The 288,358-nt window shown below is 42.6% G+C and overlaps 1 protein-coding gene and 1 non-coding gene across 7 annotated transcripts; both read right to left on the reverse strand.

The window, feature by feature from the left end:
• Positions 1 to 13,728: 13,728 nt before the first annotated feature.
• On the reverse strand, positions 13,729 to 214,985 carry LEMD1 (LEM domain containing 1). 6 transcript variants are annotated; one of them, XM_089686353.1, is made up of 8 exons: positions 214,830 to 214,985; positions 155,036 to 155,152; positions 149,990 to 150,100; positions 111,377 to 111,465; positions 90,342 to 90,425; positions 68,785 to 68,862; positions 31,851 to 31,912; positions 13,729 to 14,922 (listed from the first exon to the last, which is right to left on the reverse strand). In XM_089686353.1, the coding sequence occupies exons 1-8, from the start codon at positions 214,870 to 214,872 to the stop codon at positions 14,658 to 14,660; spliced, it is 849 nt and encodes a 282-aa protein (XP_089542479.1). In that variant the 5' UTR covers positions 214,873 to 214,985; the 3' UTR covers positions 13,729 to 14,657. The 6 variants fall into 6 exon arrangements, with proteins under 6 accessions (XP_089542479.1, XP_089542481.1, XP_089542483.1 ...); XM_089686355.1 differs by lacking the exon at positions 214,830 to 214,985 and adding an exon at positions 204,829 to 205,025; XM_089686357.1 differs by lacking the exon at positions 149,990 to 150,100.
• TRNAW-CCA (transfer RNA tryptophan (anticodon CCA)) lies at positions 214,574 to 214,645 on the reverse strand. The gene has a single exon. It is a non-coding gene; the product is annotated as a tRNA-Trp (tRNA).
• Positions 214,986 to 288,358: the final 73,373 nt, after the last annotated feature.

Consider the following 288,358-nt stretch of genomic DNA (forward strand, 5'->3'; position numbering starts at 1 on the left):
GATGGGCACTGATATGTGGCATTGATGTGCAATGGTAGGCACTGATATGTGGCATTGATGGGCACTGGCAGGTGGCACTGATGAGCACTGAGAGCTGGCACTGATGGACACTGACAGGTGGCACTGCTGGGGCTACACTGATCATCAGGGCACACTGATCATCAGTGCCCTGATGATCAGTGCACATGTCCCCTCCGAGGAATGCCAATTACCGGCTCTCCTCTCCTCACGAGCTGTCAGCGTGACAGCTTGTGAAGAGGGAAATGCCGATAACCAGCATTTCCCTGTTTACATGCTGTCAGCTGTGATTAGACACAGCTGATCACATGACCAAGCCAACATCTTCGGCTCTTCCCGTGGATCGGTGATCCGCTGTGTCCGAGGGACACAGTGCACCGCCAATCGCCATGCTGCTCGCTCCTGGAGCTGCGCATGCGCGGTGAGAATGGGAGGACGTCATATGACGTCCTCCCAGAAAGAGAGAACCGCCTTGCGTCCATCATTGGACTATATGGCGGGCGAGAGGCAGCCCAGTCATGTGAAGAATGAAGCCCAGATTCAGCAAGACAAATGAAATTATAGTTCTCTTCATGCACCAAAGCTCACAACTCACCTATTTTGCTTGGCAGACTTTGAGCATTGGTTAACAAACATTTAATTCATTACCACATTTTGCACACGCATTTTGCATATTGTTTTTATTGGACTGCATATTCCTGCACTGCAGAATTTGCATGCTGGTCACTTTGAAAATGTAAAACATGGTTTCATGATGCAATATATTATTCCAGAACAGTGCTTGTCACTTTTCTAGGCATGAAATGCAATTTCTGGTATCTCACAAGCTCGGGGTGTATGAAGGGGGAGTAGTGCATGTTTCACCCTTATCTCTCCCCCCACCCGTTTATTGTTTTTTATTTTGTTACTTCAGATTTAGTCTTGCTTTTTTATTGCTAGGCTTATGTACCATAGGCAAACTAAGGAAAAGTGGTGTTTGACATTGCTACTTTGCTTGCATTTATAGACAATACCTTTGTCAATATGTATAGACTGGTAAACTATGTCATTATTTTTTCTGACATGTAGGTAATATTGTAATTTGTTTTACTATCACCTGAGTGCTTTGTTATGGTGTCATTCCACCCAAGAGGCTGATGTATATATCTTATAAAAATAATTTCTAATACAGAATGCATAAAAAGGGGAATAGCCCAGTGAGATGGGAAGGACTGGGATTACTTACTTTCTTCACATATTCCATACAAGAAGTTCACCAAGCATCCACAGGATTTGCACCATTTCAAAATGTTTTACTGGCAGAGACCCCATGGGATTGCTTGATTTGGTGAAAGAGACATGGAAAAGTGAGACTACTTTCCAAAAACACTAACTAAAACATATCTCTAAGATGTAAGAAGGATTGCCAATGTTATGCTGTTAGTGGAAGGGCAACTCTGGAATGCCTGGAGGCGCAGAGAAGAGTGTACAACTGGTCAGCCAAAGTTAAGCTATTTAAGGTTGGGGACTGTAGTAGACAGCAAGTTTATAGCCAAATGGCACAGACTGTTTGAGGTTGTGGAAAAGGTGGGGGAAATAAAATACATGGTGTAGCAGCCGGTAAAGAGAAAACCCTACTAAATCTACCACATGGACCATTTGAAACCCCGTAGAGACTGAACAGGTAAACACTCTGGTTGATACTCCGATGGGTATTGACCAGGGGAAGGTTGCTACCACCACTGCTAGTGGTAGTTGGCTGCTTCATTTCATTTCCTGAAGGTGTTGCAGATCTTCAGGCTGCCTTCCAGTTTATGGCTGAGCTCTATGGTACTTGACTACTAGCTGTTATATTCATCTAAGACACCAAAAGGTAACATTTTCTGCAGCTTTTCTGCAATGGCTTTTCTGCGAGTTTCAAGTACCGTATAAATTCTTAATTTTACTTTGACATGAGGATTAGTCACAACGTCATGGCTAATTGTGTTAGTTTGGCCAGGTATATCTGAAAACAACTCTCTGAATTCAAGTAGCAGACATGATCTCTGACATGCAAACCTCTGGTATACCCTTTGATGGTGACACTTTAGAGTCTATATGCCGAAAGAGCCTCAATCCTTTCTACTTTATATGCAGAGAATGCATTAGGGTAAAAAATGCTATGACTTTAGAACCACTTTAAAAATAAAAGTAGGGCTTTCACCTCCCCGCCATTTTTACTTACCTAGGTGGATGCAGCATCAGTCCCCCTGCCGGCTCTAAGTGTGAAAACTCCGCAATCTCATGATCGCTGATCACAGCTGCTCTGAGCAGAGAGAAGTGACTGTCAGTCACCGCTGTCTACTCTGCCCCCTCCACGCTCACTGGAGTGCTGGGCTGTGCAGGGGGAGGTACCAGCTGGCTCAGGCTCTCAGCACGTTGCTGAGAGGCTGAGCCAGGTGCTGCTCCAGAATCTGCGGTGGATCTTGATTTTAAAGAGCTTTCCCCAGCCTGGACCGGCTGAGTGATGTCAGCCGACAGCGGACTTCAGTCTGCTGTCAGCTGAAAGCAGGTCACAGGACTGCAGAACAAACTGCGCTCAGGTGATCCACAGGAGAAGTACAACCAAAAGAGCTTTGGCTTTACTTCCCCTTTAAATATATTAACAGAAAGTCCATCTTTATCAGCCACTTTTTGTGCATACCTTTTGGGGTTCTAATAAACTGATACCAGCTCATCTGTTACAACCTTAGATGATGTGTTTCTGAGTGGAATTGCTTGTGGGTACTGGGTGACATTGTCCAGAGCTGCTAAACTGCTTTGTAAATATTGGGTCAGGAAAAAAAAGCTGTTAAGTTTGCGCTTTTTTTTTCTACGTTTAAATGAGCACCCACCAATACCCATCCTTGTGCAAGACTAAGGGAATCACCAGTTGCTCCACAACTCGCTCCCATTCCTTATGATACAGTAAGTCATGTTATAATGCAAAATGGGGGTATAACAGGCTAACTTCTGGTTCTTGGGGTACCTCATTTATCACCTTTACATTTTTCCATGCATTTGTCAGATTGTGATCTCGCAACTGTGTGGTTCCAAAATGATTCATGGCCATCCGTATATCCAACTTCTGGGATAGTTTCCTCTCACTCCCAAACTATGACTTCTAGTGGAAAGTTGTCAGGTAATTGTGATGTAGGGTTGTCAGCATCCAGGGATGTCTCCCTCCACCTACCTGCCCATTATCTCTTTGATAAAGACAGGTTTACTTGCTGCTGTTCCTCTAAGGAGGCTTCGTGGGCTACAGTCAGCTGTTGCACCTGACATGCAGTTTGCCTCTTGCTGGTTGGCATTTGCCAAGATGAGCGGTTTTACAAGCACCTTGATTTTGTTCAACAATATTTGTCATTCTATTTAAGGTGCTGCCTTCATCCAAGCACGAAGTTGTAAGGGGGCAATGAAAAGTAAAAATGAGTATCTAAGGCACCAACTGTGACAAAAAATAATAATAAAGTATGAAGCTTCCTCTAATTTAGTGGATGCACTCAAATGAAATTCTCTCGCTTTCCTCTACTGTGGGAGCATGCTGTTATGTGAAAGGCTGAGTACTGACAGAACATGAATAAAGTGCTGCTTGTTTGAGGATCCGATTAGGGGGGTACCCTGTTTGTCAGTAGCTCGTCTAAGTTTAGTTAGTGGCCAAGCAGATGTTTTGTTTTATGCTACAGTTTGCGGTCTTGCAGATTAGTGCAGTACAAACCTGCTTGAAGTGTTTCTGGGTGTCCGTCTTGTGTGTGATTTGCAGTTCACCGATGCCAATACCAACTGGGCATTGCCCCCTTACAATATGTGATAAAGCATATACTTGATGTTTGAGAAAGCAGCGCACCAGTCCTCGGATCCTGCGCATGCTCAGAAACGTGTTGCATGCTTATGACGTCACACTCCATCGTTGCTCCAGAGTGTACAGAGACTTGCCAGGCTTTCACATCAGGCTTCATCTAACACCTCTTCAGTGCTCCCTGCTGTCCAGCTGGAGTTCACATAGACTTGCCAGGTTTTTACATCAGGCTTCACTCAACACCCCTCCAGCACTCCCTGCTGTCCAGCCTGCATTCCTGTTCACCATTCCAGAACCCAGCCATGAGGCATTGTGCTCTTTTAACCCCTTATGAGCCTACTTATTACCATCTACATGTGAGTGGTTTAACTTATGTTCACCATTAAATACTTCTTCCAGTCTACACTCAGGTGCGCTGTGTTTCTCTTCGTGCTTGGATGTGGGCCTGCGCTGTGACTTTCTCTTTGCTGGATAGGGGATGTCTCTTTGCTGAAAATATGGAGCTGAGTCTTTGCTAAATATATGGAGATGTCTCTTTACTGAATATATAGATATGTCTCTTTGCGTAATATTTTGATTCATTGCTGGATTGGACTGTCTCTTTGATGGATTAGAGTTGTCTCTTTGCTGGATTGGGGATGTTTCTTTGCTGAATACATGGGGATGTCTCTTTGCTGAATATTTTGGGATGTCCCTTTGCTGGATTGGGTTGTCTCATTGCTGGATATATGGGGATGTCTCTTTGCTGGATTGGGATTGTCTCTTTACTGAATTGGGGATTTTTTTTGCTGAATACATGGAGATGTCCCTTTGCTGGATTGGGTTGTCTCATTGCTGGATATATGAGGATGTCTCTCTACTGGATTGGACTGTCTCTTTGCTGGATTGGGGTTGACTCTTTGCTGGCCTGGGGATGTCTCTTTGCTGGATTGGGGCTATTTGCTTGACCGTGCATGTCTCTTTGCTGAATATCTGGGGATATCCCTTTGCTGGCTATATGGGCATGTCTCTTTGCTGCATTAGACTGTCTCTTTGCTGGTAAGAGATGCTTCTTTGCTGGCCTGGGGATGTCTCTTTTCTGGATTGGGGCTGTCTCTTTGCTGGAATGGGGATGTCTCTTTGCTGGACAAGGAATGTGTTCAATGTGAGTCTGTCATAATCAAAAGGCTTAGGACAGGTTGAATTTGAATCATACTTTGACAATAACTCAATCATGCAACCTTATACCCAAATGAAACAGTTATCTTGTTTTGAGACAGGGCTTTCTTTGGTGGTTTTTGCTATATACTGACATCCCCAGTAACACCAATAGTGATCAGTGCTAAAAAAAAAATGACACTCAACAGGAAGGAATTAACATCTGGGCAATCAAAGGGTTAACTGTGTGCCTTGTTGTGTTTTACAGTGTGCGCTTTACAATGTAAGCACATTGCTTTGTATTGCTCTAGATAGCAGAGCAATACAAAGCAGTGTGTAGGAGCTGATGGGAGAGATCTGTATTCTTTACATACAGGTCTCTCCCAGTCGGTGATACAGTCGATTGCCGGATGTCAGAGGAGAATCACCGGCCAGGACCCGGTAATCGACAGGTGAGGCTGCCAATGGTGGCGTGGGTAGGGCTTGCTCATGCCCGAGCCATACCCAGAAATCATGGCAGGAAAGCGGTTGAAATAACCCAAATCATTGCATATTTAGTCGGTGTGAAAGTTGAGTCTGCAAACTATGGGATGTATAATATATACAGTATATACACAGAGCTTTTTTTCTGGCAGTACGTTCCAGCACCTCCACCAGCCCAGTGACAAAGAGGGAGTGAAGCACTCTGTATTAGCAGGGCAGCTTGCTTACTTCCAGATGCAGCCTAAGAGAGCACCTCTCTAACTAAACCCCTGTTTTTAAACGCATATTGTTAGAGATTTATTTGGTTGTTGGCTAGCTGGCTGGCAAGTTGAACTGCGTAATTTTTTTTTGTTGATATGTTATGCCTGTTCATGTTCCTTGCTGTAAAAGCCAGTTATAGAATTGGGCAGTGACCACCTTTTGTATTGTAGGTAAGTGGGTGCACTGGACACCCTGGCTGCCATTCTGCTATATGCTGGGTGTCCAGTGCGCTCCCATGCCTTTAAGGAGAGGTGGGCTCCCTCAGGTTCACCTGCCCTTGGTCTATCAATTAAATGCATGTGCCTCTACTCTGAGGGCTCTCAAAATTTGTAGAGTTAGGACCACAGAATATCGGGGTGTCGTGACGTGGCTCTGTAGCTTACGTATGTATTTGCAAATGTGTGCTAACTAAACCCATTTTTAAACGCATATTGTTAGACAGCTTTATTTAGTTGTTGACTAGCTGGCTGCCAAGTTTAACTGGGTACTTTCTTTTTTTTTTTGATATGCTATGCCTGTCCATGTTCCTTGCAGTCAAAGCCAGTTATAGACTTGGGCAGTGACAACTTTTTGTAAGAGAGCACCTCTCCCTGCAGACTGGAAGCCGATGTTGGTGCCATTTGCAGCTGTGTAGAAGAGCTGTGGTGCGTGCAGGAATCGGGAAGCCTGATCTGACTGACTGCTCAGTACTGTGGACTTCAGTAAATTGATTGACAATGTGGCTGGATGGATGGAGCGGTCTGTTGCTGCTTGGATGTGGCTTTTTTGAGGCTAGCACCGCTCTTGTTGGCCTCAAATAAGGAACCCAGGACAGGTACTAGCGAAAAGAACAGAGAGCACACCAACCTTACGCATAACTTGTGACAGCTTTATTGTATGAACAAAATAAATATACACTCACAAACGACTTGTGAATAATGGCACATCAATGTCCACAATGCACTCAAGGTGACCTAGACTCCTAAGCAAGTATCAACCACAGGAGGACCATCCAAAAGGCTGACATATTTTGAGAGGATCCTCTTAATTGGCTCTGAGAAAGAGGGGGTCAGCCTTTTGGATGGTCTTCCTGTGGTTGGGACTTGCTTAGGAGACTAGGTCACCTTGAGTGCATTGTGGACATTGATGTGCCTTTATTCATGAGTTTGTGAGTGTATATTTATTTTGTTCATACAATAAAGCTGTCACAAAAGGTAATGCGCAAAGCTGGTGTGCCCTCTGTTCCTTGTTTTCTAGGCTGTCTATTGTTGCTGGATGGGGGGGCTGTCTATTGTTGCTGGAGTTCTCTACTCTGGATATAGTAGGTCTTTTATTGCATTTACATCAATAAAAACGCTACTATAAGGGCTCATGCTATCTCCCCCAAATTATACTTGGTTCCCTATTATCCAAGGGGGGCCGTTGTGGGAGTGGAAATAAGCATGACCTAGGGGAGGGGGTGGGGGTGAGTTCTTCCACCTTTCCTCTGAGGAAAAAAAAAAATCATATATACACTATATTGCCAAAATTATTGGAAAACCCCTCCAGCTCATTGGCTTCAGGTGTCCCAATCACCTCCATGGCCATATGTGTATAAAATCAAGCACCTAGGCATGAAAACTGTTTATATTATTTGTTAAAGAATGGGCCACTCGTAGGAGCTCAGTGAATTCAAGCATAGTACCGTGATAGGTTATCACCTGTGCAAAAGGCCCATTCATGAAATTTTCTTGCTATTAAATATTCCATGCTCAACTACTAGTGGTACTATAACAAAGTGGAAGCAATTGGGAACAACAGCAACTCAGCCACAAAGTGGTATGCCACGTAAAATGACAGAGCAGGGTCAGTGCATGCTGAAGCACACAGTTCTCAGAACTTGTCAACTGTCTGCAGAGTCAATAGCTAAAGACCTCCAAACTTCCTGTGACCTTCAGATTAGCACAGCAACAGTGCATAGAGAGCTTCACGGAATGGGTTTCCATGGCTGAGTGGCTGCATCCAAGCCTTACATCACTAACTGCAATGCAAAGCATTGGATGCAGTGGTGTACAGCACGCTGCCACTGAACTTGAGCAGTGCAGATGTGTTCTTCGGAGTGATGGACATGTAGTCTCTCGCAATCCAATTGACGTGTCTGGGTTTGACGGTTGGGAGAATAGTACTTGCCTGACTGCATTGTGCTAAGTGTAAAGTTTGGTGGAGGGGGATTATGGTGTGGGGTTGTTTATCAGGGGATGGGCTTGGCCCCTTAGTTCCAGTGAAGGGAACTCTTAAGGCATCAGCGTATCAAGACATTTTGAACAATTTCCTGCTCCCAACTTTATGGCAGCAGTTTGGGGATGGCCCCTTCCTGTTCCAGCATAACTGCGCACCAGTGCACAAAGCAAGGTCCATAAAAACATGGATGTGTGAGTTTGGGGTGGAGGAACTTGACTGGTCTCCTGACCTCAACTGATTGTATCATCCCAAAAGTGTTCTGAGTGGAGACTGCAATCCAGGCCTTCTCATCCGACATCAATGCCTGATCTCACATATGTGGACAACCTTCCCAGAAGAGTTGAAGCTGTTATAGCTGCAAAGGGAGGGCCAACTGAATAATGAACCCTAGGGACTAAGACTGGGATGCCATTAAAGTTCATGTGCGTTTAAACTGTACTGACACTGTACTAATGGCACTGGGGAGGAAAGGGTTAACTGTGTGAGGGGAGTGTTTTACTAGGGGGCAGGGGTGTGTACTGCAGGGAACACCGCTGATCGGGAGAGAGAAACTCTTCTGTCCCGATCAGCGTGTCCTGGAGCTGTCAGGGAACTGACAGAAAGCACAGCTACTGCAGCTGTGGTCTCTGTCAGCAATTGCCGCCGATCGCCAGGACATAGCCGGTAACGACTGGCTGTGACCCGGCGACTGACATCCGCGGCTGTGATCGGTGGGACAGGTAGGGCGGCGGTGCGCCTTGCGTGTGCCCCCTACCCGTTTTAAAACGTGGTTTTGCCCAGCCGTGCCGCCCTGCCACCGTATTTCTACAGTGGCTGGGCGGCATGTGGTTAAACACCCCAAGGTATTTTTTTTTTTTTTTTAGAGGCATGGTGAGTCTTTTAAAGACTTAATTTTTTTGCCAAAAGTTTTTGGAAAATGCAGAAAATGTTTTTAATTTTCTTTGATATTGCTCATACACAGCATGGGCACTCTTACAACTCAAAAAACATTCTATTACTCCTCTTGCATATGATCATACCACATGTGTGGTATGGCTGGGGATGCTGGGACTGGTGTCTCGCAGGAACGAAGTCAGCGGGATAAGCCAATGGGTCAGTTCAGGCGCAGGTAGACATGGTCAGCGAGCAGGCAAAAGATTGGTCCAGGCAGCAATTTGATCAGTAAACAAGCCAAGATTGGTACAGGCAGAGTCAACACTGCACTGGTATGGCGGTGATCAGGAACACCATAACTGGTGTGGTGATCAGTGACATTTGGACTGATGTGGCAGTGATCATGGACACCATAGCGGATGATGCATTGATTAAGGATAATATGACTGGTGTGGTGGTAGTCATTGACAATGAGTGGTGTGGCAGTGATCAGGGACACCAACTGTTGTGGTGGTGGTGATCACAGACACCCCAACTGCTGTGCTCTTTAAAAATACTTTACTAAATACTTTGTTTTGTGGGGGTTAGGTTTTTAATGGTTGATCTGGAAAATTACAGTTGGTTAGGTTATAGGCTAGTGTTAGAGGTATATTATATTTTAGGGTTATAGTATTGGTAGGCTAGGGTTATAGTAGTGTTAGGCTTAAGATTAGAGTTATAATATTGGTAGGCAAGGGTTAAAGAATATCTAAACCAAACATTTCATATTCCTGATATGTGAATGCTGTACCCTGTGCTTGTATGAAAAAGTATCATGTTCTTTTTGTATTGCTTCCTCTGTGTGAAATCCCCAATGTTCTTGCCAACCCCTCTAGGTTTGTATGGTTAGGTGTAGGATACCTTTGCCTTGTGTTAATGTTTATTTGTACCTTATTGTTTGATATCCTTTTTTCAATTAGATCAGATACTTTTTCAATATATAGTATAAATTTCAGATTTGATTGTCTATTTCAACTGCTTACTCCATCATTGCAGTACCAGGATACAAATTTCTGGGAATCAATACCTCCACTTCAGTTTGATTTCCCCCTCTGGTAAAGTTATAAAATGTACAAATGACTCACATTTTCTTCCAAAACACTAATCATAGCAGTAAATACCCAATGGCATGCATGCTACTTCAGCAATGAACAATCGATTATCAGTCAGGAATTGACCCTCCATGTTCAACAAAAGTCAACTCATGTTGCAATATTCTGCAGTTATAAAAAAAAAAAAAAAAAACCCTTTCTAAAAACTGTGAATTGGGGTTGATTTACTAAAGGCAAATAATCTGTGCACTTCTAGTGCAGTTGCTCTACATTTGAGGGGAAGCTCTGCTGATTTCTATCATCCAATCATGTGCAAGCAAAGATGCTGCATTTTGTTTTTTTTTTCTCTTCCTTGCATGCGATTGTGTATTCTTTACAAAGTGAATTTACCTAAATTTACTAAGCTCTGTAGCAACTGCACTTGCAGCACACAGTACATTTGCCTTCAGTAAATCAACCCCATTGTCTCATGCCATTGATCATTGTGGTCTGTCAGCAGAGGATTCTCTGTTGTCAGAATACAAAATATAATTGTGCTAGTTTGATTATACAATTCTTCTTTTTACATTTTGGATTTTTTTTTAAAATCCCTCTGCCAACTGAAAAACAAATTCTTATGGAGCCTGCTTAAACTAAATATTAAGCATAAAAATATGTATGTGTGTGTTTGTATTCAATATTTTTATAAAATAATAAAGTTGATTGCATCTCTACAAAAATTGATTGAAACAGCGTTTGAAACGATTACCTCAGCAAGAACCAGCCAAAATTATGATCCATCTATGGGCAGGCTAGTTGTACTAAAGTCAATATATCGATTAACTTTGGTACAGCCAGCCTGTCAGGCTTTTTTCATGTGATCACCGTCAGTGACTATAACTGCAAGCAGTGATCATTGTATTCTGATGGTGGAGAAACCTCTTGCTGTCAGAACACAATAGCACAGTGTGAGGGATTCCCCCATTAACACTGAAGGTGCTGATGGGGGAATCAAGCGAATATGCGGAAATTGCATAATCTATGGCTTGCTTTACTCCCAGAGAAATCTCGATGACAAAAGAAAAATCTCTTCAGTTTCTGCAGGGTAAGGAGGATTGTGGAGTGTGCTTTCGGCATTGTTGCAAATAAATCGCAAATCATTCACAAGCCTATTATTTGAAAATAAAAAATACATGTCAAGTGTTTAAGGCAGCACTTATCCTTCATAATTTTGTGCGGTAAAATGATGGTGTTATTTTGAGGACTCATTGGTCTACGAATTAGCACCTGTGGAATAGCCTACTGTGTGTTGTCCAACACAAGCTTTTACAATAAGATAATTTGCTGATTATTTTGTGTCCCCTGCTGTAGAACATTTTTCCTGTTCTCTTTATGAATATATCTGTTATCTGAAATTGAAAAAACTGTTGTGTCTAACAGACATTTTTGATGTTTGCTCGCTTATTTAAAAAAAAAAAAAAAAAAAAAAAAAATCAGATTTGGTCTAATGCAATACAAGTTAGCACCACTAGATGGTGCTAAATTTTAAATACACTACACAGAAGCAACATAGTATGCAATATCAGAAAATGTTCTAACACTGCACCTGGCATGATTGCATTAACACAGAAAATTGCATTTATGATTCAAATTTTGCAATGAGAACACTGATAGACACTTATTACAAACATCAGCATGTACACAAGTGAATACAAGCACACTGGGATGGGACATACCTAGGCACAATATTGATAACAATGTAAGTTAGAATTGATATGTTGGGAGGAAACTTACTTTTGTTCTCTTTTTGTGAACTTAAGATGGTTCCAATCTTGGAGTACCTCAGAACCAAAGTGCTTCCCAGGTGTTTGCCTTTTTAAATTGTATTTGCAGAATTTGCATCACTAGGGCCATATAATTCAAGATGCCCACGGACCACATTGATAAACTTCTCTGGCTCCACGGCGACGTGTCCAGCCTGTCTCTCCCATTCTCTATAGCCCTCTTTTGCTTCAGTTTTTTTTCCCACAGCAAAAAAAAAAAAAAATTCCTGACTCCCAGCATGAGTCTGTTAAACATGGACATGTGTCTGAAAAGTGCATTTAAAAATTTGTTTTTGGTGTGTTTTTGATGTGTTCCCACAGACTTCAACGGATTGTGCATTTTTGAAACAGGACACCAATGATGTAGCTTTGCAGTACCTTTTTCATGTGTTTTTGTCCTGCTGGAGAAGTGTGTTTTAGCACTAAAAAAGTACACCAGTGTGAACAAGTCCTTAGAACTCCACTGGAGAAGCAATGAAGCCACTGTTGGACAGCAGCATTGTCAGTTTGGGGAGAGGGCATTGTTAGATGCCCTAGTAGATATCCACTTGATAACCAGTGATGCTGGACTTCAAGTGGTTACACCAGGATGATGTCCGCAGCTGCAGGCATCATCTCACTACTGTTTGGCCTATACTCAAATAATGTGAAGTAGCAAACTTCAGGTCATGAGCAGTAACTCTAGCACCAGACGTCCTCTGTAAATCTAAAGTGGTAACCTGTAAAAAAAACTGGGTATTATCCAAATTTAAAAAAGTGTATTTTTTCCCCCAAAAAATGTGTTGGGAAAACTGTTGCGCAAATATGGTGTGACATAAAAAATTGCAACACCCACCAATTTATTCTCTAAGACCTCCACTTAAAAAAAAAAAAAAAAGTTTGTTCAAGAAATTTTCTAGCAAAAATGACTGATTGTTACATGTAAACAAAGAGTGCCAGAAAAGGCCTAGTCTTCAAGTAGGTACAGACAGACATGACTAACAAATTAAAGCTGAATTCCAGCTAACTCGGATCACTAACTGGTTTTCTTTTGGGATAAAGGTTTTACATAAATGAATAAAATGCCAATAAAAACCATTGCAAGCAACCATTGTCAGTGTTAAATGATTTGTCTCAACTGTCTAATTACCAATTTTTCAAAACAACTTGGTCTGTTAAAGGAAGTTTAAAAATAACAGACTTACTGACTGGATCAACAAGTGGGAATAAAGGGAAAAAAGCTGACAAAACTAGTGTGGCCACCACATCTCAATCCCAATTTGTATGCTGCAATATACATTATTATTAAATACCATTTTAATTAATATATTTGTATTTAAGAGTACGACTATGTGTGAGGGCCGTGTTTACCCACATGGGGATGCACAGATGTTCCGTGCATCCCCCTGCAGACAGTTCCATTCATGTCAATTGGGATGTAGTGTTTGCACAAACACAGCCACTGCTCCTAATCTGACAGCAATGTGGGTGTGGGTCCCTGAACACAAAAACAGTGTGTGTTTAGGTACCCAGACCCCTACAGATGTCAGACTGGATGGAGTGGTGTCCGTACACAGGATATATGAAAACCTGTGCATCACAGTGTGGTCAAACACACGAGTGTGCACCTAAAGTGGTTGTAAACATCAGACACGAAAACTGAACAAAGCACATATTTCTATAGCGTTTACTTGCCTCTTTCCAAAGCACAAAGTATAATTTCTGACACATTTCCTGACACCGAGAGCTAAAAAGGTGACCGGGGAGAGACCTCCATTACACAGCCTATGACTGACAGCCTAAACTCTGTTCCTATGTGCTATGTGAAGGGGGTGCACCCCTTCTCTCCAATCAGTTCTCAGAACTCTTGTACAATCTGTAACTGCAGCTCCCCACCCCCTGCTTTGCGAGTATGAAAAACCCTTTTAAATGTCTGCAAATAAATATGTACAACGTATGTAATTTCATCTCTGTGTATTACCTGAGGCCAGTCACTTCACTGGGTATAGGTAAGGGTTTACAACCACTTTAAGTACGTCTGTGTGAATGATGCCAAAGTTTAATACAGAAACATTTCATAGACAATAAGGAGCAAAAAACATACACTTTATTTAAATATTTTTAAATAACACAAGGCAAACAAAAACTGTTCAATGAAAAGTAAATACATAGTAAAATATAACAATCCACAACATTGCACTACTGATGCAAAACATGGTGCTGGTGGGAGCAATCAATAGCTATTATGCAAAGTACAGCTGTGCTTTGCACTTGGCAAATATACAGGTTTGTTATATAGGTGGCATGGGTCCATGTACAATTTGTCTACGTACCCTTCAAATTCTCTTCTGACAGGAGGGCATAGGGAAGGCAAGCATGCTCAGTATGGAGCCTCCGATAAAGTGACACTTGTTACATTGTCTATAATGAATAAAGTAAACAATCTCTTTAAGCTTTTTGTTCATTATGTTATAATCTCAGGTCACTGTGTCCAACAAGAAAAGAGACTAAAGAACTGGTTGTGGTCTCAAAGCAGCTAAGTTATGAAAAACATAAGAAACTGAAGAAAACAAAATGTTATGCAGCAGAGATTAACACTACAAGATAAACAAAACAAAGCAATTTTCCAACGAAAAGTATAAAGTGTTGACATTTTGCAGTATTTACCGTGTAGTTATATACTGTATTTGTAATTACCAGGATAAAGATGTCCATATGAAGACTATATAGTGTTTTCAGCTTAATAATGTAAGTACCATACTACACCTGTGTCCAACTTAAACAATAATGAACTGAAAATAGAAAGGTGAATTGTAAGTAATAGGTCCTTGTTCAATATCTCTAGGAAACAGCCAAAGAAACTGTGTTTAACTACTATTTCAGAGAGGTTACCTAGTTAACCCATTTGCACATCAGCAATTCCATCTATTGTCACGAGTACCACAACCTTTGTTGCACTTAATTTTAGTGACTTGGATCTCAGCTAGGAAACAGATTTAGAAACTATAGTGCAGAGAACTAAGGTTGCTGTAACTGTGTGTCTACTGTGGGGGGCTCAAATGGATTCTCAGAACTGCTCTCCATGGTAAGCAAGACCAAGACAGCAAAAGCTACCAAAACAAAAATAGCGATCCGAAGAGGAACAGAGATCAGGCATTGTGGCTTTTTTTCTTCCCATATTCCTTTAGACTGTTCTTTCATCTTGGCTCTCATGACAATGTCATCATACTGGAAGTGAATGGGGCGACCAGCTGCACCTTTGATTGGCTTCCTACGAGTAGCACTAAAAGGAAACAAAAGACGGAAAAAAAAGGTAATGTTTTTTCAAAGTATTTCCAAATGACAAATGGATAAAAACCACACCTATGAAACCAAAAATCTATAAAAGACCATTTTATTCAACTCGAAGACCAGATTGCTTAAAAATGTCAACAAGCTGTAACCATCATGCTGTTGTCCAACCGTGTAGGTACAAATTATTCAGATATATGGAGTTGAGCAGGCTGGGGCTTGGAAAGCACTGACGATACTGGACAAAGCCGGGTAGTGTGACCTATGATTCTTATGTTAAAAGTGACAAATTATTGAAAGAAGCAGTTCAGTATGACATAGGCCAGCTAGTGTTTTCAGAAGGAGAGTGTTTCAGTACCAGCTTTCTCTCATGACAAGTTTATTTTCACCTTTACCCTAACCCTTATCATGCCACCTAATTTAACACTATAACGAACCTTTAAAGGGAATATGTTGGGATAGTCAAAGCCATTGCATACTTATGTGTAATCTCGAAGGTTTTCATGCCTATTCTAACTACAATTACTTACAGTGGAATTTTAGTCAGAAAATTAAGTCCTGCTAGATCACTTCATGCTGGCCCCTTTGCAGGTATAGCTATGTAAAAGATTAAAAATAAGTGCCTATACTGTATAAAATCCAGTTATACATGGTTTCAGTTTGCTCTGCACATGCTCAGATGCTCTGTATTTTTAGGCGCTGTGCTGAAAATGTAGAGGCTGATCTGTTGACAGCCTAAAGATTTAATGCTGCTCAATACTTTGGGCTTCAGCAAAATGGCAGCCTTCTGCAAGAAGAAACAGGAGCAATGCTAGAGACAATTTACAGCACACACTTATTTTAGTAGCATGTTTATTAATGAGGTTGTACTGTATGTTTCTTGCTAAAAAACAGTTTTCTAACTAAAAAGTGCTTATGGGTAAAGCTCCACTTTAACTGCTTGCCAATCTGCCACAGTACATATACTGCAGCGGGGAAGCAGCTAGAAGCACCACAACGTACTGGTACGTTGCTGCCTGCTTCCAGGCACGCCCCCCTGTTTTGATAAACACAGGATTCTGAACAGAGGGAACTAATGCTTTGTTTCAGAAAACAAAAAAACAAAATCAATGTTTAGTAAAAAGCAGCACACAGTACACACGTTAACCCCTTCCCAGCCAGTGTCAAAAGTACGACAGTGTATATTATTAGCACTGATCACAGTATTAGTGTCTCTGGAGATGTCAGTGTCAATTAGTTCCCACAAAGTGTCAGTTAGTGTCAGATTGCCCGTAAACACAAACAATGGCAGATACCACTTTTCTATCCAGACTGGTTCCCTTTAAAACACTTATAAACTTTGTTCCCCACTTAAAGCGGTAGTAAACCACAGGTAAAAAAAAACAAACATAAAAAAAATCCCCTGCAAGGAAATGTCGTAATGTGCTAGTATGCATCACATACTAGCACATTATGAAGGACTTATCATAAAACGAAGCACCGCTGCAGAGGTTTCCATCTTCACCCAGTCTTCCATCCGGGTTCGTGAGCTCCGGCTGTCTGACTGGTCAAGCCACGATGTCACTCCCGACTGGTCCTGGGCCATGGTACAGTACTCTGAAGGAACGGCAAGGCTATGCCACTCCTTCAGAGTGCATGCACTGGACCTAAAAAGGAGCGAATATCTCCTTAGCAGTGCACATTTAGAAGATATTCATTTACCTGCAGGTATAGTGGATATAAAAAATGTACACACCCCTGTTAAAATGTCAAGTTTCTGTCATGTGAAAAATGAGACAAAGAAATCATTTCAGAACTTTTTCCACCTTTAATGTAACCTATAAACTGTACAACTCAATTGAACAACAAACTGAAATCTTTTAGGTGGAAGTAAAGATAAAAAAACTAAAATAATATAGTTGCATATGAAGTGTGCACACCCTTAAACTAATAAATTGTTGAAGCACCTTTTGATTTTATTATAACACTCAGTCTTTTTGGGTATGAGTCTATCAGCATGGCACCTCTTGACTTGGCAGTATTTGCCCACTCTTCCTTGCAAAAACACTCCAAATCTGTCAGATTGCGAGGGCATCTCCTGTGCACAGCCCTCTTCAGATCACCCAACAGATTTTCATTCGGATTCAGGTCTGAGCTCTGGTTGGGCCATTCCAAAATGTAATGCTTCTGGTGAAGCCATTCATTTGTTGATTTGGATGTATGCTTTGGGTCGTTATGCTGAAAGATGAAGTTCCTCTTCCTGTTCAGCTTTCTAGCAGAAGCCTGAAGGTTTTGTGCCAATATTGACGGGTATTTGGAACTGTTCGTAATTCTCTTTACCCTGACTAAGGCCCCAGTTCCAGCTGAAGAAAAACAGCTATCACCATGCTTCACTGTGGGTATGGTGTTCTTTTGGTAATGTGCAGTGTTGTTTTTGCACCAAACATATATCTTTTGGAATTATGGCCAAAACGTTCAACCTTGGTTTCGTCAGTCCATAACACAATTTCCCACATGCTTTTGGGAGACTTCAGATGCGTTTTTGTAAAATTTAGCCGGGCTTGGAATTTTTTCTTCATAAGAAAAGGCTTCCATCTTGCCACTCTACCCCATAGCCCAGACATGAAGAATATGGGAGATTATTGTCACATGTACCACACAGCCAGTACTTGCCAGATTATTCCTGCAGCTCCTTTAATGTTACTGTAGGCCTCTTGACAGCCTACCAGACCAGCCTTCTTCTTGTCTTTTCATCAATTTTGGAGGGACGTCCAGTTCTTGGTAATGTCACTGGTGCACCATAATTTCTTCAGTTGATGGGAACTGTCTTCACTGTGTTCCATGGCATATCTAATGCCTTGGAAATTCTTTTGTACTCTTTTCCTAACTGATACCTTTTAACAATGAGATCCCTCTGATGCTTTAGAAGCTCTTTGCGGACCATGGCTCTTGCTGTAGGATGCAACTAAGAAAATGTCAGGAAAGACCTACTAGAACAGCTGAATTTTATTTGGGGTTAATCAGAGGCACTTTAAATGATGGCAGGTGTGTACTGACTCCTATTTAACATGATTTTGAATGTGATTGCTTAATTCTAAACACAGCTACATACCCAGTTATAAGAGGAGGGTGTGCACACTTATGCAACCACATTATTTTAGGTTTACTTTCCCCCTAAAAGATTTCAGTTTGTTTTTCAATTGAGTTGTAAATTTTATAGGTCACATTAAAAGGTGGAAAAAGTTCTGAAATGATTTATTTGTCACATTCTTTTACATCACAGAAACCTGACATTTTAACAGGGGTGTGTAGACTTTTTATATCCACTGTACGCTTTATTATAAGCTTACCTGTAGGTAAAATTAAAAAAAAAAAAGAAAACACAAAAAAGTTTACTACCACTTTAACATGAACCTACAGTGGTAGTAAACTTTTAATAAACCCAAAAGCGAATATTTTCTATAGGAAAATGGCAATCGATCGCACTCAGGACGCTAACTCACTGTAATAAAAAATAAAGCAGAAGCCGAGGAGAGAAGACGGTCACCATGATAACATGTTTCAGGGACTTGCCCCTTCCTCAGATCAACATGTTATCATGATGACTGGCTTCTCTCCTTTGGTTTGACGTGGTTTGAGTGCTCCCATAGGCTTCCAGTTTGCCCTCCGCAACCCTTGTTTGGGTGGTCTCTTGCCAGGTGTATGACATTACAACTGGATCTGGGACACGTGACTTGGCGGCCACACCATCTTAGTGATCCCACCGGCTGCTATCCACACACTCCTACCATTGTCCTGAGACCTACTGTTGGGTCTGACTCCAGGATCATGTGCCATCCTCCAGCTTCTGGGAATATGTGTTTCTCCTCTCCACTGGCTTGGTGATGCATTAGTCAGGGCACTCCTACATACCATGCTTTTTAACCCAGCATTAAAGTGAATTTCGATTTTATCTGTTTTTGGGCTTGTGATCCTATTGATTTCCACAGGGTTGGGAGCGCTCCTTTATTTGATTTGTGCTCATGTCTCATTGCTGGAGCTGCCCAGGCTGTGCTTATCCACATATCCCCTGGAACCTCATTGTGCTTGATATTTCCACTTTGTATTAGTTTTCTTTATTAGGCTTTCTTTCCTTTATTTTTACCTGGTGATCTGGCCAGTAAAGTCTGTTTTTCAACAGAACAAGGTGTCCTGCAGATGTTGCAGTTGGAGGGTTGAGACAAACCATTTACAGCAGAACTAAAGTTCCACTGTAAGAAACAGTGAGCAAGCAGGAGTTTATTGCAGAAGAGACATGCACCATCTCTTCTGCAATAAAATGTCCCTACCCGCCTGCTGTCTTTTCTGGCACTGTAAACTGAGCTGCGCATATGCCAGGCTGATACTTGAGTGCTGGGATGACTAGGAGTGACATCCCCCACTGGCCAATAAACAGGCCTGAAGACCAGCACTCAGCAGAAGATTCTGGCACAAGTGAGAGACTGTTGGACATGTAAGTAGTCACCCTTAGTTCTGCTTTAACACTGGCAGGGGTGCGTACAGTGATCAACTGTTATTTATGTAAAACCTTTATTCCAAAAGGAAGAAAACTGTTGCTATCAGAAATGTGGCCACCACATCTAAGGATTAGTAAGCTGCAATATAATAAATTTTAGTCTTGGGCTTAATACCACCTTCATTGGTGTTCACCCAGGATGCTGAGATAGAGAGAAATTACACTTATTTTGGGTTAAGACTCATACACACTATAGAAGAATTATAGCTACTTTTTATGAGAAGTTCTTTCTCTCCTTTTAGAACATACTATACATGTATCTGAGGGGGGAATATGCAACTTGTTCCAGCACATATTCCCCTCATCCCCCATTCCTCAATGACAGTGAGAGGCGGTTCCTCTTCCCCACAGCCAGTCATATTCAAAATTGGCACAGATGTGTCTGCACAACCACATCACTCATACACAGGGATCTGCCATTGTGGCAGACGGCTTGTAGTTCTCAGTGAACTGAGAAGACACTGATGAGCAATCTTGCAGTCAATTCACAAGTCCTCCAGATTTCCAACAGAAAGGCCATATGGAGGTATGAGCAGAAAGCTGGAGGACCTGTCTGCAGCAGCCTGGCAATGCACCCACAATCAACTGATCGAACAGTGATTGATCATTGTGACAGCTACCTCCAGTATTGAGGCAAAGTACAGGAGTTATTTCATGTAGGATTGCTGCACAGATCAGAAAAAAAAGGCAGAAAGAACACTAAAATTCACCTGAGCCAGCCCCACCCCTCCAAAGCCCAGCACTCCAGTGAGAGTTGGGGGGGTTGGGGGGCAGAGCAGAGAGTCAGAGACTGACAGTCATGGCTGTCTGCTCAGAGAGAAGGGGGACAACTGAGGATCTGCAGTGTTTGATCGCTCAGTTCTCACTGCAGAGCTGGCGGAGGACAGATGCAGCATAGATTCAATCCTGCATCCACCTAGGCGAGTAAAATACTGGGAGCTTTTAAAACAGCAGTAGTGTTAGCTGTATAAAGTCACGTTGAAAATTTTTAAGCATTTAGTTGCGTTTTTTTTTTTTTTAAACACACAAAAATTTTTTTTGTATAAAATTTCTGCTCAAATAAAGACCCTAAAATGCCAGTTTGCCACGTTTTACCGTGTTTTTCTGCGTTTACCAGCATTAGAGTGTTTTTACAGCTAAACAATTCCTCCAGAAACCCACTAGTTCTGAGTTTTTTTTTCCAGCCAAAAATGCTGATTAAAGCCTATGGACACATAGGATAACATACTGGGAAGTTTACTGGCTGTAGAAAAAAAAAAAAAAACACCAAAAAGCCAAAAACAGCAGCTGCAAAAACGTCCAGTATGCATGAGGACTAAATGATTTTTTTTTTTAAAGTCCACACGTTTATTTTAAAATTCCATGGTACTTTTCACATTTTTACATACTTTAATATTTTTCGGTTCACCAAAAAAGAAGTGTTTGTTTTTGACTCAGCCAAAAGGTTTTAAAGAATAAAAACATTCTGACAACATTTTTTACATTAAGCTGATCCCTTTTACAAGTACAGCATAACAATAACTGAAAGGACTATTTTTTGCTACCTTCAAAAGGTAACATTATATACTTATTGGTCAGTCTGGAGAGATGGTAGTGTTAGGCAGGCCATAAATTATACATTTTTTTTTTTGTTCAACCAGTGGAATGGATGAAAAAACAAAAATGTGGTGATTCTCCCATTCACTGCTTATGGGGGAATCACTCTTGCTGAGCTATTGTGTTCTCATGGCTGTGATCAGAGTGATATAGCTGGTGGCACGGACCATTTGGAAAAAATCTGATAGGGCGGTTGTACAGAAGTTGATTGATAGACTTTAACCACTTGAGTCCCTAGTTCTATATAAAAACAGCACAGTACCCATTCTCAGTGGCTCCTACAGGTTCCAGTGGGGGAGCATGAACCTGTAGGAGCCACTGACACCTCCAGCACTAAGCTTAGCTCAGAAGCTGAAACGATCAGCTCCTGGGCTTCTGATGATTACAGGAAAATGCTTTATTTCCTCATTTTATTTTTAAAAAAAAGGAAATAGTGTATTTAAATTTGCTTCCAAAAATTCTCAAAAAAATTATTTGTAATCTATTAGGGTATACTACAAATGCAAAATGGTATAATGTGCAGAAGGAGATATGGCCACCAACCAACCACTCAGTGTCTGCTACCCGCTCTGTTGATCCCTCCACTGGCTTCCACTCATTCAACGAATTAAATTGAAGATACTAACAACAACTTACAAAGCCATCTACAACTTGGCCCCCAGCTGCATCAGTAACCTTGTCACCTTGTCCTCCCAAGGCCTCCAGTTCCCTTGTCACTTCCTCCCATGCTCGCCTCCAGGACTTCTACAGATCCTCTCTTCCATCCTCTGGAACTCCCTATCCCAACCCCAATCTGCCCGACTATCTCCTACCCTGTCCACTTTGAGATGATCACTAAAAACTCATGTCTTCAGAGAGGCCTAGCCTGGTTTTCTCCATCAGCCCATCCCCCACAGTTATTACCTTTTCTATCTCTTGACCCACCCTCTAGATTGTAAGCTCAAACAAGAAGGGCCCTCGGTTTCCTCCTATATTAAATTGTATTGTAATTTGTACTGTCTGCCCTTATGTTGTAAAGCGCTGCACAAACTGTTGGCGCTATATAAATCCTGCATAATAATAATAACCAAAAAAAAAAATGTTCTGCGACGCAAAGGGGTTTAGGGAGAATAAGGCCTGGACATGCAAGTGGTTAAGTTCATTAGCTATAGTCAAAAAAATCATAAAAACCTATAAACCTGCCATAGTAGCCCTTTCTTTACACATTTCAAGGTTAAAAAACGTCCGGCAGGAGTTTAACAAACAATTATTCCTAACAAGCAATACATTTTTTTGCATTTCAATGGTTTTTATCAACTTTTTAAACGTTTTAACAAAGAAGGACATGAGCAAAAGACACGCCCACACAGGGGCTCTCAATGGCACATTAAAAATAAGAGAACAACGTTATAACACCAGCATTGCAGAAGGCGCGCCCACGCAGGGGCTATCAATGGCACATAAAATACAAAAACAGCGATATAACACCAACAGAAACTCAAACCATATGCAAAGATCTATCGCCTCACAGAAATCAAACAACAATAAAGAGGGAAAAAAAAAAAAAAAAGGAGTAGAGAAGGAAGAAGACAAGACCAGAAGCAGGGGTCTGGGAACGCCAACCCCGAACTGCATCATACACCCAGACTAGCCCGTGGGGGAACGTGGGAAAAGCATGTCAACCAAGGCTCCCATATTTTCAAAAATTTCTGTTGGGAGTCATTACGGATAATCGACATCTGTTCATTGAGCATCAAAGTGGTCATACAGCACCCCCTGAAGAGGGACATGTGACGATCGCACGTCAGATCCCTGACCTTCTCACCAAACTCATGACCGAAGGACTAGCCAATCTAAAACTGCGATGTCACGTGCGTAACAATGCCACACCCAGCTGCCCCCTGCACAACGATTTTCCAGCTCACTGGACCACAAATCGATGTAGCGGCAGCCGAGCGCGATTGTTACTGGGTAAGGTTAATTACGCAATTAACCCTTCACACTGCCCCCACCTCCTTTTTGTACAGAGAAAGAGGAAACTCGGCAATATCAGCAATAACACTAGGATGGTGGAAATAAACGTCTTTATACCACTGTCACCACAGACAGGTTATACAGAGGGTTAAATACGCATAGTAGCGCTCTTCAGTGGCAGGAATTCGTAAGTTGCATTAAGGAGCTTTAGAAACAGTTCAACACTTTCAGAAAGAAAGATTTATTACTAAAAGGTCAAAAGGGTGCAATAAAAATATTTACAGAAACAAGATTTAACCTATATACAGTTGCAAGAATAAGTATGTGAACCCCTTGGGATTACGTGGAGTTTTGCATGAATTGGGCATAAAATGTGCTCTGAACGTCATCTAAGTCACAACAATAGAAGAACACAGTCTGCTGAACATAAAACTACACAAACATTAGATGTTGCCATGGTTTAATTGCACATAACATGTAAACATTTACAGTGCAGGGAGGAAAAAGTATGTGAACCTTTGGACTTAACTGGTTGACCCTCCTTTGGCAGCAATATCCTCAACCAAACGTTTCCTGTAGTTGCAGATCAGACCTGCACAACGATCTGGAGTAATTTTGGACCACTCCTCTTCACAAAACTGTTTGTCAGGAATGGACTTGCCAGTAATGGTGGGACTCACCTGCCTTGTGGGCTGCAGTACCAGGGCAGGCCAGCGGGTGCTCTCAGCAATCAGAGACTCAACCCTGCAGTCAGCCAAACACCTGAAGCTGATTACGGAGGTGTATTTAAGGGATGGCCAGACCTGCAGTCTGGGCCTTGGTGTGTGTTTTTCTATGGGCCCCTGTATCTTGTTACCTGCATTCCTGTTCCTGCCTGACTGACTCGTTGCCGACCCTGCCTGATCCTGACCTCTGCTGACTTCTCCTGTTTGATCCCTGGCTTGTGACCCCGACCATTCTCTGCCTGACCCCCTGTACCTACCTGCCCGTTAGTTGCTGTACCCGGCTCGTGACCTGACTACTCTCTGCCTGCTCCTCCTGTTCCTACCTGCCCGATTGTTATTGACCCGGCCTGCCTGACTACGCTTGCATTGTATGTATTGTTATCTGTGGGTGGCTTGGTTTGGTTCGTTTGCACTTTATTTATGTTTTAGTATTGCACTGCGTTTTGTATTGTTAGTATTAATAAATTATATTGTTTATAACATATCTGAAGCCTGCGTTTCCCTGCGTCAGTTCACATACCTCTGGTCATACCCGGAGCCCTGACATTACACCAAGGCCAATCCTGACCAGAAGTGGCTGCACAGGGAAGCCATCTTGGCTTGTTGCTGGGAAGGATGGATCTTGATGAGGTTGTGTATTTGTCGTTGCTGGTTTTTGATGACAGAGAATATGCTTATCAGACTCTGAGGGAGTATACCCGGGATCAAATGCTAGAATGTATACGGATCGCTCATGTTCTAGTAGATCAGGGCACAGAGTTCTCTGAGGTGCAACCTTTGATTCAGGTTTGTGTAGAGTTGGCTTCATCTGGTACCCCTGAAAGCAGGAATGACTTTTTGCCACCATTTAGTGCAGACCAGGTAGAGTATGATGGATTGGTAGAGGATGATGTGGATTGCTTCTTGGAGCATTATGCTGCATGTTCACCACAGGTATTAAGGGATTGTATAAACGCAGTGCAGTCTTTGACCAGACAGGCTTTGTGTAAGCTCAGCTTTGTTCAACCCATACTGCAGACATGGTCAGACTTGTTGCACCCAGCCTCAGTCAGCTTGCAACGTCATTCCTCTGCTCAAGTCACTCTTCCTGCATCCCCGACAGCACCCCCAGTGACGGCCCAGTATACTCTGCTAACTACCACATACCAGTCCCCTGCTCCCACTCGCTGCACCTATCCTTTCTTTAGCCCTGTGGAGAGGTCCTCTGTGGCGGCTGCTCCCTCCTCTGTTCCATCTTCCAGCTCTTCTCTGTCCTCAGCTGCTCCATTCGTTTGCAGACCTGCGTTTACTTGCAGTGCTCCAGTAGTTAAAACCAGAAAAAAGCGAAAATTCTTTCCAACCAGTACCATCCTGCCAGTATCCAAACTGGTGAGCCTGCCGTCTGAGAACCTGCCTTCCGTGGTTCAGCCTGGTGCCTTGGCACCCGCACTTCAGCCTGATGTCTGTACCCAGCCTGATGAACTGATCTAGCCTGATGATCCTATCACGCCTGATGACCCAGTGCCCGCTGTCATACCTGGTGACCCGATGACCGCTGTCGAGCCAGACGATCCAATGCCGGATGACCCAGTGCCCGCTGTCATGCCTGGTGACCCGATGCCCGCTGTCGAGCCAGACAATCCGGTACCTGATGACCTGGTGCCCGCTGTCATACCTGGTGACCCGATGCCCGCTGTCGAGCCAGACGATCCAATGCCTGATGACCCGGTGCCCGCTGTCGATCCAGACGATCCGGTACCTGATGACCCAGTGCCCGCTGTCATGCCTGGTGACCCGATGCCCGCTGTCGAGCCAGACGATCCAACGCCAGATGACCCGGTGCCCACTGTCGATCCAGACGATCCGGTACCTGATGACCCGGTGCCTGCTGTCATGCCTGGTGACCCGATGCCCGCTGTCGAGCCAGACGATCCAATGCCTGATGACCCAGTGCCCGCTGTCATGCTTGGTGACCCGATGCCCGCTGTCGAGCCAGACGATCCAACGCCAGATGACCCGGTGCCCACTGTCGATCCAGACGATCCGGTACCTGATGACCCGGTGCCTGCTGTCATGCCTGGTGACCCGATGCCCGCTGTCGAGCCAGACGATCCAATGCCTGATGACCCAGTGCCCGCTGTCATGCCTGGTGACCCGATGCCCGCTGTCGAGCCAGACGATCCAGTGCCAGATGACCCGGTGCCTGCTGTCGAGCCAGACGATCCGGTACCTGATGACTTAGTGCCCGCTGTCGTGCCAATTGACTCAGAGCCCACTGCCGTGCCTGGTGACTCGGTGCCCACTGCCTTGCCAGATGACGCGGTGCCCACTGTCGAGCCAAATGACCTGATGCCTGGTGACCCGATGCCCACTGTCGAGCCAGACGATCCAATGTCTGACCCAGTGCCCGCGGTCATGCCAGTTGACTCGGAACCCACTGTCGTGCCTGGAGACTCTGTGCCTGCTGCCTTGCCAGATGATGCGGTGCCCGCTGGCGAGCCAAATGACCTGATGCCCCGATGCCCGCCGCTCCGCCTGGGGGCCCGGCGCCCGCCGCTCTGCCTGGGGGCCCGGCGCCCGCCGCTCTGCCTGGGGGCCCGGCCGCTCCGCCTGGGGGCCCGGCGCCCCGCCGCCCCTCCTGGGGGCCCGGCGCCCCGGTGCCCGCCGCTCCGCCTGGTGGCCCGGTGCCTGCTGCCCCGCCTGGTAGTCCGGTGTCCAGCCCGATGTGCCTCTGCCCGGTGTCCAGCCCGATGTGCCTCTGCCCGGTGTCCAGCCCGATGTGCCTCTGCCCGGAGTCCAGCCCGATGTGCCTCTGCCCGGAGTCCAGCCCGATGTGCCTCTGCCCGGAGTCCAGCCCGATGTGCCGCTGCCCGGAGTCCTGCCCGATGTGCCGCTGCCCGGAGTCCTGCCCGATGTGCCGCTGCCCGGAGTCCTGCCCGATGTGCCGCTGCCCGGAGTCCTGCCCGATGTGCCGCTGCCCGGAGTCCTGCCCGATGTGCCGCTGCCCGGAGTCCTGCCCGATGTGCCGCTGCCCGGAGTCCTGCCCGATGTGCCGCTGCCCGGAGTCCAGCCCGATGTGCCGCTGCCCGGAGTCCAGCCAGATGTGCCGCTGCCCGGAGTCTTGCCCGATGTGCCGCTGCCCGGAGTCCTGCCCGATGTGCCGCTGCCCGGAGTCCTGCCCGATGTGCCGCTGCCCGGAGTCCTGCCCGATGTGCCAGTCTTTGATATCCCGCCAGTTACCAGACCCGGGCGGTGGAACATTTTGCCCAGCTAGGACTGTTTGGAGCGTCCTGAGGCCGCTCCTTGAGGGGGGGGGTACTGTCAGAAATGGACTTGCCACTAATGGTGGGACTCACCTGCCTTGTGGGCTGCAGTACCAGGGCAGGCCAGCGGGTGCTCTCAGCAATCAGAGACTCAACCCTGCAGTCAGCCAAACACCTGAAGCTGATTACGGAGGTGTATTTAAGGGGTGGCCAGACCTGCAGTCTGGGACTTGGTGTGTGTTTTTCTATGGGCCCCTGTATCTTGTTACCTGCATTCCTTTTCCTGCCTGACTGACTCGTTGCCGACCCTGCCTGATCCTGACCTCTGCTGACTTCTCCTGTTTGATCCCTGGCTTGTGACCCCGACCATTCTCTGCCTGACCCCCTGTACCTACCTGCCCGTTAGTTGCTGTACCCGGCTCGTGACCCCACTACTCTCTGCCTGCTCCTCCTGTTCCTACCTGCCCGATTGTTATTGACCCGGCCTGCCAGACTACGCTTGCATTGTATGTATTGTTATCTGTGGGTGGCTTGGTTTGGTTCGTTTGCACTTTATGTTTTAGTATTGCACTGCGTTTTGTATTGTTAGTATTAATAAATTATATTGTTTATAACATATCTGAAGCCTGCGTTTCCCTGCGTCAGTTCACATACCTCTGGTCATACCCGGAGCCCTGACACTGTTTCAGTGTAGCAATATTCTTGGGATGTCTGGTGTGAATCGCTCTCTTAAGGTCATGCCGCAGCATTTCCATCGGGTTGAGGTCAGGACTCCAGAAGGCGTATTCTGTGCTGTTGCAGCCATTGGTTTGTTGAATTACTTGTATGCTTTGGGTCCATGTCCTGTTGCATCACCCATCCTCTGTGGAGCTTCAGTTGGTGGACAGATGGTCGTACGTTTTCCTGCAAAATGTCTTGATAAACTCTGGAATTCATTTTCCCATCAATGACAACAATCCGTCCAGGCCCTGAGGCAGCAAAGCAGCCCCAAACCATGATGCTCCCTCCACCATGTTTTACAGTGGGGATGAGGTTTTGATGTTGGTGTGGTGTGCTGTGCCTTTTTTTCTCCACACATAGTGTTGTGTGTTCTTCCCAAACAACTCAATCTTGGTTTCATCTGTCCACAGTATATTTTGCTAGTAGCGCTGTGGAACATCCAGGTGCTCTTTTGCAAACTTCAAACGTGCTGCAATATTCTTTTTGGACAGCAATGGCTTCCTCCGTGGTGTCCTCCCATGTACTCTGTTTTCCTTATTGTAGATGTTTCAACAAAAATGTTAGCATGTGCCAGAGATTTCTGTAGGTCTTTAGCTGACACTCTGGGATTCTTCCTTACCTCATGCAGCATTCTGCGCTGTGCTCTTGCAGTCATTTTTACAGGACGACCACGCCTAGGGAGAGTAGCAACAGTGCTAAACTTTCTCCATTTGCAGACACTCTGTCTTACCGTGGACACATGAACATCAAGGCTTTTGGAGATACTTTTGTAACCCTTCCCAGCTTCATGCAAGTCAACAATTCTTGATCGTAGGTCTTCTGAGAGCTCTTTTCTGCGAGGCATGGTTCACATCAGACAGTGCTTCTTGAAACCAGTAAACCCAAAATAGGTGTGTGTTTTTTAAGGGCAGGACAGCTGTCAGCAACACATCCAATATCATCACACTGATTGGAGTCAAGGTTGGCTCACTCCTGGCTCCAATTAGCTCTGGGAGAAGTCATTAAGCTAGGGCAGCAATGGGCAAACTACGGCCCGCGGGCCGTATACGGCCCGGCGGACCTTTTAATCCGGCCCGCGGAGCGTGATGTGAGGCTGTCAGGATGTGTGTAGGCGGGGCAGCGTGACGAACGTGAGGGGAGCTAGGCTCCTCTCACAGTCCGCCCTGAAGACCAGAACGGCGCGGGAACACGGCGAGAGGAACGCGCGGAGCAAAGGTAAGTAAATTGACACAGGGGGGACTTACTATAGGGGGGATGAATTACTATATGGGAGATGAATTACTATGGGGGATGAATTACTATATGGGGGATGAATTACTATATGGGGGATGAATTACTATGGGGGATGAATTACTATATGGGGGATTAATTACTATGCTTACTATGGGGGAATATTACTATACTTACTATGGATGACACATACACATCATTCATCTACTCTTGGTCCGGCCCCCGGGTCCAATATATGAACCCATTACGGCCCTCAAGTCAAAAAGTTTGCCCACCCCTGAGCTAGGGCCTCACTTACTTTTTCCTCCCTGCACTGTGAATGTTTACATGTTATGTGCAATTAAACCATGGCAACATCTAATGTTTGTGTAGTATTATGTTCAGCAGACTGTGTTCTTCTATTGTTGTGACTTAGATGACGTTCAGAGCACATTTTATGCCCAACTCCACGTAATCCCAAGGGCTTCACATAATTTTTCTTGCAACTGTATAAATACACAGAGAGCAAGAACACAGCAAAGAGGTATTAGAAAGAAGTTTAGAGAGGTAGAGTACTTGCCAAAAGTCCTGGGTTAAGCAGATAAAGTTTCAGAGCAAAAGGGCACAGTCTCCCAAGTTGGTTCTGATGTTAAAAGGGAGAATTTTTCAATTTCCACTCTTAGGCCTGACAGCCTATTTTGTAGTCCCCCAGCAGGGCGTGCCTCTGAAGCCAAGGACCAATGCCTCATTTGGGGAGGGGTTGTCTAGGAGGAAACCCAAGCTAGAACCAAAATCTCTCCTAGCTTATAGTTTGGCTCCTAACTTTTCCAAGGCACAAGTAACATTCCACCCGCGGGTAGATTAATATGCAGACGCATCTGCGGAATGGTTAGATATGAAATATGAAACACATACTTGAATGATTCAAGAGATGTAATTTTCTGCTTTCCTATATATTCCAGCCAAGGAGTGTGACATATCAAACGGTTTGTCTGCTCGTGACCAATCTGAAGATATGCCTGATTTTTATGCAAGTCTCTCATATTTCAAGATATAAGACATAGAGGGAAAATGGATTTTAAAAGTGGTATCTAGTTTATGGCTCCTCTGGAATGTCTTTGAACTCAGGGGGAGGCTTGGGTTATACTTTTACGAGGTGCCAGATTGCACAGTTTCTTAGATAGCCCAGCACCCAGCTCTGAGAGGTTTTATAGCTCGGAGCTACCTGCTGTGCTCTGGCCTGCCTGTGACACTTCCAACACACACCGACCACGTCACTGTGGATCTCAGAGAGGGAGGGGGATGAGGAAAGATATTTGTACAAGATGGATGATCGTTTGCCAAGATAGAGGTTGGAGCAAAATGGTATAACCGTGTCCATCTCTGTGTGCACGATTGCTACAGGACAGATGTACTTTCCCAGGCCTGAGCAATTGTTCTAGTTGCCGACAAGAACAAATAGGAAGCAAACTGCTGCTGGTGAGCCAACAAGCCCGATATGGGACAATGAAGCATAGCATACCGAGCTTCCCGGCATATAGAGAGATGGAACAAAGTGTAAAAAAGGCCAAAGACACAAGACCAAAAACAAATCAGTCTCGGGCAAGACCACCATAAATGCAACACATCTCCACGATGGCCGCAACCCCGAAAGCAGAGATCACTATAGGCAGGGTTCGCCTGGGCTATACGAGCGGGACCCAATACCAACTAACAGTATTTTATATGCCGCCTCCAACGTGGCTGTATTAAATGAACATTTAGCTATAATCGACCAGGCCTTATTCCAGTCCTCTAGATCCACGACTGCCCCCAAGCCACACTCCCACTGAGTGACATATGATAGAGAAGTACGCATTGACCGTAGTACGAAGTACGCAAGGATGCATAGAGTTGAGAAACAAGACCCGGGGCGCCCGGACACTGTTGGGAAAGGCAGATTTATGATATGGAGAGGCGGAAGTGCCAAGCAGAGAGGTCAGCCAGTGCCGCAGTTGAAAGGAACGATAAAATTGAGGGACATCCCATGATTTTGAAGAGAGTTTCAGATGGGGGAAGGACTGAGAAGTCAAAAAGTGTTGCACCTGCGAAAAACCATTGGCTATCCACGGGGGCCTGCAAATAGCTGGTCCTGACTAGGGCACAAAATAGTCTAGGAACGGCTCTGCCTTTACTATACAATTAGGTTTTGAATGTATTTCAGTGAACCTGGTTTACTCCAGGTGATGATTTTGTGAGTGTCTGGAAAAAAAAGTTTTTTTGTTTTCCATATAAAAACGTACTGGAACACACGTGAATGCACTGCAAAGGCAAGTAAGTGCAACCTAAATGCAGCCTAAACACACATCACATGCATTACAAGTGCATGCATATGCAGAATTGAATGCAGGGAATTACAGTGTAAATGAGCCCTTAAAGGAACCACCTGTAATCTCTATTGGAAATCTATTGGAAAAAAGTGACAGGGTGACAATTCTTGAGCACATGGGGAAGACAGGGACAGTGCATTCTCACATAATAACTAAAATAACTTTTGAAATTGTATTAACATGTCATGAGGTTATATGAGATTTTAGTAACTGGATTTACATGTACTTTAAGCCAAAGGTAAATTAAAAAAAAAAAAAAAGTTTAGCTCATACTGTAGAGACTTCATGACAAGCAGCCTTTGTAAGAAACAAGCTAGCAGGATATATGGAACTAAAAATGTTGATTTTTTTCTGGGAAACACAGATGTTCTGCAATGGATTCATCATAACAGAACCAACTAAATCAATACAGAAGATAAGGCAGAGTCCATGTATTTTTTCTTGTACGTCATTGCCTATGTTAAATTCAACATGGGTATCTAGATTTTAAACAACTTTTCTAGTGTTGTTTATCTCATACATTGTGTTCGTCTCTATTTCCTAAAATACAGCAGACATTTTTTTTGCATCACCTCATTCCAAGTGCAGACTGTGACAGCAGTTCAGATAAGTCACCAGAAGTGGCATCCTTTGGCTGCAAAAAAAACAAAAAACTTTTTTAACCATAGACTTTGCTGCTGCAGATTTAAGAAGTCAGTCACACAAAGTAGAATCCCCAAAATCCCACAAAATAGCTACAGTACATATGTGTCCTATACAATTTACAATCTTTATTAATCCTTGAGAAACTTTTGAAACAATTTGTCTTATAACATAAGATAAGCAAATATATTAAACATTATTTCTGAACCAGTAGACAGTAATTTATGCCTAAATTATCACTTTTGAGCGTGTTGATGCAAGAAATACAAACATAATTGTTTGCTTAGAAGACACCTCCATGTACTCACTTCATATTTGTGGCAACAAACTTGTTGAACCTTGTGTGTACAAGTATGAATGACCTATTATGTGTAACTCCTTTTAATACAGCCATCCACTGTGTCACTAGCAGTTATATAAATTACACCTCCACTGAAAATATGTCAGTGACAGATTCTTCATTTAGCTACACAAATTCCTTGCAAAAAATATTTTCTTCAGTAGTCCACTGAGGACACAACAGACATCCGAGTATATATCTTGCCTCTAGGAGCTTGGACTAAAAAAAAAAAAACACAACACAAACAAACATTCTTTAAAGTGTATCTAAACCCCAAAAGCAAAAATGTTAAATATTGCAGCTTTCTAATCTTTAAAGTGGCAATAAGCCTTTTCATAAGCCCACAGAAATAGCTAGCTGCAAACAATCATGAAGCAAATCCTCCCACATAAGCTCTGCCTTTGTAGCTGCAGCCCTTACTCCTTCAGAGCCCTCCAAAGTACATAGAGCAGATCCAATTTCTCTGCTTCCAGGAGGCAGGGATTGGGGATCGATGTCACACACTGCACAGCACAGAACTGAGTGTAATCTGACACCTGAGTGGAGGGAATGGACCTACCTACCCTCTACATAGCCTCAATGGGAAACATGCACATCTGAGGCTGTCAGTCACCAGTTGTGTGCTAAGGTATTGGTTAGGAAGAGGGGAGAGTTTATCACCATGAATTGCCTGTTGTCTGAGAAAACTGTCAGAAGTGACACATGCAGATTTCAGAGGAGAAAGAAAATGGCCAGGATCTAAACTAGTTGCTATTGATTCTGGAAAGAACACATTATATATGAGGATATTAATTGTTCCAGGTAAAAATAAAGCCTAAAAATAAATAATGAATGCATCTACTACATTAAAGAATGGTTAAGTGCAACACATTACATTTTTATTTTTGGGTGTGGATATTATTTAAGGCCAATTCCAACCTCACTTTGAAAAAAATAAAATAAAAATGACTGCCTAGCACTTTTTAAAACAAAACAATGAAAAAACAGCTTTCCTTGCAAAACTCAACTTTTCTCTTGCATGGATGCTAGTAGAACACTCCAAGGTCCAGCAGCACACCTCTTTCAAGTTGAATTACTACCAAACTTATTTATCCCACTTTCTGTTAGCCTAAGGCATTTTGGACCTAGGAATGCAGTTCCCTTCACGATTCAGGACTGCACAATGCCAAGGACAGAAAAGGAGGAAGAGGACTGGGTGTTACTTGTCTTGACTTTATACACATAGTAAAAGAGGTATATATTAAGAAAATATTTAAATAATAAATGCTGGTGGTGAGAGGGTTGCTACACTGGAACTGGGCTAGAACTAGGCCACTGTGTCCAAAACGCAAAAGAACATGAAAATAATGAGTGAGACTTGTGTCACTCAAAATTTATCTAAGAAAAGGTTTTAAAAAAACCATTACAGCAGCAGAGTGTTCTGGATACCAAGAGATCTGCTGTATCCTCTACTGACCTCTGATTTGCTAACAGTACAGCAGTCTTTGAAAAGATGGGGAGGGGAAGAATTACACCAACAGGCAACCACAGGCCACATTTCCTCCGAAAATAGGCTTTAATAGACATACTGTCAAGCCAGGGACCAAGAATGAGGATGGAATATTGGGCACTGAAAAAGTTTAGCCAAACAGGAAGAGATGTTCACAACTAGAAAAAATATCTGTTTACCAGGCCCTTATTTGATAGTTCAGAGCCTCCAGATTGGTATGTATTCCTTTACATTTGGTCCTATGTGAAGAGGTAAAAGAAAAAAAAAATGGGAGTATGATATGCATGGTGTGTTCAGCATCAGCTGTATCAGACAGAGGATCCCTGAATCTGGTTAAGAGCTTATGAACTCCTCTCAGATCAATGTCTACGGTACTCCAGTGGTGACAAATCGATAAAATACATCATGGTGTGGAGTCCCATTCTCATCAGTTAATTTGTTGACAACTGAGAAAGTCTGCTTGCCAGTTTTCTACCCCCAGAATGTGAGTGCTAGTATAGGGCTAATCTGTCATTCTTGGGGATTTATATGTAACACTAGCATTCACACTGCATTTTTTTTTTTTAACCAGGTGATCCCTGAATTGTGACATCTGGTAAAAGAGCGACAGAGGGGTCACTAATATCTACAATATGTTGGACAGCTAGAACTCCCTCTGTGTCCAGAGAGGCTTGCACTCATAGTGAGACTCTTTTGACCAAGGGGAACAAAAAAGCAACCTTGCAACGCCATCAGCCCAAAGTCACCACAGCAGAGAACTGTTGGTGTAAAGAAAAAGCATTGTGTTGTCACAACAGTCCCATAATGTGGGCAGGAAAGAAAGATCCATACTAGCATGTATCTAGAATCATGTCCAGGTATTCCAAGTGTTCATATGAAACTAGTGAGGATTTGTAGTTGTTTGCAATCCACCTGAAGTATGTAGGGTGTTGGCAAAACCTGTAGGCTGAGCTGCAAGTCCAAAGCTGATGGGTATTATTATTGTTGCACAGGATTTATATAGTATCAACAGATTGTGCAGCGCTTTACAATCTGAAGGAAGACGGTACAGGTATAATGCAATAAAATACAAGAGGGTAAAGAGTGCCTTGCTTATAAGAGCTCACCGTCTAACAGGGTGGGGCAAGTGATACAAAAGGTTATAACTTTGGGGGATGAGCTGATGGAAGAGTTAAAAGTTCAATTGTTAGTTGGAGGCGTGATAGGCTTCCCTGAAGAGATGAGGCGGCCAGAGCAGGAGATAGCCCAATAGAGTGAGGTAAAGCATTACAGAGGATGGGAGAGGTTCTGGAGACTAGCAACATATACAGGGTACTGTATACAAGCTTGAATAAAATCTTGAAAATGCTCATGAGGTTATACATATATTGCTGTGTGGTTTTACATACATTAAGTCCTTTGAGAAAAGAGATGGAGACTCTCAGCAATAAATCTGTTGTTCGTGGAAACCTCCCTCGCTTAGGTATTGGAGATACTGTAGAGCCAAAAATTAGCAAACATCAACAATTTGAAATCACACTGTATAAGTCTTACCAGAGAAAGTTGTAGCAGACTAGGAGGACTTTTGCCTAGATTGACGCTTGGTCTTAGACTGAGCTATAACCATTAAAGATGAAAGTGTAACTGAAAGGTAGAAAAGAAGGGAGTGCCTTAGTGTAAGAAGACCTTGGTCTCAAGTCTAAGTGAGATGGGTGCTCTGGTTTTGGTTTCTATTTCTTTTTTTTTTTTAATTGCAATCAAGGAGACCCCTGATCTCTTGTAAAGTATATGTCATAGAAAGTCTTTGAAGCTTGGTCTGCAGATCAATAAGGAAGTCATAGGACTATTCTCAGCGACACAGCCTTAGAGTTTAAATGAGCGATAACCCATCCTTCAACCAAGATAGCATAACATATCTACTTGGATCCCTGCACCAACTGATTCATTGTATTAATCAGGTGTTAGGGTGAACCTTCAGATACAAGTGTATGATGCAGGGTTCTTGCCAGCATTGCCACAGCCTGGGACACTTATGTACGAGCAAAAAGTGGTCAGAGCAGAAACCGCAGCTGAAGGGTTTGGCAAAGGTCTCCAATTTTTTTGTCCACTGCATCCTTAAAGAACAAAAGTGGGTCCACCAACAGTGGCGGCATCCGTTGCTTCAACTTTTTTAGAATGGGTAAATGTATCAAAGCACTTGGTAACAAAGTCCTTTATCAGTAGAAATAAACTTTCTAGCAAGGCTATCATTAAATTGCTGATGGCTTGGAAAAACGTAACAGGAAGCTTAAATCTGCATAAGCCAGGTGTTTGGGTACTCACTTTTGAGAATCTGTAGGGCAACTTGGAACAGACCGTGAATAACATTTCAGTGGCAAGCAAATCTATTATATCCTTAGTACCCAACAAACTTGGGAGAGAGGCTTGGGATTGCGTGATGGGGGTAACTTTCACTGTTAGTCCACAATACAGGGGAAGGAGAGGGTTAACTTTCACTGCCAGCCCACAATACAGAGGGAGGAGGTAGATTAAATATCACTGCCACTGACCACTAATGCAGGGAGGCTTATATTGCACTGCCACTGACAAAATGTGGGGGGTCAATTGTACAGAAACCAGGGGTGTTATTGCACTGACTGACATCAATGCTAGGGGTTATTCCTGTACTTACTGACATCGATGCTGGGGGCTATTATTGTGTCCACTGACACCAATGCTGGACAGTCATTATTGTGTCCACTGACACCAATGCTGGAGAGGTTTATTATTGCACTTCCTTACACCAGTGCTGGGGGTTGTTGTACTAACAACTTCAATGTGCATTGTGATACTCTTCAAAAAATGCAGCAGATGCTACTGTGCGGCCCATCTACAGGTGTCGGTGTAGCACTTTAGACCCTCTATAATTTTTCGGTTGACCACCATTGTATTATATTAACAATCACCTTTTTTACAATTGCATTTTTTATTTGACTAGTGTGGCTAGAGGCATGAAGTACAACTAGAGGTCTGCTGTGTCCTCCAATGAACACTGGGAAAAATGTATTATTGTTTAACAAGTGAGCCATCAGGGAAGGAAGCTTAAATGTGTTTAAATAGTGAAATACTGCTATACAGTAATCCACATTAAGAGTTTTTTTCTCAAGGAATAATAAAACACAATTAGGGTGCCCACAACCATTGAAAAAACAGAGATGATTGCCTGGTGCCTGTTCTGCTTCATAAACACACAAGCCTTAGGTGTGTTAGCTGGAGATCTGTAGGTCATTGTGTTCTTGTCTGCAGTCACTTTTTCCTGCTGAATACAAACCTCATTAAAAGTTATGTTTTTCTACATGTTTGAAGTCTTAAGAAGCCAGACATCCTGTTTTAGTGCACCTTCAACAGTGTTATGAAACCAGTGAATCAAACACATTTTGAAGCTGTACTTTTTATTGTAGATTGTGCTCTCTGCTGTAAGAAAAATCTTGTACAGTAAAAAAAATCTATTCACTGAAACGGTGAGGAAACATATTGGACATTTGGCTTCAAATTCTGCAGAAAAGTTAACTTTTTTTAATGCATTAGGTTTGTATTATTGTGAATGCAGAATACATAATGAAAACCTAATTCTATATGCTACTGGTCACACAACAGTCATGAACTTCCATGGAATCAAAAGATTCCAACACAGCACAAGTCTAAGCAGTCACAAACACAAAAATGATCACAACAGATGCTGGCTGTTGGTTAGAATAGCAGGAAGTTGTTTGATTTCCAGTTTTTGGTTTGAGATACACTATATTGCCAAAAGTACTGGTACGCCTGCCTTAGCATGCACATGAACTTTAATGGCATCCAAGTCTTAGATCGTAAGGCTCAATATCGAGTTGGCCCACCCTTTGCAGCTATAACCACTTTAACTGTCCTGGGAAGGCTGTTCACAAGGTTTAGGAGTGTGTCTATGGGAATGTTTGACCATTCTTCCAGAAGCGCATTTGTGAGGTGAGGCACTGATGTCGGACAAGAAGGCCTGGCTCGCAGCCTCCGCTCTAATTCATCCCAAAGGTGTTCTATCGAGTTGAGGTCGGGACTCTGTGCAGGCCAGTCAAGTTCCTCCACCCCTAATTTGCTCATCCATGTCTTTATGGAACTGGCTTTGTGCACTGGTGCGCAGTCATGTTGGAACAGGAAAGGGCCAGCCCCCAAACTGTTCCCTCAAAGTTGGGAACATGAAATTGTCCAAAATGTCTTGGTATGCTGATGCCTTAAGAGTTCCCTTCACTGAAACTATGGGGCCAAGCCCAAACCTTGAAAAGCAACCTCACACCATAATCCTCCCTCCACCAAACTTTACATTTGGCACAATACAGTCAGCCAAGTACCGTTCTCCTGGCAACCGCCAAACCCAGACACATCCATCAGATTGCCAGACAGAGAAGCATGATTAATCACTCCAGAGAACATGTCTCTACTGCTCTAGAGTCCAGTGGCAGCGTGTTACACCACTGCATCCAATGCTTTGCATTGCACTTGGTGAGCCAAGGCTTGGATGCAGCTGATCGGCCATGGAAACCCATTCCATGAAGCACTCTATGCACTGTTGTTGTGCTAATCTGAAAGGCCACACAAAATTGGAGGTTTTTAGCTATTGACTCTGCAGACAGTTGGCGACTTCTGCGCACTGTGTGCTTCGGCATGCGCTGGCCCCGCTCTGTCATTTTACTTGGCCTATCACTTTGTGGCTTATACGCCGTTGTTCCCAGTTGCTTCCACTTTGTTATAATACCACTAACAGTTGACCATGGAATAATTAGCAAGGAAATTTCACAGATGGACTTATTGCACAGATGGCAACCTATCACGGTACCACGCTTGAACTCACTGAGTTCCTGAGAGAGACCCATTCTTTCACAAATGTTTGTAGAAGCAGTCTGCATGCCTAGGTGCTTGATTGTATACACCTGTGGCCATGGAGTTGATTGGAACACATGAATCCAATGATTTGGAGGGGTGTCCCAATACTTTTGGCAATATAGTGTAAGCCAGATAGATCGATGTGCATGATGAATGGAAAGTATCGGTTGATCTCATAGTTCTGCACACTTTTCCTTTAATGTACTTTATTTGAATGTGAAATTTGTGGACAAAAGTACAGGTAGGCACTAAAACCCTAAACATAAAACATAACATAAGGCAATAAAAAGGTATATTACTAAACTGCAAACCAAAAAAAGCTAAGATTCCCTTTTACATTTATTAAACAAAAACTGGCACCTAATTGTGCAAGTTCCACAGTACATTTGTTTTCAAATTCTCAAACTATGAAATAAGCAGGGAAAACAAAATGCTATGAAAATGGGCATCTGAAAAAAAACACTGGAAAAGTACAGAATAAACATTTTTTCCCAGTTTTTCAAAGATATATATATATATATATATATATATATATATATATATATATATATATATAAACAACATGGTCTGTCACATTTTGCTGGCTAAAGCTAAAAAGAGTAGGTAATTTGAGTGGAGAGTGAAAAACAGTTTTGCTTTTGTCTGCTGGTGCTTGTTTTATTTTCTTCTTTGGGGTCTTGCTAGCAGCTTTTACTTTTTTAAATCACTTTTTAAATAGCATTATTTTTCCCTTTCCTTTCTTCAGTCTGCTGATTAAGGGGAGGGGTTAATTGGTTACAGGTGCTCCAGGTCCTATATAACTTTCTGTAGAGCTCACTCTGAGCTTGCTCATTCTTGAGCGTGCCTGTATTTTACTTGCTGGACCTTTGACCAAGTGGACATTTGATTAAGTGGAGTTAAAAAACTGGAGTGGAAAACAGGAGATAACAGGAGTCTACTAACCTGTAAGTGACAATTGATATTTCCTGTTAATATTGTAACTGGGATAATGTGTGCTAGCATGGTTGAAGGTTTTGTGCAGTGCACAGTGTGCCGCATGTATGCAACAATGGAGCAACAGCTCCAGGAAGGGTTTCGCTGTGCTAGATGTGAGCGGGTTGCTTTTCTGAAAGCTCGCATTAGAGATCTGGAGGAGCAAGTTGCAACACTGGGCAGAACCAACAACCTGGAAAGGGGTCTGAGCAGGTAGCGAATGGGATTGATGTGGAGGGTGGAGGGACTAGTCAGGATTATCAGATAGGAAGATGGGTTACTGTAAAGAGAGGGAGTGGTAGGGACTCACAAAAAAGGAAGGCCAACCCTGGGTTTTAGCACCCAAACAGATTTGCCATGTTGGGTGAAGATGTGGGGTGGAAGCCCTGGATGTCACTGCTATCCCTAACAGCCGGGAGGGCAGAACATCTGGGAGGGATGGTGAGGGTAGTGCAGGAAGGCCTAGACAGTTGGTGGTAATAGGGGATTCTATAATCAGAAGGACTGATAGAATAATTTGTAACCAGGATCACCGCAACCGAATGGTTTGCTGTCTCCCTGGTGCCAGAATTTGGCATGTGGTGGACCGGGTTGATAAATTACTGGGAGAGGCTGGGCATGACCCAGCTGTCTTGGTCCATGTTGGAACCAATGACAGAATACATGGAAGGTGGAGGCTTCTTAAGAATTAATTTAAAGCACTAGGCTGCAAGTTGAAGGGAAGGACCTCCAAGGTGATATTCGCTGAAATATTACCTATGCTATGTGCAACTCAGGAAAGACGGGGAGATTAGAGAGCTAAATGCATGGCTAAAGATCTGGCGTAAGAGGGAAGGATTTGCATTTCTAAAGCACTGCACTGACTTTTCATTGGAGTGCAACCTATATGCTAGAGATGTTTTGCACCTAAATGGCAGGGGGTCTGCTGTGCTGGCGGAGAGGTTGGAGGAGTATTTAAACTAGGATCGAGGGGGGAGGGAGAATTAGATTATATTGGGGCAGACAGATCAGACAGAGGTCAGTCCTTATTGGTGGGTGGAATGGGGAAAGATAGGAGGAAGGCTATGGCAGGTGATAAGAAGGTGCCCATGTTACAAACAACCATTGGAATTGGTACCATTTGTATGAAAATAAAAAAGTATGCAAAATACTTGTGCAAAATGTGTCAGTGATGTAAAGTGTTTATTCGCCAATGCCAGAAGTCTAGCAAGGAAAATAGGTGAGTATGAAGCTTTGGAGTATGAAGAGAACTATGATTTAATTGGTATTGCTGAATCTTGGCTTAATTCTTCGCATGACTGGGCCATTAATATTCCTGGCTATGTTCTCTTTCGGAGACAGGGTAAAAAGGAAAGGTTGTGGTGTCTGTCTCTATGTGAGAAGTGATCTCAGAGCGAGTGTGAAAAAGGACCTAGTTGATGGAGAGTGTGATGAGGCTTAAGCATTATGGGTGGAACTGCACATGGGGATGAGTACTACAAAAGGTCATCGGAGTTTGTTATAGGCCACCCAGTGTTAATGAGGAAGTCGAAACTCAGCTCCTTGCACAGATCGAAAGGGTTGCAAGGGCTGGGACAGTGAAAATAATGGGGGATTTTAACTACCCAGAAATTGACTGGAGTAATGGCACTGCAGGAACAGTTAAAGGGCCAAAATTTAAAAAACCTACTACAGGACAGTTATATGGTAAAGTTCATAGAGGCCCCAACTAGGAATGATGCTCTGCTGTACCTGCTAATCTCAAACCATGCAGAGCTTATTACTAATGTCCATATAAAAGAACATCTGGGTAGCAGTGACCATAACATTATTTTATTTATTTTTAGCTGTAAACAAGAAGCACATACAGGAAAATTAAAAATGCTCAACTTTAAGAGAGCTAATTTTCCAAGGCTGAGAGCTGCTCTTTAAGACTTAGACTGGGAGGGAATATTGACATTGATGAACACAACACAGAAATGGGAGTTCTTCAGAAAGACTGTATGTGAACACTCTGCAAACTATATTCCCATGGATAAGGTTAAAAGGCTAAAAATCACACTAAAAAAGGCTAAAGATTAAATATAAAAATGAAGGAACGCTAGTATTATTTAAACATTACAAAGAATATAACAGGATATGTAAAAAGGAAATGAAGGCTGCAAAAATTAAAAATGAACGGCAGATTGCAAAAGACAGCAGAACAAACCCCAAAAAATTCTTCAATTATATTAATAGCAAAAAGGTCCAGTCCGAGCATGTAGGCCCTTTACAAAATAATCTACAGTGGGTGACTACAAAGAAAAGGCAAATTTATTAAATGCCTTCTTCAACTCTGTGTATACAAAAGGAGCATGGGGGAGCTCTTGTCCACAATGGGGATGGTATTGACACAGCCCAAGATGATCCACATTGGCTCACAACTGATATGATCCAGAAATATTTAGACAGAATAAAAAGGGGAATAAAGAACCTGGACTGGATTGCATACACCCACGGGTCCTTAAAGAATTGAGCTCTGTCATTTCTAAGTCATTGTTTCTAATTTTTAGGGACTCTTTAATAAAAGGCTGGCAGAGTACCACTGGATTGGCGTAAAGCCAATGGTGTGCCTATATTTAAAAAGTGATCAAAATATTTACCAAGTAATTATAGACCTGTTAGTTTAACTTCTATAGTTGGGAAGATACTGGAGAGTTTAATAAAAAAAACACATAGATAAGTTCTTACTGGAAAAAAATATTTTAAGAAACCGACAGCATGGATTCATGAAAAACAGAAGTTGTCAAACAAATCTGATTTCTTTTTATGAGGAGGTGAACAAAACCTTAGACAGAGGGGTGGCAGTGGACGTGGTATACTTGGATTTTGCATAAGCGTTTGACACAGTTCCCCACACACGGCTAATGTGTAAGGTAAAGTCTACGGGCTTGGAAAACTCCATATGTAAATGGATAGAAAACTGGCTAGAAGATCGTATTCACAGAGTAGTAGTTAATGATTCATACTCTGAATGGTCTGGGGTCATCAGTGGTGTACCCCAAGGTTCAGTGTTGGGACCCTTACTTTTTAATATATTTATTTATGATATAGGGTCTGGGATTAAAAATCCCATTTCAGTCTTTGCAGATGACTCCAAGCTGTGTAGTAGAATAACGTCCTTACAGGATGTCTTCAACTTACAAGCCGACCTCAATGCACTGTTTAATTGGGCAACTATGTGGCAAATGTGGTTTAATGTTGATAAATGTAAGGTTATGCACTTGGGGGCTAAGCATATGCATGCATCATACATGATAGGGGGAGTACAACTGGGGGAATCAATGGTGGAGAAGGATCTGGGAGTTCTGGTAGATCACAAGCTTAATAATGGCATGCAATGCTAAGCTGCGGTTCCTAAAGCAAGCAAAATCCTCTCTCGTATTAAAAGAGGTAAAGACTCCAGAGAGAGAGATATCATATTACCCCTGTACAAATCATTAGTAATACCTCATCTGGAATATGCAGTTCAGTTTTGGGCACCAATTCACAAAGAACATTGGGGAACTTGAGAAAATACAGAGAAGGGCAACCAAACTGATAAGAGGCATGGAGGAGCTCAGCTATGAGGAAAGATTAGAAGAACTGAATTTAGTTTCTCTTGAGAAGAGATTAAGGGGGGATTTGATCAACATGTATACATACATCAGTGATTAATATAGTGAACTCGCTGTAGAGCTATTCACCCTGAGGTCATCACAGAGGACAAGAAGGCACTCTTTACATCTGGGAGGAAAGCGATTTAATCTCCAAATACGGAAAGATTTCTTCATAGTAAGAGCTATGAAAATGTGGAATAGACTCCCTCAAGATTTTATTCTGGCCAGCTGAGCGATTTGCTTTAAAAAAGGCCTAGATTATTTCCTAGATACACACAATATAACTGGATGCTAACATTTATAGGTAAAGTTGATCAAGGGAATATCCGATTGCCTCTCGTGGTTTCATGAAGGAATTTTTTTCCCTGCAGGAGCAATTTGGATCATGCTTTGCTGGCTTTTTGCCTTCCTCTGGATCAACTGTGAGTATAGGATTATAACTTTTTATTTTTTTGTTTACGGTTGAACTGGATGGACTTGTTTTTTCAGCCAGACTAACTATGTAATATATCATAGTGAACTGCCCTGGTAGAGGTCCAAAGGGTGTTTGCTATATGTTTCTTGGTTAGAATATATAGGAATGTAGACAGAGGGCATCCCTGCTGGGTGCCATTATGGATGGTAAATCTCAGAGACCTCGACCCTATTGAAGGGCAATGAGCATAAAACTTGTAGAGTTTGTGAATGAGAGTATGGCCTAGGCCCCATTGAAGGAGAGATTGGTAAAAGATGGTCCAACAGACTCTGTCAAAAGCCTTTTCCTTGTCCAAAATAAAGAGTTTAAAAAAAAAGTCCACATTGACAGACAAAAGGTATAGGGAGCATTTGTAGTTTAAGAGTGGCGAGTTGCTTTGCTGGGTTTTTTTTTTGCCTTCCTCTGGATCAATGGTGGGTATGGGATTCTAAATTATTTTTTTTTGGTTAAACTGGATGGACTTTCTTTCAGCCAGACTAACTATGTAGCTATGTATTTAAATTATATAATATGAAGACCTTAATAAAAGGGTTTTGAGACTGTGTGTAAAGTTCTCTTTGCTTAACCAATTCAATACTGGGCAATTTTACACCTTCCTGCCCAGGCTAGTTTTCAGGTTTCAGCGCTCTCACACTTTGAATGACAATTGCACAGTCATACAACATTGTACCCAAACTAAAATTTCATCATTTTCTTCACACAACTAGTGCTTTCTTTTGGTGGTATTTAATCACCGCTGGGGTTTTTATTTTTTGCTAAATTAACAAAAAAAGACCAAAAATTTTGAAAAACACGTTTTTCTTTGTTTGTTATAAAAGTTTGCAAATAAATAATTGTTCTTCATAAATTTAGGCCAAGATGTATTCTGCTACATGTCTTTGGTGAAAATAACCCAAATTAGGATGTATTTTTTAGTTTGTAGGAAAGTTATAATGTTCACAAACTAGTGTATAGATCTGAATATTGATCAATCCTGAAGAACTGACAGCCAATCTAATTTCTTGAGGTCCAAGAATGTCAGAACAGTACAGATATCCCCCAAATGACCCCTTTTTTGCAAAGTAGACAGTTTGACGTACTTTATAAGTGGCATGGCGAGTTTTTTGAAGTTGTATTTTTTTTTGTCATAATTTTTTGGAAAATGAAAAAAATTAAAAAATTAGTTTCACTATTTTTTTTTTACATATTGTCACCAGTGCAGTACAGCATCATCATATAACTGGCATGGCGGTGATCAGGGACACTGACTGGTGACAGTATAAAAAAAAAAATTATATACATATTTTTTTTTCTTTTTTTTATTAAATTTGTTTTCTTTTTTTTAAAGATTTTTTTTTTCATATTTCACTATGACCAAGTAGTACAATGTTACCATAGTAACATTGTACTACTTTGGGGAAGTGATCAGTATTTTTTTTTTTTTTTTACACAATTTGCTTATAGCAAAGAATTACTTTGCTATAAGCAAGCATTTACCTGAATGAAATCCGATTCATTCAGGGTTTTTATTTTTTTTTTAATTTTTTTTGTGCTTAGCTGTGATTTGGCCACAGCTAATCACATGACATGTGCATGTGATTAGCTGTGACCATTCAGAGCTAGACACTAGTATACAATGGATGGCATGAATGAAGCCATCCATTGCATCCATTGTATACAACTGTCATGTGACCTGCTGTGATTGGTCACAGCAGGTCACATGGTACCGGCAACGGGGGCCGATACTCAGATCTGTCATCGGCCGTGTCTGAGGTACATGGCCGGTGACAGATCGCGCCGTTGCGCGGCTCTGCGGGAGCGCAATCTGCGCATGTGTGGGAAGACGCCATATGGCATCCACCCGGAACGCTGATGACATTTGCCGGCCGCCATTCGGCCATAGGGCGGGCGGCAAATGGTTAAGACAAGCAAATCCTGGAATACAATTCAAGTAATACTGTACTTCTAAATGCAGTTCTCAGACAAGAGAAATCTGCATTTCTGCCACTAAGCAGCACTGCAGGGGAACGACTCCAATTTAGTTTGCTTGTGGGCTCTATCTTGTACCTCCTACAGTTGAGTAATTGTTGGGATACAGTAGATGATGGTTTCTGTTCTCCTCCCAGGCCTTAATTGATAGGTAAGAGTAAAATTAGTTTATCTTTATAACCTTTAAAACATCCTACTGATGTTCTCCACAATCACAGCATAAGGATTACCTATAGTCTGTTCAGTAAATTGTTTTTTCTGTTCCTCTCAGGAAAATGGGAAGACAAACATCTAGAGCAGCGTTTCTCAACTGGGGTTCCGCCATGACCCGCCCATCCATCACAGGCAGAAGACTGGTAGATCACACACCCGCATAGCTGACAGTCAAGCTGCAGAGTCGCAGAGGAAAATAACTTGCATCACTGTCCTGTGCCGGTCCCAGTTGTCCCTTTTCTCCTGTCTGTCCCAGGTGCCTGTGTGTAACATCACTTGGGAGGAAAGGAGAGAGGAAGGTGGGTGGGGATCAGCGTGCCAGATATGATCCAACAGCTTTCCTGAGCTACTCTGCATGAGGAAAACTGCTAAAGAGCCCAGTATTGTGCCTTCCAGTATTATTTCCTCCTAGCCCCCTGTACTGTACTGTTTTCTCCTGGCACCCCTGTACTGTTTTCTCCTGGCACCCCTGACGACCTGTACACGGTTTATCTCAGTATTGAGCATCTGTACGAAAAAAAACAAAAAAAAACAAAAACAAGCAAGTTTCAAGTTGTGGAGGTAAGTTTTAACATTTATTTTGTTTGATGTGTTAAGAATAATCACATCAGTGTTCCAACAGCCGTAATATGAAAATTTCAAGGGTTCCCTGATATCGCAGACCTATTTCCCGGGGTTCCTCAAAGGAAACCCTGATCTAGAGTTTGGAAACAAATCCACAGTGCATTCTCTGCTGAGAGCAAAGCTGCAATTTGCAGTGTAACAAAATGGCTTTCAAATTTGAAAGACTGGTCCACACTGATTTTTTTTCTTCAATTTTTTCAGGTTTTCATGGTTTTTTTTTTTCCCCCATGGCTTCAAAATTTTACATCTCTAATCTGCACAGAGGCAAGCAATGACAATGTGACCTTAAAGAAAGTCCCTTTTACAACATTTTTCAAATGTAAAGTAAAAGCGGCATCTTAAGAACTGAAAACCTGTGATTTTAGGGTTATAACCCGGCAAGCAAAAAAAAAAAAAAAAATTATACCTTCACAAAAACACAGTAGCCAAGCATATATCAATTACAATTGTATATTTTCACTAACCCCTAAGTGGCACAAACTGAAAGAAATTGTACAGACAGCACTGAGAAAAGTACTGGCCTTGTATGACATGAGAATTTAATGCTAGAGCTACTATACCTACAGACTTTATCTTGAGGGCAATGCAAAAAAGAATGCCCCACAACTAGAATTTTGTTTACTGGAGTCTGCCTAGTAAAAGATGATTTCTGGATGCTATAGATTAATGCTATTTTTGTGTAGCTTTAACCATTTGACCTCCATAAGGTTTTACACCCTTCATGACCAGGGAATGTTTGCTATTCAGTACTGTGCTACTTAAACTGGCAATTGCTAGCTCATGCAACACTGTACCCAAATTAATTTTTTATAATTTTTTCTCACAGAAAATAGAGCTGTTGTTGGTATTTGATCACCACTGGGTTTTGTATTTATTATATAAATGAAAAAGATCAACATAAAAAAAAACAAAAAAAACAATCTTTTATACTTTGTTATAAAAAGTATCCAATAAAATCAAATAAATAAAAATAAATACATTTAAGCCAAAATACTTTGTGCTACATATCTTTGGTAAAAAAAAATCCTATACGTGTATATTAATTGGTTATATACACACACACACACACACACACACACACACACACAGAAATTTATGCAGCTTTTGCTTTCCCAATTCCTATCATATTTCTTGAGGTGCTAAAATGACAGGACAGTACAAACACTCCCCAAATGACCCCTTTTTGGAAAGTAGACACCTCAAGGTATTTGTTAAGAGGCACGTTGTCGTTTGAAGATCTTATTTTTTGCCACAAGTCTATTTTTAATACAAAGTTGTCATTTTACTGACATATTTCTCACAAACATCATGGGTATACGTGGCATTACACCCCAAAACACATTCTGCTACTTCACTTGAGTATGGAGATACCACGTGTGAGACTCTTTGGAAGCCTAGCCACGTGTGGGGGCCCATTATCCAATGAGCACCTTCAGGCTTTCATAGTGCGTAACGTGTGCATTTGATTTCCTGACTACCTATCATAGTTTCTGGGGCCTTAAAATGCCAGGATAGTACAAGCACCCCCAAGTTACCCCTTTTTGGAAAGTAGACACTCCAAGGAATTTGATAGGGGGCATGGTGAGTATTTTCCAGATCTAATTTTTTATCACAAGGCTTTGAAAAATTAAAAAAACCCATGCCAGAAATGAAAGTGTTTGAAAAGGTGTGGGACCAGTGGATTAAGTATCTGATGGGTGACCCTCAGACGATGCTCAATTGAGAAACCCTCTGGAGGGAGAGAGCCAAAGCATGGAGTCATGCTCCCCATGTCATCTGGGCATCTGGGGGGGCTCTACTTGACTCTTTTTTCCTCAAATTCTAAAGCAGTATGTATAGCCTGTGGCCCTCTCACAGAGCTTATACATTTTGACCCCATATCTGGCACACTTGTTAAAGAGATATTGCTTGATTACAAGTCTGCCAGTAAAATATACAGGAGACTCCTTGTCAGCGATCTCGGGTTTCTCCATGGCGCACGGGTCTGCGCATGCGCGGAAGTCTAATGCAAACAAACACACGGGCGCGCGCCTGGCACCAATGACAGCACAGGGCGCACTATTTAAACCGACTCTTGCATGCTCAAGTTGCCATATGGTCTTGTTCCTGCTTGTTCCCTGTTATCCTGTGAAAGTATCAGCCTGACCCTGATTGCTGTTGACCGTCTCCTGCCCTGACCCCTGGCTCGTCCGACTATTCTTCTGCCTGTTCCTGATTATCTGACCTCCTGCTGCTGAACCTGGCCTGTGACCTGACCATTCTCTGCCTGCTGCTCTGTACTGTTCCGCTTCCACTGTTACCGACCCGGCCTGTCTGACTTCGCTACTGCTTTACGGATCCATCCGTTGCTGTCTGGGCCTGCTCTGCCTCTTCACATCAGGCTCTTATCCTGCTATGTGCCACTGGCGGCTCCCTCTACTACAGCTGGGTGTACCCAGGGGCCGCAACCGGGTCTCAGTCTGCTCCAAGTCCATCCCCACCATCAGGGGCTCTGGTGAACAAGCAGATTGGGGCTTAGACTCCGGGCCCTGGGGAAATCCGGTCTGTGGAGCTCTAGAGCTACCGTCAGTAGGTACCTGACAGTACCTGCGCCTGGAAGAGGACCATCCCTTCTGGATGAGATTTGCCAACATCTGGCAGCACTCACTCAAGCAGTCAAGATGCTACAGGAGGGATATACGCACCTGGAAGGACGTATTCAGACCCTAGCCTCACCGGCGTCCATACCTCTGGATCCGGCTTCTCCACCTCCACCCAGGAACTCCACGGAACCCTCCGCTGGAGCGGTGGTCACACTACCTCCACCTGAACCCCGCGTGCAGACAACGGAGCGTTTCAATGGGGATTGAGGGAGGTTCAGGGCTTTCCGGAACTCGTGCCGGTTATACTTCGACCTGCAGCCGCGGACATTTTCCTCAGAATCCGTGAAAATGGGGTTCATCATATCCCTACTGCAAGGTGAACCCCAGGGCTGGGCCCACCGTCTGCTGGAAGCCCGCCATCCACATCTGAATTTGGTATCTGCGTTCTTCGAGGCAATGGTGCAGCTATATGACGATCCGCAGCAGGCAGCTTCTGCTGAGGCGGCCCTGCACACACTCCAACAAGGTCGCCGAGCGGCGGAAGACTACGCCTCTGACTTCAGACATTGGAGTGGAGACACCAGATGGAATGATGCAGCCCTGCGTCATCGGTTTCGCTTGGACCTGTCTGAACCGCTTAAGGATGAGCTAGCTAGAGTGGGCATACCCGACTCTTTGGAAGATCTGATAACCCTGGCCATTCAGATCGACCGCAGGCTGCAGGAACGTAGGCTAGAAAGGTCCAGCCAAGGTCAGAGACCGACATGGGTGTTACCTCGAATCCAGTCGAATCCCCTTGTTAATAACCAGAATCCTGAGACTACCAACATACCCGAGCCAATGCAACTGGGACAGATTCGACCTTCGCTGACATTTGAGGAACGCCAAAGACGTCTGTTAAATAACCTCTGCCTTTACTGTGGGGAAGCAAGATACTTTGTGCGCTTCCATTTATGGAAACAAATAGATACAATGTTTCAACCGCTGTATGGAGTGAATGTCAGAGAACTGTCAGAAATAGCGGAGCTCTGCAGATACACTTAGCGGAGCTCTGCAGATACACTTTTTGCCGGCTTGGAATTCTTCTTATTTTCATCCTACTTCTTCTTCTTCTTCATCCTCAGAAGAAGAAGTAGGATGAAAATAAGAAGAATTCCAAGCCGGCAAAAAGTGTATCTGCAGAGCTCCGCTAAGTGTATCTGCAGAGCTCCGCTATTTCTGACAGTTCTCGGACATTCAATCCATACAGCGGTTGAAACATTGTATCTATTTGTTTCCATTTATGTTTCCATATATTGTCTCGGACCGAGGGGTTCAGTTCACCTCGAAGTTTTGGAGAGCCCTGTGTGAAATCTTAGAAATCAAGCTATCCTTTTCTTCCGCATACCATCCGCAAACAAATGGGCAGACCGAACGGACCAACCAAACCCTAGAGCAATACCTCAGGTGTTACACTTCTTTCCTCCAGGATGACTGGCTGGCACTCTTGCCTTTAGCGGAATTCTCCTACAATAATGCGAGTCACTCCGCCACCAAACAATCCCTGTTTTTTGCCAATTATGGGTTTTATCCTACATTCTTGCCTGATCTGATTCCGGAAATTTCGGTTCCTTCCGCTCAGGATACGCTGGATTTCTTTTCGTCCAATAACAAGGTGTTGCAGGAGGCAGTCGCAAAGGCTCAGGAAGACAATAAGAAAGCCTTTGATAGAAGAAGAGGCGAATTGATCTTGCACCTGGGAGACCAAGTCTGGTTGGCAACGACCAATCTGAAGTTGGAGTGTCCGTCAAGGAAATTGGCACCCACGTTTGTGGCCCATCCCGGGTAAAACGTAAAATTAATGAAGTTGCTTATGAGCTAGCGCTTCCTGAATCCTTCAAGATACATCCTGTCTTCCATGTGTCTCTGTTAAAACCTGCAGCACCGGATCCTTTTCCACATCGTAGGTCTAGACCCCCGGAGGCCATAGACATTGATGGAGAAGAAGAATTTGAGGTTGAAGCGATCTTAGACTGTAGGAAGATGAGAGGTCTAACGCAGTACCTCATTGAGTTGAAGGGCTATGGCCCAGAAGAAAATTTGTGGGAACCAGCCAAAATGTCCATGCTACAAGGTTAATAGAAGAATTTTTTCATAACCATCCGCATAAGAGAAGTCAGTTGGGCATCCGGAGGCTGCCATTAAGGGGACGGGCAATGTCAGGGATCTCTGGTTTCTCCGCGGCGCACGGGTCTGCGCATGCGCGGAAGTCTAATTAATGCAAACAAACATACGGGCGCTAGGACATAGGTGCCCGTGGCAACAATCGCAGCCGCGCATGGGCACTCACGCACGCGCCTGGCACCAACGACAGAGCAGGGTGCACTATTTAAACCGACTCTTGCATGCTCAAGTTGCCGAATGGTCTTGTTCCTGCTTGTTCCCCGTTATCCTGTGAGAGTATCCTGTTGTCGACCCAGCCTGCCCTGATTGCGGTTGACCTTCTCCTGCCCTGATCACTGGCTCGTCCGACTATTCTTCTGCCTGTTTCTGATTATCTGACCACTTGCTACTGAACCTGGCATGTGACCTGACCATTCTCTGCCTGCTGCTCTGTACTGTTCCACCTCCACTGTTACCGACCCGGCCTGACTGACTTCGCTACTGCTTCATGGTGTGTTCCGTCCATCCATCCTGCACGGATCCATCTGTTGCTGTCTGGGCCTGCTCTGCCTCTTAACATCAGGCTCTCATCCTGTGCCACTGGCGGTTCCCTCTACTACAGCAGGGTGTACCCAGCGGCCGCGACTGGGTCTCAGTCTGCTCCAAGTCTATCCCCACCATCAGGGGCTCTGGTGAACAAGCAGATTGGGGCTTAGACTCCGCGCCCTGGGGAAATCCGGTCTGTGGAGCTCTAGAGCTACCGTCTGTAGGCACCTGACACTCCTTTATGCAGATGCTTTGGTTGGGGGTGTATACACATCTGCAAATTTCTGGGCCAAGTAATATATGAGGGGCTGAATTTTGTGAAGCCAATCATAGTCAGGCTTGTCCCGGGGAAGACAGGGGTTACTGATGCTAAAATGCATAAAAAGCATTATAAGCTCATGTGTTTTAATAGCTTTTGCACCAGAGAACAGAAACATGATACATCAGGTCTGTGGACCTATATGACTACTATTCATTTTTTTTTTAAATGCCCATGTTAAGGGTTAGACCCAAAAAAGTTTAACATTCAGAAACTGTGATAAGTTTCCACCCAAATGGCCAGGCAAGGTATGAATTTGGGTTGGTGGCGATGTACTGTTAGGAATTAACAGTACTTTGGTTCACAATCAGATTGAAGGGGTCTTGCTGTTTCCACCTGAACCCTGGGCTGGACTGTGAATGAAGGGATAATGGGTGCTGCTGAATCTGGGGGCAGCCAATTAGCGTTTGTAAGCACCTCTGTAAGGCTATTATGGGCTCTATGAGCCTGTGCTCAAATTCTAGGTGGCTGCAGTTGCGTTACACTAAGAGTGCTAGCCACCTCACCAGCCTGTACTGCACTGCTGGTGCTCACCACTTCACCATGAAATATTGCACCGCTTGTGTCTAAAAGGCCAGGATGTACTACACAGCTGGTACTTGCTAGATCACCAAAAATAGTGCAGCACTAGTATGAGCATAATCATGTCTTTCTAGCACTTCAGCATTATGGGGTTGGGTATGCCTGGTTTTAGCACCATTGTCCGAGCTTACTGTCAGGGTGCCGCTGCATTCTACAGGTTCATATTCTGACAGTGAGGCCTCCTCTTCGCTCTCATCTGTCATGCTCAGAATCCTGTAGGTCTCTTCACTAGTGTACCTTTTTGGAGATTAACTTTACAGGTACCTAGTGGCGACTATGGGAAAAAGAGCTCCTGGCTGTAGCATTTAGGAACTACTTGCCCGCTAGAAATAAAATTAAAGCAGAACTGCACTGCATCTGAGCATCACAAATCAAAACTGCTATACAATTTTTCGTTTCCAGTACTTATTGAAAAGTTTTACACAACACAAGGAAAAATACAATTTCCAAAAATCATTACAACATGACAATGTTATCACTGCGAATATACAGATAAATGGCATTCAGGCATAGTGAATGGAATTTGTTTTTAGAATCAAAAGGCATGTACCACTAGTTATCAGAATATTTATAGCATTTATAGCATGGCATGAAGGGAACCCAATACACATTCAATACACAACTCCATTAGCTGTCTATTACATACAACCTATCAACTACCTCAGGATGATACACATCGAATGAGGTAGAGAATGTTAAGAAGCACAGTATATGTTACCCGTTAACCTTGTAAGCACAGTATTCACCGTACATTCCCATCAATGCAGGCTACTTTTCCCTCAGATGAGGGAATCACACCTCAGGTGGTACAAGCATAGTCATTAACCCTGAGATTGTTGTAATATAACTATATTAAAGATAAGAGGGCTAGAGAGTCTAGAAAGGAAAATGAAAAGAAAGAAGGGGTTAGGGGCTGCGGTCTGGCTCACTCAGTCCGAGGGTCGCCCAATAAATATTTGACCCAAAAGTCCCACACCTTTTTAAAGATTTTCCTTTTATCATTTAAGATCGCTGATAAGCGCTCGTTTATCATTATCCAGGAAAGTTTATGAGTTGGTCGATAGGTAGAATAGCTGATTTCCAATTCCTAGCAACAGTAATTGTGGCTTAAACAAATATAAACGTGATTAGTTGCCTTCGGTATCTGGAGGCTTCCTCTATCTTGCATCCCAATAAGGCATGCAAAGGAGATTTGATCAGGTTAACGTAAGGGTATAGTTGGAATTATAAACTCTAATCCAAAAGCTCCTAATTTTAGGGCATTTCCCACCATATGTGGTAAGCTGTACCTTCCTGACCACAGCCTCAGAAACATAAAGGAGACACACCGGGGAACATAGGCGGCCAATCTAGCCAGTACCATGTACCACCTTAATAGCACTTTATTATTATTATACAGGATTTATATAGCGCCAGTTTGCGCAGCGCTTTACAATATAAGGGAGACAGTACAATTACAATACATTTCAGTACAGAAGGAATAGGAGGGCCCTGCTCGTGGAGCTTACAATCTAAAGGAAGGGGGAGGTAATACAAAAAGGTGATAACTGCGGGGGATGATCCGGCGGAGGCGATTCAAGTACAGTTCTTAGGTGGAGGTGGGGTAGGCTTCCCTGAAGAAGTGAGTTTTCAAAGATCGCCTAAAGGCAGACAGGGTGGGGGCTGACCGGACATGCTGTGGTAGGGAGTTCCAGAGGATGGGAGAGGCTCTGGAGAAGTCCTGGAGGTGAGCGTGGGAGGAGGTGATGAGGGAGCTAGAGAGGATATCATGGGAGGAGCGGAGTGGGCAATTTGGGCGGTATCTGTGGATGAGGTTGGTGATGTAGCTAGGGGCAATGTTGTGGATGGCTTTGTAAGCTGTGGTTAGTATTTTGAATTTTATACGTTGGGTTAGTGGAAGCCAGTGGAGGGATTGGCAGAGAGGGGCAGCAGTCGCTGATCGGTTGGCAAGGTGTAGGAGTCTTTATAATTCGCCTCAATAGTTGAGGTGTTCACTAGAGACTTTAAAGATAAGTGAACTCCTTATCACGAAGTATCAGGGCTAAAGGACAATAGGGAGATTTGAAGTTATGAGACTTGGTCTGTATGTCCCAGATACCTAATGAGAAGAAAAGGGAAGGACATAGAATCAAGGGCTGTTCCTTTGCTGGCAGCCACAAAATGTGAGAAATTGGTCTGGATGAACAGGGACAGGATTCCACTTTCATGAGGCCTATAAGAATGAAAATTATCTGTGACAACTGGGCAGCATAAAAATATTTGAGCAAATCTGGAACCTCCAGTCCTCCTCTCTGTTTTGGCGTAAATAATGTAAGCTTGTTCACTGTAGGCCTCTCGTCTCTCCAGACAAACAATACCAATTTCCTTTGAAAAGCAAGTTAGAACAAACAAGAGCCACTGGTAAAGTGTGAAAAAAGTATAAAAGGCGTGGGAGGATGTTTATTTTCAGTGAGTGTTGTCTGCCAAACCATGAAGGAGGGTGAATTTGCCAGATCGGCTGTGTGTTGTTTATATAGTGCTGGATAGTTTCTAGAGTAAAGGGAGTTCAAAGAGGGCATTAAATTGATCCCTAGGTCTATGGTCCCTAATATGGTAGGGCTTCAGACTGTCAATGGAACCCATATGAGGTTTTCAAGATCTCTACAGTGTTTTCCTGCAAGGATATCTTCAGTGCCTATGACTTTTCATGGTTTATTTTGAGGCCTGAAGTTTTTGAAAAGGGCATACACAGCATACAAGTTGGGAGGGGTGGTGATAGGCAACAAGCACTATAGCAAAAGGTCGTCCGCAAAAAGAGCACATTTGTGCTCCTTATCTCCACAAATTATCCTCTTGATGTCTATACAGTTTCAAATGTTGATAGCTAGGGGTTCTAGGGCCAGTACAAACAATAACGAAGATAAAGGACAGCCCTGGCAAGTCCCTCGATGAATAGAAAGGGGATGCGAAACATACCCTTTTACTATCAGGAACGCAGTGGGAGAATTATACAAGACCTGAAGCTTGGACAGAAAGTGTGTACCAAAGCCATATCGATTGAGGGTATGGAAAAGATAATCCCAGGACAGGGAGTCAAATACTTTGTCTAAATACAACATCATCCCATGTCTGGCACCTCGTCCATCCTAGTCAGAGTGCATCCCCGATATATCGATGACCCATCGTGTTTGGTCTGACGCTTGGCGGTTCGGAACAAATCCTGCTTGGTCAGGGTGGATATATTGGGCCAAAAATTCAGTCTAGATGCAAGTACTTCAGACAATATTTTTAAATCTGTGTTTATCAGGGAGATGTGTCTATAATTGGAACAGTCCCTGTGGTGCTTCCCAGGCTTTGGTATGATGTGTATATACACAGCTTTCTCTTGGGTCGGGAGATAAGAACCTCACTGGACTTCATTAACTACTTGAGCCCCAGCCACTGCATTAAAACATTTGCAGGGCGGCATGGCTGCGCAAAACCACGTTTTAAAACGTGGTTTTGCAAAACAGGTAGGGGGCGCGCGCCCGCCCTACCTGTCCCGCGGGTGTCAGCAGCGGGTCTCAACCGCCGTGTCACGGCCAGACATTACCGTCCGTTTCCCCGCGATTAGCGGCAATCGCTGACAGAGATCAGGGCTGCATTGTTTACACAAGCCCTGCTCTGTCAGTTGCCTGTCAGCTCCTGACAATCTGAACCGGAGAGAAGAGTTTATTTCTCCGGATCAGCCTGTCCCCATCCAGCACACCCCCGCTTCCTAGTAAAACACTCCCCTCACACAGTTAACCCTTTCAGTGAATAAAAATGTTAACTCCTTCCTCCCCAGTTCCATTAGTACAGTGTCAGTGGTTTTTTTTCTTTCACTGATCACTGTATTGATGTCACTGGGGATGTCAGTGACCCCAAGTCAGTTCCCCCCCAGGGTCAAAATGTCCGCCGCAGTCCCACAGTCCTGCCATAAGTCGCTGATTGCCGCCATATGTCGCTGATCGCCGACATTATTAGTATAAATAAAAATTAAAAATCCCAGTATCTTTCCCTCCATTTGTAAACGCTATAACTTTCATGTAAACCAATTAATTTACACATATTGGGATTTTTTTTTTTTAGCAAAGACATGTCTCAGAATGCATTTTGGAGGAAATTTGTGACAAAATTTGATTTTTTAATTTTTTTTACTGGACATGTTTTATAGCAAAAAGTCCAAAATATTGTTTTTTTTTCCTCAAAATTGTCAGCCTTTTTTTATAGCGCAAAAAATTAAAAACCGCACAGGCGATCAAATACCACCGAAAGAAAGCTCAATTTGTGGGAAAAAAAGGATGTAAATTTAATTTGGGTGCAGTGTTGCATGACCGTGCAATTGTCAGTTAAAGTAACGCAGCGCCGTAACACAAACCTCTTCTGTAACCGCTTCCTGACCACCATACAGCAGAAATACTGCTACAGGGCGGCATGGGTACGCAAAATCACATATATATATATATATATATATATACATATATACACGTGATTCGTGTGCCAGTACTAGTACCGCTCTACCTTTTGGTAAACTGGCGAGTACCAGCGGTCTAGTACATCCTGGTCATTCACATACCTCTTTTTTTTGGAGATGTTTTTCACGGAATATCTGTATGCGTTGATTGTGGATCAAAGCAATTTATATGCACAACAATTTATTGCCGCCAAGCCAAATTCAAACCTTGCCAGACCATTTGCATGGAAACTCATTACGGTTTTCAAATTTAAATTTTTTTTGGGCCTAACCCTCAACATGGGCATTACTAAAAGAAATGAATTGCGGTTGTATTGGTCCACAGATCAGATTAATCATATGCCGTGTTCTCTGCTGCCATGGCCAGGCATAGATATGAGAGTATAATGTGTTTTATGCATTTCAACGACAATACACTGTCATCCTTGGGGTGACCCTGAATTTGACCGGCTCCACAAAATTCCGCCCCTCGCAAATCACCTTAACCTAAAATTTGCAGATATCTATACTCCCCAGCAAAACATCTGCGTTGAGGAGTCCCTCATTAATTTTTCTGGCCGCCTTGCATTCAAACAATTTCTCCCCTGCAAGCGTGCCAGATATGGGGTCAAGATGTAGAAGACCTGTGAGAGGACAACAGGCTATACTTATAAGTTTTGGATTTACGAGGGAAAAGATAGTCACGTGGAGCCCCCCCGAAGCCCAGACTACATGGGGAGCAGTGGCAAGATAGTTTGGGACTTGGTGTCATCATTTCTCCATATATGGTACCACTTATACGTGGACAATTTTTATTCAAGCGTGCCACTATTTAGACATTTATTCAGTCTTGGAACTGGCACTTGTGGCAAAGTGTGACCTAATGTGTGCCCACCATTAGAAGTGGGTGGATGCAGGGTGGTATATTCTAATTGTGGGCATACCACACACTTTTTCTGGCAGAGATTTCTTCTCTATTTTTCATTCATTCCACAGGCTGCATACAAAAAAAAAAACAAAAAACAAAACAAAAAAAACAAAACATAGCATATATAACCAACAAGGACCAGCGATGTACTGGTACATCACTGGATTTGAATGATTATACCAGGATGATGCCTACAGCTGCAGGCATCATCCTGGTATCGTTTTTTTCAGCCGGCGATCGGCTTTCATGTTAAAGCAATCCTAGTGGCTAATTAGCTGCAAGATTGCTTTTACAAGCAGTGGGAGATTATGACCCCCCTCCCCCTCTGCCTTCCACGGCCTTCTCGGGCAGTCCCGTGCCATCAGGGGAACCTGAGAATGCAGCCGGTGTTTTTGCCAGCTGACCATAGAGCTGAATGGAGACCAGAATGGTGCCAATCATCTCTATAGTCTAAGAATTCGGAAGCTACAAGCATGTCATCACTTCAGTTTCGCAGGATATACACAGCGCCATTTGTAAATTGGGAAAGCATCTGATCACGCCGATTTTGGTTTGATTAGATAATGTAAGAGCAGAGGGGATATCTAGAGTCTGATAGACCCCAGATTTCTCAAAAAAGAATATATGACAATGCCCATTGAAGTTATAGGGGTAATTTGCATTCCCTGTTATAGCATTAAAAGTGATCAAAAAATAAAAAAGGTACAATGTAAAAATAATAAAAAGAAAAAAAAAATTGCCCCTCCCACGCGCGCACACCTGTGTGCACAAGCCTTGACACTGTGCCGTTATGTATACAGCGGTTGCACCATGCATGTGAGGTATTGCTGTGAACGTCAGATCAAGGGCAGTAATTCTAACACTAGACCTCCTCTGTAAATCTAAAATGGTAGCTTTTAAAGCGCTGCCTATGGATATTAAAAATGTTTGCAGTTTGTCGCCATTGCACGGAGCATGCGCAGTTTTAAAGCATGTCATGTTTGGTATCTATTTACTTGGCATACCATTATCTTTTATATTTTACCAAACAATTGGCCAATATATTGTATTTTTGTGCATTAAAAGTAAAAAAAAAAAGTGTATTTTTTTTTTTTTTAATTTGCTTTTGAAAAAAAAATCGCTGTGCAAGTACTATGTGCTATAAAAAATTGTAGTACCCACCATTTTATTCACTAGGGTGTCTGCTTTAAAAAAAATATAATGTTTGGGGGTTTAAATTAATTTCCTAGCAAAAAATACTGATTTTTTTTCATGTGAACAAAAAGGCTTGGTCTTCAGGTGGTTAGAAGAGTGAATCATGTGTGGCATAAACTTCTAATGCTGGGCATAAAACGCCCCCACCCCCCAAAACGACCCCTCTTTGGAAAGTAGTCACACCAAACTATTTGCTGAGAGGCATGTTGAATCAATAGAAGAATTTATTTTTTTACCACAAGTTTTTGAAAAATTACAAAAAATATATATATATATTTTTTTTTTACACAAAATTGTCACTTAAATGATTTACTGCTCACACATGCCATGGGTATATGTGGAATTACTCCCCAAAATACATTTTGCTACATCTCCCGAGTATGGGGGTACCACATGTGAGAGACTTTTTAGCAGTCTAGCCAAGTACAGGACCCCAAAATCCAATAAGCACCTTCAGGCTTTTAAAGGGCTTTATTTCCTCATTACACTTCCAGACTACCTATCACAGTTTCGGAGGCCCTGAAATGCCAGGATAGCACCTAACTCCCCCAAATTACCCCTTTTTGGAAAGTAGACGCCCCAAGGAATTTGATAAAAAGCACGGTAAGTATTTTGCATATCTCATTTGTTGCCACAAGTTTTTGGAAAATGAAGAAAAAAAAAACCAAAAACATATTTTTTCTATTTTTTTTATATTTCAAAACCTTGTGAGAAAAAATGAGATCTGCAAAATACTCAATATGCCTCTTTTTAAATTCCTTGGGGTGTCTACTTTCCAGAAAGGGGTCATTTGGGGGGGTTTGGGGCTATCCTCGCATGTCAGGGCCTTCGAAACTGTGATAGGTAGTGAGGAAGTGTAATGAGGAAGTTACGCACCTTCAGGCTTTCAAAGTGGTCATTGGATTTCAGACTCCTGTATGTGGCTAGGCTCCCAAAAAGTCTGACACATGTGGTATCCCCATACTCAGTAGAAGTAGCAGAATGTATTTTCGGGTGTAATTCCACATATACCCATGGTTTGTGCGAGAAATAACTCATTTAAATGACAACTTCGTGTAAAAAAAAAAAAAAAGTTGTCATTTTCCAGAAACTTGTGGAAAAAAAAATAAATCTTCCATGGACTCAATATGCCTCTCAGCAGATAGCTTAGTGTGTCTAATTTCCGAAGAGGGGTCATTTGAGGATGTTTGTTCTATCCTGGTATTTTAGCACCTCAAGAAATGGGCAGTCAGAAAGTAAAAGCTTTCTAAATTCCATTATCTATACCATAGTTTGTAGACGCTATAACTTTCACACAAAGCAATCAATATACACTTATTGGGATTTTTTTTTTACCAAAAACATGGAGCAGAATACATTTTGGCCTAAATTTATGACAAAATTTTAGTTTTTTTTATATATTTTTTATGACCAAAATGAGAAAATATTGTTTTTCAAAAAAAAATTTTTTTTTTCTTAAATTTTTGTGGTTATAGCGCCAAAAATAAAAAGTGCACAGGTGATCAAATACCACCAAAAGAATGCTCTATTTGTGTCAAAAAAAGGACATAAATTTCATTTATGTACCGTATTGCATGACCGTGCAATTGTCCGTTAAACTAGCGCAGCGCTGTATAGCAAAAAAAGGGCGTAAATTGCAGTATCTATACCATAGTTTTTAGACGCTATAACTTTCACACAAAGCAATCAATATACACTTATTGGGATTTTTTTTACCAAAAACATGGAGCAGAATACATTTTGGCCTAAATTTATACCTAACTTTGAGTTTACTATATATTTTTTATAGCTGAAAGTAAAAAATATTGTTTTTCTTCAAAATATTTGGTATTTTTTTGTTTATAGCGTGAAAAATAAAAAACACACAGGTAATCAAATACCACCGAAAGAAAGCTCTATTTGTGTGAAAAAAAGGACGTAAATTTTGTTTAGGTGCAGCATTGCATGACTGCACAATTATCAGTTGAATTAGTGCAGCGCCAAGTAGCAAAAAGAAGCCTGGTCATTAAGGGGGGTAAATCCTCAGGAGCTCAAGTGGTTAAAGAAGGAATACAGGTGGGGTGCTAGAATATCTTGGTACTTCCGGTAGTAATGACTGAAAAGCCAATGGGGCCAGGTGCTTTAGAGGGGTATAAGTTCTTGATAGCCAATTTAATTTCCTCTTCTGAGAATTCTTTGTCCATAATCTCTGAATGGGTTTGTTTTAATTTAGGTAAAGCTGGGCATACACGTATAGATTTTCATTTCAAGAATATTCATTTGATTTTCTAATCGGTCGAGGGACCACATCAATGTTTGTTTTCGACTGCAGTGACGGGAAAATTCGAAAGGGAAGGAGGGAAAACTTATGTCGCTCAAATGAATTTTCGGCCAGTGTATGTGGTTATCGTTCAGAAATTACATTAATTTTAAACTCAACCTGACCACCTCCAGCAGCTCAAACAAGCTTTAAAAATTCTGGACTTTGAACAGATGTGGAGAAGAGAAGAAGACTGCAGATAAACAGGAGTACCTTTTTGCAGAGTCCTTTACTGAGAATTCAGGCCTTTACCAAGAGGAGGAAGACCCCCCCCTTTAAGCAGGAGACCCCTTCCGTCTATCCAGCTGTACGAGACCTCTGGCTACCTGGATCTACTCTGGATTAGCTCTACATCCTTAACCTCTTGCCGACCGAGCATAGCCGAATGACGGCTTCACCGCGGCCGGCCAGTTCTGAGTGGACGTCATATGACGTCCTCCCAGAACGCGCTCTCCTGCGCGCCCCAGGGGGCGCGCACCCGGCGATCTCCGTGATCGCTGTGTCCTACGGACACAGCTTATCACGTGATGTGGTGAAAGGCCGATCCCACCGGCCTTTTACCACGTGATCAGCGGTGTCCAATGACACGCTGATCACAGGGAAATGCAAGTGCCGGTTCTCGGCTGCACTTTCCTCACGCTGTCAGATCGTGAGGAAAGTACTGCCGAGAACCGGCAGTTGTCAGAGCGGGGATCGGCACCGATCATCAGGGCACTGATGATCAGTGCCCTGATGATCGGTGCCCAGCAGTGACACCCGCAAGTTCCGCCCAGCAGTGCGCCCACTAGCCCCACCCACCCGTTCCCAGCAGTGCCCCCACCTGTGCCCAGCAGTGCCCCCACCTGTGCCCAGCAGTGCCCCCACCTGTGCCACTCTGCAGTGCCACCTACCTGTGCCCAGAAGTGCCACCTACATGTGTCCAGCAGTGCCACCCACCTGTGCCCACCCACCTGTGCCCACCACTGCCACCCACCTGTGCCCACCAGTGCCACCCACCTGTGCCCACCCACCAGTGCTGCCCACCAGTGCCACCCACCAGTGCTGCCCACCAGTGCTGCCAGTCAGTGCCACCAGTCAGTGCCCAGGGGTTGTGCCAGTCAGTGCCCAGAAGTGATGCCAGTCAGTGCCGTCTATCAGTACCCATCATCAGTGTCACCTATCAGTGCCGCCTATCCGTGACCCCTAATTAGTGCTGTCTATCAGTGCCGCCTATCCGTGCCACCTCATTAGTACTGCCTATCAGTGCCCTTTAGTGCTGCCTATCAGTGCCGCCTATCAGTGCCCATCAGTGCCGCCTCATCAACGCAAATCAGTGAAGGAGAAAAAATACCTGTTTGAAAAATTTTATAAAAGATACAAATAAACTTTTTTTTTTTTTCAAATTTTTTGCACTTTTTTTTTAATTTATAGCGCAAAAAGTAAAGCGCCCAGTGGCAATTAAATACCACCAAAAGAAAGCTCTATTTGTGAGAAAAAAATGATCAAAATTTCATATGGGTACAATGTTGCATGACCGCGCAATTGTCAATCAAAGTGCGGCAGCGCTGAAAGCTGAAAATTGGCCTGGTAAGGAAGGGGGAATAAGTGCCTGGTAGGCAAGTGGTTAAGGGAAGATCAACCCACTTTGACCAGACCAGTTCTCTCCTAGATTGAGGATCTATGGGCTTTGATGCATACCGCTTACTTACATCTGTCTTCTGGTGAGTGCGCATTTCTGCTTTTCTTCACGGACTGCCACCATTGATTTTCCACTTGTCATCTGGCACGTTTTTATGAATAGACTTTAGTGGATTTTCTTTCAGACTTTATTATCTAGCGCTGAACTTTTGTTGATATTAATATTATTACAAAGGTCACATAAGATAAGGATAAATGTATAAAAATATGATCTGTCCTCGAATACGTGCCATGCACATGGGAGGAGTAGGTATAGTCTCCAGTGGAGATTCTCTCTAGTGGAGAGAGATTGTTCTCCCACCAAGCATCTGTTAAATCATAGAGGTGCAACTGGCGAGCGAATTTATTTTTATTCTTTGGGACATGCTTGAGGACGGTTTTATTAGGGTCAGGTTGTTCAAAATCTGATCCAGTGGTACGTTGCTATCGGCATCCAGAACCACCTGTCCCTTTGCCTTGGCAAGCAGGACTGCCAGCATTTCGCTAAAAAATCTCTTTACCCTGAATTCAGGACATAGTAAGAGATAAAGGAAACCTGATGTTCATTAATACATCTCAACTGGAAAGTTAAGGAGTGAGACTTGCCTCTAAGTGAAAGAGAGCCTAAATGGAAAAGACCACTGATACTTTTCATACTGATGATTCAGCAGTAGCTGTTAGAGTGGCTCGAGATTTCTGCGTTTTTGGACTGTGGATGCGGCTAAATCCGCAAAAGCTGGACAGGTGCACCAAACAATGATAAATCTTGCCGATTCCTGGCTGCCAACATCAACTTTTCTTCGATTCTGTAGTAATGCGGTTTGATGATCAAGTCTCAAAGCAGACCTTCTGACTGAGGGGTGGTCAGGGCCCAATGGATTATGTTAACTTCCAGTTGAGGTAGAATATCCGGGATGAGAGTTTCTGGAAGGCCCCTAATGCATACATTATAGCAGTGGGACCTATTCTCTAGATCCTCTATTTTGGCATAGGCCTTATCCAATTTATTCTGAAGCTCTGAGATCAGGCCAGTATTCTGATTCACTCTAGCAACTGTGCCATCCACTTTGGATTCGATGGTATGGAAGCTTTTCCCAGTACTCTGTATGTCCCATTTAAGATCAGTAGTAATGATGGAGCAAACTTTTGAGAGCTCTTGCTGCAGTAGCGTAGAAAAACAGGCGATAAGCACAGCATCTCCTGAGTAGGGAGCCAGCTGAGGAACAGGTAAACCAGGAGCAGGGCTAACCTGGCCAAAAACTAATTCAGCCATATTCTTATCCTTGGAGGAAGCTGGGGAGGCTATAGGTTCCTGGGAGCACAGAGTCGCTGGAGATGGAGTTAGAGAGAACTCTCTCCCTGAGGTCCTGTAGGGAGAGGACCCTGCGGTCCTGCATTCAAGTCTGCTGAGGATTAGAAGGGGAAGGATCATGCTTTGCCGCTGTTGTGTCTGCCCAGGGAAGGAAGGGGGGGCGCGGCTCCCCGGTGATCCCTTTCCTTATACAGCCTTCTTTTTTTGGGCTGTCCCGATGCCCGGCAATGCATCTCCCTCTCCAGGTGCTTTGGGGCACTATGAAAGCTTGACGCCTGCTTTCCTGGCTCTTAGAATTGCTGTGGTCTGCTGGCAGTGTGTGGAGCTCGCTCAGGGCATGCCTGGTCCTGAGTTAACGTGCATGCACACTCTATATAATTCATATTTAATATTCAACACAAACTTCCACACCCATCCATGTCTCCATGCTTTATTTTGCTGAGAAATAATTTTGGAAAACACCCCCTGGCATTTTCGGCAGTGGCCATCTTGAGTAAGGGCAGATGATTCATGTAGCATTTACTTCCTGCAATCCGTCTGCCCTTAGCTCAGGGATTGGCTAAGCGGAGAACCCTCCCTCTCCACCTGAAGACTCCTGGGATGAATTACATCATTTGCCTAGACATGAAAAAATGTATCAGAGATCAAAAAATAATACTGACGTTGCCCTTTTTGGGGAAGGGGGGAGGAGGGGTTTAAACACAAGTGCTGGCAGTGATCAGGGCTGGTTCTGCAAACACTGCAGTTTTGAGGACACTAGTATATTTGGGATACTAATATAGTTCTGACCGTGACCAGGATACCGATCCGTCCAATCATTCTACTAGTAATGGCAGTGATCAGCAAGTTATAGAGTGTCTGTATTAGTATTGCGGCAATCTGGAACTAGTTGATATTGGCTGGGACACTTACTCTGTTGCTATCTGACGTTGCAAGTGACACTATTATAGTGATAATACTGTACACTGTACTAATGACACTGGTGACAGGACAATCAAAGGGTTAACTGGAGGGCAATCAAAGGGTTAAATGTACCCAACAATTGTATGCAAGTGTATATGTGCTAATTTTACACAGGACCTGGCTTTCTTCTTTCCCCAAACAAACAGGGCTGTGCGGTGATTGGTTAAAACCAGCTGACAAACATGTGCTGTAGCCAATCATGTACTCACCCTAAACCCAGAAGAAAAGGCCACAACGTACGGGTACATTGCATAGTCTGTACTGGCCACCTGCAGTATATGTACTGTGAGTGGGTGGCAAGTGCTTAATTACTAAGCTATTTAATCTTGTGTTTGTTTTGGTTATTTTGGATGGGTAAATATAAATGACACCAAGTCACAACAGAAGCTTTGTTCACAGGTTCAACCATACCACAAGCTGTTGATGTATTTATGACTTTCAGTATTTTAACATACAGTGGGTAAAGAAAAGACACCCCTCCCCCTCTTGCAGCCTGAAATGAAACGTTTTATCCAGCTGTATCTACTCAGTGCAGCTTATAACATCCAAGTGAAAGATAGAACACCAACATGTAAAAAAAGAAAATAAAAATTCACAAACAGAATTACCGAGTTGGAAAAAGGTTCACCCGCTTGTGTCAGTATTTTGTTGAACCACCTTTTACTTTAATTACAGCCTTTAGTCTGTTGGGATGTGTCTCTATTAACTTTGCACATCTAGACTTTGCAATATTTGTCCACTCTTCTTTGCAGAACTGCTCAAGTACAGTTAAATTTGATGGTGACCATTTGTGGACTGCAGTCTTCAAGTCATTCTACAGATTTTCAATGGGGTTTAACTCTGGGCGCTGACCAGGCCATGTGAGGACATTCACCTTCTCCTTCAACCACTGTGTGGTCATTTTTGCTGTGTGCTTGGGTCAATGTCATGTTGGAAGATAAACCTTTCAACATGACAATGACCAATTGACAACTTTCTGGCAGAGGGCAGCAGATTTTCCTCAAGAATTTGATGGTATTTTTCCCCATACATTTTTCCCTCTATCCTGACAAGTGCTACAGTCCCTGCTGCAGAGAAACACCATAGTGAGCTGGATTGGATTTCCACCAGACATATAGTTTAGTGTTGAGGTCAAATAATTCCATTTTAGTCTCATTTGACCTTAACACCTTTTTCCATGTGGCCTCAGAATCTTCAAGGTGAGGAGTGGCTTTTTCTTGCAACCCTCCCATACAAGCAAAATTTGTGGAGAATTTGTGATATTGTTGTCTAATGCACACGACCACTCTGTCAAATTCCTGTAACCACTTCAGAGTTGCTGTAGGCCTCTTGGTAGCCTCTCTGGCCAGTTTCCTCCTGACTCTTTCATCCAGTTTGGAGCGACGCCCTGATCCAAGGAAGGTCTGTGTTGTACCAAATACCTTCCACTTCTTAAAGCAGAGTTCCTCCCCACCCAAATACTGTAGCTGCTGACTTTTAATATTACGGCACTTACCTATCCAGGGATCCAGTGGTGTTCTCGCCTCCAGCCGATTCTTCAGTCAGCTACCAGGTGCTGGGGCCTCCATCTTGACTAAGTAAAACTGTCAGTGAAACATTACGGCTTCACAGTTGGTTTCCAACTGCCCATACGTTAAGCGTGCTGCGCTTTGTGAATGGCCCACAGTCTTCTGGGACCTGTAAAAAGTGTCCCAGAAGGCTGTGGAGGGAAGGAGGGGGGGCTGAACTTCTGGCTCATTTCACCATGGTGAATTGAGCTGAGAGTGGGAGCAGATATCTGTCAAAACCAGGTACCTGCTCCCCCCTCCCCCCAAAAGGTGCCAAATGTGGCAGCGGGGTGGTTGGAGGCAGATATGTGGAGCTTCCACATTTTGCTTTAAAAATAGCCATCACTGTGCTTCTAGGCATTGATAAAGCCTTTGAAATTTTTTTGTATCCATCTCCTGACTTGTGTCTGTCGACAAATTTATCCGGGAGACCTTTTGACAGTGCCTTGACACCCATAGTTGATTGTTTGCTTTAGTTGCACTACCAAGGACTAAAATGCTCCAGGAAAGCTCTTTTCGTGCTGAGCTAATCAAAAAGACTACAGCTGATCACATTTGAAAGTCAAATGACTTTGTATGCCATTGAGAAGATGATTACCTACACCTGGTTGAGTTTTCATTTTTAGGGGGGGGGGGTAATTCTTTTTCCAACTCAGTGATTCATTTTTTGAATTTTTCCCGAGGTGTTGGTGTTATATCTTTCACTTGGATGTTATAAATTGCATAAAGTACATACAACTGGATAAAACAAACTGTGTGTCTTCACTGCAGGCTGCAAAACAACAAAATGTAATTATTTTAAAAGGGGGTGATTATTTTCTATACAGATTGTATGTACTTCCTTGAAAACATAATGTTAAAAGCAAACTGAACTATGCTTTAAAAGTGTTTGTGCCTTCCTCTGAATTACCTACAGGATCAGGCAAACCAGTCACAAACCTGGATAATGTAAACTGCAAGCAAATAATGACTGAATGCATAAAACAAAAAAAACAGAGGAAATTAGTTTAAGCCTTATGCCACAATGATCAGTAGATCAAGAGTTACAGAAGGCTTTAGCTTCAAAAGACTTTCTGTGAAAGCCAAAGCTGCCTTGGTCCTTTCTGCCTGCCAAGCCTAGCCTCCATGCTGTTCCTTTAATATACTAGAAATTCTCATTAGCCAATATGGAAGCTCGGGAGCTGAGAAGGATAACCTTTGTTAAATCACTTTCTTAAAGCACAGTCTGCATTTTCCCAGATGTTTTTTGCAGGTTTACTGTAATAGTTTGGGGTCTAAGAATGCAAGTTTTTTTTTTAAGTCTACAAGCAGTTAAAGCCAAACTCTGGAGCAAAAAAATTTTACTTTATATTCCTCAATAGCCACAAATAATATAAATCCACTTTGTTGTCACCAAATGCCTTTACACCCCAGATATTATATTACCTTATAAATATAGAAGTGACATCATCACTGTGCTGTACATAGCCTGCGCAGAGAGCAGAGTTGTGGGAGGCACCCAATATGCTTAACCTACTACAGTCTGCCTGCAGACAATTACAGGAAGGGGCACAGAAAAGACCAGTCACCGTGCACAAGAGAAACAATGACCAGTCTTCATTATAAGAATCTCTTGCACAAAGGCAAAGTTTCACACTGTATTACTGCATAGATCTGGAAGAAATACACAAATCATACCAAACTCAAGCATGAATATACATGCCAAATGTATGTAGACAACATTTGCTTCTCTTAGGTTTGGCGATTCTAGCCTGAAGTAGAGCATTACCTGACTTTTCAGAGCCTGATTTTTGACATCCTTATTTTTGATCCCTGAAGTTTGGCTCAAAGAGGATCTTCGCTCCATCTGCTTAAACAAAATGTGCTCCATTAGATTTTTTTACAGCATTTTCTTTACATATCCTTTCCCCACCCCCCAGGGTTAATTTTATTAACCCCTTCTTTCCAGGTCTTCTAAAGTGAGCCAAAATAATATACTCGCCTTCCCAGCGAATCCAGCGCTGCCCTGATGTTACCTGTTGAAAGCTGCCTCATTGCTGGGTCCAGCGACACCTTCTGTTGGCTCTGTCCTCTGGGTCCTGCAGCTGGCATCTTGATGATGCTGCACTGCACATGGGCAGTGGGTTATAGAATGCCCTGAAGTCTCCTGAGATTTATGACATGGGCATCTCAGGTGGCTTCGGTCGGTGGCTTTTTTCATAATTGATCTACAGCTGTCATGTGACCCAGCTCTTTCCCAGCCCATCAGCAGGGAAACAGCATGTGGAGCTTCTAGTCCTCTGTTGTTGATCACATGTACAAAAAAAAAATCCTAAATACATAGGAAAATTATATAATTAATTTCAAATGTTTCAAAATGTCAAAACTATGTATTTAAATTCAAATTGTTATCTTTGTGCAAAAACATGGGGGGGGGGGGTGGGGGTTATCTAGGGGGAGCCTGCCCCCCCAGCCTGTGTCTATGCTTTATATGTTGATATAAATAAATACTGTAGCACTCCCAAAATATCTACAGTTGTGGCCAAAATTATTCAACCCCCACTGAAATTGAGTGTTTTGGCCAGTTTGACATTGCTTTTGATCATTCAGTCATCTTGCTTACATTTACATTAAAGAGGCACTTGTAGGTCAGACAAATATAACATAACAGTTATAATGAAATAACCACAAATGTCTTTTCTGTGCTCACAGCATTATCAGTTTTATTCAACCCCCAAGTGACATTCAATCTTAGTACTTAGTACAGCATCCTTTTACAGTTATAACAGCTTTTAAACGTGAAGCATAGCTTGACACAAGTGTCTTGCAGCGATCTACGGGTATCTTCGCCCATTCTTCATGGGCAAAGGCCTCCAGTTCAGTCACATTCTTAGGCTTGCGCACTGCAACTGCTTTCTTTAAGTCCCACCAGAGGTTCTCAATCGGATTTAAGTCTGGTGACTGCGATGGCCACTCCAAAATGTTCCAGCCTTTCCTCTGCAACCATGCTCTAGTGGACTTGGAGGTATGCTTGGGATCATTGTCCTGTTGAAAGGTCCAACGTCTCCCAAGCCTCAGGTGTGTGACGGACTGCATCACGTTTCCATCCAATATCTCCTGGTACTGAAGAGAATTCATGGTACCTTGCACACGCTGAAGCTTCCCTGTACCTGCAGAAGCAAAACAGCCCCAAAGCATGATTGACCCTCCACCATGCTTCACAGTAGGCAAGGTGTTCTTTTCATCATAGGCCTTGTTCTTCCTCCTCCAAACATAGCGTTGATCCATGGGCCCAAACAGTTCTAATTTTGTTTCATCAGTCCACAGAACACTATCCCACAACTTTTGTGGTTTGTCCACATGGCTTTTGGCATACTGCAGTCGACTCTTCTTATTCTTTGGAGACAGCAAGGGGGTACGCCTGGGAGTTCTGGCACGGAGGCCTTCATTACGCAGTGTGCGTCTTATTGTCTGGGCTGAAACTTCTGTACCCACATCTGACAAATCTTTTCTCAGTTCCTCAGCAGTCACACGGGGACTTCTCTCCACTCTACGCTTCAGGTAGCGCACAGCAGTCGAAGTCAGCATCTTCTTTCTGCCACGACCAGGTAGCGTTTCAACAGTGCCCTTTGCCTTGAATTTGCGAATGATGCTTCCTAAGGTGTCTCTTGGTATGTTTAACATCTTTGCAATCTTCTTATAGCCATTGCCCTTCCTGTGAAGAGAAATCACCTCTTCTCTTGTCTTCCTGGACCATTCTCTTGCCTTCACCATGTTTGTAACCACACCAGTAAATGTCTAGAAGGAGCTGAGTATCACAGTCATTTTAAAGCTGCCTAATTGGTGCTTATTATGCTTGATTGCTGCTCGGTGACATCCACAGGTGTTTTCAATACCTGATGGAAAGCACCTGTATGAACCTCTGTTCTTCAGAGTGGTAGTCTTTAAGGGGTTGAATAATTGTGGCAATGAAGAAACCACATAAGAACCATTTACTACTGTATTACATAAACAATTGATGTCATTTTAGTTGCATTTGGGTAGTTACAACGTCCTTGTAGGATTTGATTCTGAATACAATTCCAAATGTACACTATAGTCCCTAAACCCCTTTACAGCATTGGGGGTTGAATAATTTTGGCCACAACTGTAAGTGCCCTTATTAGGTTGTCATTTACCTTTACATACAATTCAAATGTATTCATATTATGACCAGCTTTTTCTAACTAGCAAACTGAGTGTATTATATCATATTTTTATTTAAATAAAGTGATGGTACACACTGTGGGTTTCATGGTTTCCTTGTGAGCTCTGACTGGACTAGTTAAATAAACTGAATGGTGACAGCAGGAGTGCCTCTCTTCCTTTTTTTTAGGTAATAAAAACTCCTCCTCCCCTCAGTCCTGTTGCAGTGCAGGAGCCATAAAGTCAAAGAGAGAACAAGGAGGAGACATTGAAGGGAGGCTTTTGTAGCCCCTGAGCCTAAGGGTTTCTAACATGGCTAATTTTCCTAAAAAATCTGCCAGAGGCAAAAAAAAGTCCTTCCTGCATTTACAGGAGGAATGGTAATCAGTGTTTTATGTGGTGAATATATTTAATAAGCACTGTTGATAATTGTTTATATGCATGGTCCATGCATTTGGTAAGAGGCTATATCATTTATAAAGGCGCAGGATTTCACTCTTGACCCTTGATGGTCATCTACATGCTATTCAATATTCTCTGCAGGACTTCCTACTATATACACTCACTGGCCACTTTATTAGTTACACCTGTTCTATTGCTTGGTAACACACATTGCAAATCAGCCAATCACATGGCAGTAAATCAATGCATTTTGGCATCTAGACGTGGTGAAGTTCAAACTGAGCATCAGAATAGGGAAGAAAGCGGATTTAAGAGACTTTGAACATGGTATGGTTGTTGGTGCCAGACGCGCTGGTCTGCATATTTTAAAAAACTGCTGATCTACTGGGATTTTCACACAACCACCTCTAGGGTTTACAGAGAATGGTCCGAAAATATCCGGAGCATTGGCAGACTAGTTTGAGATAATAGAAAGGCAACAGTAACTCAAATAACCACTCGTTACAACCAAAATATGCAGAACACCATCTTTGAATGCACAACACATCAAACCTTGAAGCAGATGGGCTACAGCAGCAGAAGACCACACAAGGTGCCACTCCTGTCAGCTAGGAACAGGAAATGGAGGCTACATTTCGCACAGGCTCACCAAAATTGGACAATAGAAGATTGAAAAAACGTTGCCTGGTCTGATGAGTCACAATTTCAGCTGCGACATTTAAATGGTAGGGTCAGAATTTGGTGTAAACAACATGAAAGCATGGACCATCCTGCCTGTATCAACAGTTCAGGCTGCTGGTGGTGGTGTAATGGTGTGGGAGCTATTTTCTTGGCACACTTTGGGCCCCTTAGTACCAATTGAGTATTGTTTAAATGCCACTGCCTACTTGAGTATTGTTGCTGACCATGTCTATCCCTTTAGGACTACAGTGTACCTTTCTTCTGATGGCTTCTTCCAGCAGGATAATGCGCCATGTCACAAAGCTCAAATCATCTCAAGCTGATTACTTGAACAGAGCAATGAGTTCACTGTACTCCATTGGCTTCCATAGTCACCAAATCTCAATCCAATAGAGCACCTTGGGATGTGGTGGAACGGAAGATACGTATCATGGATGTGCAGCTGACAAATCTGCAGCAAATCTCTAAGGAATATTTTTCCAACACCTTGTTGAATCTATGCCACGAAGAATTAAGGCAGCTCTGAAGACAAAAGGAAGTCCAACCCAGAAATAGCAAGGTGTACCTAATAAAGTGGCCAGTTAGAATTTGACTTATTTGATTGTTTGAGAACTTTATGATCTATTTCACTAAGCAGTTTTTGAATATTTGTTTTTATGTAATGTATATTGATACATTTTGCTTGTTTTATTAATTTGATTCACTTATTATAGGTTTTCTGAGTGGGATATAGTGCTGCACTTTGTTTATTACCTAATAGTACTGAAAAGGAATAAAAAGCAGAGAGAGAATAAATGCCTCTGCTTTCCTAAGAAGAGTCCCCCCCCCCCCCCAATCGAGTCGCTAGCAGAAGGTTTGCCTGGATAGCCCTGATAACCATCCTCTATCGGCCCACAGGGTTCTCACAGCTGTGCAAAGAAGTTATTATGGTATTCCACAGCAATAACATGTCCTCCTGAAGCAAAAAAAAAACAAAACAAAAACACTGGAAAAAAACAAAACCTGTGATCAGTTTACTTAGTGTTACTAAAAGTATTTTTTTTTTTAAATTAAAACAAACATGTTATAGTGACCTACTCTGTGCAGTGGTGTTGCACAGAGTGGCCCTGAACCGCTTCTCGGGTCCCCCGTCGGCGATCCTGGCTCCTTCTCTTTTGTGTCCCCATAGCAAGTCGTTTGCAATGGGGACAAACACTGCTTGTTCACTCCTGACCTGTGTGTCTACAGAGCCATGCTCCATAGACACACACAGCGGAACTTAGCCCTGCCCCCCACTTCCTCACTGCAGTTGATCGAGTTCCTGTGTGAAGAGGAAGTGAGGGGAGAAAAGATACAACCAAGTACAGCGCTGATCTCTTCTCCTCTCTCTTCCCCTTCACACAGGGAACTTAAAGAGAGCAATGCATTAAGGTAAAAAAAATTTTTAGATTTAGTATCACTCTAAATTTTCTTGATAAGGTGCCTCCTCTGACAGGTGTCAAATAGCTGGGCAGAATAAAAAGGACATTGTAAGCTTGACTGAGAGCCAACACAATCAGTGTAAAAAAGAAAAAAAAAAAGCTGTCTCAGGAGAGAAGGCAAAAGCAGTCCTATAAGAAACTAGCTCCCTCTGCTGTATAAAAAAAAAAAAGGCAATGCAGCTGAAGTGCATCAAAGCTTCCCAAAGACTTCCCCCTCTCTCAGTAAAAAAAAAAAGATGTGTTAAAGTGTTACTAAACCCAGGACCCTGCATTCACTATATCTGGTCTCCCACAGTACACATGGAAATGCAATTATTTTAGTAAATATTAACTGATAAATACATTTTCTCATCAGCAGTTTAGAGCAGTCTTGTGACTTCTATCAGTTCAGCACTGGTTAAAGCTTGTAAGAGAAGTTTTCTCTAGGAAGAAGCAGAACCCCTGACCACTCTCTGGGCAATGCTGATTGGTCCTGTGCTAATCACATGTACTCTCCCAAGAAAAAAAAATAAAACCTCTCTAGCAATACACACCAAATAGAGCATTTACAGTGTCTCCACACGATATGTCTTATTAGGAGATAAGAGGGGGGACACTGGAAGAAGGGGAGGATCAGAGAAGTCAGGGTCAAACAGTCTTTACACAATGCAGAAGATTAACCCCTTTGGTTCCACAGTGAGTATAAAAAGCATGCTTTACTGCATATACAGACTGATTTTACTGTTGTGGGTTTAGTAACACTTTAATTTCACTTTTACAAGTTCTTGTCACACACACACAAAAATTATATTATATAATATATATAATTATATATATATTATAAATAAAATTTTCCCTGGCTCTGCATCATGCCATAACATGATGGGTCAACTCCACCCCTCAACTGCATTGTGATGTCTGCTTAAAAGAGGCATGTCTGGGAAAAGAGACTGTAAAAGAATATCATGTCCTACATTAGAGAGGTGGTGAAGGATGGTATGAAAAAATTATGGTTTGCTTCCACAAGCAAAAGATCACAGTTGGGTGGTTCGCCAAAGCCCAGAACCCTTGGTAATGATCCAGATCTTGATTCCGGGGAAGAGAATATGGAGGCTTTCTTTTGATATCACCCTTGCTCCTTCTTTTATAGAAGATGAGTGGGAAGAGGATTCTTCATTGCTGAAAGAGAACAGGAAGTATTACACAAAATTTTAAGAAACAACTTTCCAAGTTTCCCCAGATGCCAGAAATCAAAGAGTTTATGAAGGAGGAATGGGCCAAGTCTGACACGAAGCCTGTGATCCTAAACAAGATTAAGAAGTTATATCCCTTATAATCAATCAATTCAAAATCATGGGAAACCCCTCCAAAGGCGAATGCATCTTAACATCACTGTCAAGACATATTACTTTCCCTTAGGAGGTGTTGGTCTTCTTTAAGGATGTTATGGACAGAAGAGTGGATTCAGACCTCAAAATAGCTCTGTCCATAGCAGGGGTCACCTGCAGACCAGCGGTTGCTCTTACATGCATTGACAGAGCCATGAGAGTGGCTATTAAAAGTTGAGTAGGCCCAGATGAGAGTTCAGTCAGTGCAGCCCTGGAGGGTCTGAAACTTCATGTGGAATTTTCCTGCCAAGGCAGCAGCAGACCTAGTTGGATTCATCGCCAGAATCATGGCACACTCTGTCATGGCCAGACAGGTTCTCTGCTAATGTATTATTTTCATATTATAATTCATATGCTATGATTATTATTATATATAATATTATTAGCTTATCTGCATATTCTGATTGCCAAGAAGCATCAGCAGTTCCTAAGATTTCACTTCAGCCATGTACAATTAAGATGCTTGCCCTTTGGGGCCTCAAGAACCTTCTCAAAAAATATTGCTCACTGCGATTGCATTTTTGTGTGAGCAAGGTGTCTGAATATTTCATGAAGTGGACAATATCCTTATTCTTGCTCAGTCCAGGATTGCTCTCTTGGAACAATGAGAGAGTTCTCCGATCACTGGCAGAAGAGCCAAGTTACACAATCTCACAGTCTCATCTACTTGGGGATGGCCGTTGACATGATGAGTTACAGAGTTTAGCTTCCTCAGGAGAAGTTTTGAACGACTTCACTCTGAAGCCAATAAAATTATATCTTCAATCTCTACGTCTGTTCACTGAGGCATGAGATGCTTTGACATCCTAACAGCTTTCACTCCAGTGGTACCAGCAGCTCAATGGCATATGATTCCAGTTTTGTCTTCTGAACCAGTGCAATCAAGGTTCCCTGCACCAGATCATCCATATCTGATACCTCATTCCATTCAGCAGGATCGCTCATGCAGGGCCAGGAGTTCCAACCTCTTTCCAGGCAGGCCCCTCAGTTTTGGATACTGAATGATAGTTACCTCAAATGCCAGACTCCAGGTTTGGGGGCCCATTTTGTCCTCTGGCTATGGGCCATGATACCCTTCCCAAGACTTTTGAGTTGTAATACACCTATTTCCTCCATCTGCACTGCTCTTTGTTGAAGATCATGGAAACAGTGTCAGCAATAAACTTCAAGGGATAAACCTCTCAGAATTTGTGGTATCTACATACTTTTTAGCTAGGAAGGTCACTATAAAGTCAACATACCATTGAGTGTGGCAGAATTTTGAGTCCTTTGCGTTCCAGAATCCATTTTAGTTTCACCCTCCTTCTGTGGCCAATGTTCTCAGCTTTCTTCAAGTAGGGCTCAACACAGGATTGAGCTATAACATTAAGGTGCATGTATTAGCATTGTTGGCACTAATATAATTCCTGGTCTAGGAAACCTCTTGTTCCATCAAGGCAACCATCAAGATTTGCCCTCTGATCTGTTCTCTGTTCCTAAATTGTATACACCATTAATTCTGTATTCAGAAAATTCAATATGGTACCTCACTTTGAAAACGGCCTTCTTTACAGCAGTAGTTTTGACAAGATGGGTGCCGGATATAACTGCATTTTCCTGTAAAGAACCATAGATCTGTACAGCATGCTGTGACTAACTCCACATGCTACACAACATTCCAAGGAGACGCGCCTAATGCAGGATTCAGTACCCAAAGCAACTTTACGGGTCCGCCCCACATGTTCCATCATTTTAGCAGGGTCCAGGTCCAGTGGCATGCCTAGAGTATCAATCCGGAAGCTACATAAGTAGCCAGAAGGGCTGGTACCTAGCCTAGTTGGAGCAACAAATATATAAAATAGGGGAGAAAAGGATACATCATCTGAGGAGACCAGCAAAAAACAGTGGATAACAACTGTCATTGGAAGCGGTTATATGGGGGTCCTTACAGTTCTGCCAGTGTCTAATCATATGAACCAGCTATAGATTAGTGTTGGTATTTATAGACTATACTGTATATTTGTTCTTAAAACCACTTGCTTGTATGCATAGATTTATAATCTCAGGGACGTTACAATTCAGCTACCCTAGGTCCCCCCCTCCCCTTAGCTGTAGTGAAGGCATTGTCATTTTCTCACAGCAGTCCGTCACAGCAGAGATGGAGGCAGAATTGACACAACCCCTGTGACACCAATAGCTCCTCAACTTTGCACCCAATCATAACCAAATTCCCTTTTTCACCCATCTCTTTATTTTGTCCAAAACATACTAAGGGGATGCATTTATTCTTTGTGGAGACTCTAATCTGACAATACACCCAACTCTTCATAAGTGTACAACTCAGCCACACTGCTCAGGCCCCTCCAGTCTTTTTAGGTCATCATGTTCTGATTGTTGGAATGATTTGAGCTGGGAAATCAGAAAGTCTACATTCTATTCTCATCTTCCTAATACATTTTCATGAATTGACAATTTCTCCACATTTCAAGTCCTCCTGTCCTCAGCCATAGCTTCTAAAATAGTAGCAGTCCAATGGTTTGACAATAATGGAGTAACCCTCACCCTTCCCTCCCTTTGGGTGACCCCTACCAATTGAACATGGATCCTTAATGATTCTTTTCTAACAGATAAATCACTTAGGGCCTATCTTCTGCTTTCAAATCAAGGCAAGCCTCTTTAGGAATAACCCCTCTACACACAATAAAATGGAACTGAAATTAGTTAAGTGTGATATTAAACTCATACTGGTTGATCAAGCCAATAAGAAACTCAGGCGTACCAAACATATGTTTGATCTCAAAGGCAAACAAGAAAACCTTCCAGCTGCTGAAGTTTGAAAACTAGATCATGCCCACAAACTGCTACACCCCTGCTTCCCAGATAGAACATTGACTAGTAATCCATTAAAGATAGTTTCAGAATTCATACGACACGCCTGAAGCTTTATGTCCCTACCGACTTTCCCCTCTTCACTAGCTATGATATGCTCTCCCATGACCTGCAAATTCAGGATTAGTTTTGGGAAGCCATGGAGCTGCCAGTGGAACTGATAGAAGTCCTGATGACTATTAAATCTTTAAAAGTCCTAGAAGCACCCTGTCCATGATGGTTTTACAGTCACCTGTTACTAAAATATGCAAATTCCTTGCCACCAAGCTGTCGGAAGCCTTTAATAATTTAAGAAAGGACCACTGCTTTCAGCAGCACATTAGTCCTCAAAAAAAAAAAAAAAAAAAAGCAGATAATAGCGCTCAGCATGAAAGCCAAGATGCTATGATTAAGCTCCCCTGCTTCCCATGTTACATATACAGGATTCAAATCAGCATCGTTCACAATCTTCAGAGATACAAAGCAAGGTTGACCCCCATCTCTTCTCCTTTTGGCCATCACAATAGAACCATTGGTCTAACTCATTAGAGAACATCCAGGTAATCACTGGCTTAACTGTCTGGATAATACCATAAGCTATGTCTGTTCACTGATAACATATTACTGTTGGTCACTAACCCTACTATTACACTTTCCAAGCGAACAGATTTACTGAATCAATTTGGGAAATTTCTGGCTCTCTCATGAATCACAATAAATCCAAGATTCTGAAGGTTTCCCTACCAAAACAACTGCCCCGCTCTCTGAGATTCATTCCCTTATTAATAGGAAACACACATATCCTCTACTTGGGGATCTATCTTACCACACCTCTTCTTTGGAGACTCAAAAGCTTACATTCAGCCTGGAATGGTTACCCTCTTTCTTGGCTGGGATGTACTGTACAGCAGCAATCAAAATGACCTACTTACCAAAATTAATATCCTATCTGATTATACTCCTATCACCCTTCTTCCCACTATTGTCCTTTCTTTGGAACCCTTCCTTTTACCCTGGTCTTGAAGAAGCCAATACCCTTAAATACTGGACTCAACTGAACCTCACTCATTTCCATTGGTTACGGACAGAAAAGGGTGTCATACATACTGAATTGAAAATACGTACATACTGAATTGAAAATACCTCAGAAGGGATAATTCCATTACCTACACATAAAAGAGCTGTCACTTTCATGTTCCACTACCACATTAGCCAAATGCACATTACCATGCTCCATCATCCATGCAGTGTATACAAATAATATTTGACTGCCTATTTGTGTTTTAACAGTTAAAAAAATAAATAAAAAGGATTTAAAACAAAAAAAAAATCTTGTTTCTGGTGAAGTCCTGATAAAGTTGTAAAAGGCATATTTAATAAGTGTCTTTTTTTAATAATGTTCTGCATAATAACCAGCATTTCAGGTTTCTCAAGTGTGCAGATCGGAAAGCTATTATGGACCTCAGGCATATGATATCAACAAGCTTGTAAACATGGTAGTGCAGGGCAATAGGCGTGAATTCCAACTGCTGGAGAATGGAATGATTAGTTGTGATTGATCCTTGAACCATATCACTATGGTCTGGCAAAAGAACCTTACAGCAATGATAGGCTGCAGGGCAGGGTATGCCAAGGAAAATAAAGCCTTGGAAAGATCTACCAGTCTGGCAATGCCCAGAACAAACATACCTCCATCCACACATTCAAGGTGGGTGAAGGAATCCTACTCCGCATGCACTACTGAATTCCAACAGCAGGGACTCCTCCGCTGCCAGAATACACTGATCAGCACTGCAGCTGCAAGTGCTAATTGAATGCAAATAAAAAGTCATTCAGTGTAGCTTGGGGTGTGGTTTCTATCATCCCTAAGTCCATATAGAGAAAGTTACATCTTACATTTTGTGGGATTTTTAAGGCAACCTTGAAGTATATACAAAGAAACAAATTATTTAAAAGATCAGCATTTTATTTCAACAAATTTCTTTTGTCCGACACATTAATACATATCGGGTAGGAAATACATATTAGCCAATATAAAATACAACAATTTTTAACAAGTCATTCACTTTACAAATTTGTGGTTTTTACAATATGTATCCAGTGGTATCCCCCAAAGTTGATTTCCAACTTGCAACCTCAAAGTTTGACTGCAGATATATTCAGCCTGGGATCCAATGCATTTCAAATACATTAGTATAGATTGTTCCTCAGGGAAAGGATACCACTCTATAACATTAATTGTCAACAAGCAATTATCAATACATATCCTTATAACTGAGCAATGGTAAGCTAACCATATAGAATACATGACTTACATATTCACCAAAAATAGCCAAAAGAAGATGCTTCACTGTGTTTAGAAGGCGAGTTTCTCGCCATCATTTGACGTGCAAGGACCACAGGCACCACATCACGCAAGTCATGTATCTTATATGGTTAGCTTACCATTTGCTCAATTATAAAGATATGTACTAATAATTGTTGACAATAATTAGTGTTATAGAGTGGTAGGAAGAATCTATACTAATGTATTCGAAACGCATTGGATCCCAGGCTGAATATATCTGCAGTCAAACTTTGAGGCTGCAAGATGGAAATAAGATTTGGGGGATACCACTGGATACATACTGAAATAACCACAAATTTGTGAAGTGAATGACTTGTTAAAAATTGTTGTATTTTAGATTGGCTAATATGTATTTCCTACCCGATATGTATTAATGTGTCAGACAAAAGAAATTTGTTGAAATAAAATGTTGATCTTTTAAATAATTGGTTTCTTTGTATATACTTCAAGGTTGCCTTAAAAATCCCATAAAGTGTAAGGTGTAACTTTCTCTAATTGAATGAAAATATACCAGCAGTTCTGTTCATTAGATTGACTGATCTTAAATTCAGACAGCCATAGATGGATCAATATTCAGCTGGTCGCTGCTGAAATGGCTAAATTTCAGTCCATCTATTGCCAGATTAAGTTAGTGTTTCATTAAGATAGGAAATGGTTAAATCCATGATCCAAGTTTTGCACCCTTTTCCAGTAAAGACACGTGCATGTGTCTACGACACATGAAACGTGTCATAGCTCAGGTGCTTTAGATTATCCCCAAAGGGAGACACACTAACACACTAGACTCCACAAAATAGTGCAAAGTCCTAGTTGCTAGTCCTAATTACCCACAGTGGTGGTTTGTATGGCACCCAGCAGCAGACAAATGGTACAAATATTGGAAAGTGCCAACAACCTAATCACCACTATAGTCTTTGCAACGCTTCTGGGCATGGAGTGCACTCTATGGCTAACCAGCACAGTACACAGGGGCCTGCAAAATACCACAAGCAGAACCCAATACCCCAACGTCACATTAAGCCCTGCAATCTTCAGTCCAGATTTTGTACGACCTCCAAAGCTGTTGCTGAGGATACACCAGCCCCAACAGCTGGTGTGTAGGCAGTAGCTCAGGCTTTAATTGAAGTCACTGAAGAGAAATATTCACGGTGTATAGAGTATCTTGACTGGAAAAAATTAATTGTTATAAAAAAAGTCTAAAAAAATAGTTAGAAATTTTCCAACATCCTAGGACACTAGCAAAAAAGTTAAGGTGTAACAGTTGGTAGCAAGGTTAAAACGGGGATGGCTTCACTTTTGTTCTTTGCTAGTATTGAAAACATCCTTAAGGCAGCAATATAACCCAAATGTCTAAAAATTACTATCTTCCTGGGTCCCAAAACAGAAGACAAGAAATATTTTTTTCAATACTTTAAAAAAAGTTTTTGTTCGTGGGGATCAAGCATCCCCTCTACCCCTTGCAGCTCTGCTGGTACCATATAGTTATCCCAGGCTCCTGAGCTTAGCGCTGGACTCTGGCTGTCATTGAGAGCCGCTGGTTTCAGTGCTAAAGACAGCTGGGACACACAGGAGTCACTGAAGCCTGACGCTAGTTTAAACTGCAACAGGGCACCTGACACTCAAATGGTTACATTTAAATAACTTGTTCAGCATTATATATGCAGCTTCACATATCTTTAAATATATGAAATGTCACATGAATGCTTTTTTAGCTTGGATTGTTTTGTTTGTGCAAATAATTACATTACAGTGGTTAAAATATTTTGCAACACATTATTAAACATTAACGGTAATTGTAATTATCAATAACTGTATACCTTAAAGTGAGAGGTTAACATCATATTTTTACAGTTGGTTACTAAAAATTTAACTGTTAAAAAGCATGTTATATAACCATTCTAGTCTCGCCTCTTCTCTCTGTGCAGGAAATAATTTTTTATTGAAAAAAAGACTAACAATGATACATAGATATTTGAAAAGATAGAAACAAAAAAGGACAGGTGATGCAACCACAGCCACACACAGGTGGTCCAATACAATATAGTATAGAGCAAAGTGTGAACGTACGTAAAGGTACAGTAATATTCCCATGCAACCCTAAAGGCAAGCGAGGAGGTATTGTGCCTTGCCCGGACCTGTACCAGGATAAGCATCTACAAGAAAGGCACATTCAGTGGTCCAGCCACGGCTGCCACACCCCATCAAATTTCAGAGTGCAATTCCCATTAATATACATCAATTTGTACATAGGAAGAACGTCAACAGCTTTTTACTAGGAGTCTATGCAAAGGGTGGAGGATGCATTCCAATGAAGTATAATTTCTTTTTTGGCATAGTAGAATAAGTAGATGAATAGTTTAGTGTACTTAGGGCCTTTTGCTCATCATCTTGGATTCCAAGCAATGCTAAGGCTGGCAAGGCCAGCAGTAGGCAGTGGTTTACAAGCTCAAACACAGCCGCCCAGAACTTAGACACCACCGGACAATCCCAAAACATGTGATAGTAAGTGCACATGGACCTGTGACATCAAAAGGACATTCTGGGGACCTCAGGGGATATATCCTATGCAACTTTTGTGGCATATAATACACTCTGTGGAGGATCAATTTATCCCTAGAAGAGATCACCAATCTCAAGCTATCCTCAAAACAGTTCTCCCAATCCCCCTTATCTAGGGAAGGAATATCCGCTTTCCAGGCTTCGCAGAGGGCCTCCAATTTGGGTGAATCCACACACAGAGTAAAGCTGAATAAAGGGAGGAGAGTGGTTTGGAGAGGGAGTCCTGGGCCAGAAGATCCTCAATAGGGTCAGTAGTCAAATAGGAGGGGGGGGGGCACTGGGAACTGGGCTCTAACTGCATGACATAGCTGGAAGTAGCTGAAGTACATCCATCTAGGGAGTCTGAATTTGTGCTGTAGCGTTTTAATACTGAATTGGGCCCAAAGGTAGGGGTCAGGCAGCAGTTTAAAATGAGGAAGCGTGGGATTCCCCCAGAGTAGATTTCGTAGTGGCAGTCCAGACTATAAGTTGTACTAGTAGGTTGTGGCAGGTCGATATAAGCCTTTGGACCCCGATAAACCAGGCTGCCCAGCTCCTGAAGTGAGCCCAGGAGAACCGCCTCAAGACAAACCACAGCAGTAGACCGGGAGTGGATGAACCACCACCAGACCGACACCAGCACGTCTGTCTAGTAGCAAGTCTGAAAATTGGGCAATGCCAGGCCACCACAGGGCACCGGGAGCGTGAGTGTGGACTGAGCCAGTAGAGGCGACATGCCCCCCCTCCCATAAGAAGGTGCCTACAAAAGAGTTTACATCTTTAAAGGAGCCAGGTATCCAAGAGGGGCAGTTAAGAAAAACATAAGTACATTTGGGTAATAGAATCATCTTAAGAATATTGATTCAGCCCAGGAAGTTCAGTGGTAGCGTACTCCATGAGGCACACCTATCCCTAAGCTGTGTCAGTAAAAGAAAAAGGTTAAGCTCGAAAAAGTCCCGGTTATCCTGCTTTACTTGAATCCCCAAATGTTTAAACTGGTCCACCCATGGCACAGGGGTAACCTCTACCGACAACCGTGCTCCAGCATCTATGGGGAATAGTATCAACTAAGTGCAGTTTATATGGACCCCAAAGTAACGTCTAAACTCATCGAAAATAGCCCGGGCTGCCTGCAAGAATGACCCTGCATCATGAAGGTAAAGAAGTGCATCATCAGCATGAGATCTGTTCATCAAGGGATCCCACTTTAAGACCCTCAACTGAGCTAGAATTCCGAATTAATATGGCCAGTGATTTTAACGCCAGGGCAAAGAGGGAGGGGGACAAGGGGCACCCTTCTGTAGTGCCCTGCTGAAGGGGGAAAAGCTCAGAGAGTCAGTCATTGGTTCAAATACAGGCTACCAGAACCTGTTACAGCAGGCGCAGCCACCAAACAGAGGCCAAAAACCAAGTCGCTTCAGTACCTCCCAGAGAAAACCCCACTCCACGGAGTCAAACACTTTCTCTGCATCCAAGGAGGCAATAATCCTACGACCGCAATTGGAATGAGTAGATTAAAGAAGAGTCGGCAAAGATTGATGTCAGTACCCATGCCAGGCATGAAGCCAGTTTGATCCACCTGAATTACACACCCTAAGACTTTAGACAGAGAATTTTAGCGAGAATTTTGGCTCTTAGCATCTATATTAAGTAGAGATATGGGCCTATAAGGGGCACAATCTGCAGGATCCTTGCCAGGCTTGGGCACCAACACAATAATGGCCTCAGACATGGACTCTGGGAGTGAACCCTGGGAGAAGAACTGATAGAACAAGGAAGTAAGCCTGGGCGTGATAAGTTGTTGGTAGAGGGAGTAGAATTCCACAGGAAGTCCGTCTGCACCCGGGGTTTTACCTAGTTGTAACTGAGCTATAGCCTCCTGCACATCCTCAACGGTGATAACACAAGTCAATGCTAGCTCTACCATCTGGGTTGAGGGTAGGGAAGTCAATCTGGTCAAGGTAGGCACCTAATTTAGATGCCATGTAGTCCACTCTAGTAGAATATAAGGTCCGGTAGTATTGAAGGAATCTACCATTGACCTGTCCCGGAGATCGCAGTAGCATTCCGTTGATATCCTCAATACCACTAATGTGGGTAGTGGAGTACTGCCCCCTAGCCAGTCAAGCCAGAAGCCTGCCATTTTTATTACCAAACTCAAATCTGGGCTGTAGAGAACATGGATTTCCTACTCAACTCAGCTGGGAGCAAGGCTACCTCCAGTTTCAGTACCCTATAATGAAGTTGATCAGGGTTAGCCATGTTAGCAGCCTCCTTCTCTCTGAGATTCTGTTCTAACTCCTCAAGGGACTATTTTAGAGGCTCTACGAGCCGGTGCTGTATGCGACATATATTCTCCGCACAGTCAGGCCTTGAAAGCATTCCAGACTGTCGCAGGAGCAGTAGAACTTAAATTGTCTTGCCAGTATTGACATAAGTTCTCCTGTACAGCCTCCTGAATGTTCTGGTCTGTGACCTAAAACCAGGACAGCCTCCACAACCCCCACCGTTTACCCAGTGCCAGAGTAAGCAAAAGGGGAGCATGGTCTGACATTCCCCTCGGCAGGTTGGTAATCTCAGACGCATTGCAAGATACTGAGAAGCAAAAATCAAATCTATACGAAAAAAGATGCGGAAGGAAGAGAAATGACACGTGAATTCCTGGGCAGTCGGGTGGTAGTGATGCCAGACATCTGTCATAGCAAAGGTGGATGCCCATTGTGCCAAACCATGGGACCAAAGGATACTGGGGTGGAGTCTGTCCAGGTCAGGGCATGGAGTCATATTGAAATCACCCAACAGTAATACATGATCTGCCCTGTATTAGAGCACCATCTGCATAATAGTATACAATAAGGTTGCATCTGTGGGGGGCATACAGGCCCATCAACACATATGGCACATTAGCAATAGACATCTATAGTATTCGGTATCGACCTCCCGGGTCAATTTTGGTGTCCAGGAGCTGAAACAGCAGCGACCTATGCACCAAAACACTCTCCCCTCTTGAGTAGCTGGAGTAGGTGGCATGGTAGTAGGAGCCTATTCAGGCCCTCCTGAATCCCAGTATACAAGACCCCAAGAGGTGAGTCTCCTGAAGGATACACACCTGAGGGGAATATTTGCGGAAAAATTGAAAAACAAGGGACCTCTAAATAGCAGAGTTTAAACCGTGGACATTCCAGGACATAATAGATAGCCTAGCCATGATCAATTTAGTGGGAAATAGGAGAAATGCTGGGAAACATTACCCATAACACTTTAGACAACACTTTAGACATGAGATGGGACCAGGCCCGACCCTAAGCCCAGGTGGAGCCCATCCGCAGCCCCTTACTCCGCCAAGCATCACCAGCAGCCTATGTAAATGAAGGACCAGTGCAAGACATGAGACATTTTGGTAGTGTAACACAACAAAAATCAGAGAACTAAGGAATATCACTCCCCCCCCCCCCCCCATGCATGCCCCACGGAACCTGGGTATGCATGTATCCCAAAACAAGCCCAAAGGCAAGGTTAACCTGGGAGCATGTAACCTGAAAGTGTGTGACCCGGGGACCCAACCCGCTCCTCTTTGGAGTCCCACAGATAGGGTAGCCTGATAGTCAGAAAAAGCAGAGACAAAGTCCCATTCAGAGATGCTGGAGTTCAGACGTAGTGAAAGTTCAACACCAGGGCGAATCCTCAAGACAGCATACTGTACTATCAGTGTAACAGGGTTGCTACCCAAGGCAGGCTGACTAAAGCACACGACACTGCATAAATAGAAATAACCTGTTTTTGCTTGATATGTTTCTGATTCTATTACTTGGTGTAAACTTGTGCTCTGAATTTTTATTATATGCCATTGCAGGATGTACGCATTTGCAGACGCTCCACAGGACTCACTGACTAACACTTATACATGCCCCCTAGGCTTCAGCTGATGTTAAAATCACTGCAGCTAATAAATGTCCTAAGTGCTGCATACAACGTCTGTAGAGCCAGTTTGATCTGGACCAGAGAGAGTTACTGCAGAGTACACCCTGCTGCACATTGACTCCCAGGAACTGCAGCCAACAGTGTACTGCAAGTTGTTGTGTCGCAAATTTGTCTCTAAGTAAAAAGTGCTGACTTGCGGTGTTCCTTGATTTATTAGGTGACAATGTGTGCTGAATTCTCCAGTTAGGAGTATGATAGGGGAGCACTGTGTACTGGGGAAGAGGAGGAGGAAGCTCTGTATTAAGGGGGGGGGGTGAAGGGGGAGCCTTGTATACTGGGGAAGATGGCGATAAAAGAGGAGCTCTGTACTGGAGGGTGATCAGTGTACTGGGAAAGCCGTGGTAGGAAAAGGGAGCTCTGTATTGCGAGGGTGGGAGGGGTGCTCCTTGCACTATGGAAGGGGAAGCTCAGTACTAAGGGGGATTCTCTGTGTACTGGGGGATGAGTTGGAGAATGTAATTGAGAGCTATTATTATTATACAGGATATACAAATGTGCCAAAAGTTTGTGCAGCAGTTTGCATCATGGGGCAAATTATACAATTCAACCATACTGTACAATCCAGTACAGGATAAATCCTGTTTGAGGTTTGAGAAAGGGGGGTCAAGTGATTTAAAGGGTAAATAATTGAGGAATAGTCATTTATCAGGGCCAATGGTGCTTGCAACATCAGACTGGACTTCATCTTCAAGTGATCTGAACTGTACGCTATCCTTGAGACCAGTTGGACTTTTATAATATATTTTTGATAAATCTTTTTAGCACTTTTTTTAATATTCAAATATATCGAAAATCATTAAGCCAAGTGGCTGAATGCCCTAACTAGGAATTAAAGAACTCTTTGAAGAAGCCAACAACAGATTCTATGAACGCAGTGTGTGTTTCAGTTAAAGCCCATGGTAGTGTCTACCACGTATGTTTAAAAGGTTGATTTGCTCCAGTGATGGTCACTCTTAGTCTGCTGGTACTTAGACATTTGTTCCGTGAGCTGGAAAATCTTTGCTAAATATCAATCACTGTTAAGTAGACATTACTGCTGTGATGTGTTGGCTCCACCTAATTTCTCCTACAGACCAGCGCAAATCAAGATGAAAAGACCTAGATTGGTCATGTGAACTTATTTTTTTTTTCTTTCTATATTCTGGGAAGCTGCAATTTGAACTCTTAAGGCAGCCCAGCTGTCTAGCCAGCCCTGTACTAGCAGCCAGTGAGTTGGCCAGCCTCCAACAGAGTCCTGCAGCAGTACTGTACCACAGCCCACAGAGGTATGTGGGGAGAGGACTAGTATTTTCTGCACTAGCCTGCAATCTAGAGGGAGGGGGGCGTTAGTTTAGGGGTCCTGCAGTAAGTGGCAATTGGGGTCGCACTAGAATCTGGGACATTACTGCAGACTTTTTAAGTGTTAATGGTAATATGTACTCTAGCAATATCTAAATATGCAGATTTAGCATTCTTTTAGCCAAACCAAAAATTCTTGACAAGATTAAGGCTGTTCAGTCAACTCCAAGAAGCTGATTATGTACATCTATCTGATGAGAAAAACCCGGTTATGGGTTTGCCCCTTAAAAACAAGCCTGCTGTCGTGGCTGCCTACAGAACAGCTGAATTATTGGGCTCAGCATAAAGGTACTACATAACAGGGCCAGTAAAATCACTACAGCACGGATGTCAGTAAAAATTCTCAGCAATTTGAATAATGTAATATAATATCTGTGGTGATGTCTGCTCACCATGCCCCTGACTCCATTCAGATTTCTCTGATCAGAAAGTGTCTTCCCAGCAAAGTGAGGGAAGCATTTTATTCCCGACTTCCCCCACAGCATAGCACGGGGATTTGGGGTTGGAAGATTTGCTTCACTCTACTGCGCAGCAGCACGCTAATCAGCGGAATCAAGTATGAACAAAGCTAGGTGCAAAGTCATCAGATACCTCCATTGATCTATATAGATTTATAAAAACACAAGCAATACCCACTTATACATTTTTAAAAATCTGTCTCCTTTATAATTCCCCACTGCTACCAATTCTGAAGAACAAAAATGGCTTCTCCTGAAAGTTTTTTTCTTACACTGCCTGACAGTAAGCGTCATGCTTATACTGTATGCCATTGTTCCAGTCAGGCAACTGGACTCTCAGCACTGTATCAGGGACGCCAGGGGGAGTATCGCATACTCCCTCATACCATTTACCCCTAAAATGTTGATGTAAAACATATACGTTTTGGGGAGTGAGGCAGTGTCCTTACTAGTAAGCAAAGGCACCAAATGTTAGAAGTAATCAACCTGTAATGTAATTTAACAGTGCAGTCTCCAGGCCACATCTAGAACAAGACATGTCCATTTCATTGTGACCTGTGTAATTCTGTTCAAGAGGTTTAGAATGGCCTTTTCCAATGCTTTGTCAAAGACATCTGTCACTGTGCTTTACCTACAACTCTATGCATGCAAGCCAAAAAAGTGGCCTCTGGTTTATAGGTCAATTCTCTGCACCCAACTTTTGTTTTTCAAATATCCACCCCCTAACTGGGGTTGGCAGCCAATCGCAGAGAAATAATGGTGTACAATGCTAGGTATTGCTCAAATTATATCCATTTAGGTTAATAGCAGCAAATGCTCAGAATTTAGTTTCATGCACATGCATATAAAAAAGTCCTACCTCTTTACAGTCCTAGAACACTATTATTATTATTATTATTATTATACAGTATTTATAAAGCGCCAATAGTTCGCTCAGCGCTGTACATTACAAGCGCTGTACATTACAAATATGCTGTATCATAGTTGTATATAGGCATATTATCTTGCTGTACCTTAATCAACTATGAAAGAAAACTAGAACACTTGCAAGCTGGCTAAACATTGTTAAAAAAAAAAACAGATGATACAGTCTCACCTTTTGTGTGGGTATGAATTAGAATAACAGGCAAGAAAGTTAACCTAGGTAGTTATGACAGCTGAGCAGCTTTTTAAGACAGTGCTTGGGGAAAGATGGGACAATATAAGCGGTTGTATAATAAGGAACTAAAAATTTTCTACTACAGTACACATACTGTATATGTAATTGTGTATTCATTAAATCCATTGTGTATTCATTAAATCTACATTCGTTAAATGTAGATTAAAATACTGTTATCATAAAAGCCTGAAATCTGACTTTATATCATCTTCCACCAATTCTTTTGCACAGTAGAAATAATTATTGAGACATTTTGTACTGGCTGTATTATAGTGCTGTCAATCTAATGTGGCAATTGAGGTTATAAGGAGAATGGGTTACATAACTTGCAGGATAATAGAGCACTGGGAGAAAGCGTGCAGATACTTCACAACGTAGTTGAGTGAGCAGGCAGGTGATGCAAGAAGCTGCAAAGCTGCATTGTGGTATCACTTTTCTGGATGTGAAGTATACTGTAGCAGTTGTACGTTCATTAAAAAATTGAGTAAACAAAATAACATATTTTATGTACGCACAGTCAAAGATATACACTGTTATTTCAACAGTGTATTGGGTCTCAATCTGCTTTAAGAACTCTACTTTCCTGTTTTAACATCTTTGTAACGCTGAAGTCATCTCCTAGTGTTGCAAGCGTCTGGTTAAATTCAGCTGCAATACATGCGGGAATCTGAAATAGCAAATATTTTGTTTCATTTAAGAAATTATTCAGCAGCAAATACAAGCAGTTATCTGACAAACGATTTAGAGGACCTGGGGATTACGCAGCTCCATATGCTTACATGTAACAGCCACTGTCTGGTTTAACTGAGGCAAAAATGCAGGTGTCTGCTATTGCAAAAATATTGTAGCTTTTTGTACAATTTCTAGGACAGTTTATTCTGACATTTATTCAGTCGGCACATGCAGCCACATGGAGCTAATGGATATACAAAGTGCAAATAAGTAAATACCAACACCACTATAAAAGTCAAGTGAAACACTAAAAAATTGTGAGGTTTATGCCATTGTTGTCCACAAGACTTGTGATCTGCTGTAAAACAACCCATACAATCTCAGCATAAAGTTCACCCAGTGACATGCACATATTATCTAGCAGCAGAGTTTTCTACAAAATTACATGTGTATATTGGCCCACAGAGGATTGTCTCGTTGAACCACTTGGTAAAGAAGATCGTCTGGGTACTGGAACATTCACAGTATAAACCTAAAGTGAATACACACATAGCTTAATAAAACAATTCACTAGTTGATCAGCTATCTATAGCAACAAACACCCATAGGTTTATTTAAAGGGAACCTGATGATTTTGGGACAAATGTATTACATATTTCTTTAAAGAGGATCTAAACCCCAAACAAAATTTTATACATTGCATCCTACAAGTTCTTAAATTTGTTGGCTGTGTTCATTTCCTTTTTTCAGACTTTTTTCCCCTGTTGATTCTAAAAGTACCACAATTTCTGCTTTAGGGTGTCAATGCTCACTCAAGGCAACATATCTGTGGAGAGCAAGCATTGGCACCTTACTGCTTTCTTGATCTGAATTACAAACACATCTCCCCTTTCTTCATCTTCAGGAGGTGCCCTGTGATTTACAGAAGATAGCTTTGAAAGCTTGTTTGATATTTTAGTTCAGTGCAAAGAATTTTTGAAAGATCAACAGGTATTGTTTTTGTACTTGCAGAAAATGTAGCTAGCTTGAAAAAAACAAAACAAAACAAATGCAGCCCCTACATCTACTGACTGGTAAACTGCAAAATATTAAATAATTGTTCTTGGGATTAGATACGCTTTATGTTCTTAAAGCTCATAGAATGGGATTTTTGTACTTTCCATAAAATCCACTGCGTTTCATATTCATGAACCATGAGTTATATCATCACCTACTGCAGGACTGGGCACTAGGCAAGAAAAAGCTGAAGGCTTGCCCATAGGAGTCATAACCCCCCCCTTTTTTTTTTTTTTTTTTTAGGTATTCTACACAATAAGAATGCATAAGCAAGGTTACCATTAAATACAAAAATCCCATTTTCTTTATGGTCTATTGAGGGGCAGTGTCTTCTATATCCGTGCACTGTGGGATGCAGTTCAGAAACAGGGGTGCTGAACCCCAAAAACAGGTGAAACTATTTCTTACGTTTATACGTTCTTAAACTGATATAATAGGATTCTTTGTGCTTTTTATAAAATGCCTTTTTTGAAATCCATTAAGGGACACGGTGTTTCATATATATGGACTTTGGGACATCCCCAAATAGTTCAGAAACAAAGGGGCTGCCAATGCTAATAACTGTTGAAAACTAGAGCTCAACAATGGAAAACTGAAACACCTTAAGACCAAAACTGGCATTTGACAATGCAGACAAACTATCATGTAAATTGTAACTACCATGGTGAAGGTGTTGGTCCACATCACTACCTCACAAATCTGGAACCTGGAACAAATCTGACGCCTGGTGGTGGTCAATTAGTACATATGATTAATAGTGCAGCTAATCCAGCCTGAAAGGCTGGAGCTAGAGCCTCCTTTTTGGGACTCTCTGGAGTGGTTTTTTTTTTTTTTTTATACATCAGTTCTACATATTCATTTCCCATGGATGTTTCCCTTTTGCAACACTAGCCAAACTTCTGATTAGGGAGCTTGCAAACAATCACTATAGCCTGATGAGGGACTACTGTACATGTCCCATAAACATTTGCACACACACTGTACTGCAGTCTAATTTTTTTTCCTTTCAGTAAAATTTATTGCCCATCTTTTTTTTGGTTAGGTTTCTCTCTTCTTTCAGTAAACTTTATTGCCCATTCTTTATTAGTTTTCTGTGCTAAAACAGAATGATCAGATTAACTGTCAGAGCTTTATGTTCCTCTGTAATCCCTGGGAAAAACATGAATTCAGTGGCTAAGATAGAACGCCACAAGTTAACGTAGCCACCCTAAAAATGTATGCCTCCTGTAGCAATTAATCAAATTAATCCTAAGATTTTTGATACAGAAATGTTGGCTTACTGAAAAGTATGCCCATGTACAGTATAGTGTGCATGCAACACTTGGTCAGGGCTCCTTTTGCATGAATGACTGCATCAATGCAGCGTGGCATGGAGGCGATCAGCCTGTGGCAATGCTGAGGATATGGAAGCCCAGGTTGCTTTGATAGTGGCTTTCAGCTCACCTGCATTGTTGGGTCTGGTGTCTTTTATCTTCCCCTTGACAATACCCCACATATTCTCTATGAGGTTTAGGTCAGGCGAGTTTGCTGGCCAATCAAGCACAGTGATACCATGATCGTTAAACCAGGTATTGGTACTTTTGGCAGTGTGGGCAGGTGCCAAGCATTTTCTGCTGGAAAATGAAACAGCATCTACATAAAGCTGATCAGTAGAGGGAAGCATGAAGTACTCTAGTGCCTGGTAGAGGGATGCACTGACTTTAGTCTTGATGAAACACAGTGACCAACACCAGCAAAAGACATGACTCTCCAAATCATCACTGACTGTGGAAACTTCATACTGGATCTCATGCAACGTGGATTCTGTACCTCTCCACTCTTTCTCCAGGCTCTGGGATCTTGATTTCCGAATGAAATGCAAAATTTACTTTCAGAGGACTTTGGACCACTGAGCAACAGTCCAGTCTTTTTTCTCCTTAGCCCAGGTAAGACGCTTCTGCCATTGTCTCTGGTTCAGGAGTGGCTTGACACAAGGAATACGACAGTTGTAGCTCATGTCCTGGATACGTCTGTGTATGGTGGCTCTAGAAGCACTGACACCAGCCAAAGTCCACTCCTTGTGAATCTCTCCAAAATTCTTGAATGACCTTTTCTTCACAATCCTCTCAAGGCTGCGGTTATCCCTGTTGCTTGTGCACCTTTTTCTACTATACTTTTTCCTTCCACTCAACCTTCCATTATGCTTGGATACAGCACTCTGTGAACAGCCAGCTTCTTTAGCAATGACCTTTTGTGACTTACCCTCCTCCTTGTGGACAGTGTCAACGACTATCTTCTGGACAACTGTAAAGTCACCAGTCTTCCCCATGATTGTGTAATCTACTAAACCAGAGACCATTTAAAGGCTCTTTGGGTTTTCACTAACTGTAAGCCATAATCATCAAAATTAACAGAAAGAAAAAAATGCTTGAAATATATCACTCAGTGTTTAATGAATCTATATAATATATGAGTTTCACTTTTTGGATTGAATTACTGAAATAAATTAACTGTTTGATGATATTCTAATTTACTGAGATGCACCTGCATACGAATCAACATAAGTGTGGCTACGAGATAATGAGATTTTTGAATTAACATAAAATCTTTATCTTGGGATACATTAGGCACCTTACTATCAAGGCAATTTTTTTTTAATTTTTCACATGCGTTTAAAATCTGCATTTTTACTAGAAAATTACCTTAAACGCTCAAACAATTATATTGTTTCTAGATTCAGAAACCCTGTAGAATAAAATGGTGGCAGATGCAATTTATGTTGCACAATATTTGTGCAACCATGCAAATGCACTAAAATTTAAAATACACTAAAATTAATTTTACTACACATAAGCACAATATAATACCCATTTATCATGTGGGACTGGGACGCGCATATCCCCAGGTGGAGGGGAGGGAGGCCAGTATATTTACTGATCTCCCCTAATTATTAAGAACCTGGAAGTCCTGAGGATTATGTCACTCCCAGTTTCTGTTGTCACTGGGGTGGCCACTGTAGCTGGGGAAAAACCTAGTTTCAGTAGGCTGCTGGGGAGAGAAGTCTAATAGACCCTTATCTCATTAAAGATTAGTAATCATTAGTAAGACCTCATCTGGAATATGCAGTTCAGTTTTGGGCAGCAATTCACAAAGGATATTTGGGTACTGGAGAAAGTGCAGAGAAGGGCAACTAAACTGATAAAAGGCATGGAGGAGCTCAGCTATGAGGAAAGATTAGAGGAACTGAATTTATTGGCTTGAGAAGAGAAGATTAAGGGGGATATGAGCAACATGTATAAATACAGTGGTCCATATAGTGAACTCAGTGTAGAGTTATTTATCTTAAGGTCATCACAGAGGCCAAGGGGACACCCTTTACCTCTGGAAGAAAAAAGAGATTTAATCCTCATGCATACTGGACATTTTTACAGCTGCTGTTTTTGGCTTTTTCTACAGCCAGTAAACTCCCCAGCATGTTATCCTGTGTATGCACACTCAGACTGTAATCACTGTTTTTTGGCTGGAAACCACCCCCCCCCCAGAACTAGTGGGTTTCTAGAGGAGTTAACTGTAAAAATGCTCTAACATTGAAAAAGAGGCAAAACGCGGTAAATCGCGGCAAACCAGCTTTTTTTCAGCACAGCAAAAATGCTCTAAACGTTAATGCAAAAACGCTAAAAAAAACTCATGTTTTTAACATGGCTTTACACAGCTAACGTTACCAGTGTTATTAAAACACCCAGTGTGCATGGAGCCTAACTCTCCAAATATGGAAAGGTTTCTAAGAGCTGTGAAAATATGGAATAGGCTCCCTTAAGAGCTGTTTCTAGCCAGCTCAGTAGATTGCTCTAAAAGAGGTCTGGATTCTTTCCTAGATACACAGCATATAAACTGGATACTAACATTTACAGATAAAAGTGATCCAAGGAATATCCGATTGCCTCGGGGGATCAGGAAGGGTTTTTGCCTTCCTCTCGATCAACAGTGGGTAAGGGATATACATTTTTTTTCTTTTTTCCCCTTTTATGATTGAGCTAGATGGACTTGTGTCTTTTGGGCTTTTTGGGTAATTTAGGGCTTCACATGTTCTATTTACTCAGAAAACCTCACCTTTTATATTTTACAAAAAAAAATAAATAAAGGGGGTGGGGGGGGGGGATACTATCATTATATTATCCAAGGTCTCTGCTTTCAGAAAATATATAACGTTTGGGGGTTTTAACTCCTCTTTTTTTCTGAAGGAACAACTTATGTGAAATTTACTTTATGTTGCATTAAAGAAATATAGGTCATATCAACATTGTCTTAACAGACATCTTTCTTAATAAATGTACTTTGTGCTTTGGTCTAAACACTGGGAACCATCCTTATTAGATGATAATTGGATCTCTGTTGTAATCAATCATTATGAAGATGGCTGCTATTATGAAGAATTTCCCATAATTCATCATGGCGTTTTATTAGATGATGCAGATGTGCCATTTCAGCCCATCATGCAATATACCTCATGTCCTTTTACAATCTGATATGTGGAGATGTATTGTTAGCAAACCATTTTGTTTTAACATGATTCAAAGTGTCCAACCCAGAATCACCATCCATAGTGTATGTTACTAGAAACTGATTGATAATTTAATATATAAATTATGATCTCTTTACATCATCATGAGTCTGTCCAGAAAATGAACTCTGAGTTTTATCTAATGACTAACTAGTTGTTTCATTTGTATGGACTTGGGATCAAGGTTTGAATAAACATTGGGCTACTGTGTAGAAATGTGTCTTTCCTAATCATGCTGAGAGGAACATTGTTTTTGCTGGACGATCAGTTAAGTGTTTGTCAACCAGCCACAGATAGTTGTTTATGGAGATGAACTGCTTGTATTTTTCAGCCTGGAGTGCTACAGTCTCACCCTTGTTTTTCTGCTTGGTCTAAGGATCCTAAGGTTTGAATTGAATGTTTAGACTCAATGGTTGCCCATTGCTTTTTACCTGCCCATTTGTTTGGTAAGCAGACTTTAGAGTCTTCTGCTTAAATGACTATTCAGTAGACTGATGTCGGGAAAAAACACTTGTGCTTTTTATTGTCTCACTGTGTGTAAAGTTTTATATAACTTTATGTATCAAAACCATGAGAGTATGTATTTATATGTTTGTGTATGCATGTTCTGTACGTATTTATTTCAGTGTGTATGTTTATGTGTATGTAAGGACTGCTGCTCCTTTGAAAAGCAATCCAAACTCCAATCACATTTCTGAGGCATATGACAAGCAGTGAAAAGGTTATATGTCGCTGCTTCAACACCTGTTTTAACCCCCTATATGCAAAGTAGACCCATTCGCTTGGGGGTATACTGCAAGTCACGGCTGCAGCATGTGTACGACCCTGACTGTTGTCTCTGCAGCTAAAGTAGCTGCAATTGGGGGTGGTAAAAATGGCTCAACGGCAAGATTTTACTATCCCCCATCCTCATGTTTGAACAAACCCTTGGTGTAGGGCAGCCTATTTATTTTAAAGAGTTGCCCGACCCGCTTTTCCAAATTCGGTCACACTGAAAACCGACAGTGTTTGCCAATGTGTAGGGGTACCTTTAAGAATTATTGGCACTCCTGCATGTTTGCAAAAGATCACTGTGCTGGTGTCAGGAACGCACACAATTTTACACACTGTCTCCGACATGCAGTAATGTGAACAAGCCTTAAACTGGGGTGCCTAGAGAGTTAAACTTTTCAAGGAAGCCTTGACTGGAAAAAGGTTGAGAAACACTGGTCTGGACAATCTGAAATATATCTGAGTACCCAGTACTCCTAAGCCAGTTTAGCGTAAAGAGAATCACCAGAATATTCTCCACATTGATCCTGCAAAGTAGCCAAGGAAGAACCCGGAGGGACTGAAAGGCATAGATCAGGCTGAACTTATCATACCAGAGTGTCCACTGCTAATTCCCAAGCATTCCATGGACCTGGTAACAAACAAGTCCAGTTTATTGTTGAATCTGGACACCAGAAGATCCACATCCAGTTTCCCCTCCACCCTATCTTATGGCAAAGGGCTTAAAAGACCTCTGGATGGAGGGCCAGTCTCCCAGGATCCAGTTACCGATGACTGAAACAAATCTGCCTACCAACTTTCTACACCTGGAATGTGATGTTCTGCCCAAAAGAGAATCAGCAGGTCATGGTGCCTCCTGTATGATTGATGGAGTCCATGGCTGTGGCATTGTCTGACTGGATTCTCATCAGGGGACCCGCAAGAGAGGAGTCCAGAGTTAGAGGGGCAACCGAATTTCCCAAAGTTCCATAATGTTGATGGGAAGGAGAGTTTCTTCTGACCACCATGTCCCCTGCAGTAAGAAGATGTCCAGGAGGGCACCCCAGCCTAACAGGCTGCCATTCATCATGAGAACTTTCCACTACTGTGCAGTAAAGGATTTCCTGAACTCTAGCACTGGGTTGCAAATCCACCATGCTAAAGAGTCTGGCCCTGGTGGGCAGACCTATGACATGGTCTAACAGTCAGTTTTTCCCATGCTGCGAAATGTTGAGTTGCAACAGTCTGGAATGAAATTGGGTGTGTGCTAGAGTCTTGAAGGCAGCAACCATAAGGCAAAGAAACCTAATGCAGGCAAGTGTTTCTTCTGAGCCTGGAGGCTCCGGGCATAAGAGCAAAGGGACAGAAGTTTGTCTTAGGGCAGAATAATTATGGACAGGGCTGTATCTGGAGACAAGCCCAGATACTTTTACTTGAGAGAAGTCTCGAGATGACTCTCTCAGATTTTGGGAGGGGCTGTCTTTCGGGGACAGGAAAGACGGTTTCTACATCAAATGAGGTACCTCACAACATGAATTCCTCAAGAGCAAAATGCAGCCATAAAAAGGAACAAACACCTTGGTACAATTCAAGGGCAACAAACTGGTAGTGCCCACTGGAAACCGTAGATAACATTAGTGTTGCAGGAAAAATGGGGATGTGCAGGTAAGCATCAATGTCTATGGAGGCCAGAAAACTTCCTGGTAAAAAGGGAGGGAATGACCAACCTGGCATTCTCCAAGCAATACTTTGGTACCAATAGAAACTTTTTCTTTCCAGAATGGGATGGACTTCCCCGTGTGGCTTTGGGCCATAAAGAGGCCCAGGTAATACCTTTGCAATTGCTCTGCTACAGGAATCATAGTGAAAACCTATTATACTCTTAAACACAATTTTCTGCCAAAGTAGCCATGAGGGGTCTAATTAAGGCAGAAAATGGCAGGATCTACCACAGGAAGTGCCCCTTTATGCTGAAAGCGGTCTTCAATAAGATACTGTTGGAAGGACAGAATATCTTCTCAGGGTGAGGCCGGTACACACACACACACACACACACACACACACACACACACACTTAGGTCCATATATATTTGGACACCAGCAGGTATTTATCAAAACATATTCAAGCTATAGTTACATAATGGATATGGGCTGAAAGTGCACACTCTCAGGTTTAATTTGAGGGCATTTACATCCAAATTGGAGGAAGGGTTTAGGAGTTACAGCTCTTAAGAGTAGCCATCCCCCCTTTTTTCAAAGGACCAAAAGTAATTGGACAGTTGAATCAAAAGCGGTTTCATTGCCAGGTGTGGGCTACTCCATTATTTCTTTATCAATTAAGCAGGTAAAAGGTCTTGATTTGATTCTAAGTGTGGTACTTGCATTTGGAATCTATTGCTGTGAACCTACATCATACGTTCAAAGGAGCGGTCCATGCAAGTGAAATAGTCCAGTGTAAGCCTTCAAAAACGAAGCAAATCCATCAGAGAGATAGCAGCAACATTAGGAGTGGCCAAATCAACAATTTGGTACATTCTGAGGAAAGAAGGATGCACTGGTGAGCTCAGCAACATAAAAAGGTATGGACATCCATGGAAGACAAGACAACAGTGGTGGATGATTGCAGGATACTTTCTATTGTAAAGAAAAACCCATTCACAACATCCAGAGAAGTGAAAGACACTCTCCAGAAAGTGCGCATATCCTGGTCAAAGTCTACAATCAAGAGAAGAACGCACGAGAGCAAATACAGAAGGTTCACCACAAGGTGCAAACCATTGATAAGCCTGAAGAATAGAAAAGCCAGATTAGAGTTTGCCAAAAAACATCTTAAAAAGCCAGACCAGTTCTGGAAAAGCATTCTTTGGATGGATGAAGCTAAGATTAATCTGTACCAGAATGATGGGAAGAAAAAAAAAAAAGTGTGGAAAACGCTTGGGACAGCTCATGATCCAAAGCACACAACGTCATCTGTGAAACATGGTGGAGGCAGTGTGATAGCCGCATGCATGGCTTCCAGTGGCACTGGGTCATTGGGGTTTATTGATGTGACAGAAGCAGCTGGATGAATTCTGCAGTGTTTAGAGATATATTGTCAGCCCAGATTCAGCCAAATGCAGCAAAGTTGATTGCATGGTGCTTCACAGTACAGATGGACAATGATCCAAAACACACTGCAAAAGCAACCCAGGAGCTTTTGAAGGAAAAGAAGTGGAATATTCTGCAATGGCTGAGTCAATCACCTGAGCTCAACTCAATGTAACATGTATTTCACTTGCTAAAGGCAAAACGAAAGGCAGAAAGACCCCCAAAGAACAACTGAAGACAGGTGCAGTTAGAGCCTGGCAAAGCATCAGAAAGGAGGAAACCCAGTATTTGATAATGCCCATGGGTTCCAGACTTCAGGCAGTCATTGCCAGTAAAAGGATTCTCAACAAAATATTAAAAATGAACATTTTATTTATGATTATATTCATTTATCCAATTACATTTGAGCCCCTGAAAATGGAGGGACTGTGTATAAAAATGGTTGTACTTGATATTTATGTTCAACAAGTTGAATTAAAGCTGAAAGTCTGCACTTCAAATTCATAAAAATAAAAACCCAGCGGTGATTAAATAACAAAAGAAAGTTCTATTTGTGTGAAAAAAATGATACAAATTTAATTTGTGTACAGTATTGCATGACCACGTAATTGCCAGTTGAAGTAGCACAGTGCTGAATAGTAACAAAAAGGGCTGGTCATGAAGGGGTAAAATCTTCTGGAGCTCAAGTGTTTAAGAACGTCTGTCTTCTGAGTCATTTCTGTGCACTAGTACAATATTGGACACAAAAAAAAAGATCCAAATTGTCCTACTCCATTGTGCCTTGTCTGTAGCAAAAAAACTTATAAATACAACAATGGCTCCAACAAAATTTAAGACACTTTATTAGAAATCACAGATATTTAGCATCCAAAGCTGCTGTTTTAAATGACTACTGGAATCTCAAAACAAGTACAGCTTTTGCTACAAAAAAATATCAGTAAATAATGAACAGTAGGCAAGTTATCTGGGGACAGAATTTATAGCCCAGAAAATTAAAATTCACAGAGTTGGTGGTGAGACTAATAATGCCAGCATGTAAAATGCAAGGACCAAAAGTAGTATAAGAGATTGAAAAGGTTCCTTTTGTGAACGGACACACGGAGCAACGGGTGCCCCCATAGCAAGCTGCTTACTGTGGGGGCACCCGACAAAGGAGGAGCAAGGAGAGCCTGCAGGGGACCCAAGAAGAGGAGGATCCAGGCTGCTCTGTGCAAGACCACTGCAAACAGCAGGTAAGTATAGACTTTTTTGGTAAAATAAACAATAGAGCCTTTAGAACAGTACAATAAGTCAACATATTTGTGACACGTCATATGATGCTGAAGAGGTTTTGTGTGATTAACTGAAAAACAGCAAATTCTTTATCCAAGTTGTTGGGTCAACAGACATTACTAGTGCTTGCCTTGTAGCATTTGTAAATTTTAAGTAGTGATAATTAAGAAAACCTTGTCTACTATAAGGAGCTGCCTGAAACTACCAAAGTTCAAGATAATATTTAAGTCTGCATATAAGGAAACAAAGTGCTGGTCTTGGAATGGATGTGTTGGCATCTGCACTTGATGTTGCCTTATCAAGGGCTGGCTCCATGAGATGCTTTTCTTCTCTTGTAAAAAAAGAGGAAAACCCTAACGCACCATTCACACTAGGGCATTAATTTCAATAGCACCTGAAAACGCAGGGCGTTTTTGCCTCGATTGCAACGCATTTTTCCACATGGCAAACACACAAACAAAATCGCAGGATGTGTAACACCCAATGTGACGCACGCAGCGTCAGACCCCAGCCCTTCTCACCAAACTCGTGACCGAAGGACTAGCCAATCTAAAACCACGATGTCACGTGCGTAACAATGCCACACCCAGCTGCACCCTGCACACCAATTTTCCAGCTAATTGGACCACAGTTGATGTACCGGCAGCCTGAATGCGATTGTTACTGGGTCAGGTTAATTACGCAATTAACCCTTCACACTGCCACCACCTCCTTTTTATACAGAGAAAGAGGAAACTCAGCAATACACTAGGATGATTGGTTAACCGTCAGTATCCCGCTATCTCTACAGACCGGTTATACAGAGGGTTAAATACTCATAGTAGCGCTCTCCAGCGGCAGGGATTCATAGGTTACATTCAAGAGCTATAGAAACAGTTCAACACTTTCAGAAAGTAGGATTTATTACCAAAAGGTTAAAAGGGTGCAGTAAAAATATTTACAGAAAGAAGATGTAACATATATATATACACACACACACACACACACACACACACACACACACACACACACACACACAGAGCACAACAGCACAGCAAACAGATAACAGAAAGAAGTTTAGGTAAATAAGGACTTGCCAATAAGTTAAGCAAGTTAAGCACTGGGGTTAAGCAGTTTCAAGTCTGATGAGCTAAAAAGGGATTTCTGGTCTCGCACTCAGTTTCGTTGGTACAGCGCGATTCTCCTTTGCTCTTGGTTTGCTAGATGGTAAAACACTGAACGTCCTCACTTCTCTGACTACACACAAAACATAACAGCTTCTTTTCTCTACTCAAAATCAACTGGGTGTCTCTTCCCACAACGGACAAGCCAAGCCTTATTTGGCAAAGAATTGTTAGGCAAGGGCTCAGCATCATACGCTGATTGAATTCCTGAGGGAGGGGGAATGAGGGGATACATGAAGACTTCTTAATACAGGGAGAGCCGTGCCTGACTCTTGTATGCACGACTGACACCCAAGATATGGTTTTGGAACCTTTTTTGGGTGTTGCACATCCTGCGATTGTTTGCACGATTGCCGCACAGAAAAAACGCACCGCAATTGCAGCAAAAATGCCCTGCATTTTCATGTGCCAATGGAAAGAAATGAATGGCACCTGAACACAGAATCGTAAGTTTTTACACTTTCACAATGCGTTTCTAAATCGCGGGCAGAATTCCGCCCACGATTTGGAACGTCCTAGTGTGAATAGAGTCTTATAAGACCACAACACACTGCTTTCTTTATAAAGAAGTGCTCATGTCAAAACCTCTTGGGAGCAAAAAATTATCAACGTTCTGGATGATGCTACAAAATAGTTAATGTGGTTTTAAACCCAAAACCAAAAATGTAATAGATTGCAGCTTAACAAATCAGATGTGGTGGCTGCATTAGTTTTCTTTTTTAGGGCTGGTTCAAACCAAGCCCGCGCATGAATCGCACACTGTGCATGCACTACTTTTGAAGCAGTGTAATTTTAGTCCATTCAAAAACAGTAGACTGAAATCGCACCACGCAGAATCACATGTGAATTGCATAGGAATGCACAGTGCGGTCCTGTGCAATTCATGTGCAGGCATGATGTGAACTGGCCCTTAAGCTTTTTTTACCCTCAGTTTTCAGCTGGTGATCTGGCAAGTAACACATGTCCTGTATTAGAGTGCTCCCACTCTGAATGAAGATGCAGAGGGACACCTTTAGACAGCAATATCATCTGTCCTGGAGGGGGGGGGGGGTAGAGTCAGATGTACTGGCAGGTTTAGAACACACTGAAGCCAGCTCACAGCACTGTTACAGCAACAATGTTTTTTCCTTTTGGGATAAAAGGCTTTACATGAATAAATATAAAAATTGACCACTGTAAGCATCCCTGTCAGTGTTACATGGTTTGTCTCAACCCCTGTAAATTGTTACATTCCCAGGAGAGCTAGTTCTATTGAAAAACAGAATTACTGTCTGAATCAGAAGGTGAAAATAAAAAAAAAGCCTAAAAAAAAAAAAAAACTAATGCAGCCATTACATTAAAGAATTGGTAAGCTGCAATATAATAAAATGTTTGCTTTTTGGTTTAACCACCTCCCGTCCGGCCGTTGTATATAAACGGCCGGACAGTGGCACTGCAGGGTCGGGTGGCCGTTTATAAATGGCCTCCCCGCCCCCTGCTTGTGCATGCTCCCTGGGAGCGTGCAGCACTGCGATCCGGTGCCCGCTGTGCTGTACGAGGTCCCGATCATGTGATCACTGATTGGCCAATCACATGCAAAGTAGTAAGCAAGATGTCATTTGTGACATCATTGCTTACTATGTGTGAAATCTGAATGATCACAGAGGTCACATGGTACAAGGCTATTCACAACAGCCTTGTACCATGTGACAAGCTGTGACCAATCACAGCTCACTCAGTAGTTCTCAATGGCTGCAAGAATGCAGACAGAGAGAAAGAGAAAATGATTGCTTTTACATCCTATATGGGTGTAAAAGCAATCAGTGTAAGTAAAAAAAAAAAAACCAAATATAAAAAAAAAGTAAAAAAAAGGTTTAAAAATTTTAATTTTTGCTTATAAACTAATTTGGCTTTTTTTTTTTTACTAAAAAGATAACGGAATAAATTTTGGCCAAGATTTATGATGAAATAATATTTACCGTATTTTCCGGCGTATAAGACGACTAGGCGTATAAGACGACCCCCTACTTTTCCTGTTAAAATATAGGGTTTGAGCTATACTCGCCGTATAAGACGACCCCTCTTCCAACACACACCAAATAAAAATGAAAAAACATCAGATTTGATTTCAATATGGTATGCTATTTCAGTATGGTATTCAATGATGGGGTGCTATTCCTCCCACTGACACCAATGATGAGGCACTACTCCTCCCACTAACACCAATGATGGGGCACTATTTCATCCACTGACACCAATGTTGGGGCACTATTCCTCCCACTGACACTAATGATGGGAAACTATTCCTCCCACTGACACCAATGATGGGGCACTATTCCTCCCACTGATACCAATGATGGGACACTATTCCTCCCACTGACACCAATGATGGTGCCCCATCATTAGTGTCAGTGTGTGAGGAATAGTGCCCCATCATTAGTGTCAGTGTGTGAGGAATAGTGCCCCATCATTAGTGTCAGTGTGTGAGGAATAGTGCCCCATCATTAGTCAGTGGGAGGAATAGTGCCCCATCATTAGTCAGTGGGAGGAATAGTGCCCCATCATTAGTCAGTGGGAGGAATAGTGCCCCATCATTAGTCAGTGGGAGGAATAGTGCTCCATCATTGGTGTCAGTGGAAAGAATCGTGCCCCATCATTAGTGTCAGTGGGAGGAATAGTGCCCCATCATTGGTATCAGTGGGAGGAATAGTGTCCCATCATTGGTATCAGTGGGAGGAATAGTGTCCCATCATTAGAGTCAGTGGGAGGAATTGCGCCCCATCATTGGTGTCAGTGGGGAGAATAGTGCCCCATCGTTGGTGTCAGTGGGGAGGAGGAATAGTGCCCCATCATTGGTGTCAGTGTGGAGCAGAAGTAGTGCCCCATCGTTGGTATCAGTGGGAGGAATAGTGCCCCATCATTGGTGTCAGTGGGGGAGGAATAGTGCCCCATCATTGGTGTCAGTGGGGGAGGAATAGTGCCCCATCATTGGTATCAGTGGGGAGAACAGTGCCTCATCGTTGGTGTCAGTGGGGGAGGAACAGTGCCTCATCGTTGGTGTCAGTGTGGAGGAGGAATAGTGCCCCATCGTTAGTGTCAGTGGGGGAGAGGAGCGGTTGCTCCTTCAAGTTCGGCCGCTCGATTTTCGCGGGGCCGCTTGGCTCCGCCTCCTCGCCAGTGATTGGTCGCCTGTGTGCCTTTCCAGTGATGGCGCCCAATCACCGGTGAGAAGGCGGAGCCGAGCGGCCGCGTGACCATCGAGCGGCCGAACTGAAAGAGGGAGCAGCCGCGCTTCCTGGACCGGATCGTCGTAGGACCGGAGCCAGGTAAGGTACAGCAGCCCCTCTGCCCACCCCTGTACTTAGTGTCCGTTGGAGGAGGAGGAGGGGGGGGGCGGCGCTGCGCCGCCCCTCGAAAAAGTGCAGCTCTGACCCGGCTCGCACCGGCGTATAAGACGACCCCCGACTTTTCAGAAGATTTTCAGGGGTTGAAAAGTCGTCTTATACGCCGGAAAATACAGTATTTGCAAAATTTTATAAAACACTTTCAAAATTTTTGGACATTTTCATTTAAATAGCAAAAAAAATAAAAATCCCAGCGGTGAATAAATACCACCAAAATAAAGCTTTATCTGTCTCAAAAAAATGGTAAAAACTCATATAGGTACAGTGTTGCATGACCGCACAATTGTCATTCAAAGTGTGATAGCACTGAAAGCTGAAAATTGCCCTGGACAGGAAGGGTGTAAAAGTGTCCGGACAGGAAGTGGTTAATACCACTTTAACTTTATTAAAAACTAGTTCACCGAGGAATGTTCTAAAAAAGGAGTGTGGTGGGAGAGATGTAGAGAGTTGGAGGAAGATGTGAGGCTGAGGAAGGAGGCTGCCAGGAGGCCTAGTGGGATGCCTGCAGGTCAGGAGCTAGAAAGGAGGAAAGCTTGAAGCTCACTGATCCCTTGAGCGAGGACCACCTATATGATAGGGAAGAAGCAGCCCAGCTGATAGCCCTGGTAGCAGCAGCCAACCCACAAGCAGTACAGGAGAGGATCTAAGTGAGTACTCATGCACCTCCTGGGAGGATAGCGGAAGGAGCACTCTGGTGGGAAACCAGATTAGCCCCCTACTAGTGACTGCTCACTTATTTGAAAGGGACTGGAGCCAGATCCCCTGCCCAGGAAGAAACCACCAGATTGCTAGGGTCTGGGGGGGTACATCAAGGAGACACTGGCTAGCTCTCCAACAGAGACTATGTTGCAGCAGAGAAGCTTGTCAATAGATCCAGGGAGTTTGTCCTCAGTTGTCGGATCCCTTGGGCATCCTTTATCCCCTTACCCTATCCCAGTTCTAAATCCCTTCAATAAACAAAACGAAAGCTCAAGGACTGAATTCTGACTCTGAACACAAGCTTGTGTGGAGAATGCAGTTTGCCTGGCTGTGCAGGACTATAGGGCACTATAGTGCCATACATATTTCAATGCATGAGCCAGCAGAATAAATCTCTGCAATGACCTAGAGACAATATTCTGACTTTATCTGGCGAGATACTTGGATTTTAAAGTAAATTGTATATTTGGAAACGCCAAAATAGAAACCTTACCTCTGCTGCTTGAGCTTGGAAGTAACAATACTCAAGTTTCAAGTTAAATTCTAGATTTCTCTGACTGAAGAGTATGTTTTGCGCAGAAAAGCAGTGAACATTTTCCTGCAGTTTTCTACTTTTTACTTGTGTGAGCAAGCCTTTATGTTTAAACAAGCACCATGAACAGGGACAGAAATCAGCTAATTTTAGCTGAAGACATAATTCATGTGTTCTTTTCTCAAGTTCAACACAGAATTAAGCATCTGCGCAAAAACAAACAACCTAACAAAGTTTCACTTTAAAACCCCAAAACAAAAATGCAGTATATTGCAGCTTACGTAAGCTTAAATATGGTGGCTGCATTCGTTTTTTTTTTCTCCAGCTTTCACCTGGTGATCCGGCCAGTAAGTCTGCTTTTTTTAAACTTACTGTAACAGACTAAGCCGTCTAGTAAAAGTGGCAGTTAGAGGGTTGAGGCAAACCATTTAATGCCGACAGGAGAACCGATATTGGTCAGCTTTTATTAATTTGTGTAAAACCTTTATCCCAAAAAGGAAAAAAAAAAAACTTTTTCCATTTAAAAAAAGTGTTAACTGGAATTTGGCTTTAGCTTGTTAATCAAGTCCATTTTAATCTGTAGGTGCATCCAACACTATACTCTCACCTCACTGACAATGGTGCTATCCAAAAGGTGTGTCTTTTGCTCTCTCCATTGAAGTGGAGGCACAATAAGTACTTATTTACACTGGAGATTGGGGTAGGTAAAATGTGTTTACCGCCCCTCAACGACTCCCCCTTTTGCTGCAAGGGCAGTGGCTGGGGTTGTACACATGAGACAGTAGGATCTATAACCCCTGTCAGACTCATGCTCATGTGAATGGGGCCCTGCTGCAGCCATCCTGCAAACGAGCACAAGGTGACATGGTTGTCTGGTACCTAGGGCGTTAAAATAGGCAGTAAGAAGGCGATGCCAAGCCTGATGTGAAAAGGTTGTCAGAAAAAAAAAAAAAAAGCTAAAAGTGGAGATGTACTGTACATCTACTAATATATGGAAAAAGATGGGGAAAAGACATTTTTATGTAAAAGGTTACTTTCTACATCTAGAATTAAATGCTACAAGAATAGTAGAAATATTTTAAATAGTTGAAGTGGAGAAGAGCAGAGAAGAGAAAAGAAGAGAAAAGAGAAGGAGAGAAAAAAAAAAAAAGAGAAGAGAAGTCCAAATCAACTCAATATTTGGTATGATTACCGTTTGCCTTCAACACAGCATCAATCCTTCTATGTACACTTGCACACCGTTTTTGAAGAAACCTGGCAGGTAGGTTGTTCCAAAAATCTTGGAAAACCAACCACAGATCTTCTGTCTCTTCATGTAATCCCATAGAGAGACTCGATGTTGACATCAGGGCCCTGTGGTGGCCAAACCATCACTTCCAGGACTCCTTGCACTTTGTGCTGAAGATGATTCTTAATGACATTGGCTTTATGTTTGGGGTCATTGTCCTGCTGCAGAATAAATTTGGGACCAATCACAAGCCTCCCTAACGGTATGGTGTGATGGATTAGTATCTGCCTGTATTTCTCAGCATTGAGGACACCATTGATCAGGAAACGTTGTGGAGCAGAGATGCAATAGTTGGTCTAATAAGCTTGATGCAGCAGAAGACAGGCACATCATGTTTACTTCCTTTTGACATCAGAAAATGTTCAGCATTTCAATCAGCACAGAACTGGGGGAAACCAGTGGGACCCAGGTTCACCTATCTACTGTATGGAGAGGTCTGGCCAGAAGTGGTCTGCATGAAATTGCGGCCAAATATCTATACCTCAAACGTGGAAACAAGGCTAAGCCACTCATCTATGCACAAAAACATAGCAACTGGGGTGCAGAAAAATGGAAGCAGGTGCCTTGGACTAACGAGTCAAAATCTGAAATATTTGGCTGTAGCAGGAGAGCAGTACAATAAGAAGTATCTGCAGACAACAGTGAAACATAGTAGGGGATCCTTGCAAGCCTGGGGCCTTCTCGTCCGACATCAGTGCCTGACCTCACAAATGCGCTTCTGGAAGAATGGTCAAACATTCCCATAGACACACTCCTAAACCGTGTGGACAGCCTTCCCAGAAGAGTTGAAGCTGTTATAGCTGCTAAGGGTGGGCCAACTCAATATTGAATGACTGTGATGCCATTAAAGTTCATGTGCGTGTAAAGGCAGGCATCCCAATACTTTAGGCAATATAGGGTGTATATATACACACACACACACACACACACACACACACACACACACACATACTGTACATGAACAATGTGTAGACAGCAACGCTATCATTTTCAGGGTCAGCAGGTGACACCGGTATCTATGGGTAAAGAAAAACTATTACTTGTAAAGGAAAACTATAGTCTCTTGCATACATACATGTAAAAATGATAAACATGAAAATGAAATGTTTGAAGCCATAAATGCTTAAACCATGTGCAGACTGTGCACCCTGCCTATTACGATTGCACAACGAATTCAATATTTCTCCCGCTCATTGTATAATTACAGAACGGGTCTGCATCTTATAAGGCTATGTGAGCTTTATTCAAATGTCATTAAGGGCCATTCACACAATCAGAAACATATGCTTTACACCGCAATTCACTTTGAATGGCACTCCAATGCACATTAACACAACATACCTGTGTTTTAGCGCACCACAGTGCACTTCAATGCATGCGGTCGCTTAAAAGAAAAGTTTGAGCGGAAGTAATTTCTCGTGCGTTGTCGCCTATTTAAAAATCAATGGTTATGCTAATATAACATCCCAAAATGCACGATACAGACAGGGGCGGACTGACCATTTGGAAACTCTGGCACTGCCCGAGGGCCCGGGGTCAGTAGGGGGCCCCATGAGATGCCCATGGTACCTTTTTCATAGGCTTTTTTGAGTTTGGGCAAGGACACAGGGGCCCCATGATCCCCTATTGCCCGGGGGCCCCATGAGTTGTCAGTCCGCCCGTGGATACAGATATGTTGCAGCACATCTGCTGGTGCAGCACAATACAGCAGCAAACTGATTCTAAGCAGCTAATCACACTGCCATATATATATTTTTATCGTGTGTGTGTGTGTGTGTGTGTGTATGTGTATGACTGCATTTACAAATCTGTTTATGAAACACAAAAATCAAAATATATGTGATAGTAAACAGGTGATAACAACCCAAGTATGTACTTACTAAAAGTACACTATATTGCCAAAAGTACAGTATATTGTCTGCCTTTACAAGCACATGAACTTTAATGGCATCCCAGTCTTAGTCCATAGGGTTCAATATTGAGTTGGCCCACCCTTTGCAGCTACAACAGCTTCAACTCTTCTGGGAAGGCTGTCCGCAAGGTTTAGGAATGTTTCTATGGGAATGTTTGACCATTCTTCCAGAAGCACATTTGTGAGGTCAGGCACTGATGTCGGACAAGAAAGCCTGGCTCACAGTCTCCGCTCCAATTCATTCCAAAGGTGTTCTATTGGGTTGAGGTCAAGGCTCTGTGCAGGCCAGTCATGTTTCTCCACTCCAAACTTGTTCAACCATGTCTTTCAGGACCTTGCTTTGTGCACTGGTGTGCAGTCATGTTGGAACAGGAAGGAGCATGAAATTATCCAAAATGTCTTGGTATGCTGACGCCTTAAGAGTTCCCTTCACTAGAACTAAGGGGCCAAGCCCAAAACCTGAAAAACAGCACCACACCATAATCCCCCCTCCACCAAACTTTACACTTGGCACAATGCAGTCAGACAAGTACAGTTCACCTGGCAACAGCCAAACCTAGACACATCCATCAGATTGCCAGACAGAGAAGCGTGATTCAATACTCCAGAGAATACGTCTTCACTGCTCTAGAGTCCAGTGGTGGTGTGCTTTACAACCCTGCATCTGAGGCTTTGCATTGCACTAGGTGATGTAAGGCTTGAATGCAGCTGCTTGGCCATGGAAACCCATTCCATAAAGCTTTTTACGCACGGTTGTTGTGCAAATCTGAAGGCCACATGAAATCTGGAGGCCTTTAGCTATTGACTCTGTGGTTGGAGACTTCTACACACTGCGCTTCAACATGCGCTGACCCCACTCTGTCATTTTACGTGGCCTACCACTTCCTGGCTGAGTTGCTGTTGTTCCCAGTTGCTTCCACTTTGTTATACCACTAAGAGCTGAATATTTAGTAGCAAGGAAATTTGGATGGACTCATTGCACAGGTGGCAACCTATCAGGGTACCACGCCTTAATTCACTGAGCTCCTGAGAGCAACCCATTTTTTCACAAATGTTTGTAGAAGCAGTCTGCATGTCTAGGTGCTTTATTTTATACACCTGTGGCCATGGAAGTGATTGGAATACCTGAATCCAATGATTTGGAGGGGTATCCCAATACTTTTGGCAATATAGTGTATATGTTATATCTTCTCTTTGCAAACTTTTTAAAATACTCATGACACTTGACTGTGGATATTAAATAATTCTACAAGAAGCGACTTACATTGGTATGGCTGTAGTTTTTCAAAATGGAACCATCTTGGCCATCACAATTTACCCCACCAAATCCAGCTATGCTTTTAAACTGAGCACCTGTAGAACAAAAAGTAAAGCAGTAACATTACAAACAGGCTGGATAACAAAACAGGATTTTTGTACTTACCATAAAATCCATTCCTTAGCATTCATTAAATGACACATGCTCAGAAGTAAAATTAGAAACAACCGAGTTATACTAATGCCTGGAGGAGGAATTGGATGCTGGTAAACAAGCAGGTATAAACACCCCCCCCCCCCCGCATCAGTTTAGTAGAAAAGCATTAATACGAACAGATCTCACACAAAGTAGCATTGGATCCCCAATGTCATCCCTGCCCTCCAATGTGACCAAACACAGGTTGAGACTGAAGTTGAATCCTTGGCTACACTAGCTGAGGAATGACAACTGTGAAGAGATAATACACAGGAGGGAGGAGAGGTTCTGAGTTCCTCCTGCTACCAATGGAGAAGCAGTTTTCTGTGGTCCCGGGCTCCCCGGTAGAACCTGGAACCACCTGGGCAGCAGCAACTGTGATCTTGATTTATTGATTTTTATAAACGTACATTTATAAATCAACAAATCGTTGAATCAAAAAAGTAAGCCGTTTGGATTTTGTTTTTATTCAAGCAGCTTTTCTCTAGACATTAAGGGCTGGTTCACACCATGGTGCAGAGACATCAGTTTTTCTGCATGCATTCTGCAAGGGCACAACAAAATCAGTGGTTTTCTATGTGCCCTGTTGAAAACACAACACTAGTATCACGTGCAGATTTTGTTCTGCGCAGGAATCTGCAACGTGTATAAAACTCATTGAAGCGTGCATGAAAATTGATGTAAAATGATGTCTTTGCAAGTGAAATCTGCACGTCAATTTCCACCAGTTTTTCTGCAAGTAAGGTGTGAACGAGGTCTTAATATGAGCACTGTGTTTAAGCAATTATAGTTTTCATAAATCCCTGGTGGATACACAGCAGCTGTAGGCTAGATAGCACACCTGAGTTACATTTACGAATTGTCCTCTAAATGTATATAACTGCCGTTTTGACAGTGCCAGTATGAATGAGGCCCTAACTCCAAGAAACAGATTTTACAATAAGTACAAAAATTCTATTTTCTTTATCATTCATTAAAGCATAACTAAAAAAACAAATTATATATATGCTTCACATTTTAATTCTCAATTATTTCATCCTGTTCATTAAACCTCTGTGGACATTTAGTCCCCATAAACGTCTTCGAATTCTCATCTGTATTCTCTTCCTGTATGCCGACATCCACAATTCATACTGCTCTCTCCATATCCAATTTGTAGTCATCTATTCAGTTGCTGAGAACAGAGAGTGTTAAGTGATGAACCAGGGTGAACATATCCCTGGCATCCCTTTAGAGAAGCATTTTCCTCCCTGCTGGCCACTGGATGATGCAGACTTGTGTAGTGGTGAACTGTTGCATGATTACCGTTCAAAAGCAGGTCTGATAGAATGTAATCAAGCAATTGATATGCACACCGTATTCAGTAGCTATAGGCTACACCAGTTTCCAAACTTTCTAAACAATGGGACAGATTACTGTCCTTCAGGCTTTAGGAGGGACAGACTGTGACCAGTGGAAGTAGAAAATGCCCCAGTGTCAGTGGGAATAAACAATGCTCAATCATTGGTTTTAGTGGAAGAAATAGTGGCTCATTCTTGGTATGAGTGGGAGGAACAGTGCCCCATCAATGATGTCAGTAAGAGAAATGGTGCCCCATCATTGGCATCAGTTGGAGAAGTCTCAAGGGCAAGATAAAGGCAAGCAAAGGGCCACATCTGGCCCCCAGGCCAGTTTGGAGTCCACTGGTCTACACCATTCAGTGGCCAGTTCTCTCCCAGAGACCTGGACATATAAAGGGTGCTTGGGATGCGTTCTTTCACTCTGGCTCACGCTGAACAACAGTACAGTAACTAGGGGCACTACAAGGAACCACCTTTGAAGTACTTTTTCAATCAGCAGGAAGCTGGTTGTTGCCTGGTATGAAGAGCAAGAAATACTGGAAGAAAAAAAAACAGCTGCAGCTACAGGGATGCACCGAGGATATGTACACATTTTCAAATAAAAAAAAATATTAACCACTTGATTGCCAGGCCTTTTCTGACACTTTTGTTTACATGTAAAAATCAATGTTTTTTGCTAGAAAATTACTTAGAACCCCAAACACACACATATATACACATCTACATACATACATATATACACACATACATACATATACACACACATACGTATATATACATGGGCAGCACAGTGGCTAAATGGTTAGCACTTCCGCCTGGCAATACTAGGGTCGTTGGTTCGAATCCCAGCCATGGCACCACCTGCCTGGAGTTTGCATGTTCTCCCTGTGCCTGCGTGTGTTTCTTCCGGGGTACTCCGGTTTCCTCCCACACTCCAAAGACATGCTGGTAGGTGAATTGAATCCTGTCTAAATTGGCCCTAGTATGTGTATTGTAATTGTCGGCGCTACATAAGTACCTGAAATAAATTTTATATATATACACATACATTTTTTTTTTTTAAAGCAGAGGCCCTAGAGAATAAAAATGGTGGAATTTGCAATTTATGTCAAACGGTATTTGTGCAGCAGTTTTTAAAACACAATTTTTTGGGCACTTTTTTTCATTTAAAAAAAAACAATACATAACATTTTTTTGTAAAATATATGATTATGTTACTCTGAGCAAATAGATACCAAACATATCATGCTTTAAAATTGTGCATGCTCATGCAATGGAGACAAACGTGAACACAGGGGGAGGAACAGGTGACACTTTAATATTCACACTGTTGTGATTTTTTTTAATCACTTTTATTGCTGCCAGAAGGAATGTAAGCATCCCTTGTGACAGCAGTAGACACCTGACAGGTACTCTTTATGGATGGATCCCTCCTCTACACTTAAAAGCATTCAAAACCAAGATAAGCGTAAATGTCAGGTCACTGATTAAGGGTTACTATAGTGGTCAGCTAATCAAGCATTTGTTCAGCTGTCCGGCCAGCCGATAGACGCGAAGACTGGTTGCTTGGGTCACCTGGGACAGGGGAGCCCCGAAAGAGCAGCGGAAGGGGGGGGTGCATGCAAGACGTCCCCCCCCACTGCTTGTAAAAGCAACTGAGGGGCTAGCTAGCCATTCCAATTGCTTTTACAAGACTGTCAACTGTTGGCTCTAAAAAAACAGAACCGGGGTAATGACTGCAGCTATCGTCCCGGTACAACCACTTGAAGACCGGCGAAGTACAGGTACGTCGCTGGTCCGCAAGTAATTAATACACTGGAGTTAGTGAATAATGCTTTTTAACCGCCTCCTGCCCGCCATATAAGGTAATGACGGCGCACAGCGGTTCTCTCGTTCTGGGAGGACGTCATATGATGTCCTCCCACTCTAACCACGCATGCGCGGCTCTGGGGGTGCACAGTGCAGCTTGTGGTGGTGAGCTGTGTCCCTCGGACACTGCGGATCACCGATCAACGGAAAGAGCCGAAGATATCGGCTCGGTCATGTGATCAGCTGATGCCGGTAATCGGCATCCCTCAGAGGGGACATGTACACCGATCATCAGGGCACTGATGATCAGTGTGCCCTGATGATCAGTGTAGCCCCAGCAGTACCACCTGTCAGTGCCCAATGCCAGCTGTCAGTGCCCATCAGTGCCACATATCAGTGCCTACCAGTGCACATCAATGCCACAGAGCCCATCTGAGCTGCCTTTCAGTGTCACCTATAAATGCCAGTCAGTGCCGCCTATCAGTGTCAGTCAGTGCCACCTAACAGTGCCAGTCAGTGCCGCCCATCAGTGCCATATACGAGTGCTGCCTTTAAGTGCCCATCAGTGATGCCTGTCAATGCCCATCACTGCAGCCTCATTAGCGCACATCAGTGAAGGAGACAAATCACTTTACAAAATTTTAACAAAAAAATTAAGAAAAAACTTTTTTTGTATTAACAAGTTTTATTGATTTACACACACACACACACACACACACACACACACACACACACACACACACACACACCACGTTGAAAGAGAACAAAATAGAAAGAAGGAGCACATCAATGGTAAAATCTGCATGGTTACAAACATAACGTCACATAGCTACAGTGGGGAGGCTATCAGAACAGCACAGATGGAGAAAGATGGGAAGGGGAGAAATTATCCCATGGGTGCCACACTGCCTTGAACACAGCTGTTGAGCCGGAATGTATAGCAGTCAGGTATTCCATCTGTCGTACATCAGCAATAATTTTAAACAAAGTTGACATCGAAGGCAGTATAGTAGATAACCAACACATAGGAATGCTTCTTCTGGCCGCAGTCAAAATATGTGTAGATAGTTTCCTGGACACTTTGGGAATACCTGGGAACAACAAGCTCAATAAAAAGTATAGGGGCTCAAAAGGGAAGAGAGGTATGTAATAACAATTGTAAAAAAGACAAAACCTTTTCCCAAAAAGGGACAATGGATCCACAAGTCCAAAAAATGTGGAAGAGGGAGCCAAAGTCTTTCCCACAACGCCAGCAGGCAGAAGAAGCATTTGGGTTAAAAGTACGAATAACCTCAGGGGTTTTGTACCACATCATCAGAATTTTGTATGTATTTTCTTTATAAACCACACAGACAGAAGATTTAGATGCGTTTTCCCAAATTTTCTTCCACTGTGTTAGATCGATGTCACATTGCAAAAACTGGGACCACTTGCGCATGTAATGGTGAGTGTCGTTAGAGAGGGGGGTAGTGTCCATTAAGAGTTTGTATGTATTGGAAATTATACCCTTTGATGTGGGCCCTGTATACATAGACGCTCAAAGGGAGAGGGTTTCCCAAGAGTCAAAGTGGGGGACATAGTGGAGAAAAAATGGCGTAGCTGAAGGTATATATATATAAATGTTGGGAGGGCAGATCTTTTTTCTGGAGGTATAAGAATGGTTGCAACGTCCGAGTAACAGGGTGTACTAGGTGGCACAATTGGAAGAGCATGGCCTTGACCAAAGGGAGCATCCTGGACACAGCCAAACTATCTGGAAGATTGGGGTTAAAGAGGATATTAGTCAGTGGAGAGCAGTCTGAGATCAGTGCAAACCTGGTCCTACATTTCCGCCAAAGACTCATGGAAAATTGCATGGAGCCGAGGAAGAGACGACGAAAAGGGGCAAGGTCCACTGCCGAGGATGACCAGAAGAGAGAGCAAGGATGAGTCTGAGTCAAATGTAAGGACTCGATCTCAGTCCACAGATTGGGAGGAAACTGGGTGGACCATGACGGAATGAAATGGAGGTGAGTAGCATAATAGTAGGTCACGATATCCGGTGCCCCTAGGCCTCCTCTAGAGCGCAGAGACAGTATGCTGCGTACAATTCTATGCCGCTTATTATGCCAGATGAAGTGTAGAAGGGATTTCTGGAGGGAGTGTAGTTTGGACATGGGAACAGTAATGGGTAGAGTCGCAAATAAATATAAAAGTTTGGGTAGTACAGTCATCTTTATGACGTTGATACATCCCAAGAATGATAAGGGTAGGGTATCCCAAAACTTTAAGGAACAGGAAATAGCTATAAATAGTGGGGGGAAATTGGCATCATAAATAGAACTGTAGGAAGAGGTAAGATTAGTACCCAAATATTTTAAAGAATGGGTGCACCATCGATATGGAAGAGAGTCTTGGAGGGATGAGAGGACAACTGGTGGTATGTGGAGTGGGAGCACTTCAGTCTTGGATGTGTTAACCTTGTAACCCGAAAGAGTCCCGAATTGTCGTAAAAGTTTATGTAATGCTGGGAGGGAGATTTGGGGGTTCGAGAGAGTAAGGAGAATATCATCCGCAAATAAGCATAGTCTGTATTCACGGCCATGAGACATTACCCCTTTTATGTCAGGATGGGCCCGGATTGCAATAGCCAATGGTTCCAAACAGAGGATAAACAATAGGGGAGAGAGTGGGCATCCCTGCCGCGTACCATTCAACATCTGGAAAGGAGGTGAAAGAAAGGAGGCTAGTCTGACCTGTGAGGAAGGGTAAGAGTAAAGAGCTTTTAAAGCTGCCACGAAAGGGCCACAGAAGCCAAACTTCTCCAAGACCATAAACATATAAGGCCAGCTGAGGCGGTCAAAAGCTTTTTGGGCTTCTAAGCTTAATAAAATAGTGGGGATGGAGGACCGGTTAACCAAGTCAACCAGATCAATAAATCTTCTGGTATTATCCGCTGCATGTCTGGCAGGAACAAAGCCAACTTGGTCTCTGTGTATGAGCTTGGAGATGAGCCTAGATAACCGATTGGCTAGGATCTTAGTAAAAATGTTGTAATCAGAGTTCAGTAGAGTAATAGGACAGTAATTATCTAAGATAGAATGTCAGGTTTGGGAATCACAGAGATATATGCACAGGAAAAGTCAGCTTGGGGGACAATACCTCTGAAAAAATCGTGATAAAGAGAAAGAAGATGGGGAGCTAGGATACCAATGAAGGTCTTGTAATAGTAGTAGGGAAGTCCGTCTGGTCCCAGGGCTTTGCGTGATCGGAGATGTTTCACTGTATCAAATAGTTCTTCATATGTAATGTCAGCGTTGAGGGCCGCAATGTCAAAAGACGATAGCTTTGGCAATAGTAGGGGATTGAAAAACCTATCAAAAGAGGTTTCTGTAAGAGGAAGATGGAGGTCTGAGGTCAAACAGTTGTAAAGGGACTCATAATATGAGCCAAAAAGGGAGACCATCACACGAGGATCGTAAGTAGGGCTCCCATTCAGCTGGACAAGATGGTCTGACAATGTAGAAGGGGACTGTGCTTTAAGTCTATTGACAAGCATTCGGTAGGGTTTGTTAGAGAGTTCGTAAAATTTCTGCCTGACCCAGAGGAGAGATTTTGTGGACTTACAAGCATCAAGGGTTTTGATTTGATCACGTAGGAAGGTCACTTTATACAGCCTAGAAATAGACGGCTTTGCGAGAAGTCTACATTCAGCTAGGGTTAACTGGCGAACTAGGGTAATCCTGGCATGCTCTGAGGATTTCTTCAGGCGAGAACCCATGGAGATACAAAGGCCTTGAAATACCGCCTTGCGGGCTTCCCATACGGTCGAGGTAGATGGTACAGAGCCTACATTGTGTTGAAAGTACATATCAAGTTCCTGTGAGAGCTCAGCACGGAGATGTTCCGTAGTTAAAAAGGACTCATTGAGACGCCAATGGCCTGATTTTGGCATAACATTGGGGAATAACAAATTTAAGGTCAGGGAAGCGTGGTCAGACCATGTAATAGGGTTGATGTCAGAGGAAACTAGGAGCGGAAGAAGAGGAGCTGAAATGAAGAAATGATCTAAGCGGGAGTAGCAGCGGTGAGGTGTGGAGTAGAAGGTGAACTGTTTGTGGGTAGGATGTCGAATCCACCAGCCATCAAAGATGCTCCCTGATCAATTTACAAAAGGATTTCGAGGAGGAGCATTGCCGCTTCGAAGGAGTGGACTCGAAGAGGAGCTTCTTATTCTTCTGCGGTGAAAGGATTAAATTAAAAAGTCACCCCCTATAATCATGTGTGGAGCGGAAAAGGGGCCCAAATTGGCGAGAGTTTGTGTAAGGAATTGTAATTGATCTGAATTCGGAGCATAGAGATTCAGCAAAACAAGGGGAGTGTCGCCAAGCATACATTCTAGGAGAATGAAGCGACCATGATGATCGACCTTGGAGGAGACGACCCGAAGGGAGTAATGTGTCCGGATCAGTATTGCCACTCCAGCCTTACCAGATGGGTCAAAGGCCGAATAGGATTGAGAAAAAACCTTGAGGCAAAACGAAGGGAGCCTGCTGACTTAAAATGAGTCTCCTGGACAAAAATAATATCCGCTCGAGGATCGGAATTCCTTCAAAGCCATCCACCGCTTCTGAAGGGTTAAGGCCTTTGACATTATATGACAGAAGTCGTAAAGCCATCACAAAATGACAATGAGTATGGCACATGTACCAGCAGAAAAGATAAATGAGATACAATCGATGAGACAAAACAGAGAACTAATAATAGACAAACCAAAAACATTGCAATAAAGAACATAGATATCAATAAGGATATGGACTTGGGAGAAACATCAATACCCAAGTCATCCAGTCAATTGTCTGGACGGGATCGGGGGCAACAGGACAACCGGAACATATCAGTTGCCAAATCTGGCCAGAAAAGTATGACATACGGGGGACCCAGCACAGGAAAAAAGAAAAAGGAAGGAGGGGGTAAGGATACAACCTCGAAGTGCCCACATAAGAACACCGCAGAGAAGCATCAAGCAGGCACGTCGCTGGAACGAGAAGGACGAGGACGTTGCGGAGTACGTGAAGGACACTTCCGGCCCCTACGAACTGGTGTCCAAATCTTGTTGGGGGTAGCGGAAGGACGAGATGGAGAAGGCGGTAATGAGGAACTGTCTTCCGGCAGAGGAGGTAGTCCCAATTGCTTCAGGAAGGAGTGCGCCTCAAAAAGATCACGTAGAGTAACTTGGGAATTATCTTTGGAGATGACCAACCTGAAGGGAAAACCCCAGCGATAGGGGACACGGTGGTGCTGGAGATGAGTGGTGAGTGGCTTCAGCGCTCGCCGTTTAGCCAGGGTAATCCGAGAGAGATCACAAAAGAGCTGAAGCCTGTCCCCTTTAAATTCCAGGGATGGGATGTTGCATACAGAGGCTAACAAGGCTTCCTTGCTCTCAAAACAATGAAAGCGGACGATGACATCACGTGGTCTGGTGCAGTCAGCAGGTCTGGGACCTAATGATCGGTGGGCCCTGTCCATGCGCCAATCTGCTTCTGGGAACAAGGGAGCGGTTGAGGTGTAGGACAAGAGATGTCGGCGAAGTTGGGAATCAACAATAGATTCAGACATACCGCGAATGTGGATGTTTTGCCGGCGTTCCCTGTTTTCCAAGTCCTGTTGTTGGAGCTGAATTTAGGACATGGTGTGCTTCAGATATGCATTATCTTCTTCTAAGACATGGACGTACTGCACCAATTCATCAAATTTATTCTCCAATTGATCCGCACGTTCCCCAATCTGCGCTATTTCTCCCCGAAGATCCAAAGCCAACTTGCTCACTTCAGCGGATATAGTGGCGGTAATATTGTGTAAAAAAGGCCTGCAGTTTTTCCTCCAGCGCAGATATTGTGACAGTAGGTGACACATGAGGATTGGCAGAAGCAGGTGGTGAAGGGCTCAACGGAGAATGCACTACTGCCCCCCCTACAGGGGTCAGGGGCTCGGATTCCTGGGGACACTGAGGGTGTGGGGAGGTTGGCTGCATTGCAGAGGCAGCTGCTGCAGTACCTCCAGCCACCACTGGGGGTCCACCGGAGCTCGGTCGCGGCCCAAATTGAGTCCGGGGATTGTGGCCTATGAAGGAGCCGCTGCAACAGTGACGGCCGCGGTTCATGTGGCGGCGGGGAAGGAGGCTTCCAGCGCCCGATCTTCTCCATGATGAGGCTGGAGTCTGGAGAGCTGGGTGCCCCACTAATATGACTCACCCAGGGACGCTTGTGGAGCAGCAATGCGCCGTGGGTGAGTCTCTAGGGCCGGGAGATGAGTGGAGTTCAGGAGGATGCGCCATCAGCGTTCCCGGCCGCGCATGCGCCCCCAAGAAAAAACTTTTTTTCCCCAAAATTTTCAGTTTTTGGTTTGTTTAGCTAAAAATAAAAAACCCAGAGGTGAATAAATACTACCAAAAGAAAGCTCTGTCTCAAAAAAATGATAAAAATTTCATATGGGTACAGTGTTGCATGACTGCGCAATTGTCATTCAAAGTGTGAGAGCGCTGAAAGCTGAAAATTGGCCAGGGCAGGAAGGGGGTAGAAGTGCCCTGTAGACAAGTGGTTAATAATACACAATGAAATGATTATGACTTAGTACTTCTTTAGGGACACAGGAACAGGAGTAAATCAGAGACAATTGGGATGTCCATAAGCAGTCACACTATGTGGTGGGCAACAGGGCCCACATTATAGTATAGAAACTGGAGGTAGCCAGCAGCTCAAAGAGCTACATGCAGGACCGTACACCCAAAGCTTGCACAAGCTGAGGCCTGAACATCCCCCTGGTAAAACTTAGACAACATACGAACAGAAGACCAGTTGAAAATCTGAGAACATATATTGAAGCATTTACAGTTCTAGTAAAGAGCACCTTGACAGGTGTTCTGTACATCATCTTTGTGTTGAGTAGGGAGTCATCTATTGGGTGTACACTGCAACTGCACCTGTTTTTATTTTTCCCTTCGACAACAGGAGGAAATGTCTCAAATTTAAGAATAAAATTTTCCCATAAACCACTACAGCCATTTCAGCTTCCAGAACATCAGTGAAAGTCTCCTCCATTCTCCCTTTGATACACATATGCCTGTAAGTTCTTTCACTGTGTTTCTTAAAGTCACATACATAGCTAGAACACATCTCAATGTATTCAATGTGATTTCTAGGTAGCTTTGTAAGAAATGTGTCCTTTGTATGCATTTGTTAAGAGACATGTACAAATATATTGTAACTTCAGTTTATGTGATTGTATTGAAGTTTTACAGAACTATTTACAGAAGTAAATTCAGTTTTGGAATGAAACAACACTCCTGTCAGTTTTGTTAGCTAGTTGTCTGCTAACCGTTAGTAGGACAGCATAAGGCATACATATACAGGCAAAGACAAGGGAGCTTCACAAGTAAAAAGGCATCTGTACACAGGTGAAAATAAAGGAGCTTCAATTAAAAGTAATTCACACAAAAACTGTACTTGGGACTGTACTCCACTTTAAATTTATACATCATGGATTCATATAGGAGTATGGACATTCTGCATCAAACTTCAGAGACCAGGTCTCACATGCCTGGCTCTTGATATTCAGTGGATTCCAGCAGATCATCAGTCAGCTCTGTAGGCCTCAGAGTAAGAGCAAAGGCAGATCATGGAGAAGCCTTACACACTCAAAAAGAAGCTGACTTGATGAGGCATAAAGCAAAGCTAGAAGCTAGTATTCACGTGTTTCAAACTCAAAGGGCAGCAGAATCAGCAAAAGCTACGATATATGAAACTGCAGCTGGTTTGGGAGGTGATCCGCTCCAAGACCCTGAGGAAATAACTCATGATTCAGTGCAAAGGACTCAGTAATGCATACAGAACCACGCTCCAGATGAAGTTACGACAGTGTATGCTTCTGTCAAGACTAATCTTCAACACATTCCCACAAGTTTCTGACTTGATATACCGATAGCCCTCTCCAGATATGCCTGTACTGTCCCCTGCTTTTCACATTAACTCAAACTGTCCCAGCATCAAGTGTATATGTTCAAGAAAGCAAAGATGATGTTAACCCTCAGCATCCATCACATGACATGCGTGATCATGTATCCTTCTTTGGAAATGGCCTGTTAGGATCCTCAGGGGCAACTAATCTAGCAAAGCACCTATTTTGGTGAGAATTAATGAGAACTGGGCTACTAACCTTTGACGATTGCCCAAGAACTATTGGGCATAGAAAACATCTTTCCAAGGCATCACCAGAGATCTGAATCTTACACCTAGAGAGGATCAAGATCTACCAACAAAGTGGTTTGGGTCAGTTATCTCAACAGTCCAAAAGAAACAGGTCTGTACACATTCATGATCCAGATGCTGCAGTTAAAATGGTATGGCAGAGATTAGATGACTGTTATGGCACCCCTGAATCCATTGAGGATGCTCTGTTGAAGAAACAAATACTTTCCTAAAATATCTAACAAAGACAACCTAACGTTAAGAGAACTAGGTGTCATGTTATTGGGAGTCAGTGCAGCCAAGACCGAATGCCACTTACCAGGATTGGGATACCTAGACACAGCATGTGGGATTAATTGAAAAGCTCCCATACAGCCTGCAAGTTAAGTGGATTTCTCAAGGCTTCAAGTACAAGGAAGCGCATCATGTCTTCTTCCGACCATTTAGATTCTTCAAGTTTGTCAACCAAGGAAATATTAGAAATGACCCAAGCTTCATATTCTTGATGTGCAGTAACCAGATATCAGCAAACACAGAAAAGATAGGAGCAAAGCATGGCCAACAGACCATCAGTGCCAGTCAGAAAGATAGAGGTGTCAGTCATTGATGCAGATTTACATCTCAACTCTGAAAAGAAGTCCATGGACGCAGACAGTCTATGCCCAATCCATAAAAAAACCACCCACTGTCAAAGTGTCATGGATTCAGAAGCAAGCACATCAATGAACGCAAAGCTTACCTAAAGGAAAATGCTATCTGCTTCAGATGTTGTGCATCCAAACACATTGCTAAAGACTGCAAGGTCAATATAAGATTCGGAGAGTACAGTAGTGACCAGCATACTTTGGCGCTGCATCTAGGTCCAGCCCTCTGGGCAACAGGGACTCCAGTAACCAACAAAAAGCAAAGTGGGGAGTAAGATGAACCTACCCCATCAACAGTTGGATCCAAGTGTACGGAGGTATGTTACATAGGTTGAAAAAAAAAAAAAAAAAGACAAGTCCATCTAGTTCAACCAATAAAAAGTGGAAAAAATATATACAATCCTATACCCACAGCTGATCCAGAGGATGGCATAAAAAAAACCCAATAAAGCTTGACCTAATTTGCTCCAAGGGGAAAACAAATCCTTCCTGATCCCCCCAAAAGGCAATCATATATTCCCTGGATCAACTATACCTAGAATTATTAGTATTCAGTTATATTGTGTACATTTAGGAAAGAATCCAGGCCTTTTTAAAAACAACAGAACCAGCTTTTGAGGGAGCGTATTCCACATTTTCACCGCGCTTACTCCGTATCTGGAGATGAAATCTCTTTTACTCCAGATGTAGCGCGTGCCCCCTTGTCCTCTGTGATAACCTTAAAGTGAATAACTCTACACCAAGGTCACTGCATAGAGCATATATATTGTATTTATACAATTTGATCATATTCCCCCTTAACCACTAGCCTACAGGGCACTGTCACCCCCTTCCTGCCCAGGCCAATTTCCAGCTTTCAGCGCTGTTGCACTTTGAATGACAATTGCGCGGTCATGCAACACTGTACCGATATGACATTTTTATCTTTTTTTGTGACAGAGCTTTATTTTGGTGGTATTTAATCACCTCTGGGTTTTTATTTTTTTCTTAAACCAAAAACCACTGAAAATGTTTGGAAAAAAAAAACAAGTATTTTTCTTAGGTTTTTGTTATAAAATTTTGTAAATAAGTGATTTTTCTCCTTCACTGATGCGCGCTAATGAAGCTGTACTGATGGGCACTGATAGGTGGCACTGATGGGCATTGACAGGCATCACTGATAGGCACTGAAAGGCAGCACTCATATGGCACGGATAGGCAGCACTGATGTGTGACACTGAAAGGCAGCTCAGATGGGCACTGATATGTGGAATTGATGTGGCACTGAAATGTGGCACTGGCAGGTGGCATGGATGAGCACCAAGAGCTGGAACTGATGGACACTGAGAGGTGGCGCTGCTGGGGCTACACAGATCATCAGGGCGCACTGATCATCAGTGCTCTGATGATCTGTATACATGTCGCCTCCGAGGAATGCCGATTATCGGCTCTTCGCTCCTCACGAGCTGTCAGCGTGTCGCTATATACTCAGGTCTGAGGATAGCTCAGGGCTATCAGTTGGAGACAGCTCCCAGTGTGGGAGAAGGAAAGCCTCATCAAGGAGCCAGAAGACCCGGCCAGAACCAAGAGAAAGAGGTCTCCGTTCAGCTCCTACTAGAGAACCCCCATCCATAGGCCAGAGGTGGGCCATGCAGCAGGGCACTGCGACTAAAAGGTTAGAGAGCCAAGTATCCAGGAGAGGTACTGCAATTGAAGCTTATGAGGCAGGTGGCTCGGCATTTTCCAGTGGATCTTTTGCTTAAGTGTGGGAAGTCATTCATTTGTGAACTTCTGCCTTCTTTTAAATAAAAGTGGGCTACGAGGCTCTAAAAGTAGTTCCTATCTGCTGTGGACTCACTATATAAAAGCATCTACCATGAGAGCGAATTACCCCATTTCACAACAGTAATGGTCAATGTCATGTAGGCTTTATTATGAACAAATATAAACCATCTCCAAGACCAGCCCACACAGTGCCACATTAAGAGTTATGTGCAGCAATTCTGTCAGTTGAGCTAGCAGAAGTAATTCTTGCAGAAATGGACTGAGCCAGATGCGGTTAAATATTACACGGATAGCAAAATTGTGTTAGGCCATATTCACAATACCTCTAGAGGATTTTATGTGTATGTCTCAAACAGGATAATCCACATAGAAAATCTACTAATCCAGATCAGTGGCATTATTTTACCACTAATCAGAACCCAGCAGATCACGGTACCAGACCAATTCAAGCAGCTCACCTGAAACATACTAACTGGTTCCCAGGCCTAGATTTCTTACATCATACAGATATGAGAAAGTCACCGAAAGCTAAGGTATTTGACCTTATTGAACCAAAATCTGACAGTGAGATCAGACCTGAAGTGACAGCCTTGGCAACTAAAGTGCATGAACATCGATTAGCCTCACATAGATTTTTTAGATTCTCAAGATGGAAGTCCTTGGTGAGAGGTATAACAACACTTATTCACATCAATAAATCCTATTCCAGCAACACTCAAAAAGATATATGGAAAGGTTGGCATTTTTGCAAAAAGTTATGCCGGCCATTAGATTTCTTGCAAGCAGAAACAGTCATGATCAAAAGTGTCCAACAAGAGATGTTTTTAGAAGAGAAAATCTCTACTTGATGAAAAAAAAAAAAAAAATCACTGATCAAAGCTCAATGATCAATAAAGATGGACTAATCAGAGTAGGAGGACATTTGTATATTGCATGTATGGCTGAGAATAAGACATACCCTCTTGTAATTTCAGCCAACCATCACAAGCCACTCTCGTAGTCAGACACTACCATGAGGAGGTAGCACATCAAGGCAGTCATTTTACCAGGGGTGCACTACGCTCAGCAGGTTTATGGATCATTGGAGCTAAAAAGAACTAATTTCTAGTGTAGTTCATAAGTGTTCTCATCTGCAGGAAGTTAAGAGGAAAGGTGCAGGGACAGAATGTCAAATCTTCCAACAGACTGACACTGGAAGCAAGAATATTTGTCATCCCTCCAAACAAGGAAAAAAGTAGAAAGAGGAGAAAGCAAATGCTTCAAAAAGAGACCTTGTTTTGTTGAAAGACCCTCAAGCAAAGTGTAATGTATCCTAGATTGTAAGCTCCAAGGGACAGGGCCCTCCTATCCCTCTTGTATTGAACTGTATTGTTGCTGTATTGTCTCCCGTTATATTGTAAAGCGCTGAGCAAACTGTTGGCGCTATATAAATCCTGTATAATAATAATAATAATATATGGCCAATGGATCTCATTATGTAAGCCATTCCCAGTGGTGATGGTAAAGTTTGCAACGTAGAGGATAAAATCATAAATCAGGGGACTGCTAAAGTATAGAAATACTAGAAAAAATGCTACAGTGAATAGGTGGATCACCCCTATGTCGTGACTCTGTCTTATTTTGTAGAGATGTGGGTTACAACTGAAGAAAACTATAGCATAAAGAAACAACCATAAAAAGGAAAAGCCGTGAAGTAACGAGTTTAGATAAACCCAAGCAGATTAGTTCAAGGTACAAAAATGTCTTTATTTTAAATCTCACAATAAGGTAAAACCTTGCAAGGAGAAAAAACAAACACCACAAATATTAAAAGAATCAACAATTCGGATTGCGATATCAAATGGCTACTATAGTGTACCAATCATCATGAATATACTCTAATCAATAAAAAGTAATCATTACCCTGTAAAGGAATCACAAAGTAATTGAATAACACAGGTCTGCAACTAAAAAGCGGTTTGATTATTTTCATCTAATTTCCATGTATTTTGGTGTGCTGAAAACAAATAAAATATTCAAAAAACTCCTAGACGTCATGATTTGCCACAAAATGCAAAATTGTCTTCAAATTTATAAAATGTTTTTAATTTTTGGTATTTTTTTTATATTATGGGGTTTTAACCAAATTTAAAGTCCAAATTACTATGAATTCACATAAGTGCATTTAAGATATAAAATGCCAAAAAAAAGTTAAAGGGGTTGTCCGAGTTATGAAAAAAAAAATATAGCACTGTAAACCTGATGGTCAGCAATATATACATAAGCTAAGCAAGTTTTAGGGGAAAAAAAAAAATTCTAATTTCCCTAGTTCTCTTCTGGCCCTTTGTTGTTATTTGCAGGTAAACAATATCTGCCCCTCCCCCCCTGCATAGGGGGTGAATACAAGTGCTGCTCTGAGTGACATGTCTGACTACTGGGATACTCAGCAGCATGCTGTATGTGTAAGCCTCAGCCCTGAGTCTGTGCTTCTAATGGTAGAAGGGGTAATCTTTCCTGAAGAATCCAGTGAGAGGGAGACACAGGGCAGATAGAAGCAGCTCCGGTCAGTGCAGGGGGGCGTGGCCAGCACTGTGACATCTCGTGTACAGACACAGAGCTGCTCTCTCCTGCAGTCCACACTTGTGCATGAATCATCATCAGGTTCTTGGTTCTAGGCTGTTCACACTTTTTCATCACAGTTCGTGTTAGCTCGTCATTCTTCAACAGTTATGTTATGGCTCCGCGAAAGTGTATTAATTCGCCAGACAGTTTGTGTTTCATCTGTGGTGAATATACAGTGTTGAAGCAACAGCAGAATGTTACAGACTTTGTGAAAAAAGTATACTTTGCATACTTTGGACTAAAAATTGGAGATCAAGATAAAGTTTAGGCGCCTCATAAAGTGTGCAAACGGTGTGTTGAGGACCTCCGAAACTGGTTCAAGGGTAAGAAAAAATCTTTCCGTTATGGGATTCCTATGGTATAGCGAGAGCAAAATAACTATATATATATACACACACACACACACACACACACACACACATATACATACATACATACATATATACACACACACACACACACTCATAAAGCTCAAAAATTAAGTTGTAAAACAATTGTTATAGAGTCATCAAGGACTGCAGGAAAATACATGCCAATTCCAGTGGAAGTACAAGTTGTCATAGATGTAAGACTTCACGTTGAAAAACAAAAAGTAAGCCGTTAACATAAGTAATGACCTGCTTGGAGAAGAAAGTGTAGATGGGAATCTGAGTGATATAGGTTCCGATCATCCTATACTTGAAAAATACTGAGGGACATATGTCTAGTCCACAGGAACACAATTCAGTCAATCCAGCATCTGTGAAGATCTGACATAGAGGTCAAATATGGTGTTATAAGGCAGTCATTAAACATTAATCATATGCTGAAGATCAGAGACTGTAGGAAAAAAAACATGTAAGTTCCAGCTGAACAACAAGTGATTATAGATGTTAGGCTTCATATAAACACGACAGTATGAGCAGAACAGCATGATGGAAATATGGAGGCAGCTTCAGTTGAAAACATACGTTGTGAGATCTTAATTGCGTCACTCACCAGTGATGTATCTGATACTTCATGACTTGGTGGTGGATAAAAGATCTCGGATGTACCTCTGTCTGTTGCTGACTGCTATGCGATTCCCCGTGGAGGCCTTAAAGTTGTCCCTGGGATTGCTTTGGTGCAGGGAAATGGATATTGTAGAGCCGTGTGAAGCCACGTGTTCAGTTCCGATCCAGTGTGTTCACATGTCTGTGAGGACGCCTTTGGACATCGCTTCCAGGTGTGATGACGTCATTACATTGACGCGTTTCATCTGCCAGTCACCGCAGACTTCATCAGAACAAGGAGGGGTCTATGGGATGCTGCTTAAAAAGCCCTCATACGTCAAACAGTGGTCGTATAGCTCCCTCTAGTGTTAAATTGTCATTACAAAATAAAACCAATTTAAAACTAAATTCGTGTTTTACTCCGAGAAAAAGGGGAGAAAACCTCAGAGTATGGCATTCAGCTTGTGTAAGAGCATAATTCAAACAGTACATTATAAATGCAATATAAATATGTACAATATAAATATAATATAATACTGTATTCACTGGTAGGTAGCAGTTTGTAAGAAATGTGTTCACTGTGTGCATTTGTAAAGAGACATGTACAAGCATATTGTAACTTTAATTTATGTGATTGTATTGCAATTTTACAGAACTATTCACAGAAGTAAATTCAGTTATGGAATGAAACACAACGCTGCTTCTGTCCGTTTTGTTAGCTAGCTGTTGGCTAATCGTTAGTAGGACAGCATAACAGAAAGGGTGAAACCTTATTCTTAAGCCTACAGGCATTGTATGATGATTTGCTGGAGCCACCAAAAAATGGGTGGAGGGGGAGTAAATGGGGGGGAATGAGAAGTAGTGTTTCGGGAACACTTATTGTGTAGCCATCTCCTTTGATTTGGAGTTTATGTATTGAATACTTTTATGCTGACATCTAGTGGCAATCTAGTGTAGCTACAATTTGTTATTACTGCATTCTGAAGTTGTACAATCCAATTTACCTGCATGTTTGGATTAGTTGGTTTAGATAGCTAGACCCCTCCCTTTTTCATGTTCCTTCATTTTCCAGCCTTCATAGTTGGCACAAGGTGTATAAGATCATTGTCCATTTACATTTTTATTTGAATGGTGAACCTCTATGTACTGTATTTTACTAAATAAAACAACGTACAAAACAGTAAATGGACAGATTTCAAAGCCTTTCACAGTCTGCTATTTTCAAGGTTTTCCCTTGTCTTAAAGAGCACACTGCTTATAGAACCGTGCCTTGAGAGAGCACATGGCCAGTGCAAATGGCCACAACATAGACTCTGAGGTTTGCCAGCAAATAACACTGTTTCTGAAAAAACTAGGATCAGATCACGGTTTCTTGCATTAATGTGTCGGTTTGCACTTGTTGGAAGCAATTTCATCTACAGTTTGGAAAGCTGTACATGCATTGAAGTTACATACTATTGAACTGCTTGTGAACTAAGCTTGTTCTAACGCTAACGTGTCCTAAAGTTTTCCCTGCTGCTGAAATTGTTGCGCCGATTGTATTTGTTTCCTCCTTTAAACAAACACTAGGGTTTCTGCATAAACCCTCCACACGGATACAGCTCCACTATCCACATTTGCAGCAACATGTCTGAACAAGGATCTTTGCATTCTCATCAGTTGAACCCACTCCAGTCAGGCAGTGAGCAGTCCTTTTTGCTCCAAGCTGAACTGGATTTGCAACAGGGAGAGATAGCCAGACTCAAACACACAGTTAAGCCTTCTGGAAGCATAAGGAGAATTATAAGACCTATAGGGCAAAAATGTCTGACAATTTGTCTTGAATGCGGGATAGGACTGTGCAATGCATAACTGCTAAACAATGCACTTGAAAAAATAGAAAGAGCATATGAAGGTTATAAGAGACTCTGAAAAATACTCTTCTCTTCTATCTAGTATCAATGAAGAGAAGTCTATGCAAATCTTAGCTAAATTTACTGCCCTTAGCAAAGCAAGATACATTACATTCATAGTCAGGTCCATAAATAAATAAATAAATAAAAGCTATTAACATTTGTCACGCCTCTGTACAGCCTCCCCTCTGATGATGTGCCTGTAGCACGAAAGGCCTAAAGAGGAGCTGTGCAGAGCATGACGTCATTCTGCCACCGGAGCCACGAGGAGCCCGGCGGCCATCTTTAAAAGGAGGAGGGAGTATTATCATCCAATTTGATTACCTGACTGACCTTAAGGGGATCTCTGGATCTGAGCTGGAGCTCTCACTATATCCAAGCCTGATGACCAACCCTTAGATGGATGCCCACCACCTGGCTCATGGCAGATTAAATACCTAGGATGATCATTCCTACATGCGCATAATCCGTGCGTTTCTGGTGAGTGCGCACTGCTACTATTTGAGGCATTAGGCGCTGGAATTTTTCATCTTTCTAGAGAGCACCATGGATGCTACCTGTTTAATCTGATTGACTTATACATTTATCCAATTCTAATTTTGCTGCATTTCATTTATTTAGCGCTGCACTTTATTATTCTTATTGATAGGTCCATAAATATTGGGACATCGACACAATTCAAATATTTTTGTTAGAGTTGCTCTTTGGATCTCATCTTGAGAGTTGACAGCAACAGATTCCAAATGCAAATAGCACACTTGAAATGAACTCTGGACCTTTTATCTGCTCATTGTAATTGGGATAATGAGGGAATAACACACCTGGCCATGGAACAGCTGAGAAGTCAATTGTCCCATTACTTTTGGTCCCTTAACAAGTGGGAGGCACATATGCAAACTGTTTTAACTCCTACACCGTTCACCTGATTTGGATGTAAAAACCCTCAAATTAAATCTGACAGTCTGCAGTTAAAGCACATCTTGTTAGTTTCATTTCAAATCCATTGTGGTGGTGTATAGAGCCAAAAATGTTAGAATTGTGTCGATGTCCCAATATTTATGGACCTGACTGTAGATGCCAAGTTACGTGTAGATCACAATTACATGAGACCACATTTTGTTGCACAACATCTACCAGACAAGATATTCAAGATCCTCCCATTCAAGATGTTCCTTGCTCAGTTAACTATTGATATAAACTAGTATAATGGTAGAGGCTACAAAGGTGCAAGCTGTCTTTGCACAAAAGGTGGCAGAAATTGAGTCAGATGATTCCTGCAAGAAAGCAGAAATGAATGCAGATGTTGCCCACAAGGAAGCCCTGCAAACGGTAATTAGGTATAACAGAGGCAAGCTTAAGAATTGGAACAATCTGTTACAGCAAGTGAATTGAAAAATGCTGGTCTTACAAATATTAAAATATTCAATAAAGAGCACTAGGGACATGTCATAAGCCACAGCAGCAGTTCCTCAGTCACCTCTGATGCTCCTGGCAACATTGACACTCCTTTATAGTATCAGCCTTTTGGTACCAATTTGACAATTTATGAAATGACAAACATGTTATTCTTTCTACCCATCAAGCAGAACCTTTAGGATATAACAGACCATATGAGACACAGATTACAGAGAGACGATCAACTCAGATGTCTTCAGTCAAGCCAAACCACAACCAACTCATCAGTCTAATTTTTCTAACAGCAACATTACTCTAGAGTCTCATCCTGCCATAGCAATAAACTGTAAACCTGTACCTGGTTTAGGCACATTTGCCACTCCATAGTACCTTGCGCCACCCAGCTCTCATGTCAGACTTTGGCAGATACATGATACACTGTCAACTTACAAGCAATGGACTCACAAGGTTTGATGACCAGCCTGAAAACTACAGATGGTGGAAGTCTAAAGAAAGAAAATCACTCAATTCCCCCATCAGCACAGTCAGTGTTGATGGGAGAACGCCTCCCGGAGCACTATTGTATTCTGTCAGCGAGTGGGGGGCACAGGGAGCTTTCCTAGGCTGGCAGAATACAATGATTGCTGCTAGTGGCTATAGGGCAGTAATCAAATTCTAAAAATCCAACAGGCTGGTTGTACCCAAGTTGATCGATGGATCAAGGTGGGTACAATCAGCCTGCCCTTAGATGGATCAAATCTCGGCCAGTCCCTGCTGAACTGGCTTAGATTCGGACCATCTATGGCTGGCTTTAGCTATCTAGACACTGCTTGTGGTGTGAATCCAATTGTTTTAAAACTGCCATGCAACATACAAATAACTGGTCAACCAGGGGTGTATCTTTTGCGAGGCAAACAAGGCGCTCTGAGAGAGGCTGCGAGAGGATGCAGGCAAAAGCCGACTGTTGTTCCTGGACATATCCTTATACGTGGCTGAGCGCACCGCACAAGTACGACACCAGCCTTTCCTAATCATGTCTCCGGCGAAGGCTGGCTGCTTTCATGCAGGAGAGCTGTGAAGGTGAGTGCTAGAAGAATCTCTCTTCCCATATAGGGGGCACACAATTTTGGAGTTGCCTGGGGCAGCACAAACTCTAAATACACCATTATGATTTTGCTTGGTAGAGACATCCTACGAGTACATAAAGCATGTGAGCAAATAAATGGCTGGTTTATGCCCAAGGTACATGAGCAACATAATGGCTGGCTTATGCCTAAAGAACAGACCTAGGATGGGTAATCATTGGAGTTCATTGTGAACGTAAGCCTCAATCTTACATACTGGAAAGGTAAAACACTCAACTTTAAGACAGCAAATTTTCCAAGGATGAGGGCTGCTCTCTAAGATTTAGACTGGAAGGGAATATTGTCATCTATGAACACAGAATTTAAATGAGAATTCTTCAAAAAGACTGTGTGAACACGCTGCAAAATATATTCCCATGGGCAACAAGTTTAAAAGGCTAAAAATAAAATCTATGTGGCTCATGGCCAAAGTTAAAAAGGCTATAAATATTAAGAAAAGAGCTTCTAAATAATATAAAAATTGAAGGAACACTATCATCAGTTAATTATTACAAGAAATATAACAGAGTATGTAAATAAGACCGCAAAAGTTTAAAATGAATTGCAAAAGATGGGACAAACCACAAAAAATGCTTCAAATATATTATTAGTAAAAAGGTCAAGTCTGAGCATGTAGGCCCTTTACAAACAATCAAGAGTGGGTGACTGGGGACAAATAGAAGGCATACAAAAAGTGCATGTGGGAGCTATTGTCCATAATGGGGATGGTATTGACAGAGCCCCAAATGATCCTGCCTTTAGAATAAAAATCGCACCCGTCCTGCCCAGACCTGGCCACTTCTGCCTACAACATACTGTCATCTTCCCTGGACACACTGGTTCGTCTCTCTACACACAGAACCAGGCCTCACCTGCTACAACCCTGGCAAACAGATGACACCATTAGTCTCAAACTAGCATAGCAAAAAAATAAATCTCTGCAAGACTTCCCCCTCTACAAATCTGCCCTTCTCAAATACAACTCCTGCCTCCGCACTGCTAAACAAACCTACTACACCACTCTCATCAAAACCCTCTCATCCAAACCTCGTCAACTCTTTTCTACCCTTAATTTCTTACTTCACCTCCAGCCACCAACTTACTTACTGGCCAGGAGTAACATACACAACATAAAACTTAGTACTTGGTGGCATTGAAGAACACAGAACAGAAACGTGAATTCTTCAGAACGACTGCAGGCAAAACACACTGCAAAGTATATTCCCATGAGCACAAAGTTTAAAAAGCCAAAAATAAAATGGAGGTTCATGACCAGTTATAAATAATAGGAAAAGAGCTTAAAAAAAAAAATAAAAAATAAAGCTACACTATCATTTAAATGTTACAACTAATATAATAGAATTTGTAAAGAGGAAATCAAGGCCCCCGAAAATTCAAAACAAATGACAGATTGCAAAAGAGTATGACAAACCACCACAAAATTCTTCAAATAGATTAGTAGTAAAAAGGTCAGGGCTGAGCATGTAGGCCCTTTAGAAAATTTAGGATGGGTGACTGGGGACAAAAAGAAGGCACATTAAATACCTTCTTAAGTTCTGTGTATACAAAGGAGCATGGGATTCATCAATAGTATGTGTATCTGCAGGTAATTCTTATACGTTACAGGGTGAAAGTCACCATTCTGTAAAGATATATATGTTTGCAAATGTTTAATAAAATGCTGTTTTTATGAAATATCATTGTAGTGCCTAAAGAGTCCATGAGTTCTTTTTTCGATGTTGAACTAGAGCCAAATAAGCCAGGGGGAACTCCCAACATGACATTTGGCCAGCCTGCCTAGCCACCTCACAAAGGAAATTAGTATTTGGAGACTAGGTCAACCAAAGAATTGCAATAGTTCTTGGCTTACAAAGCATCCTATAGTGAAAGTCAATCTAGAATTTGGAGGTCCTATGAAGGAGGCCTCAGAACTCAAAGGGCACTTTAGAGTCTGCCTGCAGAGACACAGTTCCGTAGAGCTGTTTTAATGAGCTCCAGGTGCACATCAGCTAAGAAAAGCATAAATATATATATATATATATATATATATATATATATATATATATATATATATTAAAAAAACTAAAAAAAAACAAAAACACAAAAGCAGCTGTTAATATTTGTGAGAACCACAGACTAATGGAGGTCTGGTATGCAGCAACCTGCAGTTGTTGATTCAATACATCCACAAAGGTTCTTGATAGCAGTAGGGCTGGGAATAGCATCCATCCTTCCAAGGACACTAGCGAAAGCTAAAGCATGATGACCGTGGGAGAGATATAATCCATATGGCTGGCCTATGGTTCTTGTCTTCTAGTGTATTTCTCCTGTAGGCAGCAGCATAACCTGGTTTGTCTAATGATCCAGTGTCCTTCAATGGATGATCGAGAGATACATTTTTAAATTTATGAGTAATTTTCTGTTTGATAGGTCCCTTTCATATTAAATTGTCAATATACTGTGTGTCTTGATTAAAAAAAATATATAAATAGCACAATGCATTTCTGCCTACAAAGCTTGCATATCTGTCTGCCTACCTCTCTATCATTATTCATAGGGTGGACAGAGGGCTGAGTGTGTTATAAAATTGGGACATCTGTATTTTTAATGGCTGCAGATTCTTGAGCTAATTTACTGCTCACTATTTAATATTACATTAAGCTGACACATGTTTTGCCCAGTCAGAAACAAAATACTTTATTCAAAACATTTGCAGTATATTTTTTACAAGGTACAACTACTTATATAGAAAGAAACACACACACACACACACAAACTTTTTTGTCTCAGGAAACAGGTGCAGGAACTCCCACCTTCTGAGTCACCCTTGTCTCCGCTCCCTACCCATCTCCCCTCACAGTACTGCCTCTTTTAGATAATACAGAACCAAGTATCATATTGTGGTGCTAAGTAATTTGGAATTTGTTCATAAACAAGAAAAGCAGTAAAATAGATCCCCTGCACCTAGCAACAATATAAACAATACAAATGTTTAGGCATTCTCATGTTTAGTTCTTTTGTTTGTATTGGTAGGACAAAAAAAAGTGGAGATACAAAAAGCTAAATCTCACACATTCCACACAAAACCCCAAAAATGGACTGGACAAAATTACTAGCACCTTCTCACAATTGTAAGAAGTAATTGCATTCCAAGTTTGTAATGCTCCTGTAATTTGTGATTAAACTCATCTGTATCAGTTAACAGATCCTATTGTTTCTGTGTCCACTGTGCGCAACATTGGCAAGAAGTTTATAGCACATGCCACTGTAGCTAATCTCCCAGGACAAGAACGAAAGAGAAAAACTTGAACAAAGATTGCAACAAAGGATTGTTTGAATGGTGGATAAAGAACCTCGATCAACTTTCAAATTCAAGCTGACCTTCAGGCACAGGGTACAACTTTGTCAGCTTGCACTATACTTTACAATCTAAATGAAAAGGGACGCGATGGTAGGAGACCCAGGGAGGACCCCACTACTGACATACAAACATAAAAAAGCCAGATTGGAGTTTGCCAAAACGTATCGGAAACCAAATTCCTTTTGTTGACAGGCGAAACAAAATTACAGCTATTTGGTAAAGCCCATTATTCTACAACTTTCAGAAATAGAGATGAGGCCTTTAATAAAAAAAAAAAAAAAAAGGAAGAATACAGTCCCTACAATCAAACATGGTGGAAGTTCACTAATGTTTTGGGATTGCTTTGCTGCATCAGGCACTGGATGTCTTGACTGTGTACATGGCATTATGAAATCTGGAGACTACCAAAAGAATTCTGTGGTGCAATATAGGGCCCAGTGTTTGAAAGTTGGGTCTCAGAGGTTATGGGTCTTACAGCAGGACAGTGGCCTAAAGCACAAGTCAAAAAGCACCCAGAAATGGTTTAAGAAAAAGCACTGGAGAGTACTAAACTGGCCAGCAATGAGACCACATCTCAATCCCATCGAGCAGTTGTGGAGAGATCTCAAAACAGTTGGGAAAAGGAACACTTCCAATCTGAGAGACCTGGAGCAGTTGCCGAAAGAAAGGTGGTCCATAATTCCAGTAGAGGTGTAACAAACTCACTGATGGTTACAGGAACTGATTTCAGTTATTTTTTTCCCGTGGGGTGTGCTACCAAATATTAAATTGTGTGTGCCAATCATTTTGTCCAGTACGTTTGGAGATTTGCGTGGAATGTGTCAGATTTGGCTTTTTGTTTCTCCACTTTGACTCATACCAATACAAACAAAAAACACGAGAATGCCTAAACATTTGTAATTGCAACAATTTGCTGAGCGAAGTGGTCCATTATCTAACAGAAATGCAGGAGTGCCAATATTTTTGGTCATGATGGTTTACTTTATTTGTTAAACCTTGCAGTGTCATACCAGAAAAAAACATCCCTTTACTGCCATCTACTGGCTTTAGTTAGTAGCTGATGTCTATAAACACACAATATGAAGAACAGTACAGGACGCAGGCTGAGTATTCAAAGACCCTGGATCATAGGCTTGTACCTTCAGGTGATCGAACTCTGGCAACCTTTTAAAAAGGACATGCTCCCAGGGTACCTCCTGCATAAGCCTACTTTGTTCCCCATTTTTCATCAAGAAATGTAGAGAAACCAAGGAACAGAAAGAAGGGTGTACTACCCTTCTTTCTACTATACTCCAAGAAATGGAATTTGCAGGTAGGTGAAAATTCCTCTTATCTTAATTGTACAGTACAGAGGCTGACCCTTGGACATCATCAAACAATGAATGAGAAGGATGGTCAAGCAACAAGGCAAACAGAACAGTGCCAACAGACCAAATTTCAGAGCGTTGCTGCAAGAACCTTGCGGCAGAAGATTGGATATCTACCTAGCAAAATTATTTTGAAAAAAGGTACGAACAGAGCACCAGTAAAAAAAAGAAAAAAAAAAGAAAAAACTAGAAGGCGAATCATAGGTATATACATTTTTTTGTGTTTATATATTTTTTAGTGAATCTTTTTTCAATACATTTATGAAAACTCACCCTAGGGTCTTCCTTGGGCAAGTAATTAACTCAGATAATGAGCCCAAAAGAAGGGGAGTATCAATCACAAGCAGCATATTAAATGTTGGAATTTATTTCATTTGGGGAATACATACAAATAATTTTTCTCATAAATTTTTCCCTGGAGTACAGCTCCTGATATAACCTCGGGTGCATCTGAGTAACCTCTGTGAGAACTCTGTGACTCCCCCTCAATGAGAATCTGGTTGGGATGCCGGTTGGTGATGTTGGTGGACACACAAAGAAGTTTTTAATCTTCTGGCAGTTGTAAAGACAAAAAACGATTGGATGGTATGTAACACATATACTGTATGATAATGTAGTCTTAGCACTGTATACAAGTACATATATGGATTCTCATTGTTTTCTATTGTACTTAGAGAGTTTTCTTCAGCCATCCTCTCTCTTCAGTTTACCCCTGATGAAAGACATTATTCTGACACACATCGGGTACTCCAGCTGAAGAAATGCTCCTTCTCTCTCCACCAATTGAAGAGGGAGGTTGCATCTCCACATCAAGCTTGCATTTCTTAATTAGCTGCCTTCTATATGTTGCTTTTTGCCATAGGTTCTTCTTGTGATGATGTAATTTTTTTAATCTTTTGTAATAAATTAATGTTGTACTTTTATATTTCCCACTACATACTTGGGGAAAAATATTTATTGAACACAGGACCAAGAGTGGGCCACAGAGGCTTGGTGCCAGAATGCCTAGGAAACACTTACCAACCTGGTGGAGTTGGCGTGTAAAAGCCCAGGAGGATTTTTTTCCTCACAACTAGGCTTCCTATCCATCAAAACATGATCAACGTGGAAGCAGGATGTCCTTATTTACGAGGTCCTGAGAATAGGACAAATAGGGAGTCCATCTTCCTGATAGAATCTGTTGCTTTGTGGTTGACGCTGTTAGCTCGGACTATATCTAGGCAATGAAGAGCAATATACATTGGGTACTTTTTAGAGCATGGCACGAAGATGAAGGACTGTGTTTTCATTGAGGTGGAAGACTTATGCCTCCTTTGGGAAAAAAAGATTGGACTACCTAGTCATTGTGAAAAATGAGGAAAAGCACCTTACAAGACAGAGTTTCCAGCTCAAAGACAGGTCTGATAGCAGCCAAAAAAATGCTACTTTACAGGACAGGTAATTTAAGGGGATATCCTTGGTGGATTCAAAGGGTGGTTTCTGCAGGGCAGAGAGAACCAAGCTGAGGTCCCAAAAACGAACAAGAAAGATCTGAAATACCTTGAATAGAGGTTTTATCAGGGGAGAACGAAGCCAGAGGTTTTGAGAAAGAACAGGAAAGGCTGAAACATAACCAGAATTTGTCCTTATGCACTCTTAAAGAAGAAGTCCCAATTGTAAGAATGCCAGAATATGGTGCAAAGAGTAATCTCTGGGATTATGTGCCTGTGTTTACACTAGGCAAAGAAAGATTTCCAGGTACACAAGTAGATCTTTCTGAATTGGCTTTTCTTGCTTTTAGCAAGGTAGGAATGACAGACTCAGACATCTGTCTTTTAAGACCTGGGCTTCAACAGCCATGCTTATGACTGAGAACAGAATGAAAAAGAGGGTCCAAAGAGAGCAAGTCTTACCTGTTGGAGAGAGGTCAGTGGTCATCTGCTAGTAATCAGAGTATGTGGGTGTACCAGGTTCTTCTGGGCAAGTTTTGTGCAATGAAAATCATTGGCTTCTTCTTTTGCTCTATTTTGTGGAGCAGGCGAGGTAGAATTTGCAATGGAGGGAAGGCATAGGTTAGCCTGAACTGAGACCAGGGTATGATCAAGGCTTCCAATGCCAGTGGTAGATGAACCTTGGTCCTGGCCACAAACAGAGGTAGCTTATTGTTGAATCTGGAGGCCAGGTTATTCATACCTGGGATGCCAAAGATTTGGCATAGTAAGTTGAAGATATCAATGTGAAGGGCCCATTCCCCCTGCTCAAGGCAATGGTGGATAAGGCAATCCACTTTCCAGTTGTCCTTTCCTTCGATAAGGAATGTAAAACCACTGGAATATGAGTTCCTGTCCATGATATACCTTGCTTTCTTCAAAGCTGCATGACTCCTGGTGCCTCTTTAGTGGTTGATGTAGGCCACTGTCGGGGATTGCCGCGGCGCTGGGCTCGGCGCAGTGCACCGACCTGTGCAGGGACACAGGCGCTGGGACCTGGCCGACCGCGGCAATCGAGTTCGCGCATGAGCAGTAGAGTCCGCGGGCGCGCGCCTGGTACCAATGACAGCGCAGGGTGGATATTTAAATGGCCCTGAGATGTCATTTAGTGCCTTCTGGTCTCCTTGAATCCTGTGAACCTGTTTCTAGTAAGTTGCTGACCCGGATTGTGCCCTGACCTTACTGCTTTCTCCTGTTGTGACCCTTGCTTGCCTGACCTCTCTCCTGGATGCCCCCTATTGGATCTGACCTGCTGTTGCTGACCTGGCGTGTGACCCGACTATTCTTTGCCCGCTGCTCTGTACCGCACCGTCCCCATAGTTACCGACCCAGCCTGCCTGACCTTGCACTTGCTCAGCCATCCATCCCTCTCAACGGGGTCTCCAGACCTCATACCTGGCTCTCTCCCGTGGGAGCCCCTGGCGAATACCCCTACCACTGACGGGTGTCCTCAGTAGTCACGACCTGGTCCCGGGGTACTCCAAGTCCATCCCCACCATCAGGGGCTCTGGTGAACAAGTACTCTGGGGCTTAGACTCCGTACGCTGGGGACGACCAATCAGTGGAGTGCCAGTGGTACCGCCGGGTGGTCCCTTACAGTACCAGAAGGCCATGACTGAGCCTAGAGGAGGGTCCTCCCCGCTAGATGAAATTTGCAGGCACTTATTTGACGCAGGTTGTAACGGCCCTGCAGGACAGATGTATGCAGCTGGAGAATCGCTTCCAGACTTGCTCTATATCTGACCCTGCTCCACAGGCCCCGGTTTCTGCACCCCCGGCCATGGTAGTTCAGGAGCCAGCCTCAGGGGCTTCCGCCCCGCTCCGTATGGCGGAACCCCGAGTACCCTTACCGGAGAGTTTCCACGGGGATCGCACACGCTTCCGGTCATTCCGTGATTCCAGCCTCCTGTTCTTTGAGCTACAACCCCGTACTTTTCTGACCGAAAATGTGAAAGTGGTATTCGTCATTTCACTATTGCAGGGTGAACCTCAGGATTAGGCCCATCGGTTAAGGGGAAACAATGATCCTCATCTGGGATCGGTCAGTAGTTTTTTTGAAGCGATGGCCATCTTGTATGATGACCCACAGCGGGCAGTCTCTGCCGAAGCGACCTTATATAGGGCCGGCGGGCGGCAGAGGAATACGCCTCTGATTTCAGGCGGTGGATGGGGGACACTCGCTGGAACGAGTTTGCTCTGCTGCACCAGTTCCGTATGGGGCTGTCCAATCCCTTGAAAGATGAGCTGGCCCGGGAGGAGGTTCCCGAATCTCTAGAAGACCTTATTTCCCTGACAATTAAAATTGACCGAAGACTGCGGGAACGCAGGCTTGAGAGGTCCGGCCAGGGTCGTGGAAATACCTGGGGTCCATTCCAAGGCCCCAGCCAACCAACTAGACCAAGCATCCAGAATCTACCACCAGGAGATGTTCCAGAACCTATGCAGCTAGGCCTGGCGCGGCCTAAATTACCACCGGAGGAACGCCAGCGCAGACGAGCCCAGAACCTCTGCCTTTACTGCGGTGAAGCTGGTCATATGGTGCGATCCTGCCCTCAGAAAATGAGTAAGTGCACCTCTTCTTCTTCTTCTGTGTCTATTAGCAATACCTGTCCTTCTCAATACTTAGTGGTGCCCCTCTCCTTTCAGCTTCCAGAAAGGACCGTGGAGGTGACAGCCATAGTTGATTCGGGGGCATGCAGCTGTTTCCTGGATTTAGATTTTGCTCACCAGCAGGGTATTCCCCTCCAACACAGAAAGAAGGGCTTCAACATATTTTTGGCCAATGGTTCCCAGATAAAATCAGGGGTAGTTAATCAGGAAACTCCCCCCATCGCTACTACCATTGCCAACCAACACCAGGAATTCCTCCGCCTAGATGCTATTGCGTCACCTCTTTTTCCAGTCATTTTGGGGCTCCCATGGTTACGGGCCCATAACCCCCAAACTGACTGGGAAACCGGGTCCATCTCGTTCCCTTCCCCATACTGTCGGGAACATTGTCGCACTTCGGGCCCCGCGGGGCCCCAGGTTCTCCTATGCGCCGAAGGAGACTCTGATTTGAAACAGGTTATTCCCACAGCCTATCATGGGTTCCTGGATGTATTCAGTAAACGGGGAGCCGATACTCTGCCCCCCCACCGCCCGTATGACTGTCCAATCGACCTGTTACCGGGCTCTGAGATTCCTTTTGGGCTAATTTTCCCCCTATCTGAGCTTGAATTGGGGGCCCTAAAAGAATATATTGAGGACAGCCTCCAGAAGGGAATCATCCGTCCCTCCACTTCTCCAGCAGGAGCGGGAATCTTCTTCGTGGAAAAAAAGGACAAAACCCTGAGACCATGTATTGACTACCGGGAGCTGAACAGGGTCACGATCAAAAATAGTTACCCGTTGCCATTGGTACCAGAATTGTTTCAGAGCCTAAAGGCTGCGGTTATATTCACAAAACTTGATTTAAGGGGGGCCTATAACCTGGTACGCATAAGAGAGGGGGACAAGTGGAAAACGGCATTCCGTACCCGGTTTGGACATTTTGAGTACCTGGTCATGCCATTTGGGCTGTGCAATGCACCAGCCACCTTCCAACATTTCGTGAACGACACCTTCAGGGATTTTTTGGATATCTTTGTTATCGTCTATCTGGACGACATACTGATTTTTTCACCCTCCCTGGAGGATCATAGGATGCATGTGGCAAAGGTGTTGGGGCGGTTGCGGCAGCATGGGTTATATGCCAAGGCGGATAAATGTTGCTTCGAGCAATCCAGCATTACGTTTCTAGGTCTGATTATCTCCACCGCAGGGGTCGCGATGGACCCCCAGAAGGTCTCTGCAATTTTAGATTGGCCTGAACCCACGGATAAAAAAGGCGTCCAACGGTTTATTGGGTTCGTAAACTTTTATCGAAAGTTCATCAAGAACTTCTTGGGTCTGGTCTCCCCCGTTACTCAATTAACCAAACTTGGAACCCGGTTCAGATGGACACCGGAGGAGCAGGAAGCCTTCGAAGCTCTGAAAAAGCTATTTACCTCGGCACCCATTCTGGGCCACCCGGACGCGGGCCTGCCCTACATCTTGGCGGTAGATGCATCGGAGAATGCGGTAGGATCCATCCTGTCCCAGCGGAAGGGCACCAAAGAATTACTCCATCCCGTAGCTTTCTTCTCGAGGAAACTCACCCCAGCTGAAAAGAATTATGATATCGGCGATCGAGAGCTGTTGGCTATCAAAGCAGCGTTAGAGGAATGGAGGTACCTGCTGGAAGGTGCCTCACACCCCATCCTGATTTTCACAGATCATAAGAATCTGGAGTACCTGAGGACTGCCAAGCGTTTACGCCCACGACAGGCGAGATGGGCCTTGTTCTTCTCCAGGTTTAACTTTCATATTACATACAGGCCCAGATCTAAAAATACGAAGCCCGATGCGTTATCCCGTATGTATGAGGACTCCGAAGAAGAACTGGTACCCGACACTATCCTGTCTTCGGGGAACTTCTTGGCGCTCCTGACGGACCTTCGCTCCAAGCTAATGGAAGCATCTACGGCCACGTCAACCCCAGTTGGGGTGTCCCTCCAGAACAAGGGGGGACTCCTATGGAAGGAAGATTTAATTATGGTACCTGAGGAAGTCCAAACCCTGGTTTTGGGACATTGCCATGATCACCCGCTGGCAGGACACTTTGGCCCAGTCAAGACTCTGGAGCTTCTCCGGCGCTCTTTTTGGTGGCCAAACATGGCTAAGGATTGCAAGCGCTATGTGAGATCCTGTACCATCTGCCAGAAGAGCAAACCATCGAGGAGCATAGCTTGGGGGCTGTTGCGGCCTTTGCCGATTCCCGATTGGCCTTAGCAGAGGATCGCGATGGACTTCATAGTCAAGCTCCCACAGTCACAAGACCACACAGCAATTCTTGTGGTCGTTGATCGCTTATCCAAGATGGCTCACTTTGTACCACTAAGGAAGACTCCGTCAGCAGCCGAGACGGCGCGAATATTTATTCGGGAGATCGTTAGACTACATGGAGTACCTGAGGACATTGTCTCTGATCGAGGGGTCCAATTTACGTCTAAATTTTGGAGGGCTCTGTGCAAGGCCCTGGAGATCAAGTTGTCCCTCTCCTCTGCGTTCCACCCTCAGACCAACGGTCAGACCGAGAGGACTAACCAGACCCTGGAGCAATACTTGCGTTGCTACACGTCTTTCCTTCAGGATGATTAGTTGCCACTCTTACCCTTGGCGGAGTTCGCTTATAACAACGCAAGCCATTCTGCAACAGGGCAGTCCCCATTCTTTTCTAATTATGGGTTTCACCCTGTCTTTCTCCCTGATTTGGTCTCTGAATGCCCAGTTCCGGCAACGCAGGATGCATTAACCTTCTTCTCCGCTAACAAAGTACTCCAGGAAGCCATCGCTCGGGCCCAAGAGGACAATAAGAATGCGTTTAACAAGAAACGAAGAGGGGATCTGGTGTTGCGGCCAATCTCTAAACAATGTGAACACTCCAAAAGTGATGGTGATTATACTCAATAATATTAATTATAATCCATGAGAAATAAAACAAGATTCATAAGTGAAATATCAAAATATGAAGTCCATGCAAAACGTGATGGTGCCCACGTGATCTTCACTCTAGTGGAAAAGCAAACACCAATCCTCTAATGGCAGCAATGCCCGCTCACCTCCACACCCTGACCCACACAGGGCCAAAAGGCTATAATTGACAGTGTCAGGTCCTCTGGATTCCACTTCTCATCACAGGGACCATGGGATATAATAAAACAATTCCTCCTCTATAAGCCGCACCTTATCCACTCCACCTCCACTCAAGGTAATATGTATGAGATACAAAGCAAAAAGCCTTCCATTGTGCAGTATTTTATTTGATAAAACCAAACAAACAATTCACATTGCACTCACATGTATATCCAGTTCAAAAACGCCTGTCACCACTTCCTATGGGTGTACTGCATGGTAACTGGGTATACCAAGATGGCCGCTGCAACCAGAAATGAGTCAACTCGCACCGGACATGACGTACCGACGCGTTGCGTCACGTCCCTCATGACTTCTTCAGGGTTAATGGCCACCGGTGATCATGGTGCTTATATACATAATGTCAGGCAATGGTCCTAATGAGGGGGCTGGCCCCCGGCGGCCATTTTACCGGAGCCCGTCACTCACATCACAAGGAAATCAACTAACCATTACCCGAACCAGATGCCGAAGTACTAAAGGCACCAGCCTAAGTATTATTATATATGCACACCGGATGCTAATATTAGAATAATTACTATCACTATACTATACTATCAATAATTACTAATTGTTAATGTAGATCTGCTTTTAAAATAGGGTCTGATGAAGTCACATGTTGAACGCGTCGGTACGTGGGGAGGAGCTTCTGTTAATGCGGTGACGTCATTTCCGGCGTGGGGGCCATATTGGATCACCCTGTTGTGAATACCCATGCAGTACACCCATAGCATGTGGTAGAAAGCTGAAAGAAAATTCGTGGGCAATGTGAGTGGAATACTTTTATTTGAAATTTGATCTAATAAAACCGGTTGCACTATGGAGGGTCTCTGCTTGTGTCTCATTATGACCCTGGGAGGAGCTGGTTGCTAGTCTGGTGGAGGCTGGAGACGTGAGGGAAAATCCTGAGAGGAATCCATTCTGACAGGATCGCTTGATCCTCAAAGCGTGCTGGCCCTGTGGGGTCTAAGTAAGGAGGTGAGGGGGCATTTTGGCTGTTAAAGGATTGGCACATGTGAATCACGTACACTGCACATTACTTTTGCATGAAGAGTGAAGTGGGAGGACCACCACAAAGCATTGCATTATTATTACTATATTTCTTTGGACTTTTGAATTGATTATTTGTTCACCAATTTTGTGCACTAGTATGTTTTTTTCACATTATTGAATTAGGATTGTATTTGTCACCCTATGCACTGGATATTCCCCATGAGGGAATTCATGCATGACACTATTATTTATTCATTTGTTCATCATCCCGGGTATATATATTCAGGGGACGTGTATTTAGCTTGTGTATTGTAATCACCGATTCACTTAATATTTTTTAGTGTTATTAGCGCTACACTGTTTATTTTAATTGACTATTCACTTATTTGGGTATAAGGTTAGTGTCAGCAGCTTTTGAGGGCAGGATTCCATTTAAGCGCAGGAGGTCTTTCGAGTTTTTGTGTATATTATTTATTTATAATTTTGGATATTTCACTGAGCACTAATATGTTGTTTATATCTAGTTATTTATTATTTAATATGCACTAGGTTAATTTATATTGATATAGTGCTTTACTAAAATTTGAGCACATACTTAATGGTATATATTTAGTTTATATGCACTAGGTTAATACATATGGATATAGCGCTTCACTATTTACTAAAATTGTTTGAGCACATACTTAATGGTATAAGTTAAGTGGCAGCAGCTATAAGTAGGTCTGTTAATACCCATTAAAAGCGCAGGAGGATATCTACAATTGTTCTTAGTAGAATGATGGGCTTTACCAAAAAGTTGTAATTTTGTTTTGTATGTCCACAGCACATTCTTCCAAAAGGATTTTGGTTTCCTCAGGTAAATTTTGGCAAATTACAATCTGGCTTTTTTATGTTTCTGTGTTAGCAGTGGGGTCCTCCTGGGTCTCCTACCATAGCGTCCCTTTTAATCTGAATTGCAACATATAGTGTAAACTGACACAGTTGTACCCTGTGCCTGAAGGTCAACTTGAATTTGTCTGGAAGTTGATCAAGGTTCTTTATCAACCATTTGAACAATACTTTGTTGCAATTCTTTTAACAAGTTTTCCTCTTTCATCCACATCCAGGGAGATATAGCTATAGTGCCTTGCAGATTTGACAATGTTGCGCACAGTGGACAGCAACATTAAGATCTGTTAATTGATACAGATGAGTTTAATTACAAAATCATCACAAATGCAATTATTTCTTACAATTTTGAGAAGGTGCCAATAATTTTGTCCAGTACATTTTTGGGGTTTTGAGTGGAGTGTGAGATTTGGCTTTTTGTTTCTCCACTTTTTTGTGTCATACTAATACAAACAAAAGACAAACATGAGAATGCCTAAACATTTGTAATTGCAACAATTTTCTGGGCAAAGTGATGCATCGTCTGACAGAAATACAGGGGTGCTAATATTTTTTGCCATGACTGTATGTACATTTTAGGAATGGATAGAAAGGAATAGAAACTATCTGGCAGGTAAAGCAGTTCCCTTATATATATTGCACAAATGTATTTAGCATTTTTCCTGGAGTTCAGCTTTAGTATGTAAGGTTTTTCATGGCTGCTTGCACTGTATGCTCTTAAATGTGTATCTGTCTCAACCCGCATTTTTCATTTGCATCCACTGAGGCACATCTCTCCCATCTTATTTGACTCATTATTCTGCTGTGTTATTGCTATCTTCTTCTTACAGCAACCAATTAGCTATTCACTTTGATTACCCATGGTGAAATACAGACATGAAAGGGAGACTTATTGGTTGCTATGGGAAACACAAAGCACTCCTCCTACACACAGCTTCAAGTTGGGAGCAATAGCACAGTGTATCAAAGAAGAAAGAAATAACTAAATGGGGGTTATTTACTAAAACCGGAGTGTGCAAAATCTGGTGAAGGTCCGCATAGAAACCAATTAGCTTCCAGGTTTTATTGTCAAAGCCTAATTAAACAAGCTGAAGTTAGAAGCCAACAAATACAGTCAGGTCCATAAATATTGGGACATCGACACAATTCTAACGTTTTTGGCTCTATACACCACCACAATGGATTTGAAATGAAAACGAACAAGATGTGCTTTAACTGAAGACTGTCAGCTTTAATTTGAGGGTATTTACATCCAAATCAGGTGAACGGTGTAGGAATTACAACAGTTTGCATATGTGCCTCACACTTGTTAAAGGACCAAAAGTAATGGGACAGAATAATAAGCATAAATCAAACTTTCACTTTTTAATACTTGGTTGCAAATCCTTTGCAGTCAATTACAGCCTGAAGTCTGGAACGCATAGACATCACCAGATGCTGGGTTTCATCCCTGGTGATGCTCTGCCAGGCCTCTACTGCAACTGTCTTCAGTTCCTGCTTGTTCTTGGGGCATTTTCCCTTCAGTTTTGTCTTCAGCAAATGAAATGCATGCTCAATCGGATTCAGGTCAGGTGATTGACTTGGCCATTGCATAACATTCCACTTCTTTCCCTTAAAAAAACTCTTTGGTTGCTTTTGCAGTATGCTTTGGGTCATTGTCCATCTGCACTGTGAAGCGGCGTCCAATGAGTTCTGAAGCATTTGGCTGAATATGAGCAGATAATATTGCCCAAAACACTTCAGAATTCATCCTGCTGCTTTTGTCAGCAGTCCCATCATCAATAAATACAAGAGAACCAGTTCCATTGGCAGCCATACATGCCCACGCCATGACACTACCACCACCATGCTTTACTGATGAGGTGGTATGCTTAGGATCATAAGCAGTTCCTTTCCTTCTCCATACTCTTCTCTTCCCATCACTCTGGTACAAGTTGATCTTGGTCTCATCTGTCCATAGGATGTTGTTCCAGAACTGTGAAGGCTTTTTTAGAGGTCGTTTGGCAAACTCTAATCTGGCCTTCCTGCTTTTGAGATTCACCAATGGTTTCCATCTTGTGGTGAACCCTCTGTATTCACTCTGGTGAAGTCTTCTCTTGATTGTTGACTTTGACACACATACACCTACCTCCTGGAGAGTGTTCTTGATCTGGCCAACTGTTGTGAAGGGTGTTTTCTTCACCAAGGAAAGAACTCTTCGGTCATCCACCACAGTTGCTTTCCGTGGTTTTCCAGGTCTTTTGGTGTTGCTGAGCTCACCGGTGCGTTCCTTTTTAAGAATGTTCCAAACAGTTGTTTTGGCCATGCCTAATGTTTTTGCTATCTCTCTGATGGGTTTGTTTTGTTTTTTCAGCCTAATGATGGCTTGCTTCACTGACAGTGACAGCTCTTTGGATCTCATCTTGAGAGTTGACAGCAACAGATTCCAAATGCAAATAGAACACTTGAAATGAACTCTGGACCTTTTATCTGCTCACTGTAATTGGGATAATGAGGGAATAACACACACCTGGCCATGGAACAGCTAAGAAGCCAATTGTCCCATTACTTTTGGTCCCTTAACAAGTAAGAGGCACATATGCAAACTGTTGTAATTCCTACACCGTTCACCTGATTTGGATGTAAATACCCTCAAATTAAAGCTGACAGTCTGCAGTTAAAGCACATTTTGTTTGTTTCATTTCAAATCCATTGTGGTGGTGTATAGAGCCAAAAATGTTAGAATTGTGTCAATGTCCCAATATTTATGGACCTGACTGTACATACAGAACTAGAGCCAATTTGAACTAGACTGGGAAAGTTTTGTTTTGTAGCAGTCTGCACTAACCTTCATCGTCACTGTCAGAATACTGATCCTCATGAGCATCTCCATTTTCTCGAACTTTCACTTTTTCCAACAGCTGTTGCAGCTTCTTTTCATAAACACTTCTAGTACTGGCTAAAAACAGAAGATGCAACAGTAAATTAAAAGGCATAATACCCAATATGAGGCATATGATTTGTGGTTTAACCCCCCAATATTAGCATTCAAAGCCAGAGCAACCTAACTGCAAGAAAGAATACTTGGTCTAAAAGAACAAACTATGCTTCACATAGAATATTTCATTTCAGTATAACAAGAGTGATTCTTTGAATGCAGGCAGAATGGATTTCAATGAATAGTGGGGGATCCTTTACTATAGAAAAGAAAGATATAAAAGGCTTAATTTTAAACTATCCTGTTGGCTGAGATAATCAGTAAGTTAAAATGTAGAATCAGTAAGGGCTTTTGACACAAGAGAACTCCCAGTAAGGTGTCATTTTTAGAATTATATTTATATTACATCTTGTTGGAAGGCAACATGTTTCTATATTAGACATTTATGGATTCTTACTGCCTGGTTGTCAAAGAACTATTTGGCCTATTGAATGTTATCTTGCAGTGTCAAGAAAAGCAAGTACTTACGACAGGAGGTGTAACAAAAGGCTGCATATCAAAATCCTCCTTCTGGGAATTCACACATACCCCTAGCAGTGGGGCATGGAGATAAGAGAGCCTCAGCCCAGACACCACAGTGCTATGCATAATAAAAGGCCAGAAGGAAGGAGCCAGATGTGATTGACCTGGGTCTGAGCATTGTTGGCAATACAGCAGTGCCCCCTGGTGGAGATGACCTACACTTCCTACACTACACTGGGGTAACCCTACACTTCCTAATGAATAGAGGACAGCCCCTTATGAGTTATGGATGCTTGCTCATTGGATGGAGAACTACACCAGGTGGGTCAAGGGTGTGTGTGTGGGTAATGCTTGAGAGGGCTCTTAAATACAGTGTTGGCCATGTCTCTCGCTCTCTGTGACTATTTTCCTACATGGGACCAGCTAAAAGATACTCAGCTTTGAGGACGAAATTACGCAACGTATAATCTTTACTATTATTCCTACATACTCTAATATTGGTTTAGGGTTTTTCTTTCTTTGTAAATAATTAAGACTTTGCTTCTTTGAGCATTGTGTTTGTTATTATAGCTAATATTGCAGTGTATTACGTCCTTCAATATTGTCAAAGATTACATATTTATTAATTCATTATAGGAACAGACAAGTAGTACATAATTGTATAATAAATAGGGAAATTCCAGAAAACAACCAACCCTCTTATTATTTATTTCATATCTAGAAAGAGATTTAACATTTGTATGACTAGATCATCTTCTTGTCCTGTTTGAACATTTGGACATAAGACCCTTCTCTATCCCATTTTCCAAGAGCGCAGTAGACCTTATAGATTTTAGCATCCACAAACAGTACATAGCTCCACAATGTAGTTCTCTGCACATGATGATGTCAACAGGAACACAAATCCCAGCATACGACCCTGAAACAAGCCTTGGGATACGGTCATGGGTAATAAAAGCTCTTACTACAGGAACAAAGTTATTAGAATGAAAAAGCTCACTAGCTTATTGGACCTGTGTATCTGCAGGCAACTTGTATAGGCCTCTCACAGATAAAAGTACAGAAAGAAATCACCCCTGCCATTACAACCAATTTGGACTGGCATTACAACCATTGAAAAAGAAAACTTCTATTAAAAAGACCTCCCATATGGGAAATTCTCCATTTTTTGGTACCTCCAGCCCTTGCCTTGAAAAAAAGCTCTGTCTTTCTCCAGACCACCACAGCCAAGCAATATCTTGGAATACAACTTACTGATAGTCTGGACCAAAAAACTATGATTCTTTGCTTTAGAATATACATGTTGACCTCCTTTATGTGGATGAAGATCATAAAAAGGAATATCCCACCCAAGATATTGTTTTTTGCAGATGTTCCCTGAAAATATTACCTAAACATTGGTTTGCACAAATTAAGGTCACTTAATATGCATGGAATAATAAGAGACCACAAATAGCTATGACTATACTTTATAGCGCCAAAAGGTGTTTGGAGGATTGGGTGTACCGATGTTCTATAGAGCCACTGCTCTTTAAAGAGGTCTTAATTGCCACTTCCAGGTTACAACTAAACTTTTAGTTTCCATGGATTTATGGCAGACAGAAACTTGTCATATGCTCCATGGTTGCCACAGTCATATCATGGATTAGCAAATGAACCATCAACCTTAACTGTTCATAACCTAAACCCTATGGAGAGAATGAACCGCAGTCACTCTCTCTATGTCCCCCTTGCTACCAGTCGGAGGCTTCCCTTGGCTCCCACCAAGGAAGCATTTTTTCATAATGGATCATAATGAAAATGTGACTTGCAACACAAATTTTCAGATTTTCAACTTCCCTACCTCTACCAACTGATCCCCCAGAGTTATGTTATACTTAAAACACAAGAAAACAATTATAAAATACTGGGGGGGCGTGTCCAAGATAGCAACCGGAGCGGCTGCATAATCCGGAGCTCCAGTACCTCGGAATTTAATCCGCTGCCATCCGGGCAGCAGCGGACCCTTGCTGGGCACTGGAGGCACCTCCAACATGCCATGCATCCGGTAGAGGGGTGCTGTGCTATATTGCCCCTCTCCGCGGCAACGGACGTCTGCGGCCTACTCCACCCAGCCCCGATTTCATCTCATCCAGGCCACAAAGTGAGTACAGTCGGCAAGGGGGTGGGCGGATGACCACCATCGGGTCCCCCCTCCAGTGATCCGGGGACTGTAGCTCAGCTTTAAGCCCAGAGGCCCCTCCCTCTACAAACACGGCCCCCACTGGGCCTGGAGTCCTGCTGTGGCCTACACTCTGCTGGCAGTGAAGCACCTGGGCTCCCTACACCCGTTCTGGAGGGCCCTCGAGCCAGCACACAGGGAATTCTGTGCTACACAAGCCCTTCTACCCTATCAGACCCCATAATAGGAGTTGGAGCCTGCATCTGGGTCTCTGGCCTTTACTAATAATACCTACCACAGCTTATATCCACTCTGCCTCTCCACATGTTGATCATCATTTTTACAATATAGAGATTTTGCGGAGACGCCGGATTGGAACTATAACCTTACACCTGTTCCGGGCGTTATAGGTCCCCTGGGGTTATAATCCTTGGCTATACAAATTTCAGTCGATCACCCCCAGGAGACTTCCTGTATGCCGTCCACCAAGAAAAAAAGTAGGGAAAATGCTCAAAAATCCCTTACGACATTTACTTAAAACACACGTGATTTGTAGCAGGTCTCAAGATAATACAGAACGAGCATCCCCATCCGGTCCCACGCAGAATACCGTAGCTAATCCATTAGCTCAGGACAGTGAATATGCACAGCAACGTGCAAAGGGGGACTTGGAATCTTGCTTGGAAACTATGTACACCAAGCTAGCTGCTAAGTTCCAACCAGAACTCCACAAGAGCACAAATGTTCTCTTTCAGGAAATAGCTGCGTTGGGCTTTAGAACTGACCGTTTAGAAACCAAACATGATGAGCTCAGCCTAGCTTATGGCGAACATTCCAGTGATAACGATTATTTACAAACGGCCTTTACACAATTGCAGGCACAGGTTGAGGATCTTGACAATCGCAATTGCAGGAATAATTTGCAAGTTCGGAGAGTCCCAAAGTCTGTGACTGACCTTTCACAAGCCACAACCAAGCTATTTAGGTCTCTCCTTCCGGACCACGACCCTAGGTCTTTTACTTATGACCGCATCCATAGAGCCCTGCGTCCAAAACCTCCTAATGATAAACCGCCTAGGGACATTGTTTTGTGTATGAAGGATTTCCTGTCCAAAGAAGACATACTCAGAGCTGCTCGCAATACCCCAACAATCGCCTTTGAAGGTTCAGTTTTGCAAACATTTCTGGTGACATTGTACTGCTGCAGTGATTGGAGACAATGACTGTCTGCTCTGATGACACTGTCACAGATCACCACTGCACTGGATGTCAGTGCAGCTAGCCACTGTCACAGATCACCACTATAGCAGTACAATGTCAACATAGTGACATTGCACTTAAACACACACACTTTTTCCCTTTACACTCTGACTTCTTACTACAGTTTTGATGGCTGTAGTAAGTAAATCAGTTCCCTCTCACAGCCAATTACTGATAGAGAGAACGGCTCAAAGGCTGCAAGCCTTTGTGATCACTGTGACTGGTCACAGTGACCAAATTAAATTGGCCCTGTACCCTAATCTGTGATCCACGGTGTGTGAGGAACACAGCGATCACAGAGTGTGCCGCTGCGTCCCCTAGAGGAGGCACATGTGGGAAGATGTATAGGTACATCTACCAGTATCGGGGAAGCCTTAACAATAAACTAATCTTATTTGATCCCTGTTGGTTTGACAGAGGTACAATTAAAAGCTCCTGACTTCTTGTATTGATCTGACAACACGGTGCTTCTGCTGAATTGAATTCCCTGGAGTCTTATCAGCCCTGTCTAGTTTATCGCTAAACTACAGAACACCTTCTACTTATGTTAAGAAGACCGGAAGATTTTCTGTAACCTTGTCCTAGTATTGTTACGCTAGGACAGGGTTACTGGCAGTATCACCTGGTGAAAATGAAAGGATAAAAGAAAACTAATGCAGCAACCATATCATCCAAAAACTGGTAAACTACAAATAGGATCAATTTACAAAGCTTTAAAAACACAAAGAAAAGCTTCACATCAGCCATGAGACTTGAAAAAAAAAAACGATCATCAAAAAAAAGCATCCTTAACCTGATGTTGTGTGATTGTGAATCAAACCCACCGTATTACATTTATGCTCTTGGATTTAGATAGACTTTTTGTTATATATAATATATTGCACTTTTATTAGTAAAGTATAACTACACTTTAAATTGTTACACTTATGAAGGGTTATCAGAGCTTGCTGCCCGACTCCCTGAAGATTTACAGAACTGTCATGTGGGTAGTGTCAGATGAAATATTTGCATACGTAAAATGGGTCCTGGATTGACCCCGTGCTTCAACAACTGTTCTTTGAGCTCCGTATTGCTCAAACTTCTTATGTCCATCTTCTCTCGGTTTTCCTGAGATCTCCAAGTGGCAAGAGCTAAGGAAAGAAATATCAGTATTAAAAGCAAATCAGCCAGGTAGAAGAACAAATCATTAGTTAGTACAGGGAAACAAACATTAATAGAATGAATGGAACAATCCAGGTTTTAACACTTTAATTTGCAAAGCTGTGCCAATAATATAACATAAAAGGGTTGTTGCCCAATCTGGCCAAAAAAATAAAGCTTTCATGTCCTTGGTCAACCTGCAAATACTTGGTTAAGATAACTGTGCCTGTATCAAGACTTGTATTCAGAATAATTATTTTACAGTCGTGTTTTCCAATTACAGTCTCATGTCCATTAGAAGGTTTAAAAACAAGTTACAGAAAAAAAATATGAGTTTGACTTCCCAGTAAAATTTGTTAACCTCTTAGCGCCGGTGCCTCCCGGCCCTTTAAGAGTTTCAGAAGCCAGGAGGCGGGCAGGGTTCTAGGGTCATGTGACTGCCGTGATTCGCCATCACGGCAGTCACATGATCGGAAAAGGTCTGGATCGAAAGGGCAGATCTGGACCTTTCTGTGAGTCATGGACATATGTGCTGGGAGCTCACAGGGTGCGTGCTCTCAGCAAACATGTATTTTCTAATTGCACGCAAAATATGCGGCCGCTCGGCGTCAAGGCCCAGACACCGAGAGGCTGCATATTTGCGTGCACTCGGCTAAAGGACAGCTTCAGTCAGGCTTCCAAAATTTTTAAATCAGTAGCTACAAATACTGTAGCAGCTGACTGTTAGGCCTTGTTCAGACCATACGTGCAGAAAAACTGAAACGGACACGTAGATTTCACTTGCGGAGACAACAGTTTACATCAGTTTTCATGCACACAGCAATGTGTTTTATACACGCGGCAGATTCCTGTGCAGAAAAAATCTGCAAGGGAGACTAGTATTATGGTGTGAACAGGGAGGAGAACAAATTGATTTTGTTTTGCCTTTCAGAACGCATGCAGAAAAATTGACGTCTTTGCACCATGGTATGAAAGAGTTCGGACATTTGCTCACTGCACTTGCGTGAACCACGTTGAGCCCTGTGAGTGGTCCCATAGCCTCCTGAGACCTGTGATGTGTCCCAGAAGGTTGCAAGCAGGGAGGGGGGGGACCTGAGTGGAAGTGAGAGCAGGTACCCACCAAAACTAGGTACACCCCCCCCCCCCAAAAAAAAAAAAAATAAGATGTTCCGCTTTATGTATAGTACACAACACAGGATCTTCAGTCAGTAAGCATCAGCTATAAGACTACCTTTGGGTTGGTGGATACTGGCAAAAATGAAAGCTACTGGAACATCCCCCCAAATAACTTCTACCTCCCAGAAAACCTTAGTTTTGTAGAAAGAAATAGGGAGAAAATAAAAATCTCTCAAGGAACAGAGGTGTCCTGTTCTGTACTCTAAGAAATGGATTTTACTGGTAGTTCGAACATTTTTTTAGTTGTACAGTACAGGACACAGGATCTTCAGTAATTTACCATGGGACACCAAAAAGGAATACAACTGAGGGGCTGGTCACGTGGCAAACAAATGTTATTACACTCATGTAACAAACTGGTCAAGAAGAGCTTGACAGAACTCAAAGCAGCTTATAACACCTGACACCATAGGAAGAAAGAGGCCATGATCTCAAAACAACTTTGTACTTAAAGTACAGCCAAAGCTCTTTTGGCTGTACTTCTGTGGATTATAGGAGAGCAGCTCTTTCTGCACTCCTGTGACCCATTTTCAGTGTTGAAGCCCACTGTGTCACGCTGAAGCCCACTGTCAGCTGACGTCACTCAGCCAGTCTAGGCTAGGGAAAGATCCCAACTTTAAAGTCAGGATCCACCCCAGAGTCTGGAGCAGCACCTGGCTCAGCCTCTCAGTGAAATTCTGAGAGCCTGAGCCAGCCGCTACCCTCCCTCCCCCTGCACAGTCCAGCACTCCAGTGATCATATGATTGGTGAGTTCTCATACTTAGAGCCGATAGGGAACAGATGCAGCATTGGACCAATGCTGCATCAACCTAGCGAAGTCAAATTTTGAAGGAAAAAAAAAAAAAAAAAAACGAAATGCCGTTCTTTTTTAATGAAGACAAGAAAGGCTTACCAGAAAAAAATGCCAACTCAGAACTTGCTGAGTAGAAGAAATTGTGATGAAAAAGCAATCACAGTCAGACCAGACAGAGAAAAATCCCTGTAAAATATAGTGGGGAGATGCAAAGGAGCCAACAGAAACTAAGATCTCATTGAATCAATGGGAAAAATACAGGAAGAACAAACAAATACAAAACACCACCATGTACAAAGGCCTCCATAAAAGAGTGGGCAAGTGGCCTCAAAGGAACTGCTAAAGCTGAGAGTTGACTCTTATGGTTCTCAAGGCCTAACCCTAATCCAGACCGAAAGGTGAAGTCAGATTTGACCCATAAGTACAGCCTGGCGCACCTATGCCTGATGAAAGAGCACACCAGCCCACGCTAGTTCCCGCGCATGCTCAGAAACATGCCGCACCCCGATGATGTCAGACGCCCAACGCTACTAGCTCTGGACATATTGGAGACCCAGCCAGGCTTTACCATCTATGCCTCACCTGTTGCAGTGCCTCCTGCTGACCGACCGGGTTCCTCTGCTCCCGAGCAGTCCTTTTTGGCAACTGACGTACCGCTTTTTATCCCTATGAGCAAGTTTAACTATAGGAAGATGTGAGTTGTTATACTAACCTTTTAATTAAAATTGTTATACAGTCTACAATTACAGGCGCTGTGTCCTTTGCTTTTATTTAACTAACACATCACCTTTAGAATAGGAGAGGCAAATAGCCGATTGTGGCTAGGTCACCATAGGCCGCAACATTAAATAGTGACGAAAGGTGCATCAACCAGGGGTCTCCAAACTTTCTAAACAAAGGGCCAGTTTACGGTCTTTCAGACTTATGGGGGCCTGGACTGTGGCCATTGGGAGTAGAAAAGGTCCCAATATCAGTGGGAATAAACAATGCTCCATCTTTGGTGTCAGTGAGAAGAATAGCGCCCTATTGTTGGTGTCAGTGGGAGGAATTGTGCCCCATCATTGATATCATTGGGAGGGATTCTGCCCCTTCATTGGTGTCAGTGGGGGGAATGGTGCAATGTATTGGTGGATGAAAATAGTGCCCTACGTGCAAAATTAAAGCAAGTAAAGACTGTGGGGGGGGGGGGGGGCAGCGGCTGCAGAATTGGGAACATGTTACTACCTAAAAACGGGTGGAACATGTAACATGTCGCCAAAGGTGAACTTATCCTTTAACTGTTCAGCAGTCATTCAGGTCTGGTCTCCAGCTGCACCCTCTGTATGCTGGAGACAGCTGGCAACGGCTGAGAAATGCCTGGGAAGTGAGGTCATCCCAATGGGTTACTATGGGGCTTCTGTTAGCTGCCTCTCCTGCACACTCCTACAGGCTGAAGCCACCACTGACAGCTCAGAGTGGAACAGAACCGAAGTGGCTGCAGAACAGGCAAATATAGTGATTTTTTTGTTTACAAGGCTAGATAGATTAGGCTTAGAATGTGCCTGAGATGAGGTTTAGAGTTAGTTAGAATTTGCCTTTATTGCCACTTTGAATTTTAGATTATTTTCGTGATTAGCAGCCAAAAATCTATAAAATACACCAAGCACTGTTCAGAAAGCAAAATCTTTGTTGTCCAGTGCAATGTAACAAAAAGCGCTTGCAGTGTACTGCAAAACAGGAGGGGTTAATGGCCATCCATGACTAGGTCACAACAGGCTGCTGTACCACAAGTTCACAGAAGGACATTACCAACCTAGGGTGTCGACTGAAAGAAACAGAGCTTATTTTGGGAAAAAAGAAAACCCTTCCTGAGCTGTTAGGTGACTGGAAGCGGGTAGAACCCATGGCTTTGCACCTCAAGATCCTCCATATACAGTGCTACAGCGGTAGTCAAAGAAGCCTTCGTGGGGTGAGCACTCTTAGCACCTGCAGCCCAGGGAGCATCCTCTAGCTCTGTGTGGTTTACCGATAGGAGCTAAAGGCTAGGCCAGTGTGCACCTGTGCAATAAACATGGGAAACTGAGACCTACACAGTGCTATGGCTGGGAGAAACACAATGGCACCAAGAAGAAAAAAAAAAAAAAAAAAGTGTACCTGAACCAGCACTCCTGCTCATGACTGGTGACACGTTTAATGTCTTGCAGTCAGTGTTCAGTTGGAATATTGGGATTGGAATGGAACATACTGGACCCAGGAAAAGGCCAAATTCGCCTTAGCAAATCATATTTCAGGAGCAGGATGTTAGAGGGACAAGGCCCATCCTGGCTTTACCCTTGCCCTTACAGGAATCAACCAATTCAGAAGCTGCATAAAGGAGCTGCAGTGGCTATGGTGCAGCCAGAAACGGTAACACAAAAGGAGGTAAGCTTCTCTCAGTAGAGAGAAGACATCCATCACCTAAGGACAGGGGTTATACAGAGAATTTTCCTGAAGTTTTCTTACCAGGGTCCAATCACCTGAAGGAAGCTGCATATAACCCATTGTTAATGGCAAAAGATCTTGTGTTCTGTACTGCAGGTGTCCCCAACCCCGGTCCGAGGCCTGCTGTGAGCTGGGCGACACGGCAGGGGGTTGGCAGCAGGCAGAGAGTGAAAGTGAGAGGCTGCACCACTCCTAAACCCCCCAGTCTGTGGAGGGGTTGTCTTCCACACAACTGGTCCCTGGCACTGGGGAGGTTGGGACCACTACTGTACTGTGCAACCAAGCAAGAAAGAATTCACATACAATTGATCACTACTCAATGTTACATAAGCAAGTGATAGAAGTTCAGCTGAGGGTATAGGACAAATATGACATCAGTTTATATGACAATTGTTGAACACAGTAGGACCTACTTTTATCCTATACATCTAAAAGTCAAGTAATTGTTTTTAAAAAAATAGAAACTTTTTAAATCGCCAAATATAACTAATTTCACATAATAGTCTAGATCAGGGGTACTGAATTAAAAACCCATGGAGGTCCAATAAGTAAAATTTTCTTCCAGCAAAAGTCCGAATCACATGTTCATGCAATTTCTCAGATCCTTCCCATCACAGCCCTCTCATTTTATACCACAATTCCGCTCGTTCATTTATGTCCTCAGTCCCTCACACATAACAGTCTCTCACTTCACATCTGTTTCCCCTTCACATTAGTGCCCACTGCCCCTTGACATCAAGCCCCTTCACAGCACTGGTCCCCCAACAGCTCTGCACCCCTTTAAATCTCCCACCCCACAGCACCTGTCCCTTTTACACAACAACAGCAATGGATGGAGGGTGGGAGCAGGGGGAGGCCGAGGTTAATTTTTCCTATTAACAAGCTGGTGATTGGATGCTAGGAATGCCCAGTGTCCTAGCAACCAATCACATGCTAGTTAATCTGGAAAGTTAACTCATGCAGCTCCTGCTCCTATCCTCCATCCAGTGTGGCTGTCCCTGGTCTAGATACACGAACAGCTGATGTACAGTCCAGTACTGAATACTTGCAAACTGTACACCATTGCTTCAAAACATACAGCATTGAAATCCGGCCATTTATTTATTTAGAAGTCATCACATGTTGCAGACATAATAGCCAAAAGGTAATTATTTTTTTTCAGAAATTAAAACAGATTATAGGTATATGGCCAAATTTAAATGTGTAGAGCAGACATTTTAACCACTTGCCTACGGTGGCAATGATTACATTTTTTGCATACATGTAAAACCTGCATTTTTTGCTATAAACCCCTCAAAAGGTTGTTTATGTCGTACTGTATATTTGCGCAATTATTTATCAAATGCATATTTTCTGGAAAAAAATACAAATAGATTTTAATATAAACAAATCATAGTATTCCTCATTTTTTGGTAAAATATAAAAGAAGGGGATGCATTGAGTAGATACCAAACATGTCAATGTTTAAATTGTGCAAAAACTGCAAAATAATATGGGATTCGAAACTCTCCTAGGTGGCGCATTAAAAAGCCTTTACAAGTCATCAATTTGGAGTCAACCATAAACAATGGCCCTATAATTATTGCTCTCACTATGACGTTCATGATGACACCTCACATGTGTGCTGCAATTGATGTTTACATACACATTGCTCACCCTGCACTGCGCTTTAATATACAGTGTGTGTGGAGATGTGCTTTAAAAAAAAAAAAAATTACATAAAATTTAAATAGCTGCATCCTTGGCGACACAAGCAGTCTGACCGACCCTGAAGTGACGCAATATGCGCTGTTTCCAGGGTAATAAGTTTCAGGTGGAATCAAGGAACGATGTTTCCCCAAAGTTCCTCCTGCTTTCACCAGGGAAGCAGTTGTTCTGGAAGAATGGCAGAGCCCGGCAACCACCATGGATAAGGGAAGGGGTAGCAACCCTTTTGGAGACCTTTTCTGGCTCTTGAAGCCATGTATCAAGCTGTGAACTAGCAACCATTTTAGTGCACATTGCCACAACGCACACGCGTGAATGGGACCTCAGATTGCTTATTTTAGAGCCCATCCTTAATAGTAGGTTTGAAGATAAAATGACAACATTTATAAAGAGAAATAAACAGGTGGTCATAAATAGGAATTATGCTGATATCTGGAGTATATGTGAGAGAAGCCAGAGGGATAAATCACTGAATAATTTATCCATTTATTCGCTTCTCGTCCTCCCCAAAAAATAAAATCTCTAAAAAAGGGAGGTGAATTCCCATTTTACACAGGTGTTCTAATCCTACTCTATACAAAACTAAAAAAAGTACATAATAAACTCCATACCAAAAATGTGATATGTATTAAAATGTAACAATCCTTATATGTGGTGGCAGCACACGTTTTGGGTTTTTATTTTTTTCTTTATGTCACCTGGCGATCAATCCAGTAACACAAGTTCTGTCTTAGGGTGTCTGCATTCTGGTTGAAGTAATAAAGTAAACAAACACCTTTGAACAGCAGCATTGTCAGTCTGGGGAGATGGTACATTTAGGCTACGTTCACACTAGCCTTGTTTTCAAGCGGCAGAAAGGCGTTTGGGAAGCGTTTTTACTGCTTCCCAAATGCCTCGGACAATTCTGCCCATTGCAGCCCATAGTGCTGTTCTAACAGGAGCGGAAGCGCCGCGGCAAAACGGACGCCTCTGGTCGAGTCAGGAGGCGTTGAAGCCTCCTATTCTAGTCTATGGTGCCACCCGGCCGGCGTTTGCGATGAGGTTGCGACGCGGTTGCGGGGCGTTTGCGGAGCGGTAGCACCATCCAAACTTCACTATAGGCGTTTGTGGGGCGTTTTTAACGCTTGGCAAATGCCTAGCAACCGCCGCTGAACCGCGCATGCAGCGTTTGCCGAGCGTTAAAAAACGGTCCACAAACGCCAGACCAAGGCTTGCCAAACGCTATAGGGGCGTTTGGCAAGAGTTAGTAAAACAGTCAAGTGTAAACGAGCCCTTACACTTGCAAATTTAGATGAGCTTTATAAGCAGTTACAGCAGTTTTTTTTCTCCATTTGGGATAAATTTACATAAATAAAAACTGGCCATTGAAAGCATCCCTACCAGTTTTAAATGGTTTGTCTCAACCTTCTAACTGCTATATTGTCTGGACAGCTTGGTCTGTTAAATTAAACCGAAAACTAACAGACTTACTGGCTGGATCACTAGGTGAAAATAAATGGGGGGAAAAAAGCCTTAAAATAAAAAAGACAACTAATGCAGCCATCAAATCTAAGAATCGGTGAGCTCCAATTTGATAAATTTTTGGCTTTCATACCATTGTAAAGCCAATGCAAATGGTGGTGGTGTGGATTGTTCTATGAAACCATGGGGGGAAAAAAAAAAAAAAAAAAAGTTGTATATATATATATTTTTTTTTTGTGATGCTTTTGTACCGCCTTTGTTTTTATACATGCATATAGCCAGACACATACTGTAAGCTGTCCATATACTGTTATTTTTTTTTTTTTCGATCGACAAATAGGTGGATAGAGGAATCCCTCCTACCAGAGCATTGTATTCTGATAGACACACCTGCAGCTGTCAAAATACACTGATTAGTGGTGGCAGCCACTGATCGAGAAAAGTTTTCTAAAATGTCTCTTTAGAAGTGGATCAAATGATCAACATCTGTTAAGCAGGGAAGGGCCACACACTGATCTAAATTCGGCTGGTCTCTGCTGAACAAGACACATTTCAATTAGTGTATGCCTAGCTAAAGAGACAAGCAGATTAAATAGAAATTCTAAACTGCTTTAATAGAGCTGCTTAACCGCTTCTCAAGCGCCCTATAGCAGAAACACTGCTACAGGGCGGCACGGGTGCGCAAAATCACGTATATATACCTGAGGGAGCCGTGATTTGATCCCCCAAGAATCAATCATCCGATTTAGGCCAGTGATGGTCGGCCTAAGTCGGATCATCAGTCCCTGTCCTATCAGGGATCTTCCTGTACTTGTGTTTACAGTTGCACATGTACAGGAAATGATTACATCTCTCTCCGGGCACATTCCGTCCCAGAGAGAGAAGAATCAACACACAGTGAGTAAAACAGCACAATTTTACAGTTAGATCACTTTAGGACACATTTAGCCCCTGGATCGCCGCCCCCCCCCGTTAACTCCTTCACTGCCCTGTCACCAGTGTCATTAGTACAGTGTGAAGATTATTTGCTCATCACTGTATTAGAGTCGCCGGTGACTTCAGGTAGCGTAAGCGTCAGTTAGCGCCCTTCCCAGATAGCATCAAATTGTATACCAGTAATCACATTTAACCCCTTGATTGCCAGAAACACGCTCACATACACAATAAACCTCTGATCAGATCAGCACAATATCAGCGTTCACATTAGTATGGTGTCCCCAAAAACACAGCGTTAGCAGGATCAGCTCTGGCACCTGCCACAACCTGCGTTTAGCCCCTACGTTTACCCCCCCCCCACTTCTCCCCTAGCAAGTGCAGGGTGAGTAGATCACGGTCACTTGATACATTTGCACACAAAAATCGCAGTGTTCGCAGAATCAGGCCTGATCTCTGTTAGCACTTGCCAGTAAATATTTTTGTAGTGGTTCAAGCAGTCCCTGACAGCCAGGTGCTCTTTTTCCCATGAGTTGCACTAGGTACCTATAAATTTAGTGGCCAAAATGTCCAACGAAAGGTACTCTAGTGAAGAGGCCTACAGCATTTTGAGCATGTCAGGTGAGAGCGAAGGGGAAGACTCCCTGACACAATCAGCCCCAGAATACAAACCTGTAGACAGCCGCAGCACCCTGACAGATAGCGCAGATGATGGAGAAGAGGTCCCTGCTAAAATCAGGCGTACCTGACCCCATTCCCAAGTTGCTGAGATGTTCCAAATGCATGATGACTCTCATATGCAGCAGAGTGCCAGTACTAGTGCCGCTCTACCTTTTGCAGAGCTGGCAAGCACCTGCGGCCTAGTACATCCTGGTCTTTCACATACCAGCACTGCAGTATCACTTGGTGACGTGGCAAGTCAAATCAGTGCAGTACAAGCTGGTGCAGTGGCGAGCACAAGTAGTGTACCACAGCCACCAAGAATTCTGAAACAGGCCTGTAGAGCCCCTAGTATCCTTCCGGATGTGCTTGCAAATCCTGATTGGCAGCCCACAAATTATGCAGCACCCATACTTCCTTCATTCTCTGCCCAACCCGAGATTCAGGCGGAAACAGCAAATTGAAATACTCCCCTTGATTTTTTGGAGCAATCAATGCATACAGAAGATCTGTATGCATTGATTGTTGATCAAAGCAAATTATATGCACAACAGTTTATCGCCGCCAACCCAAATTCAAACCTTACCAGACCATTCGCATGGAAACCCATTACGGTTTCTGAATTTAAAGTTTTTTTGGGCCTAACCCTCAACATGGGCATTACTAAGAAAAAAAAAATTAATTGCGGTTGTATTAGTCCACAGACCCGATTCAACATATATCCGTGTTTTCTGCTGCCATGGCCAGAATAGATATGACAGTATAATGCGTTTTATGCATTTCAACAACAACACACGGTCTTCCTCGGGGTGACCCTGAATTTGACCGGTTCCACAAAATTTGACCCCTCATAAATCACCTTAACCAAAAATTTGCAGATGTCTATACTCCCCAGCAAAACATCTGCGTTGATGAGTCCCTCATTAATTTTTGCATTCAAACAATTTATCCCCAGCAAGCGTGCCAGATATGGGATCAAGATGTAGATGTCCCATCTGGTGACGCTCATGCTCCCAACGTTTTTGGCCAGGCCGTCCAGCTGGCCGCTCTGACTGCCACACTTGTTTACTATACCCACTCATCACGCTGAGCCCTCGGCTGCATACAGTGCTCTAGCTGGAGGAACGCTCACATTTACTGGCTGCAGACACCAGACCTCCATGAATGAAGTCCATGATATGGACCCATTATACTTGGCACACTAACTGGAACTGGTGAGAGTATCTATAGCTATTAGCAGAACCCTGCATCTATTTTGATTGCGCAAGCGCCTAATTATCTATGGGGACGGTTTATCTAGCACTCCTTGGCTGATTGCAATTTTTCTGCCAGATATACATGGCTTCATTATACTCCCATTCCAGGCTTGCCATGCATTGATGTACTCTACTTAAGGTCCTTTATTTTGGTCCAGCTCTCTGCTAGCCATAATTCCAACTACACGGGTGTGTATCAACATCCATCAACCATTGGGTTTCATCCACTACAGCTGATGATACAGGAATAACGGTCCATTATATTAATACTGCCTTTCCAATATTGGGTGTTGCACCAAATCTAGGTGTCACGGATATACCCTATAACCATGTGACCACCATATATTGCAAACAAATTGACAGTTGAAGTATCATCTATTCTACTATTCATTTAAACAGATTGGGAAACTGAATGGACATTCATAGGATATATGTCAGGTATATTGGACTTCCTATAGAGATCAACTATTTTTACCATACCAGCGCTATTTATGCCTTGCTAATCAATTGCTTTTTGCTACAGTGACCAACAGAATATAGTCACTCTCTGCTTCGCCATACCATTTATACAGCACCTACAATCGTGCATGCTTTACCTCTGAATGAGGTTACCTTCAAGATGGGAGAACTTGGCAGTTTTGAGTGACTTTTACCCCTAATTGGGGAGCTACCTCACATCATTTCATCAATTATCATTTCATCAATTGATTATGCTTTATAGGAAACATCATTCATGGATTTACAATATTTGATAATTGACAAAATAAAAGTGCAGCGCTACAATGTCCTTATAGCAATTTAAAATAAAAAATATATACGATTGTCCTATACGGAAATATCAGAAGTGGTAAACAGTTCAATTTATGAGGAACTTTCCAGAAAATATTAGTGTAATCCAATCCAATACCAAGGGGTAGATAGATTGCCCGCTTACCAGAAGCGCAATCTCAATGCGCATGTACAGGTTTCATGTAGCCGAGGTCTCATGTAGGTGCTGCTTAATAGTACCCAGATGGTCCGTCAGTGATAAGGCGATACTGGTCTGGTCGGATCACACTGCTCCTTGGGTCCACACAGAGAGCCTAAAAATGCTGGGGCTGAGGTATGGGGACTCAGTGCCAGATATAAGAAGTAAAAAAGCTCATAGTGAGGCATGGCATCACCCCTACAGTAGACGTGTATTGACACGAAGCGCGTCTAGGAGGAGCCTTCGCACGCCTTGACGTCACGCCGGCGGCCCACCCATGTTTCTCACTGGTCAGTGCTTAGATGTTTTTTACAGCTGCTTTTACTGGCTACAGGCTGCAGGCATGTGCTTTGTGACTCCTATGTTTTTTTACATATTGGATTTAATAAATATATTTTATTAAAAATACTATACTATGAGCTTTTTTACTTCTTATATCTGGCACTGAGTCCCCATACCTCAGCCCCAGCATTTTTAGGCTCTCTGTGTGGACCCAAGGAGCAGTGTGATCCGACCAGACCAGTATCGCCTTATCACTGACGGACCATCTGGGTACTATTAAGCAGCGCCTACATGAGACCTCGGCTACATGAAACCTGTACATGCGCATTGAGATTGCGCTTCTGGTAAGCGGGCAATCTATCTACCCCTTGGTATTGGATTGGATTACACTAATATTTTCTGGAAAGTTCCTCATAAATTGAACTGTTTACCACTTCTGATATTTCCGTATTGGACAAATCGTATATATTTTTTATTTTAAATTGCTATAAGGACATTGTTTGTAGCACTGCACTTTTATTTTGTCTGTTTCAGTTGGAAGGGCTTGTGGTTCCTTTTTGTGCATTTGCCGCTCACTGGAGTGCGCTCACTTACTTATCTACACACAATATTTGATAATTATGTATCTATATTTCTATCTAGTGCCATCATTGTGTATGGACATTGCTGTATCGACTGTCTCCATATCCTGCTTTATCTTGTCCACTTACTTTCTCTCTCCTTGACCTTATTCCTGCCTCTCATCTACATTGTTCTACTTATATTTTCCTACCCATAATTCTCCTTTATCTAGATCTATTCTTCTGTGTGTGTGTGTGTACGTATGCATGTCAGTGGAGCCGGGATCCCGAACCGTGGGTTGTCTTTGTGCATGACAACGTTGTCATTTTATTTAATTATGTCTATGCGAGGTGGAGGTTGTCTATTTTTGATGTTGTAATAAATTATTATTTTTTCTAGCTGCTGTCCGTTCTCATTAGGACCTCTATGCCAGTGTATTTCTTTTCCCCCTGGTTTTTTTCTCTTTTTACCTCAAGATGTAGAGGGCAACAGGCTATTGTCAGGGATCGCGGCTCCAAGTTCAGCGACCGCAGCCCCTCTCCCAGCGCATGCGCACTGGCGGCAGATCACGCCGGGACACAGGCACCAGGTCCTGGCGAGCCGCGGCTGACAGGACGCCGCGCATGCGCAGTAGGAGCCGCGGGCGCGCCTCAGGCGTCCAATGTCAGCCGGGGCGCGTCCTGGCCGGCCAATGACAGTGCAGGGCGCACTTTTTAAAGATGCCCTGCACTGTCACAGATTGCCGCAAGGTCCATCTGTGATCCTGAGTTCCTGTACCTGTTTTAGTGACCCCGATTGCCCTGACTACGCTGCCTTCTCCTGTGATTTGACCCGGATTGCCCTGACTACTCTGCCTTCTCCTACTCTGACCCCCGGCTTGTCCGACCATTCTGTGGACTGACTTACCCTGCTGACCCTGCGTGTGACCTGACTACTCTTCGCCTGCCGATTCGGTACCCCGCTTACCCCACGGGACCACGGCCGTGACCATCCTGCTAGGTCCCGCCATCCTCTTCACATCTTGCTCTCCCGGTACCTGCATACGTCCCCAGCGGCTTCCTCTGCCACTGGTGGGCCAGCTCGGAGGTCGTGACCTGGCCCGGGTCTGTTACAAGTCCATCCCCACCATCAGGGGCCCTGGTGAAAGCACAGACCGGGCTTAGACTCCACGCTCTGGGTAGGTCTGTCAGTTGGCAGCCTGAGGCACCACCTGGCGGATCCTAACAGTACCTTGCGGCCATGACAGAGCCAGGAAGTGGACCGGCGTCCCTAGAGGATATATGCCAGCACCTGGCAACTTTGACCCAAGCTTTCCAGAATTTCCACAGCCGCTGCGCCCGACTTGAGGACCGCATTGAGTCGTTAGCCCCCCTGGCTCCCCCTGCTCAGAGTCCTCCAACTGCAGAATCTCCCGCTACCCCGGCATCCGAAGCAGCTGCCGCGCCCCTAGCTCCTGAACCCCGCGTTCCCCTGCCGGAACGATTCCGTGGAGACCGAAGCCGCTTCCGAGCCTTCCGGAACGCCTGCACCCTGTATTTTGACTTGCAGCCCCGCACGTTCACCACCGAGACCGTCAAGGTGGGGTTTATAGTTTCTCTCCTTCAGGATGAGCTTGGGCTCACCGTCTGCTGGAGAAGCACGATCCCCATCTTGATTCCGTGACCGAGTTCTTTCAGGCCATGGCTGTGTTGTATGACGACCCTCAGCGGGCTGCTTCCGCAGAGGCTACCCTATACTCTCTACGGCAAGGCCGCCGGGCAGCCGAAGAGTACACGTCCGATTTTAGGCGTTGCATGGGAGATACCAGATGGAACGATGCGGCATTATGTCACCAGTTCCGCATCGGGCTGTCTGAGTCTCTCAAAGATGATGTAGCACGAGTAGGCCTACCTGACTCCCTGGAAAAACTGATTGAGTTGGCCATTCAAATTGACCATAGACTAAGGGAACGTCGGCTGGAAAGGAGCACCCAGGGTCAAAGGGTGGCATGGATTCCACAGAGAGAAACAGCTCCAGCACCAGGGAACCATATCCGAAGCACGGAACCAGGGGACACCTCGGAACCCATGCAACTGGGACTGGCTCGTTCCACTTTATCGGTCGAGGAACGTCAGAGGAGACGATCACAGAACCTATGTCTGTACTGCGGGGAAGCTGGCCACCAGGTGCGCTCCTGTCCTGCAAAAATGAGTAAGTCCGCTTCCTTTTCTTTTACTTTACCTGCAGGAAGGGGTGATCAGTCAATTTACCTGGCAATACCTGTGTCTTTACAGCTCCCCGGAGGAACATTGTCGGTGACCGCAATCGTTGACTCAGGAGCATGTAGTTGTTTCATCGATCTTACTTTTGCTCACCGGCAAAAGATCGCTCTCCAGACCAAAGAAAGGGGGTTTGGCAGATGGGTCTAGTATAAAATCAGGGGTGGTGGACCAGGAGACACCTATTTTTACCACGATGGCAGACCATCACCAAGAGTTCCTTCGTCTGGATGCCATCGCATCCCCCCTTTTCCCAATCATTCTGGGGCTCCCTTGGCTGCGGGCCCATAATCCCCAGATTGATTGGGAAAAGGGAACAGTTCAATTTCGGTCACCTTACTGTCTGAGTCACTGCCACATCACAGGATCCGTGGTTCCCCGGTTTCTCCTGTGCTTGGATGGTGATACCGATCTATCCCAGGTTATTCCTCCGGCCTACCATGACTTCTTAGACGTATTCAGTAAGCGAGGAGCAGACATTCTTCCCCCGCACCATTCATACGATTGCCCCATAGACCTCCAACCCGGATCTGAAATCTCGTTTGGCCGTATCTTTCCTTTATCGGAACTGGAGTCGGGAGTACTGAGGGAATATATTGACGAAAACCTTCGGAAGGGATTTATTCGCCCATCCACATCCCCAGCCGGGGCCGGGTTGTTCTTCGTAGAAAAGAAGGACAAATCGTTACGGCCCTGCATAGACTACCGTGATCTGAATAAAATAACGGTAAAGAATAGCTATCCCTTATCCCTAGTCCCCGAGCTCCTCCAGAGATTGAGGTCCGCAATGATTTTCACAAAATTAGACCTTCGGGGGGCATATAACCTTGTTCGTATCAGGGAGGGGGATGAATGGAAGACGGCTTTCCGTACGAGATTCGGTCACTTTGAATATTTGGTGATGCCGTTCGGGCTCTGTAACACACCGACCACCTTCCAACATTTTATCAACGACGCCTTTCGTGATTTCCTCAATGTTTTCGTGGTGGTTTATTTGGATGACATCCTAATTTTTTCTCCCTCACTGGAGGTTCATCGAAGTCACGTGTTACGGGTGTTAGAACGGTTGCGTCAACACGGGCTATACACCAAGGCAGAAAAATGCTGTTTCGAACAGCGCAAAATCACGTTCTTGGGACTGGTTCTCTCTCCCGCGGGGGTCGCGATGGATCCCCAGAAAGTTACGGCGATCCTAGATTGGCCAATACCCGCCGATGAAAAGGGGGTACAGCGTTTCATCGGCTTTTCAAACTTTTATAGAAAGTTTGTTAGGAACTTCTCCGGTCTGGTCTCCCCAATCATGCAACTGACGAAACAAGGGGTCCGCTTTAAGTGGACTCCCGAAGCTCAGACGGCATTCAAGAAGCTCTAGAAATTGTTCACCTCTGCTCCCATTCTCTGCCATCCGGATTCTTCTCTTCCATATGTTCTGGAAGTGGACGCCTCCGAAAACGCGGTAGGAGCGGTTCTGTCCCAAAGGAATGGTACCAAGGAACTACTGCATCCTGTGGCGTTCTTCTCCAGGAAGTTGACACCGGCGGAACGAAACTATGACATTGGAGATCGGGAGCTCCTGGCTATTAAATCCGCTCTAGAAGAATGGAGGTATTTACTGGAAGGAGCCACACACCCAATCCTAATATTCACAGATCATAAAAACCTCGAATATTTAAGAACGGCAAAACGACTGAGACCTCGCCAGGCGAGATGGGCTCTTTTCTTTTCTCGGTTTATATTCCATATAACGTACCGACCCGGTTCTAAGAATACAAAACCAGACGCTCTGTCCCGCATGTTTGAGGACCCCAACGATGCAGTGTTACCTGACACCATCTTACCTTCCGGAAGCTTCCTCGCTCTACAAACGGAACTTTGCTCCAGACTTCTCGATGCTTCTGTAGGACTGCCAGTCCCGTCGGGGTCACCTCTCCAGAACTGCGGGGGGCTGTTTTGGAAGGAAGATCGGATCATGGTCCCAGAAGGTGTTCGAACCTTGGTCCTGGGGCACTGCCACGACCATTAAATGGCGGGTCACTTCGGGGTTACGAAAACTCTGGAACTACTGCAGCGCTCGTTCTGGTGGCCAGACATGATCAAGGACTGCGAGCGCTACGTCCAAACCTGTCCCACCTGCCAAAGGAACAAGCCCTCCAGGAGCAGGGCATGGGGATTGTTATGTCCATTGCCAATACCCAAGCGGGCCTGGCAAATGATAGCCACGGATTTCGTGGTCGAACTCCCACCATCCCAAGGCTACACAGCAATAATGGTGATCGTCGACCGCTTCTCAAAAATGGCACATTTCGTACCCCTGGAAAAGACACCATCGGCACCAGAAACGGCACGGATCTTCATTAAGGAAGTAGTGAGGCTTAATGGGGTCCCCGAAGATATAGTGTCAGATCGGGGAGTCCAGTTCACCTCCAGGTTCTGGAACGCCTTATGTAAAGCGCTGGGAATCAAGCTGTCGCTTTCATCCGCTTACCATCCTCAGACCAACGGCCAAACAGAGAGGACCAACCAAACGCTAGAACAGTACCTAAGATGCTACACATCCTACCTTCAGGATGACTGGCTGACGCTGTTGCCTTCCGCGGAATTTTCTTACAACAACTCGAATCACTCAGCTACGGGACAATCCCCGTTCTTTTCCAATTACGGTTATCATCCCACATTCCTCCCTGATCTGATGCCCGAAAATCCGGTACCTGCGTCTCAAGATATCTTGAATTTCTTTTCTGTCAATAACAAAACGATTCAGGAGGCCATCGCAAAAGCCCAAGAGGACAGTAAAAGGGCGTTCGACAGGAAAAGAAGAGGAGAGTTACTGCTTCAACCGGGGGATCAGGTTTGGCTGGCTACGACCAACTTGAAGATGCTGTGTCCTTCGAGGAAGCTAGGACCCAAGTACATTGGCCCGTTTCCGGTTAAACGAGTAGTCAACGAGGTGGCCTACGAACTCGAGCTTCCGCGAACCTTCAAAACACATCCTGTGTTCCATGTGTCTCTCCTGAAACCATCCAGACTAGATCCCTTCCCGGACCGTGAATCCAGACCTCCCGAGGCAGTCACCATAGGTGAACAGGAGGAATATGAAGTGGAGACTATCCTCAGTTGCCGAAAGAGGGGGGGCCAGACAGTTCCTGATAAAATGGAAGGGTTATGGCCCTGAGGAGAACTCATGGGAACCCACCCAGAACATTCACGCACCCAGGCTCATCCGGGAATTCTTTCGTAGTCACCCGCGGTGGAGAGATCAGTGGGGCTCCCAGAGGGTGCCCATAGGGGGGGGCAATGTCAGCGACCGCGGCCCCTCTCCCAGCGCATGCGCACTGGTGGCAGATCACGCCAGGACACAGGCACCAGGTCCCGGCGAGCCGCGGCTGACAGGACGCCGCGCATGCGCAGTAGGAGCCGCGGGCGTGCCTCAGGCGTCCAATGACAGCCGGGGGCGCATCCTGGCCGGCCAATGACAGTGCAGGGCGCACTATTTAAAGATGCCCTGCACTGTCACAGATTGCCGCAAGGTCTATCTGTGATCCTGAGTTCCTGTACCTGTTTTAGTGCCCCTGATTGCCCTGACTACGCTGCCTTCTCCTGTGATTTGACCTGGATTGCCCTGACTACGCTGCCTTCTCCTGTGATTTGACCTGGATTGCCCTGACTACGCTGCCTTCTCCTGTGATTTGACCTGGATTGCCCTGACTACGCTGCCTTCTCCTGTGATTTGACCCGGATTGCCCCGACTACTCTGCCTTCTCCTATTCTGACCCCCGGCTTGTCTGACCATTCTGCGGACTGACTTACCCTGCTGACCCTGCGTGTGACCTGACTACTCTTCGCCTGCCGATTCGGTACCCCGCTTACCCCACGGGACCACGGCCGTGACCATCCTGCTAGGTCCCGCCATCCTCTTCACATCTTGCTCTCCCGGTACCTGCATACGTCCCCGACGGCTTCCTCTGCCACTGGTGGGCCTGCTCGGAGGTCGTGACCTGGCCCGGGTCTGTTACAAGTCCATCCCCACCATCAGGGGCCCTGGTGAAAGCACAGACCGGGCTTAGACTCCACGCTCTGGGTAGAAGTTTCGGATTTACATGGGAAAAGTTAGTCACGTGGAGCCCCCCGGATGCTCAGACTACATGGGGAGCAGTGGCAAGATAGTTTGGGACTTGGTGTCATCCTTTTTCCAAATGGGGTACCACTTATACCTGGACAATTTTTATTCAAGCGTGCCACTATTTAGACATTTCTACAATCTTGGAATTGACGCATGTGGCACCGTGCGACCTAATCACTGGGGCTTCCCCCAACGGCTTGTAAATACCAGTCTTAGAAAGGGGGGAAAAAGCCTGCTGGAGAAATGAGAAATTGCTCGCAGTGAATTGGAAGGACAAATGGGATGTTTTCCTGTCTTTCATTCACGCAGACACGACCATCCAAACTGCCACGGCAGCTGGTGTTGTTGAGAAGCCCTTCTGCGTCCACGACTATAACCTCAACATGGGAGGGGTTGACTTCAACGAACAGATGATGAAGCCGTACGTACTTAGTTTCTTGAAAAGTCAGACGCTGGTACAAAAAAGTGTCTGTTTCAATTGTCTCTATATAATGCTTTTGTGCTTTACAAAGCAACTGGACGAAGTGGATCCTTCCTATAATTCCAGGAAGAGATCATCACGGCCCTTTTGTATCCAGAAGGTACTGTGGCTCAAACCCCCAAACACAGTTGCAGTTAGCTGGCTGAATGAAAGGCATTTTCCTGATGCCTTTCCTGGTACCCCAACCCAAAGGACACCCCCAAAAAAAAAAATGTGTCTGTAGCAGACATGGAATCAGGCATGACACCCGCTTTTTTTGTCCCTTCTGTCCTGGCCAACCTGGTCTCTGCCTCAAGGACTGCTTCTGTCGCTACCACACACTAGGAGAGTATTAGTATAGGGTACAGCATGGCACATATTTACACAGGGTCTCGAAAGATGTTAGATAGTCAGGAAACTGGCTATCGCATTTGGAGAGACCCTACAATCTGTTTTTTTAAAAAAAAACTAAATAAAAAAGTACAAATCCCCCCAAAAAATAAACATTTTAAAAACCAAAAATAGTTATTTTTTTTTGTTGACGTTACTGTTCTATTGTTACAATTTTACGGTTTTATTGTTAACCATTGCCGTTTTCTTTGCAGGAATGTCATTCAGCTGCAGCACCGACTTGTTTATTCTGACAGCAACAGGGTCTTGCTCTCGGAATATACATAAGTAGGTGTGTGCAGTGCTGTTGGATGAGATTTTTCATCCACAGTTAAAATGAAAAGAGCATATACAGGTGAAACTCAAAAAAAATATCGTGCAAACGGTCATTTATTTCAGTAATGCAACTTAAAAAGGTGAAACTAATATATGAGATACTCATTACATGCAAAGCAAGATAGTTCAAGCCATAATTTGTCATAATTGTGATGATTATAGCTTACAGCTCATGAAAACCCCAAATCCACAATCTCAGAAAATTAGAATATTGTGAAAAGGTGCAATTATTCTAGGCTCAAAGTGTCCCACTCTAATCAGCTAATTAAGCCATACCACCTGCAAAGGGTTCCTGAGCCTTTAAATGGTCTCTCAGTCTGGTTCAGTAGGAATCACAATCATGGGAAAGACTGCTGACCTGACAGTTGTGTAGAAAACCATCATTGACACCCTCCATAAGGAGGGAAAGCCTCAAAAGGTCATTGCAAAAGAAGTTGGATGTTCCCAAAGTGCTGTATCAAAGCACATTAATAGAAAGTTATGTGGAAGGGAAAAGTGTGGAAGAAAAAGGTGCACAAGCAGCAGGGATGACCGCAGCCTGGAGAGGATTGTCAGAAAAAGGCCATTCAAAAGTGTTGGGGACTTTCACAAGGAGTGGACTGAGGCTGGAGTCAGTGCATCAAGAGCCACCACACACAGACAGATCCTGGAATGGGCTTAAAATGTCGTATTCCTCTTGTCAAGCCGCTCCTGAACAAACGTCAGAAGCGTCTTACCTGGGCTAAAGAAAAACAGACCTGGTCTGTTGCTTAGTGGTCCAAAGTCCTCTTTTCTGATGAGAGCAACTTTTGCATCTCATTTGGAAACCAAGGACCCAGAGTATAGAGGAAGAATGGAGAGGCACACACTGCAAGATGCTTGAAGTCCAGTGTGAAGTTTCCACAGTCTGTGTTGATTTGGGGAGCCATGTCATCTGCTGGTGTTGGTCCACTGTGCTTCATTAAGTCCAGGGTCAACACAGCCATCTACCAGGAGATTTTGGAGCACTTCATGCTTCCTTACGCAGACGAGCTTTATGGGGATGCTGACTTCATTTTCCAGCAGGACTTGGCACCTGCCCACACTGCCAAAAGCACCAAAACCTGGTTCAATGACCGTGGGATTACTGTGCTTGATTGGCCAGAAAACTCACCTGACCTGAACCCCACAGAGAATCTATGGGGCATTGCCAAGAAAAAGATGATAGACATGAGACCGAACAATGCAGAAGATGCAGGCCGCTATTGAAGCATCCTGGTCTTCCATAACACCTCAGCAGTGCCACAGGCTGATAGCTTCCATGTCACGCCACATTGAGGCAGTAATTGCTGCAAAAGGGGCCAAAACCAAGTACTGAATACATATGCATGCTTATACTTTTCAGAAGTCCTGATATTGTTCTATGTACAATCCTTGTTTTATTGATTGCATTTAATATTCTAATTTTCTGAGATTGTGGATTTGGGGTTTTCATGAGCTATAAGCCATAATCATCACAATTATGACAAATCATGGCTTGAACCATCTTGCTTTGCATGTAATGAGTCTCATATATTAGTTTCACCTTTTAAGTTTCATTACTGAAATAAATGAACTGTTGCACGATATTCTAATTTTTCAAGCTTCACCTGTATGCCGAAGCATGGGGGCCTGGGGTGACCAGTGGGTGGATGGCCCCTATGTTTCGGCATATATATTTTATAATATTTGTTGGCACATTTCATGTGTGCCCACTATTATAAGTGGGTGGATGAAGGGCGGTATATTATAATGGTGAGCATGCGACACACTTTTTCTGGAAGAGATTTCTCTTTTTTTCAATTCAGCCCACAAGCTGCATTAAAAAAAAAAACCCCACACAACAACATGGCATATACACCCAACAAGGATCAGCGACATACTGGTACATCACTGGACCTTGAGTGGTCGTACCAGGATGTCTGAAGCTGCAGGCATAGTTTTTTTTTTTATGTTACCAAATAATTAGCCAATATATTGTGTTTTTCTGCATTAAAAATGACCCCTTTTTGAAAAAGTAGACACCCCAAGCAATTTGATAAGGTGCACGATAAGTATTTTGCAGATCTTGCTATCCTGGCATTTCAGGGCCTCTGAAACTAATAGGTAGTGAGGAAGTGAAATGAGGAAGTTACACACCTTCAGGCTTTCAAAGTGGTCATTGGATTTCAGGCTCCTGTATGTGGATAGGCTCCCAAAAAGTCTCACACATGTGGTATCCCCAAAACCCGAGAGGTAGCAGAATGTATTTTAGGGTGTAATTCCACATATACCTATGGCTTGAGAGAGCAATATGTCATTTAAAAGGGACAACTGTGTAAAATGTTTTTGTCATTTTCCAATAAAAAAAAAAAAAAAAAAAAAGAGAATCTTCCATGGACTCAATATGCCTCTCAGCAGATAGGGTGTCTACTTTCCAAAAAGGGGTAATTTGGGGGTGTTTGTACTGTCCTGGTGTTTTAGCACCTCAAGAAATGTAATGGGCAGTCAGAAAGTAAAAGCTGTGTAAATTCCATTATCTATAGTTTGTAGATGCTCTAACTTTCACACAAAGCAATCAATATATACATATTGGGATTTTTTGTTTTTTATCAAAAACATGTAGCAGAATATATTTTAGCCTAAATTTTATGAGTTGTTAGGATATTATTTTTATGACAGAAATGAGAAAACAGTTTTTTTTCCAAATTTTTCGGCATTTTTTTGTTTATAGTGTAAAAAATAAAAAGCACAGGTGATCAAATACCACCAAAAGAAAGCTCTATTTGTGTGAAAAAAGGACATAAATTTAATTTATGTACAGTATTGCATGACCGTGCAATTGTCAGTTAAACTAGTGCAGCGCTGTATAGCAAAAAATGGCATAAATTGCAGTATATATGCCATAGTTTGTAGACACTATAACTTTCACACAAAGCAATCAATATACAGTTACGGGGGTTTTTGTTTGCCAAAGACAGGTCTTATTCTGTTTATAGTGCAGCAAAAAAAAAAAAAAGCAAAAAATCAAATACCACCGAAAGAAAGCTCTATTTGTGTGAAAAAAGTGCATAATTTTTGTTTGGGTACAGCATTGCATGACCGCGCAATTACCAGTTTAAATAGTGCAGCGCCGAATAGCAAAAAAAAGGCCTGGTCAGGAAGGGGGGTAAATCCTCAGGAGGGCAAGTGGTTAAAGAAGATATCTTTTAGGCTATCCTGCCTTCCAACACTAAAGTCCTGAGTTCAAACCACAACCAGGACAAAAACCTGCATGGAGTTTACATGTCCTTCCTGTGCTTGTGTGGGTTTCCTCCAGATACTTAGGCTTCTACCTACACCCCAAAGACAATTGCCCCTATGGTCAGAACATTGCAGGCAACATCTGAGCCACTATGCTAGATTACCCTGCTAATATGTGTACTAAGCCCTTAAAGTAAAACTAATCAATATATTTATTTTCCAAAATTAATCTAAAACACATCCATTAGATATTGACTCGGTAATGTACTTTTGATGACATACAGTAGTTTCCCGCTGTATTTTGCATAGCTCCCAACTGTCCCTGATGTCGAGAGACTATCCCTGATTCAGAACAAAGTCCCTCTGTCCCCCTTTCCTTTTCCTCATTTGACCCTCATTTTACTCTAATCTATATAAAATTGTATATAAAATGCACTACTTATCAAAAAGGGTTTCCTAGTGCTAAACCTTTCATCCAATTTCTAAATTGCTGCATTTGTAAAGTCCAAAAGCCAATATAAAAGGAATAGTAGTGGTAGAAAAAAGCACTTGGGGGTTTAACCAATCATACTGTTTTTGTACACAATGCTCCTTAACCACTTCAAGTGCGGACACTTTTACCCGCTTCCTGTCCAGGCCAATTTTCAGATTTCAGTGCTATCACACTTTGAATGACAATTGTGCGGTCATGCAACACTGTACCCATATGAATTTTTTAGAATTTTTTTGAGACCAATAAAACTTTAATTTTGGTGGTATTTATTCACCATTGGGATTTTTATTTTTTTTGCTATATAAATGAAAGTCCAAAAATTTTGAAAAAGAAAGTGTTCTTACAACATTTTGCAAATAAATAATTTCTTTCTTCATAAATCTTGGCCAAAATTTTATTCGGTTATCTTTTTAGTTAAAAAAAAAAAAAGTTTAACCAAAAATTATAATTTTTCTAAATTTTTTTATATTATTTATGTTTTTTTTTTTCAACATACTGTCACCATAGTGACACTGTACTACTTGTGGGGGGTGATGAAGATTTTTTTTTTTTTTACACAGATTGCTTTTACACCCATAAAGGCTATAAAAGCGATAATTTCTCCTTCTCTCTGGCTGCATTCTTGCAGCCATTAAGAAATACTGAGAGAGCTGTTGGGCTGTTGTGAATAGCCTTGTACCATGTGATCTCTGTGATCATTCACAGATTTCACAGGTAGTAAGCAATGATGTCAGGAAGTGACATCTTGCTTACTACTATTCATGTGATCACTGATTGGCCAATCAGTGATCACATGATCGGGACCTCACACAGAGGTCCCGTACAGCCATTGTGGTAACGCACGCTCCCAGGGAGCACGCACAGCTTGAAAATGCGGGCGCCGTTTATGAACGGCAACCCACTCCCGTCCAGCCATTTATGTACATGGGCCGGACGGGAAGTGGTTAAAGGAGGCGGGGCAGGGTGTGTGTTCTATGCTACATATTTTTACTAATAGGTGTCCCTTATTTCCATCTCAGAAAGTTGCAAGGTATATGTTTTGTTGCCATCGTGTATTGTTCTCTGTGAGCTCCTGAACTTTCCCCATTTGTTTGGACTGAACAGTGCATGCTGGTTGTGGTCATGTGTCCTGCTCTATGCACTCTATGTCAGCTAAATCAAATTATGTTCTAAATGTACAGTCCCATGGCTGAAATAAAGGCCCCTATGCTTGGGTGCTTTATTAATGTAGCCTCCAATTGTGTAGCCACATTAAAACAAATATATTTCCTATATTCTAGGAACTACAGACGCTAAACAGGTTCTGTTTATGTCAGCTAATCTGCACACCAGAGAGGATAATTTGCAGAAAATATTCAATGGATCCTGACACCTGTCTTGCTCCAAGTTTAAAATCTGTAGTTGCTTGGCAACAGTTTGGTGCTCAATGACTTGCTGCCCTGCTTGTCAGACCTAGAAATCGCTCCCAAGTCGAACTCCAAATTTAATGAATCTGTATAGCTCTTGTTCCAGTCATAAGAAATTCTGATATGCTAGCATTTGTCACAAACTGAATTTCTTATCTTCAGGGGAGATCACAGAAATGTTAAAGCTCATCTCCAGGCATGTTTTTCTTTCTTAAAAAGACCTTTTTTTATATCACAGGTACTTCTATAGCGCTGTCAATTTGTGCAGTGCTTCACATATATATTATGTATACACATCAGTCCCTGCCCTCGAGGTGCTTATAATCTAACCTCCCTAAATCACATCCCAGTGATCAGCTTTAAATATTCAAAAAGTTCTGTTTAGAAAGAACCTTGGAAATATTTTAGACAGTAGAAAAGTACCTGCTTACATTGGTGGGCTGTGCAATTCTCCATTACATTGGTGGCTAGTGAGAGTCATGCCCCCTTATATTGGTGGTCAGTGGAAGAAAGCAGGGTGGATAAAAATCAATGGAAAAAAAAAAATTTAAATCGGATTTTTTTTGAATAAAATGCTTTTTGGAGGAAAATATATTACCATCCAAAGGTTATTCCATCATGAAATAAAGATTAGTTTTTTAATTATGTAGAATAAGGCTGTATATGTTTAATTTTTTTGGTAAATAAATTCCATGAATCCATTCACAATGTCATGCTCTTCCAGAGGTTTTTGTAAGATTATTGGGCAGTTTCTCTGCCTACAAGATATTATCACAGATGCTTGGTTTACTTTTGCAGTTCTCAAAACTGAATTTGACTCAGCGGAGATCACATGCCTCTTCTTCACAGCAAAAATGTTATAACATGAACAGAGTTAAGAAAAAGACCTTAATCCTAACTTCTACAAACCTATGAATACAGAATCAACCCCTTCAGTGCTAAGTTTCAAGAAGTTCAGTGAATAGAATAGAAACAATATTTTCTGATTGTTTGGAGTGGAATAGATCTGCACAAGAAGAAAGTGAATCTAAGTATGAGGAGGAAGGGGCTGACAGTCTAAGTTTCTTAAAATATATATATTTTGTTTAGCCAAATTAGTTAACAAACATGGATGTTTAAGCAAATAATGTAATGTTATTGTTTCAGTTGAATAAATCTATTTAAATTGTTATTAAGGTAATCATTATTTTTCTCCTTCCTAAGTACAACAGAAAAGTTGTCCAAATATGAATGATTAACGTATTAAACTGGGGATAAAAAAACTAATATTAAAAGTTGTTATTCTAAAAATCTTCATCTACTTGCATGTTAAAGTTATACCAGCAAGAATTAGTCTATATGTAGAAAACTATGATTTAAATCAAGCCTTACTGACTAGTGATTTAAACCAGTTTGATTTAAATCAAATCCACCCTGGAAGAAAGACCTCTTTACATTGGTAGCCAATGTGGAGTAAGGTCACCTTATATTTTTAATCAATCAATGTAGAGATTGCCATGTTACATTGGTGGTCAATGGAAAATACCCTTTACATTGGTTGTAAATGGAAAGACCCTCATCCCCTTACAGACCACTCAAAAGAACATGCTAGAATGCTTACTTACTGGGAACAAGATGAGAGAGACTAAACTGGTCCTATGATACGGACTCCTTTGAGCGACATTCATGCCAGACTTATGCAGGCACCATCAGGCCTTTTGCACACAGATGTAATAATTTACTGATGTTTTTAATCGCGATGATGTTTACAGAAATATCCTGAGTAAAATGTCCCGTAAAGACTTTGTGTATAGGCAGAATACTGAGACTATGCCTATAAATGCTTAAATTATTCTTCATACTCTAATTGCCAGTGTTGCAATATACAGGTGTATACATGTGCATAAATTACCGCATTCAAATGTAAAATTGTACTTATCGTTGTATTTTTGATCTTTACTCAGGCATGTGCATTTTTTCATAGACAACAAATCACCATTGTTCAGAACGGTATAAAAACATGGCACTTCTTACTCCCTTGTGCTAGAGGCCTTATGCCTGGTACACACAATTATAAAATGGTACTAAAATGATTGTTCAGGGTTTTTTGTATCCTAATCTCAAAACCGAGAGTGCTACTAAGCGTACAAAAAGTATGATCTAGTACAACTTGTGTGCGTAGCAACGTACCAGAGTGTAATTGGAAGTGATGGCATGTACTTGTGACCAGTGCTGGGACAAGGTTATCCAGCGGCCAGGGCGAAGATGCCAAAATGCGTCCCCCCAATTTTCACCAGGAAGGGGGGAGTGTAGGGTGTGGGATGCAGCATGCTGCACGAAAACATTCTATCCCGCAGTAAAATATAGGGCTACAAGTGATCTGGTAAGAAATGCTCTGGCATCAGTGTAAGGAAAAAAATGCCCTTGTATTGAAGGGCCAACATTCAGAAGAAGATGTCGGCACCAGTGAAGAACCGTTGGACAGGTAAGTATTCATCCTTTAGTTCCACTAAGTAAGGCTCTTTTGAGCAGGCAGCTGGGGGGGGGGCAGTAAAAACTGGCAGCTAAGCTGTGGTTTCATCACCCACCCACCCCCTGGCTGCCAAGGTGTCAGGGTGTCCCTAAAGCTTGGGCACAGGACATATCACTATATTTGTATAATATGTCACTATACAAGCTCGCCAGACCTTAACCCCCTCGACTTCTTTTTTTGGGGTATGCTAAAAGAGACTCAATGAAAAGCAAAGATATGAATCACCTGAAGGAACACATCATGAACGAATATGCTCAAATTGATGGCAATGTGGAGTTATTGCATTGGGCTCATGTGAATCTTGCAAGGCGCATGGAACTTGACATCACAAATGGTGAAAAATACATTGAAGAGGTTATTGATTAATATTCCAATGAAATAAAATGGTTGTTGAAATTTGTATTGATATTTATTGAAAATATGCATTTTGCCTATGTGTCCAGACTTAAGGGACACTCTGTATAACATAATAGCATAACTGAGCTGTACACATGCTGCTGTACAGTCCCACAATGAAAAAATTGATATTTTATAATTACAAAAAAAAAAAAAACAACAAAAAACAAAAAAAAAAAACAAAAACTGTGTTCAGGAGGTAGCAATACTACCTCCTGAACATCTGTCAGCCACTGCTATACCACCCTACCCATTACTGCAGGTCTGGAAGAGCACTAAGAAAGGAAAAAAATATCAACCACATTCCTTAACGAATTACAGCTGCCTTTGCCATGTGTGTCCCCATCTGTTGAGAGTCCTCAGTTTCATCTGTCCTCCTGGAAGTGGAGCCGCTCCCCTCTTTAAAACTCGTGCCTCCCCAATTGCATGGGCAATGTGTACCAGTAGGCCCCGCCCAGCTTCACCAGCGGGTCTCACCCAACATGCCTTGCCCACTTCCACCAGTGTATCCTACCTACCTCCACCAATGGGTCCCACCCACCTCTAGTGAGTCTTGCTGACCTTCAGTGTGCCCCACCCACCTCCAGTGAGTTCCGCTGACCTCCACCTTTACATCATCTTTAACCCCTTTTTTTTTTTTTTTGGTGGTGTAGCCCTGCCAAATCTTTTCTGCCCTCATCAGATGGCTGCTGGACGGAGGAGAGAGCAGAATCCTTTCCACTAGCAGCCGCTCCGGTCACTGCTATAATATTCTCTAGCTGAATGACAGGGGTGACGGCAGCAGAGTTACTCCTATCATTCAGACACTGACAAGCTCCCAGTGCCCCCTCTCTCCACAGATCGGCACAGCGCCCATGGAAGATGCACCCCCCTCCTCAACCTGGTCCCTGCTTGTGAGTACTGAGGGGTTGTAAGCAGGGGCGGACTGACAACTCATGGGGCCCCCGGGCAATAGAGGATCATGGGGCCCGTGTCCTTGCCCACACTCAAAGCACACCCAAAAAAGCCTATAAAAAAAACAAACAAAAAAAAGAAGGGTACCAGGGGCATTTCATGGGGCGCCCTACTGGTCCCGGGCCCTCTGGCAGTGCCCGAGTGTTAAAATGGTCAGTCCTCCCCTGCTCGTAAGCAACTGGGAGCATTGTGAGTACTGAGGACTAAGTAATTGGGAGCATTGTGAGTACTGAGGACTGGGAGTAACTGGGAGCATTGTGAGTACTGAGGGCTGAAAGTAGGGCTGTGTGATTAACAAGCGAGGGCAGGAAGAGAGGACACACCAAGGACCGTGTGACAATCAGGAGGAAGAGCAGAAGCCAGGTGCCATGTGGTCAGCAATCAGGAGAGGATGCTGGGGCCGTGTGATCAGAGAGCAGGAGGAGAGGATGCTGAGGGCAGTGTGATCAGGTAGTAGAAGGATAGGACACCAGGGGTAGTGTGATAAGTACATTCCAAACAGCTAGGGAACAACCAGTGCTCAGAATAAAATAGTGTCGGGAAGGAAGTTTACATTAAAATATAATTCCTAATCTTCTTGGATTATCCCCATTACATTACTGGGTACCATGTCTAACAGGATTAGTGTTGTGATTCGGTGCACATTGTGCACCATGTATAGGTTTCTTGGGAGTATCTGTTAAAGGGATAATACTGCTGCGCAAAATGTGAGCAAGTTGTTTCCCTGGAAACCCAGATCCTGAATCTAAGAAAGCAGCTGGCAACACAGCAAAGCACCTGCGATCTGAAAGAGAATTTGGACAGTACCCATCAGGTGCTGGCAGTGGCCATTATAGATGTGGGTGGAAATATGCAAGTGCAGGTACCAGAGTAGAGTAGTTGGGTGACAAATGGGGTAGAGGTAAAAGCATTGGAGAGGTCAGTCCTGAGCTGACACATGCCAATAAATACTCCCAGTTGCGTGATGTTGCGGATATCAGTCAAGGAGTGACATTGCTGGAGCAGAATGACTCCCCTAGCTGCTAGGGTAAAAACTCCTCCAGTGTGGACAGGGGCAAGGCTAAAAGGAAAGAATATAGACAGATACTGGTGGTAGGGGATACATTTAGAAAGAGAGATGGCAATCTGTCAGAAAGACCATGAATGCTGAACAGTATGTGGTTTACTGGGTGCTCAGGGTCGGCACAGTGTGGATCAGATGGACAGATTGCTGGATGGGGCTGGGGAAAACCCAACTGTTATAGTACACATTGGTACCAACAACAAAGGAAGTGGAAATATCGTAAGAGGATTTCAGGGTCTTTGGGGCTATATTTAAAAAAAAGGACCTCCAAGGTGGTATTCTCAGAAATACTGCCTGTATCTTTAGTCACACCAGAGAGGCAGCCGATTAGGGAAATTAACAAGTGGCAAAGGAACTGGTGCAGGAAGGAGGATTTGGGTTCATGGAGAACTGGGCTAACTTTTTGGTCGGTTGCCAGCTCTATAGTACTGATGGACTGTACCTCAGTGGGGAGAGAAGATGATCAGAAAGTTAGAGGGACTTTTAATCTAGGTGGGGGGGGGGGGGGGGGGGGTGCTCAGGGGAAGAGGTGGCCAGCAATGAGCAAAGGTCAGAGGGTGCTTACTGGGGCATTAGTGGTAGTGTAAATACAATACTTAAACCCATATTAAGTACATTGGCTCAATCCAACTGCAGCCTCAAAACTACTAAAAGGAGAAAATAGCCTGCATCTGTACAAAATTAAGAGGCATGTACACAAATGCTAGAAGCCTAGCTCATAAAATGGAAGAACTGGATCTGCCAATATATGAGGATTTCAACTTTGTGGGAATGGCAGAAACTTGATTTGACAGCTCACATGACTGGCTTGCCACTGTCCAGGGGTACTTCATGTATTGGAGGGACAGGGAGGGTAGACGAAGGGGAGGGGTATGCCTGTATAGCATTAATGATTTGCTAGTGAATGTGAGGGACAATGTTGCTAATGGAGCAAGGGAGAATGTGGAATCCTTGTGGCTGGAGTTCCAAAAGGGAACAAATTTTATTCTCTTGAGCCTCTGCATAAAAGAATATATGTTTGGGCGTTCCAAGTAATTTTCTAGCAAAAACATGCAGATTTTTACATGTATGACAAAATAGTCAGAATTGGCCTGGGAGTAGTTAAATGTGTTGTAAGACAACTTAATGTGTCAATTGGTGGATGCCCCAACTAGAAATATTGGATTGCTAGATTTTCAAATTACAAATAAGGCTGCATTCACACTTAAACGTTTTGTAGTGCAAAGCTCCAAAAAAGCTCAAACTTAAAAAAAATCAGTTCTCTATGGTGCCTGTTCACACCTGATTGTGCAAACAGGCACTATAGAGCATTTTTGGAGCTTCAAGCTACAAAACATTCAAGTGTGAATGCAGCCTAACACTGATTTGAGCCTACAGAAGCCAGTGTCCAAAAGGACTTAAAAAGAACGTAACATGCAAATAAAACACTAGGACCACATGGATTGCACCTGAGAGTCTACAAAGAACCTAACCAGGTAAGAGTTAGACGTTTGTTCCTAATTTTTATGAACAGTTTATTGACCAAAATGGTACCAGCTGATTGACAAAAAGCCAATGTTTAAAAAATGGCAGAGATGTATACCTGGGAAATACAGGCCAGTCAAACATCAATAGTATGTAAACTACTGGGAATGATAAGGGACTTAATCCAAGAATTTGTTGATGAAAATAGTATCATTAGTAGTAGTTAGCATGGATTTATGAAAGCTTGTCCTTGCCAGACCAAATTGTCAACATTCTATGAGAATGTGAGCGGATATCTACAGTGCCTTGAAAATGTACTCATGCCCCTTGAAACTTTCCACATTTTGTCATGTTACAACCAAAAAAATAAATGCATTTTAATTGGGATTTTGTGATAGACCAACACAAAGTGGCACATAATTGTGAAGGAAAATAATAAATGGTCTTCAAAATGTTTGACAAATGTGAAAAGTGTGGCGTGCATTTGTATTGAGCCCTTCTGAGTCAATACCTTGTAGAGCCACCTTTCGCTGCAATTACAGCTGCAAGTCTTTTTGGGGATGTCTCTACCAGCTTTGCACATCAAGAGTGTGAAATTTTTGGCCATTCTTCTTTGCAAAATAGCTCAAGCTCTGTCAGATTGGATGGAGAGCGTCTGATCAGCAACTTTCAGGTCTTGCCACAGATTTTCAATTGGATTTATGTCTGGACTTTGACTGGGCCATTCTAACACATGAATATGCTTTGAGCTTAACCATTCCATTTTAGCTCTGGCTGTATGTTTAGGGTCGTTGTCCTGCTGGAATGTGAACCTCCGCCCCAGTCTCAAGTCTTTTGCAGACTCTAACAGGTTTTCTTCTAGGATTGCAATGTATTTGGCACCATGCATCTTCCCATCAACTCTGACCAGCTTTCCTGTCCCCACAACATTATGCCACCACCACGTTTCACGGTGGGGATGGTGTGTTCAAGGTGATGTGCAGCGTTAGTTTTCCGCCACACATAGCAATTTGCTTTTAGGCCAAAAAGTTAAATTTTTCTTCCACATGTTTGCCGTGTCCCCCACTTGGCTTCTCGCAAAATGCAAACGGAACATTTTATGGCTCTCTTTCAACAATGGCTTTCTTCTTGCCACTCTTCCATAAAGGCCAGATTTGCGGAGTGCACGACTAATAGTTGTCCTGTGGACAGATTCTCCCACCTGAGCTGTGGATCTCTGCAGCTCATCCAGAGTCACCATGGGCCTCTTGGCTGCTTCTCCGATTCATGCTCTCCTTGCCTAGCCTGTCAATTTAGGTAGATGGCCATGTCTTGGTAGGTTTGCAGTTGTGCCATACTCTTTCAATTTTTGGGTGATGGATTGAACAATGCTCCGTGAGATGTCCAAAGCTTGGGTTTTTTTTTTTTTTTTAAACCTAGCAATGCATTAAAAACTTCTCCACAACTTTATTCCTGACCTGTCTAGTGTGTTCCTTGGCCTTCATGATGCTGTTTAGTCATTAATATTATCCAACAACCCTCTGGAGGGCTTCACAGAACAGCTGTATTTATATTAAGATTAAATTATACACAGGTGGACTATTTACTAATTAGGTGACTTCTGATACCAATTGGTTCCACTAAATTTTAGTTAGGGGTATCAAAGTAAAGATGATTTCAAATGCACCCTACACTTTTCAGATATCTGTAAAAAAAAAAAAAAAAAATTTGAAAACCATTTATCATTTTCCTTCCACTCCACAATTATGTGCCACTTTGTGTTAGTCTACCACATAAAATCCCCAAAAAATACATTTATGATTTTGATTGTAACATGACAAAATGTGGAAAATCTCAAGGGGTATAAATAACTTTTCAAGGCACTGTAGAAAAGGAAAGGCCTGTGGATGTGGTGTAGCTGGATTTTACAAAACACCTAGTTTACAAATTGAGGTCTGTTGGCACAGACCTTAACCACTAGGGGACCGCCCGCAGTACATATACTGTTACAAGGCGGCCCCCGTGCACAGGATCACGTATATAAATGTGATTCTGCATCTCGGGGTAGGGGGCGCACGTAAGGTGTGCGACCACCCTACCCGCAGCACCGATCGCAGCTGAGGGTGTCAATCACCAGGTCTGGGCCAGTGATTACCCACCAGAGCTCGGCGATTGCCGACAGACACTGACGGGGAGGAAGGCTGCATTGAGCTCCCCTCCCTCTCAGTTTTCAGCACACTGTTTCGGATTGCTGAGCTCAGCCTTCCAGAACAGTGTGTAACAGAGAATTCCCCCCCCCCGCCCCCTACTAAAACACTCCCCTCACACAGTTAACCCTTTGATTGCCTCCAAATGCTAACCCCTTCCTCCCGTGCCACTAGTACAGTGTCAGTGGGTTTTTTTTGCACAGATCACTGTATTGGTGTCACTGGGGATGTCAGTGACCCCAAGTCAGTTCCCCCCCAGTGTCAGAATGTCTGCCGCAGTCCCACCAGAAGTCGCTGATCGCCGCTATTGGTATACAAAAAGAAAAAAAATCCAGCATCTATACCGCCATTTGTAAACGTTATAACTTTCACGTAAACCAATTGACACGTATTAGGATTTTTTTTTAGCAAAGACATGTCGCAGAAAACATTTTGGCCTAAATGTATGACCAATTTGATTTTTACATTTTTTTACTGGACGTTTTATAGCAAAAAGTCCAAAATATTGTTGTTATTTCTCAAAAAATTGTCGGTCTTTTTTTTTATAGTGCAAAAAAGAAAAAGAAAAAAGGACGTAAATTTCATTTTGGTGCAGCGCTGCATGACCACGCAATTGTCAGTTAAAGTGACACAGCACCATAACACAAACCACTTATGTAACCGATTCCTGACCACCCTATAGCAGAAATACTGCTACAGGGCGGCACGGATGTGCAAAATCACATCACACACACACACACACACACACACACACACACGATTTGCGCTCCTGTGGTTTTCACGCCCCTCCCAGATAGTGTCAGATTGCCCGTCAGTACACCAGTCATCACATTTAACCCCGATTGCCAGGAACACGCTCATACACAATAAACCTCCATTGCTAGTAGTGTCTGAACGGATCAATATCTTTGATCAGATCAGCACTATACCAGCGTTCACATTAGTATAGCGTCCTCAAAAATGCAGCGTTAGCGGGATCAGCCCCGGCACCTGCCAGCACATGCGTTTAGCCCCTACGCTTACCACCCCCTTCCCCCCCAGCAAGTGCAGTGTCAGTAGGTCACTGTCACTTGATACATTGCACACAAAACACAGAATCAGGCCTGATCTCTGTTAGCACTTGCCGGTAAATTTTGATGACTCTCATATGCAGCAGAGTGCCAGTACTAGTGCCACGCTACCTTTTGGTGAACTGGGGAGCACCAGCGGCCTAGTACATCTTGGTCTTTCACATACCTCTTAGATTGTAAGCTCCCAGGATCAGGCCCTCCTAACCCTCTTGTATTGACCTGTATTGTTGCTGTATTGTCTCCCGTTATATTGTAGAGTGCTGAGCAAACTGTTGGCACAATATAACTCCTGTATAATAATAATAATAATAATAATACCAGCACTGAAGTATGACTTGGTGACGTAGCGAGTCCCATAAGTGTAGTACAAGCTGGTGTGGTGGCGAGCACAAGTATTGTCCTGCAACCACCAAGAATTCGCACACAGGCCCATAGAGCCCCTAATATCCTCCCGGATGTGCTTGCAAATCCCGATTGGCAGCCCACAAATTCTGCAGCACCCATACTTCCCCCATTCACTGCCCAACCCGGAATTCAAGTGGAAACAGCAAATTTAACTACTCCCCTTGATTTTTTTGGAGTGTTATTTCACGAAAGATCTGTATGCATTGATTGTGGATCAAAGCAATTTATATGCACAATTTATCGCCACCAACCCAAATTCAAACCTTGCCAGACCATTCGCATGGAAACTCATTATGGTTTCTGAATTAAAAAATTTTTGGGACCCAACCCTCAACATGGGCATTACTAACAAAAAATGAATTGCATATGTATTGGTCCACAGACCCGATTCATTATATCCAGTGTTCTCTGCTGCCATGGCCAGGCATAGATATGAGAGTATAATGTGTTTTATGCATTTCAATGACAATACACTTCGTCGTCCTTAAGGTGACCCTGACTTTAACCGGCTCCACAAAATTCAGCCCCTCGCAGATCACCTTAACCAAAAATTTGCAGTGGTCTATACTCCCCAGCAAAAAATCTGCGTTGGAGTCCCTCATTAATTTTTCTGGACGCCTTGCATTCAAACAATTTCTTCCCAGCAAGCGTGCCAGATATGGGGTCAAGATAAAGAAGACCTGTGAGAGGGCAACAGGCTATACTTCTAAGTTTCGGATTTAAGAGGGAAAAGATAGTCACGTGGAGCTCCCCAGATGCCCAGACTACATGGGGAGTAGTGGCAAGATAGTTTGGGACTTGGTGTCATCCTTTTTCCATTATACGTGGACAATATTTATTCAAGCATGCCACTATTTAGACACTTGTACAATCTTGGAACTGGCGCATGTGGCACCGTGTGACTTAATGTGTGCCCACCATTAGAAGTGGGTGGATGCAGGGCGGTATATTCTAATGGTGGGCATACCACACACTTTTTCTGGCAGAGATTTCTTCTCTTTTTTTTCCCCCCATTCAGCCCACAGGCTGCATAAAAAAAAAAAAAAAAAAAAAAAAAAAAAAAAAGAAGAAAAAAAGAAAAGAAAGGAAGTACATAGCATATATACCCAACAAGGACCAGCGACGTATTGGTACATCACTGGACTTTGAATGGTTATATCAGGATGATGCCTACAGCTGCAGGCATCATCCTGGTATAATTTTTTTCAGCTGGCGATCAGCTTTTATGTAAAAGCAATCCTAGTGGCTAATTAGCTGCAGGATTGCTTTAACAAGCAGTGGGAGATGATGCCCCCTCCCCTGCTGCCATCCACGGCCTTCTCGGGCAGTCCCATGCCATTGGGGGAACCTGAGAATGCAGCCGGTGTTTCTGCCAGCTGACCACAGAGCTGATTGGAGACCAGAATGGTACCAATCATCTCTATAGCCTAAGAAACCGGAAGCTACAAGCATTTCATCATGTCAGTTTTTTTGTTTACAAACGATTTTATTGAGTATAAGTAGACAATAAAATAACAGCACATTTTCAAATATTAACAGCAAAAACAAGGCACTTTGGAAAAGTACAATTCAGAAAAGGATATCATAATAATGAAGAGAAAAAACAGAAGAAAAGCAGATTGCAAGTACATGAAATACGTTAATGATAAGAGGAATTGAAGAATACGTCTGTCAACAGCATCTGTCAGTCATTGTTCACTGAAAACGTTATCAATCATGCAATAAATGTCTATAATCCCTCCATGACTCCCATTTTTTATCAAATAAGTGCATCTTATCCAGCAAAGTATAATGAATGCGTTCCATGAGCATTACAGCATCAATTCTGTGCAGGATGGAGGCCAAAGGTACAGCATTGGATCTCCAGTGTAAGGCAATAGACCATAAAGTGGCAATACAAATAGTATGTATCAATCTCATAATGGCATCAGGGACCCCTGGGATGTGAGCCCCCAATAGGCAAGTTTGAATAGATAAGCATACTGGGGTACCCGCCAGTGAGGTGGCCACCTCGGATATCCTGCGCCAAATCAGAGATATGGACGGACAATCCCAAAATATATGCACCAAAGTGCCTGTAAAACCACAGTCACGAAAACATAGAGGGGACGTTTGTGGGTACAATCTATGTAGTCTTGATGGGGTATAATACCATCTAGTTAAAACCTTAAGGGCCGTTTCACGAACCGAAAGAGATCGAGAGCTTTTACAGATATTATCCACCATGGAATCCCAATCCTCATCAGAAAAAGTGGTACCACTATCCTCCTCCCACCTCTGTCGGTACAACGGAGGCGTATGAAAAAGACAAAGTAAAGATTGGTGATAAAAATTGGAAATAAGACCCCTACCCCTGGGAGAGTCACGGCTGGTACGTTCAAAAAAGGAAACCAGAGAAGACGGTGTAAGGCCAGAATGCGATTCAAAAAAGTGTCTAATCTGTCGGTAACGATGGTACTCGCGAAGGGGAATATCAAAAAGCGCGCGTAGCATATCAAAGGTAATGTAAGATCCTCCTCTTTGAAAATCAGATAATCTGATAAGAGATTGATCATACCACCAACGAAACAGTTGAGGAGAAGAAAAAGCTGGTGTAAAAGTTGGATCACCAAAAAATGAAATACCGGGGGGAGTAGGAGAGACCAAATTTAATTTAAATTTGTATGTGGACCAAAGTGTCATTGAATGGGTCACTATGGAGTTATAAAATGTAAGTGAACGTGGAGAGACCCTGGACCACAAGATGCTCGGTAAGTAGAATGGGCGTATGGACTGAGATTCAAATTTGACCCATGGGATCTGAGAGTTAATAGTTGCCCACTGTGATAGCTGCGCAAAACGAGCCGAAAGATAATATATCCAAAAATTGGGAAGACCGAGGCCTCCAGTCCGTTGTGAGCGGTATAAAATCGCTGAGGCAAAACGTGCACGCTTATTACCCCAGATAAAATTATTAATGGTCCGCTGAAATTGGCTCAGAAACGTTTTTGAGACTGGAACTGGAAGAGCTCTAAAAAGATAAAGAAGTTTAGGCAAAATATTCATTTTAACAGCCGTGACTCTACCCAAGAAGGAAATAGGGTAACCATGCCAAATCCTCAGTAGAGTAGATAGACGTGATATACACGGTGGATAATTAGCAGCAAATATATCTGAATAACTGGGAGTGAGATTAACACCTAAATAGGATATCCGGTCTGTAGACCAGCGGAATGGGAAGGAGCTGCGGAGAGAGGCACTTAGGGAATCGGGAATATTAATCGGCATAACTACCGATTTGGTAAAATTAACAGTAAGACCTGACGTTATAGCAAAATCATTCAGTATAACACATAAATTAGGCAATGAAGTCAACGGGTTAGTAAGAAAAAGCATAACATCATCAGCATACATGCTCATTTTAAATTGTGAGACTAACAACGGGTAACCTGAAATATCCGGGTGTGATCTGATCGCTACTGCCAAGGGTTCCAACACCAGTGCAAATAAAAGGGGTGAAAGGGGACAGCCCTGACGGGTACCTCTACCCAATGTGAAAAAGTCTCATCATGTCAGTTTTGCAGGATATAAACAGCTCCTTTTGTAAATTGAGAAAACATCTGATTAGACTGATCTTGGTTAATGTAAGGGCACAGGACATATCCAGAGTCTGATAGAACCCAGATTAAAAAAAAAAAAAAAAAAAAAAAAAAAAGGGACAGTGTAAAAATAAATTTAAAAAAAATCAAAAGAAACTTAAAAAAAAATAAAATACCCTCGCCGCCCCCCCCCCCCCCCCCCCGGGCAGCTGCGTTTGTGAGCGGTTGTACCATGCATGTGAGGTATCACCACAAACATCAGATCAAGGGCAGTAATTCTGCCACTAGACCTCCTCTGTAAATCTAAAATGGTAGCTTTTAAAGACATAAAACCCTGCCTATGGATATTAAAAAAGGTATGCAGTTTGTCGCCATTGCTCGGGCATGGCCAGTTTTAAAGCATGTCATGTTTGGTATCTATTTACTTGGCACACCTGGCATCATCTTTTATATGTTACCAAATAATTGGCCAATATATTGTGTTTTTGTGAAATTGTGTTTGGAAAAAAATAAATAAAAATTCGCTGCGCAAGTACTATGTGACATAAAAAATTGCAGCACCCACCATTTTTTTCACTAGGGTGTTTTCTTTAAAAATTATATATATAAATAAATGTTTGGGGTTCAAAGCAATTTCCTAGCAAAAATATAGATTTTTTTCATGTGAACAAAGTGTCAGAAAAGGCTTGGTCTTCAGGTGGTTTGAAGAGCGAGTGACGTGTGGCATAAACGCCTAATGCTGGACATAAAATGCCCCCAACCCCCAAAACGACCCCTTTTTGGAAAGTAGACACCCAAAACTATTTGCTGAGAGGCATGTTGAATCAATAGAATTAATTTTTTTGGAAAAATGAAATTTTTTTTTTCCTCCACACAAAATTGTCACTTAAATTATTGCTCACACATGCCATGGGTATATGTGGAATTACTCCCCAAAATACATTCTGCTTCTTCTCCCGAGTATGGGGGTATCACATGTGAGACTTTTTGGCAGTCTAGCCTAGTACAGGACCCCAAATTCCAATAAACACCTTCAGGCTTTTAAAGGGCTTTATTTCCTCATTACACTTCCTGACCACCTATCAGTTTCGGGGGCCTTGAAATGCCAGGATAGCACCAAACACCCCCAAATGACCACTTTTTGGAAAGTAGACACCCCAAGCAATTTGATAAGAAGCATGATGAGTGTTTTGCAGATCCCATTTGTTGCCACAAGTTTTTGGAAAATGAAGAAAATAAACATATTTTCTTTTTGTTTTAGATTTCAAAACTTTGTGAGAAAAAATTAGATCTGCAAAATCTGCATCTACTCACCATGCCTCTTTTTAAATTCCTTGGGGTGTCTACTTTCCAAAAAAGGGGTCACTTGGGGGGGGGGGTTGGGTGCTATCCTGGCATTTCAGGGTCTTCGAAAAACTGTGATAGGTAGTGAGGAAGTTACGCACCTTCAGGCTTTCAAAGTGGTGATTGGATTTCAGGCTCCTGTATGTGGCTAGGCTCTCAAAAAAGTCTCACATGTGATATCCCCATACTCATTAGAAGTAGCAGAATGTATTTTAGGGTGTAATTCCACATATACCCATGGCTTGTGCGAGAAATATATAGTTAACTTAAAAAAAAAAAAAAAGTTTGTCATTTTCCAGAAACTTGAGGAAAAAATATAAATCTTCCATGGACTCAATATGCCACTCAGCAGATAGCTTAGGGTGTCTACTTTCCGAAAAGGGGTAATTTGGGGGTATTTGTACTATCCTGGTATTTTAGCACCTCAAGAAATGTGATAGGCAGTCAGAAAGTAAAAGCTACGTAAATTACATAATCTATACCATAGTTTGTAGATGCTATAACTTTCACACAAAGCAATAAATATATACTTATTGAAATTTTTTTAACCAAAAACATGTAGCAGAAAACATTTTGGCTTAAATTTATGATGAAATTTGGTTTTTTTGGATTTTTTTTTATAAAAGAAATGAGAAAATATTGGGGGGTTTTTTTTAAACTTTTTTCCTCAAAATTGTTTTTGTTTATAGCGCCAAAAATAAAAAGCGCACAGGTGATCAAATACCACCAAAAGAAAGCTCTATTTGTGTGAAAAAAGGACATAAGTTTCATTTATGTACCATATTGCATGACCACGCAACTGTCAGTTAAACTAGTGCAGTACTGTATAGCAAAAAAAAAAAAAAGTCGTAAATTGCAGTATCGATACCATAGTTTGTAGACACTATAACTTTCACACAAACCAATCAATATACACTCATTGGGATTTTTTTTACCAAAAACATGTAGCAGAATACATTTTGGCCTAAAATTTATAACTGAGTTTATTATATATTTTTTATAGCCGAAAGTAAAAAATTTTGTCTTTTTTTGTTTATAGTGAAAAAAATAAAAAGCGCACAGGTGATCAATACCACCGAAAGAAAGCTCTATTTGTGTGAAAAAAAAAAAAAAAAAAAGGATGTAAATTTTGTTTGGGCACAGCATTGCATGACCGCACAATTATCAGTTGAATTAGTGCAGTGCTGAGTAGCAAAAAGAGGCCTGGTCATTAAGGTGGGGGGGGGGGGTAAATCCTCTAGAGGGCAAGTGGTTAAAGTATGTACCTGGCTAAAATACTGGTTACAAAGGAGTGTTCAAAAGAATGGTGATCAAAAGCATGTACACAGAATGGTAGAGTGGTGGGGTACCCCAAGGCTCTGTCCATCCATAAAATGATTTAGAGCAGGGATGAACAAGCCCTGGCCCATGACAGATATGAATGCAACCCAACACAAAATCGTAAACTTATTAAAAAAAAAAAAAAAATGTTTTTTTTTAATGCATTCACACTTCGCAAACACGAGAGTGAAGAAAAATTTGACTGCATCTCTTTACTGGTCTTTTAATTTTAGCCTCCCGAAGAAAAATCTCCCACTCGTCACAATCACACTTTATTCAGGTCATTAGTTTTCAGGAGCACCTATATTTATGAGCAACTATCTTCCAAGGATGAAGCACACAATGGGTAAAATTAGGTCCAAAATATCTGATGAGCACCTGGAGAGTTCATTGAGAATTGCTACTACATCCATTGAACCAGATATTGATGCGTTAGTTTATCAAAAACAGTGTCAAATATTGCACTAGTTTTATGTTGCCCGCTTTACTTTTAGAATAAAAATTATTACATGAAAACTGAAGTTTTACTGGATAGGTACATTATCTATATCAGTGATAGCTAACTTGTGATCTGCCTGACTGTTTTTGCTCATCAGCTATCCTTATTGTTAGTGAATTTTATGTGTGGCCCAAGACAATTCCTATTCTTCCAATGTGGCCCAGGAAAGTCAAGCACCCCCGATATAGAAGTTAGCATAAAATAGCTCAAATCTTGGCGTTTGCTGATGATACAAAGCTAAGCAGGGCAGTAACTTCACAGCAGGATACAAAACTTTACAAGACCTTCTCAGTAAAATGTGGGCAAGTAAATGGCAAATTAGGTTTAAATGTTGAACAATGTAAAGTAATGCACTTAGTGGCTAAACATATAAACACAAAGTTACTAGCTAAGGGGAGAACCTTTGGAGGAATCCAGTATGGAAAAAGATCTGGGAGTCCTAGTAGACCACAGGCTCAGCATTGGCATGCAATGCCAAGCTGCAGCAAGAAAAGCAAGTAGACTGTTAGCGTGCATTAAAAAGGGTATTTACTCAAGAGATAAGATTACAAAACCCTGGTTGAACCACATCTCCAGTTCTGGTCACCAATCCTCAGGAAGGATGTCTTGGAACTGTAGAGAGTCCAGATTGGACTATTGGCAACAAAGCCAATAAGGGGCCTGGAGACCATAAAGCAAACCAATTATGGTGTTGGATAATCAGTGGCCTTGATTCATCTAAACTTAGAGAAGTTTGGGATTTTTTTTTTTTTGCCAAATCATACTTACCTCGGTGGATGCAGTCTCGGTCCTGTGCTGCATCTGTCCCCCGTGGAATCTAAGAGGGAGAACTCAGTGATCACATGATCACCAAGTTCTCACAGCCGCTCTGAGCAGAGAGCGGTAGCTGTCAGTCACTGCTGTCTGCTCTGGCCCCCACCCTGCTCACCAGAGTGCTGGGCTGTGGAGGGGGAGGGAGCCGCTGAGCCAAGTGCCACTCTAGACTCTGGGGTGGATCCCAATTTGATGGCCAGTTCACGCTACAAAAATGCACTCTGGATGCGTTTTGGCTTACAGTTCACACCACACGCCGTTTCGGTGCGGTTTCCCATGTTCCCGTATGGTTCTGTGCAGAAAAAACGCAACATGTTCTACCTTTTTTTTTTCTCTGCATTGGAAACTGACTGCACTAGTGTGAACCCAAGCCATTGGAATACATGGAAAACACTGTGCATGCATTTTTGATGCAGAAAACAAAATGTGCACTGAACTGCATCTAGTGTAAACTAGCCCTTAGGGCTGGTTCACTCTATAGAAACCCAGTCCAGATGTGTTCTGGATGTGTTTTTGATGCGTCCCAGTGCGTTTTTTTATGCATTCCAGTTAATTTATTCCTCTCTCTTTTTCTTCAATTTAAGTTCGTTTGTTTTACCGCGTTCCAGTACAGCTCTGTGCAGAAAAAAAAATGCAGCATGTTCTACTTTTTTTTCTGCAAGCACTGATGTAAACTATGACATTGACAACCATATAACCCAGGGCTTGAAAAAGCCGCTCTCCAAATGCGAGGATAAATTCTTGTGTGGCGAGCAGATGATGGAGCGGCTGCACCTGCGCTCCAAGCCTCATTGTGAAGCTGCGTTCCGGTTTCCAACTTCTGGTTTCCAGCTTCTTCGGCACCACCATTACACTGGCAGCGCCGCTGAGGGGACAGGTGCAGGAGAGATCCTGTCAACAACAAGTCTTGGTCCTGATGTACAACGAAAACCATTGCAAATCTTGATGTAAAACTGGCTTCCTACTGCTTTTTGTCATCCAAAAAATGATTTTTTGGTGTTTTTTCCTTAATTGAATAGATTGCAATCCACACAGCCACTGAAGTGGTATTTTGCATCAGAAAAAGGGTATTACACAAGTCTTGGTCCTGCTGTACAACACAAACCATGGTTGCTCTATTAGCACATCTTTGGTAAAATGTTTACTATTGTTATGCCATGTTTTTTGGCATCTAAATAAGCGCTTTGTTTTTTCTTAATGCACTACTTCTCTAAGCTCTCTTTTAATAAGATGCTGGAGATAAAAAAATGCTAAAATGTTTACTATTGTTATTTATTTTATGCAATGTTTTTTGGCCATCAAAAGAGGCACTTTTTTCTTTTTTCTTAATGCCACACTGCTCTAAGGTCTCTGCTGGAGATAAAAAATACAACATGTTTACAGTAACTATTATTCTGTGTTTTTTGGCATCAAAATAAGAACTTTTTTTATGCTATACTTCTGTAAACTAAACTTACATCTTTTAAAAGAGACTTTAGTTACTAAAGTCTCTTTTTAAAGATGCAGGAGATAAACAAACAAATACAAAATGTTTACTACAGGTTTAAAGCTGTAAAACTTGATATTTTGATTGCACCCTATTGCTATTAAGCTATTGTCGTTATGTTTAAGTTGACATAATAAAGCTATGTTATAATTGCAATTTTTTATATTTTGGACTCTTTATTTTAAAGAAAAATGTAATTTCATAAGCTTTAAGGGGGAGTGGTTGGGAGCGGACCTGGGCAAGGTTAAGTGGGGCAACTGGTGGAGAGTAAGGTTTGTGCCTGGCTAGTAGGTCTAGACTCGAAAATTTTAAGCCCTGATATAACCTACTTTCTGTGAGTTATGGATGCAGAAAAAAAAGCAACTATAAGCAACGCATATAGTGTGAACTGGTCCTTAAAGTTGGGAACTTTTCCCACCCTGGACCGGCTGAGTGACGTCAGTCGACAGCAGGTTTCAGCTGAAAACTAGTCACAGGAGTGTAGAAAAAAACTGCACTCCTGTGATCCACAGGATATGTACAGCCAAAAGAACTTCTCCTTTAAAGTGTAGCAATGTAAACGTCCTATTCTGAGTAATACTGTGCGTGTCTACCTTGTTTTCATATGCTGCACTTGGTCTGGCACTCTCCAGTATCCTCTTGGCTTTATAGGAGTTTCCAGCTGATAGCCCTGTATTCTTTAACCCTGGACTGGAACCTGGACTCTTACCTTGCTGTGCCAAGACCCACACCTTCTAGCCTTACTTTAGTCATAAGAAAGTTCTAAATGGTTAGATTTCAGTTGCCAATTTGTTGTTTTTTTTACGATAAATGCATTAATACTTACGACACACAGATGGTACACACACACACACACACACACACACACACACACACCTTTTTGTCCATTCTATGCTTGTGCACCATATCTGTTGTTTATAAAATTCTTTAACCCATTTTGCTGCTGAACCAGTCCCAATTTCCAGTTTTCACAAGTATGTTAAAATTTACTTTTTTTAAGCTTGAGTATTTCATAGACACCCAAAACTATATTTTCTAAAAAGAGAAGACCTGTAGAAAAGAAAAGATGGTAAAAAAAAAAGTGTGCAAATGTTTACCAGATCTAGTTACACAAACACAATTCCAGAAAATCAAAAAAACAGCTATCTTTGTCCTCCCTCTCACCTGCTGGGCTACTAGTAGAGGGGTAGCAGGCCTTGGCCATAGATGGATAATTATTTTTGTTCAGCTGGCAGGCTGAGAAAAAAAAAAAAAAAAAATGGTTCAACAAAATCGTAAAGTTCACCTCATAACTTCTGTCTCTTGCAGGTCACGGCTCATGTGCGGCGGATTTTTTAATCGGTAAAACCCATCATTGCTGGGAAAATCAGCCGATTGTCAAAATCGGGTGCAAATTTTACAACATTACCGATAAAAAAAAAAACTGTGCAAAAAAAAAAATGAAAAACTGCCAACCAATTAACCCACTAACAGTGTGAAAATTGACTGATTTTGTTCGGCCGATTTTCAATCCGTCTATGGCCGGCATTATTCTCCTTGCCGAGATGCTCTACTGTCAGAATATACTGATGAGCAGCTGCAGCCACTGATCGAGAAAAGCAAGCCCATTTGACAGAAGCATCCACACATGATCGAAGTTCAGCCAGTTGCTGCTGAACGCGCCGTATTTCGATCCATGGCCAGCTTAAAGGTGGGAATACACGATCATAAAATCAACTGATCGGTCATCCAACGATTGAGAGGCGTTCGTTCGTTGGTCGAAATTGTGGCCCACATTAACCAATCTAAAAAAAACTTAATCGTGCAATACGTAGAGTTGATGTCTTCCGTACAAGTGGAAGTGATGCAGTGTGCATGTGACCTTGTAGCCACGCCCTTCCGGCCAGAACAAGCGATATACACAATGAGTATAATATAGTTTATTACACTGCCTATATAAATAGTGATACATAAAAATATAATATGCAGAATTCTGGTTTCATTATCTCATTAGGCAAATCTACTTTTAACATTTGGATTTTTCGTTCGCGTTTACGAAGATTCCTTGGACATAAACATCCGGGTCATCTTCTGTTTCCGCTCATGTGTAAAAGCGCATGATAGATTTTTTTTCGTACGATCGTCATACCACCGCATAGAAAATCGGTTGTTTGTATGCGAAACGACAACATTTTTCACTGTTGTTCAACCGGATTTTTTCATTTACAATATTGTTATCGGTTAAAACATCCTGCTCATCAATGAAGAGAAAAATCGCCCGATCAGTGGTTCCGCAAAATATTTTGTACGATTTTCTTATCGTGTGTACGGGCATATGTCTCAGCCACTCTATAGCAGCCAGGAGCAACAAGTGCCACTATCATGTCTCCAGGAAGGGAATGAGCAGAATATTATGCATGACTCCTTATTGTACAGAGCTAATGTCATAGGGATATCACTTCCAGCCCCCTCCCCAGGTACAGCTGTAGTGGCCATCTAATCTCAGCTGTCTATACATAGCAAATAGCAGCACAAAATGCGGTTTACATGGTCTATAAAACAAACCAATACAGAAACCCAGCCTTTAGACTACCATGCAACTAGATCAGTCAATGCCAACCCTTATCGCATGTCTATGGTCAGGCACTTCTGATACTCAGTGTCTAGCTTTTGTACAATAGTGAGGCAGATAGGGTGGTGGGGACACACATGATGCATGCTGAATCAAGTATGTGACTCCTTGAGGCAGCACATAGTGTGGAGCTGACAGACATTATCAGGCATAGATGACACAATAGCGGACAAAAATGCTATGTTTTTGTCCCACTGTCACCAGGAGCCTATGCAATGAGGAAGTGCAAAACTACCCTGCCTGCTACATGCGTGGGGTATCCCAAATGTGGGCTAACAGCTGGCAGGTGCACAGCCACTACACTGAGCTGCACTTCCCTTTAACACCTTGCCTACCGGGCACTTTTACCCCTTTCGTGCCCAGGCCGCTATGTTTGGCCTTTTACCTAGTCATGTGATCAGCTTAGTCGTAGGACACAGCGATCACTGACAGCGCCGGGTGCACACGGCTGGGGGTGTGTTCTGGGAGGACGTTATATGACGCGCTCCCAGAACTGGACAGCTGTAGCCATCATTCAGCTATATCGTGGTTGTAAAGTGGTTAATCTCAATTTTTAGGATCTTTTATTGAATTTTCCAATACAAAAAGAACGCAGTGCACAAGCACTTCACAGATTGTAAACTCGAAAGAGCAGGGCCCTCAATCCCCTCATGTTTTGCATTGTATTGGTATTGTTCTGTCACATGTTCTGTCCCCCTTTTGTAATGTACAGCGCTGAGCGAACTATTGGCGCTTTATAAATACTGTACTGTATAATATACATAATTCCAATTTTACATCACCTTATCCCCTACCCCAGGCTCCCTCTCACCCTCCCCCCTTCTGATACCCTGTCCACAACCTATTTCCTAGTCTCTATCCTCTCTCATGATTATCTATCTGTATCTCTTCTATGAAACCTCCACTCTCTCTTTCAGGTACTCCGTTAAACTCTCTTTAAGCTTTTCCCTCTAAACTCCTACCATTTCCTGATATCTTTTAAAGTTTAACCAACTACTCTATGTTTTCCTACATTTTTCCATTTTATCCTCCTCTATGTGGTAGAACTCCTCCATCCTATAAATATTTTCCAATCATTTATTCTTGGTGGCTCCGGAGCCTGCCAAAACTTGGGAATCAAGCCCTTAGCTGCACCAATTAAATAATAGTGTATCCTGTTTATATACAGTTTCACTAAAGGCTCAAAATTATAAAATAAACACGTCCACGGATCTCTCTACAATAGTCCCACGTATTTTATGAATATGCTGGGTTATTCCCCTCCAGTAATCCTGTAGTGTCTGGCAATCCCACCATATATGTGCCATCGGTCCCTTTTCACCACAACGTTAATCTCAATTTTAAACATCACCACTGAACTTGGAGAGTATGTCTACTAAGGATTTATTTCAAATGTTTAACCTCCCTGGCGGTATGATTATTTCAGATTTTTGGTGCTGAAAGTGGTACCATTATTTTGCATGGAAATATGTATTTTTTTTTTGTAGCCTGTAATTTTTAGGAATAACTCACTGAAATCTGTCCGAACAAAAGTCTATTAAACATCCCGGGTATGATAAAATTTGAAACACGAAATCATAAATTATAATTTGATAATCATAAAAAATAATAATATAATAAAACATTTAATTCAATAATATAATCAAACCAAAAACACTGAAATTTGAAATAGAGCGCCAAGTTCGCACATCGCTGAGCAAAGTCGCAAAATCGTTTTCAGTGTCTGATGATGAATTTCCCCACGAATCATCACTCAATTCTGCAAGTGGTTTTGATTTACTATCACTGTTCTCTAGCTGGTCTAAAACCACTTTTGACCTAAAGGGACACTTTTTGGACGCCATGGACTTTCTCAGTTTCCAGGCAGAAAGAACAGACAAAATGCAGGCAGGGCACAGGACAAAGCACTAGGGACAAAATGTATCTGAAATGGGTTGAAACAGCAATGTTTTACTATGAAAAATTTGTTTTGAAAAAAGACATTTTTTTAAAATTTTCAAATTTCCCACCGCTGGCGGCGCCCGTACGTCCTGACGTCACAGGGACCGGAACACAGAAGCCGAATGCTGGCATCGGCCGGAGGAGATGGCCGGGGACACTGCAGGGGACACATCGCGGGAGCGAAGGACAAGGTAAGCTCTGCATGGACTCCCTATGCAGCGCCGCATGGTAAGCCTGAGTGTAGCTCGGGGTTACCGCTTTTGGTACTGACATTTTACCCCGAGCTACACTCGGGAATGCCGCTAGGGAGGTTAATAGTTCCAACTCCATGTCGCATCTCGGTTCCCATTATACCCTATGGGCATTCTCTTTTGTCATTCGCCTTTGTCGTTCTATAGAAAACAGCTATAATCCCAAATTATTTTAATTTTACAATCTCCTACTCTACTTGGGAACACGTGGGAAAAATTAAATGCTCAAGATTTGTCTGCAAATGAGTTTATATTTTGTTTCCCATTATATTCTATGGGCATTCGCTTCTGTCATTCCATAGAAAACAATAACAATCCCACTTAACCTCAATTTTTAACATCACCACTGAACTTGGAGAGCATGTCTGCTAAGGATTTATGTGATATGTCTAGTGCTTCTGACTCCACTATTCTCTATGGGCATTCCCTTCTGTTCCAATATTGTCTATGGGCATTCCACTGCCCTGTTAAAGTCTATGGGCATTCCATTCTGTCATTCATTTTAGTATGTCCCCACGAGGTGCACATTATACAGAGAACTTAACATGTGCCCATGAGTGTACATGATCCTTGTGTGTTGCATTTACCCATTTCCATTGTGTCTTCACTAATAAAGCACAGAACACAAATTAGTTAGCATCATTTTAAACACATCTAAAGCACAAGCAAAGAGGAAAGGTGCAAAAGAGCAGTGAGCAATCATTTTTCTCAGTACTGTCTTACTGCTCCAATCCCCTCAAAAAAATGACATGCTCATTAGTTATAGCCAGTGAAGTGTTACACAAAGTTAGTCCACAAGAGTAAAGTACATTGAAGAAGTGTAATTTAACATACCTTGGCTCCTTTAACATATGCAGGCAAATATAACCTTTCAGCTATTTTTTCTGTCCACTTAGAGCTGCACTGAGATACTCAGCCACCTGCCACTTCAAATTTCCAGCCTTGTCAGACTCAGCAGTTATGTGGAAGACAGGCTTCCCAGAAGCATTTTAGATGTGCAGACTCCTAGCTCACAGTCTCCCCATCCTGGAAGGTCAGCCACCTGTCAATTCCCATTTCCTGCCTCTTCAGACACTCTTCAGCATCCCTGCAATCATTTAGCTGTGCATGTTCCTAGCTCAGTCTCCCTATGCTCTACTCCTCTGTCTAGACTCAGTGACCTGAAAGGAGTTAAATGTCTCATTATCTAGCTAGGCCTCCATTAAAATCTCCTGTGCAGCTCAGGGAGGAAGGCTCATAGGCATTATTTGGCAGACTTAACACTATCATATCTACCTTAATAAATCAAAGTGCCTTTAACCCGTTCTCTGCCAGAGCCATTTGTTCATTTTTGCACACATTTTTAAAAAATCATTTTAGGCCTGAAGATTAAACAAAACCCCCAGACAATATATATTGTCTGAAAGCAGACATCATAGAGAATAAAACAGTGGTAGCTCCAATTCACACAATTTTACTGCAAAGGTCTAACAAACGCAAAATGTCAGTAAAAACAATTTTAGGGCAAACAAATGCAAAAAAATTACCCAGGGTTTTGGTAAAATATAAAAGATGAGGTTGCATTGAGTAAATAGATACCCAACACGTCAAACCTTAAATTTGTGTGCGCCCGTGAAATGGCAACAAACTTCAGTACCCTATATTTTCTATAGACAATGCTTCAAAAGCCCCTATAGGTCATCAGTTTAGTGTTATGGCAGAGGTTTTGTGCTAGATTTATTGCTCTCATTCCGGTGTGCATGACGCTATGAAAACATATGTATTGCAATCGATGTTTTTACGCACACGGTATCATTCATACATGTGTGTATATGGAGGTGGGGGGGGCCTCAAAATTTTTTGGGGGGGATGTTATTTGCTTGGGTATGCCTATATTTTTTTGCAATAAAAAAAACACAATATGGACACAATGTCTCCTATGTGATGATTTGTAGGTGACAGGTTCTCTTTAACCACTTGCCTACTGGGCACTTATACCCCCTTCCTTACCAGGCCAATTTTCAGCTTTCAGCGCTGTTGCACTTTGAATGACAATTGCGCGGCCATGCAACACTGTACCCATATGAAATGTTTATCATTTTTTTCTCACAAATAGAGCTTTCTTTTGGTGGTATTTATTCGCCATGGGGTGTTTTACTTTTTGCGCTATAAACAAATAAAAAGAGCAAAAAATTTGAAAAAAATAGTTTCTTTGTTTCTATTATAAAATTCTGCAAACAGGTAATTTTTCTCCTTCACTGATGTGCATTGATGAGGCTGCACTGATAGGCAGCACTGATGGGCACTGATAGGAGGCACTGATTGTCACTGATAGGCAGCACTGATGAGCTGGCACTGATAGTCGGCACTGACTGGCGGCTCTCCTGGGCACTGACTGGCGCAACTGCTGGGCTGCACTGATGGGCACTGGTGGGAACAGGTGGGTGGCACTGCTGGGCACTGATCATCAGTGCCCTGATGATTGGTGCCGATCTCTGCTCTGACAACTGCCGATCGTCGGAAGTACATAAAAGACTCTCCATCTCTCCTCTGAGCTACACTGAATGTATTGCAATGCACATAACAAAGAAAGTGACAGGGTGACCTGGAAGTGACGTCATACATGTTGCTTTCCAGGTCACAGCAAGAAGGGGAGGAGAGCGGACGTGTGTCCATTCTCCTCCACCCACCATGTAGGGTTGCCACCTCACCCCCTTAAACCCAAACACATTAATTACACAGGTTCTGTGGCGGTTTAAGGTGGTAATTAAAGGCACTTAGTACCATGTCGGCCCTGAGCCTGCAGATGGACAAGCCCGAAATACACAGTGGGGAGCGCACACGGGGTGTGTGGAAGCACTCAGGCAGCAGTGTAGCAGCCTGAGTGCTTCCACCTGACAGGCAGGAGTCTGCCTTTCAGTTTTATACACGATCCAGATGGCTGTAGCCACCAGATTGTGTGTAAACCCCCCCCCGCTGTCAAACAGATTTTATTATTATGTTTGTTGGTTTTCAAATACAGGTTCAGTTTCAAGGAATCTCCATAGTTTTGGACAATCCATTCAGAAGTTTTCAGGCCAGCACAGTGGCAATGGTTTGCATTTTCACCAGCAGTACTAGGGTAGTTGGTTTGAATCCTAACCATGGTACCACCTGCCTGGAGTTTGCATGTTCTCCCTGTGCCTGTGTAGGTTTCCCCTGGGTACTCCGGTTTCCTTCCACATTCCAAAGACATGCTGGTAGGTTAATTGGATCCTGTCTAAATTGGCCCTAGTATGCGTATGTATGGATGTGAGTTAGGGACCTTAGATTGTACACCCCTTGAGGGTTAGGAACTGATGTGAATGTACAATATATATGTAAAGCGCTGCGTAAATTGGCGGTGTTATATAAGTACCTGTAATAATTATTGTATGTCAGTGCACTGGCACACAAAAAATACAAAATGTGTGAACAGCATCCGGGCTACATGCACTGTGTTGCAATTCTCATGCTGCAATTCTTTGGCATGTGCACATCCCCATCCGCTGCTTTGCATCTTAAGGGGCAGTAGTTGGGGGCAGAAAAAAACGCAAGTGTAAACAAGACTTATAACGATGTGCCTATCCTGGACTAATCTGCACAGATCATCATAGACTCAACACAAGGGGACATAGAAGACCACAATACTGAGTTGAGGTGGGTTCCAGTGTGTTGTGTAAAAATGCAGACATGATGCAACTTTTTCTCACTGAACCTCATCAGAAAAAAAGGTAAACCCACAAGACACTTCTGCTACCCAATGGACAGCAGCCTGTTTTAGTTTTGTAGGCTGGTGTGAATGAGCCCTTACATTACTGCATTAATGCCTGTATTAGTAAAATGTGCGGAAATGCTTGTTATGTGCATCACTATTCATTCGGAACAACACCCCAACAAACTAAAACAATGTAGCTGTGTTTGAGTGCACCACAATGCGTAATAATGTGTTGCATTGCAAAACTTGGGTCACCTCCAATTTCCAGGACATTTTGGTTTAATGACAGTCCATTTGTTTCAATAAACTGCCTTAACACAATGGTGCGTTAGTGCACCACAAAAATGTAAATACACCCTGAATGTTTTTTTGTGTTAACTTTCAGGACGGATTGTTTAAACTGTCAGTTATGTGCGTTGCATTAACAAGCTTTATGTCAAACGTAAATGCATCATTTAAAATAAACGGGCTGCCCTAAATAGGAACTTCACCCGTGTTGTTTTTTTTATGCCATCTGCCCCATTCAAACTTGAGTTGGGCATTTTTCAGGCAGTTTGAATGCGCTAATTTCCACATACGCCCACCTTTTTTAGGTGTTTTGCAATCTTTTATGCACATGTATACACGCTCAGGACGGGAGCATGAGAGGTGGAGGAAAGCAGAGTTGTCCATGTGTAAACCACTTGTGTCACACATTTACAGGCGCTTCCATTAAAACTTACAGGACCAAAAATGCACAACTCCAAAATAGGCCTGTGTACCTATTCACACTTCGAGCTTCAAGTGAGACCACAACAGAAGAATGAGAATGATAGAAGAATGGGATTCTTGATGTTGAATGTTATCATGCCTACAGAAATGCCTGAAAAAGTACAACAAAATGCTCAGTTGTGAACTGTGGCTTCTTACCTCATCCTCAATCTATTCTCAATTATGATACTCACCCACTCAGTAAATCCAGCGTTGTCATGCTGTTAATCATCACTCCGCTGCCATGTCATCTTCCTCTCCGACATCACTGTGTGCTTACTTCTCTTCGTGGTTCTTGACTACACTTACAGGTTCTTCCACCAGAACTACAGTTGCAAGAAAAAGTATGTGAACCCCTTGGGATTACGTGGAGTTTTGCATGAATTGGGCATAAAATGTGCTCTGAACGTCATCTAAGTCACAACAATAGAAGAACACAGTCTGCTGAACATAATACTACACAAACATTAGATGTTGCCATGGTTTAATTGCACATAGCATGTAAACATTCACAGTGCAGGGAGGAAAAAGTATGTGAGGCCCTAGCTTAATGACTTCTCCCAGAACTAATTGGAGCCAGGAGTGAGCCAACCTTGACTCCAATCAGTGTGATGATATTGGATGTGTTGCTGACAGCTGTCCTGCCCTTAAAAAACACACACCTGTTTTGGGTTTACTGGTTTCAAGAAGCACTGTCTGATGTGAACCATGCCTCACAGAAAAGAGCTCTCAGAAGACCTACGATCAAGAATTGTTGACTTGCATGAAGCTGGAAAGGGTTACAAAAGTATCTCCAAAAGCCTTGATGTTCATGTGTCCACGGTAAGACAGACTGTCTACAAATGGAGAAAGTTTAGCACTGTTGCTACTCTCCCTAGGCGTGGTCGTCCTGTAAAAATGACTGCAAGAGCACAGCGCAGAATGCTGCATGAGGTAAGGAAGAATCCCAGAGTGTCAGCTAAAGACCTACAGAAATCTCTGGCACATGCTAACATTTTTGTTGACAGATCGACAATAAGGAAAACATTAAACAAGAATGGAGTACATGGGAGGACACCACGGAGGAAGCCATTGCTGTCCAAAAAGAATATTGCAGCACGTTTGAAGTTTGCAAAAGAGCACCTGGATGTTCCACAGCACTACTGGCAAAATATACTGTGGACAGATGAAACCAAGATTGAGTTGTTTGGGAAGAACACACAACAATATGTGTGGAGAAAAAAAAGGCACAGCACACCAACATCAAAACCTTATCCCCACTGTAAAACATGGCGGAGGGAGCATCATGGTTTGGGGCTGCTTTGCTGCCTCAGGGCCTGGACGGATCGTTGTCATTGATGGGAAAATGAATTCCAGAGTTTATCAAGACATTTTGCAGGAAAACGTACGACCATCTGTCCGCCAACTGAAGCTCCGCAGAGGATGGGTGATGCAACAGGACAATGACCCAAAGCATACAAGTAATTCAACAAAACAATGGCTGCAACAGCACAGAATACGCTTCTGGAGTGGCCCAGTCAGAGTCCTGACCTCAACCCGATTGAAATGCTGTGGCATGACCTTAAGAGAGCGATTCACACCAGACATCCCAAGAATATTGCTACACTAAAACAGTTTTGTGAAGAGGAGTGGTCCAAAATTACTCCAGGTCTGATCTGCAACTACAGGAAACGTTTGGTTGAGGTTATTGCTGCCAAAGGAGGGTCAACCAGTTATTAAGTCCAAAGGTTCACATACTTTTTCCTCCCTGCACTGAGAATGTTTACATGTTATGGGCAATTAAACCATGGAAACATCTAATGTTTGTGTAGTATTATGTTCAGCAGACTGTGTTCTTCTATTGTTGTGACTTAGATGACGTTCAGAGCACATTTTATGCCCAATTCATGCAAAACTCCACGTAATCCCAAGGGGTTCACATACTTTTTCTTGCAACTGTATGTAGAAGCCGATGTCTCCTGAGACATGTAACATTCCAGTGAGCTTCTGTGGCAGAGTTCCACATCGCCAAAGCAAGAATGCAGGCAAGGGTGGTATGTAAAAGTAAAAAAAGTAAAAAAAGCAAATAAATAAATACAAATCCTGGCTTTTGCAAACTGTGGATGGTGGAGGAATATGAAGGGACAACTTTTTTCTTTTGAGTGAAGGTTCCTTTTAACACAAAACGTGATGCCACACACATGACAAAAATTTGCATAATTTTTCTAACAGGCAGTAGTGCATTATCACGCATAGCATGTTTTAGAGCTGTGTTGTTTTAGTGTGTTGGGATACCATTCAAAATGTAATGCACTACAATGTGTATTACAGTAATGTGTGCACAGTAAAGTGTGTGTCAAAGCCAAGGATTAATGTACATGGACATTTATAGGCATTTTTTTATGCCTAGTGTAAATAACCCTGTGCTCGGGGAGCCGCAGTTGCTGCATACAATCTGCCATATAAGGCTTGGTTCACACTGTCACGGATGGCTGTGGGTGCGGGAATCACAGCGATTCCTGTACCCGCAACCTCCCGCAGTCAAAACGTGATGTTGGTTAAAAAGTACGGAACTGCCATTCATTCTTAATGGCACCCACCCACGCATCTCAAACCACAGGGCATTTGCAGGTGTGGGAACCGTAAAAGCACCATGCAATTTCCTGACCACTGTGCTTCCAAAATGATGCAAGCACCTTTTCTCTGTGGGAAACGCAGGCATGGCAGCCCATTCAAATGAATGAGCTGCCATGCCCATGCAAGCACAGACCGCAAACACAAATAGTGTGAACCAGGCCTTAAAGAATGACTGTACGTGACCTTACTCTTGTAAAAACTGATTCTTTGCATCTGCACTTACTCAAAATACCCACATGCACAACCTTCATGTTTGAGAAATACATTGTATGTGCATGCACAGCTAAATGCCAATGCTCAGAAGCATTGAGTACAGCCACATACAGTCATTCACTTGTATGGTAGGCTATATGTGGCACCCAAGGCACTGGAAAGCACCAGGAAATGTACACTAGGTACATAAAATGCCTACAAACATCCACATGCATGAACTCTAAGGCTGGGTTCACACTATATGCAGGTGCAGGACTGCATGTAATCACAGGCTTTCCCGGACCCACATCAAAAATATGCTGCTGTTAGTAGACACACGGGGGTGCCATTAGTTCTTAACAGCAGCCTCACACACTGAAAACCACAGCGAGTTTTCCCATACTGGGAACCACATAGCACTATGCATTTTCCTGGCAGCTGCAATTTTGGAAAAGGTCCAGGGACTGACATAGTGTTAAACAATCTAAAACTGCAAGATGACAAGTGACTGCTCAATTTTCTAACTAAAACACTTCATACACCCCAGTAGTGGAACTTCACTCTGTCAATCAACATTGACTATTTTGAATCCTTATGCTGCTAGTATTAGTAAATAGATAGGAAGGTATATCATATTTACTTGTTATAACTTTTCTTCAGTTACCTCCTAGTTTCCAAGCCTAAGCAAATGATGTCTTACATCCCTGGAGTCTTCAGGCGGGGAGGATGGGTTTTCTAACCTAAGCACACCCTCCTGCCTACATGCTTGAGTTAAAGCGATTCTAAAGGTTCATTGTTTTTTTTTAAGCAAAATAACAAACATGTCTATGCTTACCTGCTATGTGCAGTGTGGCACAGAGCAGCCTGGATCCTCCTCTTCTCATGTCCCCTGCAGGCTCTCCCGGCTCCTCCTGTCTGTTGGGTGCCCCCACAGCAAGCAGCTTGTTATGGGGGCACCCACTGCTCCGTGTGTCCATTCATAAACGGAGCAGCAGCTTGGTCCCACCCCCTCTCTCCTCATTGGCTGACTGGCTGTGATTGACAGCAGCAGGAGCCAATGGCTCTCGCTTGCTGTCTCTGCCGATGAGGAGGCAGAGACCTAGGACAGCCGAAACTGTTGTGCACATTGCTGAACCGCGATGAGGCTCAGGTAAGTATTAAGGGGGCTGGGGGCACTGCTGTACACAGAAGGTTTTTTACCTTCATGCATACAATGCATGAAGGTAAAAAACCTCGAGCCTTTATAACCACTTTAAAGGAAGATAGGACTCCAAGAAGTAAATGCTATATGAATCATCTGCCCTTACTCAAGATGGCCACAGCCAAATTGCTGAACAAAATAAAGCATGGAGACATGGATGGATGGGTTTGCTGGTTTGCTTTGAATGTTAAAAATGAATGAAACTGAGGTTTTGCTTTGTGGTGTTCAGATACAGTGTAGTTCTGCTTTAACAGCTTCTTGAACCGTCCATCCGCAATTTACTGCGGCCGGGTGCCATCTACAGGCAAAGCGTCATACCCGTAAGTCGCTCTGGCTGTACTAACACAGGGGGGCAAGCCGCACTCCCCCACACAACTGCTGTGTTTGGCAGACACAGCAGAATGAAGATCCTGGTGAATGGGACCCGGTGATCATGTGATCACTATGCGATCACATGATCACAATGTAAGCAAAGCTGTTATGAATCAAGCTCATTCATAACAATTCTGCTTCTCCTCCGAGTGAGCTGTGATTGTCCCACAGCTGGCACATGATACATGGGGCCAATCACAGCACCCTGTACCATGTGACCAGCTCCAGCCAATCAAAGATCACTATCTTGAGCTGCCAAAAACCTAACTCATTCATGACAGTTCATGAATGAGTTAGGTTCATGACAGCAAGCTTTACATTGCAAGAGAAATTATATTTCTCCTGCAAAGAAAAGGGTAAAAATAAAAAAAATCCCTGATCACCCCCCCCACACACACACACACACAAATAGTACAATGTTACTATGGCAACATTGTATTATTCTGATAAAAGTATTACATTTTTTTTAAGGTTTCTTGTTTTGAACTACTTGCCAACCACTTGCCCGCATTTGCGGGTGAGCAGCAGCTCTTGGCAAATTTATTTTTTGTTTTCTTTTTCAAAACCCTGTGACAAACATGATATCTGTAAAATACTCAACATGCCTCTTATCAAATTCCTTGGGTGTCTACTTTCCAAAAAGGGGTCATTTGTAGGGGTGTTTGTACTATCCTGGCATTTTAGGGCCGCCAAAACTGTGATAGGTAGTGGGGAAGTGATATGAGGAAATATGCCCTTTGCAAGCCTGAAGTGGTCATTGGATTTTGGGGGCCTATATGTAGCTAGGCTGCCAAAAAGTCTCTCACATGTGGTATCCCCATACTCGGGGGAGAAGTAGAAGACTGTGTTTTGGGGTGTTATTCCACATATACCCATGGCATGCATGAGCAATATATCATTAAAGTGACAACTTTGTGTAAAAAAAAAAAATTGTAATTTTAAAAAAATTTGTGGCAAAAAATAAAATGTTCCATGGACTCAACATGACTCTCTGCAAAATCTTTGGGGTGTCTACTTTCCATAAAGGGGTCATTTGGAGGGGGGGTTGTACTGCTCTGACAAGAAATGTGATAGACAGTCAGAAAGTAAAAGCTACGTAAATTCCAATACATATACCATAGTTTGTAGATGCTATAACTTTCACACAAACCAATTAATATACATGTACTGAGATTTTTTTTTACCAAAGACATGTAGCAGAATACATTTTGGCCTAAAGTTATGACTAACTTTGAGTTTATTGGATATTTTTTATAAACAAAAGTGAAAAATATTGTTTTTTTTTTTTTTTAAACATTTCGGTCTTTTTTTGTTTATAGCGCAAAAAGTAAAAAACAAAGAGGTGATCAAATACCACCAAAAGAAAGCTCTATTTGTGTAAAAAAATAGGACGTACATTTCGTTTGGTTACAGCATTGCACGACCGCGCAATTACCAGTTGAAATAGCGCAGTACCGAACAGCAATAAAAGGCCTGGTCATGAAGGGGGGTAAATCCTCTGGAAGCAAGTGGTTATAGATTACTGAAAACACTAGTTGGAAGCTGCCAGTAGATGGCAGTCTTACCCTACCCTGAACTCTATATAGTATAGTAGAGTCTCCTAAATTAAAATGACTAGTGTAAAGTTTGGCATGTCGGCTAGTAAATGTATGATGTTACATTACACAACAGATAGTCACAGGCACAAATAGCATTTATTTTTAACAAAAAAAAAGGACAAAATCAAAACTACTTGACCCCGACGTGATTCGAACACGCAGCCTTCTGATCTGGAGTCAGACGCGCTACCGTTGCGCCACGAGGTCTGTACTCACTATATATCTGTAGGCCTTCATGACTCTGCTGCACAATTTACCTCAACGACGTTTCTAAAAATTTTAGTCCATTGCTATGTATTTCCCATAGTGACATTTTGCGATTATTTTTCATTCATATTAACCACCACAAAAGATCATCTCCGCAAAAGTAAAAAAAACCCCATCCCATTACCTGGAGCTCCTGCCGCAACTTTCACAAGATACCCTTCTGCCATGCTTTGAAACTTCACGGTGTCCAAACTACCTGCGAACCCGTAACTAGTGAAGAACGGATACAATGCGCGCTCACGCCGCTACAATTATTTCTACGCATGTGCACAAGCTGCTACTGCGCGCTCCCGAGTCCAAGATGCCTGTAAAGTGCCGCGAGAGAATCACCGGTGACGTCAGTATAAGACGTTGTTAGTGGATTCAGAATGGCGGATTCCCAGCTAGGAATGAGTGCGCAGGAGCCCCTTGTCACTAAGTTTAGGACCTTGTTTGTAATAAATAGCGTGTTCTTATACCAGGTTTTGAAGAAAGTTAATGTGTACAATCAAGCTCTATGACAAACTATTGAATAAAGAGAGTACTTAAATATTTTTATACTAAAACCTCATACGTTTGCATTGATCCATTTCTTTTTTTTTTTTTGCGCTTTAGGCTTTGTTTACTCAGGAGCTGTAAAAATTGGCGGTTAAGTCACGATTTTGCCACCCCCTAACCACCACAAGTTAACAATGGCTTGCAGTCATGTTAGTACACATCTCTGCGCTGTGGTGAACATGATACAGCCTGTTGCATTTGGCAAGTGGAACTGTTGCCAAACCTGACCCATTTCAGTACACGGCGCTACACTGCAAATGTCATGCAGTCGCATGTAACGCAGGTAGCTACAATACAGTGCTGCCAGATTTCAAAGGTCAAAACAGGCATCCAGGAGGCATCATATCCAACTCTAATTGCTTTCCAGAGGGGGTGATAAAACAGCTAACAGGCCTAAGGGCTCATATAGCCTGGGATTACACTGATGCTGTGTGGAATTTGCAGTGTTTTCTCTGTGAATTCCGCACCACATCACAATCGCACCCCGTTCATATGAATCGATGCAGGTGTGTATGTTAACCACACCCCAAAAAATGGTTTGCAAAGCGTGGTGCGATGTGCAGAATTGGATTGCATGGGTGTGAATACCCATGCGATCCGATTCTAGTGCGGACCAAAAAAGAGGGTCCTGCACCTTTTTGGTGCGGATGTGGTGCGATTGGAGCCATACAAAATGTATGGCTCCAATCACGCCACACACAATTTGCATGTGATTTGCACAGGAATGCAGTACGGTTCCTGTGCAAATCACATGCGATATACCGCACCGCATATGTGTGAACCCAGCCTCACGCTTGTGGGTTGGGGGGGGCAGTTAAGCTGTGTTTTTAACACCCCCAACCGCTCCCCTTTAGCCTGGGTTCACACTGATGCGATGCGGAATTCGCACCGGTTTCTGTGCAAATTCCGCACTGCATCACAACCGCACCCCATTCATGTGAATCGCTGCGGGTGTGTATGTTAACCACACCCCAAAAACGGTTCGCAAAACGCAGTGTGATGTGCAGAATTGGATTGCATAGGTGTAAATACCCATGCGACCCGATTCTAGTGCAGACCAAAAAGGGTCCTGCACCTTTTCGGCATGGATGCGGTGTGATTTGACCCATACAAAATGTGTGACTCAAATTGCACAGCACACAATTCGCATGTGATTTGCACGAGAATGCGATGCAGTTCCTGAGCGAATCACATGTGATATTCCGCACCACCCAAGTGTGAACTCAGGCTTAAGCTGCAAAGGCAGCAATCAGGGGATCACATGCTATGTCAGCTGTGGAAAGAAACCCTGTCACATTCAGCGGATGGCACTTGCACCTTTCAAGTGCATGGGTCCCTGCAACCATGTGCAATACACAATACACGCAGTTGTGGTATGGACTTTTAGGGCCGATTCACACTATAGAAACGCAGTCTGGATGCGTTCCGGATGTGTTTTTGCATGTGCGTTTTTGGCTCGTTCTGGTGCATTTTTTATATGTTCAAGTGCGGTTTTTATGCATTCCACTTAAGTTTTTCCCCTCTCTCTTTCTTCAATTTAAATAGGCACATAGGTGCGTTCCAGTGCGCTCCGGTGCATTTTTGATGTGTTTTACCACGTTCCAGTACAGTTCTGTGCAGAAAAAATGCAGCATGTTCTACTTCTTTTTTTTTTTGCATCCGAAACGCACTGGAACTACAAGCACTGATGTAAACTATGATATTGACAACCATATAACCTACTTTCAGTGCATTTTGGATGCAGAAAAAACACAAGTAAAACGCATGTAGTGTGAACTGGCCCTTAGGGGTGAAGGCCTCGTGCACATGGGGTATATGCCCAGCTCTTCTGAACACCTTTTTCTCTTATCAGCATTAAAAACACACATAAAGTCGCATTTTACAAATGAGATTAGGCGCATTCAGGAAAGTCAGCGTTTGAGTGTTCATTCATTTTATTACCCATAATTTTCATCTATTGTGGCCATTGAAATATGAATAAATGCTCAAGCACAAAATGTGCCCAGGGCTTAGGTGCGTTTAGTCACGTGTTCAGTGTTTTTTTCTGGTTGAACTCTCCTTTCCTCAAGGGGCATGTGATGTTTTTTGTCAGCCTCTAAATCAGCAATGGGCAAACTACGGCCCGCGGGCCGTATACGGCCCGGCGGACCTTTTAATCCGGCCCGCGGAGCTAGGCTCCCGCTAGGCTCCTCTCACAGTCCGCCCTGAAGACCGGTGTAGCATGAAAATCTGTCTCCTATGAGGATCTGTCCCCCTCGACGTATCTGCGCATGTGCCGAAGATCGCCGATCGGCTGCTAATGCCTGAAACTGGCACATGCGCAGATACGTCGAGAGGGACAGATTCTCATAGGAGACAGATTTTCATGCTACACCGGAACGGCGCGGGACACGGCGAGAGGAACGCGCGGAGCAAAGGTAAGTGAATTGACACAGGGGGGACTTGGGACTTAATATGGGGGATGAATTAATATGGGGAATGAATTACTATAGGGGGGATGAATTACTATAGGGGGGATGAATTACTATATGGGGGATGAATTACTATGGGGGATGAATTACTATATGGGGGATGAATTACTATGGGGGATGAATTACTATAGGGGGGATGAATTACTATGGGGGATGAATTACTATGGGGGATGAATTACTATAGGGGGGATGAATTACTATGGGGGATGAATTACTATATGGGGGATGAATTACTATATGAGGGATGAATTACTATGGGGGATGAATTACTATATGGGGGATGAATTACTATATGGGGGATGAATTACTATGGGGGATGAATTACTATAGGGGGGATGAATTACTATGGGGGATGAATTACTATAGGGGGGATGAATTACTATATGGGGGATGAATTACTATGGGGGATGAATTACTATGGGGGATGAATTACTATATGTGGGATGAATTACTATATTGGGGATGAATTACTATGGGGGATGAATTACTATATGGGAGATGAATTACTATATGGGGGATGAATTACTATGGGGGATGAATTACTATATGGGGGATGAATTACTATAGGGGGGATGAATTACTATGGGGGATGAATTACAATATGGGGGATGAATTACTATGGGGAATGAATTACTATATGGGGGATGAATTACTATAGGGGGGATGAATTACTATAGGGGGGATGAATTACTATGGGGGATGAATTACTATATGGGGGATGAATTACTATATGGGGGATGAATTACTATGGGGGATGAATTACTATATGGGGGATGAATTACTATGGGGGATGAATTACTATGGGGGATGAATTACTATGGGGGATAAATTACTATATGGGGGATGAATTACTATGGGGGATGAATTACTATATGAGGGATGAATTACTATGGGGGATGAATTACTATATGGGGGATGAATTACTATGGGGGATGAATTACTATATGGGGGATGAATTACTATATGAGGGATGATTTACTATGGGGGATGAATTACTATATGGGGGATGAATTACTATATGGGGGATGAATTACTATGGGGGATGAATTACTATAGGGGGGATGAATTACTATAGGGGGGATGAATTACTATGGGGGATGAATTACTATATGGGGGATGAATTACTATGGGGGATGAATTACTATGGGGGATGAATTACTATATGGGGGATGAATTACTATGGGGGATGAATTACTATATGGGGGATTAATTACTATGCTTACTATGGGGGAATATTACTAACTATGGATGACACATACACATAATTCATCTACTCTTGGTCCGGCCCCCGGGTCCAATATATGAACCCATTGCGGCCCTCAAGTCAAAAAGTTTGCCCACCCCTGCTCTAAATGCATGTAAACACCTACGTGTGTAAGGAAATTAAGGCTCCGTTCACACCAATGCACTTTCTAGTGCTTTTTGCAGAAACTCACTACAGTCTATTTACCATGGTTTCCTATGGAACATGTTCACATCTATGCTTTTTTGATCTTCTGAGTTTTTGGATAGGGTCAGGGACTTTTTTTTCATATTATAAATATTTTATTGATTTTCAATATATCACATTACACCATAAAAAGTCCAAAATATTCAACAATACACAATTGCCTTATACCTCTTTATGCTAAAAAAAAACCCAGCCCTTCCACTCCCACCCCCATTTCCCCATTCTGCTCCCTAATTTTATTTCCCTCTTATCTCCTCGCTCCTCCTCTTTTCTCTTCCCTCTCAAGGCACCCTTCTCTTTCTTCCTTTCTTATCTCTTCTCTATTTTTCTTTAAATTGCTCTTTGAACTTATCCCATTTCTCCCACCTTTTTCTGAATCTCTCCATTCTATCTTCTTCCTGATGGTAGAGTTCCTCCATCTTATGTACATAGTCAACCCTACTTATCCAGTCTTTTCTTTTTGGTATTTTCTGCTCTTGCCAAAATTTAGGTATCAACCCCTCTGCCGCATTTATCAGATGAAATACCAATGAAATCTTATATTTTTCTACTGAAGTCTCTGTTTTATGGAATAAGCATGTGCCTGGATCTTTCGGGACCTCAACCCCCGTTATCTCCTGAATTAAATTATTTCTCCCCAATACTCCTGAGTTTTAGTACTCTCCCACCATATATGTGCCATTGTGCCTTTTGTCCCACATCCTCTCCAACATAAAGGTGAATTATCTATTTGTTGTTTATGTGCCACACTTGGTGCAATGTACCACTTAGCCAAACACTTATAATTCATTTCCACCACCCTCATGTCTACCGCTCCGTGTACTGATCTAAATATTTTCTTTTTCTGTTGCTCATCGAATGTTATTCCAAGTTCCCTTTCCCATTTCTCCATGTACAAAGGCAGGGCAACCCCCATCATTTCGGTAAGAATGTTATAAATCCGGGACGTACCCTGTTTCCATGTTTTATTTGTATTAAAAAGTTGGTATAGTAAATTTAAATCTGTCATTGGTCTTAAGGGCTTAGGGAGCAAGCTAACAAAATGTTTTAACTGGAGATATCTCCATTCCTTTAATGAGCAAAACAACTTTTTAACTCCTGAAAGGAGCAAATTTTCCCTCCATCCATTATATCCTTTAACTGTGCATTCCCTTTTCTTATCCATTTACCTGAGATATCGTCCATCCCTGGAGGGAAGAAATCTGTGTCTACCAACGGCATAAACATAGAATTAAACTCCCATCCCATTTGTTTATGAATCATATCCCATACCCTAATTGCAATTCATGTGTAAGTGCTTGTACTTTCTCCTAATATACGATATTGATGTGGAATCTATTGTTATCCAGTTGTGTTCCACTTAATATGTTTTCTTTATTCACCCAACTTTTTCTTAGTGCATTATATAGTTACATAGTTACATAATTAGTCTGGCTGAAAAAAGACATTAGTCCATCCAGTTCAACCATTGAAAAAAAAATTAAAAATAATAATCCTATACTCACAGTTGATCCAGTGGAAGGCAAAAATTAACCCAGCAAAGCATGATCCAATTTGCTCCTGCAGGGAAAACAATTCCTTCCTGATCACCCGAGAGGCAATCGGATATTCCCTGGATCAACTTTACCTATAAATGTTAGTATCCAGTTATATTCTGTGTATGTCCAATCAAAAATACATGAAAGTAACACTGCATGATAGTATCTCTTAAAATCAAGCACACTTAAACCCACTTTATCCTTGTCCCTACATAACACTTTATAGCTTACGCTTAGTTTTTTATATCCCCAAATATATCTCAATATAATTTTTTTAATTATTGTAAACTAGGCTCCCGGAAGTTGTAAAGGAAACATATGGAATTTATATAGGATTTTTGGGATGACTATCATTTTTATCAAGTTTATTCATCCTATCCAAGAAGATGGTCCTACTGATAATCTTCTCAGTTCCTCCTTGTGATGGGAGTGACTTTTGGGGGTGGGGGGACCGCTTGGTCAGCTCATGTCCCCCTCATTATGTTTAACCCACCCTGTGCCTGTTAAGGGGTACAGGGTGTGAATGCGAATGTCCCAGTATTGTGTATAGTGTGTGTTCCTTTGTCCCTGCCATGTGGTTGCCCATTGTCTACTGCCATGTGTCCATTCCTTTGTTCTGGACCACATGGCTGTCCATTGTTTGTTTGCCATGTGCTCCCCCCATGGTGCTGTGTCTTCCTGTCCAGCCAACTATTATGGGATGTACTGTTTGTGTATTGGTGTGGGGGTTGGTCAATGTCCTTTGCCACATGGTTGCATCCCATTGTTCTGTGTCTGGTTGGATGGGGAGGGGTGATGAGGTGTTTCCTGCCTATACTGTAGCCCTTCCCACTGAGAGGGTGGGCTGATGATGTATTTCCTGTTCCTGGTTGTGTTTCCCCGCCCTCTGTATAAAACATGTTGTTTGTGTAAAATAAAGAGTTGTTGGCTTCCTGTTTTAGTAAGAGCTGGGTGCTGTCTTTTTCCTGACGGATTTCAGGGTGTTGTCCGTGGATGGTGTTCGGACAGGGGAAGCTGCAGGATAACGGAATATACCCAAGTGCGGTCGGGTACCGGTTCCGTTACACTCCTTTATCTCATTTACTAGTGGGATGTAATTTATTTTATATAAGTTCTTTAAGGACGAGGTCAGTTTAATCCCCAGGTAATTTAATTCTCTTTCCCTCCATTAAAAGGGAAATTCTTTTTGCAAATCTTTTTGCCATTATTGGGACGTTAATATTTAATATCTCTGATTTTATCGGGTTAATTTTTAGGTTTGACATCACTCCATAGTATGTCATTATTCTCACTAAGTTAGGTAACGTCAACCTAGGGTTAGCCACATAGAACAGCATAACATCCGCATACGCTGCCACTTTGTGTTCTGTCTCCCCTATCTGGACCCCTTTTATATCTATATTGTTTCTTACTGTTGCTAAGAGGGGTTCTAAGGATAGAACCAACAACAGAGGTGAGAACGGACACCCTTGTCTTGTCTCGTTATACAGTCAGGTCCATAAATATTGGGACATCGACACAATTCTAACATTTTTGGCTCTATACACCACCACAATGGATTTGAAATGAAACGAACAAGATGTGCTTTAACTGTAGACTGTCAGCTTTAATTTGAGGGTATTTACATCCAAATCAGGTGAACAGTGTAGGAATTACAACAGTTTGCATATGTGCCTCCCACTTATTAAGGAACCAAAAGTAATGGGACAGAATAACAATCATAAATCAAACTTTCACTTTTTAATACTTGGTTGCAAATCCTTTGCAGTCAATTACAGCCTGAAGTCTGGAACGCATAGACATCACCAGACGCTGGGTTTCATCCCTGGTGATACTCTGCCAGGCCTCTACTGCAACTGTCTTCAGTTCCTGCTTGTTCTTGGGGCATTTTCCCTTCAGTTTTGTCTTCAGCAAGTGAAATGCATGCTCAATCGGGTTCAGGTCAGGTGATTGACTTGGCCATTGCATAACATTCCACTTCTTTCCCTTAAAAAACTCTTTGGTTGCTTTTGCAGTACGCTTTGGGTCATTGTCCATCTGCACTGTGAAGCGACGTCCAATGAGTTCTGAAGCATTTGGCTGAATATGAGCAGATAATATTGCCCGAAACACTTCAGAATTCATCCTGCTGCTTTTGTCAGCAGTCACATCATCAATAAATACAAGAGAACCAGTTCCATTGGCAGCCATACATGCCCACGCCATGACACTACCACCACCATGCTTCACTGATGAGGTGGTATGCTTAGGATCATGAGCAGTTCCTTTCCTTCTCCATACTCTCTCTTCCCATCACTCTGGTACAAGTTGATCTTGGTCTCATCTGTCCATAGGATGTTGTTCCAGAACTGTGAAGGCTTTTTTAGATGTGGTTTGGCAAACTCTAATCTGGCCTTCCTGTTTTTGAGGCTCACCAATGGTTTACATCTTGTGGTGAACCTTCTGTATTCACTCTGGTGAAGTCTTCTCTTGATTATTGACTTTGACACACATACACCTACCTCCTGGAGAGTGTTCTTGATCTGGCCAACTGTTGTGAAGGGTGTCTTCTTCACCAGGGAAAGAATTCTTCGGTCATCCACCACAGTTGTTTTCCGTGGTCTTCCGGGTCTTTTGGTGTTGCTGAGCTCACCGGTGCGTTCCTTATTTTTAAGAATGTTCCAAACAGTTGTTTTGGCCACGCCTAATGTTTTTGCTATCTCTCTGATGGGTTTGTTTTGTTTTTTCAGCCTAATGATGGCTTGCTTCACTGATAGTGACAGCTCTTTGGATCTCATCTTGAGAGCTGACAGCAACAGATTCCAAATGCAAATAGCACACTTGAAATGAACTCTGGACCTTTTATCTGCTCATTGTAATTGGGATAATGAGGAAATAACACACACCTGGCCATGGAACGGCTGAGAAGCCAATTGTCCCATTACTTTTGGTCCCTTAATAAGTGGGAGGCACATATGCAAACTGTTGTAATTCCTACACCGTTCACCTGATTTGGATGTAAATACCCTCAAATTAAAGCTGACAGTCTGCAGTTAAAGCACATCTTGTTCGTTTCATTTCAAATCCATTGTGGTGGTGTATAGAGCCAAAAATGTTAGAATTGTGTCGATGTCCCAATATTTATGGACCTGACTGTACATCCAAAAAAACTCTGATAGTGAACCATTGACTTTTATTGCAGCTGAAGGTTGGCTATAAAGCTTTCCTATCCACTCTCTCATCTTGAGCCCAATTCACAGGATCTCCAACGTGTCTAGCATAAAGCCCCAATCTACCCTATCAAAAGCCTTCTCTGCATCAACTGACAAGACCAGTACAGGGGTTTTCCTCTCTTACTTTTCTGTATAAGGAGAAATGACCTTAACCCATTATTTCTTCCTTCCCAGGGACAAATCCCACTTGGTCCAAATGTATTCACTCTGGCAGTAGATCTTTCAATCTAGTTGCTAGTACCTTTGCAAATAATTTAGTATTTGTATTTAACAGTGAGATAGGCCAATAACTAGCACATTGGGTCCCATCTTTCCCTCTTTTTAATATGAGCGCAATATATGCTTGCAATGACTCCTCCCTCACCTCTGTCTCTTCTCCTAATGCATTAATGTATACCCTCAATTTGGGGACTTATTGTTCTTGACATTTTTTGTAATATCTTACTGTATACCCATCAGGCCCCTGGCTCTTTCCAGCAACTGTCTTCTTCAATGCCCTTTGGATTACCTCCTGCATTATTGGGTTTTCTAGATGTTTTAATCGTTCTTCTCCTAAAATTGGTAAATTCCCTTCCTTTAAATACCTTTGCCTCTGTCTTGTTCTCTCCTCTTCTCCCCCTTTTAACTGTTTCCGGTTTATGTGATATAAATTTACTATAATATTTTTTGAATACCTTAGCGATATCAGTGGTCGAATACGCCAGATCTCCATTGTCGTCCTTAATTTTCTCGATGTAATTCCTAGATTTCTTCTTTCTTTGTAGTCTCATTAAGTATTTACCCAGTTTATTCCCCCACTGATATCTCTCTCTTGCCATCATATTAAAAGTTTTTCTCACTTCTTCCTCCATTAAATTGCCTAATTCCTCTCTCTCTCTCTTGTTTATTTGCTGCTGTATGTCAACTGCTATTCTCTTTTTATTAGACTGTTCCAGCTCATGTAATTCCATTATTAGCATATTAATTTTCTATTGCCGTTCCTTTTTTTTCTTACCCCAATCGCTATCAGAATTCCTCTGATATAAGCCTTATGGGCTTCCCAGACTGTGGCCACTGACATTCCCTTGGTTTCATTTCTTTCAAATGACTTCTTTATTTCTTTTTGTATTCTCTCTTGCATGTCCTGGTCCTGAAGGACTGTCTCATTTAACTTCCACATATTTATCTTTTCCTGCTCCCTACCCCATAATAATTTTGTTGTAACTTGTGCATGATCTGATATTGTTCTGACTTCTATATTGACTTTAACCAATGACTCCAGTAGTATGTTCCATTAAAATATAATCTAGTCTTGAATACGTTGCATAGGCCAGAGAGTAGAACATATAGTCTCTATCTCTGGAGTGTTTAATCCTCCATCTATCTACTAGTTGACACTGATATAGCATTCTTCGTATTGCTTTCTGACCTCTACTTCCCTCTCTCTGCACATGCAACGTGTCAATCTGAGGATCCCTACAAAAGTTAAAATACCGTGCCACAATCAATTTGCCCGTTTTGAAATCCAGATGTTTTCCCAGTATATTCTTGAGGTAGGCCTCCGGGTTTCTGTTGGGGCAGTAAATATTTGCCAATGTACACTCAATTTCTTGTAATCTCCCTTTCAGAAACAAACTGCCCCTCGGGATCCTCCAGCCTCTCCTCCAACTTAAATCTCAAATTCTTAGCTATACCAATTGCCACTCCTTTAGCTCGCTTAGTAGGTGAATCAGCGTAATACCAGGTTGGGTAATATCTAGAATACAATTTTACATTTGTTTCCTGTAATAAATGTGTTTCTTGTAAAAATGCTATTCCAATAGATCGTTGTTGTAATTCTCTGAGGATCTTGTGCCTTTTTCCCATTATATTCAGTCCCTTAATATTATAAGTCATAAAATTGACCTCCCCCATCTCTCTTGTATATATATATATTTTATGATATGATCTCTCGCCCTCCTACCCAGGTTGCCATCGACTTTTAGAAGGAGCAAGGAGCAATCTCCTGTATAATTCTCTCTCCCCTTCCTTCCCTCCCTCGTCCCTTCCACTTTTTGTTGCAAGGAGGTATTTGCTAGAAGATCTACTCCCCCCCCCCACTCTCCCCCTCCCCCCCTCAAGAATCCCTCCCACCACCCCATTCCCCCCCTCCCTCCCCAATACTCTTGGGCCTAAGTTTTGCCCTAGAATCTGTTGTGGGACATTCCCACTGGTGATTCCTATATTGGGGTGGGGCTCTAAACACGCACGCCCACTCCTCCCCCCTTCTCACGACATAGGGGATCTAGACAGGGGCGGACTGACCATTTGGAAACTCGGTCACTGCCCGAGGGCCCAGGGTCAGTAGGGGGCCCCATGAGATGCCCCTGGTACCATTTTCATAGGCCTTTTTGAGTTTGGGCAAGGACACAGGGGCCCCATGATCCCCTATTGCCCGGGGGCCCCATGAGTTGTCAGTCCACCCCTGGATCTAGAGTTTGGCAGCGCATTCAGCCTCCAGACAACCCTTCTTTACCATCTCGTCATCTGCCTGATTCCTACTGCCCATCTAGCCCTCCTAATTTCTCAATACATAAAAACTACAACCCCGATATGGGAATAGAGAAAAAAAATACCAAACGGGGGGTCACCCCCCTCATCCCCCCTCTTCATCCCCCTCTTCATCTCCTTTTATTTACTGTCTGCACTTTTCTTTCCCGGCCCTGCGTGCTCAGTAGACCCCTCTGACCACCCCACAATGTCCATTTCCTGTAAATCTAATTTTCCACAAAGGTCACTTAATTCTTCTGGGATTCTCCGTCTTGCTGATTTCCCGTCTTTCCACCCAGACAGGCCGGGAAACCCCAGTTATATCGGATTTGTTTCTCCTTCATCTGTTTCAGCAACGGTTTCAGGGATCTTCTCCTGGCTAACGTCTCTAAAACAATGTCAGCAAATGTTTGCAGCTTTATCTCTCCATATTTTATTTTGGTGTTCTCTCTGAGCTTTTTCCATATTTTTTCTCTATCCTTGTAGTTATGGAATGGAACATTCACATCTCTGGGCATATCTGTTGACACTCCTTGCGGTTCCCTTATCCTGTGTACTTTCTCCATTTTTAAATGCTCTGTTATGGGTCTGCCCATCAATGAATTAAGCACATTCTTTATTTTGTCTTGCAAGTCTTCCTCCTTGGACTCTTCCGGTAAACCGCAAATCCTTAGATTGTTTCTTCTTTCTCTGTTCTCTTGATCTTCTACTTTCTCTGTTCTCTTGATCTTCTAATTTGAATGTGAGCCTTCTCTGTTCTCTTTGCATCTCTTCGACCTGCGTCTCTAGTTTAGTAATCAAAAGCGCCTGTGTCTCCATTTTTCCCTCTACTTCTTCCACTTGTGTCAGTATTCGGCCAAGATCATTACGTATTCCCATCATTTAATTTTTATAATGTTTAATATATCCTCCTGCGCTGCTATGCCTACTATAGATAAAGGGCAGCTGCTAGCATCCAATCCTCCCCTTAAGCTGGACAAATAGATACATTGGTATGATAGTGATGTAGCGCTATAAATGGACTAATGCCTTTTAGACACAATATATGATGGTATTGCACAATTATATACAGATATAATACAGGTGATATTTATAGGTGATAAGTGAAATATATATCAACACAGAATATTCAAGTGATAATTCAAAATAATAAGTGGCACACAGTGATTCCCTATATAGGGATATAAATTACCATATATAGGTGATATAATTGCAAATGTGCACAGCAACCAGTGATTTCACATATGAGATAACACCCACAATTCTTCAAAACCATGCTCGTCTGTTGGTGTAGGTGGTGAGAAATAATCCTAAATAGCAGGCATGCCCGCTCACCTTCCCCCTGCGACCCACAGGGGCCACAATGCCTTATGGATCACTCAGGATCCTGCATGCTCCTCTCCAGGGTACAAATAGCTCCGCAAAACTCAATATCCTTTGGTCCACCTTCAGTAACTTGATATATGCCCTTGTGAACTTGTGACGTTTTGGGATCATACAACAAAAACACAAAGATCCTCCATAGTGCAAAACTGTATAGCAGGTTTAATGTAGATAAAAACGCCAAGTACAAACTCACATTTAGCAGGGAAGACAATTCGCAGTTTGTATCACCTCTCTAGGGTGTACTGAGAGCACTCTGGTCGCTTCATGACATGGGGACGCACTTCCGGTCCAGCGCCATCTTGGTACACCAGAGTGCTCTCAGTACACCCTAGAGAGGAGAGTGGCTGGAGAAAGAAGACAGCTGATGGGTAAGTGTCTGCGCCTGAAGGAGGGAGCCCATGCTGGAGCAGGGGTCAGCACAGCAATGTAAGTATAATTGGTGTGAGTGGGAGTAATAGTGCCCCATCATTAGTGTCAGTGTGGGAGGAATAGTGCCCCCTCATTGGTGTCACTGACATCAATGAGGGGGCACTTTTCCTCCCACTGACACCAATGATGGGGCACTATTCCTCCCACTAACCCCAATGATGGGATACTATGCCTCCCACTGACACCAATGATGGGGCGCTTCCTCCCACTGACACCAAAGATGGGGCACTATTCCTCCCACTGACACTAATGATGGGGCACTTCCACCCACTGACACTAATGATGGGGCAATTCCTCCCACTGACACCAATGATGGGGCACGATTCTTCCCACTGACACTAATGATGGAGTACTATTCCTCACACTGACACTAATGATGGGACACTATTCCTCACACACTGACATTAATGATGGGGCACCATCATTGGTGTCAGTGGGAGGAATCGTGTCCCATCATTGGTGTCAGTGGGAGGAATCATGTCCCATCATTGGTGTCAGTGGGAGGAATAGCGCCCCATTGTTGCCAGTGGGTGGAGCTCTAATAGGAAGAGGTGGAGCCTAAAGAGCAAGGGGTGGGGTTTGCAGATGAAAGGGTGGGACGAATTTGCGAAGATGCGGGGGGGGGGGGGGGTGCCTGATTTCAGTCTTGCCTAGGGCAGCACAAAACCAAAATACACCACTGCTCCCACCCCTTTTCTAGTTCTCTCCTGTTGTTTATCAGGGGTTAGCAGAGCCATCCAGAGCAGTGTGCTTACAGTGAAGCACACCCCCCCGCCCCCTAGTAAAACACTCAGTAAACACAGTTAACCCTTTGATTGGCCCTCATGTTAACCCATTCCAGCCCAGTGCCATTAGTACAGTTTCAATGCTTTTTTTTAGCACTGATCACTGTATTGGTGTCACTGGGGATGTCAGTGACATCAATCAGTTCCCCCCAGTGTCAGAATGTCCGCTGCAGTCACTCAGTCCCGCTATAAGTTGCTGATCGCCGCCATAAGTCACTGATCGCCGCCATTATTAGTGTAAAAAAATCCAGTATCTATACCGCCATTTGTAAACACTATAACTTTCACGTAAACCACTTAATTTACACGTATTGGGATTTTCTTTTTAGAAAAGACATGTTGCACAATACATTTTGGCCTAAATTTATGACGAAATTTGATTTTTAAAGTTTTTTACTGGACATGTTTAATACCTTCCTGCCCTGCCTATAAGAGATTGACAGCCAGGCGGGACACTCGCTGTTGTGACTGGGCGTCATATGACATCCTGTCAAAATGAGCCAGTCACAAGCAGCGGCGCGATCTGTCACTGGCTGTGTCTACGAGACACAGCCGATGACATATCACTACACCGGCCCATTGCCAGTGGCATGTGACCGCTGTGACCAATCACAGCAGATCACATGTCAATTGTATACAATGGATGGCTTCCTGTCATGCCATCCACTGTATACAATTATGTTGTTAGCTGTGACTGGTCAAGGCAGTCACATGATACAGACAGGGTCAATCACAGCCCATCTGTATCATATGATCAACTTTGCCCAATCACAGCTAATCACAACAAAAGACTGAATTAATCAGTTTCATTCAGTAACATTGATTGCAAATATCAATTAAATACATTTGTATTAGCAATCATAATGTGTTGAAAAAAAAAATCCTGATCACTTGCCCAGTAGTTCAGTGTTACTATGGTAGCATTGTATTGCTTTGGTCACAGTGTGCTGAAAAATAAAACAGTTAAAAAAGGAAAAATGTAATAAAAAATAAAAAAAAAATAGAAACATTTGAAAAAAAATACAAATTCAATTATTATTATTTTCACCATAGAAATGTAGCAGAATACATTTTGACCTAAATTTATGAAGACGTTATTTATTTGCTAAATTTTATAACAGAAACTAAGAAAAGTGTTTTTTTTCAAAAGTTTGTTTTTTGTTTTATTTAGCAAAAAATAAAAAACTCAATGGTGATTAAATACCACCAAAAGAAAGGTCTATTTATGTGAATAAAATGATAAAAATGTAATATGGGTACAGTGTTGCATGACCGCGTAATTGTCATTCAAAGTGAAACAGTGCTGAAAGCTGAAAATTGGCCCCGGCAAGAAAGAGGTATAAGTTCCCGGTAGGCAAGTGGTTAAAGGGAAGTGCAGCTCAGTGTAGTGGCTGTGCACCTGCCAGCTGTTAGCCCACATTTGGGATACCCCACGCATGTAGCAGGCAGGGTAGTTTTGCACTTCCTCATTGCATAGGCTCCTGGTGAGAGTGGGACAAAAATATAGCATTTTTGTCCGCTATTGTGTCATCTATGCCTGATAATGTCTGTCAGCTCCACACTATGTGCTGCCTCAAAGAGTTGCATACTTGAATAAGCATGCATCATGTGTGGTTGATAGCAAAAAGTCCAATATATAGTTTTTTTTCCTGAAAATTGTTGTTTTGTTTTTTTTTTAGTGCAAAAAATAAGAAACGCACAGGCGATCAAATACCACCAAAACAAAGCTCAATTTGTGGGGAAAAAAGGACATACATTTCATTTGGGTGCAGTATTGCCAGACTGCGCAATGGTCAGTTAAAGTAACACAGCGCCGTAATGCAAACCGCTTCTTTAACTGCTTCCTGACCACCCTATAGCAGAAATAGTGCTACAGGATGGCACGGGTGTGCAAAATCACACATATATATATATATATATATATATATATATATATATAGACGTGGTTTTCACACCCCTCCCAGAGAGCGTCAGATTGCCCCTCAGTACACCAGTAATCACATTTACCCCTTGATTGCCAGGAACACACTCATACACAATAAACCTCCATTGCTAGTAGTGTCTGAACGGATCAATATCTTGGATCAGATCAGCACTATACCAGTGTTCACATTAGTATAGTGTCCCCAAAAACACAGCGTTAGCGGGATCAGCCCCGGCACCTGCCGGCACGTGCCAGCACCTGCGTTTAGCCCCTATGCTTACCCCCCCCCCCAGCAAGTGCAGTGTTAGTAGGTCACTGTCACTTGATACATTACACACAAAACCGCAGTGTTCGCAGAATCAGGCCTGATCTCTGCTAGCACTTGCCGGTAAATTTTGATGACTCTCATATGCAGCAGAGTGCCAGTGCTAGTGCCGCTTTACCTTTTGGTGAACTGGCGAACACCAGCGGCCTAGTACATCCTAGTCTTTCACATACCAGCACTGCAGTATCACTTGGTGACCTGGCGAGTCCTATAAGTGCAGTACAAGCTGGTGGAGAGCACAAGTATTGTCCCACAGCCACCAAGAATTCTCACACAGGCCCATAGAGCCCCTAGTATCCTTCCGCATGTGCTTGAAAATCCTGATTGGCAGCCCACAAATTCTGCAGCACCCATACTTCCCCATTCACTGCCAAACCCGAAATGCAGGTGGAAATAGCAAATTTAACTACTCCCCTTGATTTTTTTGGAGCTGTTTTTCACAGAAGATCTGTATGTTTTGATTGTGGATCAAAGCAATTTATATGCACAACAATTTAGTGCCGCTAACCCAAATTCAAACCTTGCCAAATCATTCACATGGAAACTCATTACGGTTTCCAAATGTACATTTTTTTGGGCTTAACCCTCAACATGGGCATTACTAAAAAAAAATTAATTGTATTGGTCCACAGACTCGATTCATCATATGCCCGTGTTCTCTGCTGTCATGGCCAGGCATAGATATGAGAGCATAATATATTTTAGGCATTTAAACAACAATACACTCTGTCGTCTTCGGGGTGACCTTGCATTTGACTGGCTCCACAAAATTCGGCCCCTCGTAAATCACTTTAACCAAAAATTTGCAGATGTCTATACTCCCCAGCAAAAAATCTGCATTGATGAGTCCCTCATTCATTTTTCTGGCCGCCTTGCATTCAAATTACTTCTCCCCAGCAAGCGTGCCAGATATGGGGTCAAGATGTATAAGACCTGTGAGAGGGCAACAGGCTATACATACAGTAGATGTTTCGGATTTATGAGAGAAAAGATAGCCACGTGGAGCCCCCCAGATGCCCAGACTACATGGGGAGCAGTGGCAAGATAGTTTGGGACTTGGTGTCATCTTCTTTTCATATGGGTTACCACTTATATGTGGACAATTTTTTTTCAAGCACGCCACTAATTAGACATTTGCACAATCTTGGAATTGGCGCATGTGGCACTGTGCGACCTAATGTGTGCCCACCATTAGAAGTGGGTGGATGCAGGGTGGAATATTGTAATGGTAAGCGTACCACACACTTTTTCTGGCAGAGATTTCTTCTCTTCTTTTCATAGGCTGCATACAAAAAAAAAAAAAAGAACATAGCATATATACCCAACAAGGACCAGCAACATACTGGTACATCACTGGACTTTGAATGGTCATACCACGATGATGTCTACAGCTGCAGACATCATCCTGGTATCGTTTTTTTCAGCCGGTAACCGGCTTTTATGTAAAAGCAATACTAGTGGCTAATTAGCTGCAGGATTGCTTTTACAAGCAGAGGAATATGATGCCCCCCCCTCCCCCACTGCCTTCCACGGCCTTCTCGGGCAGTCCCGTGCCATCGGGGGAACCTGAGAATGCAGCCGGTATTTCTGCCAGCTGACCATAGAGCTGATTGGAGACCAGAATGGTGCCAATCATCTCTATAGTCTAAGAAATCGGAAGTCAGTCACTTCAGTTTTGCAGGATATAAACAGTGCCATTTGTAAATTTGGAAAGCATCTGATCACACCGTTCTTGTTGAGATTAGATAATGTAGGGGCAGAGGAGATATCTAGAGTCTGATAGACCCCAGATTACTCAAAAAAGAATATATGACAATGCGCATTAAAGTTATAGGGGATATTTGCATTCCCTATGATAGTATTAAAAGTGATAAAAAAAATAAACAAAAATGAAAGAGACAGTGTAACAATAATAAAAAATCAAAATAACTTAAAAAAAAGCCCCCCCCGCCCCCAGCATGTCATGTTTGTTGTCTATTTACTCGACATACCATCATCTTTTATATTTTATCAAATAATTGGCTAATATTGTGTTTTTGTGCATTAAAAGTAAAAAAAAGTGTATTTTGCCAAAACAATTTGCATTTGAAAAATTGCTTTGCGAGTACTATGTGACATAAAAAATTGCAACACCCACCATTGTATTAACTAGGGTGTCTGCTTTAAAAATATATAATGTTTGGAGGTTCAAAGTAATTTCCTAGCAAAAAATACTGATTATTTTCATGTGAACAAAAAAGTGTCAGAAAAGGCTTGGTCTTCAGGAGGTTGGAAGATTGAATGATGTGTAGCATAAACTTCTATTGCTGGGCATTAAATGTCCAAAATGTCCCCACCCCCCAATACGACACATTTTTTGGAAAGTAGACACCCAAAACTATTTGCTGAGAGGCATGTTAAGTCGATAGAAGAATTTATTTTTTTGCCACAAGTTTTTGGAAAAATGAAAAAAAATTTTTTTTTTTTTTACACAAAATTGTCACTTAAATGATTTATTGATAAGAAAAATGGTGAGTATTTTGCAGATCTCGTTTGTTGCCACAAGTTTTTGGAAAATGAAAAAAAACAAAAGCATTTATTTTTATTTTTTTTTTTATATTTCAAAACCTTTCGTGCCATGTTCAAAATTTTAAGAAAAATAAGGATTTATTTATCATGTTTGATAAGTGGCAGTATTATCAACTAGACCATTTTGTTTCAAGTCTCCCACAACTACTGAGGACGTCGGAGAATATATATCCATTTGAAAAATTGTTAAATGAAAAAATTATTCCCAAACGTGTTACTTTTGACAATTCCTTATGACTATGGAAGGAACTGATCCTCCGGGGTTCTTGGAAAAATTAGAAAAGGAGCTTGGAACAGAATTGAATGCACAGCAAAGGAATAAAGTTTATAAATTAATACATGAGGTGACAAATATGAATACAGTGGAAATGTAGCTCATAGGCAACAAGTAGATATTTCCCCTTTGTGCTAGAGAAGATGTGGAGAAAGGGGTACAATGGCACACATATTGTGCGGTTGCCCAAAAATACAGAATTACTGGAGGGAAATAATCCAATTTATTCAGAAAATATGCGGGATAATTGTACAGGGAGATCCAGGAAGGTGTTTGTTTTAAAACGTTGAGCCCTCAGTGAAATTAAATAAAAATAGGATACTTTATCACCTGATTAGTGCAGCTAAGGGTCTAATCCCTACGTTTTGGCAGGTTCTGGAAGCACCAAGAATTAATGAATGGTTAAATAGAGTTGAAAATATCTATAGTATGGAGGAGCTATATCACATGGAGGAGGATAAAATGGAAAGATTTGGGAAAATGTGGTGTAGTTGGTTGAAACTTAAAACCTCTGAAAGATATACGGAATTGGTCGAAGTTGAGAGGGAAGTTAGAAGTCAGGAGAGAGCCTTAATGGAGAACCTGAGAGAGAGTTGTCAGATATAGATAGATAATTATGAAAAAAGAAATAGATGAGGAAGAAGCATGTAGACGGGGAAAACAGATTGGGGTGAGGTTTGAAGGGTGGATGGGGGTGGGGTCAATATTGGGGTTAACAGAATATATGTGAAACATATTTGTAATTGAGTGGTTGTCCCTTTTGTACTGTAAAATCAAATAAAAGTTTAAATAAAAAAAAAAAATAACAATGAAAAAAAAAAACATCCATTCCTCCAACATGTAAACACAGTGGGCACCCGGCTGTGAAGCTACAAGCGGTGGCCATAACTAAGATGCCAGCGCTAAGATGCGACCTCTTGGGTTAACACACCGCTGGATCCGGTGACAGGTAAGTGTTTGTTTATTAAAAGTCAGCAGCCAAAGTTTTTGTAGTTGCTGACTTTTAATTTTTACAAAAACGACTGGAGCTCTGATGTAAGGTTCCATGCACACTGGGCGTTTTAATAATGCTGGTAATGTTAGCTGTGTAAAGTCACATTAAATACGTGTTTTTTTCAGAGTTTTTGCATTAGCGTTTTTTTTCGCGTTTGTGGTTTTTAGAGCTTTTTTGGCGTTTTTTTTACAAAATTTTTTTTCGCTCGAAAAAAGTCCAAAAATTTCACGTTTTACTGCATTTTGCTGCGTTTTTCAGCATTAGAGTGTTTTTAAAGCTAAAAAACTCCTCTAGAAAGTCAATAGTTCTTTTTTTTTTTTCCAGCCAAAAAACGTCCCTGCCAAAAAATGTTGATTACAGTCTATGTGTGCATGGACACATAGGATAACATGCTGGGGGGTTTACTGGCTGTAGAAAAAAACACCAAAAGCTAAAAACAGCAGCTGTAAAACACCCAGTGTGCATGAGGACTTAGGGGCACTGTAGATGAAAACACACTGTGCAACTTTGGCCAAAGTTAACCACTTGCCCTCCAGAAGATTCACCCCCCTTCCTGACCAGGCCATTTTTTGCTCTTCACTATTTCATCTGATAATTGCACAGTCATGCAACGCTGTACCCAAACAAAATGTATTTCCTCTTTTTAATGTTTTTTTTTCCACAAATAGAGGTTTCTTTTCGTGGTATTTGATCACCAATGGGATTTAAATTTTTTGTGATATAAACGAAAAAAAAAAAACACATTCTACTTTCTGTTATAAAAAAATTTCAAATAAAACTCAAATTTATGCCAAAATGTATTCTGCTACATGTCTTTGGTAAAAAAATCCCAATAAGTGTATATTAATTAGCTTGTGCGAAAGTTATAGCGGCTGCAAATTATGGTATAGATACTTGAATTTAGGCAGCTTTTCCTTCTGACTGCCTATCACATTTCTTAACCACTTGCCTACGAGGCAGTTTTACCCCCTTTGTGCCCAGGCCAATTTTCAGCTTTCAGAGCTGTCACACTTTGAATCACAATTATGCAGTCATGCAATATTGTACCCATATAAAATTTTTAGCATTTGTTTCACACAAATAGAGCTTTCTTATGGTGGTATTTAATCACGGCTGGGGCTTGTATTTTTTTGCACTGTAAATGCAAAAATTTGTATTATAAAATTTTGCAATCAGGTAATTTTTCTCCTTCACGGATGTGCATTGTTGAGGCTGCACTGACAGGCAGCACTGATGTGCACTGATAAACAGCACTGATGGGCACTGATGAGGCGGCACTGATGAGATGGTGCTGATGAGGCGGCACTGGTGGGCATTGATGAGGAGGCACTGATGATGCACTGATATGCAGCAATGATGGGCACTGATAGACGGTACTGATGGGCATTGATAGGCAGTACTGATAGGCACTGATGGGCAGCACTGACTGGAGGCACTGACTGATAGCACCAACTGAGGCACTAACGGGCAGCTCTGCTGGCACTGACATGCAGCACTGCTGGGAGACACTGCTGGGCACTGATGGGTGACACTGGTAGGCACTGCTGGGTGGCATTGCTGAGCATTGCTGGGTGACACTGATAATCATGGCACTGATTATTAGTGCAGATATCCCCTGTCACATTTGCCGGTTATTGGCAATACTTTCCTCACTCTGTGACAGCGTGAGGAAAGTGCATCCGATACCCAGCAACTGTATTTACATTGTGATTTGCTGTGTCATTCGACACAGCAGAGCACATGGTAAAAGGCCGCTGTGATTGGCCTTTTACCTCATTATGTGATGAGCTTTGTCCGTAGAACACAGCGATCACCGACAGCACTAGCTGCATGCTGCTGGGGGTGTGCAGGGAGCGCTTTCTGGGAGGACGTCCATGAATGCCCTCCCAGAACTGGACAACCGAGCTGTAACCGTCTTTCAGCTATAGCGCAGTCGGGAAGCAGTTAAAGTGCTAAAATGCCAGGGCAGTACACACACCCCCTAAATGACCCCTATTCAGAAAGTAGACACCCTAAGCTATTTGCTGAGAGGCATGTTGAGTCTATAAAAGAATTATTTTTTTCCCCAAATTTTTGGAAAATGACAAAAAAGATTTTTTACACAAAGTTGTCATTCAATGTATGTTGCTCTCACATGCCATGGTATATTTGGAATTACACTTCAAAATATGCTTTGCTACTTCTCCCAAGTATGGGGATATCACATGCGTGAGACTCTTTGGGAGCCTAGCCGCATACAGGAGTCCAAAATCCACAGACCCCTTTGAAAGTCTGAAGGTGCGTAACTTCCTCAGTTTACTTCCTCACTACCTATCACAGTTTCAGAGGCTCTGAAATTCCAGTATAGCACAACCCCCCCCCCCAAATGACCCCTTTTTGAAAAGTGGACACCCAAAACTATTTGCTGAAAGGTATACTGAGTCATCGGAAGTTTTTTTTTTTACCACAAGTTTTTTTAAACTGCAACACATCACCCACTCTTCCAATCACTTGAAGACCAAGCCTTATCTGACACTTTTTGTTCACATGAAAAAATCCATATTTTTTGCTAGAATATTTGTTTACAGCAGAGGTCCTAGAGAATAAGATGATGTGTGTTACAATCTTTATGTCACACAGTACTTCTGCAGTGATTTTTCAAACGCAAATTATTTGAAAAATATACACTTTTTTGAATTTTAATGCACAAAAGCACAATTTATTGCCACATTGTTTGATAAGATATAAAAGATGATGTTATGCTGAGTAAATGGATACCAAATATGACATGCTTTAAAACTGTGTACGCCCCGTGCAATGACCACAAACTACATACATTTTTAATATCCATAGGCAACATTTTAAAAGCCTTTACATGCTACCACTTTAGATATAGACAGGAGATCTAGTGCCAGAAGTACTGCCCTCGATCTGACGTTTGCAGCAATACCTCACATGCATGGTGCAACCACTGTTTACATACACGGGGCCAACGCTTGTGTACGCCATTGCGAGTGAGCGAGGGGGGACGAGTGTGCTTTAATTTTTTCTTTCATTATTTATTTTTATTTTTTTTTATTTTTACACTGTCCCTTTAATTTTTTTCTTGATCACTTTTATTGTTGTCACAGCAAATGTAAATATCCACTGTGATAGCAATAGGCAGTGACAGGTATTCTTTTCTGAGAATTAGCCACTAGGATTGCTTTTACATGAAAGCCGACCGCTGGCTGAAAAAAATGATACCATGATGATGCCTGTAGCTGCAGGCATCATCCTGTTACAACTACCAGTACATCACTGTTCCTTGTTGGGCATATACTGCATGTTGTTCTTTTTTATGCAGCCTGTGGGCTGAATGAAAAAAGAGAAGAAATCTCTGCCAGAAAAAAAGTGTGTGATATGCCCGCCATTAGAATATACTGCCCTGCATGCACCCACTGAAGAAATCTTTGCCCCCCCAAAAACAAATTAAAAATATATGCCGAAGCATAGTAGCGATCCACCCACTGACCACCCCAGGCCCCCATGCTTTTTTTAACTGTGGATGAGAACTCTCATCCAGCAGCATTGCACATATTGATGTATATTCTGAGAGCACACCTTGTTGCTGTCATAATAAACAGATCGGTGCTGCAGCTGAATGGCCTTCCTGCAAAAAAAAACAGCAATGGTTAACAACAAAACACAGTAACTGTACAACATTAACTCAATAAAACAACAACTTTTGTTATTGAAATCTGTGCCAAAAATATTATTAAATATATATGCTGAAGCATAGGAGCGATCTACCTACTGGCCACCCCAGGCCCCTATTCTTGGGTATATATGTTATTTTTTTAATTACAGATGATAAATCTCTTCTAGCAGCGCTGCACGCACTGACGTATATTCTGCGCGCACACCCTTTTGCTGTCAGAATAAACAGATCGGTGCTGCAGCTGAATGACATTCCTGCAAAGAAAACAACAATAGTTAACAATAAGACACAGTAACAACAGAACATTAACTCAATAAAACAACAACTATAATAATAACAATAATAATTTTTGGACTTTTTATTAATTTATTTATCTTATTTTTTTACTGTAAACTTTCCAGAATTTAAGTGTCTCTCAAACTGCGATAGCCAGTTACCTGACTACCTAACATCTTTCGAGACTCTGTAAATATGCGCCCTAGACTATGCTGTGCTGTACTCTATACTAATACTCAACTAGTGTGTGGTAGTGACAGAAGCAGTCCTTGAGGCAGAGACCAGGTTGGCGAGGACAGGAGGGACAAAAATGCAGGTGTCACGTCTAATTCCATGTCTGCTAAAAACACAATATCTTTTTTGGGGTGGTTTTTGGGTTGGGGTACCAGGACTGGCATCAGAAATATGCCTTTCATGCAGCTGGCTCACTGCATTTTGGGTTGGGGGTTTGGGCCACAGCACCTTCTGGATACAAAAGGGCTTTGATGATCTCTTCCTGGAATTTTATGAAGGATCAACTTCACCCAGATGCTTTGTAAAGCACAAAAGCGTTATACAGAGCCAATTGAAATAAATATAGAGACACTTTTTTGTTCCCGCATTTGACTTCATGGGAAACTAAGTATGGCTTCATCATCTGGTCGTCTGCGTGAATGGAAGACAGGACGAAAACAACCCATTTTTCCTTCCACTTCACTGTGAGCAATTCATAATTTTCCATGCAGGTTTTCTCCCCCCTTTTAAGTCAAGTATTTACAAGTGGGAAGCCCTGACAATTAGGTTGCACAGTGCCACATGAGCCAATTCCAAGACTGTACAAATGTCTAAATAGTGGCATGCTTGAATAAAAATTTCCACAAATAAGTGGTACCCCATATGGAAAAAGGATGACACCAAGTCCAAAACTATCTTACCACTGCTCCCCATGTAGTCTGGGCATTTGAGTGGCTCCACGTGACTGTCTTTTCCCTTGTAAATTTGAAAATTACATGTATAGCCTGTTGCCCTCTCACAGGTCTTATACATTTTGAACCCATATCTGGCACGCTTGCTGGAGAAAAACTGTCTGAATCAACGCAGATGTTTTGCTGAGGCGTATACACATCTGCAAATTTCTGGTTAAGGTGGGGCCGAGGGGCCGGATTTTGTGGATCATATTCAGGGTCATCTCAAGGACTACAGAGTGTATTGTCGTTGAAATGCATAAATCGCATTATATTCTCATATCTATGCCTGGCCATGGCAGCAGAGAACACGGGCATGTAATGCCAATGTTGAGGGTTAGGCCAAAAAAAACTTTAAATTCGGAAACCGTAATAGGTTTCCGTGCAAATGGTCTAGCAAGGTTTGGATTTGGGTTGGCGGTGATATATTGCTGTGCGTATAAATTGTTTTGGTCCACAATCAAATTATACAAATCATCTGTGAAAAACAGCTCCAAAAAAATCAAGGGGATGAGTTACATTTGCTGTTTCCACCTGAATTCTGGGCTGGGTAGTGAATGGGGGAAGTACGAGTGCTGCAGAATTTGTGGCCTACCAATCAGGATTTGCAAGCACATCCAGAAGGACACTATGGGCTCTACGGACCTGTGTTTGAATTCTTGGTGGCTGTGGGACACTACTTGTGCTAGCCACCGCACCAGCTTGTACTGCACTTATGGGATTCGCCACTTTACCAAGTGATACTGCAGTACTAGTATGTAAAAGACCAAGACTTACTAGGCCGCTTGTGTGTAAGGGATTTCCGGCAAGAAGAATCGCGATCGGGAAAGAGATCCCGCAGAAGAATTGCCGGTTGTGCACAGGCGCGCAGGATGTGCGATCGTGCACATGCACGCACACGGCGAAGATTGGCGCCAGACGGGCTATTTAAGGAGGGCCTCTGCTCAGGTTCATTGGTGACTGGTCTTCAGCTCCCCCCTGTGTCCTGCTTGCTTCTGTAGGATTCCTTTGTTGCTGACCTGGCTTGTTCCTGAGCCGACTCCGATTACTCTCCTGCTCCTGGTTCCTGACTTCGGCTCTGCTCCTGACTTTGGCTTTTCCTTCTGATTCTGTACCTCACTGCCCAACTGTTGATGACCCGGCTATCCTATGACCCTGCTCCTGTCCTGTGTCCTGGCTACCTACCTTGCTCTGCTGCACATCGGGCACTACACAGAACCTGCTCTGTCTGCTATTACGGTGCTCAAATCAGAGGATACTCTGCCTACCAAGGTCACCACCTGCAAGAGCTGCAAGCAACAACCACTGGCGCTCTTGTCCCCCTGGTCCCTAGACTCCCCCTGTTCCAACCTCAGCAGGGTCAGGGCTAGTGACACAAGTGAGGCTGACCTCGTCAATTCAGTCTCCCATCAGGTACGTGACAGTACCAGTCAGCCAATAATGGAGTCTGAAGGGGAGGCCTCGCAACTGGGGGACATTCGCCAATCAGTAACTACCTTGTTCAACGTGATACATGATTTACAGAAAAACTTTGAACACCTGGAGAGTAAACTGCGAACCAACTCTAATGTCCTCATAGACACAGATCCCATAGCCACCTTTGATGCAGTCACTCAAACAGAGACCAGTATGATCTTTGAAATCTCTGCCCTACTGGAACCCCGGGTGCCTACGCCTGAGTTCTTTACAGGGGACCGCAGGAAGTTCGGGACTTTTCGTAACTCCTGTGAGTTATATTTTTCCCTGCTCCTCAGGACCTCCTCGTCATCTAACACTAAGGTGGGATTTATTATCACACTTCTTAGAAATGAACCTCATTCCTGGGCTTACCATCTCTGTGAACAACAGGATCTGGCCCTAGCTTCAGTGGACTTATTCTTTACAGCGATGGTACAAATCTATGATGACCCCTTCTGGCGCCAAACCGCTGAAACTATGCTCAGTAGGCTACAGCAAGGCCAGAGACCTGTGGAAGAAAATGTCACTGATTTCCACATCTGGAGTTCTGATACTCAGTGGAACAAGTCTGCTCTCCGCTATCAGTTCCGCCTCGGTCTTTCAGATACCCTGAGGGATGAGCTGGCCCGAGTGGGGTACCAACCAGGTTGGAGAGTCTGATATACATGACGATTCAGATTGACCGTTGGATTCGGGAAAGGCAGGGTGAGAGGACTACCTGGAAGATTCTGATATGCTCAGAAATTGGGCCCTCTGTGAATGTTTCATCAAAATCACCCACCAGCCCAGCTAGGAGAAGTTTCTGGGGACCGCAGTTATCCGCAGCAGAACGCCTTCATCGGCAGAAGTCCAACCTCTGCCTCTACTGTGGTGATGCGGGTCATTTCGTGGCTACCTGCCCGGCCAAATCTCATATGTCCTCTCCCAACTGTTTCTATATGATGCACCCTCAAGGGCATGCCGGACGCATCTCTGTTTTCATCTGCAGCTACAGCTGGCCAAAAGGACAATCACAGTCCCAGCCATCATAGACTCAGTTGCTTGTAGCTGTTTTATGGATGCTCACTTCGCTACTCAAAACCAGATTCCACTCCGTACCAAAGCACAAAGACTTGCAGTTCATCTGGCAGATGGATCTGGTATCAGTTCTGGCCCTGTAACACAGGAAACCGTGCCAATATTCTGCTACTCTCCTTCAGGACACCAGGAATTCCTATGTCTAGATATTATTACCTCCCCGATTTTTCCAGTTATTCTCGGCATGCCTTGGCTGAGAGCCCACACCCAACCATTAATTGGTTGTCTGGAGAAATCTTCTTTCCTTCAGAATATTGTCTGACTCACTGTACTCCTAAAGGGACAAATGAAGCAACTCCTCTTCACAGCATTCACTCTGATCCTGAAACCATGATACTTGTTCCTGTAGTATATCACGAGTATCTTGACGTGTTCAATAAGAAAAGTGCCAACATCCTTCCTCCTCATCGCTCCTACGACTGTCCAATAGAGCTCCTGCCCGGCGGCGAAATTCCTTTCGGTAGAATTTATCCCTTATCTGAAGCCGAATTAGAGGTCGTCTGGGAATATATAGACGAGAGTTTGGAAAAAGGCTTTATTCGGCATTCTACATCACCTGCAGGAGCCGGCATATTCTTTGTTGAGAAGAAGGATCACACTCTTAGACCTTGTGTTGATTACCATTACCTAAACAAGAAAACGGTCAAGAATCGCTATCCCCTTCTACTGATCCCCGAATTATTTCAAAGGCTATGAGGAGCATGCTTCTTCTCAAAACTGGACCTGAGGGGCGCTTACAACCTAGTGAGAATTTGGGAAGGTGACGAATGGAAGACGGCCTTCCGAACCCGATTTGGGCACTTCGAATATCTGGTAATGCCTTTTGGTCTCTGTAATGCCCCAGCAACCTTCCAACACCTGGTAAATGATATATTTCGAGACTATCTGGATCTATTTCTTATCGTTTATCTGGACGACATCCTGGTTTTCTCCAGTTCCTTAGAAAGTCATCGGGACCACGTAAAGAAAACTCTGGATAGACTACGCCAGCATCGCCTTTACGCAAAAGCTGAGAAATGCGAATTCGAGAGACAATCCATCCAGTTCCTCGGGCTTGTGATCACTTCTGAGGGCATCTCTATGGACTCCCAAAAGGTGTCCGCTGTCTTAGAATGGCCCATCCCAGGAGACAGGAAAGCAGTGCAGCGCTTTATAGGATTATAGGAGAGTTACTAGCCATTAAGGCAGCATTGGAAGAATGGCGCTATTTACTGGAAGGAGCATCTCATCCCTTTCTCATCTTCACAGATCATAAAAATCTAGAGTACCTAAAAACGGCAAAATGCCTCAGGCCACGACAAGCAAGATGGGCACTATTTTTCTCTCGCTTCGTCTTCCATCTGATGTACCGTCCTGGATCTAAGAATGGTAAACCTGACGCACTCTCCCGTATGTTTCCCGACCCAGTTGTGCAGTCTGAACCCGACATAATTTTGCCAGCCAAAAACTTCTTACTCCTCCAAAACAGACCTGGTCACGCAAATAAAAATCATCCACCTTCCATAAATATGCACATGCAATTAAGGGACGGTCTGTACTTCCACAAGGAACAAATCTTTGTGCCCGAAGAACTCCGGACTCTTATTCTCCAGAGATGTCACGACCATTTATTAGCAGGTCATTTTGGGATTCACAAGACTTCTGAGTTGATTTCTCGCTCTTTCTGGTGGCCAAACACAGTAAAGGATTGCCAGGACTATGTGAAATCTTGCACAGTCTGTCTGAGGAATAAGTCAAGACTTGGGGCCTGTTAAAATCCTTGCCCGTAATGGAAAAACCTTGGAGCATGATCTCAATGGATTTTATTGTTGAACTACCCCCATCTGAAGGATTCACCACTATCTTCGTAGTAATTGATCACCTGTCCAAGATGGCTCACTTCATCCCCTTGAAAGGGACTCCGTCTGCCACGGAAACTGCCTCTGTTTTCATCAAGGAGATCGTAAGACTACATGGTGTTCCCCTGAATATTGTGTCTGATCGAGGAGTGCAATTCACATCCAAATTTTGGAAGGCTCTGTGTGAGGCATTAGAGATCGAGTTACGCTTCTCATCTGTTTACCACCCACAAACAAATGGCCAAATGGAAAGGACAAACCAAACTCTGGAGCAATACCTCTGATGCTTCTCCTCATATTCACAAGATGACTGGGCATCGCTCCTTCCATTAGCGGAATTTGCCTATAATAATTACATTCATTCCGCTACCAAGCAATCTCCCTTTTTCTCTAACTACGGATACCATCCCCCTTTCTTCCAGAAATATAGTGGAGGCCGCTGTTCCGGCAGTATAAGAAAGGATGGAGTTTCTCAGGAGGAACGGCAAAGTTTTACAAAGGACGATTTCTGAGGCTCAGGCGAGCAACAAAAATTTTTTTGATAGAAAGAGAAGGGGTAACTTGGAACTGAAATAAGGGGATAAAGTCTGGCTATCCACGGCTAATCTGAAATTAAGTTGTCCATCAAGGAAGCTTGGTCCAAGATACCTGGGACCATTTACTATCAAGAGGAAAGTGAACCCTGTGGCTTTTGAATTAGAATTACCTACTAACTTGAAGATTCACCCAGTATTCAATTGCTCCTTGTTGGAACTACACATTCCAAGTGGGTTTCCCAACTGGAATTCGGAGGCACCTGCTCCATTGCTGGTTGAGCGGAATGAGGAGTATGAGGTTGAGGCTATCTTGAATTTTAGGAAGAGGGGCGGACAGACCCAGTTCCTCATCAAATGGAAAGGTTATGGACCAGAGGATAACTCTTGGGAACCATCCACTAATGTTCATGCTGCGCGGATAGTTCAAGCCTATCTCCGTCTTCACCCTGAAAAACGAGCACTAGTGGGCATCCGGAGGCTGCCCCTAAGGGGGGGCAATGTAAAGGATTTCCGGCAAGAAGAATCGCAATCGGGAACGCGCATGCACGAAAGAGATCCCGCAGAAGAATTGCCGGTTGTGCGCAGGCGCGCAGGAATGCGCGATCGCGCACATGCACGCACACGTGCACACGTACTGCAAAGATTGGCGCCAGATGGGCTATTTAAGGAGGGCTTCTGCTCAGGTTCAGTGCTGACTGGTCTTCAGCTCCCCCGTGTCCTGCTTGCTTCTGTACGATTCCTTTGTTGCTGAACCAGCTTGTCCCTGAGCCGACTCCGATTACTCTCCTGCTCCTGGTTCCTGACTTCGGCTCTGCTCCTGACTTTGGCTTTTCCTTCTGATTCTGTACCGCGCTGCCTGACTGTTGATGACCCCGGCTATCCTATGACCCTGCTCCTGTCCTGTGTTGTGGCTACCTACCTTGCTCTGCTGCACATCGGGCACTACACAGAACCTGCTCTGTCTGCTATTACGGTGCTCAAATCAGAGGATACTCTGCCTACCAAGGTCACCACCTGCAAGAGCCACAAGCAACAACCACTGGCGCTCTTGTCCCCTGGTCCCTAGACTCCCTCTGTTCCAACATCAGCGGCGTAAGGGCTAGTGACACAAGTGAGGCCGACCTCGTCAATTCAGTCTCCCATCAGGTACGTGACAGTGTGTTAGCCAGTTCACTAAAAGGTAGTGTGAGACTAGTACTGGCACTCTGCTGCATATGAGAATCATCATGCAATTCTAACACCTCAGCAATCTTGCAACAGGGCAGGGTACACCTGACCTTAGCAGGGACTTCTACTCCAGTGTTTCTCAACCTTTTTTCAGTCAAGGCAACCTTTAAAATTATGGACAGTCCCGAGGCACCCTTTAAAATTATGGACAGTGTGGAGGCACCCCATTTAAGAATGGGGTGCCTCAAGACTGTCCATAATTTTAAAGGGCACTATCCATAATCTTAAAAGGCACCCCATTCTAAAATGTGAAAAGCTATTCTAATAGTTTTATATAACGCAGCAACATCCACACATGTAGGACACCCAAAGTTAGGCGGTTTATTCCTCCAGAGCAAACACACTTTTGCACACTGGTACTGACTAGTATTCCAGTGTTTCTCTTCCCCCTCAGTTTTTCTTCATCACTGACCTAATGTGGCCCCAGCACTAATGGGGGAGGGTCAAACTAGGATGCTGAGTAGGCAGCTGACATCCTCCTTATCAACTGATGATACCATTGGTTGCCAGGACACTAGCGGCTAGAAGGTCGTAAATAGTGCGCAATGAAAACCTGCGACTTTTTGTAACTAAAAGGCAGGCTTGTTCCACTCGCTGGCTTGTATACAAGTTTTGGGCAATTTTTAGACATCCCAGGGCACCCCAGTTGATTAAGGCTGCTCTACTCCATTGTCTGAGCAATCTGTCAGGGTGCAGCTGCTCTCTACAGGTTCCCATTCTGAGCCTGATTCTATCAGTGAGACTTCCCCTTCGCTCTCATTCGATATACTTAGAATCATGTAGGCCTCTTCACTAGAGAACCTTTCACTGAACATTTTGGCCACTAAATTTATTGGTACCTAGTGCGACTCACGGAAAAAAAATAGTACCTGGCTGTCAGGGACTGCTTGATCCACTACAAAAAAAATGTACCTGCAGTGCTAGCAGGGATCAGGCCTGATCTTGCTAAGCCTGCAGTTTTGTGTGCAATGTATGAAGTGACAGTGATCTACTGACTGCACTTGCTGGAGGGAAAGGGGGGGGTTAAGCGTAGGGGCTAAACGCAGGTGCTGGCAGCTGTGGGTGCTGATCCTGCTAATGCTGCATTTTTGGGGACACTATATTAATGTGAACATTAGTATAGTTCTGATCCAATCAAAGATATTGATCCCTTCAAACAATATACTAGCAATAGAGGGTTGTGAGTATGTGAACACGTTCCTTGCAAACAAAGCGTTAAATGTGATGGTAATGTAGTGGCGGGGAATCTGACACTATCTGGGAGGGACGTTAACTTGTGCTAATGGTATCTGAAGTCACCCGGGACACTAATACAGTGATCAGTAAAAAAATCTGTACACTATACTAAGACACTGGTGACAGGGCAGTGAAAGGGTTAACTGGGAGGCAATCAGGGGATTAAATGTGACCTAGGTGTGCTTTTACTGTGTGTGTGTTGTGCTTTGACTCACGTGGATCTGCTTTCTTCTCACTCTGGAACGCCATGTGCTCCAGGGAAAGAAGATTTTTAGCATTTCCTGTCCCTGTGTAATGTAAAAACAGGCACAGGAAGATCTCTGATTTGCTACAACCGATCAGGAGGTTCATTAATTGCTGGGCATAATTAATTTCCACACATTGTAACATTTACATGCTTCCCGTTCTTTTAGCATTGCCATATTCTGTTAATGCCTCTTTTTGCCCAGTCATGATAACAATAAATATTCCAGTGCATGTGTGTACAGCACACAAGGTTGTGAATGCCAAGGAATCAGAAACATTGTTCTCACATTCAGAACTTGACATTGGCATACCGAGAATGTCAGTGCAGTTCGCAGAAATAATAAACATGAAATTACATGAATGCAACAATGATTATTCACTCAAAAAAACTCACATAGGTAAGTAATGAGTTTTAATTGATTATTTACTAAAAACATAGATATGACACTACAGTTTAGCTCTAAGGTAGACCCTCATATGGCATATATTTGGCAAGCCTAACGTAGATTGACCACACATTACAATTTGATCCAAAATTTCTTTTAGATCTACTGACAACTAGTGTAAGAGCCTTTCTGATTTCATACAAATTGGATGGGTTAAATAGGTAGCCCCTGACACTTCATGGTTTTGAAGATTCTAAGCCTAAGCTCACACTAGAATGCGGTGCGGGAAATCTGTGATCCATGTGTGTTTTCGCCTTCAAATCGCACTGCCCTTGCAATCTGCAGTGGTTGTCAGTGCAATTTTAATGACTCCCCAAACTCAGGTCACAAATGCAGTGCATTTGCTTTCGCCAGATCACATGGTACAAAATGACCATACTATCTGGTTGCAATGCAGTTCCAAAATTGGTGCATGCGTGACTTTGGTGCAGTTTGAAGCCATTCAAAATTAATAGGCTCAAAGAGCACTGCACTGAATCACATGTGAATTACATAGGAATTTCATAGTGTGTACCGAGGCTAAAGGAGTTTGCTGAGATTGTATTGTATGTGTACAGACACTTTTAGAATTTGCTGGCAGTAGCGGAAGTGGGATGGGTTTTTTTTTGCTGTTTTTTTTAGTAATTTTCTCTAGATTTTCACTTTTTATCTTTGGTGATTTCATGGAACTACTACAGGTGAAAATTACACCAATTTGAAATTTTGGATCTAAAAATACAATTTTTTTAACAGGTAAATGTTTATTGAACAATGCACTGGTGAACAAAGGCATTCTAGTCGGTACAGCACAATTCAATCATCTCAAGTAGGTCATATGTAGGAGTCAGATAGAGATACATCAGGTATTAGTACAATTACCAGGTATGACACTAAATTCATAACTACAAATATACAATAAGGTTTGCATAATAGGAGATATGGCAAAGAAGCTTGTTCATTGCACTTATAGCGTCCAGCTAGTCCCCTCCAATTAGACAATTGCCCTAGTAGTGCACTGTGGACAGGCTGTAGCTGAAATATTAGGAATTTGTGCTCCACCACCGGCAATAACAGGAAAAGAAGTGGAGGAGAGGGGGAGGATACCTAATCAAGGGCAGAAGGAAGAGGAAGGGGGGGAGTCTGGATGGGAAGTGAGGGGCAAGGGGACCACGGGGGGGGGGGATTCTAGTGACAAGAAAGCACCTCGGGGAGGAGAAGTTATGCCAGCTACATCTCATATACCAAACTATTACACTCCGTCAGATATTTTTGAACTATATGCATCATTCAAGACTGACCATATTTTGTCAAATTTTTTGGGACAGTTTCTACTCTCATATGTCAATTTAGAAAGTGTCAGAATTGCGTTCACTGCATATTTCCAGCTATATGCTGTGGGTGTAGTGGGTTGCTTCCATTTTTGCAGTAATTCCCTGCGTGCATAATAAAACACTAAGAACAAAAACAGTTTCAAATGTCCATCGTGGTTCCATCTGAAGGGACCAATCACCAAGATCATTCAGAGCATCAACCACCAGTATGAGCGAACAGGTGGGCAAAGCCACTCCATATAGAAGAAGGTACCATAGAGGACTGGCATCTTGTACAAAGAGGACTAACTGTTGGGTAAATGGCTGTCAACCTCTGCAGAATGTAATAAACCGTATGGAAAAACTTTATGTGAATAAATCGATTTCTATCAGAGATCATATTAGTAACAGAGGAACATATACAATCCTCCCAGTCTTCGTCAGTAAGGTCAGGGATGTCACCCTTCCATCTGTCAAACATTCTGGTGGAGCTGGATGTGCGTGCCACGGATAGACGAAGATAAAAGGGAAGACAGTGTTTTTCCCATCATCTTCGATGTCAACAAATGTTCCAATGTATCTGTTTTCAGTAGAATTGGTTCTGGAAATTGGGCACTAACAGTGTGTCTCAGTTGTATGTACCTGAAATATCTAGAGGCTGGTAATGCAAATTTCTCACGCAGGACTGCAAAGGAAGAGAATCTCCCATCTGTAATGACATTCTTTAGAGCCACTAACCCTCCGGCTGCCCAAACCTGGGGATCCAGAAGTTGTGAAAGGTGTTGTAGCTGTGGATTACCCTAAAGGGGCATGTGGGATGAGTATGAGGCATTCTCCCTATAAACCTCTCTAGCCTGCACCCAAACTCTGAGTGTGGTAAACATCAATCCTGCACGAAGGGGTTGGCCCTGGGTCCATGAGAGACCAAGTTACTAAATGTGGCATAGGACCCCAGTAGAGCAGCCTCTGGGGTAACTGCTGGGTTGTGTTTAGGCTGACTGACTTACCAGCTGACCATAACAAGTACAGCCGCCCAGTAGTAAAGTTAAATATTTTGCAGGGCCAGACCCCCTTGAGAGAGGGGCAGTTGGAGCATCTTCCGTGCCCATCTGGGAGTCCTCCCACCCCATACAAAGGAGACCACCATGCTATCTAACTTGGCAAAGAAAGCCCTAGGTATAGGCATTGAAGTGTTTCTAAAAAAATAGAGGAATTTCGGTACATAGATAATTTTCAACAAATTCACTTTGCCCACTGGCGTCAAAGGTACAGTACACCAGTCATGACATTTGCGGGTAAATTGGGAAAGTAAAGGAGTAAGATTGCCTTCTAAGTAGACCTCCAGTCTACCCCAAACCTTCACGCCCAGGTATACAAACTCTTACACTCACTGTAGGGGCATATGTCTCTCACCCCAAAGGGATGAAGGGAAAAGAGGACCAATTTTTCCCAGCTGACACGGATGCCAGAATACTGACCAAACAGATTTATGATGTCCAATGCAGAGCAAAAGGAGAAGTCAATGTCAGAAAGGTACAATAAGGTATCATCTGCGTAGAGGGGAATATAGTTGTCCAACCGGAATTCCCTTCTCCCTGGGGTCCTGACAGAGGAGGATCGCCGGAGGTTCAATAGTCAGGGCAAAAAGGCACAGGGAGAGTGGGCAACCTTGTCTCGTCCCTTGGTGTAGGGGGCAGACAGCACTCCATTAATCTGCACTCTAGCTATTGGGTTGTGCTACAGTAGTTTCAGCCACGCAATAAAATTATGCCCAAAACAATCCAGAACCCTCCATAAGTAATCCCACTTTACTGAATCAAACACTTTTTCAACCTCAAGAGAGGCCACCACCCCTGGAGAGTCTTCAGTTGCTATAGTAATATGTATGAACAGTCACCTAATATTAATGTTGGTGCCTCTGCCTGGCATAAACCCAGACTGGTCTGGATGCACCAAGGCTGTTATAACTAGATTCAAGCAGTGAGCCATTATCTTTGAAAGCAGCTTAGTGTCCACATGCAGCAATGAAATGGGACAGTAAGATGGACAGCATTCTGGGTTCTTACCTGGCTTAGGCATCACTACTATCACTACCTCTGACAATGTAGGAGGAAGGGACCCAGTCTGTAGTGCATTCACAAGCATAGCATGAAGATGGGGCGCTAGCTCATCTATATACGTTTTATAGAATAACAGGGAACCCATCTGAGCCAGGGGCTTTCCTGGCTTGGAGAGAGGAAATAACCAGCTGGACTACCTTCAGTGTAATGGTGGAGTCCAAACGATCCTTATAAGTGTAAGTCAATACCGGGAAGTCTATCACTGAGAGGTAAGAATTAAGTTTGTTAGGAGCATACGCAATCTTTGAAGCATAAAGGTCTTCGTAACAGGAAGCAAAGCAGTCTGTGATATCCTTAGACACTGTCCGAACCTCCCGAGAGGGGATGACTATGTGTGGGACACTCATAGCAGGGGATTCTTCATGGGGAAACCAAACTAAAAGCCTTCCATTTTGTTCACCTTTTTTAAAAATCCTTTGGCACTGCTGATGCAGCTTCTTTTTGGTTAAGAAAGTACGTGAAAGGAGAACCCTCCTAGTTGCTCCTTGCAGTCTACTATATACCTCTAGATCCTTGGTCAGAACGTATTGTTTCTCCAGGCTAGAGGCTTAAGCCTGCAACACAGCTAAGTCAGCTTTTAAATCTCTAGATAAAACAAAAGGTGCAGCACTAAGAAATCATATACACAGTAAAAAAAGAAATAAATACACATATGCAGATATATGGTTAATCAATCTTGTGACTCCGTGTGCTCAATGATCTCTATAGAAACTATACATAACACACCATAGTGTATATAACAATAAAGTGCAAAGAAACAGTCCACACTTGTATTGATTATCTGTGTCACTGCGCCGCGACTGTTCAATATTAAGTGTGAATGTGCAGTCCACAATATCCCAGTGGATAAGGTGCTGAAAAGATGACAAGGATCCCAGTAGTATATTCTAAAAGTGATGGTGTCCAAACTGATAAAAGACTGCGCACTCACCAGATGCACAATCAGTATGCGCATGTAAGAGATAACCCCTCTGAAGGTTAACGTGGGATTCCCTCTGTAGTATGGTCTGGTCTGCCGCTGTGTTTCTGCTCACTCAGTTAACAGGTATGGCCCTCACCTCACTCTGTGGGTGGCGGGAACCTCATAAAGAGCCCCAGAAAAGAGGAGGCTAAATAGCGTAATACTGCTTCCAATATTGTAAACTTTATTTATCCAGCAAGCATAAGAACTATATGTAACAGTTACTGACCAGATGATGTGGATCCAAGATGGCCACCGGGGCTCATGTGGTGCCGGCGGCGTGACGTCACTGCACTGTAGCTCCTCCCTGACGCGTTTAGTGCAACCGCACGTATTCATAGGGGATGTGCCTACTCTCTACTAACCTGACCTATAAGCATCTGATATTGTCCTCTTCTGAAAGCTTTAAAGGCATCCCACACCATAGGCTCTGTCGCGATGTCCAGCTGGTGTCGAAAGCCGAGATCTACCTGAGGATCGAAAATCCAAAATCTGAAAAGTCTCCACAATTTGCCCTGGGAGTTCTGGGAGGGGGACATCTGCCAGGGCATGGTCAGAAATTCTCCTAGGCAATTTTAAGGATATAATAGTCATGCGTTGCCACAAAATAATGATAAGCTGCTGCAAGCACTTAAATGTGATCTCATATTTGTATTATGTTTTATTTCTGATATACATTTCAAATATTTATTACTGTTCTTCTTGTTTTTTACAATTTTTTCTTCAGCTCAGTCAGGTGTTTATAGATTGACCAGGTGTTTATTGCTACTTGATTATGGTTTATTTTTAATATATGTTTCGCATATCATTTGGATTTAGTGGCTCAGCCAGTTTTCTTGTTTACCATTGACTATTTGTTTCACAGATTTACCCATTTACATGTTGGGTTTGATGCTCAGAAGTGTGTTTATTTATTATTAGTTTAATTTTTTGGGTCACTAGGGGGCAGCGCAGGCAAGGTCTATTTGGGAAAAAGTCTTATATGTAGCAGAAGTATACACTCTAGAGTCAGGCTGCTTCAAGCGCCAGACATCAATGAGCCCATAGGCCTCAGCCCAAGATGCAAGATTGGAAGAAGCAACCCCATCCAAGGAAAGCCTATCCACTCCAGGGTCTGGTGGAATATTAAAGTCCCCCATGAGGAGGATATTACAGTATCCATAGAATAACTAGCCACCAAGGAAGTTATCTTATGCAGCATCCCAAGGGAAGCTGAGGAGGAATATACTGTCCCACCAACACTACCTCTAAACCTTCTACTGTGGCATGGATTGCAATATACCATCCATCTGGGTCCAACTGCAGGTGCAGGAGCCGAAAAGGTAAGGATTTCCGCACCAAAATGCTCACCCCTCTAGCAAAGTAGAGTAGTTAGAATGATAATCATATCCCACTGAGTGTTTTTTAAGACTGAGAATTGTAGTGCTGATTAGATGAGTCTCCTGGAAATACAAACATGAGGACAATAATCCTTCAAAAAGTGGAACATCAAGGACCACTTTATAGGAGAGTTCAATCCTCTTGTGTTCCATGAGACTAGTAAAATTAGCCGTAGCCACAGAGCATTAATCAATGTAGACGGGGCCAAAAAAAACAAGATGGAACAGTGACTTCCCAATAGCCTGACTAGCAGATTTATGAAAGGCATCAGACTGACTGAATGGTGCATTTCCAGAAAAAAAAACAATAAGAAATTATAATATCAAGCAGCAGAAACCCCCACAGAACCCCCCCCCCCACCAGCCCCCCAAAACTTAGGGTGGTATAAGACCCAGTCCCAAACATGGTGAGGCCCTCAGGGCAATATGTGCAAGATAGCGTTGCCACATCATCCCTTTAAAACCGAACACATATTAATTACTCAGGTTCGGAGGTTAAATTATCGCAGATAAGGGATGATGAGGTGGCAACTCTAGTGCTAGAGGCAGTTAAGACTGTTAAAAGTAAAAACAAAAGAGTTGTTTTATTATTATTATACAGGATTTATATAGCACCAACAGTTTGCTCAGCGCTTTACAATATAACGGGAGACAATAAAGCAACAATACAGTTCAATACAAGAGGGTTAGGAGGGCCCTGCTCCTTGGAGCTTACAATCTAAGAGATACTGTAATCAGACTCGTCTGGTCTGGATAAGTGAGATGCAGGTCGCCCAGTGAAATGGGGGTACAAAGCTTAAAAAAAGGTAAAGCGCTAAACATAACAATTGTTACCCAGGAGCAATAGGCCAGGGTAGATTATACTAAAGAGAACTCAAAGGAGTAAAGAAAATGTGCACACCCCCATTGTAGGAGATGCAAACTGGGGCATCCGTAGCACAACAGAAAGAGGGGGTCAGAGTGCATTACCAATTCTTGAGCAATCATTCAGGTAAGGAGAAGAGTATTTAAATCAGGTGTGGCAGGCCTCAGATGGCCCGGAAACCCATGGAGAAACCCAACGGAGTCAAGGTCTGTGGACTGTATCCAGTCAGGAAGCCACGTCCTCTGGGGATATGAAGAAGCACATCTGGTCACCATCTGGAACCCAAAGCTTTGCTGGAAAAAGCATGAGCCCCTTGGTTCGCAGGCAGGCACGAATGTGATCAAGGATTTCCTAAGATCCTGGGTTTCCAAGGAATGATCTAGAAAAACAAAGAGCTTGACATTTTCATAGAGGAGACCTCCTTGGGTATGGGCCCAAAAGACCAGGTCCCAGTCTCAAAAGTTCCGTAGCTTGAAGATGAATGTATGGGGGGGGGGGGGGGGTGGAGTCCCCAGACGGTCTCTGGAATGGGGAATACGGTGGGCCTGTTTCACAGCAAAGTAGGGAGAAAACTGCACAAGGCAATAGTTGCTTAATGAGATTCTTGGTAAAGACTGTAAGATCTGCACCCTCTGAACCATCCAGAAAGCGCAAGATGTGCAAATGATTGCACCTATTCCAGTTTTCTGCATCTTCTGCCCTCGATTTCAAATATTTCACTTTGATTTTTAGGGTGTAGAGGTCTCCAGAGTGATCCCATTGCACATATTCAGCCGCAGAGACTCGCTGTTTCACCTCTGTCACACAGCCAGGGAAGGCATCCAAATCCTTATGTAGCAAGCCGATTTCCAGATGGACGTGATCCATTTTAGTTGTCAAGGTTGTCGGACATCCATTGATCGCCTGCAGAAGTGTCTGGAAATTGCTAGAAACCGTGGCTGCAGTATCTATCTCCTTCTTCTGTGTGGCCATGCTGCAGGCCAGTTAGGCCTCCACTTCCGATAGTCTGTAGAGCCGGCTGTTTGTCGGTTGGGACCAGCACTGTGACCTCTTCACATGACCATAGGTGCCCAATGTGAAGTAGCAGCAGGGGAAAGTACTAAAAATTAGTCTGCACCGATCCAATAGCAGGATAAGTGAACTGGACCGTGGAGCCTCTTGATCAAGTGTCCGCTCCTAGCTCCATTTTTGACACGCCCCCAAAATTTTTACTTTAGTTTTAGTTTGAGTTCATTGGGCACTTTTCTTTTGGTCCTCCATGGAAGTAAATGCATGCATCAAAGTACAAATATACATTAAAATAGACAAAATTATAAATTATGTCTACATATTTAACCCAACTCTCCTTATGGACTGCAAAAAACAGTGAAAGTGTCCATTTCATGTGGTTCTGCACACCATTATATTCCCTAAAAGACTTAAATGCAAATTTAACTTATTGAAATGTTGTTACTTACAATACATTAAAATGGACATTAGATGGCGGTGGTCTGCCATTCAGGGTCACTCACAAGGACAGAACAGCTCTCTGGAAATTGTATGCTCCACAGCAGAGCTCACCTGGTGAGCAGGGCAGTCAGGGACTACATTTCACAAGAGGGTTGGCATGTGGGGGCGGGGGCATATACATATCAAAGCCCAGGAGATTGGCCAGGAGAGTGAGGGGAGAGACTGAGCGAGAAGTGTGCTGATGGCTGAAGTGCTGAACTAGGCCGTGGAGCCAGGGTTGGAGAGAGAGGAAGATCAGAAAGCGACTACTGACCACCCCACGCTGCCCAGCAGGCCAGTTTGACAGCAGGAGGCCAGATGGGACACGGAGTCTGAGCCGGAGAGTCCATGGACTGACCCCATTTGCAGAGAAAGACAGGCCACTATGATCTGCTAGACTACTTTGATCATGTGAGAGAGACCCATGCACCCACTAATCAAGTGAATACTGACAGTTTGCAACCTCAGCTATGTGCTTACACATAGTTGTGAACATTACATATAGTTGCTTCTGTTTTTGGCCTATTTCTCACAGCCACCATCATTAACAAACATCTACATTACAGTTTACTGTACAAGCTGACCGCAGGGCATACAGTTGCAGGCCAGGATACAGCAGTGCCAACTGAAACAACAAGTTTCCCTTCTTCAACTAAGCAGGATTCCCATTATTGTTGATTTTTGCTTTGATGTACAGAGGGAGCTGTCTATGCCCTTAGACATTTATTACAATTGTTGCTATTCATTACTCCAAGCCTGCCCATGTTTAGTGCTTTAAAGGGGACCTCACCATAATTCGCTACCACCAAAAGGAAAAGTGTTACATCTCCCTTGTCCCTTCACTATTCTTATGTTACCATCCCAAGAAACTATATTCCACACCTCAACTCAACTTCATGCCAACTGGGCCCCAACAAGCATGCAGAAGACATTGTAATGGACAGTGCTCAATTTTACATGAGAATTCTCTTTAGTTCACATCTAATCATTGTCATCTAGTTCTGAGGACCCACAGTGAGCTTACCTGTTTCTTGATAGTTGTTTCTGCTCACTGGCAATTCAGCAGTCGCCTCAGATTGGAGGCAGTGGATTATTTCTGAAAGAAGGTCTCCTAACAGTTATTGTTACTTTACTGTGAATGTTGTTACTTTTGCTCACAACGGCCAGGAGTGATTATATTTTCTGCATATATCAGTGTCATTTTGCTCATTTTGACCAAGTTCCCTTTAATTCCAATGTAAACTTCATATTGGTTTATCAAACAATAGAAGAGAAAAATTCCCAGCTCAACTTACCGACCAGTTTGTGAACAAACCAAATTGTCCTGTCTAGTAGTATGCATTAAAAACAGGGGTTTAGTTAGCGCACATTTGCAAATACATGCGTAAGCTGCAGAGCCTCTTCACAGGACCTCAATATTCTGCAGTTCCTAACTAAATGTTGAGAGCCTCCTTAGTAGAAGCGCATGTATAGGTGGATAGACTGAGGGAGCTCACCCCTCCTTAAAGGTACAGGGGCGCAGTGGACACCCAGGATATAGCACAAAGGCAGCCAGGGTGTCCAGTGCACCCTCTCACCAGCATATCAACAGTACAAAAAATGGCCACTGCCCCAATCTATAACTGGCCTTTACAGCAAGGAGCACATGGAAGGGCGACATGAGTCCATTTTACAGTTGTGATTTACTTTGGTCACGAGAGCATGGTGGTGTCAGTGGAGGTTGAGCTTTCAACAAGAAGTTCAGACTGACCGGGAACCCAAAAATTACTAAACAACCCTTAAGGGGTAGTACTACACAAGAATGTGGAAAATGCCCTATGGCATTCAACAACCAAAATTTGCAACAATATGTACTTCATAAATGACCTTGGTTTTGTCCAAAAAGGTGAATGTCCATCACAAATAATCCAAATGGTCAGTCATTTTCAACCTTTTGGAAAGACAAGTAGAGCTGAACAAGGGCATGCTATACCTTGACGTCTGCTAACAAGGATGGGCAATTGTGGAAAATAGTGTCCAGTTGATGTAATGGAAAGCTCTATTAGGCTACGTTCACACTAGCGTTGTGTGCAGGCGGCAGAGAGGCATTTGGGAAGCGTTTTTACCGCTTTCCAAATGCCTCTGCCAATTCTGCACATTACAGCACATGGTGCTGTTCTAACGAGAGCGGTTGCGTCGCGTTGCGTCGCGGCAAAACGGACACCTCTGGTTGAGCCAGGAGGCGTTGAAGCCTCCTATTCTAGTCTATGGTGCCGCTCAGCAAACGCCCGGCTGGCGTTTGCGGTGTGGTTCCGATGTGGTTGTGGGGCGTTTGCGGAGCGGTAACACCATTCAAACTGCATTATAGGCGTTTGTGGGGCGTTTTTAACGCTCGGCAAACGCCTAGCAAACTCCGCTAAACCACACATGCGGCGTTTGCCGAGCGTTAAAAAACGCTCCGCAAACGCCGGACCAACGCTTGCCAAACGCTATAGGGGCGTTTGGCAAGCGTTGGTAAAACAGCCAAGTGTGAACGAGCCCTAAATTAGTTGCTGCTGGCAAAAGTTGTTAGTAAAGTATTCCGGAAGCACCCTCCATAGTATAGCCAGAATGTGAGTATGTGCTCACCAAACGGACCAAGCAAATTTTCCAAAGTTCAATTCGCCCAGAGTTTGCCTAATTCATCTAAAAATGGGCTGATTTTGAACATTGCAGCAATTATCATTAAAGTCAATGGAGGTGAGTGGCTTTTGATATTCAGGTGTGGCTTGGTTTGCCACCTCATCCCTTTAAAACCGAACACATATTAATTAAACAGGTTCTGTGGCTGATTAGGTGGTAATTAAACTCACTTAGTGCTTTATCTGCATTATGTTAGCCTCAGAACCTGTGTATATAATATATGTCCGATTTTAAAGGGATCAGGTAGCAACCCTAGGTGTGGCCCTCCTCATTGAGCTACTGACATCAGGAATGGTTGGATAGAAAATAGCCAGTGGAACCACAATTTAAAAAGAGCACAAACAGGCCTAAATGGTATGTTTATAAAAACCTTGCCTTTAGACAGGTTCATGCTGGTGAGCAGCATTTTGGGTGCAGTGTGATTTTATGTGTGTTTACATGTGATTTTAGGGTGCTCCTCATGGCTTCTATTAGACTGGCATCAAAGTCCTGCATACTGCATCTTTGATGCACTTTCAGAAAACACGCATTCTAATAAAAATGAATGGGAACACATTTAGAACCTGTGTAAAATACACATATAATCATGAGGTGCCCAAACTGCGGCTCACTAATGTGAATATGGCCTTAGACTTGTATGGGTATGCATTTGCCAGTGTCAGCACAGTTTGGCTACAGTGACAACAGACCTAAATGTCAACACAGAAAGCACAGGCAGCTGTTTTTTCCTTTTAGAACCACCGCCCTGGGTTTTGGGTGGGTAATATTAGTCTGTGTCCAAATGGAAGAAAAATATATTTGAAATACAAAATATATGCTATATATTTTTAAAAATACATATCAAATATACTGTATGTCTTTAACCACTTGCCTACAGGGCACTTATACCCCCTTCCTGCCCAGGCCAATTTTCAGCTTTCAGCGCTGTCACACTTTGGATGACAATTGCGCGGTCATGCAACACAGTACCCATATGAAATTTTTATCATTTTTTATTTAGACAGAGCTTTCTTTTGGTGGTATTTAATCACCTCTGGGTTTATTTTTTTGCTAAACAAGCAAAAAACAACTGAAAATTTTTGAAAAAAAAAGTTTTTCTTAGTTTCTGTTAAAAATTTTTGTAAATAAGTGATTTTTCTCCTTCACTGATGTGCGCTAATGAGGCTGCAGTGAGGGGCAATGATAGGCAGCACTGATGAGGAGGCACTGGTAGGTGGCACTGATGGGCATTGACAGGCATCACTGATGGGCACTGAAAGGCAGCAGTCGTATATGGCACTGATAGGCGGAAATGACTGGCAGCACTTATAGGTGGCACTGACTGGCACTGATTGGTGGCAATGAAAGGCAGCTCAGATGGGCACTGATATGTGGCATTGATGTGCACTGATACTGTATGTGGCACTGATGGGCACTGGCAGGTGGCACTGATGGGGCTACACTGATCATCAGGGCACACTGATCATCATGGGAACACTGATCATCAGTGCCCTGATGATCAGTGTACATGTCCCCTCTGAATAATGCCAACTACTGGCTCTCTGCACGAGCTGTCAGCATGACAGCTCGTGAGGCAAGAAATGCCGATAACCGTCATTTCCTTATTTACATGCGATCAGCTGTGATTAGACACAGCTGACCACATGACAGAGCCTACCCCCGATCGCCGCGCTGGACACACGTGGTTAGAGTGGGAAGACGTCATATGACGTCCTCCCAGAACAAGAGAACCGTCTTGCGTGAGTTATATCCTTATATGGCGGGCGGGAGGCAGTTAAATTGTAATGTGTGTTTTGTTTTTTTTTTAGGTTATTTATTTTTTTTATATTGTAAATTTTTTATTAAGGGCCAGCGCACATTTTTTAAAACAGAACATAGTTACAACAGCAACACTTTAAGTGTAAACGTTGCAATGAAAAAAAACATCATTAGCATGAAAGAAAACAAAGTCAGGAGAAATATGAACATAGATAAACAGTATGGTAATCTGCACAATTCAAAAACATAAATCAACGTAAACCTGCACATCACTGGATTACATTATTTGTCATAGGCATGTTACCTGAAAAAGGGTCTGGACTATATAAAAGGGGGATGGGAGAGGAAGGAAGTCTACCAAAGGGAGAATGATCCCAAAGCTGCCAAACAGAGTGAAAGTGACCTGAGTGTTCACCCATTAGAGCTGTAAGATATTCCATTTCCCTGTTTTTAGAGATCGCTCTTAAAAGATGATTTAGCGTGGGAACATCAACTGATTTCCAGTCATGGTATCACCCTTCTAGTGGCCATCAGAATATGCACTCCCAACCTCTTAGATTGCTTGGGGATACCCCTAAAGGGTAGCCCCAAAAGATAGTGTAGCGGGTCTAGAGGTAAGATAACATTGAGTACTTGTTCCAATACCTTTCTAACCGTAGCCCAATAACTCGCAATCTGTGGACAAAAAGATATGTGCCAGTGTACCTACTCCTCCCATGCATCTCCAGCACTTGTCAAACAGATTTGAGTTGATCGCATGGAGCACTGCAGGGGTCTTATACTAATGCATCAATATTTTATATAAGTTTTCCTTATATACAACACAACGACAGTTCTTAGCAACAGAATCCCATATCACCTGCCAACATTTCAAAGAAATTAAGCATTGGAGTTCATCCCCCATCTCTTCATATAACGGTGAGGCCTCTCTACAAGAGCGTCTTTGAGAAGCAGTTTATATAGAGAGGTGATAAGATGTTGTTTGGAGGGACCTTTAATAGCTATCCTCTCAAAATCTGTGGGGAGATCTAGCGTTAAAGAGGAATTCAAGGAATGGAAGAAATGACAGAACTGTAAGTAGGTGTATCTGGCCGATACAGGTATTGTGGATTTCCAAGCCCCCTAATCTCTTCAAATGACCAAATCCTGCACAAGACAGAGTTGAAATATCCCACTGAGTGCCCAAGGGCTCATCTGTGGGTAGGACAGACTATCTGGGAGCTCCGAATTAAAAAATGTTTAACAATGGAGAGTACATGGACAGTAACTGCTGTGATTTCACACAAGTTGACCAAACTTTGAGGAAAATTTCATAGATTCAAGCAAAGAGGGGGGGGGGGGATGGAGGCAATGTATAATGAAAAGGGCATAGCAATGAACATGTGTGGATCGGATAAATATAACCTAATTCAATCTCCGCCCATCTATTCTGATGTTTTTGGGTGAACCATGATAGCGGTTGTCTCAGATGAGTAGCTAGATAGTAATTGATAACATCTGATACTCCTAAGCCTCCGTTATTTCTAGATGACAAAAGAACTGTTCTCACTATTCTGGGCCTTCTAGCATGCAAATTAAATGTAAGAAATGCTCGTTGTAGAGTTGCAGTTGAGCATGAAGGATTGTGATTGGTAGAGTTTCAGAAAGGCAAACTAGCTTTGGCAAAATTGACATCTTTAAGACATTTACTCTACCCAAGAAAGATATCTTATAAGAATCCCACTGATTTAGAAGTGCATATATTTCCTGAAACAGTGGGGGGTAGTTAGCTTCAAGCAACTGAGCATGAGTTGGGGAGCATGAGTTGGGGTTATATGGATACCAAGGTATTTAATAGATGACATGCACCAGTGGTTTGAGTAATTTTGTTGGAGCAGTGAGAGATCTTGGGATGGGATATTAAAGGGCATAGCTTCCATCTTTGAAGTGTTTATTTCATAACCAGATAAATCACTCTAGGTTTGTAAAAGTTTATGCAATGCAGGTAATGATAAGTGAGGCTTAGTTATAATCAATAAAACGTCATCCGCAAAAAGTGAGAGTTTGTATTCTTTCCCCCTCACAGTCACTCCTGCTATATCAGGGTGTGCTCTGATCGCTACTGCTAATGGTTCACGACATAACACAAATAGGAGTGGGGACAGAGGGCAACCTTGTCTTGTTCCGTTGATCATGGGAAAAGTATCGGATGTGGCATAGGGGAGCTTGACCTGCACAGTAGGCCGTGAATACAATGCCGTAATAGCATTTTAAAAAGGCCCTTGTATTCCCACATGTCTTAGTATTTCAAACATATAAGGCCATCCCAACGGGTCAAATGCCTTCTGGGCATCTAAATTTAGCAACAGTGCCGGTGTTCGTGAGCCATGAAGTACATCAGCTAAGTTGATCGTACATCTAGTGTTGTCCCCTGCCTGTCTCGCTAAGACAAATCCCACATGATCGTTATGGATAATTCTGGGAAGCAAAGGAGCCAAACAATTTGCTTAGAGTTTTGTAAAAATTTTATGATCCATGTTTAATAATGCTATGGGCCTGTAGTTAGCTGGGGTCGTTTGCCTGGTTTGGGAATGACTGTGATATGAGAATGTTGAAATTGCAAATGAGGTGTTTCTCCGTTCAGCACAGAGGAGTAAAATTCCAATAAGGCAGGGCCAATATCTGCGATGAATTGCTTATAATATGTGTAGGAAAACCCGTCTGGTCCCGGTGCTTTGTGCGACGGTAGCTCTTTAACAACTGCACATAGTTCCTCCATAGTAATAGGTTTGTTTAGGATTAGTCTATCTTCCCTTTTCACTTTAGGGAGATGAAGAGCCGAGAAAAAAAGCATCAAAAGAATACTTATGAAAATGGGGGTGTATGTCTGGTGATAAGCAGTTATAAAGCTTTCAATAGAAGTCTCTGAACACTTGGGTTATCTGTTGGGGGCAAAACGTAGGGGTGCCATCTGTTTGAAACAAAAATTCAGGAGCGGAAGTTGTCGAATGTGCTTTAATTTTTTTAACCAACATCCTATGAGGTTTATTAGTGTATTGATAAAACTTCTGTTTCATTCATAGCAGTTTCTTCGCTATAAAACTAGCCTCAAGTGTCTTAAGTTGATCTTTAAGTTGTACCACTAATCGAAGTTTAGGCAAAGAGGGTGAATCTATAAGTTTTTTTGTTTTTTTTTCCGCTTGAGATAATTGGTTCATAAGGTCAGTTTTCTGGTGAGGCATAGACTTCTTAAGACATGAGCTTTCCATTATAAAGCGACCCCTAATAAACTCTCTGTGGACTTCCCACAGAGTTGAGGATGCTGACACCGATCCTGTATTAACTAGTTGCCGACCGCAGATAGCCGAATGACGGCTGCACTGCGGCCGGCCAGTTCTGGGTGGACGTCATATGACATCCTCCCAGAACGCGCTCTCCTGCGCGCCCCTGATCTACAAACAGATCTAAAGCCAAAAAAGAGTGGTCCGACCAGGAGCTGGGGACAATATTGGAGCTAACTGTCTGTTTAAGTAGGGGGGATGAAAGTAAAAAGTAATCTAGTCTGGTGTAGATGTGATGCACTGGGGAGAAGAACGAAAACTGTTTAGCACATGTTTGGAGGGCAATTGGCCCAAAGGGATCTCCTATCGCGTGCAGCTGACATGGATGAATTAAAGTCCCTGCCAATGATCGTGAAAGGGTGTGATGAAACTAAAAATGGAGAAATAGTATCCTTAAAGAACACCAATTGATTGGCGTTTGGAGCACAAGCATTAATGATTGTAATATAGACATCACCATATTGACATTGCAGTAGTATAAATCTACCTTGTGTGTGTCTAGTATCGAAGATACCACTCGGATAGGACAACCTTTTTTCATCAGAATAGCGACACCTGCTTTACCTGTGCTGTCCAGAGCAGAGTATGCTATAGAAAAATATGTGAGGGCAAGTTAAACAAGCTTCCCTTTTTGAAATGTGTTTCCTGGATAAGGATAATATCAGCTTTAGACTGACGGAATTCCCTAAGAGCTATCGACCTCTTCCTCATTGAATTTAAACCTTTAACATTGCAAAAGTATAGTCGTAAACACATGTTGGTGTAATCTGAACATTAAGCAAATGTATGCAGGGTAATATGACAAATAAACAATGCTGTTCCGACAAAGAATAACACAAAAAACATTAACTGAGAAAGACTCATCTAGTGCGTCTCAACAAAACTAGCAGACATAGAACAAACAAATCGAGAAAGGATTTTCAAACAAAAATATGGAGGAGGCCTGAGCAGCCTAGGCCACCCAGGCATTTAAAGCAGTAGCTTTAGATGTTTGGGGACGACATAGGGAGGGTGAAGGTCTGGCGGTGACTTCACTTCTCTCTTCCACAATATTATGCAAATTATATTTTTCACATTTACCTAAATAATTGATGTAAATAACAGTCAGCATAATTCTCATGTCATCAACTATTAAGAGTACAATTCAAATTTTATTGAACAAACCTCCTAATGATAACAGGATTTTTTTTAAACATAAAAAACTTACAATGCACTATTCCAAATTATTGCGCACAGTAAGTTTCAAAACACTTTATAGGTTTTAAAGAACTGAAAATTGTCATTTGTTGTGTTTGCAGCATATTTCCTGAAATCAAAAGCTATTTCAATCAAACTTTTAACAACATTTTAACTTTTTAAACATTTTAACAGGTTATGTTACATTTTAACATAGGACCCCTTATTTGATAGCAGCTTCACAAGTCTTGCATCCATTAAACTTGTAAGTTTTTGGACAGTTTCTGCTTGAATTTGTTTGCAAGATGTCAGGATAGCCTCCCAGACCTGCTGTTTGGATGTAAACTGCCTCCCACCCTCATAGATCTTTTGCTTGAGCATGCTCCAAAGGTTCTCAATAGGATTGAGGTCAGGGGAGGATGGAGGCCACACCATGACTTTCTCTCCTTTTATCTCCATAGCAGCCATTGATGCAGAGGTATTCTTTGCAGCATGAGATGGTGCATTGTCATGCATTAAGATGATTTTATTACGGAAAGCATAGTTCTTCCTTCTGTACCAGGGAAGAAAGTGGTCAGTCATAAACTCCACATACTTTGCAGAGGTCATCTTTACACCTTCGAGGACCCTAAAGGGGCCGACCAGCTCTGTTCCCATGATTCCAGGCCCAAAACATGACTCCACCACCGCCTTGCTGACGTCGCAGCCTTGTTGGAACAGGGTGGCCATCCACCAACCATCCACTACTCCATCCATCTGGACCATCCAGGGTTGCACGGCACTCATTAGTGAACAGGACTGTTTGAAAATTAGTCTTCATGTATTTTTCTGCCCAATGCAGCCGTTTCTGCTTGTGAGCATTGGTTATTGGTGGCCGAATAGAAGGTTTATGCACAGTTGCAAGACTCTGGAGGACTCTACCCCTTGATGTCCGTGGGACTCCAGAGGCACCAGCAGCTTCAAATATCTGTTTGCTGCTATGTAATGGTATTTTAGCAGCTGCTCTCTTGATCCGATGCATGGATCTGGCAGAAATCTTCCTCAATGTGCCTTTATCTGCACGAATCCGTCTGTGCTCTGAATCAGCCACAAATCTCTTAATAGTGCGATGATCACACTTACGTTTTTGTGAAATATCTAATGTTTTCATACCTCGTCCAAGGCATTGAACTATTTCACTCTTTTTGGCAGCAGAGAGATCCTTTTTCTTCCCCAAAGTGCTTGAAAATGGCGCTCTGCTTAATAATGTGGAACACCCTCCTTTAGTAGTTTTTTCCTTAAATCGGGCTCACCTGCCAATCTAATTATAATTATCACAGGTGTCCGAGATTGTTTTCAGTGATCAAAAGAGCCCTGACACACAATGCCATCCATGAGTTACACTGAAAAACAAAATATTTAATCTTTGTGACACTTAAATAGAATTTACATAATAATTTGGAACAGGGTGTAAAATTGTGTTGGCACCTTTTTTTGTGAGTTTCACATATATAGAGCAGTCAGGGGCGGACTGACAACTCATGGGGCCCCTGTGCAATAGGGGATCATGGGGCCCCTGTGTCCTTGCCCAAACTCAAAAAAGCCTATGAAAAAGGTACCAGGGGCATCTCATGGGGCCCCCTACTGACCCTCGGGCAGTGCCAGAGTTTCCAAATGGTCAGTCCACCCCTGAGAGCAGCCCATTAAAAAAACATGACATGCAAAAAAGCGCGCGCACTCGGACACACCTCCCAGCATGAGCAAGTTCACAGTTCTAAAGTGTGCCTCGACTGAAAAAAGGTTGAGAAACTCCAATATAAACAAAAACTCCCAGAATTGATGGTCAGCAAAAAAAATTACTGCTGCCATCAAATCAAACACAAATTAAATAAAGAAAGATCCTAATAATAAGAACCAAAAACAACAGAGATTTAAAGTGTCTCTAAAGCCAAAAAATTTTTACCTTAATGCATTCTCTGCATTACGATAAAAAATGTTTTACAGCATTCTGTTTCCCCTCCCCCATCTCCCTAAATACATCCTGAGCCCTCAATTGATCCAGCACTGTGCACGGCTGAATCTCTTCTCTCCTCTTCACATAGGCAATCAAATGCTATGAGGAGGTTGCAGGGGTGGGACCAAGCTATGCTGTGTGTGTATACAGAGTAGCTCCATAGACACATACAGCTCAGGAGCGAGCATGCATTGTGTGTCCCCATAGCAAGAGGATTGCTATGGGGGCACACGAAGAAGAGGAGAAGCCAAGATCGCCAGTGGGAGACCCCAGAAGAGGAGGTTCGGGGCTGCTGTATGCAAAACAATTGCAAAGAGCAGATTAGTATAACATAATAATTTTTTAAATTCAAATACTTTTTTAGCCTTTAGTAATGCTTTAAACATCTAGCAATCAAGCTTTCTACTGACACATATTGGGGAAAAAAAAGCTTTTGGAATTAAAGAAGAACTCCAGGCTTACATGACATAAATATGAAAGCCCTGCTAGCTGACCAGTTGATGCAGGGAAAATGCTCATTTTGCTAGAGGATTACTTAATACAGAGGATTAGTTACATTAATCCATGTCACACAGCAAATGACATTCTGTTTCTCTGCTCTTTAGCACTGGAATGTGGTTAGACACAGAGACTAGAAAGAAAAGCTGCTTTGGGGGACCAGTCATCACAACCAGAATAGGTGGGGCGGAAGACTGCAGGATTGTGGAATAATGTAAGCATTATTCTTCAATACATTATTCCCTAGTAGGTAATATATACAACCAAGGAAAAAGGGCCAGAAAAATGGACTTTGTAGGCACTGCAACCATATTCATTAAAATTTGTTTCTTTATTTGAGTGTACACAATTATGCAACAGTACATAAAAACATCTGCAGAGAGTGTAAGCTCCCCAATGGGGTAGTGCACTCTGTGCAGATACATAAAATACTGATCCTTATGAATATACTGTATCCTGGTAAGGGTATAAGGAGACATGAATCAGGTATCAATGACCATAGTGACTCAACATGTTTTGCGAGAATATTGCTTCTTCAGGAGTTACTACATAAGAGAAAAGTTGATGTAAATATAACATAACATAGCATATTGTATTATCCATCATTCAACATAAACATATTATGGATATACCTTAAGCCACAGGCATCATAGCGGGGGTTGTGGAATGGGATAAAGGCACCCACAGCCCAGGCAAGTCGACCTGGGGATCCCAAAAGAACCAAAAATGTCACGGACAGCCCCACAGAGGACTTCCTAATATATAAAATATACAGCTGTTATAGCATAAGAGGACTTTCCCAGATAGTAATAAAACATAGGTAATAGTAGAGATTGAACTGACCTTCCAACCAGTGGAGGTACTGTGATATCACCGGTTTCAAAGCAATAAAGCCACTTAAAAGGCATTCAATCAAGTAGACTGTATAGAGGGAGTGTAGTCCGATCTTCAGTTTGGATCCAAACAGAGAACATACATCAACTATTAATAGTCAATGTTTATAGTATCTGTAAAGGCCCCTAAAAATGTAATCAGATGACATAAGGGATGTTTCATCATTAAAATGTCACAAAATAATATGGGTGACATTTCAGTATATAGGGGACAGGGCAATGTAGCAAAATATTATTTATTTATTTCAGGTACTCATATAGCACCGTCAACTTACGCAGCGCTTTACATATATATTGTACTTTCACTTCAGTCCCTACCGCTCAAGGGGTGTACAATCTAAGGTCCCTAACTCACATTCATATACAAGGGCCAATTTAGACAGGATCCAATTAACCTACCAGCATGTCTTTGGAGTGTGGTAGGAAACCGGAGTACCAGAGGAAACCCACGCAGGCACAGGGAGAACATGCAAACTCTAGGCAGGAGGTGCCGTGGCTGGGATTCGAACCAACGACCCTAGTACTGCCAGGCGGAAGTGCTAACCATTTAGCCACTGTGCTGCCCACAAATATATACTAACCTTCCTATGTGCAGAAGAGAGTGAGCCATACAGGGCAAATTTTGCCAGTATAGTAGTACTAAGAGAGTATTAGAATTATAAAGTCATCCCATCTGTAATAAAATGATTAAGATGGTACAATATTATATAGAGGTACAGAATTTCCCTAACTGATTGTAGTATAGTGGACTAAGCTATACCTGTGCCATTAAACGAGGTACACTGACCGAAAGTTATTATTATTATACAGGATTTTTATAGCGCCAACAGTTTGCTCAGTGCTTTACAATATAGTATGAGTTGGTTCCAAATGCCAGTATATAGAGCTCACGAAGCCCCTTCGCCTACACGGGTTAGCGCCACGAACACCTGCATTGCCTAATTGTGGTTCCTTGGGGTACCATCGCCAATTCCCTTGTCCCATCAAAGCACACGCCACAGACGTCCGCACTGTCCCGATGTAGTTGCCTGCAGGGTGACCGAATTGTTCCCTCTTAATCCCTTTGTGCCGGCCGAACACAAATGTGTGGCCTCCCGGCATCTGGGCCTAGACGCCGAGTGGCCGCACATTTGTGTTCATGTAGCAAAAAACATATGTGCTGAGAGCGCGCACCCTGCGTGCTCCCTGCACACGTGTGGTACTCACGGAAAGGTCCCGGTCCGCTCACGCGTCACGGTGACGCGTCACGGCGGTCACATGATTCCTAAACCACGCCCCACCCGCCCCGCCTCCCAGCGTCTGAAACTCTTAAAGGGCCGGGAGGCGCCGGCGGGAAGGGGTTAAGGGATCCCAGCATGGGACACCTGCGCCATCGCAAGGCGACTCATGAAGACACCGTGCTTGGTCATAATTGGCTGCACATGCGCACCGCGAAGCATACCCACCATTTAAATGGCAGGAGCACCAACCCCCACCCCATACCCAATGGCCACAACGACCCTCAGTCCAGCATCGAGAGGGGGAGAAAACCAGCGGAAGAGGGGAAGAAGGAGGGGGGAGGCTGAAGGGTCCCCCACCCACACGATGCCCGCGGGTAACAATATATGCAACAAGAATACACATACAGTGTATTTCAAAGTACATACAATAAAACCAATTAATGATCCAGCCAATAAAATGAAAAGATGCCGAAAATTATATCGAGAAATATCCAAAGGTCATACCAATAAACTGACTGGTATATTAAGCGTTTAGAGAAAAGACTTATGAAGTTTCATTGATGCCTGGCAGAATTGTGGCATTTAAACTTTCAATCCAGAATACTTCATTTTGCAGTATACGTTTATCCCAGTTGCCACCTCTGGGATCTTTTGGGATGACCTCAAGTACCGTAAATGAGACCATATTGGTTTCAAATCTGTGGTAAAGGTCCAGGTATCCACTAACTAGGGTGACCATTTTTCCGTTGGTGGAATAGTAAATATGGTCATTAATCCTGGATTGTAACTTCCTAATCGTTTTGCCCACATAGAATATCCCACACTTACAGGTCATAATATATATAACGCCCTCAGTATTGCAATCTGCGCGGAATTTCGGGCGAAAAATTTCTCCATTTGGTAGAATGAATCTGTGGTCTGTTTGAATGAAAGAGCAAAGATTGCATTGGTTACATTTATATATTCTTGTAATGTGAGCTATATTCTGGGCATAATTAGGTGTGTAGTGCCTTTTAGTGAGCCTGTCATGTAGAGATGTAGTCTTTTTATAGACAATGTGAGGGTGATCACTCACATATTTCCTCACAACCGGGTCCTCTATAAGTAAATGCAAGTGATTTTGTAACACTCCAAAAAGAGCTTGAAGTTGATATGAAAATCTCATAATTTAACCCAATGTTGGAAGCCATCAGATCTATTGGGTCGATATAAAAGGGACGTCCTAGATTGCCCCAAGGCACGGTTATAAGCTGTCACGTTCTCTAGCGGTTGCTATATAGGTCCACAATTTGGGGTTCCCCAGGGCGCGGGGTCTAAGCCCCAGTCTGTTTGTTCACCAGAGCCCCTGATGGTGGGGATGGACTTGGAGCAGGCTGAGACCAGGTCGCAGCCCCCAGGTATACCCAGCTGCGGTAGAGGAGACCGCTAGTGTCACATACTTTAGTAGTGAGCCTGACATGAAGAGGCAGAGCATACCAGAGCAGGATGCGGATGGGTCCGTGCGGCAGGTAGCAGAGTCAGGCGGGCCGGGTTTGGTATCCGAGAAGGAAGAGCAGACCAGAGCAGCAGGCAGAAGGATAGTCGGGTCACAGGCCAGGTTCAGCAACAGGAGGTCAGAATGATCAGGAGCAGGCAGAAGAATATCCAGAGACAAGTCAGGGGTCAGGACAGGAGACGGTCAATGGAAGTCAGGAGCCGGCTGGGTTCAGCAACAGGAAACAACTCAGAGTCAGGAATCACAGGCAAAGGAATAAGACCATACGGCAATTTGGATCCTGCAGTGGCCCGTTTAAATAGCCCACCCGGCGCCGACAGTGCTGGGTCCTAGTGCCCGCCTGCCTGTATGCCTTGTCGGAATCCTGCGCATGCGCAAATTCCTTCACCGCGGCGATCTTCCCTGACATAAGCCTTGTGCAACAGTGACTTAGAATAGCCTCTCCATAAGAGGCGTTCACATAATAGATTAGCTTGAATTTTGAAATGACTATCATAGGTGCAGTCGCGTCCAATACGGACATATTGTGCATACGGAATACTACACACTAAAGCAGGGAGATGAGCACTAGCTGCGTGCAAGATTGTGCTACCTGTTGTAGTTTTACGATATAATATAGTTGCTAAACACTCATTACTATCTTTAAAAGTTTGGAAATCCAAAAATGTGATGGCGGACATATCATAATTAAGCATAAATTTAAGGTTGTATTGATTGATATTAAGTTTATCCACGAATCTGTGTAATGAGTCAACAGTATCTGTCCAAATCATAAAGATGTCATCAATACATCTATACCAGCATAGCGCATGATCAAGATAAGTGCTGAAGGTTTCATCAGGAAAAAATGTTGCATTCCTATCCTCCCAGGTATAGATTAGTGTATGCTGGTGCACAACAAGTGCCCATGGCCATGCCCTGAACCTGAAGGTAATGGGACCCCTTGAAAAGGAACCAATTGTGTGTCAAAAGTAGGAGCTTCAACAGGAACTCATTGAATTCCCATTTAGAACGTTCTTGTTCGAGAAGGAATGTCCATACAGTTCTGACACCCTGCTCGTGAGGGATGCTGGAGTACAAAGCCTCCACATCCAAAGACACCAGCAGGGCGCCAGAAGGTACCGACAATCCCTCGATATGTTTCAAAAAAATCCAAAGTATCTTTAATATAAGATGGTAATCGTACAACATGGGGCGTCAACAAGAAATCAATAAATCTACTGGCATATTCAGTTAGAGACCCTATTCCTAATACTATTGGTCATCCCCCGGCATTATAGGATTTTTATGTATTTTGGGTAATGCATAAAATGTGGGATCACGAGGATGTTGTGGAATGAGAAAATCATAGGTGTCTTTGTCAATTAATGCCTCCATATAAGCCAAGGTAATCAGGTCCTTGTAGTCTGTGTAAGTCTGACTCACAAATCTATTGGAGATGGGGCGATGCCAATCTTTGTTACATAATATGTTGTAACACATCTGTTCGTATAGCACTCTAGTCATCAAAACAATATTACCTCCTTTATTGGAGGGTTTGATAATTAAATATGGATGATTTTGGAGTTTAGCAAATGTCTTTCTGTTGTTTAACATTCAGATTGCTGGTAGTAGATATCAAGTTCATGCTTTTGATCTCACTAATGGTTGCTGTTATAAAGGCCCAAATATTTGTGTACGGCTCACCATAATATTTTCAGTGCTAGTGTTGCCAGAATTTGAATTTTCATCCAACAGTAGCATAAGATCATGTAATGCACGAACGTCATCCATAGTAAAATGATTAATACGTTCAGTCAATTCTCTATCTTGTCTCAGTCTTTGTCTGTCAGGGTCAAAAAGAAATGTATATGTTAGGTTTCTAGTAAATAGGTATAAGTCCTTAATGGTTTCATACTGCTCCATTGGTACAGTGGGACAAAAACGAGACCATATTTGAACCTCCAATTCATGTTGTGTAAAACTATAAGGGGTGAGATTGACTACACTTAATTCAGAATTATTAGTGCACAAACCAGAGGAGGGTGTGTTGGTAGCTGTGTTTGGTTGAGTGTCACAAAGGGATCTAAAGTCGCCTGTCGAGTGAATGTTTGTGAGGGATTGGCCGGTAAAAAACAGTCTGTGATTGAGTAGAGGGCACTATGGGTTGTGAGCTAGGATCGTGCAGAGAAGAAATCAATGTGGTGAGTGTCCTAGAGCTGCTCACATGCATTCGAGTTGCCTGCTTGTGAATTGATGATATACAAGGCTTGTGTAGCTATCTGTCCCATGTGATTGGTACTATGGGGGTTTATATTATTCAAAACAGTTTGTGTGCCCGGCAATAGTGATGTATTGGACTTGAACTGCTGAAAATGGGGAGGACGTCTTTTTAGGAGTGTGGAAGGATCCCCCCCCCATAATGGTTTCTTTTCTGTGGGTTAGTGAAGGTATTAAAGGATCTGTGTATATGATTAGTGTGTGTTGTATGTTGAACAGAAGAGGAGGATGAGTCAGCCTCAGTCCCCTCAGCTAGATTTGGTGTTTTCATTGATGGGCTACTTAAAATTACATCGTCGTGGTGAACCACGGAGTTGAATAGGGTTGTCCCAATGATAGGCATAACCCTCCATAAAGGCCAGCCGATCTTTAGAAATTTTGATCTGTTTTTTTAGAAATGACTTCTTTGTTAGTTTTAGTTATATATTCTTTTATTTCTTGATATTTGCCCTCATAATGTACATGACCCTTCACAGAGTCGTATTTATTATTAAGCAATAATAATTCCTGATAATGTAAATTCATATCCGTTTGATATTGTCCAACCAATAATTCCATCAGATTGACACTACATTTGGTGAGTACCCGTTCCCAGGAAGTTTTGAATTCCGAAGTCACATTTTTAACTGTTGGAAACACTTGTATCCTCATACCTATGGGACTAATATTTTCTTTAATATATTGTTGTATAAATTCTACATACATACAGTACAAATTGGATTTCCTTTTGAGTAAGCGCTTAGTTTTGACAACATACTGATTAAGATTTTTATCATCTTGATTAAGTGTGTTACAACTAGACCGAATTTCTGCCACATAACCTGTCCAGGCAGTACCTATAAAGTCCATATTGGCTAGTCAGTAAAAACAGCAATAATGAAATTAGTTGAGAAAGGATTTGGCAATGGGGGTAGATAAAGTAAACCATCACTACAGAATTTAATAAGGGACCATAAAGAAACATAAATAAGTGATGACCACCATAAACAGTGCTCACTAATGAGATGCAATTCAATCCCCAAAATTCTGCGAAATATAAAACAATGGAAAATTCATAAATATAAATAAAATATAAACAATAAAAATAAATAATAAACAACACTTCCACCAAAATAGTGCAAAAGTGAAAAAATATCAGTTCATAATATAAAGTAAAGTCCAAATCTTCCTATCAAAAAGTATCCACCACAACCGTGATCTCCGATGTGCTCAACACCCCATCAAAGTGCAAACTCACCAGATGCTGGTGATTAATCAGCATTTAAATCAGATACCAATAGATGTGGAGATTCATTAAACCAGATCGGCTCAGATGTAATGATGGTTAATCCAGCTCAAACTCCATCAAGGTAAGTATTATTCAAATTACATCTTCTGTTATTCTGCAGGAGCATGGAGGTTTTCATAGGAACCAATATGCAGCATTTTTTCCTTTCTTGTCTATCTCTCCTTCCAGACTGACAAGGGATGTTTTCCTTGCTACAGCGCTGCTCCTGATTCCTTTCACATGTGTGGTTTGTCTGTACTCACCTGTCTACGTTTTCGGTTCTTTTGGAATCTCCCTGTCTTGCCCTGGCTGTGGGTGCATTTATCCCCCTCCCCAACTCCCGCTATGATACCTGTGGCTTAAGGTATATACATATTATGTTTATGATGGATAATACAATATGCTATGTTATATTTACATTAACTTTTCTTATGTAGTAACTCCTGAAAAAGCGATATTCTCGCGAAACATGTTGAGTCACTATGGTCATTGATACCTGATGCATGTCTCCTTATACCTTTACTGGGATACGGTACCCCATTGGGGAGCTTACACTCTGCAGATGTTTTTATGTACTGTTGCATAATTGTGTACACTCAAAGAAACACATTTTAATGAATATTGTTGCAGTGCCTACAAAGTCTATTTTTTTGGCCTTTTTTCCCTGGTTGTATATATTACAAGCTCTATTAGGACGTGGCACTTGGGAGCTTTGATTATATATCCCCACAGTCACTACTTTGTGTTGGATATTGCTCTTTTTTTTATTCCCTAGTAAAACAAGCATTATTTTCTTCATCAGCTGTTAGGGGAGGCACTTTAATATTTATTTTAAATATGCTTAAAAGTTAGGCCTAAAGTAGAGATCTGTGAACACAGGGGGTGCACAATAGAATGTACCCCACCACTGCAATTCAAAAAACCAATTATATGATCTACCTATAGTAACTCATTTTTCCTTATGCTGTCAGTCTGCTCTCCCTGTTCTCTCACTAAAGTAGCTTCAACATACTGACACATAGGGGGAGATTTACTAAGACACTCAAAATCTGGTGCAGCAGTGCATGGTAGCCAATCGGCTTTTAACTTTTTATTCAGCTTTGGAAGCTGATTGGTTTTTATGCAGAGTTGCACCAGATTTTGCAGTCTTAACTTTTAGTAAATAACCCCCTATGGTTTTTCTCAGCCTCTATTCTCTAGTGGAGGACGGGTCTATCCAGCTATTCCCCTATTATTGGCTGTTGACCAGGGTCAAAGACTTTTCAGCGCATTTTAGGTGAGTGCCAAGAATCAGACTCAAATTTGCCAGAAATTCCCCAGTTCTAAGTGAATGTGAAGTCAGGAAATGTGTTGCAAATTCATGTTTAGGCATAGAGCCCTACCCCTGCAGCAGATGCTTAGTAAGTGGAGTTGAGGTGCAGAACAGCGAACCTCAAAGAACAACCTCAGCCACTCTGACACCCTTGGTTGAATGAAAGTTACTGCAAGCACTTATAAGATTACAAATATAGATAGCTTTAGGTTGGCTGTGAATAAGCACCAGGAAGTACACCCAAGTCCGTTTAGTGGTACATGAACTCAATGTATTGGTACAAGTTAGAATAAATGGTTTGGACATAAATGAACACACAGAAGTTAGGGTTTGGACACAGTCCACTAAACAGCATAATCCTTATGCCAAAGTAACCTAGAAAAGAGTTATGTACCAGTAGACTGGGTTTAACTCATGAATCAGCAAAGTCAGCAACGAACAGTGCATATAAACATTAACTGCAATTTAATAATAATGCTATAACTAGTCTAGAGTGCACTCTAGGGGAATGGCTAGGAGTGCAGTGTCCCCTGAGAGGTACCTCTTAGCAAAAGCAATAGGTGAAGGTCCCTGTGTAGCAGCTGTAAAGGGACAGTGTTTAGTCCTAATTCTTAAGCCGGCTAGTGTTAGGACCTAGTTGTACTGTTGGTGTACATGAGAATAGTCCCAGTCAAGCCTGCAGGCAGCAATAAGGCTACTAGATGGCTGTATGGTCAGTTCCTATAGGGCTTAGTATTTCTAGCAGCAGAGAGCAAGTCCCCACAACAGCAACTCACCAGTCCCAGTGATATTGCAGCTCACCGTCCGGTCACATCTAGTGATTGGTCCACTCTGCACCCAGGTGACTCTGGCTGTTGGCACCCCTATACTCAATGCTCTGGATCCTGTTAAGGCTGCCAATATGTAGCAGTGATGGTGCACAATGGACACACTGGAGAAAATGCAGCATTTTCCCCTCTTCCTGGCAATCTCCCTCTAGGAAATGCAGTTCAAAAGCTCTAGATTACAGTAGAGTCTCTCTCATGTGGACTACAGTTCCCACAGTGTAGTGCTGCCTGACTCTTTGGAATTCTTTTGAATTCTTCCTGCTCAGCAGCTCCCTCCTCTGGCTGATATAGCTGTTAACCATTTCAGCACTGCAGAACAGCAGCCACAGAAAGCAGCTGCAGCCAGTGTTTCTCTCACTATCCATTTTTAGCAAAGCACCTGGCTACGCAAATTCAAATTTCACCATTACTTACTATCCAAAAGTAACTCTACCAAACAACCTGCTAACTTTACCATTAGAGTACTGGTTTAAAGGTGTAATTCAAATGAGGATCCTGGACTAAAATGCTACAAGTGCTGAACAGAGTGAGGGAGTATGTGAAATATTAAAAATTTAAATACAAGTAGCTCTCTTAAACTTACTAAACTCTAAACTGTAGTCTGGAAGTTGTTGTTAAAATAGGCCTTAGGCACCCCTCTGAAATTTACACTGTCAAATACTCTCTGAGTAGAGTTTATCCAGCTCATGGGACAACAATGTAAGCACTAGCAGACTGAGAGTGACCATCACTGAGGCAGATCAACTATGCAGTTAACCTTTTACACACGCACGGTAGTCGCCACACATTTTAACAGGAAACACACATCCTTTACAGCCTCCACTGTTGTGATTCTGATCTTTAAAAATATCTATCACATTTTACATGTGCCATGCCCAAACAGGAATTTAACAGAGTTTACACTATGGTAGCTTCTTCAACGAGATTAATTTCTAGTCACAGCTCTCAGAGATTCAGGTAAACAATTTTAATTATTGGCTACTGAAAAAGAAAACACAATCTGTACAAGAAATATCTATATAAATATTACAAAACAGACATAAGCAGCAGTAAAATAAAAGGGTTAAAAGTGAAAAAATACTTAGTGTTAGTAAATCCATAGTGCATTCACTATATCTGGTCTACCACAGTACACAAAACATGGAAATCCTATTATTTTAGTAAATATAAACTGCTAAATACCTTTTCTCATCAGCAGTATATAGCAGTCTTGTGACTTCTACCAGTATCTAGCTGAGTACTGGTTACAGCTTGTAGGAGGAGTTTTCATTCCGCTCTTACTGTTCTATGAGGCTGCATGAACCCCAGCCCTCTGTCTGGACTGCGCTGATCACATGCACCCTCCCAAAGATAAAAAAAAAAATCTCTACAGCAATACACACTAAACTGAGCATGTGCAGAGTGACTCCTAGAGCTCTGTACTATAAGCAGATGGACTAGGAACAGTAGAAGATGGGGAGGATCAGAGAAGATAAGACCAAGCAGCCTTTTTGCACACTATGGAGTATTAACCCCTTCGGTTCCACAGTGAGTATAACAAGCATGCTTTACTGCATATACAGACTGAGTTTACTTTTGTGGGTTTAGTAACACTTTAAGTGGAGTTCACTGTGTCCTGCTACTGTTCAGAGATCAATCACAGTTCCTGCTAAACATCTGTCTGCCTATGCATCAAGTTCCTGTTGAATCCTTGCCTGCTGCCCCTCAAGTTCCTGCTGAACACCTATCCACTACCCAGCATGTTTCTGTGGTTCACTTATTTGCTAGCAGCCAGTTCTCACTGATCTTCTATCTGCTACCTGGACTCCACAGACTACCTATCCATGCCAGCAGCTGAAAGATCCACAAGGCACTCATGCCACTCCACACCCTTGTGCTTCCTGTTACTTTACCAGGGGCCCTGAACCAGAGGTGTAAGAGGCCATCCTCATCATGTCAGGCTCCTCCACCAGGTACATGACACTCCTGCTGTGGTGAATGTATTTTGACAGCTGCAGCCAACACCTGTTGAAATCCCAAACATCAGCTGCATCTGATTGGATGCAGCTGCTGTTTGTTGTACAAAGGTATTATTGTTTTTTTCAAGTTACTACATTTGAAAAAAGGTGTAAACAGCAGTCAAAAATAAAGTGAAAAGATACAAAGACATGACAAAGTAGGCAAAATGTGTCAATGATTTCAAGGTTGCAGTAGTCCATGCCAGTGAGGCTAAATGTAGAATACAATACACAACACTGTGCTGAAAGATCACAAGTGAGGGGATCAATTAGGTGCATTTGTCAATGAGGGTTGTTCGTCACTGACAAAAACCAGTGCCATAAATTATGTGTAAAGGAAAGGAAGTAGGTAAGAAATGTGAAAGTAAGAGTTTCAAGGGAGACTTGCCCGGAAAGAAGGAGGAGGGAGAAGAAAAAAGGTGGGGGGGTTGAATGGGTCTCAGCCTTGGGGTTCAGCCAGATCATAGCATCCGCGATTTGCTAAGCATGGTCAAACTGAAAGCAGGGTCCTATTAAAAGTCACCTGGGTATTATATGTGATCCAAGGATCACAGTCTTTGAGGAAGTTGGAGTAGGTGTCCTCTAGAATGGAGGTGATCTTCTCATGCACCATCGTGCCCATGATGAACCTGCAACATCAACAAAATGTAAAAAATGTTTTTTTCCACGCTCTGGCCAGAGTTTGCCAGGCAGCTAGGAACACAAACCCCACCAGCTCTCTTTAGTTTCCAGATAATAAGAGAATTGGCTCATGCAATAGCGCCTGCCAGGGGTTGCAGGTTAAAGTGATATTAAGGACTGATCTTACATAGTTAGACTTGTGTTTGTTTTTCAGCCAGACTATCTAGTTTAACCATAAAAGGAACAAAAAAGTTATAATCCTATACCCACAGTTGATCCAGAGAAAGGCAAAAAACCCCTGAAAAGCATGATCCAATTTGCTCCTGAAGGGGAAAAAATTCCTTCCTGATCCCCTGAGAGGCAATCGTTCGTATCCAGTTATATTATGTGTATCTAGAAAATAATCCAGGTCTTTTTTAAAGCAATCCACTGAGCTTGCCAGAACCAACTCTTGAGGGAGTCTATTCCATATTTTCACAGCTCTCACTGTGACAAAACCTTTCCGTATTTGGAGATTAAATTTCTTTTCCTCCAGACATAGATTGCCCTCTTATCCTCTGTGATGACTTAAGTGTGAGTAACTCTACACCGAGTTCACTACATGAACCACTGATGTATTTATACATGTTGATCATATCTCCCCTTAATCTCCTCTTCTCAAGAGAGAATAAATTCAGTTCCTCTAATCTTTCCTCATAGCTGATCTCCTCCATGCCTCTTATCAGTTTGGTTGCCCTTCTCTGCACTTTCTCCCGTTCCCCAATGTTCTTTTTTGAATTAGTGCCTAAAACTGAATTGCATATTCCAGATGAGGTATTACTAATGATTTGTACAGGGGTAGAATGATATCTCTCTCTCTGGAGTCTATACCTCTTTTAATACAAGAGAGGATTTTGCTCGCTTTAGAAACCGCAGCTTGGCATTGCATGCCATTATTAAGCTTGTGATCTACCAGAACTTCCAGATCCTTCTCCACCATTGATTCCCCCAGTTGTACCCCCCCTTAGTATGTATGATGCATGCATATTCTTAGCCCCCAAGCGCATCACCTTACATTTATCAGCAGTAAACCACATTTACCACATAGTTGTCCAATTAAACAGAACATTGAGGTCGGCTTGTAAATTGGAGACATCCTGAAAGGACGTTATTTCACTGCACAGCTTGGTGTCATCTGCAAAGACTGAAATGGTATTTTTAATCCCAGACCCTATATCATTTATAAATATATTAAAAAGTAAGGGTCCCAACACTGAACCTTGGGGTACACCACTAACAACCCTAGACCATTCAGAGTATGAATACTTAACCACTATTCTCTGAATACTGTGTTTTAGCCAGTTTTCTATCCATTTACATACAGATTTTTCCAAGCTGGTAGACTTTACCTTACACATTAGCAGTGTGTGGGGAACTGTGTCAAACGCTTTTGCAAAATCCAAGTATACCACGTTCAAAGCCACCCCTCTGTCCAAAGTTTTGCTCACCCCTTCATAAAAAGAAATCCAGATTTGTTTGACAACTTCTGTCTTTCATGAATCCATGCTCTCTGTTGCGTAAAATATTTTTTTCCACCGAGAACTCATCTATGTGGTCTTTTTATTAAACTCAAGAATCTATACTATATATACACAACAATAAATGTTAAACTAACAGGTCTATAATTACTTGATAAAGACTTTGATCCCTTTTTTAAATATAGGCACCACATTGGCCTTACGCCAATCCAGTGGTACTATGCCACTCATTAAAGAGTCCCTAAAAATTAGAAACAAGGCTTTGAAATGACAGAGCTCAATTCTTTAAGGACCCGTGGGTGTATGCCATCCGGTCCAGGTGCTTTATTCACCTTTTTTATGTCTAAATATTTCTGGATCATATCAGTTGTGAGCCAATGTGGATCATCTGGAGCTGTGTCAATACCTTGCCCATTATGGACAAGAGCCCCCCCATGCTCCTTTGTATACACAGAGCTGATGAAAGTATTTAATAAATGTGCCTTCTCTTTGTCCCCAGTCACCCACTCCAGATTATTTTGTAAAGGGCCTACATGCTCGGACCTGACCTTTTTACTATTAATATATTTGAAGAGTTTTTGGGGGTTTTGTCCTGATATCCTTTGCAATCTGTCATTCGTTTTCATTTTTTGCAGTCTTGATTTTCTTTTTACAAAGAATGTAACAGAATATGTAATGTTTAAATGATAAATTCAAAATTGGATTGTAGTGAGCGCTCTTAAAATGAATGTAGCAGCTAGAACACTTAAGGCAACCACAATGCCTTTAAATGCAAAGTATAAATATAAATAATATAGTGCAGCGCTTAAAGATAAACCAAAAGTTCCAGCAAAGAACACCAACAAAGCAGGAAAAAATATATATAAATAAAAAGTCAATTAAATATCCGTGGTGCTCTCTAAGCTGATGAAAAAATCTCCAGAGCTTGTCTGCCTCAAATGATAGAAGTGCGCACTCACCAGAAACGCATGGATTATGCGCATATAGAAATAGCCATCCTTGATGTTAGATCCAGGACCAGGTGGTGGGCATCCTTCTCATGGTGGATCATCCAGAGCTCCAATGCAGGTCCAGGGGTCCCCTTAAGGTCAGCCAGGTAATCCTCTATGGTAATGATCCCTCCTCTAGATGGTACAGGCACCTTCTCTGTGGGGGCAATAGCTCCACATGGGAGCTCCAAAACAGGTGCCAAAGATAGTGTAGTATGTTCCAAAAAGTATTTATTGATATAGTAAAAAGACAGGGTAGTATGCACAACACAGAAAACTGAGTAGTGAGAATAGCAGTACTGACCCTAACAAAGATGGCCACCGGGCCTCCTCGTGGCTTTGTTGGTGTTCTTTGCTGGAACTTTTGGTTTATCTTTAAGCGCTGCACTATATTATTTATATTTAATGTTTAAATGATGATAGCGTTCCTCCATTTTATATTTAATAAAAGCTCTTTTCTTATTATTGCTTTATTAAGTTTGGCTGTAAGCCACATAGGTTTGATTTTTAGCCTTTTAAAATTGTTGCCCATGGGAATATATTTTGCAGTGTGTTCACATGGTCTTTTTGAAGATATCCCATTTCTGTGTTGTGTTCATCGATATTCCCTCCCAATCTAAATTTTTGAGAGCAGCTCTCAGCCTTGGAAAATTAGTTCTCTAAAACTTGAGCATTTTTTATTTTTCCTGTATATGCTTATTGTTTACAGCTAACAATAAATGAAATCATGTTATGTTCATTGCTACCCAGATGTTCTTTTATATGGACATTAGTAATGAGGCTCTGCATATGATTATGTTGTATACCCGCATCCAAAACCAAATGGCCTTGGGGCAGGACCACCAAACATGGAATAGGGTGCCTCATTTTCTACAGCCTCAGAAACGCAGCTGCTGTTTGGACGACCATTTTAAATGAAAGTATGTCAGGCAGGAGGTCAGGCAACCTACATAACGAATTTTTTCCAGTTCCTCAGAAACCAGGCAACAACCATACACTGTGTATGCAGCTTAAGTGACTCAATCAAGCATTTACACAATATAAAAGGAAAAGTAATAGGATAGGAAGGACAGGATAGGATAAAATAAATAAATGAGAGGCATCTATATAGAAATGTAAATCACACTAAAATCAACAGCATGGAAAAACACAAATGGAGAAACCTAAAATGTATAATTACCCTGAACACATGTAATATCTTAATCAATTTCACTCATCAAACCTAATACCTTGAAGATGTTAACTATTTCCTATTTCATGGCTGGATACAGCTCATCCACTCAAGCAGATTGCCTGTGGTCCCTGCAGCTCTTCATTTCAGGGCTTCTAGTTAGATTTTTGGTCTTTTCTAGAAATGTATGCAGTCCTTTTTGACCTTTTCTGATTGGCCACTTGTAGAGGTCTAGACCTAGGCTGTAATATGAAATGTCAGGGCATTTGCCCATTAACAGGTGAGTTTGAGGTGCCATAGGAGATAACCACTCATTGGCATGTATTACTTCTGTAAACATTGCATATTAAGCATTTACCATTTCTCTTTGTGGTTCAGGGACTTTATCAGGTTTACCAGGAAGGAGTATGCTCAAATCTAGTACCTTCTACAAGGCCATCAAATAATAATATCAGTTTGTCTACCTGTTGAGATTATTTGACTGATACTAGGACACTTTTGCTCTCTGAGTAGAAGTGTATGTTGATATGTAAAGGTAATTAGGCCTCACCTCGATAACATGCAGGAAGATCCCACACCTGTGTATTCAGCACTCTACAAGGTCATCTGCGTGAAGAAAAAAAACATTTCTCTCAGATCTTGTAAAATCCTGTGAAATCTTGCATTGTAGAGACTAGATATCCCTGGAATTCACTGGCGATATATCTGTGAGGGGGTCATAAACCTCTAAAAGATGTAAGGGGGCCTTCTGCTGCAGAAACCTGATGCAAGTGGTCACTCTGATGGAGACACCTGATGTAAGTGGGCACTCTGATGGGAATACCTGATGTAAGGTGGCACTGTGATGGAGACACCTGATGTAAAGAGGCACTCTGGTGGGGACAACTGATATAAAAGGGCACTTTGATGGGCACACCTGATGTGATGGGGACACATGATGTAAGGTGGCAATCTGATGGCAACACCCTATGTAACCGGTCACTGTAATGGGGGAATCTTATATAACAGGGCACTCTGATGGGGACAACTGATGAAAGGGGGCACACTGATGGGAGACACTAGATATAAGGGGGCCTTCTGCTGCAGAAACTTATTTATTTATGGTACCTATATAGCACCGTCAATTTACGTAGCAGTTTACATATATGCAGTGAAGGAAATAAATATTTGATCCCCTGGTGATTTTGAATGTTTGCCCACTCACAAAGAAATGATCAGTCTAAAAATAGAATCGTATGTGTATTGTAACACTGAGAGACAGAATAACAACAAAAAATTCAAAAGAAATGCATGTCTAACAAATGATGCACTGATTTGCATGTTCATGAGGGAAATAAGTATTTGATCCCCTTCACAAAACATGACTAAGTACTTGGTGGCAAATCCCTTGTTGGCAATCACAGAGGTCAGACATTTCCTGTAGTTGGCCACCAGGTTTGCACACATCTCAGGAGGGATTTTGATCCACTCCTCTTGGCAGATCATCTCCAAGTCATGAAGGTTTGGTGGCTGACGTTTGAAAATCTGTGGAGGGAGCTGAAAGTTCGAGTTGCCAATCGGATTAAAGCTAGGCCACTCCAGGACCTTAATGTGCTTCTTCTTGAGCCACTCCTTTGTTGCCTTGGCCGTGTGCTTTGGGTCATTGTCATGCTGGAACACCCATCTAATGCCCTGACTGAGGGAAGAAGGTTCTTATCCAAGATTTTACAGTACATTGCCCCGTCCATGGTCCCTTTCATGCGGTGCAGTTTTCCTGTACCCTCAGCAGAAAAACACCCCCAAAGCAGAATGTTTCCACCACCATGTTTGACAGTTGGGATGGTGTTCTTGGGGTCATAGGCAGCATTCCTTCTCCTCCAAACACGGCGAGTTGAGTTGATGCCAAAGAGCTTGATTTTGGTCTCATCTGACCACAACACTTTCAACCTGTCCTCCTCTGCATCATTCAGATGTTCAGTGGCAAACTTCAGACGGGCCTGGACATATGCTTTTTTGAGCAGAGGGACCTTGTGGGCACTGCAGGATTTCAATCCTTGTCGGTGTAGTGTGTTACCAATTGTTTTTTAGTGACTGTGGTCCCAGCTGCCTGGAGATCATTGACAAGATCCTCACATGTAGTTCTGGGATGATTCCTCACTGTTCTCATGATCATTGACACTCTTGCATGGTGCACCAGACCTAGGGAGACTGACAGTTGTTTTGTGTTTCTTCCATTTGCGAATGATTGCACCAACTGTTGTCACCTTCTCACCAAGCTGCTTGGCGATAGTTTGGTAGCCCAGTCCAGCCTTGTGTAGGTCTACAATCTTGTCCCTGACATCCTTGGACAGTTCTTTGGTCTTTGCCATGGTGGAGAGTTTGGAATATGATTGATTGCTCCTGTGGACAGGTGTCTTTTTATACAGGTAACAAAATGAGATTAGCAGCATTGCCTTTACGAGACTGCTTCTAATCTCAGCTTGTTACCTGTATGAAAGAAACCTAGTAGCCAGAAATCCTGCTGAATGATAGGGGATCAAATACTTATTTCCCTCATGAACATGCAATAATTTGTTAGACATGCATTTCTTTTGAATTTTTTATTGCTATTCTGTCTCAGTGTTACAATACACCTACCATTCGATTTTTAGACTGATTATTTCTTTGTGAGTGGGCAAACATTCAAAATCAGCAGGGGATCAAATACTTATTTCCTTTCCTGTATATTGTACATTCACATCAGTCCCTAACCCTCAAGGGATGTACCATCTAAGGTCTTGATGCAAGGGGGCACTCTGATAGGAATATGTAATGTAATGTGGCACTCTGTTGGGAACACATTACTTAAGGGGACACTCTGATGGGGACACCTGATATAAGTAGGTGCTCTGACTGTGGCAAATGGAACTGTATTGTACATTTCTCATTTTTTGATAGACATACAGTGACTACAATCTTTCTGAGTCATAGCACAAACTTGGGATTTGGACCTCAGCCAGAAGAAAATTATAGAGACCAGACCTCCTTGAATTTGAATTCAGTACCTCTGGCCTAGGATAAGTCTTGTCTCAGTAAATGAATGGGTAAGAACATTCAGTAGCATACCTCAACAAGAATGTAAGTACTACAGAGAGTTACTATTCAATAGTGTAAAGTATGTGTCTGGCCATAAAGTGGGCACTAATATTATTTAGGTATTACCTTTTTAGCAAACAGTTCTGATTGATTACAGGCTATTCTCTACAGTAGAGGGCTCAGAACAAAAGCAACAATACAAGGGTCACAATGGCTTCATGCTTTGCAACATGTATGTGGAACACAGGCCAGGGAGCCAAGAAAATAATGGACTGTCATGCATCCACTGAATGTTATCAAAATGTGTAGATGTTTTGTTTGTTTTATGCTATGGATTTGCTACACAAAGATCTCAGCAGAGAAACTGTTTTTGTTCGGTGAATCGCTTTTCCTCTGTTTTACCACTACAAATATCAGATGATCCTGTCCCCCATATGTGTGTAGGTATGTGTGTAAGTATGTATATACTGTACATATCTGTGTGTGTATGTATGTATGTATGTATGTCTCTCTGGCTTAGCAGCAAGCATAGTTGGCAACACAATGAAACAAGCTAGAGTTAGAATCATAGAGCACAGACATCCAATTAGTAACCGTAAAGGGGATTTATACTGACCCTTCTGTGTCATGACATTTTGTGGAAATGAGACATTCTGCTGCACAGCTTAGGTAGCTAATTTTAACCACAACTTTCAAGATAAGGCAATCACGAGAAAACGCTGCCGAACAAAGATGAAAAACAGATTTTGACGTAAAGAAAAAAACGTAACTTTTGCTGGAAAAACATATCTATTTGTTCAAAAACACATTTTGTAATTTAATTATTAGCAAGGGGAAGGCTCCAACTTGGGTACACTGAAAACCTAAGAGTCTCTAAACCTTCTTTGTTTTGCTAAAATGTTTTTGCTGTCCCTATCACCTTTATTTCCTGTTAAATCTGACATCTGTCAAGTAGAGCAAAAACTAAGGAGAAATCTCCTGAGTGGAAATATAAAGTTGATAGATGTTTAAGTTTCCTTTCACACGAAGGGTCCTATCAGGTATGCCTGTCAGTTTTTCTGACCTAATCAGACCCTTCATTCACCCCTATAGACCAGCGGGTGAAAACAGACTTGTGTGAATTTACACATGCCTACCTCTAATCCAATCTGGTCTGCTAAAAAACGAAAAAAAAAAACAAACAAACTGAGGAGGAACCATTCCCCTCCATCTAGGTGGATCGAATCAAAAAGCAGTCAGGTGTAAATGGACAGTAGAGTACATTTACACCCACCTACCTATAATCTGATCTGGTCTACTAAAAAAAGGAAGGGGGTCCATCCCCCTCCATTTAGGTGGATCAGATCGGAGGGCAGCCTAGTGTAGGCAGACAGCAGAGTCCATTTACACCTGCTGGTCCATAGAGCAGAGCGTGCTGTCCATGTCCATTCTGCAGAAACTGAGTGGATATGGACCTGTCACCTGCCTACTGCTGTGATCAGCAGAGGATCAGCAGATGGATCCCTTGCTGATCATTACAGAATATGCCCTGTGTGAAAGGATTCTTAACCTTTTCATGATTTATCCAGAAATTATAAAAGGTTTAGCTGGAGTTGAGCTTAAAGTGGACTTGAACTCAAGAAATGTGGAGAAATATGGGGAACTGTTGCTCACTTTCTTCTTAAAGTGTTACTAAACTAAACCCACATAATAAAAACTATCAATTAATACTGTATTCCATGCTGTTCATACTCACTCACTATAAGATTCCTTTTCTGTATTCTGCAAAAAACCTGGTTGATCCTGCTGCTTTCTATCTCCACCTTCTGTTTGTGTCCCCAATTCAGCTAGGGATTTTGCAGCTGTAGTGGCAACTCTGTACATGCTCAGTTTTTAGTGATTTTCTATGCTGAGCATTTCCTTCCTATCGCATAGTACTTGGAGAAGTTGGGAACTTCTAAGCTCCCTTGTTTTCTGTGTATGGGCATAGTGTGTTTGGTGATCCAAGATCACTTGTTAGCCCGGATAAAATGTAGAACATAATTTTGAAATGCTTTAGGGCATAAGAAGGGACTGGGAGGGTAAAGAATAGGTATAGGAGCTTTTGAAGAATAGTCATCTTCACTAAGTTGATTCTGCCAATCTACAAGAGTGGTTGGTGAGACCAGGACGTGAGTAAG

This window comes from Staurois parvus, unplaced genomic scaffold (genome assembly GCF_062004578.1).
Source record: "Staurois parvus isolate SC_StPar_1 unplaced genomic scaffold, SC_StPar_1.0 ptg000395l, whole genome shotgun sequence".
Classification (NCBI taxonomy): Eukaryota; Metazoa; Chordata; class Amphibia; order Anura; family Ranidae; genus Staurois; species Staurois parvus.

Coding starts and splice junctions, on each gene's coding strand:
- LEMD1 (XM_089686353.1), bottom strand. CDS start 214,872: ATGGCAGAAGGGTATCTTGTGAAAGTTGCGGCAGGAGCTCCAG. Junction 150,101..155,035: donor CAATCCAGGACCCATTTTAC/GTATGCAAATAT, acceptor TTCTGTTTTTAG/CCAGTACTAGAAGTGTTTAT. Junction 68,863..90,341: donor TTACAAAGATGTTAAAACAG/GAAAGTAGAGTT, acceptor TTGTTTAAGCAG/ATGGAGCGAAGATCCTCTTT.